General features: G+C 48.8%; 1 protein-coding gene across 1 annotated transcript; it reads right to left on the bottom strand.

The window, feature by feature from the left end:
• Positions 1 to 3,758: 3,758 nt before the first annotated feature.
• Positions 3,759 to 234,088, bottom strand: LOC138257896 (ubiquitin-like). Its single transcript, XM_069205904.1, has 4 exons — positions 233,968 to 234,088; positions 45,506 to 45,579; positions 26,686 to 26,730; positions 3,759 to 4,072 (listed from the first exon to the last, which is right to left on the bottom strand). Exons 1-4 carry the CDS (start codon positions 234,014 to 234,016, stop codon positions 3,851 to 3,853), a joined length of 390 nt encoding a protein of 129 aa, XP_069062005.1. The 5' UTR covers positions 234,017 to 234,088; the 3' UTR covers positions 3,759 to 3,850.
• Positions 234,089 to 288,358: the final 54,270 nt, after the last annotated feature.

Below are 288,358 nucleotides of genomic sequence, written 5' to 3' on the forward strand. Positions count from 1 at the left end.
GGAGGAAAAAAAAAAAAAAAGCACTTGTTGAACCAGACCCTCTACCAACAAAGGTTGGGAGTTGGCAAGTGGCCACCATTTCAATATCACACATTCAGAAGGCCCATATTCCTTAATCAAAACCCTGCCCTTAGAATCCTGGGCACACTTGGCTGAACAGTCCTCACAATCAAACTCAAAGGGGTTTACCACTGTGCTAGGTCGTCCTATTTTGGCACAGAAATCCTCCCCCACCTCCTCCATTCTACACTTCAGTACCTGAAGAACTGAAAAGAGGACCCTGATTTGGCACCCTATAGCCCAGACAGCATTATAGAAATTAACCAAAAGAACATTAAAATTGCTAGGGAAAACTACCCAGACAATCAATATGCCCTGATGGTTGCAGTTAATTTGGAATGCTCTCACTGTTCTAGAAAAATCGGATCAGGGTAACCAGACCACCTTTAGGGAGGCCTCCATAAGACAAAACTGCAAATTTATAACATCCGTCCCATGCTGCCTGCCCATCCGACCAGGTTTCTTGAAGCATAATAAAATCATGAGCCAAACTCCTAACCCATGCCTGATCAGATAACTTGATATCATACCCTTCAATGTTCCATGAGATAAGACAGCAATTTGCTAGTACTGAGGGTGGGGTGAAAGCTAAGTCTGTCTCTTAAGGTGGTTCAAAAAGTGGCATGGAAGATTCAGATATCAAGTATTCAAACACTGGAAGTGCACCATTAATATTATTTTAATACTTTAACACAAACCAATTCAACACAGACATTTTTTTTATTTTCATTGACGCTGAAGTGGCACAGGCTTAAGAGTTGTTCTTCAATTTTGTTTTATGCAAGATCGCCACCTGCTGGAATAAATATGCATAACATTTCTAGGTTGATATCAGTTTATCCTGAAATAAATATTGAACAAGTGCCAAACGTCAGTGGTTCCCAAATAATTTGCAGCGCCCATGGCTAGTTTTGACAGCGCACCAGGGTGCTGCGTCTCAGAGTGGGAACCACGGCCTTCATACATAGCATTTTCTCTTTTGCAATTAACAAATGCTATAGTAATGCAGGACTACTGAAACATAATTGCAGTCAGCCTTCGAGCTGTGCAAGCCCTCCTATGTGGTCACCGGTTTTAAATTTGAGAACTGTAAATGGCCATATAGCTTCAGAAGTAAATACAATGGAGTTACAATACTGGAAGCGCATGCAGAACTGCCTGCATTAGTTACCACAATGTGTAACACTGAGGGGCTTTTTAAGTGCTGTTTAAACCTTGCTTTATGCACATACAGGTACAAATGAATGTGTTCTTTATCACAGTGCCAGGCTTTACTGAAAAGCAGTTTACCTTGGAAGTGTGATGCAAAAGAAACACACCTTCTTTCACTTTGCTGCTTAAATGAAATAAACCGTCCCTTAATGCTTAAGAGAAGCAAACAAAATGCACTCTTGCACATGTATATTATCAAAGAAACTAATTTCTTAAGCGCACTACTCACGCAGTAGGGTCTCAAGGCGTGTGCGGGGGGTGTTTACTGCTCGAGTAACATGTGCTTGAATAAATATGTGTACTGCTACGACATGTGTAGAGTTGTTCCACTGTCGTCGGGTGGAGTCCAGTTGACATTTGTCTAAAAACAGACCAAGGCTATACTTCCACTGTCAGTATTTGCTTGTAAGTTCAGCACATACATGGTTAATGATCAGACTCAAAATGAAAAACTTGGATTAACCTGCTCCCAAGTTTCACTAACAAAGCCAGTTAAAATGCCATTAAACACTATAGAAACTGACTCTTCGACTGAGCAGCTCACCCACAAAGAGCGTTTTGAGACCCTACTGGTGAGTAGCTGCGCTTTAGAAATTACTGATACTTATTTACATATTTAGAGACAACCTGCTTCCTCTGAGAACTGCACCCTGGATCCTTCCCAAGCCTGATTGCGCAGCAACCACAGTTTCGAAACCACCCTCATCACCGCCACCCACATCAGAACCATACTGAACGGCAAAACCGCAGCCCTCATCCTCCTGGACCTCTCTGCTGCATTTGACACTGTCACCACACCCTACATGCCTCAGCAACGCAGGAATCCACGACCGAGTCCTGGACTGGGTCACCTCCCATCTCACCGGCAGAACCCAGCGAGTCTGCCTTCCCCCATTCTGCTCAGAGGCCACCGAAATCATGTGCGGCGTACCCCAGGGTTCGTCCCTCGGCCTGACCCTCTTCAACATCTACACAGCCCAGCTCCCTAACATCACCCAATTCCCACAACCTTAACATCTCATACACCAACACCCAGCTGATCCTCTCCCTCACCAAGGACTCCGCCAAAACCAACCTCCACAAAGCAATGAAGGCCATCGCCGAATGGATGAAGAGCAGCTGCCTCAAACTCAATTCCGACAACAAGTCATCTTCGGCTCTACTCCCTCTGCATGGATGGACTGCCACTCAAGACTCCCACAGACCATGCACCCAACCTAGGATTCACCTTGGACTCCCCATTATCCATGACCCAGCAAGTCAACGCCATCTCCTCCGCCGGCTTCAACCCCCTCTGCATGATCCGAAAGATCTTCAAGTGAATACCCACTGAAATCAAAAGAACAGTCACCCCAATCCCTCGCAAGCAGCAAACTGGACTACGGCAATGCCCTCTACGCAGGAACCACAGCCAAACTGCAGAAGAGGCTGCAACGCATCAGAATGCCTCCGCACGCCTCATCCTGGACATCCCTTGCCACGGCCACATCACAGAAGACCTGACAAACCTGCACTGGATCAAAGTCAACAAGAGAATCACCTTCAAACTCCTCACCCACGCTCACAAAGCACTGCACAACACTAGACCAGAATACCTCAGACACCTACACCCGACCTGGCATCTCCGTTCCACCACCCTCGCAACCATCCCACGCGTCTGCAGAACTACAACCGGCGGTAGATCCTTCTTGCACCTCACTGCCAAGATGTGAAACACTTCCCCCCCACCCGCACCAGACCAAAGACCTGCCTACCTTCAGGAAACTTCTCAAGACCTGACTGTTTGAGCAGTAGACTAAATTAGCAGCAGTAGATTTTTTTTCTTCTTTTTTTAAGTTGTTAACTGTGGGCTCACAGAATCGATCACAAATGTGAAAGGCTCCGTCATTCAGTGAACAACTTCTACAAGATGTACCCCACGATGGTTCACCTTGGTTGTTGAAAGCTCAGTCTTCTACCTAAACAGATCCAGGTAACATTTTAGTGGAACTGTTTCTGGCCACACAAGTATACATTACTCTTGATTTAAATAAACTGTTCCCAGTGCACAATTCAAGCTGCATCATCTCTCTCCCAAGTATCGTATGCTGGTTATTACACATGCTTCCAATGCTTCACACTTGAGTATTTGCATGCATCAAGACATCTTAACAGTAAACTCCTGTACTATCACTGTCCTACAAGTCAAAGAACCCAAATATATTTAGAGGTGCTGTAACAGACCAACACTCCACCCACCACTCTCCGAAGTCAAAAGTGTCATTTTGTGTGTCTCTGGGCTAGGCAGGACTCCACTTAGTCATAAGCATTATTGCCAGAAGTGCAGACAACCATAATCCTTTATTTCTTGCAAGTTATTGGATTATAAAGGTCTTGTCTGGCTAGACAACAAAACGAGAATAGTCAGAACTAGGCCACCCTCCTCCCCCCAACACTTTGGGTGTTCAGACATTGAAGTGACAAAAGAAAATGCAAGAAGATACTGGTTATGTGAATACAACAACTTTATTGAAATAAAAGTGCAGAAAAGGAGAAATTTAACACCTAAAATGGCTACATAGCCCAAGGTCAAGCCAGACTAACCACCCCTTAAACGCAAGACCAAATGCAAGGTGAAGTCTGTCTGGATGTAGCCAGATAATGTGCGCCCGTCTTCCAGCTGCTTGCCAGCAAAGATCTGATCTGGAGGGATACCGTCTTTGTCTTGGATTTTGGCTTTGACATTCTCAATCGTATCACTGGGCTCCACTTCTAGTGTGATTGTCTTGCCAGTCAAAGTCTTGACAAAGATCTGCATTTTCTATTAAAGAAAAGAAAAAAATGTTAAAACAGCAGTACAAAAAAGTCTATTAAGTTCCTAATAGAACAAACTCTCTAAAGTGATACTACATTGTCTATATATACACACACACCACACAACTGAAGGATGTCAACAAAATGTGGCATTCATAACCCGAAAGCAGCTGCATAAATCATAGCTCAGAGTCTGCCTCACATATACTTCTGTAGACCATGGTGTCCAAATAGGCTAAATTGGGCATCTCTGAGTAGCTTGCGAGCTAATGGCAGCTCTCCAGCTACCTTCAAGTAACTACTATGTGCAGCCCCCCCACCCCCCAAAAGGCTATTTGGATGAACTAAGATTACAAAATTGAAAAGTGCATATTCAAGAATAAAATGATGTGTGTATTTTCACAGCTCATAACGTGTTTTGAGAAGAATTGTTGAATTTCTACATTTCAAGTTGCTAAAACCGCTCTTGCATTACTGCTGGCAGCCCTGCCCGATGCACTGAGGGAATCTCTGCTGGCAGCCCTGCCCGATGCACTGAGGTGATCTCTGCTGGCAGCCCTCCCGATGCACTGAGGTGATCTCTGCTGGCAGCCCTGCCCGATGCACTGAGGTGATCTCTGCTGGCAGCCCTGCCCGATGCACTGAGGTGATCTCTGCTGGCAGCCCTGCCCGATGCACTGAGGTGATCTCTGCTGGCAGCCCTGCCCGATGCACTGAGGTGATCTCTGCTGGCAGCCCTGCCCGATGCACTGAGGGGATCTCTGCTGGCAGCCCTGCCCGATGCACTGAGGGGATCTCTGCTGGCAACCCTGCCCGATGCACTGAGGTGATCTCTGCTGGCAGCCCTGCCCGACGCACTGAGGTGATCTCTGCTGGCAGCCCTCCCGATGCACTGAGGTGATCTCTGCTGGCAGCCCTGCCCGATGCACTGAGGTGATCTCTGCTGGCAGCCCTGCCCGATGCACTGAGGGGATCTCTGCTGGCAACCCTGCCCGATGCACTGAGGTGATCTATGCTGGCAGCCCTGCCCGATGCACTGAGGGGATCTCTGCTGGCAGCCCTGCCCGATGCACTGAGGGGATCTCTGCTGGCAACCCTGCCCGATGCACTGAGGTGATCTCTGCTGGCAGCCCTGCCCGATGCACTGAGGTGATCTCTGCTGGCAGCCCTGCCCGATGCACTGAGGTGATCTCTGCTGGCAGCCCTGCCCGATGCACTGAGGTGATCTCTGCTGGCAGCCCTCCCGATGCACTGAGGTGATCTCTGCTGGCAGCCCTGCCCGATGCACTGAGGTGATCTCTGCTGGCAGCCCTGCCCGATGCACTGAGGTGATCTCTGCTGGCAGCCCTGCCCGATGCACTGAGGTGATCTCTGCTGGCAGCCCTGCCCGATGCACTGAGGTGATCTCTGCTGGCAGCCCTGCCCGATGCACTGAGGTGATCTCTGCTGGCAGCCCTGCCCGATGCACTGAGGTGATCTCTGCTGGCAGCCCTGCCCGATGCACTGAGGTGATCTCTGCTGGCAGCCCTGCCCGATGCACTGAGGGGATCTCTGCTGGCAGCCCTGCCCGATGCACTGAGGGGATCTCTGCTGGCAACCCTGCCCGATGCACTGAGGTGATCTCTGCTGGCAGCCCTGCCCGACGCACTGAGGTGATCTCTGCTGGCAGCCCTCCCGATGCACTGAGGTGATCTCTGCTGGCAGCCCTGCCCGACGCACTGAGGTGATCTATGCTGGCAGCCCTGCCCGATGCACTGAGGGGATCTCTGCTGGCAGCCCTGCCCGATGCACTGAGGGGATCTCTGCTGGCAACCCTGCCCGATGCACTGAGGGGATCTCTGCTGGCAGCCCTGCCCGATGCACTGAGGTGATCTCTGCTGGCAACCCTGCCCGATGCACTGAGGGGATCTCTGCTGGCAGCCCTGCCCGATGCACTGAGGGGATCTCTGCTGGCAACCCTGCCCGATGCACTGAGGTGATCTCTGCTGGCAGCCCTGCCCGACGCACTGAGGTGATCTCTGCTGGCAGCCCTCCCGATGCACTGAGGTGATCTCTGCTGGCAGCCCTGCCCGATGCACTGAGGTGATCTCTGCTGGCAGCCCTGCCCGATGCACTGAGGGGATCTCTGCTGGCAGTCTTCCACAGGATGGTCACTAATATTAGTGTTGCATGGATAACATCAGTGGCTCTGCATATGTTTTGTATTGAACATTAGTGGCTCTTTTTACAGAAAAGGTTAGAGACCCCCGGGCTAGATCTATCCCAGACTGGGCAGGACATCCACATGAGAAACGAATATTTATATAGGAGTGTTATTGATAATCTGATCTGGATCAGGGCCTTCTTGGACCTATGAAGCATCTAGATCTCATTGTTTTAGCGTCTAGACAGGTTTCTGAAAATATTTCCCAGATCACTTCATTGTTATCCTTGTATGGGAGAAAGGGTTAAGTATTTGGCCTGTCGCGTTACCTCTTGGCTGCCCTGAAAACTGCACTCCTTGGCAATGAAATGATTCTTCCAGGGGTAGACAGGACACCATTTGAAATCTATACATGAGGATACCAAGAACTGCATGTTAAAGAACAGTCCAGGCTGTGACTACCATCTTCCACCCCCAAAGGAGCCTCCCCTTTTCTTTGACCTCGTTTTTCTTGTGCCAGAGGCAGCCTATAGAGCAAATGTTTCGAGCCTTTTGAGACCGGCCCTCGCCCAAGTGTGCCTAAAATCCAACTTGGATGTCAAGCTGCAAGCTCTGCTGACAGGCACTGATTGGTGCAGTCCGGAGTACAGCAGAGCTATAGTAGATTCCGGCCTCCTTCACACCAGGGGCTCGTCCATAGAGCTCGTCCGCTGCCACAGGGACCTGCTCATGAAAGGTGCGCATGTGTCACTTGCATTTGTGACAGATACGGAGTCCACACACCGGTGCCATTAAAAGTGATCGACCACAAGCATTGTGCGTCTGGTCAGCTGCTCAGTGGAGGTATAAACTCACCGAGGGGTAAGAGCAGCAGGGTATGTATTTTTATCTCGTGGTTCTCCACGAATTTAAAAACACTGCAGGGTTCAGCTGCCAGGTTAACTGTCTTTAAAGACGCACAACATGATATTCTGTAATCCGCACGCCTGATTGTGTGTTTGAGATCCTGCAAACCGAGAGAAGAGGCAGGAGAGGGAGCAGAAGGAAGCAGATGGAGGTAAGCCGAGAGATGAAGGAAAGAGGGACTGGGTGACAGAGGAGATGGAGGGGAGGAATGGAGCGCAGGCGAGCGCTGAAAGGGATTGTGACCCATAGTACGACTGTCCCATCTCTCATCCTTCTCTATTCCGTTTCAGAACCTCAGGCATGCTGTGGTTATTCTGAGGCCCTTTCTACATTATTACTCATTTTTAAAAGTTAATCCCTGACAGACATAACTGTCTTGTTAGAGCATCCACTGCAGACACCGCAAACCTGACATACGGGGGGGGGGGGGGGACATAAAAAACAAAAACTTTGCAGCTCTGTTAGAGAAACATTTTGCGAATTATTAGCTCTGGATTAACCATTTCTTGCATTACTGAGATCTTCAGAGACACACGGCCGTTTTCCGTCCTAACCGGGAAGCTGTCCCTCCTTCCGTTTTTTATTCTTCTTGGAGGCCGGGAAGTGATACACAGTGTGTTGTGGTTACGTGCAACTACATGAAGAATAAGCATTACTATTTCTTATCCGCAACCTTACCCTTAAAGGTTAGGAGAGCAATACCATGTACTGCACTTTGAAGGCATGTCAACCTTCATTCCGGTGCCAGCTGTACAAGTCGGTGACTCTACACTCTTGAGTGCCCAGTCTCAGGCGAGTGCCAGCTGTACAAGAGTTGGTGCCTCTAAGCTGAGTGTGCCCAGTCTCAGGCGAGTGCCATCTGTACAAGAGTCGGTGCCTCTAAGCTCCGAGTGTGCCCAGTCACAGGCGAGTGCCAGCTGTACAAGAGTTGGTGCCTCTAAGCTCCGAGTGTGCCCAGTCTCAGGCGAGTGCCAGGTGTACAAGAGTCGGTGCCTCTAAGCTCAGAGTGAGCCCAGTCTCAGGCGAGTGCCAGCTGTACAAGAGTGGGTGCCTCCGAGTGTGCCCAGTCTCAGGCAAGTGCAGGCTGTACAAGAGTCGGTGCCTCTAAGCTCAGAGTGAGCCCAGTCTCAGGCGAGTGCCAGCTGTACAAGAGTGGGTGCCTCCAAGTGTGCCCAGTCTCAGGCGAGTGCCAGCTGTACAAGAGTCGGTGCCTCTAAGTTCCGAGTGAGCACAGTGTCAGGCGAATGCCAGCTGTACAAGAGTCGGTGCGTCTAAGCTCCGAGTGTGCCCAGTCTCAGGCGAGTGCCAGCTGTACACGAGTCGGTGCCTCTAAGCTCCGAGTGTGCCCAGTCTCAGGCAAGTGCCAGGTGTACAAGAGTCGGTGCCTCTAAGCTCCGAGTGTGCCCAGTCACAGGCGAGTGCCAGCTGTACAAGAGTTGGTGCCTCTAAGCTCCGAGTGTGCCCAGTCTCAGGCGAGTGCCAGGTGTACAAGAGTCGGTGCCTCTAAGCTCAGAGTGAGCCCAGTCTCAGGCGAGTGCCAGCTGTACAAGAGTGGGTGCCTCCGAGTGTGCCCAGTCTCAGGCGAGTGCCAGCTGTACAAGAGTCGGTGCCTCTAAGCTCCTAGTGAGCACAGTCTCAGGAGAGTGCCAGCTGTACAAGAGTCGGTGCCTCTAAGCTCCGAGTGTGCCCAGTCTCAGGCGAGTGCCAGGTGTACAAGAGTCGGTGCCTCTAAGCTCAGAGTGAGCCCAGTCTCAGGCGAGTGCCAGCTGTACAAGAGTGGGTGCCTCCGAGTGTGCCCAGTCTCAGGCGAGTGCCAGCTGTACAAGAGTCGGTGCCTCTAAGCTCCGAGTGAGCACAGTGTCAGGCGAATGCCAGCTGTACAAGAGTCGGTGCGTCTAAGCTCCGAGTGTGCCCAGTCTCAGGCGAGTGCCAGCTGTACACGAGTCGGTGCCTCTAAGCTCCGAGTGTGCCCAGTCTCAGGCAAGTGCCAGGTGTACAAGAGTCGGTGCCTCTAAGCTCCGAGTGTGCCCAGTCACAGGCGAGTGCCAGCTGTACAAGAGTTGGTGCCTCTAAGCTCCGAGTGTGCCCAGTCTCAGGCGAGTGCCAGGTGTACAAGAGTCGGTGCCTCTAAGCTCAGAGTGAGCCCAGTCTCAGGCGAGTGCCAGCTGTACAAGAGTGGGTGCCTCCGAGTGTGCCCAGTCTCAGGCGAGTGCCAGCTGTACAAGAGTCGGTGCCTCTAAGCTCCTAGTGAGCACAGTCTCAGGAGAGTGCCAGCTGTACAAGAGTCGGTGCCTCTAAGCTCCGAGTGTGCCCAGTCTCAGGCGAGTGCCAGGTGCACAAGAGTCGGTGCCTCTAAGCTCAGAGTGAGCCCAGTCTCAAGCGAGTGCCAGCTGTACAAGAGTTGGTGCCTCCGAGTGTGCCCAGTCTCAGGCGAGTGCCAGCTGTACAAGAGTCGGTGCCTCTAAGCTCCGAGTGAGCACAGTCTCAGGCGAGTGCCAGCTGTACAAGAGTGGGTGCCTCCGAGTGTGCCCAGTCTCAGGCGAGTGCCAGCTTTACAAGAGTCGGTGCCTCTAAGCTCCGAGTGTGCCCAGTCTCAGGCGAGTGCCAGGTGTACAAGAGTCGGTGCCTCTAAGCTCAGAGTGAGCCCAGTCTCAGGCGAGTGCCAGCTGTACAAGAGTGGGTGCCTCCGAGTGTGCCCAGTCTCAGGCAAGTGCAGGCTGTACAAGAGTCGGTGCCTCTAAGCTGATTGTGCCCAGTCTCAGGCGAGTGCCAGCTGTACAAGAGTCGGTGCCTCTAAGCTCTGAGTGAGCACAGCCTCAGGCGAGTGCCAGCTGTACAAGAGTGGGTGCCTCCGAGTGTGCCCAGTCTCAGGCGAGTGCCAGGTGTACAAGAGTCGGTGCCTCTAAGCTCCGAGTGAGCCCAGTCTCAGGCGAGTGCCAGCTGTACAAGAGTGGGTGCCTCTAAGCTCAGAGTGAGCCCAGTCTCAAGCGAGTGCCAGCTGTACAAGAGTTGGTGCCTCCGAGTGTGCCCAGTCTCAGGCGAGTGCCAGCTGTAAAGAGTCGGTGCCTCTAAGCTCCGAGCGAGCACAGTCTCAGGCGACTGCCAGCTGTACAAGAGTCGGTGCCTCTAAGCTCCGAGTGAGCACAGTCTCAGGCGAGTGCCAGCTGTACAAGAGTCGGTGCCTCTAAGCTCCGAGTGTGCCCAGTCTCAGGCGAGTGCCAGGTGCACAAGAGTCGGTGCCTCTAAGCTCAGAGTGAGCCCAGTCTCAAGCGAGTGCCAGCTGTACAAGAGTTGGTGCCTCCGAGTGTGCCCAGTCTCAGGCGAGTGCCAGCTGTACAAGAGTCGGTGCCTCTAAGCTCCGAGTGAGCACAGTCTCAGGCGAGTGCCAGCTGTACAAGAGTGAGTGCCTCTGAGTGTGCCCAGTCTCAGGCGAGTGCCAGCTTTACAAGAGTCGGTGCCTCTAAGCTCCGAGTGTGCCCAGTCTCAGGCGAGTGCCAGGTGTACAAGAGTCGGTGCCTCTAAGCTCAGAGTGAGCCCAGTCTCAGGCGAGTGCCAGCTGTACAAGAGTGGGTGCCTCCGAGTGTGCCCAGTCTCAGGCAAGTGCAGGCTGTACAAGAGTCGGTGCCTCTAAGCTGATTGTGCCCAGTCTCAGGCGAGTGCCAGGTGTACAAGAGTCGGTGCCTCCGAGTGTGCCCAGTCTCAGGCAAGTGCCAGCTGTACACGAGTCGGTGCCTCTAAGCTCCGAGTGTGCCCAGTCTCAGGCAAGTGCCAGGTGTACAAGAGTCGGTGCCTCTAAGCTCCGAGTGTGCCCAGTCACAGGCGAGTGCCAGCTGTACAAGAGTTGGTGCCTCTAAGCTCCGAGTGTGCCCAGTCTCAGGCGAGTGCCAGGTGTACAAGAGTCGGTGCCTCTAAGCTCAGAGTGAGCCCAGTCTCAGGCGAGTGCCAGCTGTACAAGAGTGGGTGCCTCCGAGTGTGCCCAGTCTCAGGCGAGTGCCAGCTGTACAAGAGTCGGTGCCTCTAAGCTCCGAGTGAGCACAGTCTCAGGAGAGTGCCAGCTGTACAAGAGTCGATGCCTCTAAGCTCCGAGTGTGCCCAGTCTCAGGCGAGTGCCAGGTGCACAAGAGTCGGTGCCTCTAAGCTCAGAGTGAGCCCAGTCTCAAGCGAGTGCCAGCTGTACAAGAGTTGGTGCCTCCGAGTGTGCCCAGTCTCAGGCGAGTGCCAGCTGTACAAGAGTCGGTGCCTCTAAGCTCCGAGTGAGCACAGTCTCAGGCGAGTGCCAGCTGTACAAGAGTGGGTGCCTCCGAGTGTGCCCAGTCTCAGGCGAGTGCCAGCTTTACAAGAGTCGGTGCCTCTAAGCTCCGAGTGTGCCCAGTCTCAGGCGAGTGCCAGGTGTACAAGAGTCGGTGCCTCTAAGCTCAGAGTGAGCCCAGTCTCAGGCGAGTGCCAGCTGTACAAGAGTGGGTGCCTCCGAGTGTGCCCAGTCTCAGGCAAGTGCAGGCTGTACAAGAGTCGGTGCCTCTAAGCTGATTGTGCCCAGTCTCAGGCGAGTGCCAGCTGTACAAGAGTCGGTGCCTCTAAGCTCTGAGTGAGCACAGCCTCAGGCGAGTGCCAGCTGTACAAGAGTGGGTGCCTCCGAGTGTGCCCAGTCTCAGGCGAGTGCCAGGTGTACAAGAGTCGGTGCCTCTAAGCTCCGAGTGAGCCCAGTCTCAGGCGAGTGCCAGCTGTACAAGAGTGGGTGCCTCTAAGCTCAGAGTGAGCCCAGTCTCAAGCGAGTGTCAGCTGTACAAGAGTTGGTGCCTCCGAGTGTGCCCAGTCTCAGGCGAGTGCCAGCTGTAAAGAGTCGGTGCCTCTAAGCTCCGAGCGAGCACAGTCTCAGGCGACTGCCAGCTGTACAAGAGTCGGTGCCTCTAAGCTCCGAGTGAGCACAGTCTCAGGCGAGTGCCAGCTGTACAAGAGTCGGTGCCTCTAAGCTCCGAGTGTGCCCAGTCTCAGGCGAGTGCCAGGTGCACAAGAGTCGGTGCCTCTAAGCTCAGAGTGAGCCCAGTCTCAAGCGAGTGCCAGCTGTACAAGAGTTGGTGCCTCCGAGTGTGCTCAGTCTCAGGCGAGTGCCAGCTGTACAAGAGTCGGTGCCTCTAAGCTCCGAGTGAGCACAGTCTCAGGCGAGTGCCAGCTGTACAAGAGTGAGTGCCTCTGAGTGTGCCCAGTCTCAGGCGAGTGCCAGCTTTACAAGAGTCGGTGCCTCTAAGCTCCGAGTGTGCCCAGTCTCAGGCGAGTGCCAGGTGTACAAGAGTCGGTGCCTCTAAGCTCAGAGTGAGCCCAGTCTCAGGCGAGTGCCAGCTGTACAAGAGTGGGTGCCTCCGAGTGTGCCCAGTCTCAGGCGAGTGCCAGCTGTACAAGAGTCGGTGCCTCTAAGCTCCGAGTGAGCACAGTCTCAGGCGAGTGCCAGCTGTACAAGAGTCGATGCCTCTAAGCTCCGAGTGTGCCCAGTCTCAGGCGAGTGCCAGGTGTACAAGAGTCGGTGCCTCTAAGCTCAGAGTGAGCCCAGTCTCAAGCGAGTGCCAGCTGTACAAGAGTTGGTGCCTCCGAGTGTGCCCAGTCTCAGGCGAGTGCCAGCTGTACAAGAGTCGGTGCCTCTAAGCTCCGAGTGAGCACAGTTTCAGGCAAGTGCCAGCTGTACAAGAGTGGGTGCCTCCGAGTGTGCCCAGTCTCTGGCGAGTGCCAGCTTTACAAGAGTCGGTGCCTCTAAGCTCCGAGTGTGCCCAGTCTCAGGCGAGTGCCAGGTGTACAAGAGTCGGTGCCTCTAAGCTCAGAGTGAGCCCAGTCTCAGGCGAGTGCCAGCTGTACAAGAGTGGGTGCCTCCGAGTGTGCCCAGTCTCAGGCAAGTGCAGGCTGTACAAGAGTCGGTGCCTCTAAGCTGATTGTGCCCAGTCTCAGGCGAGTGCCAGCTGTACAAGAGTCGGTGCCTCTAAGCTCTGAGTGAGCACAGCCTCAGGCGAGTGCCAGCTGTACAAGAGTGGGTGCCTCCGAGTGTGCCCAGTCTCAGGCGAGTGCCAGGTGTACAAGAGTCGGTGCCTCTAAGCTCCGAGTGAGCCCAGTCTCAGGCGAGTGCCAGCTGTACAAGAGTGGGTGCCTCTAAGCTCAGAGTGAGCCCAGTCTCAAGCGAGTGCCAGCTGTACAAGAGTTGGTGCCTCCGAGTGTGCCCAGTCTCAGGCGAGTGCCAGCTGTAAAGAGTCGGTGCCTCTAAGCTCCGAGCGAGCACAGTCTCAGGCGACTGCCAGCTGTACAAGAGTCGGTGCCTCTAAGCTCCGAGTGAGCACAGTCTCAGGCGAGTGCCAGCTGTACAAGAGTCGGTGCCTCTAAGCTCCGAGTGTGCCCAGTCTCAGGCGAGTGGCAGGTGCACAAGAGTCGGTGCCTCTAAGCTCAGAGTGAGCCCAGTCTCAAGCGAGTGCCAGCTGTACAAGAGTTGGTGCCTCCGAGTGTGCCCAGTCTCAGGCGAGTGCCAGCTGTACAAGAGTCGGTGCCTCTAAGCTCCGAGTGAGCACAGTCTCAGGCGAGTGCCAGCTGTACAAGAGTGAGTGCCTCTGAGTGTGCCCAGTCTCAGGCGAGTGCCAGCTTTACAAGAGTCGGTGCCTCTAAGCTCCGAGTGTGCCCAGTCTCAGGCGAGTGCCAGGTGTACAAGAGTCGGTGCGTCTAAGCTCAGAGTGAGCCCAGTCTCAGGCGAGTGCCAGCTGTACAAGAGTGGGTGCCTCCGAGTGTGCCCAGTCTCAGGCAAGTGCAGGCTGTACAAGAGTCGGTGCCTCTAAGCTGATTGTGCCCAGTCTCAGGCGAGTGCCAGCTGTACAAGAGTCGGTGCCTCTAAGCTCTGAGTGAGCACAGCCTCAGGCGAGTGCCAGCTGTACAAGAGTGGGTGCCTCCGAGTGTGCCCAGTCTCAGGCGAGTGCCAGGTGTACAAGAGTCGGTGCCTCTAAGCTCCGAGTGAGCCCAGTCTCAGGCGAGTGCCAGCTGTACAAGAGTGGGTGCCTCTAAGCTCAGAGTGAGCCCAGTCTCAAGCGAGTGCCAGCTGTACAAGAGTTGGTGCCTCCGAGTGTGCCCAGTCTCAGGCGAGTGCCAGCTGTAAAGAGTCGGTGCCTCTAAGCTCCGAGCGAGCACAGTCTCAGGCGACTGCCAGCTGTACAAGAGTCGGTGCCTCTAAGCTCCGAGTGAGCACAGTCTCAGGCGAGTGCCAGCTGTACAAGAGTCGGTGCCTCTAAGCTCCGAGTGTGCCCAGTCTCAGGCGAGTGCCAGGTGCACAAGAGTCGGTGCCTCTAAGCTCAGAGTGAGCCCAGTCTCAAGCGAGTGCCAGCTGTACAAGAGTTGGTGCCTCCGAGTGTGCCCAGTCTCAGGCGAGTGCCAGCTGTACAAGAGTCGGTGCCTCTAAGCTCCGAGTGAGCACAGTCTCAGGCGAGTGCCAGCTGTACAAGAGTGAGTGCCTCTGAGTGTGCCCAGTCTCAGGCGAGTGCCAGCTTTACAAGAGTCGGTGCCTCTAAGCTCCGAGTGTGCCCAGTCTCAGGCGAGTGCCAGGTGTACAAGAGTCGGTGCGTCTAAGCTCAGAGTGAGCCCAGTCTCAGGCGAGTGCCAGCTGTACAAGAGTGGGTGCCTCCGAGTGTGCCCAGTCTCAGGCAAGTGCAGGCTGTACAAGAGTCGGTGCCTCTAAGCTGATTGTGCCCAGTCTCAGGCGAGTGCCAGCTGTACAAGAGTCGGTGCCTCTAAGCTCTGAGTGAGCACAGCCTCAGGCGAGTGCCAGCTGTACAAGAGTGGGTGCCTCCGAGTGTGCCCAGTCTCAGGCGAGTGCCAGGTGTACAAGAGTCGGTGCCTCTAAGCTCCGAGTGAGCCCAGTCTCAGGCGAGTGCCAGCTGTACAAGAGTGGGTGCCTCTAAGCTCAGAGTGAGCCCAGTCTCAAGCGAGTGCCAGCTGTACAAGAGTTGGTGCCTCCGAGTGTGCCCAGTCTCAGGCGAGTGCCAGCTGTAAAGAGTCGGTGCCTCTAAGCTCCGAGCGAGCACAGTCTCAGGCGACTGCCAGCTGTACAAGAGTCGGTGCCTCTAAGCTCCGAGTGAGCACAGTCTCAGGCGAGTGCCAGCTGTACAAGAGTCGGTGCCTCTAAGCTCCGAGTGTGCCCAGTCTCAGGCGAGTGCCAGGTGCACAAGAGTCGGTGCCTCTAAGCTCAGAGTGAGCCCAGTCTCAAGCGAGTGCCAGCTGTACAAGAGTTGGTGCCTCCGAGTGTGCCCAGTCTCAGGCGAGTGCCAGCTGTACAAGAGTCGGTGCCTCTAAGCTCCGAGTGAGCACAGTCTCAGGCGAGTGCCAGCTGTACAAGAGTGAGTGCCTCTGAGTGTGCCCAGTCTCAGGCGAGTGCCAGCTTTACAAGAGTCGGTGCCTCTAAGCTCCGAGTGTGCCCAGTCTCAGGCGAGTGCCAGGTGTACAAGAGTCGGTGCGTCTAAGCTCAGAGTGAGCCCAGTCTCAGGCGAGTGCCAGCTGTACAAGAGTGGGTGCCTCCGAGTGTGCCCAGTCTCAGGCAAGTGCAGGCTGTACAAGAGTCGGTGCCTCTAAGCTGATTGTGCCCAGTCTCAGGCGAGTGCCAGCTGTACAAGAGTCGGTGCCTCTAAGCTCTGAGTGAGCACAGCCTCAGGCGAGTGCCAGCTGTACAAGAGTGGGTGCCTCCGAGTGTGCCCAGTCTCAGGCGAGTGCCAGGTGTACAAGAGTCGGTGCCTCTAAGCTCCGAGTGAGCCCAGTCTCAGGCGAGTGCCAGCTGTACAAGAGTGGGTGCCTCTAAGCTCAGAGTGAGCCCAGTCTCAAGCGAGTGCCAGCTGTACAAGAGTTGGTGCCTCCGAGTGTGCCCAGTCTCAGGCGAGTGCCAGCTGTAAAGAGTCGGTGCCTCTAAGCTCCGAGCGAGCACAGTCTCAGGCGACTGCCAGCTGTACAAGAGTCGGTGCCTCTAAGCTCCGAGTAAGCACAGTCTCAGGCGAGTGCCAGCTGTACAAGAGTCGGTGCCTCTAAGCTGATTGTGCCCAGTATCAGGCGAGTGCCAGCTGTACAAGAGTCGGTGCCTCTAAGCTCAGAGTGAGCCCAGTCTCAGGCGAATGCCAGCTGTACAAGAGTCGGTGCCTCTAAGCTCAGAGTGAGCCCAGTCTCAGGCGAGTGCCAGCTGTACAAGAGTCGGTGCCTCTAAGCTCCGAGTGTGCCCAGTCTCAAGCGAGTGCCAGCTGTACAAGAGTCGGTGCCTCGATGCCAGCTGCTCTTGGGCCGACGCCCCCGACAGGACAAGCAGGCAGATTTCACCACGGCGTCAGGTTAGCGGGAGTGCAGGTGTCTAAGAGGCCGAGGCGCTCCTTTCACAGACTCCCTATTCAATTCGCAGCCCTCAGACATTTCACGATAAGCATTTCCTGTCATGAAGTTAATCTACGATCGTTGATGAGTGAAGGTCTGCTTGTTCAGGAAGGCTCCTTGTTGCTGGATGTCTGGAAGTACTGCTCACACTTACCGGTGAAGACGGCTCACACCAGAGTTGCCGCTGCACCTGTAAATCAAAGCGAGGCGGCACCACTCCCGGGTGACCGGGGCGGCCCCACTTTAGTTAGACGCCAACTAAACCGAGCTCCGCAGCTAAGCCAGCAGAGCCCGTGGCGCAAGAGGCTGTAAAAGTCCGTTACTGCCCCCTCCCTGTAGGGGGAGCTGCAGAGCCCGCATACACCACAGGCAGCATCTTCTGTCTCTACACCTGGGGACCCCTCACTGCAGAGCCCCGGGGACCCCCCCCCAGTGCAGAGCCCCAGGGACCCCCACCACCCCAGTGCAGAGCCCCGGGGACCACTCACTGCAGTCCCGGGTCACCCCCATCCCAGTGCGGAGCCCCAGGGACCCCCCCCACCCCAGAGCCCTGGGGAGCCCCCCCCACCCGAGTGCGACCCCAGTGGGGAGCCCCGAGGAGCCCCCCCATACCCCAGTGGGGAGCCCCGGGGACCCCCCCACCGCAGTGCAGAGCCCCAACGAGCCCGGTACTTACCCCCTCCCCTGAAGGGGGAGCTCAGGCAGCATCTTCTGCCCCTACATCCGCTGTACCGTAGCGTCCCCGGAGATCACCGGGCAACGACTCCACCGCCCCCCCCCCCCAAAAAAATGACAGCCGCTCCCGGCCATTCAGATGCTCCACCACCCCCCCCCCCCCTCCCCGGAGCATTCAGACCCCCTCCCCCTAAGATTAACACCCCACCCAGGCCTTCAAACTCCGCCTCTACCCCCCCCCAGGTTACCGCCCCTCCCAGATATACAAACTGTCTCCCCTCCCGTTACCACCCTTCACGAGTATTCAGGCCCCCCCCGGGTGAACCCCATCCTCCCTGCGGTGTTAAGGGCCCCAAAGAGCTCGTCCTCCGCGTCACCGAGCCCGCCGCGTCCAGCAGGCAACGGCTCCGGGCGGGCGGAGGCCACTCTAACGGCCCTGGTTCACCCCCGGTGCCCAAGCGTGTCTGCGCCACAGGAGGCACCACAGGAGGCCCCGCACCCCCCCCGGACTGGCTGAAGGCCCCGCACTGGGTCTCCCAGAGCCAGGCGACCTGTGTCCCGCCGCACGTACCGCTCGCTGCTTCTGCAGGGACGGTTTTCTCCGGTCCGACGGTGAGGGTGGGATCTGCTTCGCACTGCTCAGGCCCGGGCTCCGCTCTCCACCCAGTCGCCGCTCCGTCTGAAGAGAACAGAACTGCGCCACAGCAACAAAAGGCGGGACCGTCGTCACCTGCGCGGGATCCCTCTGCCGAGGTCACCCGCAGAATCCCTCCGAGCACTACTTCACGCGCAGGAAACTAAAGCCGTCTGCGTGTCTCCGTCCTGTCCTTCCACGGGATCCCTCCGCGCACTACTTCACGCGCAGGAAACTAAACCCTGTCAGCGCGTCTCTGTCTGTCTCTGCTCCTCTACGTCACAGGGAACCTCAGAAATACCGCAGCTGCCCATCTGTATGCGTCTGTCTGTGCCTCCCTACCTCACAGGGAAGTTCAGAAATACCGCAGCAGCCCGTCTGTCTGCACCTCCCTGACGCCATGTTATGCGAAGAGGCAGCAATACTGTGTCAACCAATATCTTTAAATGTATTTTTATATACTGTCATATTGTAATATTGTAGATGAAAATATTAAATTAAGCTGTCCTTTAAACTCAATTCTATATCAGGACCTGAGGCGAGGATTATGCAGTCCTTTCTTCACTTTATTACAAACAGCAAGTTCAAAGTTCAAAACATAGCAAATAACATGAAAACTTCAAGTCCCATGATGCCAACATACAACCATGGCAACCAATAAACCAATCCATTGTTGGGGGCGTGGCCTGTGACCGATGAAGCTGCACGCCTGGAGCGGAGCTCCTGGCTGCAGTTGGAGGGCCCTAAGTTTCCTGTTGAATTGGCGGTACCGAGGGCGGAACTAAGCGGTGTCGGAGGGCCACGTCTTGCAGGGGCACCAATTCCTGTACTTTTCAGAAGCAGAGGGAGCCCCACAAAGCCGCACGGAGTCTTCGGACTCCGGGCTGATATGAGACAAGATGGCGACCACGAGTCACGGAGGGAGGAGGCTGCGATGACTGCGCTGTGCACAGGAGCACCGTTGAACAGTAGACCCTGGAGCTGGGTGCTGCAGGGGCGACTGCGCCCCCTCCAAGTACTGCTGAGATCAATCGAAGGACGACGTTGGGGTGAGTGGGGGCCGTGCTTGGGTTTACTGGAGCGGGAGGCTCAATCCATTGCCGTACGCCGCCCCCCACGGATGGGACATAGTAGCGGGAACCACCATCTGTGCCCCTCTGGCCCCCTCAGTAACGAGTGGACGCTGAGGGTGGTTGGGGGGTGGTTACACCCCCATTGCGCTAGAATTGCCCTTTGGCACGTGGCGCATCATTGCGGAGCGCCGCACTGACACAATTAGCGTGGCTCTCATGGGCCCAGCAGAAAGTGGCAAAATTGGCAACAGCGAGTTTTTCTTAATGTTGGCGGCGGAGTGAGGCAAAGCCACACAATACCACAAATACATAAGGCTACATCACGCTCCAGCGCGTGACCCCAGGACTAAGAAGGGGAGATTTGATTCATGTATGCTGATACGCCTCACAATTGCTGGAGACACAAAGAGGCTGTGGTTGGAGCTAGGCAGCCTGTCTCCTGGATTAATGAGGATTCAATAGCCTGCTGTGATTAGTGGCGCTTCGTCCCAGAGAGAGAACAGGAGATAACATCCATCACGATGGGCAAATCAAAAAAGAAGGAGGGCCAGGACTCGGACACTCTAGGAGCTGCTATGCCGCCTGGGCAGACCACTAACATAGGGGTGAGCAACAGTCTACCAATCCCTGACACACTGGACACTATACTCCAGGCGATCCAAGCCTCCCTAGAGGCCCTCGAACACAAAATAGACACTCTAACAGTGGATCTCTCCCTGCTTAGGGACGACCATCGCAGGCTAATGAGTAGAGTGGTCTCCAATGAAAGAACCCTTGAACAACTGGCCCCAGACCATAAAGCTTTCTCCGCAGACCTGACAGATCTCACATCCCGAGTAAAGATACTGGAAACAAGAGTAGAGGACGCCAAAAATCGTGCTCGTAGGAGCAATATCCGACTGGTGGGTCTCCCTGAAAAGGTGGAACAAGGGGCGGAGAGTATGGAGACTTTCCTGGAGAAATGGATACTGGGAGAGGTAGTTCCTGAGGGCTTATCCCCCTTCTTTGCCATTGAAAGGGCCCAAAGGGTTCCGGCTAGACCTCCTCCCCAGGGGCAAGACCTTGCCCAATTGTTACCAAACTGCTCCATTTGAAAGACAAAGACTATATTTTGGTCCAAGCAAGACTGAAGGGTGAAATAAAGCTGGGGAACCAACAGATAATGATCTTCCCGGACTTCACCAGGGAAACGCAAAAACAAAGAGCCTCTTTCAAGGATAACAAAAGAAAACTCAGTGACGAGAAATTGAATATGCTATGCTCTTCCCGGCCAAATTAAGAGTATCTCAGCGATAAGACCTACTTTTTCACTACACCCCAGATGGTATGGGACTGGTTAGAATCTCTTGACTCATCGGCCACAGATTTGCAGCAGGGAATGGCCCGAACAACCAGCAAGCGGGGCAACAGGCCCAATTGTGGCACCCCCACGTCACCAGGCACTACAAGAAATGCGAGTAGCAGTGGACGTTGCAGCAGTTATAAGTGGGGGAAATCCTATTTCGACTCACTCCGCCGAGGCCCTCTCCAATCATGACTCCAATTTTGGAAGTGCATCCATTTCATCTCAAGAAACTTCTATCAAAATAACTCCGAGATCCTCAGAGGATATTATTTGAGTTCTGTATAGCTTTGTGATGATGAACTTAAGGAGTAACCACGCAGACGGAATATAACAGCTTGCTCTATTGAACAGTGACAGATGACTTGCAGGTGGTATGTGGGTCCTGGGAGGGAGAGGATTGCAGCCAACCCAGGGAGCCTGGCTGTGGGAGCCCATAGTCCATGGGTCCTCCTCCTGTCTGCACAGCATAATGACCTGTGGCAGATACAGGGGCGGCCGAGTAACAATATTAATGAAATATGACTACTTAATGTTAGCATTGCTTTAACAGTTTGGACGGGGATAGTTATAGATACTGGTCCTGGGGAGAGGGAGTTGGGGTATTGGGGTTCTAGTTACATGTGTTATAGATTGTTTGCTCCCAGCACAGTGACATTTGAAGTATTTAAAAGCAGGATGAGCACATCTCTGATGGTATGCCCCACGCTGCTATGGGGGTGTGAGGGCACCATAATTTTCCACACTTATACACTATGGATCCCTCCTTGACTTACAAAATAATTACCTGGAATGTCAGAGGTCTGAACAGCATGCGTAAAAGGTATAAGGTCTACAATCAGCTTAAAACAAGAGGGGTACATGTAGCCATAATACAGGAAACACACCTCTTAGAACAGGAGGTTAGGGCCCTCGCAAAGAGATGGCGTGGCCAAATATATGCAACAACCTATTCAGCCTTCGCTAGAGGTGTACTAATATGGGTTCGTCCTGAGGTGCCCTTCCAGAGGACACACAAAATTATAGATAAGGAGGGGCAATATGTCTTGGTCGCTGGGAAACTAGAGGGCAGAGATATAACAATAGGGGGCATATAGGCACCAAACCAGGAGCAGGAAGCTTTTCTTACATCGCTTTCCCAGGAATTCGGACCCTACTTCACACAGGCAACGCTGATAGGGGGAGACCTTAACTGTATTGCAGACCCTGAGTTAGATAGGTCGCACCCCTCCGCCGCGTTCCCAAACTACTAAAGTGGCTAGATTGTTCTCTGAATGGCAGGGACGGTGGAGGTTTATTGATAGTTGGAGACACCTCCATCCAACAGCCTGAGACTCTTTTAATTGCACACTACACAACCTACACGTCAGTCTAGACGCATTCATTGCCTCCCCTGAGGTACACTGTGTAGTGGAAGCAGCGGAATATATATGCAGCACAATCTCGGATCATAATCCCCTGTTGTTGTCACTAGCTTGGCACAGAGGAAACACGTGTATACCAAATTGGCGTCTCAGAGCAGAAATGCTTGAGGATGATGCATTCAAACACTCGATATCGGCTGCAATAGGGGATTTCTTTGATAATAACACGGGAACGGCATCCTACTGAGCGATTGAGTGGGAGACATTTAAAACGGTCATTAGGGGTAAGTGGATAGCGGAGAACATAGGGATTCGTAGGACCCTAGAACAAGACATCCAAAAATATGAAGACTCCTTTAGAGACATCAAACTTCGTAGACCAAATAACCCAGAGCTGGCCCCCCTTCTCACAGATGCTAAAGAAAAAATTGCAACGGCAACAGAACAGTTGAGCCGTTTTGATTATAAAAGGTACTTATCTAGACAGCACGCAGGGGGAGATAAGGCAGGATCACTGTTGGCATGGCTTGCGACTCCACCAAGACCTCAGGCCTTGGTAATGGAGATTGAGGACGCTACAGGATGCCATCTATATGGGCAGAGTGAAATAAATACCAGGTTGTAGGAAGGTGGCTTTGTAAATACTATCTCAAAGTAAGAGATAGTGTGCAAAGAGTCCAAGGGTACCCCTTAAAGGTAAGATAGTGGCAAAATTAGATAATTCGAATGCTCTATTTTGTGGTAGTGTGGTTGAACAATAGGCTTATAAGAGGGTAGTGTTAAGCATTTGTTGTACACACACAGGCAATAAATGAGGAACACACACTCAAAGACTTAACTCCAGACCAATAGTTTTTATATAGAAAAATATATTTTCTTAATTTACTTTAGAACCACAAGTTTCAAGATTTTAAGTAAATACATAAAATGCAAGGTACTTCACACAGTTAAGTTAGGAACTTTGAATTAGAGCAGTAACATACACAGTTTTAGTTAAAATGGCAATAAGCTATTTTAAAAGTGGACACTGCAAAAATCAACAGTCCCTAGGGGAGATAAGTAATGGTTAGTTTGTCAGGTAAGTAAGGTACTTACAAGTTCAAGTTCATGGGCATAAGCAGCCCACCGTTAGGGGTTCAAGGCAACCCCAAAGTTACCACACCAGCAGCACAGGGCCGGTTAGGTGCAGGGGTCAAAGAGGAGCCCAAAACTCATAGGCACCTATGAAGAACAGGGGTGGTCCGGTTCCAGTCTGCCAGCAGGCAAGTACCTGTGTCTTTGGAAGGCAGATCAGGGGGTTTTGTAGAGCACTGGGGGGGACACAAGTAGGCACACAAAACACACCATCAGTGGCACAGGGGCGGCCGGGTGCAGTGTGCAAAGCAGGTGTCAGGTTTGTAATAGAAATGAATGGAGGGATCCGGGGGTCACTCTAGCAGTGCAGGCAGGGCACAGGGGGCTTCACGGGCCAGCCACCGACTGGACTAGGCAGAGGGTCGCCTGATGGTCACTCCTGCACTGAGGTTCGGGTCCTTCTGGTCCTGGGGGCTGCTGATGCAGTGCTTGGTCCAGGCGTCGGGTTCCTTGTTACAGGCAGTCGAGGTCAGGGGGAGCCTCTGGATTCTCTCTGCATGCGTCGATGTGGGAGTCCAGGGGGGTCGTCTTGGGTTACTCACGAGGTCGCAGTCGGCTGGGAGTCCTCCCTATAGTGTTGGTTCTCTGGAGCTCGAGCCGGGGGCGTTGGGTGCAGAGGGTAAAGTCTCACGCTTCCGGCAGGAAGAGTGAGTTCTTTAAAAGTTGTTAGAAAGTTGCAAAAATGTTGCTGTGGGTGATCAGTGCCGCTGTTCTCGGGAGTTTCTTGGTCCTTTGGATTTCAGGGCAGTCCTCTGAGGCTTCAGAGGTCGCTGGTCCCTGTCAGATGTGTCGCTGTTGCAGTTTTCTTTGAGTCGGGAGACAGGTCGGTAGGGCTGGGGCCAAAGCAGTTGTCGTCTCGGTCGTCTCTGCAGGGCTTTCAGGTCAGCAGTCCTTCTTCTTGTTCAGGTTGCAGGAATCTGGGGGCATATTTATACTCCGTTTGCACCGAATGTGCGTCGTTTTTTTAGACGCAAATTCGGCGCAAAACTAACGCCATATTTATACTTTGGCGTTAGACGCGTCTAGCGTCAAAGTATGGGCAAATAGCGTCATTTTTTTGCGTGAACGCCTTCCTTGCGTTAATGAGATGCAAGGAAGGCGTTCCCATCTAAAAAAATGACGGCGAGGCAAATGCGTCGTATTTATACTCCCGGGCAAAAATCACGCCCGGGAGTGGTCGGGTCAAAAAACTCCGCATTTGCGCCACTTTTTAACGCCTGGGTCAGGGTAGGCGTTAAGGGGCCTGTGGGCTCAAAATGAGCCCACAGGTGCCATCCCCTGCCCCCAGGCACCCCCCCTGCCACCCTTGCCCACCCCAGGAGGACACCCAAGGATGGAGGGACCCACCCCAGGGACATTCAGGTAAGTTCAGGTAAGTATACATTTTTTTTTTTTTGGCATAGGGGGGCCTGATTTGTGCCCCCCTACATGCCACAATGCCCAATGACCATGCCCAGGGGACATAAGTCCCCTGGGCATGGCCATTGGGCAAGGGGGCATGACTCCTGTCTTTACTAAGACAGGAGTCATGTAAATGGCGTCTGGGCGTCGTTTAAAATGGCGCAAATCGGGTTAAGACGATTTTTTAGCGTCAACCTGACTTGCGCCATTTTAAGACGCCCTAACGCCATTTTTCCCTACGCCGGCGCTGCCTGGTGTACGTGGTTTTTTTCCACGCACACCAGGCAGCGCCGGTCTGCTTGCGCCGGCTAACGCCATTCAATAAATACGGCGCCCGCATGGCGCTTCAGAATGGCGTTAGCCGTCGCAAAATTTTTTGACGCTAAACTGCGTTAGCGCAGTTTAGCGTCAAAAAGTATAAATACGGGCCCTGATTTCCTGGGTTCTGGGGTGCCCCTAAATACTAGATTTAGGGGTGTGTTTAGGTCAGGAGGTGGGTAACCAATGGCTACTGTCCTGGAGGGTGGCTACACCCTCTTTGTGCCTCCTCCCTGAGGGGAGGGGGGCACATCCCTAATCCTATTGGGGAGATCCTCCAATCTCAAGATGGAGGATTTCTAAAGGCAGGGGTCACCTCAGCTCAGGACACCTTAGGGGCTGTCCTTACTGGTGGGTGACTCCTACTTGTTTTTCTCAACATCCTCTCCTGCCTTCATGCCAAAAGTGGGGGCAGTGGCCGGAGGGGCAGGCATCTCCACTAGCTGGGATGCCCTGGGGTGCTGTAACAAAAGGCATGAGCCTTTGCGGCTCACCACCAGGTGTTACAGTTCCTGCAGGGGAGGTGAGAAGCACCTCCACCCAGTACAGGCTTTGTTCCTGGCCACAGAGTGACAAAGGCACTCACCCCATGTGGCCAGAAACTCATCTGATTGTGTCAGGCTGGCAGAAACTGGTCGGCCTAGCACTAGGAGTCTGCTGGTATTCAGGGGGCATCTCTAAGATGCCCTCTGGGTGCATTTTACAATAAATCCCACACTGGCATCAGTGTGCATTTATTGTGCTGAAAACTTTGATACCAAACTTCCCAGATTTCATTGTAGCCATTATGGAACTGTGGAGTTTGTGTTTGACAAACTCCCAGACCATATACTCTTTATGGCTACACTGCACTTACAAAGTCTAAGCATTTGCTTAGACACTGAAGGAGCATAGTGCTCATGCACATATGCCCTCACCTGTGGTATAGTGCACCCTGCCTTAGGGCTGTAAGGCCTGCTAGAAGGATGACTTACCTATGCCACAGGCAGTGAGAGGTGGGCATGGCACTCTGAGGGAAATGCCATGTCGACTTAGTAATTTTCTCCCCACCAGAACACACAAGCTGTGAGGCAGTGTGCATGTCAGAGTGAGGGGTCCCCAGGGTGGCATAAGACAAGCGCAGCCTTTAAAGACCTTCCGGGCATCAGGGCCCTTAGTACCTGGGGTACCATTTACAAGGGACTTATCTGGGTGCCAGGGCTGTGCCAATTGTGGAAGCAATGGTACAGTTTAGGGAAAGAACACTGGTGCTAGGGTCTGGTTAGCAGGGTCCCAGCACACTTTCAATCATAACTGGCATCAACAAAAGGCAAAAAGTCAGGGGTAACTTTGCCAAGGAGGTATTTCCTTACAGCGAGCAAACTTCTCTTTCCTTTTGTGTTTCTCGCGCTCATGGCCGCTGCGGTGCTTTGAAACGGCCCGCTTATGTCAACTGTTGTACTGTTCATTTTCAATTTATGTGGCTAGAAAAGTCCAGTTAGGAATTTACAACGCTAATTGCGCTAACTCGAGCAAACGCGAGACCCATTGCATTGCAAATGCTTACTAGAATTGTATTCACTGCTGTGTAGAAAGGACACTGTAATTGTAACCTCTGTCCTGCCTGAATTAAAGTAGATTATTAGAAACATGAATTGTGGTCCCTGCGCTCTGCTCTTACGACAAGGAGAAGGAGCAGAAAGGTCCGAAAGCAGCACTCGCGTTTCCATGGCATCCCACAAATGAGGACTCCTGATGGAGACGGATGGAAAACCATAAGGGTCGTGCTGCAATGTCCCACCCTCTGAACACTTCCTGAAGTCCCCAGAGACCGCAGAGACGGTAGGGGGGCTTTAAACATAGGAAGAGACTCCAAATCACCAGGATGTGCATCTGAGAGGATCATTTAGTTTGCAGGGTAGACTATAAAATAGCAATATTTTCCAGGACAAGAGACTGCCTCCACACTGCAGGACACCTAGTCCCTTATGTGTAGGTGGGAGAGGAATGGGCACCTAAGAGGCAGCAGCACAGCCAACAATCCCTGCAATGAGTCCCTTCAGTCAGTGAAAACCCAGGGAGAGTGGGTGAAGGAGATGATGAGCTGATGTGATGTCATAAAGTACCCAACATCTTCACGTTTCGGCAGTGCCCTCTGACACCACAAGAGGGCACTCACAAGCTGCACCATACACTGGAGAACATAACATATCAATGAAAAGAGAAGAGGGACTTAGATAAAACAGAGATGAAGGGCTTCATTCAGGATTTGACACAAATAAACTTACACAAAAAGAGCCCTCTTCAACTGCAACAGGATCCTGTAGAACTTCCTACAAGACAATTTAAAATAAATAGTTAGGGGAAAGAGCACAGAGGGACACTTCCTTTGCGTCAGGTATCATTTCTACTTTCAAAAATAATGTGTGAATTTTCTCTAAAACCTACCTGTTTACTTTGGACGGAAAGGGGGGCATATCACATTGTACAATGAGCAAATTACACATAGATGATATAACAACAAGCACTGGCAAAGCCAATAAATCCCACCTTTTGCACTGGTTTTTAGCGATGCTGTAGAGCATCCCCGATGCTGTGCAGCATGTCTAAAGAAGAATTAAAAAGAGCTTCATGCAGCTGCCCGGGCATTGTTCTCCCTTTTTATTTACTGATCCATTTTTTTTAATAGTGGGTGGTGGGAACCAATACAGGGCAGACACAGCAAGGGAACTCTGTTGGGAGAAGCCGCTTGTTTGGAGTCATCAACACGAGGCGCGGATGGGGGAGCAACCTGGGGGGCTTTGGTGGGGGCAGAGAAAAGCAGACGGTGGAGTCAGGGAGCAATACTGAGTGCAATGGTGAGAAAGGCAAATGGATGAGAGAGAAACAATGTCCCTAGAAGCTATTTCCAGATTATCCGGGCTTCGTGAGACAAGAGCCTGGACCTCGTTCCACCCTGTTTGTTGAGGTAGTACCTGGTTGCTGTATTGTCCGTCTGAACAAGCAGGGAGTTGGAGGTGAATGATGGATGAGCGCAGCTCTAAGAGATTATTGTGATAAGTTTCTCCGTGACCTCTTCCACTTGTAGGTGGCCCATGTTGGCTCCCCATCCTACGAGAGAGGCATCCGTGACTATTGCTTAAAGAGGAATGTCCTGATGGAATGGTGTTCCTCGCAGGATGTTGGTTGGAGAGCGCCACCATTTCAATGACAGTTTTCGGGTGATTGGAAAGCTGAATTCTGTCCACCCAATTGCCTGTCGGCTGGTCCCACTGGTCCTAGGGACATTCCTGTAATGGTCTCATATGAAGACACACATTCGGTGTGAGAAATATACAGAAGGCCATTGAGCCGAGGAGGGAGGATACTGCCCCCATGGTTGGATGAGAGGTTTTTATAAGCGCTTGAGATTTCCGAAGTGTTGCACGTTTTTTTTACAAAAAATGTGACTGAAAATATTACATTGATATAATCAACAAAGCTATGAAAGATGGCATGATTGCCACAATTTGTAGGGTATTTTGCAGTACATGGCAAGGACGCGAGTTATAGTTACCTTAAGCACGAGTTATAGTTACTTGAGGTAACTCTAACTATAACTGGTGAATTCCTATGGTTTTGTATGTTTTAAATATGAGCCTAACTATAACGTCCCTGTAACCTTTGGTTTTTTAAGTGAATTTATATGTGTTTTTTAAATTAAAATTTGTAACTATAACTTCTTTGTAACCTTAGTTTTTTTAACTGAATTTCTATGTTTTTTTAACGTATAGCCTGGCCTGCAGCTAGGCCCTGAGGCCAACTCCCTATAAGCACCCACCTGTGCACGTCCTTCACCCATGTGCAGGGGACGTTGCCCACAAGATCTAGACTGCAGCCAGATCCTGCGGCCAACACTCCCCAACGACCCAAACCCACACTGTGCACAGCCCTTTCGCTGAGCGCAGGGGGAGTTAGCCACAGCTTCTCTCGGTGTGAGAATAGGTGTGAGAGAGTTTATCTGGGGGTTGAGAGTGGTTGTCAGATTGTCTGTCTGAGTGTAAGAGAGCGACAGTCTGTGCACGGGTCTGTGAATGGCTGCATGAGGGTGTCAGTGGGTCTGTGAGTGGGTGTGTGAGTGTCTGAGTGGTTCTGTGAGGGGGTTTGTGAGCGTCTGGGTGGGTCTGTGAGTAGGTGCGTGAGTGTCTGAGTGGGTCTGTGAGTGGGTGCATGAGTGTCTGAGTGGGTCTGTGAGGGGGTATGTGAGTGTCTGAGTGGGTCTGTGAGGGGGTGTGTGAGTGTTTGAGTGGGTCTGTGAGTAGGTGCGTGAATGTCTGAGTGGGTCAGTGAGTGGGTGCATGAGTGTCTGAGTGGGTCTGTGAGGGGTGTGTGAGTGTCTGAGTGGGTCTGTGAGGGGGTGTGTGAGTGTCTGAGTGGGTCTGTGAGTAGGTGCGTGAATGTCTGAGTGGGTCTGTGAGTGGCTGCATGAGTGTCTGAGTGGGTCTGTGGGGGGGGTGAGTGTCTGAGTGGGTCTGTGAGGGGGTGTGTGAGTGTCTGAGTGGTTGTGTGAGTGAGAGAAATGAATTGAAAGAGAGACAGAAGGCGAGAAAGAAAGTGAGAGAGAAAGAGAGAGTTCTTTTAGGCTTTAATATCTCATATACTTAGAATGAGATATTTTTTTTGGATTTAAAAGAAAAATACATTAATATATTTTAAAAAGTAGAATTATTTCTTATCAACTAAAACAAAAAAAAAGAGTCCACCTTAACTCAAACTCCCATAGCTCAGTGTGAAGAACTGCAACATTCAAACTGAGCTACAGGGATTATTCTTTTTTTTCCTTTTTTTCTTTAATCCCTTTGTGGGCTATGTGGGACCGCGTGGGAGCCGTCAAGGGCTCCCCCTGCGGTCCCTACTTTTTAAATATATTTTTTTAATTCAAAGTCCTTAAGGCTTCCCTCGCAGTGCCAATGCTTCAGCAAGCATGGAAATGCTTTGGCAGCAGCTCCCTGTAGGAGGCTGGCCTGGCTTGTAGTGGGTACCAGAGGAACTTACACCTTGTGCCAGGTCCAGTTATCCCTTATTAGTGTAGAAGAGGTGCTTCTAGCAGCTTAGACTGATAGAAGGTAGCTATGGCAAAGCAGCTTAGGCTGAACTAGGAGACATGTAAAGCTCCTACTATACCACTGTAAGAAAGTACCATCTTGCCTGACATGTTACCCCCATTTTCACTGTATATATGTTGTTTTAGTTGTATGTGTCACTGGGACCCTGCCAGCCAGGGCCCCAGTGCTCATAAGTGTGCCCTGTATGTGTTACCTGTGTTATGACTAACTGTCTCACTGAGGCTCTGCTATCCAGAACCTCAGTGGTTATGCTCTCTCATTTCTTTCCAAATTGTCACTAACAGGCTAGTGACCAATTTCACCAATTTACATTGGCATACTGGAACACCCTTATAATTCCCTAGTATATGGTACTGAGGTACCCAGGGTATTGGGGTTCCAGGATATCCCTATGGGCTGCAGCATTTCTTTTGCCACTCATAGGGAGCTCTGACAATTCTTACACAGGCCTGCCACTGCAGCCTGAGTGAAATAACGTCCACGTTATTTCACAGCCATTTACCACTGCACTTAAGTAACTTATAAGTCACCTACATGTGTAACCTTTACCTGGTAAAGGTTAGGTACTAAGTTACTTAGTGTGTGGGCACCCTGGCACTAGCCAAGGTGCCCCCACATGGTTCAGGGCAAATTCCCCGGACTTTGTGAGTGCGGGGACACCATTACACGCGTGCACTATACATAGGTCACTACCTATGTATAGATTCACAATGGTAACTCCGAATATGGCCATGTAACATGTCTAAGATCATGGAATTGCCCCCTTTATGCCATCCTGGCGTTGTTGGCACAATCCCATGATCCCACGGGTCTCTAGCACAGACCCGGTGTAGGAAAGTACCATCTTGCCTGGCATGTTACCCCCATTTTTCACTGTATATATGTTGTTTTAGTTGCATGTGTCACTGGGACCCTGGTATCCAGGGCCCCAGTGCTCATAAGTGTGCCTGAATGTGTTACCTGTGTAGTGACTAACTGTCTCACTGAGGCTCTGCTAATCAGAACCTCAGTGCTTATGCTCTCTCATTTCTTTAAAATTGTCACTAACAGGCTAGTGACCAATTTTACCAATTTACATTGGCTTACTGGAACACCCTTATAATTCCCTAGTATATGGTACTGAGGTACCCAGGGTATTGGGGTTCCAGGAGATCCCTATGGGCTGCAGCATTTCTTTTGCCACCCATAGGGAGCTCTGACAATTCTTACACAGGCCTGCCACTGCAGCCTGAGTGAAATAACGTCCACGTTATTTCACAGCCATTTTACACTGCACTTAAGTAACTTATAAGTCACCTATATGTCTAACCTTTACCTGGTAAAGGTTAGGTGCAAAGTTACTTAGTGTGAGGGCACCCTGGCACTAGCCAAGGTGCCCCCACATTGTTCAGGGCCAATTCCCCGGACTTTGTGAGTGTGGGGACACCATTACACGTGTGCACTACATATAGGTCACTACCTATATGTAGCTTCACAATGGTAACTCTGAATATGGCCATGTAACATGGCTACCCCTCCCCTGCCTTCACACCATTTTCCAAAGGGAGAGGGTGTAACACCCTCTCTCAGAGGAAGTCCTTTGTTCTGCCATCCTGGGACAAGCCTGGCTTGACCCCAGGGGGGCAGAAACCTGTCTGAGGGGTTGGAGGCAGCAGCAGCTGCAGTGAAACCCCAGGAAAGGCAGTTTGGCAGTACCAGGGTCTGTGCTACAGACCACTGGGATCATGGGATTGTGCCAACTATGCCAGGATGGCATAGAGGGGGCAATTCCATGATCATAGACATGTTACATGGCCATATTCGGAGTTACCATTGTGAAGCTACATATAGGTAGTGACCTATATGTAGTGCACGCGTGTAATGGTGTCCCCGCACTCACAAAGTACGGGGAATTGGCCCTGAACAATGTGGGGGCACCTTGGCTAGTGCCAGGGTGCCCTCACACTAAGTAACTTTGCACCTAACCTTTACCAGGTAAAGGTTAGACATATAGATGACTTATAAGTTACTTAAGTGTAGTGTAAAATGGCTGTGAAATAATGTGGACGTTATTTCACTCAGGCTGCAGTGGCAGGCCTGTGTAGGAATTGTCAGAGCTCCCTATGGGTGGCAAAAGAAATGCTGCAGCCCATAGGGATCTCCTGGAACCCCAATACCCTGGGTACCTCAGTACCATATACTAGGGAATTATAAGGGTGTTCCAGTAAGCCAATATAAATTGGTAAAATTGGTCACTAGCCTGTTAGTGACAATTTGAAAGATATGAGAGAGCATAACCACTGAAGTTCTGGTTAGCAGAGCCTCAGTGAGACAGTTAGGCACCACACAGGGAACACATACATATAGGCCACAAACTTATGAGCACTGGGGTCCTGACTAGCAGGGTCCCAGTGACACATAACAAACATACTGAAAACATAGGGTTTTCACTATGAGCACTGGGCCCTGGCTAGCAGGATCCCAGTCAGACAGTGAAAACACCCTGACATACACTCACAAACAGGCCAAAAGTGGGGGGTAACAAGGCTAGAAAGAGGCTACTTTCTCACACCACTCCCCTGACCTGCACCTCCCCTGGGAGGTGTCCAGAGCTCCTCCAGTGTGCTCCAGACCTCTGCCATCTTGGAAACAGAGGTGCTGCTCGCACACTGGACTGCTCTGAGTGGCCAGTGCCACCAGGTGACGTCAGAGACTCCTTCTGATAGGCTCCTTCAGGTGTTGCTAGCCTATCCTCTCTCCTAGGTAGCCAAACCCTCTTTTCTGGCTATTTAGGGTCTCTGTCTCTGGGGAAACTTTAGATAACGAATGCAAGAGCTCATCAGAGTTCCTCTGCATCTCTCTATTCACCTTCTGCCAAGGAATCGACTGCTGACCGCGCTGGAAGCCTGCAAAACTGCAACAAAGTAGCTAAGACGACAACTGAAACTCTGTAACGCTGATCCTGCCGCCTTCCCGTCTGTTTTCCTGGTGGTGCATGCTGTGGGGGTAGTCTGCCTCCTCTCTGCACTAGAAGCTCCGAAGAAATCTCCCGTGGGTCGACGGAATCTTCCCCCTGCAACCGCAGGCACCAAAAAGCTGCATTACCGGTCCCTTGGGTCTCCTCTCAGCACGACGAGCGAGGTCCCTTGAATCCAGCAACTCTGTCCAAGTGACTCCCACAGTCCAGTGACTCTTCAGTCCAAGTTTGGTGGAGGTAAGTCCTTGCCTCCCCACGCCAGACTGCATTGTTGGTAACCGCGACTTTTGCAACTTCACCGGCCCCTGTGCACTTCCGGCGGAAATCCTTTGTGCACAGCCAAGCCTGGGTCCACGGCACTCTAACCTGCATTGCACGACTTTCTAAGTTGGTCTCCGGCGACGTGGGACTCCTTTGTGTAACTTCGGGTGAGCACCATTTAACGCATCCTCGTAGTGCCTGTTTCTGGCACTTCTCCGGGTGCTACCTGCTGCTGAGAGGGCTCCTTGTCTTGCTTGATGTCCCCTCTACCTCCTGGTCCAATTTGCGACATTCTGGTCCCTCCTGGGCCACAGCAGTATCCAAAAACAGTAACCGCACAATTTGCAGCTAGCAAGGCTTGTTGGCATTCCTTCAGCGGTAAAACACTTCTGCACGACTCTCCACGACGAGTGGGATCAGTCCACCAAAGGGGAAGTCTTTAGCCCTTTTCGTTCCTGCAGAAACCTCAGCTTCTTCTGTCCAGTAGAAGCTTCTTTGCACCCACAGCTGTCATTTCCTGGGCATCTGCCCATCTCCGACTTGCTTGTGACTTTTGGACTTGGTCCCCTTGTTCCACAGGTACCCTAGATTGGAAATCCACCGTTGTTGCATTGTTGGTTTGTGTCTTTCCTGCATTATTCCTCTTTCACGACTTCTTTGTCCTTTGGGGAACTTCAGTGCACTTTGCACTCACTTTTCAGGGTCTTGGGGAGGGTTATTTTCCTAACTCTCACTATTTTCCAATAGTCCCAGGGACCCTCTACAAGGTCACATAGGTTTGGGGTCCATTCGTGGTTCGCATTCCACTTTTGGAGTATATGGTTTGTGTTGCCCCTATCCCTATGTGTTCTCATTGCATCCTATTGTAACTATACATTGTTTGCACTGTTTTCTAAGACTATACTGCATATTTTTAGTACTGTGTACATATAACTTGTGTATATTTTCTATCCTCACTCTGAGGGTACTCTCTGAGATACTTTGGCATATTGTCATAAAAATAAAGTACCTTTATGTTTAGTATAACTGTGTATTGTGTTTTCTTATGATATTGTGCAAGTGACACTTGTGGTACTGTAGTAGCTTCACACGTCTCCTAGTTCAGCCTAAGCTGCTCTGCTAAGCTACCATTATCTATCAGCCTAAGCTGCTAGACACCCTATACACTAATAAGGGATACCTGGGCCTGGTGCAAGGTGTAAGTACCCCTTGGTACTCACTAAAAGCCAGTCCAGCCTCCTACATTGGTTGTGCAGCGGTGGGATAAGTGCTTTGAGACTACTTACCACTCTTGTCATTGTACTTTTCATAAGAGAAAGATATACAAAACAAGTTCAGTTTGTGTACACATAGCTAAAATGTTTTGCATTTCCTCTTTTCACTGTTTTCTAAGTGCTGAAAAGTACTTCTAAACTTTCAAAAAGTTCTTAAAAGTTTAAAAAGTTTTTTTTTCTGTCTTTCCAAAAAGTTCTGAAAACTTTTTTCTCTTTTTCTATCACCTTAACTCTCTCTAAAAATGTCTGGCACAGGCCAAAATGCTGATCTGTCCAAACTTGCATATGATCACCTTAGCTGGAAAGGAGCAAGGAGTCTCTGCATAGAGAGAGGTTTGAGTGTAGGGAAGAATCCTTCCTTGGAATTGTTAGTTAACATGCTTAGAGAACAAGATAAGGCAATAAGTGCCACATCTGTTGAAAAGGTAGCTAGTGGTTCCCAATCTGATCCAGGGACTCTCCCAGGAAAAGATTCAAGGAAGAAACTTCCTAGCCTGCCCATTACTAGACAGTCTAGCATAGTTGGTTCTGAGGTGGAGTCACATCATCCAGATGATGTGCTCTCACATTACACTGTCAACCAAGCTGTTAGGTTGGCTTCTGTAAGGGACAGGTCTCCTTCTGTTCATTCCCATCATACCTCTGTTTCTAGGAATGTCCCTCCCACCAACCCTGATGACAGAATGTTAGAGAGGGAACTCAATAAGTTGAGGGTGGAACAAAAAAGACTGAAGCTTAAAAAGCAACAGCTGGATTTGGACAGACAGTCTTTTGAATTAGAGAAGGAAAGACAGAAGTTGGGTTTTGAAACCCATGGTGGCAGCAGCAGTATTCCCCATAGTCATCCTGTAAAAGAGCATGATTCCAGGAATCTGCACAAGATAGTTCCCCCTTATAAGGAGGGGGATGACATTAACAAGTGGTTTGCTGCACTTGAGAGGGCCTGTGTTGTACAGGATGTCCCTCAAAGGCAGTGGGCTGCTATCCTATGGCTATCATTTAGTGGAAAAGGTAGGGATAGGCTCCTTACTGTGAAAGAAAGTGATGCCAATAATTTCCATGTTCTTAAGAATGCACTCCTGGATGGTTATGGCTTAACCACTGAACAATACAGGATAAAGTTCAGAGAGACCAAAAAGGAGTCTTGACAAGACTGGGTTGATTTCATTGACCATTCAGTGAAGGCCTTGGAGGGGTGGTTACATGGCAGTTAAATTACTGATTATGACAGCCTGTATAACTTAATCCTGAGAGAGCATATTCTTAATAATTGTGTGTCTGATTTGTTGCACCAGTACTTGGTGGACTCTGATCTGACCTCTCCCCAAGAATTGGGAAAGAAGGCAGACAAATGGGTCAGAACAAGGGAGAACAGAAAAGTTCATACAGGGGGTGACAAAGAGAACACTAAGAAGAAAGATGGTGAAAAATCTCAAGATAAGCATGGGGATAAGGGTAAAACCAAAGATCCCACTTCAAATCATAAACACTCTTCAGGGGGTGGGGATAAAGCAAATTCTTCCTCTTCTTCTCAACCTACACAATTTAAAAAGCCTTGGTGCTTTGTGTGTAAAAATAGAGGCCATAGGCCAGGGGATAAGTCCTGTCCAGGTTAACCCCCTGAGCCTACCACCACTAATACATCAAGCTCTAGTGCCCCTAGCAGTAGTGGTACAAGTGGTGGGACTGCTGGCAACAGTCAAGTTAAGGGTGTAGTTGGGTTCACTTATGGGTCCATAGTAGAAACTGGGGTAGTCAGTCCCAAGACAGTTTCTGCCACACCTAGTGGCATTGGCCTTGCCACACTGGCTGCTTGTCCCCTTACAATGGATAAGTACAGGCAGACAGTTTCAATAAATGGTGTTGAGGCCTTAGCCTACAGGGACACAGGTGCCAGTATCACTTAGGTGACTGAAAACCTAGTGCACCCTGATCAACACATCATTGGACAACAGTATAAGATTATTGATGTCCATAACTCCACTAAGTTTCTTCCCTTAGCTATAATTCAGTTTAGTTGGGGTGGAGTTACTGGCCCTAAGCAGGTGGTGGTATCACCTAGCTTACCTGTAGACTGTCTCTTAGGTAATGACCTAGAGGCCTCAGGTTGGGCTGATGTAGAGTTTTATGCCCATGCAGCCATGCTGGGCATCCCTGAGGAATTGTTCCCTCTCATTTCTACTGAAATGAAAAAGCAAAGGAGAGAAGGCCTGAAAACTCAGGATCCCTCTCCATCAACAGGTAAAAAGGGTATCACGGTATCCCCTAACCACCCTATGTAGGAGGCTGGACTGGCTTGTAGTGAGTACCAAGGGGTACTTACACCTTGCACCAGGCCCAGTTATCCCTTATTAGTGTATAGGGTGTCTAGCAGCTTAGGCTGATAGATAATGGTAGCTTAGCAGAGCAGCTTAGGCTGAACTAGGAGACGTGTGAAGCTACTACAGTACCACTTAGTGTCATATGCACAATATCATAAAAAAACACAATACACAGTTATACTAAAAATAAAGGTACTTTATTTTTATGACAATATGCCAAAGTATCTTAGAGTGTCCCCTCAGTGAGAGGATAGGAAATATAAACAAGATATATATACACAATAGCAAAAATATGCAGTATAGTCTTAGAAAACAGTGCAAACAATGTATAGTTACAATAGGATGCAATGGGAAACATAGGGATAGGGGCAACACAAACCATATACTCCAGAAGTGGAATGCGAACCACGAATGGACCCCAAACCGATGTGACCTTGTAGAGGGTCGCTGGGACTATTAGAAAATAGTGAGAGTTAGAAAAATAACCCTCCCCAAGACCCTGAAAAGTGAGTGCAAAGTGCACTAAAGTTCCCCTAAGGACAAAGAAGTCGTGTTAGAGGAATAATGCAGGAAAGACACAAACCAGCAATGCAACAACTGTGGATTTCCAATCTAGGGTACCTGTGGAACAAGGGGACCAAGTCCAAAAGTCACAAGCAAGTCGGAGATGGGCAGATGCCCAGGAAATGCCAGCTGCGGGTGCAAAGAAGCTTCGACTGGACAGAAGAAGCTGAGGTTTCTGCAGGAACGAAAAGGGCTAGAGACTTCCCCTTTGGTGGACGGATCCGCTCGCCTTGGAGTGTCGTGCAGAAGTGTTTTTCCGCCGGATGGACGCCAACAAGCCTTGCTACACGCAAATCGTGCGTTTGGCGTTTTTGGACGCTGCTGGGGCCCAGGAGGGACCAGGAGGTCGCAAATTGGACCTGAAGAGAGAAGGGACGTCAAGCAAGACAAAGAGCCCTCACTGAAGCAGGTAGCTCCCGGAGAAGTGCCAAAAACAGGCACTACGAGGATGCGTGAAATGGTGCTCGCCGAAGTTGCACAAAGGAGTCCCACGTCGCCGGAGACCAACTTAGAAAGTCGTGCAATGCAGGTTAGAGTGCCGTGGACCCAGGCTTGGCTGTGCACGAAGGATTTCCGCCGGAAGTGCACAGGGGCCGGAGTAGCTTGCAAAGTCGCAGTTCCCAGCAATGCAGCCCAGCGAGGTGAGGCAAAGACTTACCTCCACCAAACTTGGGCTGAAGAGTCACTGGACTGTGGGGGTCACTTGGACGGTGTCGCTGGATTCGAGGGACCTCGCTCGTCGTGCTGAGAGGAGACCCAAGGGACCGGTAATGCAGCTTTTTGGTGCCTGCGGTTGCAGGGGGAAGATTCCGTCGACCCACGGGAGATTTCTTCGGAGCTTCTGGTGCAGAGAGGAGGCAGACTACCCCCACAGCATGCACAAGCAGGAAAACAGTCGAGAAGGCGGCAGGATCAGCGTTACAGAGTTGCAGTAGTCGTCTTTGCTACTATGTTGCAGGTTTGCAGGCTTCCAGCGCGGTCAGCGGTCGATTCCTTATCAGAAGGTGAAGAGGGAGATGCAGAGGAACTCGGCTGAGCTCATGCATTCGTTATCTAAAGTTTCCCCAGAGACAGAGACCCTAAATAGCCAGAAAAGAGGGTTTGGCTACCTAGGAGAGAGGAAAGGCTACTAACACCTGAAGGAGCCTATCAGCAGGAGTCTCTGACGTCACCTGGTGGCACTGGCCACTCAGAGCAGTCCAGTGTGCCAGCAGCACCTCTGTTTCCAAGATGGCAGAGGTCTGGAGCACACTGGAGGAGCTCTGGACACCTCCCAGGGGAGGTGCAGGTCAGGGGAGTGGTCACTCCCCTTTCCTTTGTCCAGTTTCGCGCCAGAGCAGGGGCTAAGGGGTCCCTGAACCGGTGTAGACTGGCTTATGCAGAATTGGGCACATCTGTGCCCAACAAAGCATTTCCAGAGGCTGGGGGAGGCTACTCCTCCCCTGCCTTCACACCATTTTCCAAAGGGAGAGGGTGTCACACCCTCTCTCAGAGGAAGTTCTTTGTTCTGCCATCCTGGGCCAGGCCTGGCTGGACCCCAGGAGGGCAGCTGCCTGTCTGAGGGGTTGGCAGCAGCAGCAGCTGCAGTGAAACCCCAGGAAGGGCAGTCTGGCAGTACCAGGGTCTGTGCTACAGACCACTGGGATCATGGAATTGTACCAACAATGCCAGGATGGTATAGAGGGGGCAATTCCATGATCATAGACATGTTACATGGCCATATTCGGAGTTACCATGGTGAAGCTACATATAGGTAGTGACCTATATGTAGTGCAAGCGTGTAATGGTGTCCCCGCACTCACAAAGTTCAGTGAAATGGCTCTGAACAATGTGGGGGCACCTTGGCTAGTGCCAGGGTGCCCTCACACTAAGTAACTTTGCACCTAACCGTTACCAGGTAAAGGTTAGACATATAGGTGACTTATAAGTTACTTAAGTGCAGTGTAAAATGGCTGTGAAATAACGTGGACGTTATTTCACTCAGGCTGCAGTGGCAGGCCTGTGTAAGAATTGTCAGAGCTCCCTATGGGTGGCAAGAGAAATGCTGCAGCCCATAGGGATCTCCTGGAACCCCAATACCCTGGGTACCTCAGTACCATATACTAGGGAATTATAAGGGTGTTCCAGTAAGCCAATGTAAATTGGTAAAAATGGTCACTAGCCTGTCAGTGACAATTTGAAAGTAATGAGAGAGCATAACCACTGAGGTTCTGGTTAGCAGAGCCTCAGTGAGACAGTTAGGCACCACACAGGGAACATATACATGCACACCTATGAGCACTGGGGCCCTGTGTGACAGGGTCCCAGTGACACATACATATAGGCCACAAACCTATGAGCACTGGGGTCCTGACCAGCAGGATCCCAGTGACACATAACAAACATACTGAAAACATAGTGTTTTCACTATGAGCACTGAGGCCTGGCTATCAGGATCCCAGTGAGACAGTAAAAACAGTGACAAACACCCTGACATACACTCACAAACAGGCCAAAAGTGGGGGTAACAAGGCTAGAAAGAGGCTACCTTCTCACACCCTACCATTCAGTATACCATTCCTGTGGTGGGAGAAACCTCTCCTGGGGTGGCTCCTGTTCCAAGGGAATCATCAGCTGGCATAGCTGTACTCCCTGAGGTGGAAGTACCTCTCTGTGGGATAACTAACATTGGTGAGAAAAAGAGCACCATTTTAGTTAACATGTAGCATCCCTCCAACCCTCCCAGAGAAACTTTAGTGCAGAAACTCTGCACTGCCTCACAACACTTAGAACAGCATCCCTGCCCTAGTGTGGAGCTCACAGGACAGCATCCCTGCCCTGCTCCAACCCAAGAGAAACAGCATCCCTGTTCCCTCTTCCAGCCAGATGGACAAAGTTTTTGCCCAGCTATTTTCTGAGACAGCATCCCTGTCTGGCATTTCCATCATTACAAATAGGTTCAGTGGATAATTCCCACTGCTCTAAACTAAAACTTACTGATAGAAACTCTGAAAATACATCTTCACATTGTTGCTTAGCTAAAAAACTTCAAACAGGGTGGTTTACATCCCCACAGGGAAGTAACCATATAGTGGATGATAAAGGGAGTAACCAGTCTATTGCAGAGCTACTCTCTACTTATCACCACTTAGACAATAAAGTCTCAACTGGCCAAGGTTAGCCTTATTGTCCTTCGTTTGGGGGGGTGTTGTGTGAGAAAGTAGCCTCTTTCTAGCCTTGTTACCCCAACTTTTGGCCTGTTTGTGAGTGTATGTCAGGGAGTTTTCACTGTCTCACTGCGATCCTGCTAGCCAGGGCCCAGTGCTCATAGTGAAAACCCTATGTTTTCAGTATGTTTGTTATGTGTCACTGGGACCCTGCTAGTCAGGACCCCAGTGCTCATAAGTTTGTGGCCTATATGTATGTGTTCCCTGTGTAGTGCCTAACTGTCTCACTGAGGCTCTGCTAACCAGAACCTCAGTGGTTATGCTCTCTCATTTCTTTCAAATTGTCACTAACAGGCTAGTGACCAATTTTACCAATTTACATTGGCTTTCTGGAACACCCTTATAATTCCCTAGTATATGGTACTGAGGTACCCAGGGTATTGGGGTTCCAGGAGATCCCTATGGGCTGCAGCATTTCTTTTGCCACCCATAGGGAGCTCTGACAATTCTTACACAGGCCTGCCACTGCAGCCTGAGTGAAATAACGTCCACGTTATTTCACAGCCATTTTACACTGCACTTAAGTAACTTATAAGTCACCTATATGTCTAACCTTTACCTGGTAAAGGTTAGGTGCAAAGTTAATAAGTGTGAGGGCACCCTGGCACTAGCCAAGGTGCCCCCACATTGTTCAGGGCCAATTCCCTGAACTTTGTGAGTGCGGGGACACCATTACACGCGTGCACTACATATAGGTCACTACCTATATGTAGCTTCACAATGGTAACTCCGATTATGGCCATGTAACATGTCTAAGATCATGGAATGGCCCCCTCTATGCCATCCTGGCATTGTTGGGACAATTCCATGATCCCAGTGGTCTGTAGCACAGACCCTGATACTGCCAAACTGCCTTTCCTGGGGTTTCACTGCAGCTGCTGCTGCTGCCAACCCCTCAGACAGGTTTCTGCCCCCCTGGGGTCAAGCCAGGCTTGTCCCAGGATGGCAGAACAAAGGACTTCCTCTGAGAGAGGGTGTTACACCCTCTCCCTTTGGAAAATGGTGTGAAGGCAGGGGAGGAGTAGCCTCCCCCAGCCTCTGGAAATGCTTTCTTGGGCACAGATGTGCCCAATTCTGCATAAGCCAGTCTACACCAGTTCAGGGACCCCTTAGCCCCTGCTCTGGCGCGAAACTGGACAAAGTGACCACTCCCCTGACATGCACCTCCCCTGGGAGGTGTCCAGAGCTCCTCCAGTGTGCTCCAGACCTCTGCCATCTTGGAAACAGAGGTGCTGCTGGCACACTGGACTGCTCTGAGTGGCCAGTGCCACCAGGTGACGTCAGAGACTCCTTCTGATAGGCTCCTTCAGGTGTTAGTAGCCTATCCTCTCTCCTAGGTAGCCAAACCCTCTTTTCTGGCTATTTAGGGTCTCTGGGGAAACTTTAGATAACGAATGCAAGAGCTCATCCGAGTTCCTCTGCATCTCTCTCTTCACCTTCTGATAAGGAATCGACTGCTGACCGCGCTGGAAGCCTGCAAACCTGCAACATAGTAGCAAAGACGACTACTGCAGCTCTGTAACGCTGATCCTGCCGCCTTCTCGACTGTTTTCCTGCTTGTGCATGCTGTGGGGGTAGTCTGCCTCCTCTCTGCACCAGAAGCTCCAAAGAAATCTCCCGTGGGTCGACGGATTCCTCCCCCTGCAACCGCAGGCACCAAAAAGCTGCATTACCGGTCCCTTGGGTCTCCTCTCAGCACAACGAGTGAGGTCCCTTGAATCCAGCAACTCTGTCCTAGTGACTCCCACAGTCCAGTGACTCTTCAGTCCAAGTTTGGTGGAGGTAAGTCCTTGCCTCCCCACTCCAGACTGCATTGTTGGTAACCGTGACTTTTGCAACTTCTCCGGCCCCTGTGCACTTCCGGCAGAAATCCTTTGTGCTCAGCCAAGCCTGGGTCCACGGCACTCTAACCTGCATTGCACGACTTTCTAAGGTGGTCTCCGGCGACGTGGGACTCCTTTGTGCAACTTCGGCGAGCACTGTTTAACGCATCCTTGTAGTTCCTGTTTCTGGCACTTCTCCGGGTGCTACCTGCTGCTGACAGGGCTCCTTGTCTTGCTCGACGTCCCTTCTTCCTCCTGGTCCAATTTGCGACCTCCTGGTTGCTCCTGGGCCACAGCAGCATCCAAAAACGATAACCGCACGATTTGCAGATAGCAAGGCTTGTTTGCGTTCTTTCGGCGGGAAAATACTTCTCCACGACTCTCCACGGCGAGAAGGATCCGTCCACCAAAGGGGAAGTCTCTAGCCCTTTTGGTTCCTGCAGAAACCTTTGCTTTTTCTGCCAAGTAGAAGCTCCTTTGCACCCACAGCTGGCATTTCCTGGGCATTTGCCCTCTCCGACTTGCTTGTGACTTTTGGACTTGGTCCCCTTGTTCCACAGGTACCCTAGATTGGAAATCCATCGTTGTTGCATTGTTGGTTTGTGTCTTTCTTGCATTATTCCTCTATCACGACTTCTTTGTCTTCTGGGGAACTTTAGTGCACTTTGCACTCACTTTTCAGGGTCTTGGGGAGGGCTAATTTTCTAACTCTCACTATTTTCTAATAGTCCCAGCGACCCTCTACAAGGTCACATAGGTTTGGGGTCCATTCGTGGTTCGCATTCCACTTTTGGAGTATATGGTTTGTGTTGCCCCTATCCCTATGTGTCTCCATTGCATCCTCTTGTAACTATACATTGTTTGCACTGTTTTCTAAGACTATACTGCATATTTTTAGTACTGTGTACATGTAACTTGTGTATATTTGCTATCCTCACTCTGAGGGTACACTCTGAGATACTTTGGCATATTGTCATAAAAATAAAGTACCTTTATTTTTAGTATAACTGTGTATTGTGTTTTCTTATGATATTGTGCAAGTGACACTTGTGGTACTGTAGTAGCTTCACACGTCTCCTAGTTCAGCCTAAGCTGCTCTGCTAAGCTACCATTATCTATCAGCCTAAGCTGCTAGACACCCTATACACTAATAAGGGATACCTGGGCCTGGTGCAAGGTGTAAGTACCCCTTGGTACTCACTACAAGCCAGTCCAGCCTCCTACACAGACGGAAACATGTTCAGCTTCGCTTTGTCATCCAGTTGTTCCTGAGATCCCCCGGAGTGTACCTCACTTTTGCCAAAGTGGCAGACGGAAACATGTTCAGCTTTGCTTGGTCACCCAGTTGTTCCTGAGATTCCCCGGAGTGTACCTCACATTTGCAAAAATGGCAGACGGAAACATGTTCAGCTTCGCTTGGTCACCCAGTTGTTCCTGAGATCCCCCGGAGTGTACCTCACTTTTGCCAAAGTGGCAGACGGAAACATGTTCAGCTTTGCTTGGTCACCCAGTTGTTCCTGAGATTCCCCGGAGTGTACCTCACATTTGCGAAAATGGCAGACGGAAACATGTTCAGCTTCGCTTGGTCACCCAGTTGTTCCTGAGATCCCCCGGAGTGTACCTCACTTTTGCCAACGTGGCAGAAGGAAACATGTTCAGCTTCGCTTGGTCACCCAATTGTTCCTGAGATCCCCCGTAGTGTACAGGAGTGATGGGGAGCCGCGGCCAATGACCAATAGGTCAAGGGAGCTGTGGATTGAAAAAGTTTGGGAACCACTGCCTTTGGGAACCACTGATGCTGCAGGAGGTGGAAGGTGGCCACGGGGGGTCGGAGGGAGAGGAGGAGGTAGGGAGCATGGACCGTTCACCACATAGCGCCACAAAGCGTGTGTTCGCTACTTCTTTTGTCCACTGGTAGAGCCCTGTCACCACCTGGCTTCTCCAGGTGTGTCTCATCCACTCTTACCTCACCCTGGGTTTGCAAACCAAGGACTACTTTGTCCAGTATTTGTGGGCTCAGTAATTCCCAGCCACAAATTCTGGTATATTCATAATAGCCAGGTGTGGTATAGAATCCCCCCCAGAAGCCAGGGTCTGTTCAATGAAGGCCATCTCGAGCTGCTCATATCATTAGACGTGGAATAATGACCGCGTCAGATGATTATGTTGGTGGTCCCCATATGCGTGAGTACCAGCCCTGGTCACCTCAGTGTATCAGGCATGGCTGCCAGCAAGAATGTAAACAATGCTTTATTAATGGGGAATACTGCCACAGAAATAATTCATGAATTAATAAAAAGACATTTATAGAGCACACAGCTAACCCTGGGATTGTCCAGATGCTGTAATTTAAATCAGCCACAGCTACACCCCACGAACACCAGGTTAATGATAGTAATAATTCTACCCAGTGCCACATACTTCATCACTCATCTATCCGCTTTGAAGATATTTAGGAAATCTAACCATTTTTCGCCAAACATCAGGTGTGAGTTGTGAAATACACACATTGTTGTCGCAAACACACACACTGTTATTTTTGCTGTACGTACATTAATTTCAGCACCAGCTTGTAGTTCAGGAGAGCTCCTTTAAGTAGGGGCGAGCTACCAGTAGCTCCAGAGCCTCCTGCTGCAGGACTCTTGTGCTGAAGTCATTTGTGCAAGACTCACCCGCACACCCCCCAGACATCCCCACGAGCCCCAAGACTTACCCCTCACACACCCTCAGACATCCCCAGGAGCCCAAAAACTCACCCGCACACACCCCCAGACATCCCCAGGAGCCCCAAGACTCACCCGCACACACCGCCAGACATCCCCAGGAGCCCCAAAACTCACCCGCACACACCCCCAGACATCCCCAGGAGCCCCAAGACTCATCCAGCACACACCCTCAGACATCCCCAGGAGCCCCAAGACTCACCCGCACACACCCCCAGACATCCCCAGGAGCCCCAAAACTCATCCGCACACACCCCCAGACATCCCCAGGAGCCCCAAGACTCACCCGCACACATCCCCAGACAACCCCAGGAGCCCCAAGACTCACCTGCACACACCCCGACATCCCCAGGAGCCCCAAGACTTACCCCTCAGACATCCCCAGGAGCCCCAAGACTCACCCGCACACACCCTCAGACATCCCCAGCAGCCCCAAGACCCACCCGCACACACCCCCAGACATCCCCAGGAGCCCCAAGACTCACTCACACACACCCCCAGACATCCCCAGGAGCCCCAAAACGCACCCGCACACACCCCCAGAAATCCCCAGGAGCCCCAAGACTTGCCCCTCACACACCCTCAGACATCCCCAGGTGCCCCAAGACTCCCGCACACCCCCCCAGACATCCTCAGGAGCCCCAAGACTCACCCACACACACCCCAGACATCCCCAGGAGTCCCAAGACTCACCTCGCACACATCCCCAGACATCCCCAGGAGCCCCAAGACTCACCCGCACACACCCCCGGACATCCCCAGGAGCCCCGCAAGTGGGCAGCAGCTCAGCACGTGTGCATTCACCATGGATGGAGATCATCACTTCAACAGCAGAAGAACATCTTTAAAGTCAAATTGGAACTTAAAATGCATACCTCTGGTGTCGGAGCAGAGGCGGGGTCATCGACTGCAGGCAAACCCAATCCTTCAGGAGCCGCCGACACAAGACCTGGGCACAGGGGTGAAAAAGACACAATCAGTGCATTTACAGACAGTGACGTGTTCTACAAGAAGCATCGAGCAAGGAGCCCCATAACCAAGGAGCCCCATAACCAAAGATGTAGAATGGAATAGCATACAGTGGAGTGCTATAGAGTGGAGTGGCATTAAGTTTAGTGGCTTAAAGTGTAGTGTTGTAAAGTGGAGTGGCATACAGTACAATGACATAAAGTGGAATAGCGTACAATGGAGTAGAATCCAGTATAGTGGCATACAGTGGAGTGACATAGACTGGAATGGCATACAGAGGCTTGCATACATTGTGATAGCGTAGAGTGGAGTGGTGTAGAATGAAGTCTCTTCCAGTGGAGTGGCATACAGTGGGGTGACATAGACTAGAAAGGCATACAGGGGCTTGCATACATTGTAATAGCGCAGAGTGGAGTGGCGTAGAATGGAGTCTCATACAGTGGAGAGGCATAGAGTAGAGTAGTGTAGAATGGGATAGCATACAGAGGAGTGATGTCGAGTGGAGTGGCATCCAGTGCAGTGGCTTACAGTGGAGTGTTGTAGAGTGGAGTGGCATACAGTGAGATAGAGTAAAGTGGAGTGGCATACAGTACAATGACATAAAGTGGAATAGCGTACAGTGGAGTGGCATCCAGTGGAGTGGCATACAGTGGAGTGACATAGACTGGGTGGCATACAGTGGACTGCATACAGTAAAATAGCGTAGAGTGGAGTGGCATAGAATGGAGTCTTATACAGTGGGGAGGCATAGAGTGGAGCAGTGTAGAATGGAAAAGCATACAGTTGAGTGCTGTAGAGTGGAGTGGCATTCAGTTTAGTGGCTTACAGTGGAGTGTTGTAGAGTGGAGTGGCATACAGTGGGATAGAGTAAAGTGGTGTGGCATGCGTTACAATGACATAAAGTGGAATAGCGTACAATGAGTAGAATCCAGTATAGTGGCATACAGTAGAGTGACATAGACTGGAGTAGCATCCAGTGGAGTGGCATACAGTGGAGTGACGTAGACTGGAGAGGCATACTGTAGGAGGCTGGACTGGCTTGTAGTGGGTACCAAGGGATACTCACACTTTGCACCAGGCCCAGGTATCCCTTATTAGTGTAGAGGGGTGTCTAGCAGCTTAGGCTGATAGAAAAGGTAGCTTAGCAGAGCAGCTTAGGCTGAACTAGGAGACGAGTGAAGCTCCTACAGTAACACTAGTGTCACTTGCACAATATCATAAGAAAACACAATACACAGATATACTAAAAATAAAGGTACTTTATTTTTATGACAATATGCCAAAAGTATCTCAGTGAGTACCCTCAGTATGAGGATAGCAAATATACACAAGATATATGTACACAATACCAAAATATGCAGTAATAGCAATAGAAAACAGTGCAAACAATGTAAAGTCACAATAGAATGCAAAGGGGGCACATAGGGATAGGGGCAACACAAACCATATACTCTAGAAGTGGAATGCGAACCACGAATGGACCCCAAACCTATGTGACCTTGTAGAGGGTCGCTGGGACTGTAAGAAAACAGTGAGGGTTAGAAAAATAGCCCACCCCAAGACCCTGAAAAATGGGTGAAAAGTGCACCTTAGTTCCCCAAAGAGCACAGAAGTAGTGATAGGGGAATTCTGCAAGGAAGACCAACACCAGCAATGAAACAACAATGGATTTCCTGACGAGAGTACCTGTGGAACAAGGGGACCAAGTACAAAAGTCACGATCAAGTCAATAGTGGGCAGATGCCTAGGAAATGCCAGCTGTGGGTGCAAAGAAGCTGCCACTGGATGGTAGAAGCTGTAGATTCTGCAAGAACGACAAGGGCTAGAAACTTCCCCTCTGGAGAATGGATGTGCCACGTCGTGAAGAGTCGTGCAGAGGTGTTTCCGTGCAGAAAGACTGCAAACAAGCCTTGCTAGCTGCAAGGGTCGTGGTTAGGGTTTTTGGATGCTGCTGTGGCCCAGGAGGGACCAAGATGTCGCCAATTGGATGAGGAGACAGAGGGGGTGTCCAGCAAGATAAAGAGCCAACTAAGAAGCAAGCAGCACCCAGAAAAGTGCCAGAACAGGCACTACAAAGTGGAGTGAACCGGAGTTCACCCGAAGTTGCACAAGAGGGTCCCACGAAGCCGGAGGACAACTCAGGAGGTCGTGCAATGCAGGTTAGATTGGTGGGGACCCAGGCTTGGCCGTGCACAAAGGAAATCCTGGAAGAGTGCACAGGAGCCGGAGTAGCTGCAAAACACGAGGTTCCCAGCAATGCAGTCTAGCATGGGGAGGCAAGGACTTACCTCCACCAAACTTGGACTGAAGAGTCACTGGACTGTGGGAGTCACTTGGACAGAGTTGCTGAGTTCAAGGGACCTCGCTCGTCGTGCTGAGAGGAGACCCAGAGGACCGGTGATGCAGTTCTTTGGTGCCTGCGGTTGCAGGGGGAAGATTCCGTCGACCCACTGGAGATTTCTTCGCAGCTTCTAGTGCAGAGAGGAGGCATACTACCCCCACAGCATGCACCACCAGGAAAACAGTCGAGAAGGCGTTACAGCGTTACAAGGATCAGCGTTACAAGGTAGCAGTAGTTGTCTTTGCTACTTTGTTGCAGTTTTGCAGGCTTCCAGCGCGGTCAGCAGTCAATTCCTTGGCAGAAGGTGAAGAGAGAGATACAGAGGAACTCTGATGAGCTCTTGCATTCGTTATCTAAGGAATTCCCAGAAGCAGAGACCCTAAATGGCCAGAAAAGGAGGTTTGGCTACCTAGGAGAGAGGATAGGCTAGCAACACCTGAAGGAGCCTATCAGAAGGAGTCTCTGACGTCACCTGCTGGCACTGGCCACTCAGAGCAGTCCAGTGTGCCAGCAGCACCTCTGTTTCCAAGATGGCAGAGGTCTGGAGCACACTGGAGGAGTTCTGGGCACCTCCTAGGGGAGGTGCAGGTCAGGGGAGTGGTCACTCCCCTTTCCTTTGTCCAGTTTAGCGCCAGAGCAGGGCTGGGGGATCCCTGAACCGTTGTAGACTGGCTTATGCAGAAATGGGCACCATATGTGCCCATGAAAGCATTTCCAGAGGCTGGGGGAGGCTCCTCCTCCCAAGCCCTAACACCTTTTTCCAAAGGGAGAGGGTTTAACACCCTCTATCTGAGGAAGTCCTTTGTTCTGCCTTCCTGGGCCAAGCCTGGCTGGACCCCAGGAGGGCCGAAACCTGTCTGAGGGGTTGGCAGCAGCAGCAGCTGCAGTGAAACCCCGGGAAAGGCAGTTTGGCAGTAACCGGGTCTGTGCTAGAGACTCGGGGGTCATGGAATTGTCTACCCAATGCCAGGATGGCATTGGGGTGACAATTCCATGATCTTAGACATGTTACATGGCCATGTTCGGAGTTACCATTGTGACGCTATACATATATCGTGACATATGTATAGTGCTCGCGTGTAATGGTGTCCCCGCACTCACAAAGTCCAGGGAATTTGCCCTGAACAATGTGGGGGCACCTTGGCTAGTGCCAGGGTGCCCACACACTAAGTAAGTTAGCACCCAACCGTTACCAGGTAAAGGTTAGACATATGGGTGACTTATAAGTTACTTAAGTGTAGTGGTAAATGGCTGTGAAATAAGGTGGACGTTATTTCACTCAGACTGCACTGGCAGGCCTGTGTAAGAATTGTCAGATCTCCCTATGTGTGGCACAAGAAATGCTGCAGCCCATAGGGATCTCCTGGAACCCCAATACCCTGGGTACCTCAGTACCATATACTAGGGAATTATAAGGGTGTTCCAGTATGCCAATGTAAATTGGTGAAATTGGTCACTAGCCTGTTAGTGACAATTTGGAAAGAGAATGAGAGAGCATAACCACTGAGGTTCTGGATAGCAGAGCCTCAGTGAGACAGTTAGTCATAACACAGGTAACACATACAGGAGACACTTATGAGCACTGGGGCCCTGGCTGGCAGGGTCCCAGTGACACATACAACTAAAACAACATATATACAGTGAAATATGGTGGTAACATGTGTAGGAGGCTGGACTGGCTTGTAGTGAGTACCAAGGGGTACTTACACCTTGCACCAGGCCCAGGTATCCCTTATTAGTGTATAAGGTGTCTAGAAGCTTAGGCTGATAGATAATGGTAGCTTAGCAGAGCAGCTTAGGCTGAACTAGGAGACGAGTGAAGCTCCTACAGTACCACTAGTGTCACTTGCACAATATCATAAGAAAACACAATACACAGATATACTAAAAATAAAGGTACTTTATTTTTATGACAATATGCCAAAGTATCTCAGTGAGTACCCTCAGTATGAGGATAGCAAATATACACAAGATATATGTACACAATACCAAAAATATGCAGTATAGTCTTAGAAACAAGTGCAAACAATGTATAGTTACAATAGGATGCAATGCGGACACATAAGGATAGGGGTACACAAACCATATACTCCAAAAGTGGAATGCGAACCACAAATGGACCCCAAACCCATGTGACCTTGTAGAGGGTCGCTGGGACTGTAAGAAAACAGTGAGGGTTAGAAAAATAGCCCACCCCAAGACCCTGAAAAGTGAGTGCAAAGTGCACTAAAGTTCCCCAAAGAGCACAGAAGTCGTGATAGGGGAATTCTGCAGGAAAGACACAAACCAGCAATGCAACAACGATGGATTTCCAGACGAGAGTACCTGTGGAACAAGGGGACCAAGTCCAAAAGTCAGATCAAGTCGAGAGTGGGCAGATGCCTAGGAAATGCCAGCTGTGGGTGCAAAGAAGCTGCTACTAGGCAGTAGAAGCTGTGGATTCTGCAAGAACGACAAGGGCTAGAAACTTCCCCTTTGGAGGATGGATGTCCCACGTCGTGAAGAGTCGTGCAGAAGTGTTTTCCTGAAGAAAGACCGCCAACAAGCCTTGCTAGCGGCAAATTGTGCGGTTAGGGTTTTTGGATGCTGCTGTGGCCCAGGAGGGACCAGGATGTCACCAATTGCGTGAGGGGACAGAGGGGGCGTCCAGCAAGACAAGGAGCCCTCTCAGAAGCAGGAACTACGAAGAGGAGTGAAATGGTGCTCACCCGAAGTTGCACAAGAGAGTCCCACGCCGCCGGAGGACAACTCAGGAGGTCGTGCAATGCAGGTTAGAGTGCTGGGGACCCAGGCTTGGCCGTGCACAAAGGAAATCCTGGAAGAGTGCACAGGAGCTGGAGAAGCTGCAAAACACGCAGTTCCCAGCAATGCAGTCTAGCGTGGGGAGGCAAGGACTTACCTCCACCAAACTTGGACTGAAGAGTCACTGGACCCAGGCTTACCTGTGCACAAAGGATTTCCGCCGGAAGTGCACAGAGGCCGGAGTAGCTGCAAAAGACGCGGTTCCCAGCAATGCAGTCTGGCGTGGGGAGGCAAGGACTTACCTCCACCAAACTCGGACTGAAGAGTCACTGGACTGTGGGAGTCACTTGGACAGAGTTGCTGGATTCAAGGGACCTTGCTCGTCGTGCTGAGAGGAGACCAGGGGAAGGGTGATGCAGTTCTTTGGTGCCTGCGGTTGCAGGGGGAAGATTCCGTCGACCCACAGGAGATTTCTTCGGAGCTTCTAGTGCAGAGAGGAGGCAGACTACCCCCACAGCATGCACCACAAGGAAAACCGTCGAGAAGGCGGCAGGATAAGCGTTACAGAGTTGCAGTAGTCGTCTTTGCTACTTTGTTGCAGTTTTGCAGGCTTCCAGCGCGGTCAGCAGTCGATTCCTTGGCAGAAGGTGAAGAGAGAGATGCAGAGGAACTCTGATGAGCTCTTGCATTCTTTATCTAAGGAATTCCCCAAAGCAGAGACCCTAAATAGCCAGAAAAGAGGGTTTGGCTACTTTGGAGAGAGGATAGACTAGCAACACCTGAAGGAGCCTATCAGAAGGAGTCTCTGACATCACCTACTGGCACTGGCCACTCAGAGCAGTCCAGTGTGCCAGCAGCACCTCTGTTTCCAAGATGGCAGAGGTCTGGAGCACACTGGAGGAGCTATGGGCACCTCCCAGGGGAGGTGCAGGTCAGGGGAGTGGTCACTCCTCTTTCCTTTGTCCAGTTTCGCACCAGAGCAGGGCTGAGGGGTCCCTGAACCGGTGTAGACTGGCTTATGCAGAAATGGGCACCATCTGTGCCCATGAAAGCATTTCCAGAGGCTGGGGGAGGCTACTCCTCCCCTGCCTTCTCACCTTTTTCCAAAGGGAGAGGGTGTAACACCCTCTCTCTGAGGAAGTCCTTTGTTCTGCCTTCCTGGGCCAAGCCTGGCTGGACCCCAGGAGGGCAGAAACCTGTCTGAGGGGTTGGCAGCAGCAGCAGCTGCAGTGAAACCCCTGAAAAGGCAGTTTGGCAGTACCCAGGTATGAGCTAAAGACCCGTGGGATCATGGGATTGTGCCAACAATGCCAGGATGGCATAGAGGGGGCAATTCCATGATCTTAGACATGTTACATGGCCATATTCGGAGTTACCATTGTGAAGCTACACATAGGTAGTGACCTATGTGTAGTGCACACGTGTAATGGTGTCCCCGCACTCACAAATTCCTGGGAATTTGCCCTGAACAATGTGGGAGCACCTTGGCTAGTGCCAGGGTGCCCACACACTAAGTAACTTAGCACCCAACCTTTACTAAGTAAATGTTAGACATATAGGTGACTTATAAGTTACTTAAGTGCAGTGAAAATGGCTGTGAAATAATGTGTGCATTATTTCACTCAGGCTGCAGTGGCAGGCCTCTGTAAGAATTGTCAGAGCTCCCTATGGGTGGCAAAAGAAATGCTGCAGTCCATAGGGATCTCCTGGAACCCCAATACCCTGGGTACCTCAGTACCATGTACTAGGGAATTATAAGGGTGTTCCAGTATGCCAATGTTGTAGGAGGCTGGACTGGCTTGTAGTGAGTACCAAGGGGTACTTGCACCTTGCACCAGGCCCAGTTATCCCTTATTAGTGTAGAGGGTGTCTAGCAGCTTAGGCTGATAGATAATGGTAGCTTAGCAGAGCAGCTTAGGCTGAACTAGGAGACGTGTGAAGCTACTACAGTACCACTTAGTGTCATATGCACAATATCATAAGAAAACACAATACACAGTTATACTAAAAATAAAGGTACTTTATTTTTATGACAATATGCCAAAGTATCTTAGAGTGTACCCTCAGTGAGGGGATAGGAAATATACACAAGATATATATACACAATAGTAAAAATATGCAGTATAGTCTTAGAAAACAGTTCAAACAATGTATAGTTACAATAGGATGCAATGGGGAAACATAGGGATAGGGGCAACACAAACCATATACTCCAAAAGTGGAATGCGAACCACGAATGGACCCCAAACCTATGTGACCTTGTAGAGGGTCGCTGGGACTATTAGGTAATAGTGAGAGTTTGAAAGATAACCCTCCCCAAGACCCTGAAAAGTGAGTGCAAAGTGCACTAAAGTTCCCCTAAGGACAAAATAGTCGTGTTAGAGGGAAAATGCAAGGAAAACACAAATCAGCAATGCAACAACGATGGATTCCTGACTGAGGGTACCTGTGGAACAAGGGGACCAAGTCCAAAAGTCACAAGCAACTCGGAGATGGGCAGATGACCAAGAAATGCCAGCGGTTGGTGCAAAGAAGCTCTTACTAGGCTGAAGAACTGTGAATACTGCAGGAACGACAAGGGCTAGAGACTTCCCCTTTGGAGGATGGATCCACCACGCCTTGGAGAGTCGTGCAGAAGTGTTTTCCTGCCGGATGGACGCCAACAAGCCTTGCTACACGCAAATCGTGCGTTTGGCGTTTTTGGACGCTGCTGGGGCCCAGGAGGGACCAGGAGGTCGCAAATTGGATCTGCAGAGAGAGGGGACGTCGAGCAAGACAAAGAGCCCTCACTGAAGCAGGTAGCACCCGAAGAAGTGCCAGAAACAGGCACTACGAGGATGCGTGAAACGGTGCTTGCCGAAGTTGCACAAAGGAGTCCCACGTCGCCGGAGACCAACTTAGAAAGTCGTGCAATGCAGGTTAGAGTGCCGTGGACCCAGGCTTGGCTGTGCACGAAGGATTTCCGCCGGAAGTGCATAGGGGCCGGAGAAGCTTGCAAAGTCGCGGTTCCCAGCAATGCAGCCCAGCGAGGTGAGGCAAGGACTTACCTCCACCAGACTTGGGCTGAAGAGTCACTGGACTGTGGGGGTCACTTGGACAGCGTCGCTGGATTCGGGGGACCTCGCTCGTCGTGCTGAGAGGAGACCCAAGGGACCGGTAATGCAGCTTTTTGGTGCCTGCGGTTGCAGGGGGAAGATTCCGTCGACCCACGGGAGATTTCTTCGGAGCTTCTGGTGCAGAGAGGAGGCAGACTACCCCCACAGCATGCACAAGCAGGAAAACAGTCGAGAAGGCGGCAGGATCAGCGTTATAGAGTTGCAGTAGTCGTCTTTGCTACTATGTTGCAGGTTTGCAGGCTTCCAGCGCGGTCAGCGGTCGATTCCTTATCAGAAGGTGAAGAGAGAGATGCAGAGGAACTCGGCTGAGCTCATGCATTCGTTATCTAAAGTTTCCCCAGAGACAGAGACCCTAAATAGCCAGAAAAGAGGGTTTGGCTACCTAGGAGAGAGGAAAGGCCTCTAACACCTGAAGGAGCCTATCAGCAGGAGTCTCTGACGTCACCTGGTGGCACTGGCCACTCAGAGCAGTCCAGTGTGCCAGCAGCACCTCTGTTTCCAAGATGGCAGAGGTCTGGAGCACACTGGAGGAGCTCTGGACACCTCCCAGGGGAGGTGCAGGTCAGGGGAGTGGTCACTCCCCTTTCCTTTGTCCAGTTTCGCGCCAGAGCAGGGGCTAAGGGGTCCCTGAACCGGTGTAGACTGGCTTATGCAGAATTGGGCACATCTGTGCCCAACAAAGCATTTCCAGAGGCTGGGGGAGGCTACTCCTCCCCTGCCTTCACACCATTTTCCAAAGGGAGAGGGTGTCACACCCTCTCTCAGAGGAAGTTCTTTGTTCTGCCATCCTGGGCCAGGCCTGGCTGGACCCCAGGAGGGCAGCTGCCTGTCTGAGGGGTTGGCAGCAGCAGCAGCTGCAGTGAAACCCCAGGAAGGGCAGTCTGGCAGTACCAGGGTCTGGGCTACAGACCACTGGGATCATGGAATTGTACCAACAATGCCAGGATGGCATAGAGGGGGCAATTCCATGATCATAGACATGTTACATGGCCATATTCGGAGTTACCATGGTGAAGCTACATATAGGTAGTGACCTATATGTAGTGCACGCGTGTAATGGTGTCCCCGCACTCACAAAGTTCAGTGAATTGGCTCTGAACAATGTGGGGGCACCTTGGCTAGTGCCAGGGTGCCCTCACACTAAGTAACTTTGCACCTAACCTTTACCAGGTAAAGGTTAGACATATAGGTGATTTATAAGTTACTTAAGTGCAGTGTAAAATGGCTGTGAAATAACGTGGACGTTATTTCACTCAGGCTGCAGTGGCAGGCCTGTGTAAGAATTGTCAGAGCTCCCTATGGGTGGCAAAAGAAATGCTGCAGCCCATAGGGATCTCCTGGAACCCCAATACCCTGGGTACCTCAGTACCATATACTAGGGAATTATAAGGGTGTTCCAGTAAGCCAATGTGAATTGGTAAAAATGGTCACTAGCCTGTCAGTGACAATTTGAAAGTAATGAGAGAGCATAACCACTGAGGTTCTGGTTAGCAGAGCCTCAGTGAGACAGTTAGGCACCACACAGGGAACATATACATGAACACCTATGAGCACTGGGGCCCTGTGTGACAGGGTCCCAGTGACACATACATATAGGCCACAAACCTATGAGTATTGGGGTCCTGACCAGCAGGATCCCAGTGACACATAACAAACATACTGAAAACATAGTGTTTTCACTATGAGCACTGAGGCCTGGCTATCAGGATCCCAGTGAGACAGTGAAAACAGTGACAAACACCCTGACATACACTCACAAACAGGCCAAAAGTGGGGGTAACAAGGCTAGAAAGAGGCTACCTTCTCACACAACCCCCCCCCAAACGAAGGACAATAAGGCTAACCTTGGCCAGTTGAGACTTTATTGTCTAAGTGGTGATAAGTAGAGAGTAGCTCTGCAATAGACTGGTTACTCCCTTTATCATCCACTATATGGTTACTTCCCTGTGGAGATGTAAACCACCCTGTTTGAAGTTTTTTAGCTAAGCAACAATGTGAAGATGTATTTTCAGAGTTTCTATCAGTAAGTTTTAGTTTAGAGCAGTGGGAATTGTCCACTGAACCTATTTGTAGTGATGGAAATGCCAGACAGGGATGCTGTCTCAGAAAAGCCATAGCTGGGCAAAAACTTTGTCCATCTGGCTGGAAGAGAGAACAGGGATGCTGTTTCTCTTGAGTTGGAGCAGGGCAGGGATGCTGTCCTATGAGCTCCACACTAGGGCAGGGATGCTGTCCTAAGTGTTGTGAGGTAGTGCAGGGTTTCTGCACTAAAGTTTCTCTGGGAGGGTTGGAGGGATGCTCCATGTTAACTAAAATGGTGCTGTTTTTCTCACCAATGTTAGTTATCCCACAGAGAGGTACTTCCACCTCAGGGAGTCCAGCTTTGCCAGCTGATGATTCCCTTGGAACAGGTGCCACCCCAGGAGAGGTTTCTCCCACCACAGGAATAGTATCCTGAATGGTAGGGTGGTTAGGGGATACTGTGATACCCTTTTTACCTGTTGATGGAGAGGGATCCTGAGTTTTCAGGCCTTCTCTCCTTTGCTTTTTCATTTCACTTGAAATGAGAGGGAACAATTCCTCAGGGATGCCCAGCATGGCTGCATGGGCATAAAACTCTACATCAGCCCAACCTGAGGCCTCTAGGTCATTACCTAAGAGACAGTCTACAGGTAAGCTAGGTGATACCACCACCTGCTTAGGGCCAGTAACTCCACCCCAACTAAACTGAATTATAGCTAAGGGAAGAAACTTAGTGGAGTTATGGACATCAATAATCTTATACTGTTGTCCAATGATGTGTTGTTCAGGAGGCACTAGGTTTTCAGTCACCAAAGTGAAACTGGCACCTGTGTCCCTGTAGGCCAAGGCCTCAACACCATTTATTGAAACTGTCTGCCTGTACTTATCCATTGTAAGGGGACAAGCAGCCAGTGTGGCAAGGCCAGTGCCACTAGGTGTGACAGAAACTGTCTTGGGACTGATTACATCAGTTTCCACTATGGACCCATAAGTGAACCCAACTACACCCTTTGCTTGACTGTTGCCAGCAGTCCCACCACTAGTACCACTACTGCTAGGGGCACTAGAGCTTGATGTATTAGTGGTGGTAGGCTCAGGGGGTTTACCTGGACAGGACTTATCCCCTGGCCTATGGCCTCTATTTTTACACACAAAGCACCAAGGCTTTTTAATGTGTGCAGGTTGGGAAGAAGAGGAAGAATTTTTTTTATCCCCACCCTCTGAAGAGTGTTTAAGATTTGAAGTGGGATCTTTGGTTTTACCCTTATCCCCATGCTTATCTTGAGATTTTTCACCATCTTTCTTCTTATTGCCATCTTTGTCACCCCCTGTATGAACTTTTCGGTTCACCCTTGTTCTGACCCATTTGTCTGCCTTCTTTCCCAATTCTTGGGGAGAGGTCAGATCAGAGTCTACCAGGTACTGGTGCAACAAATCAGACACACAATTATTAAGTATATGCTCTCTCAGGATTGTGTTATACAGGCTTTCATAATCAGTAACTTTACTGCCATGTAACCACCCCTCCAAGGCCTTCACTGAATGGTCAATGAAATCAACCCAGTCTTGTGAAGACTCCTTTTTGGTCTCTCTGAACTTTATCCTGTACTGTTCAGTGGTTAAGCCATAACCATCCAGGAGTGCATTCTTAAGAACTTGGAAATTATTGGCATTATTTTCTTTCACTGTAAGGAGCCTATCCCTACCTTTTCCACTAAATGATAGCCATAGGATAGCAGCCCACTGCTTTTGAGGGACATCCTGTACAGCACAGGCCCTCTCAAGTGCAGCAAACCACTTGTTAATGTCATCCCCCTCCTTATAAGGGGGAACTATCTTGTGCAGATTCCTGGAATCATGCTCTTTTGCAGGATGACTATGGGGAATACTGCTGCTGCCACCATGGGTATCTAAACCCAACTTCTGTCTTTCCCTCTCTAATTCTAAAGACTGTCTATCCAAATCCAGCTGTTGCTTCTTGAGCTTCAGTCTGGTTTGTTCCACTCTCAATCTATTGAGCTCCCTTTCTAACAATCTGTCATCAGGGTGGGTGGGAGGGACATTTCTAGATACAGAGGTATGATGGGAATGAACAGAAGGAGACCTGTCCCTTACAGAGGGCACCCTAACAGCTTGGCTAACAGTATAATGTGAGAGCACACCATCAGTATGGTGTGATTCAACCTCTGTACCAACTATGCTAGACTGTCTAGTAATGGGCAGGCTGAGAAGTTTCTTTCCTGAATCTTTTCCTGGGGGAGTCCCTGGATCAGATTGAGAACCATTAGCTACTTTTTCACCAGATTGGGCACTTATGGCGTTATCCTGTACTCTAAGCATGTTAATTAACAGTTCTAAGGAAGGATTCTTCCCTACACTCAAACCTCTCTCTATGCAGAGACTTCTTGCTCCTTTCCAGCTAAGGTGATCATATGCAAGTTTGGACAGTTCAACATTTTGGCCTGTGCCAGACATTTTTAGAGAGAGTTAAAGTGATAGAAAAAGAGAAAAAAGTTTTCAGAACTTTTTGGAAAGACAGAAAAAACTTTTTAAACTTTTAAGAACTTTTTGAAAGTTTTAGAAGTACTTTTCAGCACTTAGAAAAGAGTGAAAAGAGGAAATGCAAAACTTTTTGGCTATGTGTATATACACTGACCTTGTTTTGTATATTTTTCTCTTATGAAAAGTACAATGACAAGAGTGGTAAGTAGTCTCAAGCACTTATCCCACCACTGCACAACCAATGTAGGAGGCTGGACTGGCTTGTAGTGAGTACCAAGGGGTACTTGCACCTTGCACCAGGCCCAGTTATCCCTTATTAGTGTATAGGGTGTCTAGCAGCTTAGGCTGATAGATAATGGTAGCTTAGCAGAGCAGCTTAGGCTGAACTAGGAGACGTGTGAAGCTACTACAGTACCACTTAGTGTCATATGCACAATATCATAAGAAAACACAATACACAGTTATACTAAAAATAAAGGTACTTTATTTTATGACAATATGCCAAAGTATCTTAGAGTGTACCCTCAGTGAGGGGATAGGAAATATACACAAGATAAATATACACAATAGCAAAAATATGCAGTATAGTCTTAGAAAACAGTGCAAACAATGTATAGTTACAATAGGATGCAATGGGGAAACATAGGGATAGGGGCAACACAAACCATATACTCCAAAAGTGGAATGCGAACCACGAATGGACCCCAAACCTATGTGACCTTGTAGAGGGTCGCTGGGACTATTAGGTAATAGTGAGAGTTAGAAAGATAACCCTCCCCAAGACCCTGAAAAGTGAGTGCAAAGTGCACTAAAGTTCCCCTAAGGGCAAAATAGTCGTGTTAGAGGGAAAATGCAAGGAAAACACAAATCAGCAATGCAACAACGATGGATTCCTGACTGAGGGTACCTGTGGAACAAGGGGACCAAGTCCAAAAGTCACAAGCAACTCGGAGATGGGCAGATGCCCAAGAAATGCCAGCGGTTGGTGCAAAGAAGCTCTTACTAGGCTGAAGAACTGTGAATACTGCAGGAACGACAAGGGCTAGAGACTTCCCCTTTGGAGGATGGATCCAACACGCCTTGGAGAGTCGTGCAGAAGTGTTTTCCAGCCGGATGGACGCCAACAAGCCTTGCTACACGCAAATCGTGCGTTTGGCGTTTTTGGACGCTGCTGGGGCCCAGGAGGGACCAGGAGGTCGCAAATTGGAACTGCAGAGAGAGGGGACGTCGTGCAAGACAAAGAGCCCTCACTAAAGCAGGTAGCACCCGGAGAAGTGCCAGAAACAGGCACTACGAGGATGCGTGAAACGGTGCTCGCCGAAGTTGCACAAAGGAGTCCCACGTCGCCGGAGACCAACTTAGAAAGTCGTGCAATGCAGGTTAGAGTGCCGTGGACCCAGGCTTGGCTGTGCACGAAGGATTTCCGCCGGAAGTGCACAGGGGCCGGAGAAGCTTGCAAAGTTGCGGTTCCCAGCAATGCAGACCAGCGAGGTGAGGCAAGGACTTACCTCCACCAAACTTGGGCTGAAGAGTCACTGGACTGTGGGGGTCACTTGGACAGCGTCGCTGGATTCGGGGGACCTCGCTCGTCGTGCTGAGAGGAGACCCAAGGGACCGGTAATGCAGCTTTTTGGTGCCTGCGGTTGCAGGGGGAAGATTCCGTCGACCCACGGGAGATTTCTTCAGAGCTTCTGGTGCAGAGAGGAGGCAGACTACCCCCACAGCATGCACAAGCAGGAAAACAGTCGAGAAGGCGGCAGGATCAGCGTTATAGAGTTGCAGTAGTCGTCTTTGCTACTATGTTGCAGGTTTGCAGGCTTCCAGCGCGGTCAGCGGTCGATTCCTTATCAGAAGGTGAAGAGAGAGATGCAGAGGAACTCGGCTGAGCTCATGCATTCGTTATCTAAAGTTTCCCCAGAGACAGAGACCCTAAATAGCCAGAAAAGAGGGTTTGGCTACCTAGGAGAGAGGAAAGGCTACTAACACCTGAAGGAGCCTATCAGCAGGAGTCTCTGACGTCACCTGGTGGCACTGGCCACTCAGAGCAGTCCAGTGTGCCAGCAGTACCTCTGTTTCCAAGATGGCAGAGGTCTGGAGCACACTGGAGGAGCTCTGGACACCTCCCAGGGGAGGTGCAGGTCAGGGGAGTGGTCACTCCCCTTTCCTTTGTCCAGTTTCGCGCCAGAGCAGGGGCTAAGGGGTCCCTGAACCGGTGTAGACTGGCTTATGCAGAATTGGGCACATCTGTGCCCAACAAAGCATTTCCAGAGGCTGGGGGAGGCTACTCCTCCCCTGCCTTCACACCATTTTCCAAAGGGAGAGGGTGTCACACCCTCTCTCAGAGGAAGTTCTTTGTTCTGCCATCCTGGGCCAGGCCTGGCTGGACCCCAGGAGGGCAGCTGCCTGTCTGAGGGGTTGGCAGCAGCAGCAGCTGCAGTGAAACCCCAGGAAGGGCAGTCTGGCAGTACCAGGGTCTGTGCTACAGACCACTGGGATCATGGAATTGTACCAACAATGCCAGGATGGCATAGAGGGGGCAATTCCATGATCATAGACATGTTACATGGCCATATTCGGAGTTACCATGGTGAAGCTACATATAGGTAGTGACCTATATGTAGTGCACGCGTGTAATGGTGTCCCCGCACTCACAAAGTTCAGTGAATTGGCTCTGAACAATGTGGGGGCACCTTGGCTAGTGCCAGGGTGCCCTCACACTAAGTAACTTTGCACCTAACCTTTACCAGGTAAAGGTTAGACATATAGGAGACTTATAAGTTACTTAAGTGCAGTGTAAAATGGCTGTGAAATAACGTGGACGTTATTTCACTCAGGCTGCAGTGGCAGGCCTGTGTAAGAATTGTCAGAGCTCCCTATGGGTGGCAAAAGAAATGCTGCAGCCCATAGGGATCTCCTGGAACCCCAATACCCTGGGTACCTCAGTACCATATACTAGGGAATTATAAGGGTGTTCCAGTAAGCCAATGTAAATTGGTAAAAATGGTCACTAGCCTGTCAGTGACAATTTGAAAGTAATGAGAGAGCATAACCACTGAGGTTCTGGTTAGCAGAGCCTCAGTGAGACAGTTAGGCACCACACAGGGAACATATACATGCACACCTATGAGCACTGGGGCCCTGTGTGACAGGGTCCCAGTGACACATACATATAGGCCACAAACCTATGAGTATTGGGGTCCTGACCAGCAGGATCCCAGTGACACATAACAAACATACTGAAAACATAGTGTTTTCACTATGAGCACTGAGGCCTGGCTATCAGGATCCTAGTGAGACAGTGAAAACAGTGACAAACACCCTGACATACACTCACAAACAGGCCAAAAGTGGGGGTAACAAGGCTAGAAAGAGGCTACCTTCTCACACATGTGAATTGGTGAAATTGGTCACTAGCCTGATAGTGACAATTTGGAAATAAATGAGAGAGCATAACCACTGAGGTTGTGATTAGCAGAGCCTCAGTGAGACAGTTAGGCACCACGCAGGGAACACATACATATAGGTCACAAACTTATGAGCACTGGGGTCCTGGCTAGCAGGGTCCCAGTGACACATAACAAACATACTGAAAACATAGGGTTTTCACTTAGAGCACTGGGCCCTGGCTGGCAGGATCCCAGTGAGACTGTGAAAACATCCTGACATACACTCACAAACAGGCCAAAGTGGGGGTAACAAGGCTAGAAAGAGGCTACTTTCTCACACAACCCCCCCCCCCCCAAACGAAGGACAATAAGGCTAACCTTGGCCAGTTGAGACTTTATTGTCTAAGTGGTGATAAGTAGAGAGTAGCTCTGCAATAGACTGGTTACTCCCTTTATCATCCACTCTATGGTTACTTCCCTGTGGGGATGTAAACCATCCTGTTTGAAGTTTTTTAGCTAAGCAACAATGTGAAGATGTATTTTCAGAGTTTCTATCAGTAAGTTTTAGTTTAGAGCAGTGGGAATTGTCCACTGAACCTATTTGTAGTGATGAAAATGCCAGACAGGGATGCTGTCTCAGTAAAGCTATAGCTGGGCAAAAACTTTGTCCATATGGCTGGAAGAGAGAACAGGGATGCTGTTTCTCTTGATTTGGAGCAGGGCAGGGATGCTGTCCTATGAGCTCCACACTAGGGCAGGGATGCTGTCAGAAGTGTTGTGAGGCAGTGCAGGGTTTCTGCACTAAAGTTTCTCTGGGAGGGTTGGAGGGATGCTCCATGTTAACCAAAATGGTGCTCTTATTCTCACCAATGTTAGTTATCCCACAGAGAGGTACTTCTATCTCAGGGAGTACAGCTTTGCCAGCTGATTATTCCCTTGGAACAGTCAGTGGTTTCTCCTACCACAGGAATTATATCCTGATTGGCAGGGTGGTTAGGGGATACTGTGATACCCTTTTTACCTGTTGTTGGTTAGGGATCCTGAGTTTTCAGGCCTTCCCTCCTTTGCTTTTTCATTTCAGTAGAAATGAGAGGGAACAATTCCTCTGGGATGCCCAGCATGGCTGCATGGGCATAAAACTCTACATCAGCCCAACCTGAGGCCTCTAGGTGTAGGAAAGTACCATCTTGCCTGGCATGTTACCCCCATTTTTCACTGTATATATGTTGTTTTAGTTGTATGTGTCACTGGGACCCTGTTCTCCAGGGCCCCAGTGCTCATAAGTGTGCCTGAATGTGTTACCTGTGTAGTGACTAACTGTCTCACTGAGGCTCTGCTATCCAGAACCTCAGTGGTTATGCTCTCTCATTTCTTTCAAATTGTCACTAACAGGCTAGTGACCAATTTTACCAATTTACATTGGCTTTCTGGAACACCCTTATAATTCCCTAGTATATGGTACTGAGGTACCCAGGGTATTGGGGTTCCAGGAGATCCCTATGGGCTGCAGCATTTCTTTTGCCACCCATAGGGAGCTCTGACAATTCTTACACAGGCCTGCCACTGGAACCTGTGTGAAATAACGTCCACGTTATTTCACAGCCATTTACCACTGCACTTAAGTAACTTATAAGTCACCTATATGTCTAACCTTTACCTGGTAAAGGTTAGGTGCAAAGTTACTTAGTGTGAGGGCACCCTGGCACTAGCCAAGGTGCCCCCACATTGTTCAGGGCAAATTCCCCGGACTTTGTGAGTGCGGGGACACCATTACACGCGTGCACTACATATAGGTCACTACCTATATGTAGCTTCACAATGGTAACTCCGAATATGGCCATGTAACATGTCTGTGATCATGGAATTGCCCCCTCTATGCCATCCTGGCATAGTTGGCACAATCCCATGATCCCAGTGGTCTGTAGCACAGACCCTGGTACTGCCAAACTGCCTTTTCAAGGGTTTCACTGCAGCTGCTGCTGCTGCCAACCCCTCAGACAGGTTTCTGCCCCCCTGGGGTCAAGCCAGGCTTGTCCCAGGATGGCAGAACAAAGGACTTCCTCTGAGAGAGGGTGTTACACCCTCTCCCTTTGGAAAATGGTGTGAAGGCAGGGGAGGAGTAGCCTCCCCCAGCCTCTGGAAATGCTTTCATGGGCCCAGATGTGCCCATTTCTGCATAAGCCAGTCTACACCGGTTCAGGGACCCCTTAGCCCTGCTCTGGCGCGAAACTGGACAAAGGAAAGGGGGGTGACCACTCTCCTGACCTGCACCTCCCCTGGGAGGTGTCCAGAGCTCCTCCAGTGTGCTCCAGACCTCTGCCATCTTGGAAACAGAGGTGCTGCTGGCACACTGGACTGCTCTGAGTGGCCAGTGCCAGCAGGTGACGTCAGAGACTCCTTCTGATAGGCTCCTTCAGGTGTTGCTAGCCTATCCTCTCTCCTAAGTAGCCAAACCCTCTTTTCTGGCTATTTAGGGTCTCTGCTTTGGGGATTTCCTTAGATAACGAATGCAAGAACTCATCAGAGTTCCTCTGCATCTCTCTCTTCACCTTCTGCCAAGGAATCGACTGCTGACCGCGCTGGAAGCCTGCAAAACTGCAACAAAGTAGCAAAGACGACTACTGCAACTCTGTAACGCTGATCCTGCTGCCTTCTCGACTGTTTTCCTGGTGGTGCATGCTGTGGGGGTATTCTGCCTCCTCTCTGCACTAGAAGCTCTGAAGAAATCTCCCGTGGGTTGACGGAATCTTCCCCCTGCAACCGCAGGCACGAAAGAACTGCATTACCGGTCCCTTGGGTCTCCTCTCAGCATGACGAGCAAGGTCCCTTGAATCCAGCAACTCTGTCCAAGTGACTCACACAGTCCAGTGACTCTTCAGTCCAAGTTTGGGGGAGGTAAGTCCTTGCCTCCCCACGCCAGACTGCATTGCTGGGAACCGCGTCTTTTGCAGCTGCTCCGGCTTCCGTGCACTTCCGGCGGAAATCCTTTGTGCACAGCCAAGCCTGGGTCCACGGCACTCTAACCTGCATTGCACGACTTTCTAACTTGGTCTCCGGCGACGTGGGACTCCTTTGTGTAACTTCGGGTGAGCACTGTTTCACGCATCCTCGTAGTGCCTGTTTCTGGCACTTTTCTGGGAGCTACCTGCTTCTGAGAGGGCTCTTTGTCTTTCTCGACACCCCCTCCATCCCCAGACACAATTGGCGACATCCTGGTCCCTCCTGAGCCACAGCAGCATCCAAAATCCCTAACCGCATGATTTGCAGCTAGCAAGGCTTGTTGGCGGGCTTTTGGTGGGAAAATACTTCTGCACGACTCTCCACGCCGTGGGGGATCCATCCTCCAAAGGGGAAGTCTCTAGCCCTTGTCGTTCCTGCAGAATCCTAAGTTTCTACTGTCAAGTAGCAGCTTCTTTGCACCCACAGCTGGCATTTCCTGGGCATCTGCCCATCTCCGACTTGCTTGTGACTTTTGGACTTGGTCCCCTTGTTCCACATGTACCCTTGTAGGAAAGTACCATCTTGCCTGGCATGTTACCCCCATTTTTCACTGTATATATGTTGTTTTAGTTGTATGTGTCACTGGGACCCTGGTAACCCAGGGCCCCAGTGCTCATAAGTGTGCCTGAATGTGTTACCTGTGTAGTGACTAACTGTCTCACTGAGGCTCTGCTAATCAGAACCTCAGTGCTTATGCTCTCTCATTTCTTTCCAAATTGTCACTGACAGGCTAGTGACCATTTTTACCAATTTACATTGGCTTACTGGAACACCCTTATAATTCCCTAGTATATGGTACTGAGGTACCCAGGGTATTGGGGTTCCAGGAGATCCCTATGGGCTGCAGCATTTCTTTTGCCACCCATAGGGAGCTCTGACAAATCTTACACAGGCCTGCCACTGCAGCCTGAGTGAAATAACGTCCACGTTATTTCACAGCCATTTTACACTGCACTTAAGTAACTTATAAGTCACCTATATGTCTAACCTTTACCTGGTAAAGGTTAGGTGCAAAGTTACTTAGTGTGAGGGCACCCTGGCACTAGCCAAGGTGCCCCCACATTGTTCAGAGCCAATTCACTGAACTTTGTGAGTGCGGGGACACCATTACACGCGTGCACTACATATAGGTCACTACCTATATGTAGCTTCACCATGGTAACTCCGAATATGGCCATGTAACATGTCTATGATCATGGAATTGCCCCCTCGATGCCATCCTGGCATTGTTGGTACAATTCCATGATCCCAGTGGTCTGTAGCCCAGACCCTGGTACTGCCAGACTGCCCTTCCTGGGGTTTCTCTGCAGCTGCTGCTGCTGCCAACCCCTCAGACAGGCAGCTGCCCTCCTGGGGTCCAGCCAGGCCTGGCCCAGGATGGCAGAACAAAGAACTTCCTCTGAGAGAGGGTGTGACACCCTCTCCCTTTGGAAAATGGTGTGAAGGCAGGGGAGGAGTAGCCTCCCCCAGCCTCTGGAAATGCTTTGTTGGGCACAGATGTGCCCAATTCTGCATAAGCCAGTCTACACCGGTTCAGGGACCCCTTAGCCCCTGCTCTGGCGCGAAACTGGACAAAGGAAAGGGGAGTGACCACTCCCCTGACCTGCACCTCCCCTGGGAGGTGTCCAGAGCTCCTCCAGTGTGCTCCAGACCTCTGCCATCTTGGAAACAGAGGTGCTGCTGGCACACTGGACTGCTCTGAGTGGCCAGTGCCACCAGGTGACGTCAGAGACTCCTGCTGATAGGCTCCTTCAGGTGTTAGTAGCCTTTCCTCTCTCCTAGGTAGCCAAACCCTCTTTTCTGGCTATTTAGGGTCTCTGTCTCTGGGGAAACTTTAGATAACGAATGCATGAGCTCAGCCGAGTTCCTCTGCATCTCTCTCTTCACCTTCTGATAAGGAAACGACCGCTGACCGCGCTGGAAGCCTGCAAACCTGCAACATAGTAGCAAAGACGACTACTGCAACTCTGTAACGCTGATCCTGCCGCCTTCTCGACTGTTTTCCTGCTTGTGCATGCTGTGGGGGTAGCCTGCCTCCTCTCTGCACCAGAAGCTCCGAAGAAATCTCCCGTGGGTCGACGGAATCTTCCCCCTGCAACCGCAGGCACCAAAAAGCTGCATTACCGGTCCCTTGGGTCTCCTCTCAGCACGACGAGCGAGGTCCCTCGAATCCAGCGACGCTGTCCAAGTGACCCCCACAGTCCAGTGACTCTTCAGCCCAAGTTTGGTGGAGGTAAGTCCTTGCCTCACCTCGCTGGGCTGCATTGCTGGGAACCGCGACTTTGCAGCTGCTCCGACCCCTGTGCACTTCCGGCGGAAATCCTTCGTGCACAGCCAAGCCTGGTTCCACGGCACTCTAACCTGCATTGCACGACTTTCTAAGTTGGTCTCCGGCGACGTGGGACTCCTTTGTGCAACTTCGGCGAGCACCGTTTCACGCATCCTCGTAGTGCCTGTTTCTGGCATTTCTCCGGGTGCTACCTGCTTCAGTGAGGGCTCTTTGTCTTGCTCGACGTCTCCTCTCTCTGCAGGTCCAATTTGCGATCTCCTGGTCCCTCCTGGGCCCCAGCAGCGTCCAAAAACGCCAAACACACGATTTGCGTGTAGCAAGGCTTGTTGGCGTCCGTCCGGCGGCAATACACTTCTGCACAACTCTCCAAGGCAAGAGGGATCCGTCCACCAAAGGGGAAGTCTCTAGCCCTTTTCGTTCCTGCAGAAACCTCAGCTTCTTCTGTCCAGTCGAAGCTTCTTTGCACCCGCAGCTGGCATTTCCTGGGCATCTGCCCATCTCCGACTTGCTTGTGACTTTTGGACTTGGTCCCCTTGTTCCACAGGTACCCTAGATTGGAAATCCACAGTTGTTGCATTGCTGGTTTGTGTCTTTCCTGCATTATTCCTCTAACACGACTCTTTTTGTCCTTAGGGGAACTTTAGTGCACTTTGCACTGACTTTTCAGGGTCTTGGGGAGGGTTATTTTTCTAACTCTCACTATTTTCTAATAGTCCCAGCGACCCTCTACAAGGTCACATAGGTTTGGGGTCCATTCGTGGTTCGCATTCCACTTCTGGAGTATATGGTTTGTGTTGCCCCTATCCCTATGTTTCCCCATTGCATCCTATTGTAACTATACATTGTTTGCACTGTTTTCTAAGACTATAATGCATATTTTTGCTATTGTGTATATATATCTTGTGTATATTTCCTATCCTCTCACTGAGGGTACACTCTAAGATACTTTGGCATATTGTCATAAAAATAAAGTAGCTTTATTTTTAGTATAACTGTGTATTGTGTTTTCTTATGATATTGTGCATATGACACTAAGTGGTACTGTAGTAGCTTCACACGTCTCCTAGTTCAGCCTAAGCTGCTCTGCTAAGCTACCATTATCTATCAGCCTAAGCTGCTAGACACCCTATACACTAATAAGGGATAACTGGGCCTGGTGCAAGGTGCAAGTACCCCTTGGTACTCACTACAAGCCAGTCCAGCCTCCTACAACCCTCGACTGGAAATCCATTGTTGTTGCATTGCTGGTTTGTGTCTTTCCTGCAGAATTCCCCTATCACGACTTCTATGTCCGCTGGGGAACTTTAGTGCACTTTGCACTCACTTTTCAGGGTCTTGGGGTGGGCTATTTTTCTAACCCTTACTATTTTCTAATAGTGCCAGCGACCCTCTACAAGGTCACCTAGGTTTGGGGTCCATTCGTTGTTCGCATTCCACTTCTGGAGTATATGGTTTGTGTTGCCCCTATCCCTATGTGTCCCCATTGCATCCTATTGTAACTATACATTGTTTGCACTGTTTTCTAAGACTATACTGCATATTTTTGGTATTGTGTACATATAACTTGTGTATATTTGCTATCCTCATACTGAGGGTGCACTCTGAGATACTTTGGCATATTGTCATAAAAATAAAGTACCTTTATTTTTAGTATAACTGTGTATTGTGTTTTCTTATGATATTGTGCAAGTGACACTGGTGGTACTGTAGGAGCTTCACTCGTCTCCTAGTTCAGCCTAAGCTGCTCTGCTAAGCTACCATTATCTATCAGCCCATGCTGCTAGACAACCTATACACTAATAAGGGATAACTGGGCCTGGTTCAAGGTGCAAGTACCCCTTGGTAACCACTACAAGCCAGTCCAGCCTCCTACATTGGTTGTGCAGTGGTGGGATAAGTGCTTTGAGACTACTTACCACTTTTGTCATTGTACTTTTCATAAGAGAAAAATATACAAAACAAGTTCAGTGTGTGTACACATAACTAAAAAGTTTTGCATTTCCTCTTTTCACTCTTTTCTAAAGTGCTGAAAAGTACTTCTAAACTTTCAAAAAGTTCTTAAAAAGTTTAAAAAGTTTTTTTCTGTCTTTCCAAAAGTTCTGAAAAACTTTTTCTTCACTTTTTCTATCACTTAAACTCTTTCTAAAATGTCTGGCACAGGCCAAAATGTTGATCTGTCCAAAATTGCATATGATCACCTTAGCTGGAAAGGAGCAAGGAGTCTCTGCATAGAAAGAGGTTTGATTGTAGGGAAGAATCCTTCTTTGGAATTGTTGCTCAACATGCTTAGAGAACAAGATAAGGCCAAAGGGGCCACATCTGTTGAAAAAGTAGCAAATGGTTCCCAATCTGATCCAGGGACTCCCCCAGGAAAAGATTCAGGAAAGAAACTTCAGAGCCTGCCCATTACTAGACAGTCTAGCATAGTTGGTACTGATGTAGAGTCACACCATACAGACAGTGTTGTCTCACATCATAGCAAGAGTATTCCTTCTCACCACAGTAGAAGTGATGTTTCTGTTAACCAAGCTGTTAGGGTGCCTTCTGTAAGGGGCAGGTCTCCTTCTGTCCATTCTCACCATACTTCTGTGTCTAGGAATGTCCCTCCCACCCACTCTGAAGACAGATTGTTAGAAAGGGAGCTCAATAGATTGAGAGTGGAACAAACCAGACTGAAGCTCAAGAAGCAACAGCTGGATTTGGAAAGACAGTCCTTAGAACTAGAGAAGGAAAGACAGAAGTTGGGTCTAGAAACCCATGGTGGCAGCAGCCGTATTCCCCATACACATCCTGCAAAACAGCATGATTCCAGGAATCTGCACAAGATAGTTCCCCCTTATAAGGAGGGGGATGACATTAACAAGTGGTTTGCTGCACTTGAGAGGGCCTGTGTTGTACAGGATGTCCCTCAAAGGCAGTGGGCTGCTATCCTATGGCTATCATTAAGTGGAAAAGGTAGGGATAGGCTCCTTACTGTGAAAGAAAGTGAAGCCAATGATTACAAAGTTCTTAAGAATGCACTCCTGGATGGTTATGGCTTAACCACTGAACAATACAGGATAAAGTTCAGAGAGACCAAAAAGGAGTCTTCACAAGACTGGGTTGATTTAATTGACCATTCAGTGAAGGCCTTGGAGGGGTGGCTACATGGCAGTAAAGTTACTGATTATGACAGCCTGTATAACTTGATCCTGAGAGAGCATATTCTTAATAATTGTGTGTCTGATTTGTTGCACTAGTACTTGGTGGACTCTGATCTGACCTCTCCCCAAGAATTGGGAAAGAAGGCAGACAAATGGGTCAGAACAAGGGTGAACAGAAAAGTTCATACAGGAGGTGACAAAGAGAACAATAAGAAGAAAGATGGTGAAAAATCTCAAGATAAGCATGGGGATGAGGGTAAAACCAAAGATCCCACTTCAAATCTTAAACACTCTTCAGGGGGTGGGGATAAAACAAATTCTTCCTCTTCTTCTCAACCTACACAATTTAAAAAGCCCTGGTGCTTTGTGTGTAAAAACAGAGGCCATAGGCCAGGGGATAAGTCTTGTCCAGGTAAACCCCCTGAGCCTACCACCACTAATACATCAAGCTCTAGTGCCCCTAGCAGTAGTGGTACTAGTGGTGGGACTGCTGGCAACAGTCAAGTTAAGGGTGTAGTTGGGTTCACTTATGGGTCCATAGTAGAAACTGGGGTAGTCAGTCCCAAGACAGTTTCTGTCACACCTAGTGGCATTGGCCTTGCCACACTGGCTGCTTGTCCCCTTACAATGGATAAGTACAGGCAGACAGTTTCAATAAATGGTGTTGAGGCCTTGGCCTACAGGGACACAGGTGCCAGTATCACTTTGGTGACTGAAAACCTAGTGCACCCTGATCAACACATCATTGGACAACAGTATAAGATTATTGATGTCCATAACTCCACTAAGTTTCTTCCCTTAGCTATAATTCAGTTTAGTTGGGGTGGAGATACTGGCCCTAAGCAGGTGGTGGTATCAACTAGCTTACCTGAAGACTGTCTCTTAGGTAATGACCTAGAGGCCTCAGGTTGGGCTGATGTAGAGTTTTATGCCCATGCAGCCATGCTGGGCATCCCAGAGGAATTGTTCCCTCTCATTTCTACTGAAATGAAAAAGCAAAGGAGAGAAGGCCTGAACACTCAGGATCCCTCTCCAACAACAGGTAAAAGGGGTATCACAGTATCCCCTAACCACCCTACCATTCAGGATACCATTCCTGTGGTGGGAGAACACTCTCCTGGGGTGGCACCTGTTCCAAGGGAATCATCAGTTGGCAAAACTGTACTCCCTGAGGTGGAAGTACCTCTCTGTTGGATAACTAACATTGGTGACAAAAAGAGCACCATTTTAGTTAACATGGAGCATCCCTCCAACCCTCCCAGAGAAACTTTAGGGCAGAAACTCTGCACTGCCTCACAACACTTAGGACAGCATCCCTGCCCTAGTGTGGAGCTCATTTGACAGCATCCCTGCCCTGCTCCAACTCAAGAGAAACAGCATCCCTGTTCTCTCTTTCAGCCATATGGACAAAGTTTTTGCCCAGCTATGGCTTTACTGACACAGCATCCCTGTCTGGCATTTCCATCACTACACATAGGTTCAGTGGACAATTCCCACTGCTCTAAACTAAAACTTACTGATAGAAACTCTGAAAATACATCTTCACATTGTTGCTTAGCTAAAAAACTTCAAACAGGGTGGTTTACATCCCCACAGGGAAGTAACCATATAGTGAATGATAAAGGGAGGAACCAGTCTATTGCAGAGCTACTCTCTACTTATCACCACTTAGACGATAAAGTCTCAACTGGCCAAGGTTAGCCTTATTGTCCTTCGTTTGGGGGGGGGGGGTTGTGTGAGAAAGTAGCCTCTTTCTAGCCTTGTTACCCCCACTTTTGGCCTGTTTGTGAGTGTATGTCAGGGTGTTTTCACTGTCTCACTGGGATCCTGCTAGCCAGGGCCCAGTGCTCATAGTGAAAACCCTATGTTTTCAGTATGTTGTTATGTGTCACTGGGACCCTGCTAGTCAGGACCCCAGTGCTCATAAGTTTGTGGCCTATATGTATGTGTTCCCTGTGTGGTGCCTAACTGTGTCACTGAGGCTCTGCTATCCAGAACCTCAGTGCTTATGCTCTCTCATTTCTTTCAAATTGTCACTAACAGGCTAGGGACCAATTTTACCAATTTACATTGGCTTACTGGAACACCCTTATAATTCCCTAGTATATGGTACTGAGGTACCCAGGGTATTGGGGTTCCAGGAGATCCCTATGGGCTGCAGCATTTCTTTTGCCACCCATAGGGAGCTCTGACAATTCTTACACAGGCCTGCCACTGCAGCCTGAGTGTAGGAAAGTACCATCTTGCCTGGCATGTTACCCCCATTTTTCACTGTATATATGTTGTTTTAGTTGTATGTGTCACTGGGACCCTGTTCTCCAGGGCCCCAGTGCTCATAAGTGTGCCTGACTGTGTTACCTGTGTACTGACTAACTGTCTCACTGAGGCTCTGCTAATCAGAACCTCAGTGGTTATGCTCTCTCATTTCTTTCCAAATTGTCACTAACAGGCTAGTGACCAATTTTACCAATTTACATTGGCTTTCTGGAACACCCTTATAATTCCCTAGTATATGGTACTGAGGTACCCAGGGTATTGGGGTTCCAGGAGATCCCTATGGGCTGCAGCATTTCTTTTGCCACCCATAGGGAGCTCTGACAATTCTTACACAGGCCTGCCACTGCAGCCTGAGTGAAATAACGTCCACGTTATTTCACAGCCATTTTACACTGCACTTAAGTAACTTATAAGTCACCTATATGTCTAACCTTTACCTGGTAGAGGTTAGGTGCAAAGTTACTAAGTGTGAGGACACCCTGGCACTAGCCAAGGTGCCCCCACATTGTTCAGAGCCAATTCCCTGAACTTTGTGAGTGCGGGGACACCATTACACGCGTGCACTACATATAGGTCACTACCTATATGTAGCTTCACAATGGTAACTCCGAATATGGCCATGTAACATGTCTAAGATCATGGAATGGCCCCCTCTATGCCATCCTGGCATTATTGGGACAATTCCATGATCCCAGTGGTCTGTAGCACAGACCCTGGTACTGCCAAACTGCCTTTCCTGGGGTTTCACTGGAGCTGCTGCTGCTGCCAACCCCTCAGACAGGTTTCTGCCCTCCTGGGGTCAAGCCAGGCTTGTCCCAGGATGGCAGAACAAAGGACTTCCTCTGAGAGAGGGTGTTACACCCTCTCCCTTTGGAAAATGGTGTGAAGGCAGGGGAGGAGTAGCCTCCCCCAGCCTCTGGAAATGCTTTCTTGGGCACAGATGTGCCCAATTCTGCATAAGCCAGTCTACACCGGTTCAGGGACCCCTTAGCCCCTGCTCTGGCTTGAAACTGGACAAAGGAAAGGAGAGTGACCACTCCCCTGACCTGCACCTCCCCTGGGAGGTGTCCAGAGCTCCTCCAGTGTGCTCCAGACCTCTGCCATCTTGGAAACAGAGGTGCTGCTGGCACACTGGACTGCTCTGAGTGGCCAGTGCCACCAGGTGACATCAGAGACTCCTTGTGATAGGCTCCTTCAGGTGTTAGTAGCCTCTCCTCTCTCCTAGGTAGCCAAACCCTCTTTTCTGGCTATTTAGGGTCTCTGTCTCTGGGGAAACTGTAGATAACGAATGCAAGAGCTCATCCGAGTTCCTCTTCATCTCTCTCTTCACCTTCTGATAAGGAAACGACTGCTGACCGCGCTGGAAGCCTGCAAAACTGCAACATAGTAGCAAAGACGACTACTGCAACTCTGTAACGCTGATCCTGCCGCCTTCTCGACTGTTTTCCTGCTTGTGCATGCTGTGGGGGTAGTCTGCCTCCTCTCTGCACCAGAAGCTCCGAAGAAATCTCCCGTGGGTCGACGGAATCTTCCCCCTGCAACCGCAGGCACCAAAAAGCTGCATTACCGGTCCCTTGGGTCTCCTCTCAGCACGACGAGCGAGGTCCCTTGAATCCAGCAACTCTGTCCAAGAGACTGCCACAGTCCAGTGACTCTTCAGTCCGAGTTTGGTGGAGGTAACTCCTTGCCTCCCCACTCCAGACTGCATTGTTGGTAACCGCGACTTTTGCAACTTCTCTGGCCCCTGTGCACTTCCGGTGGAAATCCTTTGTGCAAAGCCAAGCCTGAGTCCACGGCACTCTAACCTGCATTGCACGACTTTCTAAGTTGGTCTCCGGCGACGTGGGACTCCTTTGTGCAACTTCGGCGAGCACCGTTTCACGCATCCTTGTAGTGCCTGTTTCTGGCACTTCTCCGGGTGCTACCTGCTATCTTGTCTTGCTCGACGTCACCTCTCTCTCCTGGTCCAATTTGCGACCTCCTGATCCCTCCTGGGCCTCAGCAGCGTCCAAAAACGCCAGCCACACGATTTGCAGCTAGCAAGGCTTGTTGGCGTTCTTTCGGCGGGAAAACACTTCTGCACGACTCTCCAAGGCAAGAGGGATCCGTCCACCAAAGGAGAAGTCTCTAGCTCTTTTCGTTCCTGCAGAAACCTTTGCTTCTTCTGTCCAGTCGAAGCTTCTTTGCACCCGCAGCTGGCATTTCTGGGGCATTTGCCCATCTCCGACTTGCTTGTGACTTTTGGACTTGGTCCCCTTGTTCCACAGGTACCCTAGATTGGAAATCCACAGTTGTTGCATTGTTGGTTTGTGTCTTTCCTGCATTATTCCTCTATTACAACTTCTTTGTCTCTTGGGGAACTTAAGTGCACTTTGCACTCACTTTTCAGGGTCTTGGGGAGGGCTAGTTTTCTAACTCTCACTATTTTCTAATAGTCCCAGCGACCCTCTACAAGGTCACATAGGTTTGGGGTCCATTCGTGGTTCGCATTCCACTTTTGGAGTATATGGTTTGTGTTGCCCCTATCCCTATGTGTCTCCATTGCATCCTATTGTAACTATACATTGTTTGCACTGTTTTCTAAGACTATACTGCATATTTTTAGTACTGTGTACATATAACTTGTGTATATTTGCTATCCTCACTCTGAGGGTACACTCTGAGATACTTTGGCATATTGTCATAAAAATAAAGTACCTTTATTTTTAGTATAACTGTGTATTGTGTTTTCTTATGATATTGTGCAAGTGACACTTGTGGTACTGTAGTAGCTTCACACGTCTCCTAGTTCAGCCTAAGCTACTATGCTAAGCTACCATTATCTATCAGCCTAAGCTGCTAGACACCCTATACACTAATAAGGGATACCTGGGCCTGGTGCAAGGTGCAAGTACCCCTTGGTACTCACTACAAGCCAGTCCAGCCTCCTAAATTGGTGCAGCGGTGGGATAAGTGCTTTGAGACTACTTACCACTCTTGTCATTGTACTTTTCATAAGAGAAAAATATACAAAACAAGTTCAGTTTATGTACACATAGCTAAAAAGTTTTGCATTTCCTCTTTTCACTGTTTTCTAAGTGCTGAAAAGTACTTCTAAACTTTCAAAAAGTTCTTAAAAGTTTTAAAAGTTTTTTCTGTCTTTCCAAAAAGTTCTAAAAACTTTTTTCTTTTTTTCTATCACTTTAACTCTCTCTAGAAATGTCTGGCACAGGCCAAAATGTTGATCTGTCCAAACTTGCATATGACAAACTTAGCTGGAAAAGAGCAAGGAGTCTCTGTGTAGAGAGAGTTTTGAGTGTAGGGAAGAATCCTTCCTTGGAACTGTTAATTAAAATGCTTAGAGAACAAGATAAGGCCATAGGTGCCTCATCTGTTGAAAAAGTACCTAATAGTTCCCAATCTGATTCAGGGACTCCCCCAGGAAAAGATTCAGGAAAGAAACTTTCTAGCCTGCACATTACTAGACAGTCTAGCATAGTTGGTAATGATGATGAGCCACACCATACAAATAGTGTTGTCTCACATCATAGCAAAAGCATTTATTCTCACCATACTGGTAGTGATGTTTCTGTAAGCCAAGCTGTTAGGATGATTTCTGTAAGGGACAGGTCTCCTTCTGTTCATTCCCATCATACCTCTGTATCTAAGAATGTCCCTCCCACCAACCCTGATGACAGAATGTTAGAGAGGGAACTCAATAAGTTGAGGGTGGAACAAACCAGACTGAAGCTTAAAAAGCAACAGCTGGATTTGGATAGACAGTCTTTTGAATTAGAGAAAGAAAGACAGAAGTTGGGTTTAGATACCCATGGTGGCAGCAGCAGTATTCCCCATAGTCATCCTGTAAAAGAGCATGATTCCAGGAATCTGTACAAGATAGTTCCCCCTTATAAGGAGGGGGATGACATTAACAAGTGGTTTGCTGCACTTGAGAGGGCCTGTGTTGTACAGGATGTCCCTCAAAGGCAGTGGGCTGCTATCCTATGGCTATCATTTAGTGGAAAAGGTAGGGATAGGCTCCTTACTGTGAAAGAAAGTGATGCCAATAAGTTCCAAGTTCTTAAGAATGCACTCCTGGACGGTTATGGCTTAACCACTGAACAATACAGGATAAAGTTCAGAGAGACCAAAAAGGAGTCTTCACAAGACTAGGTTGATTTCATTGACCATTCAGTGAAGGCCTTGGAGGGGTGGTTACATGCAGTAAAGTTACTGATTATGACAGCCTGTATAACTTGATCCTGAGAGAGCATATTCTTAATAATTGTGTGTCTGATTTGTTGCTCCAGTACTTGGTGGACTCTGATCTGACCTCTCCCCAAGAATTGGGAAAGAAGGCAGACAAATGGGTCAGAACAAGAGTGAACAGAAAAGTTCATACAGGGGGTGACAAAGATGGCAACAAAAAGAAGGATGGTAAGTCTTCAGACAAGGGTGGGGACAAATCTAAAAATGAGTCTTCATCAGCCCCACAAAAACACTCTGGTGGGGGTGGTGGGTCCAAATCCTCCTTTAATCAGAACAAGGAAAAGAAACCATGGTGCTATTTATGTAAAATAAAAGGCCATTGGACAACAGATCCCAGTTGTCCAAAGAAAGGCACCACTGCTCCTACCACTACAACCCCTACTGCTACACCTAGTGTCCCTACTAATAGCAGTGGTGGTGGGAGCAAACCTACTAATAGCCAATCCAAGGGAGTAGCTGGGCTCACTTTTGGTAATTTAGTTGGGGTTGGCCTTGTTAGGGAGGCCACAGAGGCTGTGTTAGTCTCTGAGGGGGCTATTGATTTAGCCACCTTAGCTGCTTGTCCCCTTAATATGGATAAGTACAGGCAGCTACCCCTAATAAATGGTGTTGAGGTTCAGGCCTACAGGGACACTGGTGCCAGTGTGACTATGGTCATAGAGAAACTGGTCCACCCTGAACAACACCTACTTGGTCACCAGTACCAAGTAACCGATGCTCACAACAACACACTTAGCCACCCCATGGCTGTTGTTAATCTCAACTGGGGGGGGGTTACTGTTCCAAAGAAAGTTGTGGTAGCCTCAGATTTACCGGTAGACTGTCTACTAGGGAATGATTTGGCGACATCAGCTTGGTCAGATGTGGAGTTGGAGGCCCATGCAGCAATGCTGGGCATTCCAGGGCATATTTTTGCTTTGACAAGGGCTCAGGCCAAAAAGCAAAAAGGACAGGGAAGCTTGGATCCTGGAACAATGGACCAAGTGCTCCCTAAAGCTAGGGCTAGTAGAAGCACACCACTTCCTACTATCCCTCCCTCTACAGTGGATTCTAATTCTGAGGAAGAAGAATTCCCTCCCTCTGCAGAACCTACACCAGAGGAGCTTCAAGCAGACACTGCTGAACTTTTGGGTGAAGGGGGGCCTGCCAGGGAGGAGCTGAGTGTGGCACAGCAAACCTGTCCCACATTAGAGGGTCTCAGACAGCAAGCTCTCAAACAGGCTAATGGGGATGTCAGTGACTCTCACAGAGTTTACTGGGAGGACAACCTCTTGTACACTGAGCATAGGGATCCTAAACCTGGAGCTGCCAGGAGACTAGTGATTCCTCAGGAGTACAGAAAGTTCCTCCTAACACTGGCACATGACATTCCCCTAGCTGGGCACCTAGGACAAATGAAAACTTGGGACAGGCTTGTTCCCTTGTTTCATTGGCCTAGGATGTCTGAGGACACAAAAGATTTTTGTAAGTCCTGTGAAACCTGTCAAGCCAGTGGCAAGACAGGTGGCACTCCAAAGGCACCCCTTATTCCACTGCCTGTGGTTGGGGTTCCCTTTGAAAGGGTAGGGGTTGACATAGTTGGCCCCCTTGGCCCTCCTACTGCTTCAGGCAATAGATTCATCTTGGTGGTAGTGGACCATGCCACAAGATACCCTGAAGCTATTCCTTTAAGGACCACTACAGCTCCTGCAGTGGCAAAGGCCCTCCTGGGAATATTTTCCAGGGTGGGCTTCCCAAAGGAAGTAGTATCAGACAGAGGAAGCAATTTCATGTCTGCATACTTAAAGGCCATGTGGAAGGAGTGTGGGGTAACGTACAAGTTCACCACACCCTACCATCCACAAACAATCTGCCAAGTATCTAAGCACTTTTGATTTGACTGCAGGGTATTGGCAGATCAAATTGTCAGAAGATGCTAAACCTAAGACTGCATTTTCAACCATTGGAGGACATTACCAGTTTACTGTAATGCCTTTTGGTTTGAAGAATGCACCTGCCACTTTTCAGAGGTTGGTGAACACAGTCCTGCAAGGGCTGGAAGCTTTCAGTGCAGCATATCTGGACGATATAGCTGTCTTTAGCTCCAGCTGGGATGATCACCTGGTCCACCTATGGAAAGTTTTGGAGGCCCTGCAAAAGGCAGGCCTCACTATCAAGGCTTCAAAGTGCCAGATAGGGCAGGGTAAGGTGGTTTATCTGGGACACCTTGTTGGTGGGGAACAGATTGCACCACTACAGGGGAAAATCCAAACAATTGTTGATTGAGTTCCCCCTACCACACAGACTCAGGTAAGAGCCTTCCTAGGCCTCACTGGGTATTACAGGAGGTTCATTAAGAACTATGGCTCCATTGCAGCCCCTCTTAATGACCTCACTTCAAAAAAGATGCCTAAAAAGGTATTATGGACAGCAAACTGTCAGAAAGCTTTTGAGGAGCTGAAGCAGGCCATGTGCTCTGCACCTGTCCTGAAAAGCCCTTGTTACTCTAAAAGATTCTATGTCCAAACTGATGCATCTGAATTAGGAGTAGGGGCAGTCCTATCACAACTCAATTCTGAGGGCCAGGATCAACCTGTTGCTTTTATTAGTAGGAGGTTGACCCCTAGAGAAAAGCGTTGGTCTGCCATAGAGAGGGAGGCCTTTGCTGTGGTCTGGGCACTGAAGAAGTTCAGGCCATACCTGTTTGGCACTCACTTCATTGTTCAGACAGACCACAAACATCTACTTTGGCTAAAACAAATGAAAGGTGAAAATCCTAAATTGTTGAGGTGGTCCATATCCCTACAGGGAATGGACTATACAGTGGAACATAGACCTGGGAGTAGCCACTCCAATGCAGATGGACTCTCCAGATATTTCCACTTAGACAATGAAGACTCATCAGGTAATGGTTAGTCTTATTGTCCTTCGTTTGGGGGGGGTTGTGTAGGAAAGTACCATCTTGCCTGGCATGTTACCCCCATTTTTCACTGTATATATGTTGTTTTAGTTGTATGTGTCACTGGGACCCTGTTCTCCAGGGCCCCAGTGCTCATAAGTGTGCCTGACTGTGTTACCTGTGTAGTGACTAACTGTCTCACTGAGGCTCTGCTAATCAGAACCTCAGTGGTTATGCTCTCTCATTTCTTTCCAAATTGTCACTAACAGGCTAGTGACCAATTTTACCAATTTACATTGGCTTACTGGAACACCCTTATCATTCCCTAGTATATGGTACTGAGGTACCCAGGGTATTGGGGTTCCAGGAGATCCCTATGGGCTGCAGCATTTCTTTTGCCACCCATAGGGAGCTCTGACAATTCTTACACAGGCCTGCCACTGCAGCCTGAGTGAAATAACGTCCACGTTATTTCACAGCCATTTTACACTGCACTTAAGTAACTTATAAGTCACCTATATGTCTAACCTTTACCTGGTAGAGGTTAGGTGCAAAGTTTCTAAGTGTGAGGACACCCTGGCACTAGCCAAGGTGCCCCCACATTGTTCAGAGCCAATTCCCTGAACTTTGTGAGTGCGGGGACACCATTACACGCGTGCACTACATGTAGGTCAGTACCTATATGTAGCTTCACAATGGTAACTCCGAATATGGCCATGTAACATGTCTAAGATCATGGAATGGCCCCCTCTATGCCATCCTGGCATTATTGGGACAATTCCATGATCCCAGTGGTCTGTAGCACAGACCCTGGTACTGCCAAACTGCCTTTCCTGGGGTTTCACTGCAGCTGCTGCTGCTGCCAACCCCTCAGACAGGTTTCTGCCCTCCTGGGGTCAAGCCAGGCTTGTCCCAGGATGGCAGAACAAAGGACTTCCTCTGAGAGAGGGTGTTACACCCTCTCCCTTTGGAAAATGGTGTGAAGGCAGGGGAGGAGTAGCCTCCCCCAGCCTCTGGAAATGCTTTGTTGGGCACAGATGTGCCCAATTCTGCATAAGCCAGTCTACACCGGTTCAGGGACCCCTTAGCCCCTGCTCTGGCGCGAAACTGGACAAAGGAAAGGGGAGTGACCACTCCCCTGACCTGCACCTCCCCTGGGAGGTGTCCAGAGCTCCTCCAGTGTGCTCCAGACCTCTGCCATCTTGGAAACAGAGGTGCTTCTGGCACACTGGACTGCTCTGAGTGGCCAGTGCCACCAGGTGACGTCAGAGACTCCTTGTGATAGGCTCCTTCAGGTGTTGGTAGCCTCTCCTCTCTCCTAGGTAGCCAAACCCTCTTTTCTGGCTATTTAGGGTCTCTGTCTCTGGGGAAACTGTAGATAACGAATGCAAGAGCTCATCCGAGTTCCTCTGCATCTCTCTCTTCACCTTCTGATAAGGAAACGACTGCTGACCGCGCTGGAAGCCTGCAAACCTGCAACATAGTAGCAAAGACGACTACTGCAACTCTGTAACGCTGATCCTGCCGCCTTCTCGACTGTTTTCCTGCTTGTGCATGCTGTGGGGGTAGTCTGCCTCCTCTCTGCACCAGAAGCTCCGAAGAAATCTCCCGTGGGTCGACGGAATCTTCCCCCTGCAACCGCAGGCACCAAAAAGCTGCATTACCGGTCCCTTGGGTCTCCTCTCAGCACAACGAGCGAGGTCCCTTAAATCCAGCAACTCTATTCAAGAGACTGCCACTGTCCAGTGACTCTTCAGTCCGAGTTTGGTGGAGGTAAGTCCTTGCCTCCCCACTCCAGACTGCATTGTTGGTAACCGCGACTTTTGCAACTTCTCCGGCCCCTGTGCACTTCCGGCGGAAATCCTTTGTGCACAGCCAAGCCTGGGTCCACGGCACTCCAACCTGCATTGCACGACTTTCTAAGTTGGTCTCCGGCGACGTGGGACTCCTTTGTGCAACTTCAGCGAGCACCGTTTCATGCATCCTCGTAGTGCCTGTTTCTGGCACTTCTTCGGGTGCTACCTGCTTCAGAGAGGGCTCTTTGTCTTGCACAACGTCTCCTCTCTCTGCTGGTCCAATTTGCGACCTCCTGGTCCTTCCTGGGACTCAGCAGCATCCAAAAACGTTAACCGCACAATTTGCAGCTAGCAAGGCTTGTTGGCGTCCTTTCGGCGGAAAAACAATTCTGCACAACTTTCCAAGGCGAGTGATATCTGTTCTCCAAAGGGGACGTCTCTAGCCCTTTTCGTTCCTGCAGAAACCTTTGCTTCTTCTGTCCAGTCGAAGCTTCTTTGCACCCACAGCTGGCATTTCCTGGGAATTTGCCCATCTCCGACTTGCTTGTGACTTTTGGACTTGGTCCCCTTGTTCCACAGGTACCCTAGATTGGAAATCCACAGTTGTTGCATTGTTGGTTTGTGTCTTTCCTGCATTATTCCTCTATTACGACTTCTTTGTCTCTTGGGGAACTTTAGTGCACTTTGCACTCACTTTTCAGGGTCTTGGGGAGGGCTAGTTTTCTAACTCTCACTATTTTCTAATAGTCCCAGCGACCCTCTAAAAGGTCACATAGGTTTGGGGTCCATTCGTGGTTCACATTCCACTTTTGGAGTATATGGTTTGTGTTGCCCCTATCCCTATGTGTCTCCATTGCATCCTATTGTAACTATACATTGTTTGCACTGTTTTCTAAGACTATACTGCATATTTTTAGTACTGTGTACATATAACTTGTGTATATTTGCTATCCTCACTCTGAGGGTACACTCTGAGATACTTTGGCATATTGTCATAAAAATAAAGTACCTTTATTTTTAGTATAACTGTGTATTGTGTTTTCTTATGATATTGTGCAAGTGACACTTGTGGTACTGTAGTAGCTTCACACGTCTCCTAGTTCAGCCTAAGCTGCTCTGCTAAGCTACCATTATCTATCAGCCTAAGCTGCTAGACACCCTATACACTAATAACGGATACCTGGGCCTGGTGCAAGGTGCAAGTACCCCTTGGTACTCACTACAAGCCAGTCCAGCCTCCTACACTGAGTGAAATAACGTCCACGTTATTTCACAGCCATTTACCACTGCACTTAAGTAACTTATAAGTCACCTATATGTCTAACCTTTACCTGGTAAAGGTTAGGTGCAAAGTTACTTAGTGTGAGGGCACCCTGGCACTAGCCAAGGTGCCCCCACATTGTTCAGGGCAAATTCCCCGGACTTTGTGAGTGCGGGGACACCATTACACGCGTGCACTACATATAGGTCACTACCTATATGTAGCTTCACAATGGTAACTCCGAATATGGCCATGTAACATGTCTATGATCATGGAATTGCCCCCTCTATGCCATCCTGGCATAGTTGGCACAATCCCATGATCCCAGTGTTCTGTAGCACAGACCCTGGTACTGCCAAACTGACTTTTCAGGGGTTTCACTGCAGCTGCTGCTGCTGCCAACCCCTCAGACAGGTTTCTGCCCCCCCTGGGGTCAAGCCAGGCTTGTCCCAGGATGGCAGAACAAAGGACTTCCTCTGAGAGAGGGTGTTACACCCTCTCCCTTTGGAAAATGGTGTGAAGGCAGGGGAGGAGTAGCCTCCCCCAGCCTCTGGAAATGCTTTCATGGGCCCAGATGTTCCCATTTCTGCATAAGCCAGTCTACACCGGTTCAGGGACCCCTTAGGCCTGCTCTGGCGCGAAACTGGACAAAGGAAAGGGGAGTGACCACTCCCCTGACCTGCACCTTCCCTGGGAGGTGTCCAGAGCTCCTCCAGTGTGCTCCAGACCTCTGCCATCTTGGAAACAGAGGTGCTGCTGGCACACTGGACTGCTCTGAGTGGCCAGTGCCACCAGGTGACGTCAGAGACTCCTTCTGATAGGCTCCTTCAGGTGTTGCTAGCCTATCCTCTCTCCTAGGTAGCCAAACCCTCTTTTCTGGCTATTTAGGGTCTCTGTCTCTGGGGAAACTGTAGATAACGAATGCAAGAGCTCATCAGAGTTCCTCTGCATCTCTCTCTTCACCTTCTGCCAAGGAATCGACTGCTGACCGCGCTGGAAGCTTGCAAAACTGCAACAAAGTAGCTAAGACGACTACTGCAACTCTGTAACGCTGATCCTGCCACCTTCTCGACTGTTTTCCTGGTGGTGCATGCTGTGGGGGTAGTCTGCCTCCTCTCTGCACTAGAAGCTCAGAAGAAATCTCCCCTGGGTCGACAGAATCTTCCCCCTGCAACCGCAGGCACCAAAGAACTGCATTACCGGTCCCTTGGGTCTCCTCTCAGCACAACGAGCGAGGTCCCTTGAATCCAGAAACTCTGTCCAAGTGACTCCCACAGTCCAGTGACTCTTCAGTCCGAGTTTGGTGGAGGTAAGTCCTTGCCTCCCCACGCCAGACTGCATTGCTGGTAACTGCGACTTTTGCAGCTACTCCGGCCCCTATGCACTTCCGGCGGAAATCCTTTGTGCACAGCCAAGCCTGGGTCCACGGCACTATAACCTGTATTGCACGACTTTCTAAGTTGGTCTCCGGAGACGTGGGACTCCTTTGTGTAACTTTGGGTGAGCACCATTTCACGCATCCTTGTAGTGCCTGTTTCTGGCACTTCTCTGGGTGCTACCTGCTGCTGAGAGGGCTCCTTCTCTTGCTCGACGTCCCTTCTGTCTCCTGGCGCAATTTGCGACATCCTGGTCTCTCCTGTGCCACAGCAGCATCCAAAAACACTAACCACACGATTTGCAGCTAGCAAGGTGTGAGAAAGTAGCCTCTTTCTAGCCATGTTACACCCACTTTTGGCCTGTTTGTGAGTGTATGTCACGGTGTTTTCACTGTCTCACTGGGATCCTGCTAGCCAGGGCCCAGTGCTCATAGTGAAAACCCCATGTTTTCAGTATGTCTGTTATGTGTCACTGGGACCCTGCTAGTCAGGACCCCAGTGCTCATAAGTTTGTGGCCTATATGTATGTGTTCCCTGTGTGGTGCCTAACTGTCTCACTGAGGCTCTGCTAATCAGAACCTCAGTGGTTATGCTCTCTCATTTCTTTCCAAATTGTCACTAAGAGGCTAGTGACCATTTTTACCAATTTACATTGGCTTACTGGAACACCCTTATAATTCCCTAGTATATGGTACTGAGGTACCCAGGATATTGGGGTTCCAGGAGATCCCTTTGGGCTGCAGCATTTCTTTTGCCACCCATAGGGAGCTCTGACAATTCTTACACAGGCCTGCCACTGCAGCCTGAGTGAAATAACGTCCACGTTATTTCACAGCCATTTTACACTGCACTTAAGTAACTTATAAGTCACCTATATGTCTAACCTTTACCTGGTAAAGGTTAGGTGCAAAGTTACTTAGTGTGAGGGCACCCTGGCACTAGCCAAGGTGCCCCCACATTCTTCAGAGCCAATTCCCTGAACTTTGTGAGTGCGGGGACACCATTACACGCGTGCACTACATATAGGTCACTACCTATATGTAGCTTCACAATGGTAACTCCGAATATGGCCATGTAACATGTCTATGATCATGGAATTGCCCCCTCTATGCCATCCTGGCATAGTTGGCACAATCCCATGATCCCAGTGGTCTGTAGCACAGACCCTGGTACTGCCAAACTGCCCTTCCTGGGGTTTCACTGCAGCTGCTGCTGCTGCCAACCCCTCAGACAGGCATCTGCCCTCCTGGGGTCCAGCCAGGCCTGGCCCAGGATGGCAGAACAAAGAACTTCCTCTGAGAGAGGGTGTGACACCCTCTCCCTTTGGAAAATGGTGGGAAGGCAGGGGAGGAGAAGCCTCCCCCAGCCTCTGGAAATGCTTTGTTGGGCACAGATGTGCCCAATTCTGCATAAGCCAGTCTACACCGGTTCAGGGGACCCCTTAGCCCTACTCTGGCGCGAAACTGGACAAAGGAAAGGGGAGTGACCACTCCCCTGACCTGCACCTCCCCTGGGAGGTGTCCAGAGCTCCTCCAGTGTGCTCCAGACCTCTGCCATCTTGGAAACAGAGGTGCTGCTGGCACACTGGACTGCTCTGAGTGGCCAGTGCCACCAGGTGACGTCAGAGACTCCTTGTGATAGGCTCCTTCAGGTGTTGCTAGCCTATCCTCTCTCCTAAGTAGCCAAACCCTCCTTTCTGGCTATTTAGGGTCTCTGTCTCTGGGGAAACTTTAGATAACGAATGCAAGAGCTCATCCGAGTTCCTCTGCATCTCTCTCTTCACCTTCTGATAAGGAATCGACTGCTGACCGCGCTGGAAGCCTGCAACACTGCAACAAAGTAGCAAAGACGACTACTGCAACTCTGTAATGCTGATCCTGCCGCCTTCTCGACTGTGTTCCTGCTTGTGCATGCTGTGGGGGTAGTCTGCCTCCTCTCTGCACCAGAAGCTGCGAAGAAATCTCCCGTGGGTCGACGGAATCTTCCCCCTGCAACCGCAGGCACCAAAAAGCTGCATTACCGGTCCCTTGGGTCTCCTCTCAGCACGACGAGCGAGGTCCCTCGAATCCAGCAACTCTGTCCTAGTGACCCCCACAGTCCAGTGACTCTTCGGTCCAAGTTTTGTGGAGGTAAGTCCTTGCCTCACCTCGCTGGGCTGCATTGCTGGGAACCGCGACTTTTGCAGCCACTCCGGCCCCTGTGCACTTCCGGCGGAAATCCTTTGTGCACAGCCAAGCCTGGGTCCACGGCACTCTAACCTGCATTGCATGACTTTCTAAGTTGGTCTCCGGCGACGTGGGACTCCTTTGTGCAACTTCGGCGAGCACCGTTTCACGCATCCTCGTAGTGCCTGTTTCTGGCACTTTTCCGGGTGCTACCTGCTTCAGAGAGGGCTCTTTGTCTTGCTCGACGTCCCCTCTCTCTGCTGGTCCAATTTGCGACCTCCTGATCCCTCCTGGGCCTCAGCAGCGTCCAAAAACGCTAACCGCACGATTTGCAGCTAGCAAGGCTTGTTGGCGTTCTTTCGGCGGGAAAACACTTCTGCACGACTCTCCACGGCAAGTCGGATCCGTCCACTAAAGGGGAAGTCTCTAGCTCTTTTCGTTCCTGCAGAAACCGCAGCTTCTTCTGTTCCTTAGAAGCTTCTTTGCACCCGCAGCTGGCATTTCCTGGGCATCTGCCCAACTCCGACTTGCTTGTGACTTTTGGACTTGGTCCCCTTGTTCCACAGGTACCCTAGATTGGAAATCCACAGTTGTTGCATTGTTGGTTTGTGTCTTTCCTGCATTATTCCTCTAACACGACTTCTTTGTCCTTAGGGGAACTTTAGTGCACTTTGCACTCACTTTTCAGGGTCTTGCGGAGGGTTATTTTTCTAACTCTCACTATTTTCTAATAGTCCCAGCGACCCTCTACAAGGTCACATAGGTTTGGGGTCCATTCGTGGTTCGCATTCCACTTTTGGAGTATATGGTTTGTGTTGCCCCTATCCCTATGTTTCCCCATTGCATCCTATTGTAACTATACATTGTTTGCACTGTTTTCTAAGACTATACTGCATATTTTTGCTATTGTGTATATATATCTTGTGTATATTTCCTATCCTCTCACTGAGGGTACACTCTAAGATACTTTGGCATATTGTCATAAAAATAAAGTACCTTTATTTTTAGTATATCTGTGTATTGCGTTTTCTTATGATATTGTGCATATGACTCTAAGTGGTACTGTGGTAGCTTCTCACGTCTCCTAGTTCAGCGTAAGCTGCTCTGCTAAGCTACCATTATCTATCAGCCTAAGCTGCTAGACACCCTATACACTAATAAGGGATAACTGGGCCTGGTGCAAGGTGCAAGTACCCCTTGGTACTCACTACAAGCCAGTCCAGCCTCCTACATTGGTTGTGCAGCGGTGGGATAAGTGCTTTGAGACTACTTACCACTCTTGTCATTGTACTTTTCATAAGAGAAAAATATACAAAACAAGGTCAGTGTATATACACATAGCCAAAAAGTTTTGCATTTCCTCTTTTCACTCTTTCCTAAGTGCTGAAAAGTACTTCTAACTTTCTAAAAAGTTCTAAAAAGTTTTAAAAGTTTTTTTTTTCTCTGTCTTTCTAAAAGCTCTGACAAACTTTTTATCTTTTACTATCACTTTAACTCTCTCTAAAAAATGTATGGCACAGGCCAAAATGTTGATCTGTCCAAACTTGCATATGATCACCTTAGCTGGAAAGGAGCAAGGAATCTCTGCATAGAGAGAGGTTTGAGTGTAGGGAAGAATCCTTCCTTAGAACTGTTAATTAACATGCTTAGAGTACAGGATAAGGCCATAAGTGCCCAATCTGTAGAAAAAGTAGCTAATGGTTCTCAATCAGATCCAGGGACTCCCCCAGGAAAAGATTCAGGAAAGAAACTTCCTAGCCTGCCCATTACTAGACAGTCTAGCATAGTTGGTAATGATGATGAGCCACACCATATAAATAGTGTTGTCTCACATCATAGCAAAAGCATTTATTCTCACCATACTGGTAGTGATGTTTCTGTTAGCCAAGCTGTTAGGGTGGCTTCTGTAAGGGACAGGTCTCCTTCTGTCCATTCTCACCATACTTCTGTTTCAAAGCATGTCCCTCCCACCCACCCTGATGACAGATTGTTAGAAAGGGAGCTCAATAGATTGAGAGTGGAACAAACCAGACTGAAGCTCAAGAAGCAACAGCTGGATTTGGATAGACAGGCTTTAGAAGTAGAGAAGGAGAGACAGAAACTGGGTTTAGAAACCCATGGTGGCAGCAGCAGTATTCCTCATAGTCAATCTGTAAAAGAGCATGATTCCAGGAATCTGCACAAGATAGTTCCCCCTTACAAGGAGGGGGATGACATTAACAAGTGGTTTGCTGCACTTGAGAGGGCCTGTGTTGTACAGGATGTCCCTCAAAGGCAGTGGGCTGCTATCTTATGGCTATCATTTAGTGGAAAAGGTAGGGATAGGCTCCTTACTGTGAAAGAAAATGATGCTAATAGTTTCCAAGTTCTTAAGAATGCATTCCTGGATGGTTATGGCTTAACCACTGAACAATACAGGATAAAGTTCAGAGACACCAAAAAGGAGTCTTCACAAGACTGGGTTGATTTCACTGACCATTCAGTGAAGGCCTTGGAGGGGTGGTTACATGGCAGTAAAGTTACTGATTATGACAGCCTGTATAACTTGATCCTGAGAGAGCATATTCTTAATAATTGTGTGTCTGATTTGTTGCACCAGTACTTGGTGGACTCTGATCTGACCTCTCCCCAAGAATTGGGAAAGAAGGCAGACAAATGGGTCAGAACAAGGGTGAACAGAAAAGTTCATACAGGGGGTGACAAAGATGGCAATAAGAAGAAAGATGGTGAAAAATCTCAAGATAAGCATGGGGATAAGGGTAAAACCAAAGATCCCACTTCAAATCTTAAACACTCTTCAGAGGGTGGGGATAAAACTAATTCTTCCTCTTCTTCACAACCCACACACATTAAAAAGCCTTGGTGCTTTGTGTGTAAAAACAGAGGCCATAGGTGTAGGAAAGTACCATCTTGCCTGGCATGTTACCCCCATTTTTCACTGTATATATGTTGTTTTAGTTGTATGTGTCACTGGGACCCTGGTAACCCAGGGCCCCAGTGCTCATAAGTGTGCCTGAATGTGTTACCTGTGTAGTGACTAACTGTCTCACTGAGGCTCTGCTAATCAGAACCTCAGTGGTTATGCTCTCTCATTTCTTTCCAAATTGTCACTGACAGGCTAGTGACCATTTTTACCAATTTACATTGGCTTACTGGAACACCCTTATAATTCCCTAGTATATGGTACTGAGGTACCGAGGGTAAAACCAGTCCAGCCTCCTACAATAGGCCAGGGCAGTGGTTCCCAAACTTTTTCGATCCCCGGCTCCTTTGACCTATTGGCCGTGTTGGCCACGGCTCCCCATTATGTTACTTTTTTTTGGCGGGTGGGGGAACGTAATCCCAGCCTGTACCTGTACCTACACTATTTACAGTTTGACTTCTTAATTCTCTCGTTCAGGTTCCTGAAAACCATTTATTTTAAATTATTTCTTTTCTTTTGTCATAGGGATATTATTAATGGTACTCTGGCGCCCTCCGCTGGTCACAATAATTAATGCAGGGGGTTTTGTTTCCAAAACCACGGTGAAAAGCTACCGATTAAAAGCACCTCCGAGTGGTTTCCAGACTGTGTGCGGCGCCCCTGGCTAATTTTGACGGCGCACCAAGGAGCCGCGGCGCACAGTTTGGGAACCACTGGGCCAGGGGATAAGTCCTGTCCAGGTAAACCCCCTGAGCCTACCACCACTAATACATCAAGCTCTAGTGCCCCTAGCAGTAGTGGTACTAGTGGTGGGACTGCTGGCAACAGTCAAGTTAAGGGTGTAGTTGGGTTCACTTTTGGGTCCATAGTATAAACTGGGGTAGTCACTCCCAAGACAGTTTCTGTCACACCTAGTGGCATTGGCCTTGCCACACTAGCTGCTTGTCCCCTTACAATAGATAATTACAGGCAGACAGTTTCAATAAATGGTGTTGAGGCCTTGGCCTACAGGGACACAGGTGCCAGTATCACTTTGGTGACTGAAAACCTAGTGCACCCTGATCAACACATCATTGGACAACAGTATAAGATTATTGATGTCCATAACTCCACTAAGTTTCTTCCCTTAGCTATAATTCAGTTTAGTTGGGGTGGAGCTACTGGCCCTAAGCAGGTGGTGGTATCACCTAGCTTACCTGTAGACTGTCTCTTAGGTAATGACCTAGAGGCCTCAGGTTGGGCTGATGTAGAGTTTTCCCTTATTAGTGTATAGGGTGTCTAGCAGCTTAGGCTGATAGATAATGGTAGCTTAGCAGAGCAGCTTAGGCTGAACTAGGAGACGTGTGAAGCTACTACAGTACCACTTAGTGTCATATGCACAATATCATAAGAAAACACAATACACAGTTATACTAAAAATAAAGGTACTTTATTTTTATGACAATATGCCAAAGTATCTTAGAGTGTACCCTCAGTGAGAGGATAGGAAATATACACAAGATATATATACACAATAGCAAAAATATGCAGTATAGTCTTAGAAAACAGTGCAAACAATGTATAGTTACAATAGGATGCAATGGGGAAACATAGGGATAGGGGCAACACAAACCATATACTCCAGAAGTGGAATGCGAACCACGAATGGACCCCAAACCTATGTGACCTTGTAGAGGGTCGCTGGGACTATTAGAAAATAGTGAGAGTTAGAAAAATAACCCTCCCCAAGACCCTGAAAAGTGAGTGCAAAGTGCACTAAAGTTCCCCTAAGGACAAAAAGAGTTGTGTTAGAGGAATAATGCAGGAAAGACACACACCAGCAATGCAACAACTGTGGATTTCCAATTTAGGGTACCTGTGGAACAAGGGGACCAAGTCCAAAAGTCACAAGCAAGTCGGAGATGGGCAGATGCCCAGGAAATGCCAGCTGCGGGTGCAAAGAAGCTTCGACAGGACAGAAGAAGCTGAGGTTTCTGCAGGAACGAAAAGGGCTAGAGAATTCCCCTTTGGTGGACGGATCCCTCTCGCCTTGGAGAGTCGTACAGAAGTGTTTTCCCGCCGGAAGGACGCCAAGAAGCCTTGCTACACGCAAATCATGCGTTTGGCGTTTTTGGACGCTGCTGGGGCCCAGGAGGGACCAGGAGGTCGCAAATTGGACCTGCAGAGAGAAAAGACGTCGAGCAAGACAAAGAGCCCTCACTGAAGCAGGTAGCACCCGGAGAAGTGCCAAAAACAGGCACTACAAGGATGCGTGAAACGGTGCTTGCCGAAGTTGCACAAAGGAGTCCCACGTCGCCGGAGACCAACTTAGAAAGTCGTGCAATGCAGGTTAGAGTGCTGTGGAACCAGGCTTGGTTGTGCACGAAGGATTTCCGCCGGAAGTGCACAGGGGCCGGAGCAGCTGCAAAGTCGCGGTTCCCAGCAATGCAGCCCAGCGAGGTGAGGCAAGGACTTACCTCCACCAAACTTGGGCTGAAGAGTCACTGGACTGTGGGGGTCACTTGGACAGCATCGCTGGATTCGAGGGACCTCGCTCGTCGTGCTGAGAGAAGACCCAAGGGACCGGTAATGCAGCTTTTTGGTGCCTGCGGTTGCAGGGGGAAGATTCCGTTGACCCACGAGAGATTTCTTCGGAGCTTCTGGTGCAGAGAGGAGGCAGGCTACCCCCACAGCATGCACAAGCAGGAAAACAGTCGAGAAGGCGGCAGGATCAGTGTTACAGAGTTGCAGTAGTCGTCTTTGCTACTATGTTGCAGGTTTGCAGGCTTCCAGCGCGGTCAGCGGTCGTTTCCTTATCAGAAGGTGAAGAGAGAGATGCAGAGGAACTCGGCTGAGCTCATGCATTCGTTATCTAAAGTTTCCCCAGAGACAGAGACCCTAAATAGCCAGAAAAGAGGGTTTGGCTACCTAGGAGAGAGGAAAGGCTACTAACACCTGAAGGAGCCTATCAGCAGGAGTCTCTGACGTCACCTGGTGGCACTGGCCACTCAGAGCAGTCCAGTGTGCCAGCAGCACCTCTGTTTCCAAGATGGCAGAGGTCTGGAGCACACTGGAGGAGCTCTGGACACCTCCCAGGGGAGGTGCAGGTCAGGGGAGTGGTCACTCCCCTTTCCTTTGTCCAGTTTCGCGCCAGAGCAGGGGCTAAGGGGTCCCTGAACCGGTGTAGACTGGCTTATGCAGAATTGGGCACATCTGTGCCCAACAAAGCATTTCCAGAGGCTGAGGGAGGCTACTCCTCCCCTGCCTTCACACCATTTTCCAAAGGGAGAGGGTGTCACACCCTCTCTCAGAGGAAGTTCTTTGTTCTGCCATCCTGGGCCAGGCCTGGCTGGACCCCAGGAGGGCAGCTGCCTGTCTGAGGGGTTGGCAGCAGCAGCAGCTGCAGAGAAACCCAAGGAAGGGCAGTCTGGCAGTACCAGGGTCTGGGCTACAGACCACTGGGATCATGGAATAGTACCAACAATGCCAGGATGGCATAGAGGGGGCAATTCCATGATCATAGACATGTTACATGGCCATATTCGGAGTTACCATGGTGAAGCTACATATAGGTAGTGACCTATATGTAGTGCACGCGTGTAATGGTGTCCCCGCACTCACAAAGTTCAGTGAATTGGCTCTGAACAATGTGGGGGCACCTTGGCTAGTGCCAGGGTGCCCTCACACTAAGTAACTTTGCACCTAACCTTTACCAGGTAAAAGGTTAGACATATAGGTGACTTATAAGTTACTTAAGTGCAGTGTAAAATGGCTGTGAAATAACGTGGACGTTATTTCACTCAGGCTGCAGTAGCAGGCCTGTGTAAGATTTGTCAGAGCTCCCTATGGGTGGCAAAAGAAATGCTGCAGCCCATAGGGATCTCCTGGAACCCCAATACCCTGGGTACCTCAGTACCATATACTAGGGAATTATAAGGGTGTTCCAGTAAGCCAATGTAAATTGGTAAAAATGGTCACTAGCCTGTCAGTGACAATTTGGAAAGAAATGAGAGAGCATAACCACTGAGGTTCTGATTAGCAGAGCCTCAGTGAGACAGTTAGTCACTACACAGGTAACACATTCAGGCACACTTATGAGCACTGGGGCCCTGGGTTACCAGGGTCCCAGTGACACATACAACTAAAACAACATATATACAGTGAAAAATGGGGGTAACATGCCAGGCAAGATGGTACTTTCCTACACAACCCCCCCCCAAACGAAGGACAATAAGACTAGCCATTACCTGATGAGTCTTCATTGTCTAAGTGGAAATATCTGGAGAGTCCATCTGCATTGGAGTGGCTACTCCCAGGTCTATGTTCCACTGTATAGTCCATTCCCTGTAGGGATATGGACCACCTCAACAATTTAGGATTTTCACCTTTCATTTGTTTTAGCCAAAGTAGAGGTTTGTGGTCTGTCTGAACAATGAAGTGAGTGCCAAACAGGTATGGCCTCAACTTCTTCAGAGCCCAGACCACAGCAAAGGCCTCCCTCTCAATGGCAGACCAACGCTTTTCTCTAGGGGTCAACATCCTACTAATAAAAGCAACAGGTTGATCCTGGCCCTCAGAATTAAGTTGTGATAGGACTGCCCCTACTCCTAATTCAGATGCATCAGTCTGGACATAGAATTTTTTAGAGTAACAAGGGCTTTTCAGGACAGGTGCAGAGCACATGGCCTGCTTCAGCTCCTCAAAAGCTTTCTGACAGCTTGCTGTCCATAATACCTTTTTAGGCATTTTCTTGGATGTGAGGTCATTAAGAGGGGCTGCAATGGAGCCATAGTTCTTAATGAACCTCCTGTAATACCCAGTGAGGCCTAGGAAGGCTCTCACCTGAGTCTGAGTGGTAGGGGGAACCCAATCAATAATAGTTTGGATTTTCCCCTGAAGTGGTGCAATCTGTTCCCCACCAACAAGGTGTCCCAGATAAACCACCTTACCCTGCCCTATCTGGCACTTTGAAGCCTTGATAGTGAGGCCTGCCTTTTGCAGAGCCTCCAAAAGTTTCCAAAGGTGGACCAGGTGATCATCCCAGCTGGAGCTAAAGACAGCTATATCATCCAAATATGCTGCACTGAAAGCTTCCAGCCCTTGCAGGACTGTGTTCACCAACCTCTGAAAAGTGGCAGGTGCATTTTTCAAACCAAAAGGCATTACAGTAAACTGGTAATGTCCTCCAATGGTAGAAAATGCAGTCTTAGGTTTAGCATCTTCTGACAATTTGATCTGCCAATACCCTGCAGTCAAATCAAAAGTGCTTAGATACTTGGCAGATGCCAGTGTATCTATGAGCTCATCTGCCCTGGGTATAGGGTGAGCATCAGTTTTGGTTACCAAGTTGAGACCTCTATAGTCTACACAAAACCTCAATTCCTTCTTTCCATCTTTAGAATTGGGTTTTGGTACCAGTACCACAGGAGAAGCCCATGGACTGTCAGAGTGCTCAACCACTCCTAGTTCCAACATTTTCTGAACTTCTTGCTTTATGCAGTCCCTGACATGGTCAGGCTGCCTATAGATCTTACTTTTGACAGGTAAACTGTCTCCAGTATCTATAGTGTGCTCACACCAAGAAGTGGTGCCTGGCACAGTAGAGAAGAGTTCTGAAAATTGTCCTAGGAGATTGATGCAGTTATCTTTCTGCTCAGCAGTAAGACAATCAGCCAAAACTACACCTTCCACAAGAGCATCTTGTTCTGTGGAAGAGAAGAGATCAGGTAGAGGATCACTGTCTTCTTCCTGTCCCTCATCTGTTGCCATGAGCAGGGTGAGATCAGCCCTGTCATAGTAGGGTTTCAGGCGGTTGACATGGAGCACCCTAAGGGGACTCCTGGCAGTGCCTAAGTCAACCAAGTAGGTGACTTCACCCTTCTTTTCAACAATTGTGTGGGGTCCACTCCATTTATCTTGGAGTGCTCTTGGGGCCACAGGCTCCAAGACACACACTTTCTGCCCTGGTTGGTACTGAACCAAAACAGCCTTCTGATCATGCCATTGCTTCTGGAGCTCTTGGCTGGCCTGAAGGTTTTTACTGGCCTTTTTCATGTACTCAGCCATCCTTGATCTGAGGCCAAGTACATAATCCACAATATCCTGCTTAGGAGCTTTTAAAGGTTGTTCCCAACCCTCCTTTACAAGTGTGAGTGGACCCCTAACAGAGTGTCCAAAAAGAAGTTCAAAGGGGCTGAAGCCCACTCCTTTCTGGGGTACCTCCCTGTAGGCAAAAAGGAGGCATGGTAGAAGGATATCCCATCTCCTGCGGAGTTTTTCAGGGAGTCCCATAATCATGCCTTTGAGAGTTTTATTAAATCTCTCCACCAGTCCATTTGTTTGTGGATGATAGGGTGTTGTGAACTTGTAAGTTACACCACACTCCTTCCACATGGCCTTTAAGTATGCAGACATGAAATTGCTTCCTCTGTCTGATACTACTTCCTTTGGGAAGCCCACCCTGGAAAATATTCCCAGGAGGGCCTTTGCCACTGCAGGAGCTGTAGTGGTCCTTAAAGGAATAGCTTCAGGATATCTTGTGGCATGGTCCACTACCACCAAGATAAACCTATTGCCTGAAGCAGTAGGAGGGTCAAGGGGGCCAACTATGTCAACCCCTACCCTTTCAAAGGGAACCCCAACCACAGGCAGTGGGATAAGGGGTGCCTTTGGAGTGCCACCTGTCTTGCCACTGGCTTGACAGGTTTCACAGGACTTACAAAATTCCTTTGTGTCCTCAGACATCCTAGGCCAATGAAACAATGGAACCAATCTGTCCCAAGTTTTCATTTGACCCAGGTGCCCAGCTAGGGGAATGTCATGTGCCAGTGTTAGGAGGAACTTTCTGTACTCCTGAGGAATCACTAATCTCCTGGCAGCTCCAGGTTTAGGATCCCTATGCTCAGTGTACAAGAGGTTGTCCTCCCAGTAAACTCTGTGAGAGTCACTGACATCCCCATTAGCCTGTTTGACAGCTTGCTGTCTGAGACCCTCTAATGTGGGACAGGTTTGCTGTGCCACACTCAGCTCCTCTCTGGCAGGCCCCCCTTCACCCAAAAGCTCAGCAGTGTCTGCTTCCAGCTCCTCTGGTGTAGGTTCTGCACAGGGAGGGAATTCTTCTTCCTCAGAAGTTGAATCCACTGTAGAGGGAGGGATAGTAGGAAGTGGTTTGCTTCTACTAACCCTAGCTTTAGGGAGCACTTGGTCCATTGTTCCAGGATCCAAGCTTCCCTGTCCTTTTTGCTTTTTGGCCTGAGCCCTTGTCAAAGCAAAAATATGCCCTGGGATGCCCAGCATTGCTGCATGGGCCTCCAACTCCACATCTGACCAAGCTGATGTCTCCAAATCATTCCCTAATAGACAGTCTACAGGTAAATCTGAAGCTACCACAACTTTCTTTGGACCAGTTACCCCCCCCCCAGTTGAGATTTACAACAGCCATGGGGTGGCTTTGTGTTATGTTGTGAGCATCGGTTACTTGGTACTGGTGTCCAAGTATGTGTTGTTCAGGGTGCACCAGTTTCTCAATCACCATTGTGACACTGGCACTTGTGTCCCTGTAGGGCTGGGCCTCAACACCATTTATTAGGGTTAGTTGCTTGTACTTCTCCAAGTTATGGGGGCAAGCAACCAAAGTGGCTAAATCAATAGCCCCTTCAGAGACTAAAGTAGCCTCTGTGGTCTCCCTAATCAGACCAACCCCAACTAAATTACCAAAAGTGAGCCCAGCTACTCCCTTGGATTGGCTATTAGTAGGTTTGCTCCCACCACCACTGCTATTAGTAGGGACACTAGGTGTAGCAGTAGGGGTTGTAGTGGTAGGAGCTGTGGTGCCTTTCTTTGGACAACTGGGATCTGTTGTCCAATGGCCTTTTATTTTACATAAATAGCACCATGGTTTCTTTTCCTTGTTCTGATTAAAGGAGGATTTGGACCCACCACCCCCACCAGAGTGTTTTTGTGGGCCTGATGAAGACTCATTTTTAGATTTGTCCCCACCCTTGTCAGAAGACTAAACATCCTTCTTTTTGTTGCCATCTTTGTCACCCCCTGTATGAACTTTTCTGTTCACTCTTGTTCTGACCCATTTGTCTGCCTTCTTTCCCAATTCTTGGGGAGAGGTCAGATCAGAGTCCACCAAGTACTGGTGCAACAAATCAGACACACAATTATTAAGAATATGCTCTCTCAGGATTAAGTTATACAGGCTGTCATAATCAGTAACTTTACTGCCATGTAACCACCCCTCCAAGGCCTTCACTGCCTGGTCAATGAAATCAACCCAGTCTTGTGAAGACTCCTTTTTGGTCTCTCTGAACTTTATCCTGTACTGTTCAGTGGTTAAGCCATAACCATCCAGGAGTGCATTCTTAAGAACTTGGAAATTATTAGCATCATTTTCTTTTACAGTAAGGAGCCTATCCCTACCTTTTCCACTAAATGATAGCCATAGGATAGCAGCCCACTGCTTTTGAGGGACATCCTGTACAGCACAGGCCCTCTCAAGTGCAGCAAACCACTTGTTAATGTCATCCCCCTCCTTATAAGGGGGAACTATCTTGTGCAGATTCCTGGAATCATGCTCTTTTGCAGGATGACTATGGGGAATACTGCTGCTGCCACCATGGGTATCTAAACCCAACTTCTGTCTTTCCTTCTCTAATTCTAAAGACTGTCTATCCAAATCCAGCTGTTGCTTCTTGAGCTTCAGTCTGGTTTGTTCCACTCTCAATCTATTGAGCTCCCTTTCTAACAATCTGTCATCAGGGTGGGTGGGAGGGACATTTCTAGATACAGAGGTATGATGGGAATGAACAGAAGGAGACCTGTCCCTTACAGAGGGCACCCTAACAGCTTGGCTACCAGTGTAATGTGAGAGCACACCATCAGTATGGTGTGATTCAACCTCTGTACCAACTATGCTAGACTGTCTAGTAATGGGCAGGCTGAGAAGTTTCTTTCCTGAACCTTTTCCTGGGGGAGTCCCTGGATCAGATTGAGAACCATTAGCTACTTTTTCTACAGATTGGGCACTTATGGCCTTATCCTGTACTCTAAGCATATTAATTAACAGTTCTAAGGAAGGATTCTTCCCTACACTCAAACCTCTCTCTATGCAGAGACTCCTTGCTCCTTTCCAGCTAAGGTGATCATATGCAAGTTTGGACAGTTCAACATTTTTTCCTGTGCCAGACATTTTTTAGAGAGAGTTAAAGTGATAGAAAAAGAGAAAAAAGTTTTCAGAACTTTTTGGAAAGACAGAAAAAAACTTTTTAAACTTTTAAGAACTTTTTGAAAGTTTTAGAAGTACTTTTCAGCACTTAGAAAAGAGTGAAAAGAGGAAATGCAAAACTTTTTGGCTATGTGTATATACACTGACCTTGTTTTGTATATTTTTCTCTTATGAAAAGTACAATGACAAGAGTGGTAAGTAGTCTCAAGCACTTATCCCACCACTGCACAACCAATGTAGGAGGCTGGACTGGCTTGTAGTGAGTACCAAGGGGTACTTGCACCTTGCACCAGGCCCAGTTATCCCTTATTAGTGTATAGGGTGTCTAGCAGCTTAGGCTGATAGATAATGGTAGCTTAGCAGAGCAGCATAGGCTGAACTAGGAGACGTGTGAAGCTACTACAGTACCACTTAGTGTCATATGCACAATATCATAAGAAAACACAATACACAGTTATACTAAAAATAAAGCTACTTTATTTTTATGACAATATGCCAAAGTATCTTAGAGTGTACCCTCAGTGAGAGGATAGGAAATATACACAAGATATATATACACAATAGCAAAAATATGCAGTATAGTCTTAGAAAACAGTGCAAACAATGTATAGTTACAATAGGATGCAATGGGGAAACATAGGGATAGGGGCAACACAAACCATATACTCCAGAAGTGGAATGCGAACCACGAATGGACCCCAAACCTATGTGACCTTGTAGAGGGTCGCTGGGACTATTAGAAAATAGTGAGAGTTAGAAAAATAACCCTCCCCAAGACCCTGAAAAGTGAGTGCAAAGTGCACTAAAGTTCCCCTAAGGTCAAAAAGAGTCGTGTTAGAGGAATAATGCAGGAAAGACACACACCAGCAATGCAACAACTGTGGATTTCCAATCTAGGGTACCTGTGGAACAAGGGGACCAAGTCCAAAAGTCACAAGCAAGTCGGAGATGGGCAGATGCCCAGGAAATGCCAGCTGCGGGTGCAAAGAAGCTTCGACTGGACAGAAGAAGCTGAGGTTTCTGCAGGAACGAAAAGGGCTAGAGACTTCCCCTTTAGTGGACGAATCCCTCTCGCCTTGGAGAGTCGCGCAGAAGTGTTTTCCCGCCGGAAGGACGCCAACAAGCCTTGCTACACGCAAATCGTGCGTTTGGCGTTTTTGGATGCTGCTGGGGCCCAGGAGGGACCAGGAGGTCGCAAATTGGATCTGCAGAGAGAAGGGACGTCGTGCAAGACTAAGAGCCCTCACTGAAGCAGGTAGCATCCAGAGAAGTGCCAGAAACAGGCACTACGAGGATGCGTGAAACGGTGCTCGCCGAAGTTGCACAAAGGAGTCCCACGTCGCCGGAGACCAACTTAGAAAGTCGTGCAATGCAGGTTAGAGTGCCGTGGACCCAGGCTTGGCTGTGCACGAAGGATTTCTGCCGGAAGTGCACAGGGGCCGGAGCAGCTGCAACGTCGCGGTTCCCAGCAGAGCAGCCCAGCGAGGTGAGGCAAGGACTTACCTCCACCAAACTTGGGCTGAAGAGTCACTGGACTGTGGGGGTCACTTGGACAGCGTCGCTGGATTCGAGGGACCTCGCTCGTCATGCTGAGAGGAGACCCAAGGGACCGGTAATGCAGCTTTTTGGTGCCTGCGGTTGCAGGGGGAAGATTCCGTCGACCCACGGGAGATTTCTTCGGAGCTTCTGGTGCAGAGAGGAGGCAGGCTACCCCCACAGCATGCACAAGCAGGAAAACAGTCGAGAAGGCGGCAGGATCAGCGTTACAGAGTTGCAGTAGTCGTCTTTGCTACTATGTTGCAGGTTTGCAGGCTTCCAGCGCGGTCAGCGGTCGTTTCCTTATCAGAAGGTGAAGAGAGAGATGCAGAGGAACTCGGCTGAGCTCATGCATTCGTTATCTAAAGTTTCCCCAGAGACAGAGACCCTAAATAGCCAGAAAAGAGGGTTTGGCTACCTAGGAGAGAGGAAAGGCTACTAACACCTGAAGGAGCCTATCAGCAGGAGTCTCTGACGTCACCTGGTGGCACTGGCCACTCAGAGCAGTCCAGTGTGCCAGCAGCACCTCTGTTTCCAAGATGGCAGAGGTCTGGAGCACACTGGAGGAGCTCTGGACACCTCCCAGGGGAGGTGCAGGTCAGGGGAGTGGTCACTCCCCTTTCCTTTGTCCAGTTTCGCGCCAGAGCAGGGGCTAAGGGGTCCCTGAACCGGTGTAGACTGGCTTATGCAGAATTGGGCACATCTGTGCCCAACAAAGCATTTCCAGAGGCTGGGGGAGGCTACTCCTCCCCTGCCTTCACACCATTTTCCAAAGGGGGAGGGTGTCACACCCTCTCTCAGAGGAAGTTCTTTGTTCTGCCATCCTGGGCCAGGCCTGGCTGGACCCCAGGAGGGCAGCTGCCTGTCTGAGGGGTTGGCAGCAGCAGCAGCTGCAGAGAAACCCCAGGAAGGGCAGTCTGGCAGTACCAGGGTCTGGGCTACAGACCACTGGGATCATGGAATAGTACCAACAATGCCAGGATGGCATAGAGGGGGCAATTCCATGATCATAGACATGTTACATGGCCATATTCGGAGTTACCATGGTGAAGCTACATATAGGTAGTGACCTATATGTAGTGCACGCGTGTAATGGTGTCCCCGCACTCACAAAGTTCAGTGAATTGGCTCTGAACAATGTGGGGGCACCTTGGCTAGTGCCAGGGTGCCCTCACACTAAGTAACTTTGCACCTAACCTTTACCAGGTAAAAGGTTAGACATATAGGTGACTTATAAGTTACTTAAGTGCAGTGTAAAATGGCTGTGAAATAACGTGGACGTTATTTCACTCAGGCTGCAGTGGCAGGCCTGTGTAAGATTTGTCAGAGCTCCCTATGGGTGGCAAAAGAAATGCTGCAGCCCATAGGGATCTCCTGGAACCACAATACCCTGGGTACATCAGTACCATATACTAGGGAATTATAAGGGTGTTCCAGTAAGCCAATGTAAATTGGTAAAAATGGTCACTAGCCTGTCAGTGACAATTTGGAAAGAAATGAGAGAGCATAACCACTGAGGTTCTGATTAGCAGAGCCTCAGTGAGACAGTTAGTCACTACACAGGTAACACATTCAGGCACACTTATGAGCACTGGGGCCCTGGGTTACCAGGGTCCCAGTGACACATACAACTAAAACAACATATATACAGTGAAAAATGGGGGTAACATGCCAGGCAAGATGGTACTTTCCTACAGGTGCAAGGTGCAAGTACCCCTTGGTACTCACTACAAGCCAGTCCAGCCTCCTACACTGCCACCTTCTCGACTGTTTTCCTGCTTGTGCATGCTGTGGGGGTAGTCTGCCTCCTCTCTGCACCAGAAGCTCCGAAGAAATCTCCCGTGGGTCGACGGAATCTTCCCCCTGCAACCGCAGGCACCAAAAATCTGCATTACCGGTCCCTTGGGTCTCCTCTCAGCACGACGAGCGAGGTCCCTTGAATCCAGCAACTCTGTCCAAGTGACTGCCACCGTCCAGTGACTCTTCAGTCAAAGTTTGGTGGAGGTAAGTCCTTGCCTTCCCACTCCAGACTGCATTGTTGGTAACAGTGACTTTTGCAACTTCTCCGGGCTCTGTGCACTTCCGGCGGAAATCCTTTGTGCACAGCCAAGCCTGGGTCCACGGCACTCTAACCTGCATTGCACGACTTTCTAAGTTGGTCTCCGGCGACGTGGGACTCCTTTGTGCAACTTCGGCGTGCACCGTTTCACGCATCCTTGTAGTGCCTTTTTCTGGCACTTCTCTGTGAGCTACCTGCTTTGGAGAGGGCTTTTTGTCTTGCACGACGTCCCCTCTCTCTCCAGGTCTAATTTGCGACCTCCTGGTCCCTCCTGGGCCCCAGCAGCATCCAAAAACCCCAATCGCACAATTTGCAGTTAGCAAGGCTTTTTGGCATCCTTTTGGCGGGAAAACACTTCTGCACGACTCTCCAAGGCGAGTGGGATCCGTCCACGAAAGGAGAAGTCTCTAGCCCTTTTCGTTCCTGCAGAAACCTTTGCTTCTTCTGTCCAGTCGAAGCTTCTTTGCACCCGCAGCTGGCATTTCCTGGGCATCTGCCCATCTCCGACTTGCTTGTGACTTTTGGACTTGGTCCCCTTGTTCCACAGGTACCCTAGATTGGAAATCCACAGTTGTTGCATTGTTGGTTTGTGTCTTTCCTGCATTATTCCTCTATTACGACTTCTTTGTCTTCTGGGGAACTTCAGTGCACTTTGCACTCACTTTTCAGGGTCTTGGGGAGGGCTAGTTTTCCAACTCTCACTATTTTCTAATAGTCCCAGCGACCCTCTACAAGGTCACATAGGTTTGGGGTCCATTCGTGGTTCGCATTCCACTTTTGGAGTATATGGTTTGTGTTGCCCCTATCCCTATGTGTCTCCTTTGCATCCTATTGTAACTATACATTGTTTGCACTGTTTTCTAAGACTATACTGCATATTTTTAGTACTGTGTACATATAACTTGTGTATATTTGCTATCCTCACTCTGAGGGTACACTCTGAGATACTGTGACATATTGTCATAAAAATAAAGTACCTTTATTTTTAGTATAACTGTGTATTGTGTTTTCTTATGGTATTGTGCAAGTGACACTTGTGGTACTGTAGTAGCTTCACACGTCTCCTAGTTCAGCCTAAGCTGCTCTGCTAAGCTACCATTATCTATCAGCCTAAGCTGCTAGACACCCTATACACTAATAAGGGATACCTGGGCCTGGTGCAAGGTGTAAGTACCCCTTGGTACTCACTACAAGCCAGTCCAGCCTCCTACATTGTTTGTGCAGCGGTGGGATAAGTGCTTTGAGACTACTTACCACTCTTGTCATTGTACTTTTCATAAGAGAAAAATATACAAAACAAGTTCAGTTTGTGTACACATAGCTAAAACGTTTTGCATTTCCTCTTTTCACTGTTTTCTAAGTGCTGAAAAGTACTTCTAAACTTTCAAAAAGTTCTTAAAAGTTTAAAAAGTTTTTTTTTCTGTCTTTCCAAAAAGTTCTGAAAACTTTTTTCTCTTTTTCTATCACTTTAACTTTCTCTAAAAATGTCTGGCACAGGCCAAAATGTTGATCTGTCTAAACTTGCATATGACAACCTTAGCTGGAAAAGAGCAAGGAATCTCTGTGTAGAGAGAGGTTTGAGTGTAGGGAAGAATCCTTCCTTGGAACTGTTAATTAACATGCTTAGAGAACAAGATAAGGCCATAGGTGCCTCATCTGTTGAAAAAGTACCTAATAGTTCCGAATCTGATTCAGGGACTCCCCCAGGAAAAGATTCAGGAAAGAAACTTCCTAGCCTGCCCATTACTAGACAGTCTAGCATAGTTGGTAATGATGATGAGCCACACCATACAAATAGTGTTGTCTCACATCATAGCAAAAGCATTTATTCTCACCATACTGGTAGTGATGTTTCTGTAAGCCAAGCTGTTAGAATGATTTCTGTAAGGGACAGGTCTCCTTCTGTTCATTCCCATCATACCTCTGTATCTAAGAATGTCCCTCCCACCAACCCTGATGACAGAATGTTAGAGAGGGAACTCAATAAGTTGAGGGTGGAACAAACCAGACTGAAGCTTAAAAAGCAACAGCGATATTTGGATAGACAGTCTTTTGAATTAGAGAAGGAAAGACAGAAGTTGGGTTTAGATACCCATGGTGGCAGCAGCAGTATTCCCCATAGTCATCCTGTAAAAGAGCATGATTCCAGGAATCTGCACAAGATAGTTCCCCCTTATAAGGAGGGGGATGACATTAACAAGTGGTTTGCTGCACTTGAGAGGGCCTGTGTTGTACAGGATGTCCCTCAAAGGCAGTGGGCTGCTATCCTATGGCTATCATTTAGTGGAAAAGGTAGGGATAGGCTCCTTACTATGAAAGAAAGTGATGCCAATAATTTCCAAGTTCTTAAGAATGCACTTCTGGATGGTTATGGCTTAACCACTGAACAATACAGGATAAAGTTCAGAGAGACCAAAAAGGAGTCTTCACAAGACTGGGTTGATTTCATTGACCATTCAGTGAAGGCCTTGGAGGGGTGGTTACATGGCAGTAAAGTTACTGATTATGACAGCCTGTATAACTTAATCCTGAGAGAGCATATTCTTAATAATTGTGTGTCTGATTTGTTGCACCAGTACTTGGTGGACTCTGATCTGACCTCTCCCCAAGAATTGGGAAAGAAGGCAGACAAATGGGTCAGAACAAGGGTGAACAGAAAAGTTCATAAAGGGAGTGACAAAGAGAACACTAAGAAGAAAGATGGTGAAAAATCTCAAGATAAGCATGGGGATAAGGGTAAAACCAAAGATCCCAATTCAAATCTTAAACACTCTTCAGGGGGTGGGGATAAAACAAATTCTTCCTCTTCTTCTCAACCTACACAATTTAAAACGCCTTGGTGCTTTGTGTGTAAAAATAGAGGCCATAGGCCAGGGGATAAGTCCTGTCCAGGTAAACGCCCTGAGCCTACCACCACTAATACATCAAGCTCTAGTGCCCCTAGCAGTAGTGGTACTAGTGGTGGGACTGCTGGCAACAGTCAAGCAAAGGGTGTAGTTGGGTTCACTTATGGGTCCATCATAGAAACTGGGGTAGTCAGTCCCAAGACAGTTTCTGTCACACCTAGTGGCATTGGCCTTGCCACACTGGCTGCTTGTCCCCTTACAATGGATAAGTACAGGCAGACAGTTTCAATAAATGGTGTTGAGGCCTTGGCCTACAGGGACACAGGTGCCAGTATCACTTTGGTGACTGAAAACCTAGTGCACCCTGATCAACACATCATTGGACAACAGTATAAGATTATTGATGTCCATAACTCCACTAAGTTTCTCCCCTTAGCTAAAATTCAGTTTAGTTGGGGTGGAGTTACTAGCCCTAAGCAGGTGGTGGTATCACCTAGCTCACCTGTAGACTGTCTCTTAGGTAATGACCTAGAGGCCTCAGGTTGGGCTGATGTAGAGTTTTATGCCCATGCAGCCATGCTGGGCATCCCTGAGGAATTGTTCCCTCTCATTTCTACTGAAATGAAAAAGCAAAGGAGAGAAGGCCTGAAAACTCAGGATCCCTCTCCATCAACAGGTAAAAAGGGTATCACAGTATCCCCTAACCACCCTACCATTCAGGATACCATTCCTATGGTGGGAGTAACCTCTCCTGGGGTGGCACCTGTTCCAAGGGAATCATCAGCTGGCAAAGCTGGACTCCCTGAGGTAGAAGTACCTCTCTGTGGGATAACTAACATTGGTGACAAAAAGAGCACCATTTTAGTTAACATGGAGCATCCCTCCAACCCTCCCAGAGAAACTTTAGTGCAGAAACCCTGCACTGCCTCACAACACTTAGGACAGCATCCCTGCCCTAGTGTGGAGCTCATAGGACAGCATCCCTGCCCTGCTCCAACTCAAGAGAAACAGCATCCCTGTTCTCTCTTCCAGCCATATGGACAAAGTTTTTGCCCAGCTATGGCTTTACTGAGACAGCATCCCTGTCTGGCATTTCCATCATTACAAATAGGTTCAGTGGATAATTCCCACTGCTCTAAACTAAAACTTACTAATAGAAACTCTGAAAATACATCTTCACATTGTGGCTTAGCTAAAAAACTTCAAACAGGGTGGTTTACATCCCCACAGGGAAGTAACCATATAGTGAATGATAAAGGGAGTAACCAGTCTATTGCAGAGCTACTCTCTACTTATCACCACTTAGACAATAAAGTCTCAACTAGCCAAGGTTAGCCTTATTGTCCTTCGTTTGGGGGGGGGGGGGTTGTGTGAGAAAGTAACCTCTTTCTAGCCTTGTTACCCCCACTTTTGGCCTGTTTGTGAGTGTATGTCAGGGTGTTTTCACTGTCTCACTGGGATCCTGCTAGCCAGGGCCCAGTGCTAATAGTGAAAACCCTATGTTTTCAGTATGTTTGTTATGTGTCACTGGGACCCTGCTAGTCAGGACCCCAGTGCTCATAAGTTTGTGGCCTACATGTATGTGTTCCCTGTGTAGTGCCTAACTGTCTCACTGAGGCTCTGCTAACCAGAACCTCAGTGGTTATGCTCTCTCATTTCTTTCCAAATTGTCACTAACAGGCTAGTGACCAATTTTACCAATTTACATTGGCTTTCTGGAACACCCTTATAATTCCCTAGTATATGGTACTGAGGTACCCAGGGTATTGGGGTTCTAGGAGATCCCTATGGGCTGCAGCATTTCTTTTGCCACCCATAGGGAGCTCTGACAATTCTTACACAGGCCTGCCACTGCAGCCTGAGTGAAATAATGTCCACGTTATTTCACAGCCATTTTACACTGCACTTAAGTAACTTATAAGTCACCTATATGTCTAACCTTTACCTGGTAAAGGTTAGGTGCAAAGTTACTAAGTGTGAGGGCACCCTGGCACTAGCCAAGGTGCCCCCACATTGTTCAGAGCCAATTCCCTGAACTTTGTGTTTGCGGGGACACCATTACACGCGTGCACTACATATAGGTCACTACCTATATGTAGCTTCACAATGGTAACTCCGAATATGGCCATGTAACATGTCTAAGATCATGGAATGACCCCCTCTATGCCATCCTGGCATTATTGGGAAAATTCCATGATCCCAGTGGTCTGTGGCACAGACCCTTCTACTGCCAAACTGCCTTTCCTGGGGTTTCACTGCAGCTGCTGCCAACCCCTCAGACAGGTTTCTGCCCTCCTGGGGTCAAGCCAGGCTTGTCCCAGGATGGCAGAACAAAGGGCTTCCTCTGAGAGAGGGTGTTACACCCTCTCCCTTTGGAAAATGGTGTGAAGGCAGGGGAGGAGTAGCCTCCCCCAGCCTCTGGAAATGCTTTCTTGGGCACAGATGTGCCCAATTCTGCATAAGCCAGTCTACACCGATTCAGGGACCCCTTAGCCCCTGCTCTGGCGCGAAACTGGACAAAGGAAATGGGAGTGACCACTCCCCTGACCTGCACCTCCCCTGGGAGGTGTTCAGAGCTCCTCCAGTGTGCTCCAGACCTCTGCCATCTTGGAAACAGAGGTGCTGCTGGCACACTGGACTGCTCTGAGTGGCCAGTGCCACCAGGTGACGTCAGAGACTCCTTGTGATAGGCTCCTTCAGGTGTTAGTAGCCTCTCCTCTCTCCTAGGTAGCCAAACCCTCTTTTCTGGCTATTTAGGGTCTCTGTCTCTGGGGAAACTTTAGATAACGAATGCAAGAGCTCATCCGAGTTCCTCTGCATCTCTCTCTTCACCTTCTGATAAGGAAACGACTGCTGACCGCGCTGTAAGCCTGCAAACCTGCAACATAGTAGCAAAGACGACTACTGCAACTCTGTAACGCTGATCCTGCCACCTTCTCGACTGTTTTACTGCTTGTGCATGCTGTGGGGGTAGTCTGCCTCCTCTCTGCACCAGAAGCTCCGAAGAAATCTCCCGTGGGTCGACGGAATCTTCCCCCTGCAACCGCAGGCACCAAAAAGCTGCATTACCGGTCCCTTGGGTCTCCTCTCAGCATGACGAGCGAGGTCCCTTGAATCCAGCAACTCTGTCCAAGTGACTGCCACAGTCCAGTGACTCTTCAGTCCAAGTTTAGTGGAGGTAAGTCCTTGCCTCCCCTCTCCAGACTGCATTGTTGGTAACCGCGACTTTTGCAACTTCTCCGGCCCCTGTGCACTTCCGGTGGAAATCCTTTGTGCACAACCAAGCCTGGGTCCACGGCACTCTAACCTGCATTGCACGACTTTCTAAGTTGGTCTCCGGCAATGTGGGACTCCTTTGTGCAACTTCGGCGAGCACCATTTCATGCATCCTCTTAGTGCCTCTTTCTGGCACTTCTCTGGGTGCTACCTGCTTTAGAGAGAGCTCCTTTTCTTGCTCGACGTCCCCTCTCTCTCCAGGTCCAATTTGCGACCTCCTGGTCCCTCCTGGGCCCCAGCAGCGTCCAAAAACGCTAACCACACGATTTGCAGCTAGCAAGGCTTGTTGGCGTGTTTTCGGCGGGAAAAAACTTCTGCACGACTCTGCAAGGCCAGTGGGATCCGTCCCACAAAGGGAAAGTCTCTAGCCCTTTTCGTTCCTGCAGAAACCTTTGCTTCTTCTGTCCAGTCGAAGCTTCTTTTCCCGCAGCTGGCATTTCCTGGGCATCTGCCCATCTCCGACTTGCTTGTGACTTTTGGACTTGGTCCCCTTGTTCCACAGGTACCCTAGATTGGAAATCCACAGTTGTTGCATTGTTGGTTTGTGTCTTTCCTGCATTATTCCTCTATTACGACTTCTTTGTCTTCTGGGGAACTTCAGTGCACTTTGCACTCACTTTTCAGGGTCTTGGGGAGGGCTAGTTTTCTAACTCTCACTATTTTCTAATAGTCCCAGCGACCCTCTACAAGGTCACATAGGTTTGGGGTCCATTCGTGGTTCGCATTCCACTTTTGGAGTATATGGTTTGTGTTGCCCCTATCCCTATGTGTCTCCATTGCATCCTATTGTAACTATACATTGTTTGCACTGTTTTCTAAGACTATACTGCATATTTTTAGTACTGTGTACATATAACTTGTGTATATTTGCTATCCTCACTCTGAGGGTACACTCTGAGATACTGTGACATATTGTCATAAAAATAAAGTACCTTTATTTTTAGTATAACTGTGTATTGTGTTTTCTGATGGTATTGTGCAAGTGACACTTGTGGTACTGTAGTAGCTTCACACGTCTCCTAGTTCAGCCTAAGCTGCTCTGCTAAGCTACCATTATCTATCAGCCTAAGCTGCTAGACACCCTATACACTAATAAGGGATACCTGGGCCTGGTGCAAGGTGTAAGTACCCCTTGGTACTCACTACAAGCCAGTCCAGCCTCCTACATGAAGCTATTCCTTTAAGGACCACTACAGCTCCTGCAGTGACAAAGGCCCTCCTGGGAATATTTTCCAGAGTGGGCTTCCCAAAGGAAGTAGTATCAGACAGGGGAAGCAATTTCATGTCTGCATACTTAAAGGCCATGTGGAAGGAGTGTGGGGTAACTTACAAGTTCACCACACCCTATCATCCACAAACAAATGGACTGGTTGAGAGATTTAAAAAAACTCTCAAAGGCATGATTATGGGTCTCCCTGAAAAACTCCGCAGGAGATGGGAAATCCTGTTACCATGCCTCCTTTTTGCCTACTGGGAGGTACCCCAGATATTAGTGGGCTTTAGCCCCTTTGAACTTCTTTTTGGACACCCTGTTAGGGGTCCACTCACACTTGTTAAGGAGGGTTGGGAACAACCTTTAAAAGCTCCTAAGCAGGATATTGTGGATTATGTACTTGGCCTCAGATCAAGGATGGCTGAGTGTATGAAAAAGGCCAGTAAGAACCTTCAGGCCAGCCAAGAGCTCCAGAAGCAATGGCATGATCAGAAGGCTGTTTTGGTTCAGTAAAAACCAGGGCAGAAAGTGTGGGTCTTGGAGCCTGTGGCCCCAAGAGCACTCCAAGATAAATGGAATGGACCCCACACAATTGTTGAGAAAAAGGGTGAAGTCACCTATTTAGTTGACTTAGGCACTGCAAGGAGTCCCCTTAGGGTACTCCATGTAAACCGCCTGAAACCCTACTATGACAGGTCTGATCTCACCCTGCTCATGGCAACTGATGAGGGACAGGAAGAAGACAGTGATCCTCTACCTGATCTCTTCTCTTCCACAGAACAAGATGCTCTTGTGGAAGGTGTAGTTTTGGCTGATTGTCTTACTGCTGAGCAGAAAGACCGTTGCATAAATCTCCTGGGTCAGTTTTCTGAACTCTTCTCTACTGTGCCAGGTACCACTTCTTGGTGTGAGCACACTATAGATACTGGAGACAGCTTGCCTGTCAAAAGTAAGATCTATAGGCAGCCTGACCATGTCAGGGACTGCATAAAGCAAGAAGTCCAGAAAATGTTAGCGCTAGGAGTGGTTGAGCACTCTGAAAGTCCATGGGCTTCTCCTGTGGTACTTGTACCAAAACCCCATTCCAAAGATGGAAAGAAGGAAATGCGGTTTTGTGTAGACTATAGAGGTCTCAACCTTGTAACCAAAACTGATGCTCACCCTATACCCAGGGCAGATGAGCTCATAGATACACTGGCATCTGCCAAGTATCTAAGCACTTTTGATTTGACTGCAGGGTATTGGCAGATCAAATTGTCAGAAGATACTAAACCTAAAACTGCATTTTCAACCATTGGAGGACATTACCAATTCACAGTAATGCCTTTTGGTTTGAAGAATGCACCTGCCACTTTTCAGAGGCTGGTGAACACAGTCCTGCAAGGGCTGGAAGCTTTCAGTGCAGCATATCTGGACGATATAGCTGTCTTTAGCTCCAGCTGGGATGATCACCTGGTCCACCTATGGAAAGTTTTGGAGGCCCTGCAAAAGGCAGGCCTCACTATCAAGGCTTCAAAGTGCCAGATAGGGCAGGGTAAGGTGGTTTATCTGGGACACCTTGTTGGTGGGGAACAGATTGCACCACTACAGGGGAAAATCCAAACAATTATTGATTGGGTTCCCCCTACCACACAGACTCAGGTGAGAGCCTTCCTAGGCCTCACTGGGTATTACAGGAGGTTCATTAAGAACTATGGCTCCATTGCAGCCCCTCTTAATGACCTCACTTCCAAGAAGATGCCTAAAAAGGTATTATGGACAGCAAACTGTCAGAAAGCTTTTGAGGAGCTGAAGCAGGCCATGTGCTCTGCACCTGTCCTGAAAAGCCCTTGTTACTCTAAAAAATTCTATGTCCAAACTGATGCATCTGAATTAGGAGTAGGGGCAGTCCTATCACAACTTAATTCTGAGGGCCAGGATCAACCTGTTGCTTTTATTAGTAGGAGGTTGACCCCTAGAGAAAAGCGTTGGTCTGCCATTGAGAGGGAGGCCTTTGCTGTGGTCTGGGCACTGACGAAGTTGAGGCCATACCTGTTTGGCAAAACTTCATTGTTCAGACAGACCACAAACCTCTACTTTGGCTAAAACAAATGAAAGGTGAAAATCCTAAATTGTTGAGGTGGTCCATATCCCTACAGGGAATGGACTATACAGTGGAACATAGACCTGGGAGTAGCCACTCCAATGCAGATGGACTCTCCAGATATTTCCACTTAGACAATGAAGACTCATCAGGTCATGGCTAGTCTTATTGTCCTTCGTTTGGGGGGGGGGGGGGGGGGGGGTGTGTAGGAAAGTACCATCTTGCCTGGCATGTTACCCCCATTTTTCACTGTATATATGTTGTTTTAGTTGTATGTGTCACTGGGACCCTGTTCACCAGGGCCCCAGTGCTCATAAGTGTGCCTGAATGTGTTACCTGTGTAGTGACTAACTGTCTCACTGAGGCTCTGCTAATCAGAACCTCAGTGGTTATGCTCTCTCATTTCTTTCAAATTGTCACTAACAGGCTAGTGACCAATTTTACCAATTTACATTGGCTTACTGGAACACCCTTATAATTCCCTAGTATATGGTACTGAGGTACCCAGGGTATTGGGGTTCCAGGAGATCCCTATGGGCTGCAGCATTTCTTTTGCCACCCATAGGGAGCTCTGACAATTCTTACACAGGCCTGCCACTGCAGCCTGAGTGAAATAACGTCCACGTTATTTCACAGCCATTTTACACTGCACTTAAGTAACTTATAAGTCACCTATATGTCTAACCTTTACCTGGTAAAGGTTAGGTGCAAAGTTACTTAGTGTGAGGGCACCCTGGCACTAGCCAAGGTGCCCCCACATTGTTCAGGGCCAATTCCCTGAACTTTGTGAGTGCGGGGACACCATTACACGCGTGCACTACATATAGGTCACTACCTATATGTAGCTTCACAATGGTAACTCCGAATATGGCCATGTAACATGTCTAAGATCATGGAATTGCCCCCTCTATGCCATCCTGGCATTGTTGGTACAATTCCATTATCCCAGTGGTGTGTAGCACAGACCCTGGTACTGCCAAACTGCCTTTCCTGGGGTTTCACTGCAGCTGCTGCTGCTGCCAACCCCTCAGACAGGTTTCTGCCCCCCTGGGGTCAAGCCAGGCTTGTCCCAGGATGGCAGAACAAAGGACGTCCTCTGAGAGAGGGTGTTACACCCTCTCCCTTTGGAAAATGGTGTGAAGGCAGGGGAGGAGTAGCCTCCCCCAGCCTCAGGAAATGCTTTCTTGGGCACAGATGTGCCCAATTCTGCATAAGCCAGTCTACACCGGTTCAGGGGACCCCTTAGCCCTGCTCTGGCGCGAAACTGGACAAAGGAAAGGGGAGTGACCACTCCCCTGACCTGCACCTCCCCTGGGAGGTGTCCAGAGCTCCTCCAGTGTGCTCCAGACCTCTGCCATCTTGGAAACAGAGGTGCTGCTGGCACACTGGACTGCTCTGAGTGGCCAGTGCAACCAGGTGACGTCAGAGACTCCTTCTGATAGGCTCCTTCAGGTGTTAGTAGCCTATCCTCTCTCCTAGGTTGCCAAACCCTCTTTTCTGGCTATTTAGGGTCTCTGTCTCTGGGGAAACTTTAGATAACGAATGCAAGAGCTCATCAGAGTTCCTCTGTATCTCTCTCTTCACCTTCTGCCAAGGAATCGACTGCTGACCGCGCTGGAAGCCTGCAAACCTGCAACATAGTAGCAAAGACGACTACTGCAACTCTGTAACGCTGATCCTGCGGCCTTCTCGACTGTTTTCCTGGTGGTGCATGCTGTGGGGGAAGTCTGCCTCCTCTCTGCACTAGAATCTCCGAAGAAATCTCCCGTGGGTCGACGGAATCTTCCCCCTGCAACCGCAGGCACCAAAAAGCTGCATTACCGGTCCCTTGGGTCTCCTCTCAGCACGACGAGCGAGGTCCCTTGAATCCAGCAACTCTGTCCAAGTGACTCCCACAGTCCAGTGACTCTTCAGTCCAAGTTTGGTGGAGGTAAGTCCTTGCCTCCCCACGCCAGACTGCATTGTTTGTAACCACGACTTTTGCAACTTCTCCGGCCCCTGTACACTTCCGGCAGAAATCCTTTCTGCACAGCCAAGCCGGGTTCCACGGTACTCTAACCTGCATTGCACGACTTTCTAAGTTGGTCTCCGGCGACGTGGGACTCCTTTGTGTAACTTCGGGTGAGCACCGTTTCACGCATCCTCGTAGTGCCTGTTTCTGGCACTTCTCCGGGTGCTACCTGCTGCTGAGAGGACTTCCTGTCTTGCTAGACGTCTCCTCTTCCTCCTGGTATAATTGCGACCTCCTGGTCCCTCCTGGGCCACAGCAGCATCCAAAAACGCTATCCGCACGATTTGCAGCTAGCAAGGCTTGTTGGCGTTCTTTTGGCGGGAAAACACTTCTGCACAACTCTCCACGGCGAGAGGGATCCGTCCACCAAAGGGGAAGTCTCTAGCCCTTTTCATTCCTGCAGAAACCTCTGCTTCTTCTGTCCAGTAGAAGCTCCTTTGCACCCACAGTTGGTATTTCCTGGGCATTTGCCCATCTCCGACTTGCTTGTGACTTTTGGACTTGGTCCCCTTGTTCCACAGGTACCCTAGATTGGAAATTCATCGTTGTTGCATTGTTGGTTTGTGTCTTTCCTGCATTATTCCTCTATCACGACTTCTTTGTCTCTTGGGGAACTTTAGTGCACTTTGCACTCACTTTTCAGGGTCTTGGGGAGGACTAATTTTCTAACTCTCACTATTTTCTAATAGTCCCAGCGACCCTCTACAAGGTCACATAGGTTTGGGGTCCATTCGTTGTTCGCATTCCACTTTTGGAGTATATGGTTTGTGTTGCCCCTATCCCTATGTGTCTCCATTGCATCCTATTGTAACTATACATTGTTTGCACTGTTTTCTAAGACTATACTGCATATTTTTAGTACTGTGTACATATAACTTGTGTATATTTGCTATCCTCACTCTGAGGGTACACTCTGAGATACTTTGGCATATTGTCATAAAAATAAAGTACCTTTATTTTTAGTATAACTGTGTATTGTGTTTTCTTATGATATTGTGCAAGTGACACTTGTGGTACTGTAGTAGCTTCACACGTCTCCTAGTTCAGCCTAAGCTGCTCTGCTAAGCTACCATTATCTATCAGCCTAAGCTGCTAGACACCCTATACACTAATAAGGGATACCTGGGCCTGGTGCAAGGTGTAAGTACCCCTTGGTACTCACTACAAGCCAGTCCAGCCTCCTACATTGGTTGTGCAGTGGTGGGATAAGTGCTTTGAGACTGCTTACCACTCTTGTCATTGTACTTTTCATAAGAGAAAAATATACAAAACAAGTTCAGTGTGTGTACACATAGCTAAAAAGTTTAGCATTTCCTCTTTTCACTGTTTTCTAAGTGCTGAAAAGTACTTCTAAACTTTCAAAAGTTCTTAAAAGTTAAAAAAGTTTTTTTTCTGTCTTTCTAAAAAGTTCTGAAAACTTTTTTCTCTTTTTCTATCACTTTAACTCTCTCTAAAAATGTCTGGCACAGGCCAAAATGCTGATCTGTCCAAACTTGCATATGATCACCTTAGCTGGAAAGGAGCAAGGAGTCTCTGCATAGAGAGAGGTTTGAGTGTAGGGAAGAATCCTTCCTTGGAATTGTTAATTAACATGCTTAGGGAACAAGATAAGGCAATAAGTGCCCCATTATTTGAAAAAGTAGCTAATGGTTTCCAATCTGATCCAGGGACTCCCCCAGGAAAAGATTCAGGAAAGAAAGTTCCTAGCCTGCCCATTACTAGACAGTCTAGCATAGTTGGTAATGATGATGAGCCACTCCATACAAATAGTGTTGTCTCACATCATAGCAAAAGCATTTATTCTCACCATACTGGTAGTGATGTTTCTGATAGCCAAGCTGTTAGGGTGGCTTCTGTAAGGGACAGGTCACCTTCTGTTCATTCCCATCATACCTTTGTATCTAGGAATGTCCCTCCCACAAACCCTGATGACAGAATGTTAGAGAGGGAACTCAATAAGTTGAGGCTGGAACAAACCAGACTGAAGCTTAAAAAGCAACAGCTGGATTTGGATAGACAGTCTTTTGAACTAGAGAAGGAAAGACAGAAGTTGGGTTTAGATTCCCATGGTGGCAGAAGCAGTATTCCCCATAGTCATCCTGTAAAAGAGCATGATTCCTGGAATCTGCACAAGATAGTTCCCCCTTATAAGGAGGGGGATGACATTAACAAGTGGTTTGCTGCACTTGAGAGGGCCTGTGTTGTACAGGATGTCCCTCAAAGGCAGTGGGCTGCTATCCTATGGCTATCATTTAGTGGAAAAGGTAGGGATAGGCTCCTTACTGTGAAAGAAAATGATGCTAATAATTTCCAAGTTCTTAAGAATGCACTCCTGGATGGTTATGGCTTAACCACTGAACAGTACAGGATAAAGTTCAGAGAGACCAAAAAGGAGTCTTCACAAGACTGGGTTGATTTCATTGACCATTCAGTGAAGGCCTTGGAGGGGTGGTTACATGGCAGTAAAGTTACTGATTATGAAAGCCTGTATAACACAATCCTGAGAGAGCATATTCTTAATAATTGTGTGTCTGATTTGTTGCACCAGTACTTGGTGGACTCTGATCTGACCTCTCCCCAAGAATTGGGAAAGAAGGCAGACAAATGGGTCAGAACAAGGGTGAACAGAAAAGTTCATAAAGGGAGTGACAAAGAGAACACTAAGAAGAAAGATGGTGAAAAATCTCAAGATAAGCATGGGGATAAGGGTAAAACCAAAGATCCCAATTCAAATCTTAAACACTCTTCAGGGGGTGGGGATAAAACAAATTCTTCCTCTTCTTCTCAACCTACACAATTTAAAACGCCTTGGTGCTTTGTGTGTAAAAATAGAGGCCATAGGCCAGGGGATAAGTCCTGTCCAAGTAAACGCCCTGAGCCTACCACCACTAATACATCAAGCTCTAGTGCCCCTAGCAGTAGTGGTACTAGTGGTGGGACTGCTGGCAACAGTCAAGCAAAGGGTGTAGTTGGGTTCACTTATGGGTCCATCATAGAAACTGGGGTAGTCAGTCCCAAGACAGTTTCTGTCACACCTAGTGGCATTGGCCTTGCCACACTGGCTGCTTGTCCCCTTACAATGGATAAGTACAGGCAGACAGTTTCAATAAATGGTGTTGAGGCCTTGGCCTACAGGGACACAGGTGCCAGTATCACTTTGGTGACTGAAAACCTAGTGCACCCTGATCAACACATCATTGGACAACAGTATAAGATTATTGATGTCCATAACTCCACTAAGTTTCTCCCCTTAGCTAAAATTCAGTTTAGTTGGGGTGGAGTTACTAGCCCAAAGCAGGTGGTGGTATCACCTAGCTCACCTGTAGACTGTCTCTTAGGTAATGACCTAGAGGCCTCAGGTTGGGCTGATGTAGAGTTTTATGCCCATGCAGCCATGCTGGGCATCCCTGAGGAATTGTTCCCTCTCATTTCTACTGAAATGAAAAAGCAAAGGAGAGAAGGCCTGAAAACTCAGGATCCCTCTCCATCAACAGGTAAAAAGGGTATCACAGTATCCCCTAACCACCCTACCATTCAGGATACCATTCCTATGGTGGGAGTAACCTCTCCTGGGGTGGCACCTGTTCCAAGGGAATCATCAGCTGGCAAAGCTGGACTCCCTGAGGTAGAAGTACCTCTCTGTGGGATAACTAACATTGGTGACAAAAAGAGCACCATTTTAGTTAACATGGAGCATCCCTCCAACCCTCCCAGAGAAACTTTAGTGCAGAAACCCTGCACTGCCTCACAACACTTAGGACAGCATCCCTGCCCTAGTGTGGAGCTCATAGGACAGCATCCCTGCCCTGCTCCAACTCAAGAGAAACAGCATCCCTGTTCTCTCTTCCAGCCATATGGACAAAGTTTTTGCCCAGCTATGGCTTTACTGAGACAGCATCCCTGTCTGGCATTTCCATCATTACAAATAGGTTCAGTGGATAATTCCCACTGCTCTAAACTAAAACTTACTAATAGAAACTCTGAAAATACATCTTCACATTGTGGCTTAGCTAAAAACTTCAAACAGGGTGGTTTACATCCCCACAGGGAAGTAACCATATAGTGAATGATAAAGGGAGTAACCAGTCTATTGCAGAGCTACTCTCTACTTATCACCACTTAGACAATAAAGTCTCAACTAGCCAAGGTTAGCCTTATTGTCCTTCGTTTGGGGGGGGGGGGGTTGTGTGAGAAAGTAACCTCTTTCTAGCCTTGTTACCCCCACTTTTGGCCTGTTTGTGAGTGTATGTCAGGGTGTTTTCACTGTCTCACTGGGATCCTGCTAGCCAGGGCCCAGTGCTAATAGTGAAAACCCTATGTTTTCAGTATGTTTGTTATGTGTCACTGGGACCCTGCTAGTCAGGACCCCAGTGCTCATAAGTTTGTGGCCTACATGTATGTGTTCCCTGTGTAGTGCCTAACTGTCTCACTGAGGCTCTGCTAACCAGAACCTCAGTGGTTATGCTCTCTCATTTCTTTCCAAATTGTCACTAACAGGCTAGTGACCAATTTTACCAATTTACATTGGCTTTCTGGAACACCCTTATAATTCCCTAGTATATGGTACTGAGGTACCCAGGGTATTGGGGTTCCAGGAGATCCCTATGGGCTGCAGCATTTCTTTTGCCACCCATAGGGAGCTCTGACAATTCTTACACAGGCCTGCCACTGCAGCCTGAGTGAAATAATGTCCACGTTATTTCACAGCCATTTTACACTGCACTTAAGTAACTTATAAGTCACCTATATGTCTAACCTTTACCTGGTAAAGGTTAGGTGCAAAGTTACTAAGTGTGAGGGCACCCTGGCACTAGCCAAGGTGCCCCCACATTGTTCAGAGCCAATTCCCTGAACTTTGTGTTTGCGGGGACACCATTACACACGTGCACTACATATAGGTCACTACCTATATGTAGCTTCACAATGGTAACTCCGAATATGGCCATGTAACATGTCTAAGATCATGGAATGACCCCCTCTATGCCATCCTGGCATTATTGGGAAAATTCCATGATCCCAGTGGTCTGTGGCACAGACCCTGGTACTGCCAAACTGCCTTTCCTGGGGTTTCACTGCAGCTGCTGCCAACCCCTCAGACAGGTTTCTGCCCTCCTGGGGTCAAGCCAGGCTTGTCCCAGGATGGCAGAACAAAGGGCTTCCTCTGAGAGAGGGTGTTACACCCTCTCCCTTTGGAAAATGGTGTGAAGGCAGGGGAGGAGTAGCCTCCCCCAGCCTCTGGAAATGCTTTCTTGGGCACAGATGTGCCCAATTCTGCATAAGCCAGTCTACACCGGTTCAGGGACCCCTTAGCCCCTGCTCTGGCGCGAAACTGGACAAAGGAAATGGGAGTGACCACTCCCCTGACCTCCCCTGGGAGGTGTCCAGAGCTCCTCCAGTGTGCTCCAGACCTCTGCCATCTTGGAAACAGAGGTGCTGCTGGCACACTGGACTGCTCTGAGTGGCCAGTGCCACCAGGTGACGTCAGAGACTCCTTGTGATAGGCTCCTTCAGGTGTTAGTAGCCTCTCCTCTCTCCTAGGTAGCCAAACCCTCTTTTCTGGCTATTTAGGGTCTCTGTCTCTGGGGAAACTTTAGATAACGAATGCAAGAGCTCATCCGAGTTCCTCTGCATCTCTCTCTTCACCTTCTGATAAGGAAACGACTGCTGACCGCGCTGTAAGCCTGCAAACCTGCAACATAGTAGCAAAGACGACTACTGCAACTCTGTAACGCTGATCCTGCCACCTTCTCGACTGTTTTCCTGCTTGTGCTTGCTGTGGGGGTAGTCTGCCTCCTCTCTGCACCAGAAGCTCCGAAGAAATCTCCCGTGGGTCGACGGAATCTTCCCCCTGCAACCGCAGGCACCAAAAAGCTGCATTACCGGTCCCTTGGGTCTCCTCTCAGCATGACGAGCGAGGTCCCTTGAATCCAGCAACTCTGTCCAAGTGACTGCCACAGTCCAGTGACTCTTCAGTCCAAGTTTGGTGGAGGTAAGTCCTTGCCTCCCCTCTCCAGACTGCATTGTTGGTAACCGCGACTTTTGCAACTTCTCCGGCCCCTGTGCACTTCCGGCGGAAATCCTTTGTGCACAGCCAAGCCTGGGTCCACGGCACTCTAACCTGCATTGCACAACTTTCTAAGTTGGTCTCCGGCAACGTGGGACTCCTTTGTGCAACTTCGGCGAGCACCGTTTCACGCATCCTCTTAGTGCCTCTTTCTGGCACTTCTCTGGGAGCTACCTGCTTCAGAGAGGGCTCCTTGTCTTGCTCGACGTCCCTTCTCTCTCCAGGTCCAATTTGCGACCTCCTGGTCCCTCCTGGGCCCCAGCAGCGTCCAAAAACGCTAACCGCACGATTTGCAGCTAGCAAGGCTTGTTGGCGTGTTTTCGGCGGGAAAAAACTTCTGCACGACTCTGCAAGGCCAGTGGGATCCGTCCCACAAAGGGAAAGTCTCTAGCCCTTTTCGTTCCTGCAGAAACCTTTGCTTCTTCTGTCCAGTCAAAGCTTCTTTTCCCGCAGCTGGCATTTCCTGGGCATCTGCCCATCTCCGACTTGCTTGTGACTTTTGGACTTGGTCCCCTTGTTCCACAGGTACCCTAGATTGGAAATCCACAGTTGTTGCATTGTTGGTTTGTGTCTTTCCTGCATTATTCCTCTATTACGAATTCTTTGTCTTCTGGGGAACTTCAGTGCACTTTGCACTCACTTTTCGGGGTCTTGGGGAGGGCTAGTTTTCTAACTCTCACTATTTTCTAATAGTCCCAGCGACCCTCTACAAGGTCACATAGGTTTGGGGTCCATTCGTGGTTCGCATTCCACTTTTGGAGTATATGGTTTGTGTTGCCCCTATCCCTATGTGTCTCCATTGCATCCTATTGTAACTATACATTGTTTGCACTGTTTTCTAAGACTATACTGCATATTTTTAGTACTGTGTACATATAACTTGTGTATATTTGCTATCCTCACTCTGAGGGTACACTCTGAGATACTGTGACATATTGTCATAAAAATAAAGTACCTTTATTTTTAGTATAACTGTGTATTGTGTTTTCTGATGGTATTGTGCAAGTGACACTTGTGGTACTGTAGTAGCTTCACACGTCTCCTAGTTCAGCCTAAGCTGCTCTGCTAAGCTACCATTATCTATCAGCCTAAGCTGCTAGACACCCTATACACTAATAAGGGATACCTGGGCCTGGTGCAAGGTGTAAGTACCCCTTGGTACTCACTACAAGCCAGTCCAGCCTCCTACATGAAGCTATTCCTTTAAGGACCACTACAGCTCCTGCAGTGACAAAGGCCCTCCTGGGAATATTTTCCAGAGTGGGCTTCCCAAAGGAAGTAGTATCAGACAGGGGAAGCAATTTCATGTCTGCATACTTAAAGGCCATGTGGAAGGAGTGTGGGGTAACTTACAAGTTCACCACACCCTATCATCCACAAACAAATGGACTGGTTGAGAGATTTAACAAAACTCTCAAAGGCATGATTATGGGTCTCCCTGAAAAACTCCGCAGGAGATGGGATATCCTGTTACCATGCCTCCTTTTTGCCTACTGGGAGGTACCCCAGAAAGGAGTGGGCTTTAGCCCCTTTGAACTTCTTTTTGGACACCCTGTTAGGGGTCCACTCACACTTGTTAAGGAGGGTTGGGAACAACCTTTAAAAGCTCCTAAGCAGGATATTGTGGATTATGTACTTGGCCTCAGATCAAGGATGGCTGAGTATATGAAAAAGGCCAGTAAGAACCTTCAGGCCAGCCAAGAGCTCCAGAAGCAATGGCATGATCAGAAGGCTGTTTTGGTTCAGTACCAACCAGGGCAGAAAGTGTGGGTCTTGGAGCCTGTGGCCCCAAGAGCACTCCAAGATAAATGGAATGGACCCCACACAATTGTTGAGAAAAAGGGTGAAGTCACCTATTTAGTTGACTTAGGCACTGCAAGGAGTCCCCTTAGGGTACTCCATGTAAACCGCCTGAAACCCTACTATGACAGGGCTGATCTCACCCTGCTCATGGCAACTGATGAGGGACAGGAAGAAGACAGTGATCCTCTACCTGATCTCTTCTCTTCCACAGAACAAGATGCTCTTGTGGAAGGTGTAGTTTTGGCTGATTGTCTTACTGCTGAGCAGAAAGACCGTTGCATAAATCTCCTGGGTCAGTTTTCTGAACTCTTCTCTACTGTGCCAGGTACCACTTCTTGGTGTGAGCACACTATATATACTGGAGACAGCTTGCCTGTCAAAAGTAAGATCTATAGGCAGCCTGACCATGTCAGGGACTGCATAAAGCAAGAAGTCCAGAAAATGTTAGCGCTAGGAGTGGTTGAGCACTCTGAAAGTCCATGGGCTTCTCCTGTGGTACTTGTACCAAAACCCCATTCCAAAGATGGAAAGAAGGAAATGCGGTTTTGTGTAGACTATAGAGGTCTCAACCTTGTAACCAAAACTGATGCTCACCCTATACCCAGGGCAGATGAGCTCATAGATACACTGGCATCTGCCAAGTATCTAAGCACTTTTGATTTGACTGCAGGGTATTGGCAGATCAAATTGTCAGAAGATACTAAACCTAAAACTGCATTTTCAACCATTGGAGGACATTACCAATTCACAGTAATGCCTTTTGGTTTGAAGAATGCACCTGCCACTTTTCAGAGGCTGGTGAACACAGTCCTGCAAGGGCTGGAAGCTTTCAGTGCAGCATATCTGGACGATATAGCTGTCTTTAGCTCCAGCTGGGATGATCACCTGGTCCACCTATGGAAAGTTTTGGAGGCCCTGCAAAAGGCAGGCCTCACTATCAAGGCTTCAAAGTGCCAGATAGGGCAGGGTAAGGTGGTTTATCTGGGACACCTTGTTGGTGGGGAACAGATTGCACCACTACAGGGGAAAATCCAAACAATTATTGATTGGGTTCCCCCTACCACACAGACTCAGGTGAGAGCCTTCCTAGGCCTCACTGGGTATTACAGGAGGTTCATTAAGAACTATGGATCCATTGCAGCCCCTCTTAATGACCTCACTTCCAAGAAGATGCCTAAAAAGGTATTATGGACACCAAACTGTCAGAAAGCTTTTGAGGAGCTGAAGCAGGCCATGTGCTCTGCACCTGTCCTGAAAAGCCCTTGTTACTCTAAAAAATTCTATGTCCAAACTGATGCATCTGAATTAGGAGTAGGGGCAGTCCTATCACAACTTAATTCTGAGGGCCAGGATCAACCTGTTGCTTTTATTAGTAGGAGGTTGACCCCTAGAGAAAAGCGTTGGTCTGCCATTGAGAGGGAGGCCTTTGCTGTGGTCTGGGCACTGACGAAGTTGAGGCCATACCTGTTTGGCAAAACTTCATTGTTCAGACAGACCACAAACCTCTACTTTGGCTAAAACAAATGAAAGGTGAAAATCCTAAATTGTTGAGGTGGTCCATATCCCTACAGGGAATGGACTATACAGTGGAACATAGACCTGGGAGTAGCCACTCCAATGCAGATGGACTCTCCAGATATTTCCACTTAGACAATGAAGACTCATCAGGTCATGGCTAGTCTTATTGTCCTTCGTTTGGGGGGGGGGGGGGTGTGTAGGAAAGTACCATCTTGCCTGGCATGTTACCCCCATTTTTCACTGTATATATGTTGTTTTAGTTGTATGTGTCACTGGGACCCTGTTCACCAGGGCCCCAGTGCTCATAAGTGTGCCTGAATGTGTTACCTGTGTAGTGACTAACTGTCTCACTGAGGCTCTGCTAATCAGAACCTCAGTGGTTATGCTCTCTCATTTCTTTCAAATTGTCACTAACAGGCTAGTGACCAATTTTACCAATTTACATTGGCTTACTGGAACACCCTTATAATTCCCTAGTATATGGTACTGAGGTACCCAGGGTATTGGGGTTCCAGGAGATCCCTATGGGCTGCAGCATTTCTTTTGCCACCCATAGGGAGCTCTGACAATTCTTACACAGGCCTGCCACTGCAGCCTGAGTGAAATAACGTCCACGTTATTTCACAGCCATTTTACACTGCACTTAAGTAACTTATAAGTCACCTATATGTCTAACCTTTACCTGGTAAAGGTTAGGTGCAAAGTTACTTAGTGTGAGGGCACCCTGGCACTAGCCAAGGTGCCCCCACATTGTTCAGGGCCAATTCCCTGAACTTTGTGAGTGCGGGGACACCATTACACGCGTGCACTACATATAGGTCACTACCTATATGTAGCTTCACAATGGTAACTCCGAATATGGCCATGTAACATGTCTAAGATCATGGAATTGCCCCCTCTATGCCATCCTGGCATTGTTGGTACAATTCCATTATCCCAGTGGTGTGTAGCACAGACCCTGGTACTGCCAAACTGCCTTTCCTGGGGTTTCACTGCAGCTGCTGCTGCTGCCAACCCCTCAGACAGGTTTCTGCCCCCCTGGGGTCAAGCCAGGCTTGTCCCAGGATGGCAGAACAAAGGACGTCCTCTGAGAGAGGGTGTTACACCCTCTCCCTTTGGAAAATGGTGTGAAGGCAGGGGAGGAGTAGCCTCCCCCAGCCTCAGGAAATGCTTTCTTGGGCACAGATGTGCCCAATTCTGCATAAGCCAGTCTACACCGGTTCAGGGGACCCCTTAGCCCTGCTCTGGCGCGAAACTGGACAAAGGAAAGGGGAGTGACCACTCCCCTGACCTGCACCTCCCCTGGGAGGTGTCCAGAGCTCCTCCAGTGTGCTCCAGACCTCTGCCATCTTGGAAACAGAGGTGCTGCTGGCACACTGGACTGCTCTGAGTGGCCACTGCCACCAGGTGACGTCAGAGACTCCTTCTGATAGGCTCCTTCAGGTGTTAGTAGCCCATCCTCTCTCCTAGGTTGCCAAACCCTCTTTTCTGGCTATTTAGGGTCTCTGTCTCTGGGGAAACTTTAGATAACGAATGCAAGAGCTCATCAGAGTTCCTCTGTATCTCTCTCTTCACCTTCTGCCAAGGAATCGACTGCTGACCGCGCTGGAAGCCTGCAAACCTGCAACATAGTAGCAAAGACGACTACTGCAACTCTGTAACGCTGATCCTGCGGCCTTCTCGACTGTTTTCCTGGTGGTGCATGCTGTGGGGGAAGTCTGCCTCCTCTCTGCACTAGAATCTCCGAAGAAATCTCCCGTGGGTCGACGGAATCTTCCCCCTGCAACCGCAGGCACCAAAAAGCTGCATTACCGGTCCCTTGGGTCTCCTCTCAGCACGACGAGCGAGGTCCCTTGAATCCAGCAACTCTGTCCAAGTGACTCCCACAGTCCAGTGACTCTTCAGTCCAAGTTTGGTGGAGGTAAGTCCTTGCCTCCCCACGCCAGACTGCATTGTTTGTAACCACGACTTTTGCAACTTCTCCGGCCCCTGTACACTTCCGGCAGAAATCCTTTGTGCACAGCCAAGCCTGGGTCCACGGTACTCTAACCTGCATTGCACGACTTTCTAAGTTGGTCTCCGGCGACGTGGGACTCCTTTGTGTAACTTCGGGTGAGCACCGTTTCACGCATCCTCGTAGTGCCTGTTTCTGGCACTTCTCCGGGTGCTACCTGCTGCTGAGAGGACTTCCTCTCTTGCTACACGTCTCCTCTTCCTCCTGGTATAATTGCGACCTCCTGGTCCCTCCTGGGCCACAGCAGCATCCAAAAACGCTATCCGCATGATTTGCAGCTAGCAAGGCTTGTTGGCGTTCTTTTGGCGGGAAAACACTTCTGCACAACTCTCCACGGCGAGAGGGATCCGTCCACCAAAGGGGAAGTCTCTAGCCCTTTTCATTCCTGCAGAAACCTCTGCTTCTTCTGTCCAGTAGAAGCTCCTTTGCACCCACAGTTGGTATTTCCTGGGCATTTGCCCATCTCCGACTTGCTTGTGACTTTTGGACTTGGTCCCCTTGTTCCACAGGTACCCTAGATTGGAAATCCATCGTTGTTGCATTGTTGGTTTGTGTCTTTCCTGCATTATTCCTCTATCACGACTTCTTTGTCTCTTGGGGAACTTTAGTGCACTTTGCACTCACTTTTCAGGGTCTTGGGGAGGACTAATTTTCTAACTCTCACTATTTTCTAATAGTCCCAGCGACCCTCTACAAGGTCACATAGGTTTGGGGTCCATTCGTTGTTCGCATTCCACTTTTGGAGTATATGGTTTGTGTTGCCCCTATCCCTATGTGTCTCCATTGCATCCTATTGTAACTATACATTGTTTGCACTGTTTTCTAAGACTATACTGCATATTTTTAGTACTGTGTACATATAACTTGTGTACATTTGCTATCCACACTCTGAGGGTACACTCTGAGATACTTTGGCATATTGTCATAAAAATAAAGTACCTTTATTTTTAGTATAACTGTGTATTGTGTTTTCTTATGATATTGTGCAAGTGACACTTGTGGTACTGTAGTAGCTTCACACGTCTCCTAGTTCAGCCTAAGCTGCTCTGCTAAGCTACCATTATCTATCAGCCTAAGCTGCTAGACACCCTATACACTAATAAGGGATACCTGGGCCTGGTGCAAGGTGTAAGTACCCCTTGGTACTCACTACAAGCCAGTCCAGCCTCCTACATTGGTTGTGCAGTGGTGGGATAAGTGCTTTGAGACTGCTTACCACTCTTGTCATTGTACTTTTCATAAGAGAAAAATATACAAAACAAGTTCAGTGTGTGTACACATAGCTAAAAAGTTTTGCATTTCCTCTTTTCACTGTTTTCTAAGTGCTGAAAAGTACTTCTAAACTTTCAAAAGTTCTTAAAAGTTAAAAAAGTTTTTTTTCTGTCTTTCTAAAAAGTTCTGAAAACTTTTTTCTCTTTTTCTATCACTTTAACTCTCTCTAAAAATGTCTGGCACAGGCCAAAATGCTGATCTGTCCAAACTTGCATATGATCACCTTAGCTGGAAAGGAGCAAGGAGTCTCTGCATAGAGAGAGGTTTGAGTGTAGGGAAGAATCCTTCCTTGGAATTGTTAATTAACATGCTTAGAGAACAAGATAAGGCAATAAGTGCCCCATTATTTGAAAAAGTAGCTAATGGTTTCCAATCTGATCCAGGGACTCCCCCAGGAAAAGATTCAGGAAAGAAAGTTCCTAGCCTGCCCATTACTAGACAGTCTAGCATAGTTGGTAATGATGATGAGCCACTCCATACAAATAGTGTTGTCTCACATCATAGCAAAAGCATTTATTCTCACCATACTGGTAGTGATGTTTCTGATAGCCAAGCTGTTAGGGTGGCTTCTGTAAGGGACAGGTCACCTTCTGTTCATTCCCATCATACCTCTGTATCTAGGAATGTCCCTCCCACAAACCCTGATGACAGAATGTTAGAGAGGGAACTCAATAAGTTGAGGGTGGAACAAACCAGACTGAAGCTTAAAAAGCAACAGCTGGATTTGGATAGACAGTCTTTTGAACTAGAGAAGGAAAGACAGAAGTTGGGTTTAGATTCCCATGGTGGCAGAAGCAGTATTCCCCATAGTCATCCTGTAAAAGAGCATGATTCCTGGAATCTGCACAAGATAGTTCCCCCTTATAAGGAGGGGGATGACATTAACAAGTGGTTTGCTGCACTTGAGAGGGCCTGTGTTGTACAGGATGTCACTCAAAGGCAGTGGGCTGCTATCCTATGGCTATCATTTAGTGGAAAAGGTAGGGATAGGCTCCTTACTGTGAAAGAAAGTGATGCCAATAATTTCCATGTTCTTAAGAATGCACTCTTGGATGGTTATGGCTTAACCACTGAATAATACAGGATAAAGTTCAGAGAGACCAAAAAGGAGTCTTCACAAGACTGGGTTGATTTCATTGACCATTCAGTGAAGGCCTTGGAGGGGTGGTTACATGGCAGTAAAGTTACAGACTATGACAGCCTGTATAACATAATCCTGAGAGAGCATATTCTTAATAATTGTGTGTCTGATTTGTTGCACCAGTACTTGGTGGACTCTGATCTGACCTCTCCCCAAGAATTGGGAAAGAAGGCAGACAAATGGGTCAGAACAAGGGTGAACAGAAAAGTTCATACAGGGGGTGACAAAGATGGCAACAAGAAGAAGGATGGTAACTCTTCTGACAAGGGTGGGGACAAATCTAAAAATGAGTCTTCATCAGGCCCACAAAAACACTCTGGTGGGGGTGGTGGGCCCAAATCCTCTTCAAATCAGAACAAGGAAAATACACTATGGTGCTATTTATGTAAGATAAAAGGCCATTGGACAACAGATCCCAGTTGTCCAAAGAAAAGCACCTATATTCCTACCACTACAACCCCTACTGCTACACCTAGTGTCCCTACTAATAGCAGTGGTGGTGGGAGCAAACCTACTAATAGCCAATCCAAGGGAGTAGCTGGGCTCACTATTGGTAACTTAGTTGGGGTTGGTCTTGTTTGGGAGACCACAGAGGCTGTGTTAGTCTCTGAGGGGGCTATTGATTTAGCCACCTTAGCTGCTTGTCCCCTTAATATGGATAAGTACAAGCAGCTACCCCTAATAAATGGTGTTGAGGTTCAGGCCTACAGGGACACTGGTGCCAGTGTGACTATGGTCATAGAGAAACTGGTCCACCCTGAACAACACCTACTTGGTCACCAGTACCAAGTAACCGATGCTCACAACAACACACTTAGCCACCCCATGGCTGTTGTAAATCTCAACTGGGGGGGGGGGTTACTGGTCCAAAGAAAGTTGTGGTAGCCACAGATTTACCTGTAGACTGTCTACTAGGAAATGATTTGGAGACATCAGCTTGGTCAGATGTGGAGTTGGAGGCCCATGCAGCAATGCTGGGCATTCCAGGGCATATTTTTGCTTTGACAAGGGCTCAGGCCAAAAAGCAAAAAGGACAGGGAAGCTTGGATCCTGGAACAATGGACCAAGTGCTCCCTAAAGCTAGGGCTAGTAGAAGCAAACCACTTCCTACTATCCCTCCCTCTACAGTGGATTCTACTTCAGAGGAAGAAGAATTCCCTCCCTGTGCAGAACCTACACCAGAGGAGCTTGAAGCAGATACTGCTGAGCTTTTGGGTGAAGGGGGGCCTACCAGAGAGGAGCTGAGTGTGGCACAGCAAACCTGTCCCACATTAGAGGGTCTGAGACAGCAAGCTGTCAAACAGGCTAATGGGGATGTCAGTGACTCTCACAGAGTTTACTGGGAGGACAACCTCTTGTACACTGAGCATAGGGATCCTAAACCTGGAGCTGCCAGGAGACTAGTGATTCCTCAGGAGTACAGAAAGTTCCTCCTAACTCTGGCACACGACATTCCCCTAGCTGGGCATCTAGGACAAATGAAAACTTGGGACAGGCTTGTTCCCCTGTTTCATTGGCCTAGAATGTCTGAGGACACAAAGGAATTGTGTAAGTCCTGTGAAACCTGTCAAGCCAGTGGCAAGACAGGTGGAACTCCAAAGGCACCCCTTATTCCACTGCCTGTGGTTGGGGTTCCCTTTGAAAGGGTAGGGGTTGGCATAGTTGGCCCCCTTGACCATCCTACTGCTTCAGGCAATAGATTCATCTTGGTGGTAGTGGACCATGCCACTAGATACCCTGAAGCTATTCTTTTAAGGACCACTACAGCTCCTGCAGTGGCAAAGGCCCTCCTGGGAATATTTTCCAGAGTGGGCTTCCCAAAGGAAGTAGTATCAGACAGGGGAAGCAATTTCATGTCTGCATACTTAAAGGCCATGTGGAAGGAGTGTGGGGTAACTTACAAGTTCACCACACCCTATCATCCACAAACAAATGGACTGGTGGAGAGATTTAACAAAACTCTCAAAGGCATGATTATGGGTCTCCCTGAAAAACTCCGCAGGAGATGGGATATCCTTTTACCATGCCTCCTTTTTGCCTACAGGGAGGTACCCCAGAAAGGAGTGGGCTTTAGCCCCTTTGAACTTCTTTTTGGACACCCTGTTAGGGGTCCACTAACACTTGTAAAGGAGGGTTGGGAACAACCTTTAAAAGCTCCTAAACAGGATATTGTGGATTATATACTTGGCCTCAGATCAAGGATGGCTGAGTATATGAAAAAGGCCAGCAAGAACCTTCAGGCCAGCCAAGAGCTCCAGAAGCAATGGCATGATCAGAAGGCTGTTTTGGTTCAGTACCAACCAGGACAGAAAGTGTGGATCTTGGAGCCTGTGGCACCAAGAGCACTCCAAGATAAATGGAGTGGACCCCACACAATTGTTGAGAAAAAGGGTGAAGTCACTTATTTAGTTGACTTAGGCACTGCCAGGAGTCCCCTTAGGGTGCTCCATGTCAACCGCCTGAAACCCTACTATGACAGGGCTGATCTCACCCTGCTCATGGCAACTGATGAGGGACAGGAAGAAGACAGTGATCCTCTACCTGATCTCTTCTCTTCCACAGAACAAGATGCTCTTGTGGAAGGAGTAGTTTTGGCTGATTGTCTTACTGCTGAGCAGAAAGACCATTGCATAAATCTCCTAGATCAATTCTCTGAACTCTTCTCTACTGTGCCAGGTACCACTTCTTGGTGTGAGCACACTATAGATACTGGAGACAGCTTGCCTGTCAAAAGTAAGATCTATAGGCAGCCTGACCATGTCAGGGACTGCATAAAGCAAGAGGTGCAGAAAATGTTAGAACTAGGAGTGGTTGAGCACTCTGAAAGTCCATGGGCTTCTCCTGTGGTACTTGTACCAAAACCCCATTCCAAAGATGGAAAGAAGGAAATGCGGTTTTGTGTAGACTACAGAGGTCTCAACCTGGTAACCAAAACTGATGCTCACCCTATACCCAGGGCAGATGAGCTCATAGATACACTGGCATCTGCCAAGTATCTAAGCACTTTTGATTTGACTGCAGGGTATTGGCAGATCAAATTATCAGAAGATGCTAAACCTAAAACAGCATTTTCAACCATTGGAGGACATTACCTGTTCACTGTAATGCCTTTTGGTTTGAAGAATGCACCTGCCACTTTTCAGAGGTTGGTGAACACAGTCCTGCAAGGGCTGGAAGCTTTCAGTGCAGCATATTTGGATGATATAGCTGTCTTTAGCTCCAGCTGAGATGATCACCTGGTCCACCTATGGAAAGTTTTGGAGGCCCTGCAAAAGGCAGGCCTCACTATCAAGGCTTCAAAGTGCCAGATAGGGCAGGGTAAGGTGGTTTATCTGGGACACCTTGTTGGTGGGGAACAGATTGCACCACTACAGGAGAAAATCCAAACAATTATTGATTGGGTTCCCCCTACCACACAGACTCAGGTGAGAGCCTTCCTAGGCCTCACTGGGTATTACAGGAGGTTCATTAAGAACTATGGCTCCATTGCAGCCCCTCTTAATGACCTCACTTCCAAGAAGATGCCTAAAAAGGTATTATGGACACCAAACTGTCAGAAAGCTTTTGAGGAGCTGAAGCAGGCCATGTGCTCTGCACCTGTCCTGAAAAGCCCTTGTTACTCAAAAAAATTCTATGTCCAGACTAATGCATCTGAATTAGGAGTAGGGGCAGTCCTATCACAAGTTAATTCTGAGGGCCAGGATCAACCTGTTGCTTTTATTAGTAGGAGGTTGACCCCTAGAGAAAAGCGTTGGTCTGCCATTGAGAGGGAGGCCTTTGCTGTGGTCTGGGCACTGAAGAAGTTGAGGCCATACCTGTTTGGCACTCACTTCATTGTTCAGACAGACCACAAACCTCTACTTTGGCTAAAACAAATGAAAGGTGAAAATCCTAAATTGTTGAGGTGGTCCATATCCCTACAGGGAATGGACTATACAGTGGAACATAGACCTGGGAGTAGCCACTCCAATGCAGATGGACTCTCCAGATATTTCCACTTAGACAATGAAGACTCATCAGGTCATGGCTAGTCTTATTGTCCTTCGTTTGGGGGGGGGGGTTGTGTAGGAAAGTACCATCTTGCCTGGCATGTTACCCCCATTTTTCACTGTATATAGGTTGTTTTACTTGTATGTGTCACTGGGACCCTGTTCACCAGGGCCCCAGTGCTCATAAGTGTGCCTGAATGTGTTACCTGTGTAGTGACTAACTGTCTCACTGAGGCTCTGCTAATCAGAACCTCAGTGGTTATGCTCTCTCATTTCTTTCAAATTGTCACTAACAGGCTAGTGACCAATTTTACCAATTTACATTGGCTTACTGGAACACCCTTATAATTCCCTAGTATATGGTACTGAGGTACCCAGGGTATTGGGGTTCCAGGAGATCCCTATGGGCTGCAGCATTTCTTTTGCCACCCATAGGGAGCTCTGACAATTCTTACACAGGCCTGCCACTGCAGCCTGAGTGAAATAACGTCCATGTTATTTCACAGCCATTTTACACTGCACTTAAGTAACTTATAAGTCACCTATATGTCTAACCTTTACCTGGTAAAGGTTAGGTGCAAAGTTACTTAGTGTGAGGGCACCCTGGCACTAGCCAAGGTGCCCCAACATTGTTCAGGGCCAATTCCCTGAACTTTGTGAGTGCGGGGACACCATTACACGCGTGCACTACATATAGGTCATTACCTATATGTAGCTTCACAATGGTAACTCCGAATATGGCCATGTAACATGTCTAAGATCATGGAATTGCCCCCTCTATGCCATCCTGGCATTGTTGGTACAATTCCATGATCCCAGTGGTCTGTAGCACAGACCCTGGTACTGCCAAACTGCATTTCCTGGGGTTTCACTGCAGCTGCTGCTGCTGCTGCTGCCAACCCTTCAGACAGGTTTATGCCCCCCTGGGGTCAAGCCAGGCTTGTCCCAGGATGGCAGAACAAAGGACTTCCTCTGAGAGAGGGTGTTACACCCTCTCCCTTTGGAAAATGGTGTGAAGGCAGGGGAGGAGTAGCCTCCCCCAGCCTCTGGAAATGCTTTCTTGGGCACAGATGTGCCCAATTCTGCATAAGCCAATCTACACCGGTTCAGGGGACCCCTTAGCCCTGCTCTGGCGCGAAACTGGACAAAGGAAAGGGGAGTGACCACTCCCCTGACCTGCACCTCCCCTGGGAGGTGTCCAGAGCTCCTTCAGTGTGCTCCAGACCTCTGCCATCTTGGAAACAGAGGTGCTCCTGGCACACTGGACTGCTCTGAGTGGCCAGTGCCACCAGGTGACGTCAGAGACTCCTTCTGATAGGCTCCTTCAGGTGTTAGTAGCCTATCCTCTCTCCTAGGTAGCCAAACCCTCTTTTCTGGCTATTTAGGGTCTCTGTCTCTGGGGAAACTTTAGATAACGAATGCAAGAGCTCATCAGAGTTCCTCTGCATCTCTCTCTTCACCTTCTGCCAAGGAATCGACTGCTGACCGCGCTGGAAGCCTGCAAACCTGCAACATAGTAGCAAAGACGACTACTGCAACTCTGTAACGCTGATCCTGCCGCCTTCTCGACTGATTTCCTGGTGGTGAATGCTGTGGGGGTAGTCTGCCTCCTCTCTGCACTAGAAGCTCCGAAGAAATCTCCCGTGGGTCGACGGAATCTTCAACCGCAGGCTCCAAAAAGCTGCATTACCGGTCCCTTGGGTCTCCTCTCAGCACAACGAGCGAGGTCCCTTGAATCCAGCAACTCTGTCCAAGTGACTCCCACAGTCCAGTGACTCTTCAGTCCAAGTTTGGTGGAGGTAAGTCCTTGCCTCCCCACGCCAGACTGCATTGATGGTAACCGCAACTTTTGCAACTTCTCCGGCCCCTGTGCACTTCCGGTGGAAATCCTTTGTGCACAGCCAAGCCTGGGTCCACAGCACTCTAACCTGCATTGCACGACTTTCTAAGTTGGTCTCCGGCGACGTGGGACTCCTTTGTGTAACTTCGGGTGAGCACTGTTTCACGCATCCTTGTAGTGCCTGTTTCTGGCACTTCTCCGGGTGCTACCTGCTGCTGAGAGGCTCCTTGTCTTGCTCGATGTCCCCTCTGCCTCCTGGTCCAATTTGCGACCTCCTGGTCCCTCCTGGGCCACAGCAGCATCCAAAAACGCTAACAGCACGATTTGCAGCTAGCAAGGCTTGTTGGCGTTCTTTCGGCGGGAAAACACTTCTGCACGAAGGCGAGCGGGATCCGTCCACCAAAGGGGAAGTCTCTAGCCCTTTTTGTTCCTGCAGAAACCTCTGCTTCTTCTGTCCAGTAGAAGCTCCTTTGCACCCACAGTTGGTATTTCCTGGACATTTGCCCATCTCCGACTTGCTTGTGACTTTTGGACTTGGTCCGCTTGTTCCACAGGTACCCTAGATTGGAAATCCATCGTTGTTGCATTGTTGGTTTGTGTCTTTCCTGCATTATTCCTCTATCACGGCTTCTTTGTCTCTTGGGGAACTTTAGTGCACTTTGCACTCACTTTTCAGGGTCTTGGGGAGGGCTAATTTTCTAACTCTCACTATTTTCTAATAGTCCCAGCGACCCTCTACAAGGTCACATAGGTTTGGGGTCCATTCGTGGTTCGCATTCCACTTTTGGAGTATATGGTTTGTGTTGCCCCTATCCCTATGTGTCTCCATTGCCTCCTATTGTAACTATACATTGTTTGCACTGTTTTCTAAGACTATACTGCATATTTTTAGTACTGTGTATATATATCTTGTGTATATTTCCTATCCTCTCACTGAGGGTACACTCTAAGATACTTTGGCATATTGTCATAAAAATAAAGTACCTTTATTTTTAGTATAACTGTGTATTGTGTTTTCTTATGATATTGTGCATATGACACTAAGTGGTACTGTAGTAGCTTCACACGTCTCCTAGTTCAGCCTAAGCTGCTCTGCTAAGCTACCATTATCTATCAGCCTAAGCTGCTAGACACCCTATACACTAATAAGGGATAACTGGGCCTGGTGCAAGGTGCAAGTACCCCTTGGTACTCACTACAAGCCAGTCCAGCCTCCTACATTGGTGGCAGTGGTGGGATAAGTGCTTGAGACTACTTACCACTCTTGTCATTGTACTTTTCATAAGAGAAAAATATACAAAACAAGGTCAGTGTATATACACATAGCCAAAAAGTTTTGCATTTCCTCTTTTCACTCTTTTCTAAGTGCTGAAAAGTAATTCTAAAAACTTTCAAAAAGTTCTTAAAAGTTTAAAAAGTTTTTTTCTGTCTTTCCAAAAAGTCCTGGAAACTTTTTTCTCTTTTTCTATCACTTTAACTCTCTCTAAAAAATGTCTGGCACAGGTAAAAATGTTGAACTGTCCAAACATGCATATGATCACCTTAGCTGGAAAGGAGCAAGGAGTCTCTGCATAGAGAGAGCTTTGAGTGTAGGGAAGAATCCTTCCTTGGAACTGTTAATTAACATGCTTAGAGTACAGGATAAGGCCATAAGTGCCCAATCTGTGGAAAAAGTAGCTAATGGTTCTGAATCTGATCCAGGGACTCCCCCAGGAAAAGATTCAGGAAAGAAACTTCTCAGCCTGCCCATTACTAGACAGTCTAGCATAGTTGGTACAGAGGTTGAATCACACCATACTGATGGTGTGCTCTCACATTATACTGGTAGCCAAGCTGTTAGGGTGCCCTCTGTAAGGGACAGGTCTCCTTCTGTTCATTCCCATCATACCTCTGTATCTAGAAATGTCCCTCCCACCCACCCTGATGACAGATTGTTAGAAAGGGAGCTCAATAGATTGAGAGTGGAACAAACCAGACTGAAGCTCAAGAAGCAACAGCTGGATTTGGATAGACAGTCTTTAGAAATAGAGAAGGAAAGACAGAAGTTGGGTTTAGATACCCATGGTGCCAGCAGCAGTATTCCCCATAGTCATCCTGCAAAAGAGCATGATTCCAGGAATCTGCACAAGATAGTTCCCCCTTATAAGGAGGGGGATGACATTAACAAGTGGTTTGCTGCACTTGAGAGGGCCTGTGCTGTACAGGATGTCCCTCAAAAGCAGTGGGCTGCTATCCTATGGCTATCATTTACTGGAAAAGGTAGGGATAGGCTCCTTACTGTAAAAGAAAATGATGCTAATAATTTCCAAGTTCTTAAGAATGCACTCCTGGATGGTTATGGCTTAACCACTGAACAGTACAGGATAAAGTTCAGAGAGACCAAAAAGGAGTCTTCAGAAGACTGGGTTGATTTCATTGACCAGGCAGTGAAGGCCTTGGAGGGGTGGTTACATGGCAGTAAAGTTACTGATTATGACAGCCTGTATAACTTGATCCTGAGAGAGCATATTCTTAATAATTGTGTGTCTGATTTGTTGCACCAGTACTTGGTGGACTCTGATCTGACCTCTCCCCAAGAATTGGGAAAGAAGGCAGACAAATGGGTCAGAACAAGAGTGAACAGAAAAGTTCATACAGGGAGTGACAAAGATGGCAACAAAAAGAAGGATGGTAAGTCTTCTGACAAGGGAAGGGACAAATCTAAAAATGAGTCTTCATCAGGCCCACAAAATCACTCTGGTGGGGGTGGTGGGTCCAAATCCTCCTTTAATCAGAACAAGGAAAAGAAACCATGGTGCTATTTATGTAAAATAAAAGGCCATTGGACAACAGATCCCAGTTGTCCAAAGAAAGGCACCACAGCTCCTACCACTACAACCCCTACTGCTACACCTAGTGTCCCTACTAATAGCAGTGGTGGTGGGAGCAAACCTACTAATAGCCAATCCAAGGGAGTAGCTGGGCTCACTTTTGGTAATTTAGTTGGGGTTGGTCTGATTAGGGAGACCACAGAGGCTACTTTAGTCTCTGAAGGGGCTATTGATTTAGCCACTTTGGTTGCTTGCCCCCATAACTTGGAGAAGTACAAGCAACTAACCCTAATAAATGGTGTTGAGGTCCAGGCCTACAGGGACACAGGTGCCAGTGTCACAATGGTGATTGAGAAACTGGTGCACCCTGAACAACACATACTTGGACACCAGTACCAAGTAACCGATGCTCACAACATAACACAAAGCCACCCCATGGCTGTTGTAAATCTCAACTGGGTGGGGGGAACTGGTCCAAAGAAAGTTGTGGTAGCTTCAGATTTACCTGTAGACTGTCTATTAGGGAATGATTTGGAGACATCAGCTTGGTCAGATGTGGAGTTGGAGGCCCATGCAGCAATGCTGGGCATCCCAGGGCATATTTTTGCTTTGACAAGGGCTCAGGCCAAAAAGCAAAAAGGACAGGGAAGCTTGGATCCTGGAACAATGGACCAAGTGCTCCCTAAAGCTAGGGCTAGTAGAAGCAAACCACTTCCTACTATCCCTCCCTCTACAGTGGATTCTACTTCTGAGGAAGAAGAATTCCCTCCCTGTGCAGAACCTACACCAGAGGAGCTGGAAGCAGACACTGCTGAGCTTTTGGGTGAAGGGGGGCCTGCCAGGGAGGAGCTGAGTGTGGCACAGCAAACCTGTCCCACATTAGAGGGTCTCAGACAGCAAGCTGTCAAACAGGCTAATGGGGATGTCAGTGACTCTCACAGAGTTTACTGGGAGGACAACCTCTTGTACACTGAGCATAGGGATCCTAAACCTGGAGCTGCCAGGAGATTAGTGATTCCTCAGGAGTACAGAAAGTTCCTCCTAACACTGGCACATGACATTCCCCTAGCTGGGCACCTGGGTCAAATGAAAACTTGGGACAGACTGGTTCCATTGTTTCATTGGCCTAGGATGTCAGAGGACACAAAGAAATTTTGTAAGTCCTGTGAAACCTGTCAAGCCAGTGGCAAGACAGGTGGCACTCCAAAGGCACCCCTTATCCCACTGCCTGTGGTTGGGGTTCCCTTTGAAAGGGTAGGGGTTGACATAGTTGGCCCCCTTGACCCTCCTACTGCTTCAGGCAATAGGTTTATCTTGGTGGTAGTGGACCATGCCACAAGATATCCTGAAGCTATTCCTTTAAGGACCACTACAGCTCCTGCAGTGGCAAAGGCCCTCCTGGGAATATTTTCCAGGGTGGGCTTCCCAAAGGAAGTAGTATCAGACAGAGGAAGCAATTTCATGTCTGCATACTTAAAGGCCATGTGGAAGGAGTGTGGTGTAACTTACAAGTTCACAACACCCTATCATCCACTAACAAATGGACTGGTGGAGAGATTTAATAAAACTCTCAAAGGCATGATTATGGGACTCCCTGAAAAACTCCGCAGGAGATGGGATATCCTTCTACCATGCCTCCTTTTTGCCTACAGGGAGGTACCCCAGAAAGGAGTGGGCTTCAGCCCCTTTGAACTTCTTTTTGGACACCCTGTTAGGGGTCCACTCACACTTGTAAAGGAGGGTTGGGAACAACCTTTAAAAGCTCCTAAGCAGGATATTGTGGATTATGTACTTGGCCTCAGATCAAGGATGGCTGAGTACATGAAAAAGGCCAGTAAAAACCTTCAGGCCAGCCAAGAGCTCCAGAAGCAATGGCATGATCAGAAGGCTGTTTTGGTTCAGTACCAACCAGGGCAGAAAGTGTGGGTCTTGGAGCCTGTGGCCCCAAGAGCACTCCAAGATAAATGGAGTGGACCCCACACAATTGTTGAAAAGAAGGGTGAAGTCACCTACTTGGTTGACTTAGGCACTGCCAGGAGTCCCCTTAGGGTGCTCCATGTCAACCGCCTGAAACCCTACTATGACAGGGCTGATCTCACCCTGCTCATGGCAACAGATGAGGGACAGGAAGAAGACAGTGATCCTCTACCTGATCTCTTCTCTTCCACAGAACAAGATGCTCTTGTAGAAGGTGTAGTTTTGGCTGATTGTCTTACTGCTGAGCAGAAAGATAATTGCATAAATCTCCTAGGACAATTTTCAGAACTCTTCTCTACTGTGCCAGGCACCACTTCTTGGTGTGAGCACACTATAGATACTGGAGACAGTTTACCTGTCAAAAGTAAGATCTATAGGCAGCCTGACCATGTCAGGGACTGCATAAAGCAAGAAGTTCAGAAAATGTTGGAACTAGGAGTGGTTGAGCACTCTGACAGTCCATGGGCTTCTCCTGTGGTACTGGTACCAAAACCCAATTCTAAAGATGGAAAGAAGGAAATGAGGTTTTGTGTAGACTATAGAGGTCTAAACTTGGTAACCAAAACTGATGCTCACCCTATACCCAGGGCAGATGAGCTTATAGATACACTGGCATCTGCCAAGTATCTAAGCACTTTTGATTTGACTGCAGGGTATTGGCAGATCAAATTGTCAGAAGATGCTAAACCTAAGACTGCATTTTCTACCATTGGAGGACATTACCAGTTTACTGTAATGCCTTTTGGTTTGAAAAATGCACCTGCCACTTTTCAGAGGTTGGTGAACACAGTCCTGCAAGGGCTGGAAGCTTTCAGTGCAGCATATTTGGATGATATAGCTGTCTTTAGCTCCAGCTGGGATGATCACCTGGTCCACCTTTGGAAAGTTTTGGAGGCTCTGCAAAAGGCAGGCCTCACTATCAAGGCTTCAAAGTGCCAGATAGGGCAGGGTAAGGTGGTTTATCTGGGACACCTTGTTGGTGGGGAACAGATTGCACCACTTCAGGGGAAAATCCAAACTATTATTGATTGGGTTCCCCCTACCACTCAAACTCAGGTGAGAGCCTTTCTAGTCCTCACTGGGTATTACAGGAGGTTCATTAAGAACTATGGCTCCATTGCAGCCCCTCTTAATGACCTCACATCCAAGAAAATGCCTAAAAAGGTATTATGGACAGCAAGCTGTCAGAAAGCTTTTGAGGAGCTGAAGCAGGCCATGTGCTCTGCACCTGTCCTGAAAAGCCCTTGTTACTCTAAAAAATTCTATGTCCAAACTGATGCATCTGAATTAGGAGTAGGGGCAGTCCTATCACAACTTAATTCTGAGGGCCAGGATCAACCTGTTGCTTTTATTAGTAGGAGGTTGACCCCTAGAGAAAAGCGTTGGTCTGCCATTGAGAGGGAGGCCTTTGCTGTGGTCTGGGCTCTGAAGAAGTTGAGGCCATACCTGTTTGGCACTCACTTCATTGTTCAGACAGACCACAAACCTCTACTTTGGCTAAAACAAATGAAAGGTGAAAATCCTAAATTGTTGAGGTGGTCCATATCCCTACAGGGAATGGACTATACAGTGGAACATAGACCTGGGAGTAGCCACTCCAATGCAGATGGACTCTCCAGATATTTCCACTTAGACAATGAAGACTCATCAGGTAATGGCTAGTCTTATTGTCCTTCGTTTGGGGGGGGGGGTTGTGTAGGAAAGTACCATCTTGCCTGGCATGTTACCCCCATTTTTCACTGTATATATGTTGTTTTAGTTGTATGTGTCACTGGGACCCTGGTAACCCAGGGCCCCAGTGCTCATAAGTGTGCCTGAATGTGTTACCTGTGTAGTGACTAACTGTCTCACTGAGGCTCTGCTAATCAGAACCTCAGTGGTTATGCTCTCTCATTTCTTTCCAAATTGTCACTGACAGGCTAGTAACCATTTTTACCAATTTACATTGGCTTACTGGAACACCCTCATAATTCCCTAGTATATGGTACTGAGGTACCCAGGGTATTGGGGTTCCAGGAGATCCCTATGGGCTGCAGCATTTCTTTTGCCACCCATAGGGAGCTCTGACAATTCTTACACAGGCCTGCCACTGCAGCCTGAGTGAAATAACGTCCACGTTATTTCACAGCCATTTTACACTGCACTTAAGTAACTTATAAGTCACCTATATGTCTAACCTTTACCTGGTAAAGGTTAGGTGCAAAGTTACTTAGTGTGAGGGCACCCTGGCACTAGCCAAGGTGTCCCCACATTGTTCAGAGCCAATTCACTGAACTTTGTGAGTGCGGGGACACCATTACACGCGTGCACTACATATAGGTCACTACCTATATGTAGCTTCACCATGGTAACTCCGAATATGGCCATGTAACATGTCTATGATCATGGAATTGCCCCCTCTATGCCATCCTGGCATTGTTGGCACAATTCCATGATCCCAGTGGTCTGTAGCACAGACCCTGGTACTGCCAGACTGCCCTTCCTGGGGTTTCTCTGCAGCTGCTGCCAACCCCTCAGACAGGCAGCTGCCCTCCTGGGGTCCAGCCAGGCCTGGCCCAGGATGGCAGAACAAAGAACTTCCTCTGAGAGAGGGTGTGACACCCTCTCCCTTTGGAAAATGGTGTGAAGGCAGGGGAGGAGTAGCCTCCCCCAGCCTCTGGAAATGCTTTGTTGGGCACAGATGTGCCCAATTCTGCATAAGCCAGTCTACACCGGTTCAGGGACCCCTTAGCCCCTGCTCTGGCGCGAAACTGGACAAAGGAAAGGGGAGTGACCACTCCCCTGACCTGCACCTCCCCTGGGAGGTGCCCAGAGCTCCTCCAGTGTGCTCCAGACCTCTGCCATCTTGGAAACAGAGGTGCTGCTGGCACACTGGACTGCTCTGAGTGGCCAGTGCCACCAGGTGATGTCAGAGACTCCTGCTGATAGGCTCCTTCAGGTGTTAGTAGCCTTTCCTCTCTCCTAGGTAGCCAAACCCTCTTTTCTGGCTATTTAGGGTCTCTGTCTCTGGGGAAACTTTAGATAACGAATGCATGAGCTCAGCCGAGTTCCTCTGCATCTCTCTCTTCACCTTCTGATAAGGAATCGACCGCTGACCGCGCTGGAAGCCTGCAAACCTGCAACATAGTAGCAAAGACGACTACTGCAACTCTGTAACGCTGATCCTGCCGCCTTCTCGACTGTTTTCCTGCTTGTGCATGCTGTGGGGGTAGTCTGCCTCCTCTCTGCACCAGAAGCTCCGAAGAAATCTCCCGTGGGTCGACGGAATCTTCCCCCTGCAACCGCAGGCACCAAAAAGCTGCATTACCGGTCCCTTGGGTCTCCTCTCAGCACGACGAGCGAGGTCCCTCGAATCCAGCGATGCTGTCCAAGTGACCCCCACAGTCCAGTGACTCTCCAGCCCAAGTTTGGTGGAGGTAAGTCCTTGCCTCACCTCGCTGGGCTGCATTGCTGGGAACCGCGACTTTGCAGCTACTCCGGCCCCTGTGCAGTTCCGGCGGAAATCCTTCGTGCACAGCCAAGCCTGGGTCCACGTCACTCTAACCTGCATTGCACGACTTTCTAAGTTGGTCTCCGGCGACGTGGGACTGCTTTGTGCAACTTCGGCAAGCACCGTTTCACGCATCATCGTAGTGCCTGTTTCTGGCACTTCTCCGGGTGCTACCTGCTTCAGTGAGGGCTCTTTGTCTTGCTCGACGTCCCTTCTCTCTGCAGGTCCAATTTGCGACCTCCTGGTCCCTCCTGGGCCCCAGCAGCGTCCAAAAACGCCAAACGCACGATTTGCGTGTAGCAAGGCTTGTTGGCGTCCTTCCGGCGGGAAAAAGAAAAAGAAAAAGAAAAAGAAAAAGAAGCAACAGCTGGATTTAGATAGGCAAGCATTTGATTTAGAAAAAGAAAGACAGAGGTTGGGGTTTGGACCCCATGGTGGCAGCAGAAGTATTACAGATAGTAATCCTGTAAAAGAGCATGATTCTAGGAATCTGCACAAGATAGTTCGCCCTTACAAGGAGGGGGATAACATTAACAAGTGGTTTGCTGCACTTGAGAGGGCCTGTAATGTACAGGGGGTCCCTCAAAGGCAGTGGGCTGCTATCCAATGGCTATCTTTCAGTGGAAAGGGTAGGGATAGGCTCCTTACTGTTAAGGAAAGTGATGCAAATGATTTTGCAGTTCTTAAGAATGCACTCCTTGTTGATTATGGCTTAACCACTGAACAGTACAGGATCAAATTCAGAGAAACCAAAAAGGAGTCTTCACAAGACGGGGTAGACTTTGTTGACCATTCAGTGAAGGCCTTGGAGGGGTGGTTACATGGCAGTAAAGTTTCTGACTATGAAAGCCTGTATAACTTAATCCTGAGAGAGCATATTCTTAATAATTGTGTGTCTGATTTGTTACACCAGTACCTGGTAGACTCTGATCTGACCTCTCCCCAAGAATTGGGAAAGAAAGCAGACAAATGGGTCAGAACAAGGGTGAACAGAAAAGTTCATACAGGGGGTGACAAGGATGGCAAGAAGAAGGATGGTAAGTCTTCTGACAAGGGTGGGGACAAATCTAAAAATGAGTCATCATCAGTGTAGGAGGCTGGACTGGCTTGTAGTGAGTACCAAGGGGTACTTACACCTTGCACCAGGCCCAGGTATCCCTTATTAGTGTATAGGGTGTCTAGCAGCTTAGGCTGATAGATAATGGTAGCTTAGCAGAGCAGCTTAGGCTGAACTAGCAGACGTGTGAAGCTACTACAGTACCACAAGTGTCACTTGCACAATATCATAAGAAAACACAATACACAGTTATACTAAAAATAAAGATACTTTATTTTTATGACAATATGCCAAAGTATCTCAGAGTGTACCCTCAGAGTGAGGATAGCAAATATACACAAGTTATATGTACACAGTACTAAAAATATGCAGTATAGTCTTAGAAAACAGTGCAAACAATGTATAGTTACAATAGGATGCAATGGGGACACATAGGGATAGGGGCAACACAAACCATATACTCCAAAAGTGGAATGCGAACCACAAATGGACCCCAAACCTATGTGACCTTGTAGAGGGTCGCTGGGACTATTAGAAAATAGTGAGGGTTAGAAAAATAGCCCACCCCAAGACCCTGAAAAGTGAGTGCAAAGTGCACTAAAGTTCCCCCAAAGACAAAGAAGTCGTGATAGAGGAATAATGCAGGAAAGACACAAACCAACAATGCAACAATGATGGATTTCCAATCTAGGGTACCTGTGGAACAAGGGGACCAAGTCCAAAAGTCACAAGCAAGTCGGAGATGGGCAGATGCCCAGGAAATGCCAGCTTTGAGTGCAAAGAAGCTTCTACTGGACAGAAGAAGCTGAGGTTTCTGCAGGAACAAAAAGGGCTAGAGACTTCCCTCTCGCCGTGGCGAGTCGTGCAGAAGTGTTTTCCCGCCGAAAGAATGCCAACAAGCCTTGCTAGCTGCAAATCGTGCGGTTAGCGTTTTTGGACGCTGCTGTGGCCCATGAGGGGCCAGGAGGGACCAGGAGGTCGCAAATTGGACCAGGAGGTAGAGGGGATGCCGAGCAAGACAAGGAGCCCTCTCAGCAGCAGGTAGCACCCAAAGAAGTGCCAGAAACAGGCACTACGAGGATGCGTGAAACGGTGCTCACCCGAAGTTACACAAAGGAGTCCCACGTCACCGGAGACCAACTTAGAAAGTCGTGCAATGCAGGTTAGAGTGCCGTGGACCCAGGCTTGGCTGTGCACAAAGGATTTCCGCCGGAAGTGCACAGGGGCCGAAGAAGTTGCAAAAGTCGCGGTTACCAACAATGCTGTCTGTCGTGGGGAGGCAAGAACTTACCTCCACCAAACTTGGACTGAAGAGTCACTGGACTGTGGGAGTCACTTGGACAGAGTTGCTGGATTCAAGGGACCTCGCTCGTCGTGCTGAGAGGAGACCCAAGGGACCAGTAATGCAGCTTTTTGGTGCCTGCGGTTGCAGGGGGAAGATTCCGTCAACCCACAGGAGATTTCTTCGCAGCTTCTAGTGCAGAGAGGAGGCAGACTACCCCCACAGCATGCACCACCAGGAAAACAGTCGAGAAGGCGGCAGGATCAGCGTTACAGAGTTGCAGTAGTCGTCATTGCTACTATGTTGCAGTATTGCAGGCTTCCAGGGCGGTCATCAGTCGATTCCTTGGCAGAAGGTGAAGAGAGAGATGCAGAGGAACTCTGATGAGCTCTTGCATTTGTTATCTAAAGTTTCCCCAGAGACAGAGACCCTAAATAGCCAGAAAAGAGGGTTTGGCTACCTAGGAGAGAGGATAGGCTACTAACACCTGAAGGAGCCTATCAGAAGAAGTCTCTGATGTCACCTGGTGGCACTGGCCACTCAGAGCAGTCCAGTGTGCCAGCAGCACCTCTGTTTCCAAGATGGCAGAGGTCTGGAGCACACTGGAGGAGCTCTGGACACCTCCCAGGGGAGGTGCAGGTCAGGGGAGTGGTCACTCCCCTTTCCTTTGTCCAGTTTCGTGCCAGAGCAGGGGCTAAGGGGTCGCTGAACCGGTGTAGACTGGCTTATGCAGAATTGGGCACATCTGTGCCCAAGAAAGCATTTCCAGAGGCTGGGGGAGGCTACTCCTCCCCTGCCTTCACACCATTTTCCAAAGGGAGAGAGTGTAACACCCTCTCTCAGAGGAAGTCCTTTGTTCTGCCATCCTGGGACAAGCCTTGCTTGACCCCAGGGGGGCAGAAACCTGTCTGAGGGGTTGGCAGCAGCAGCAGCTGCAGTGAAACCCCAGAAAAGGCAGTTTGGCAGTGCCAGGGTTTGTGCTACAGACCACTGGGATCATGGAATTGTCCCAATAATGCCAGGATGGCATAGAGGGGGCAATTCCATTATCTTAGACATGTTACATGGCCATATTCGGAGTTACCATTGTGAAGCTACATATAGGTAGTGACCTATATGTAGTGCACGCGTGTAATGGTGTCCCCGCACTCACAAAGTTCAGGGAATTGGCTCTGAACAATGTGGGGGTACCTTGGCTAGTGCCAGGGTGCCCTCACACTAAGTAACTTTGCACCTAACCTTTACCAGGTATAGGTTAGACATATAGGTGACTTATAAATTACTTAAGTGCAGTGTAAAATGGCTGTGAAATAACGTGGACATTATTTCACTCAGGCTGCAGTGGCAGGCCTGTGTAAGAATTGTCAGAGCTCCCTATGGGTGGCAAAAGAAATGCTGCAGCCCATAGGGATCTCCTGGAACCCCAATACCCTGGGTACCTCAGTACCATATACTAGGGAATTATAAGGGTGTTCCAGTAGCCAATGTAAATTGGTAAAATTGGTCACTAGCCTGTCAGTGACAATTTGGAAGGGATGAGAGAGCATAACCACTGAGGTTCTGATAAGCAGAGCCTCAGTGAGACAGTTAGTCACTACACAGGTAACACATTCAGGCACACTTATGAGCACTGGGGCCCTGGTGAACAGGGTCCCAGTGACACATACAACTAAAACAACATATATACAGTGAAAAATGGGGGTAACATGCCAGGCAAGATGGTACTTTCCTACAGGAGGCAAGGACTTACCTCCACCAAACTTGGACTGAAGTGTCACTGGACTGTTGGAGTCACTTGGACAGAGTTGCTGAGTTCTAGGGACCTCGCTCGTCGTGCTGAGAGGAGACCCAGAGGACCGGTGATGCAGTCTTTTGGTGCCTGCGGTTGCATGGGGAAGATTCCATCGACCCACGGGAGATTTCTTCGGAGCTTCTAGTGCAGAGGTGAGGCAGACTACCCCCACAGCATGCACCACCAGGAAAACAGTCGAGAAGGCGGCTGGATCAGCGTTACAAGGTCGCAGTAGTCGTCTTTGCTACTTTGTTGCAGTTTTGAAGGCTTCCAGAGCAGTCAGCGGTCGATTCCTTGGCAGAAGGTGAAGAGAGAGATGCAGAGGAACTCTGATGAGCTCTTGCATTCGTTATCTAAGGAATTCCCCAAAGCAGAGACCCTAAATAGCCAGAAAAGGAGGTTTGGCTACTTAGGAGAGAGGATGGGCTAGCAACACCTGGAGGAGCCTATCAGAAGGAGTATCTGACATCACCTGCTGGCACTGGCCACGCAGAGCAGACCGGTGTGCCAGCAGCACCTCTGTTTCCAAGATGGCAGAGGTCTGGAGCACACTGGAGGAGCTCTGGGCACCTCCTAGGGGAGGTGCAGGTCAGGGGATTGGTCACTCCCCTTCCCTTTGTCCAGTTTCGCGCCAGAGCAGGGCTGGGGGATCCCTGAACCGGTGTAGACTGGTTTATGCAGAAATGGGCACCATCTGTGCCCATGAAAGCATTTCCAGAGGCTGGGGGAGGCTACTCCTCCCCAGCCCTGACACCTTTTTCCAAAGGGAGAGGGTGTAACACCCTCTCTCTGAGGAAGTCCTTTGTTCTGCCTTCCTGGGCCAAGCCTGGCTGGACCCCAGGAGGGCAGAAACCTGTCTGAGGGGTTGGCAGCAGCAGCAGCTGCAGTGAAACCCCGGGAAAGGCAGTTTGGCAGTACCCAGGTCTGTGCTAGAGACTCTGGGGATCATGGAATTGTCTCCCCAATGCCAGAATGGCATTGGGGTGATAATTCCATGATCTTAGACATGTTACATGGAAATCCATGTTCGGAGTTACCATTGTGACGCTATACATAGGTAGTGACCTATGTATAGTGCACGTGTGTAATGGTGTCCCTGCACTCACAAAGTCCGGGGAATTTGCCCTGAATGATGTGGGGGCACCTGGGCTAGTGGCAGGGTGCCCACACACTAAGTAACTTAGCACCCAACCTTTACCAGGTAAAGGTTAGACATATAGGTGACTTATAAGTTACTTAAGTGCAGTGGTAAATGGCTGTGAAATATCGTGAATGTTATTTCACTCAGGCTGCAGTGGCAGGCCTGTGTAAGAATTGTCAGAGCTCCCTATCGGTGGCAAAAGAAATGCTGCAGCCCATAGGGATCTCCTGGAACCCCAATACCCTGGCTACCTCAGTACCATATACTAGGGAATTATAAGGGTGTTCCAGTATGCCAATGTGAATTGGTGAAATTTAGTCACTAGCCTGTTAGTGACAATTTGTAAAGAGAGAGCATAACCACTGAGGTTCTGGTTAGCAGAGCCTCAGTGAGACAGTTAGGCATCACACAGGGAACACATACATATAGGTCACAAACTTATGAGCACTGGGGTCCTGGCTAGCAGGGTCCCAGTGACACATAACAAACATACTGAAACATAGGGTTTTCACTATGAGCACTGGTCCTTGGCTAGCAGGATCCCAGTGAGACCGTGAAAACACCCTGACATATACTCACAAACAGGCCAAAAGTGGGGGTAACAAGGCTAGAAAGAGGCTACTTTCTCACAGTGCTGTAGAGTGGAGTGGCATCCAGTGGAGTGGCATGCATTGCAGTGATGTAGAGTGGAGTGGCATACAGTAGGATAGAGTAAAGTGGAGTGGCATACAGTACAATGACAAAAAGTGGAAAAGCGTACAGTGGAGTAGCATCTATTGCAGTGGCATACAGTGGAGTGACATAGATTGGAGTGGCATACAGTGGTTTGCATACAGTTTGATAGCGTAGAATGGAGTGGCATAGAATAGAGTATCATACAGTGAAGAGGCATAGAGTGGAGCGGTGTACAATGGAATAGCATACAGTGGAGTGGTGTAGAGTGGAGTTGCATCCAGTGTAGTTGCTTACAGTGGAGTGTTGTAGAGTGGAGTGGCATACAGTAGGAAAGAGTAAAGTAGAGTGGCATACACTACACTGACATAAAGTGGAATAGTTTATAGTGGAGTATGTAGGAAAGTACCATCTTGCCTGGCATGTTACCCCCATATTTCACTGTATGTATGTTGTTTTAGCCCATGTGTCACTGGGACCCTGCCAGGCAGGGCCCCAGTGCTCATAGTAAGTGCCTTGTATGTGTTCCCTGTGTTATGACTAACTGTCTCACTGAGGCTCTGCTAACCAGAACCTCAGTGGTTATGCTCTCTCTGCTTTCCAAATTTGTCACTAACAGGCTAGTGACTAAATTTACCAATTCACATTGGCATACTGGTACACCCATATAATTCCCTTGTATATGGTACTAATTTACCAGGGTATTGGGGTTCCAGGAGATCCCTATGGGCTGCAGCATTTATTTTGCCACCCATAGGTAGCTCTGACAATTCTTACACAGGCCTGTCACTGCAGCCTGCGTGAAATAACGTCCACGTTATTTCACAGCCATTTACCACTGCACAGAAGTAACTTATTAGTCACCTATATGTCTAACTTTCACCTGGTGAAGGTTGGGTGCAAAGTTACTTAGGCCCGTATTTATACTTTTTTTAGCGCCGCATTTGCGCCGCTTTTTGACGCAAAACGGCGCAAACCTACAAAATACAATGGCATTTTGCAAGTTTGCGCCGTTTTTGCGTCAAAAAACGACGCAAATGCGGCGCAAAAAAAGTATAAATACGGGCCTTAGTGTGTTGGCACCCTGGCACTAGCCAAGGTGCCCCCACATCGTTCAGGGCAAATTCCCCGGACTTTGTGAGTGCAGGGACACCATTACACGTGTGCACTATACATAGGTCACTACCTATGTATAGCTTCACAATGGTAACTCCGAACATGGCTATGTAACATATCTAAGATCATGGAATTGTCACCCCAATACCATTCTGGTATTGGGGTTGACAATTCCATGATCCTCCGGGTCTCTAGCACAGAACCCGGGTACTGCCAAACTGCCTTTCCGGGGTCTCCACTGCAGCTGCTGCTGCTGCCAACCCCACAGACAGCTTTATGCCCTCCTGGGGTCCAGGCAGGCTTGGACCAGGAAGGCAGAACAAAGGACTTCCTCTGAGAGAGGGTGTAGCACCCTCTCCCTTTGGAAATAGGTGTGAAGGGCTAGGGAGGAGTAGCCTCCCCCAGCCTCTGGAAATGCTTTGATGGGCACAGATGGTGCCTATTGTAGGAGGCTGGACTGGCTTGTAGTGAGTACCAAGGGGTACTTACACCTTGCACCAGGCCCAGGTATCCCTTATTAGTGTATAGGGTGTCTAGCAGCTTAGGCTGATAGATAATGGTAGCTTAGCAGAGCAGCTTAGGCTGAACTAGGAGACGTGTAAAGCTACTACAGTACCACAAGTGTCACTTGCACAATACCATAAGAAAACACAATAAACAGTTATACTAAAAATAAAGGTACTTTATTTTTATGACAACATGTCACAGTATCTCAGAGTGTACCCTCAGAGTGAGGATAGCAAATATACACAAGTTATATGTACACAGTACTAAAAATATGCAGTATAGTCTTAGAAAAAAGTGCAAACAATGTATAGTTACAATAGGATGCAATGGAGACACATAGGGATAGGGGCAACACAAACCATATACTTCAAAAGTGGAATGCGAACCACGAATGGACCCCAAACCTATGTGACCTTGTAGAGGGTCGCTGGGACTATTAGAAAATAGTGAGAGTTTGAAAATTAGCCCTCCCAAGACCCTGAAAAGTGAGTGCAAAGTGCACTGAAGTTCCCCAGAAGACAAAGAAGTCGTAATAGAGGAATAATGCAGGAAAGACACAAACCAACAATGCAACAACTGTGGATTTCCAATATAGGGTACCTGTGGAACAAGGGGACCAAGTCCAAAAGTCACAAGCAAGTCGGAGATGGGCAGATGCCCAGGAAATGCCAGCTGCGGGTGCAAAGAAGCTTCGACTGGACAGAAGAAGCTGCGGTTTCTGCAGGAAAGAAAAGGGCTAGAGACTTCCCCTTTGGTGGACGGATCCCACTCGCCTTGGAGAGTGGTGCAGAAGTGATTTCCCGCCAAAAGGACGCCAACAAGCCTTGCTAGCTGCAAATCGTTTGGTTGGCGTTTTTGGACGCTGCTGAGGCCCAGGAGGGACCAGGAGGTCGCAAATTGGACCTGGAGAGAGAGGAGACATCGAGCAAGACAAGGAGCCCTCTCTGAAGCAGGTAGCACCCGGAAAAGTGCCAGAAACAGGCACTACGAGGATGTGTGAAATGCAGCTTGCCGAAGTTGCACAAAGGAGTCCCACGTCGCCGGAGACCAACTTAGAAAGTCGTGCAATGCAGATTAGAGTGCTGTGGACCCAGGCTTGGCTGTGCACAAAGGATTTCCACCAGAAGTGCACAGGGGCCAGAGTAGCTGCAAAAGTCGCGGTTCCCAGCAATGCAGTCTAGCGAGGTGAGGCAAGGACTTACCTCCACCAAACTTGGACTGAAGAGTCACTGGACTGTGGGAGTCATTTAGACAGAGTTGCTGGATTCGAGGGACCTCGCTCGTCATGCTGAGAGGAGACCCAAAGGACCGGTAATGCAGCTTTTTGGTGCCTGCGGTTGCAGGGGGAAGATTCCGTCGACCCACGGGAGATTTCTTCGGAGCTTCTGGTGCAGAGAGGAGGCAGACTACCCCCACAGCATGCACAAGCAGGAAAACAGTCGAGAAGGCGGCAGGATCAGCGTTACAGAGTTGCAGTAGTCGTCTTTGCTACTATGTTGCAGGTTTGCAGGCTTCCAGCGCGGTCAGCAGTCGTTTCCTTATCAGAAGGTGAAGAGGGAGATGCAGAGGAACTCGGATGAGCTCTTGCATTCGTTATCTAAAGTTTCCCCAGAGACAGAGACCCTAAAAAGCCAGAAAAGAGGGTTTGGCTACCTAGGAGAGAGGAGAGGCTACTAACACCTGAAGGAGCCTATCACAAGGAGTCTCTGACGTCACCTGGTGGCACTGGCCACTCAGAGCAGTCCAGTGTGCTAGCAGCACCTCTGTTTCCAAGATGGCAGAGGTCTGGAGCACACTGGAGGAGCTCTGGACACCTCCCAGGGGAGGTGCAGGTCAGGGGAGTGGTCACTCCCCTTTCCTTTGTCCAGTTTCGCGCCAGAGCAGGGGCTAAGGGGTCCCTGAACCGGTGTAGACTGGCTTATGCAGAATTGGGCACATCTGTGCCCAAGAAAGCATTTCCAGTGGCTGGGGGAGGCTACTCCTCCCCTGCCTTCACACCATTTTCCAAAGGGAGAGGGTGTAACACCCTCTCTCAGAGGAAGTCCTTTGTTCTGCCATCCTGGGACAAGCCTGGCTTGACCCCAGGGGGGCAGAAACCTGTCTGAGGGGTTGGCAGCAGCAGCAGCTGCAGTGAAACCCCAGGAAAGGCAGTTTGGCAGTACCAGGGTCTGTGCTACAGACCACTGGGATCATGGAATTGTCCCAATAATGCCAGGATGGCATAGAGGGGGCAATTCCATGATCTTAGACATGTTACATGGCCATATTCGGAGTTACCATTGTGAAGCTACACATAGGTAGTGACCTATATGTAGTGCACGCGTGTAATGGTGTCCCCGCACTCACAAAGTTCAGGGAATTGGCCCTGAACAATGTGGGGGCACCTTGGCTAGTGCCAGGGTGCCCTCACACTAAGTAACTTTGCACCTAACCTTTACCAGGTAAAGGTTAGACATATAGGTGACTTATAAGTTACTTAAGTGCAGTGTAAAATGGCTGTGAAATAACGTGGACGTTATTTCACTCAGGCTGCAGTGGCAGGCCTGTGTAAGAATTGTCAGAGCTCCCTATGGGTGGCAAAAGAAATGCTGCAGCCCATAGGGATCTCCTGGAACCCCAATACCCTGGGTACCTCAGTACCATATACTAGGGAATTATAAAGGTGTTCCAGTAGCCAATGTAAATTGGTAAAATTGGTCACTAGCCTGTTAGTGACAATTTGTACAGAGAGAGCATAACCACTGAGGTTCTGGTTAGCAGAGCCTCAGTGAGACAGTTAGGCACTACACAGGGAACACATACATATAGGCCACAAACTTATGAGCACTGGGGTCCTGACTAGCAGGGTCCCAGTGACACATAACAAACATACTGAAAACATAGGGTTTTCACTATGAGCACTGGGCCCTGGCTAGCAGGATCCCAGTGAGACAGTGAAAACACCCTGACATACACTCACAAACAGGCCAAAAGTGGGGGTAACAAGGCTAGAAAGAGGCTACTTTCTCACACAACCCCCCCCCCAAACGAAGGACAATAAGGCTAACCTTGGCCAGTTGAGACTTTATTGTCTAAGTGGTGATAAGTAGAGAGTAGCTCTGCAATAGACTGGTTACTCCCTTTATCATCCACTATATGGTTACTTCCCTGTGGGGATGTAAACCACCCTGTTTCAAGTTTTTTAGCTAACCAACAATGTGAAGATGTATTTTCAGAGTTTCTATCAGTAAGTTTTAGTTTAGAGCAGTGGGAATTATCCACTGAACCTATTTGTAATGATGGAAATGCCAGACAGGGATGCTGTCTCAGTAAAGCCATAGCTGGGCAAAAACTTTGTCCATTTGGCTGGAAGAGAGAACAGGGATGCTGTTTCTCTTGAGTTGGAGCAGGGCAGGGATGCTGTCCTATGAGCTCCACACTAGGGCAGGGATGCTGTCCTAAGTGTTGTGAGGCAGTGCAGGGTTTCTGCACTAAAGTTTCTCTGGGAGGGTTGGAGGGATGCTCCATGTTAACTAAAATGGTGCTCTTTTTCTCACCAATGTTAGTTATCCCACAGAGAGGTACTTCCACCTCAGGGAGTACAGTTTTGCCAACTGATGTTTCCCTTGGAACAGGTGCCACCCCAGGAGAGGTTTCTCCCACCACAGGAATGGTATCCTGAATGGTAGGGTGGTTAGGGGATACTGTGATACCCTTTTTACCTGTTGATGGAGAGGGATCCTGAGTTTTCAGGCCTTCTCTCCTTTGCTTTTTCATTTCACTTGAAATGAGAGGGAACAATTCCTCAGTGATGCCCAGCATGGCTGCATGGGCATAAAACTCTACATCAGCCCAACCTGAGGCCTCTAGGTCATTACCTAAGAGACAGTCTACAGGTAAGCTAGGTGATACCACCACCTGCTTAGGGCCAGTAACTCCACCCCAACTAAACTGAATTATAGCTAAGGGGAGAAACTTAGTGGAGTTATGGACATCAATAATCTTATACTGTTGTCCAATGATGTGTTGATCAGGATGCACTAGGTTTTCAGTCACCAAAGTGATACTGGCACCTGTGTCCCTGTAGGCCAAGGCCTCAACACCATTTATCGAAACTGTCTGCCTGTACTTATCCATTGTAAGGGGACAAGCAGCCAGTGTGGCAAGGCCAATGCCACTAGGTGTGACAGAAACTGTCTTGGGACTGACTACCCCAGTTTCTATGATGGACCCATAAGTGAACCCAACTACACCCTTTGCTTGACTGTTGCCAGCAGTCCCACCACTAGTACCACTACTGCTAGGGGCACTAGAGCTTGATGTATTAGTGGTGGTAGGCTCCAGGGGTTTACCTGGACAGGACTTATCCCCTGGCCTATGGCCTCTATTTTTACACACAAAGCACCAAGGCTTTTTAAATTGTGTAGGTTGAGAAGAAGAGGAAGAATTTGTTTTATCCCCACCCCCCGAAGAGTGTTTAAGATTTGAAGTGGGATCTTTGGTTTTACCCTTATCCCCATGCTTATCTTGAGATTTTTCACCATCTTTCTTCTTAGTGTTCTCTTTGTCACCCCCTGTATGAACTTTTCTGTTCACTCTTGTTCTGACCCATTTGTCTGCCTTCTTTCCCAATTCTTGGGGAGAGGTCAGATCAGAGTCCACCAAGTACTGGTGCAACAAATCAGACACACAATTGTTAAGAATATGCTCTCTCAGGATTAAGTTATACAGGCTGTCATAATCAGAAACTTTACTGCCATGTAACCACCCCTCCAAGGCCTTCACTGAATGGTCAATGAAATCAACCCAGTCTTGTGAAGACTCCTTTTTGGTCTCTCTGAACTTTATCCTGTATTGTTCAGTGGTTAAGCCATAACCGTCCAGGAGTGCATTCTTAAGAACTTGGAAATTATTGGCATCACTTTCTTTCACAGTAAGGAGCCTATCCCTACCTTTTCCACTAAATGATAGCCATAGGATAGCAGCCCACTGCCTTCGAGGGACATCCTGTACAACACAGGCCCTCTCAAGTGCAGCAAACCACTTGTTAATGTCATCCCCCTCCTTATAAGGGGGAACTATCTTGTGCAGATTCCTGGAATCATGCTCTTTTACAGGATGACTATGGGGAATACTGCTGCTGCCACCATGGGTTTCAAAACCCAACTTCTGTCTTTCCTTCTCTAATTCAAAAGACTGTCTATCCAAATCCAGCTGTTGCTTTTTAAGCTTCAGTCTGGTTTGTTCCACCCTCAACTTATTGAGTTCCCTCTCTAACATTCTGTCATCAGGGTTGGTGGGAGGGACATTCTTAGATACAGAGGTATGATGGGAATGAACAGAAGGAGACCTGTCCCTTATAGAAATCATCCTAACAGCTTGGCTTACAGAAACATCACTACCAGTATGGTGAGAATAAATGCTTTTGCTATGATGTGAGACAACACTATTTGTATGGTGTGGCTCATCATCATTACCAACTATGCTAGACTGTCTAGTAATGGGCAGGCTAGGAAGTTTCTTTCCTGAATCTTTTCCTGGGGGAGTCCCTGAATCAGATTGGGAACTATTAGGTACTTTTTCAACAGATGAGGCACCTATTGCCTTATCTTGTTCTCTAAGCATGATAATTAACAGTTCCAAGGAAGGATTCTTCCCTACACTCAAACCTCTCTCTACACAGAGACTCCTTGCTCTTTTCCAGCTAAGGTTGTCATATGCAAGTTTGGACAGATCAACATTTTGGCCTGTGCCAGACATTTTTAGAGAGAGTTAAAGTGATAGATAAAGAGAAAAAAGTTTTCAGAACTTTTTGGAAAGACAGAAAAAAACTTTTTAAACTTTTAAGAACTTTTTGAAAGTTTAGAAGTACTTTTCAGCACTTAGAAAACAGTGAAAAGAGGAAATGCAAAACTTTTTAGCTTTGTGTACACAAACTGAACTTGTTTTGTATATTTTTCTCTTATGAAAAGTACAATGACAAGAGTGGTAAGTAGTCTCAAGCACTTATCCCACCGCTGCACAACCAATGTAGGAGGCTGGACTGGCTTGTAGTGAGTACCAAGGGGTACTTACACCTTGCACCAGGCCCAGGTATCCCTTATTAGTGTATAGGGTGTCTAGCAGCTTAGGCTGATAGATAATGGTAGCTTAGCAGAGCAGCTTAGGCTGAACTAGGAGACGTGTAAAGCTACTACAGTACCACAAGTGTCACTTGCACAATACCATAAGAAAACACAATACACAGTTATACTAAAAATAAAGGTACTTTATTTTTATGACAATATGTCACAGTATCTCAGAGTGTACCCTCAGAGTGAGGATAGCAAATATACACAAGTTATATGTACACAGTACTAAAAATATGCAGTATAGTCTTAGAAAACAGTGCAAACAATGTATAGTTACAATAGGATGCAATGGAGACACATAGGGATAGGGGCAACACAAACCATATACTCCAAAAGTGGAATGCGAACCACGAATGGACCCCAAACCTATGTGACCTTGTAGAGGGTCGCTGGGACTATTAGAAAATAGTGAGAGTTAGAAAATTAGCCCTCCCCAAGACCCTGAAAAGTGAGTGCAAAGTGCACTGAAGTTCCCCAGAAGACAAAGAAGTCGTAATAGAGGAATAATGCAGGAAAGACACAAACCAACAATGCAACAACTGTGGATTTCCAATCTAGGGTACCTGTGGAACAAGGGGACCAAGTCCAAAAGTCACAAGCAAGTCGGAGATGGGCAGATGCCCAGGAAATGCCAGCTGTGGGTGCAAAGAAGCTTCGACTGGACAGAAGAAGCTGCGGTTTCTGCAGGAACGAAAAGGGCTAGAAACTTTCCCTTTGGTGGACGGATCCCTCTTGCCTTGGAGAGTTGTGCAGAAGTGTTTTCCCGCCAAAAGGACGCCAACAAGTCTTGCTAGCTGCAAATCGTGTGGTTTGCGTTTTTGGACGCTGCTGAGGCCCAAGAGGGACCAGGAGGTCTCAAATTGGACCTGGTGAGAGAGGAGACGTCGAGCAAGACAAGGAGCCCTCTCTGAAGCAGGTAGCACCCAAAGACGTGGCAGAAACAGGCACTACGATGATGTGTGAAACGGTGCTCGCCGAAGTTGCACAAAGGAGTCCCACGTCGCCGGAGACCAACTTAGAAAGTCGTGCAATGCAGGTTAGAGTGCCGTGGACCCAGGCTTGGCTATGCACAAAGGATTTCCACCGGAAGTGCACAGGGGCCGGAGAAGCTGCAAAAGTCGCGGTTCCCAGCAATGCAGTCTAGCGAGGTGAGGCAAGGACTTACCTCCACCAAACTTGGACTGAAGAGTCACTGGACGGTGGGAGTCACTTGGACAGAGTTGCTGGATTCGAGGGACCTCGCTCGTCGTGCTGAGAGGAGACCCAAGGGACCAGTAATGCAGCTTTTTGGTGCCTGCGGTTGCAGGGGGAAGATTCCGTCGACCCACGGGAGATTTCTTCGGAGCTTCTGGTGCAGAGAGGAGGCAGACTACCCCCACAGCATGCACAAGCAGGAAAACAGTCGAGAAGGCGGCAGGATCAGCGTTACAGAGTTGCAGTAGTCGTCTTTGCTACTATGTTGCAGGTTTGCAGGCTTCCAGCGCGGTCAGCAGTCGTTTCCTTATCAGAAGGTGAAGAGGGAGATGCAGAGGAACTCGGATGAGCTCTTGCATTCGTTATCTAAAGTTTCCCCAGAGACAGAGACCCTAAATAGCCAGAAAAGAGGGTTTGGCTACCTAGGAGAGAGGAGAGGCTACTAACACTGAAGGAGCCTATCACAAGGAGTCTCTGACGTCACCTGGTGGCACTGGCCACTCAGAGCAGTCCAGTGTGCAAGCAGTACCTCTGTTTCCAAGATGGCAGAGGTCTGGAGCACACTGGAGGAGCTCTGGACACCTCCCAGGGGAGGTGCAGGTCAGGGGAGTGGTCACTCCCCTTTCCTTTGTCCAGTTTCGCGCCAGAGCAGGGGCTAAGGGGTCCCTGAACCGGTGTAGACTGGCTTATGCAGAATTGGGCACATCTGTGCCCAAGAAAGCATTTCCAGAGGCTGGGGGAGGCTACTCCTCCCCTGCCTTCACACCATTTTCCAAAGGGAGAGGGTGTAACACCCTCTCTCAGAGGAAGTCCTTTGTTCTGCCATCCTGGGACAAGCCTGGCTTGACCCCAGGGGTGCAGAAACCTGTCTGAGGGGTTGGCAGCAGCAGCAGCTGCAGTGAAACCCCAGGAAAGGCAGTTTGGCAGTACCAGGGTCTGTGCTACAGACCACTGGGATCATGGAATTGTCCCAATAATGCCAGGATGGCATAGAGGGGGCAATTCCATGATCTTAGACATGTTACATGGCCATATTCGGAGTTACCATTGTGAAGCTACATATAGGTAATGACCTATATGTAGTGCACGCGTGTAATGGTGTCCCCGCACTCACAAAGTTCAGGGAATTGGCCCTGAACAATGTGGGGGCACCTTGGCTAGTGCCAGGGTGCCCTCACACTAAGTAACTTTGCACCTAACCTTTACCAGGTAAAGGTTAGACATATAGGTGACTTATAAGTTACTTAAGTGCAGTGTAAAATGGCTGTGAAATAACGTGGACATTATTTCACTCAGGCTGCAGTGGCAGGCCTGTGTAAGAATTGTCAGAGCTCCCTATGGGTGGCAAAAGAAATGCTGCAGCCCATAGGGATCTCCTGGAACCCCAATACCCTGGGTACCTCAGTACCATATACTAGGGAATTATAAAGGTGTTCCAGTAGCCAATGTAAATTGGTAAAATTGGTCACTAGCCTGTTAGTGACAATTTGTACAGAGAGAGCATAACCACTGAGGTTCTGGTTAGCAGAGCCTCAGTGAGACAGTTAGGCACTACACAGGGAACACATACATATAGGCCACAAACTTATGAGCACTGGGGTCCTGACTAGCAGGGTCCCAGTGACACATAACAAACATACTGAAAACATAGGGTTTTCACTATGAGCACTGGGCCCTGGCTAGCAGGATCCCAGTGAGACAGTGAAAACACCCTGACATACACTCACAAACAGGCCAAAAGTGGGGGTAACAAGGCTAGAAAGAGGCTACTTTCTCACACCCATCTCTGCATAAGCCAGTCTACACTGGTTCAGGGATCCCCAACCCTGCTCTGGCGCGAAAATGGACAAAGGAAAAGGGAGTGACCACTCCCCTGACCTGCACCTCCCAGGGGAGGTGCCCAGAGCTCCTCCAGTGTGTCCCAGACCTCTGCCATCTTGGAAACAGAGGTGTTTGAGGCACACTGGATGGTCTGAGCGGCCAATGCCAGCAGGTGACGTCAGAGGCTCCTTCTGATAGGCTCTTACCTCTCTTGGTAGCCAATCCTCCTTCCTAGGTAGCCAAACCTCCTTTTCTGGCTATTTAGGGTCTCTGCTTTGGGGATCACATCAGAAAACGAATGCAAGAGCTCATCAGAGTTCCTCTGCATCTCCCTCTTCACCTTCTGCCAAAGGATCGACCGCTGACTGCTCAGGACGCCTGCAAAAACTGCAACAAAGTAGCAAGACGACTACTAGCAACCTTGTATCGCTTCATCCTGACGGCTTTCTCGACTGTTTCCAGGTGGTGCATGCTCTGGGGTAGCCTGCCTCCTTTCTGCACCAGGAGCTCTGAAGAAGTCTCCCGTGGGTCGACGGAATCTTCCCCCTGCAACCGCAGGCACCAAAAGACTGCATCACTGGTCCTCTGGGTCCCCTCTTATCCTGACGAGTGTGGTCCCTCTAACTCAGAAACTCTGTCCAAGTGACTTCCACAGTCCAGTGACTCTTCAGTCCAAGTTTGGTGGAGGTAAGTCCTTGCCTTCCCACGCTAGACTGCATTGTTGGGTACCAAGTGATTTGTGGATGATAGGGTGTAGTGAACTTGTAAGTCACTCCACACTCCTTCCACATGGCCTTTAAGTAAGCAGGCATGAAATTGCTTCCTCTGTCTGAAACTACCTCTTTTGGGAAGCCCACTCTGGAAAAGATTCCCGGGAGGGCCTTTGCCACTGCAGGAGCTGTAGTGGTCCTAAGAGGAATTGCTTCAGGATATCTGGTGGCATGGTCCACTACCACCAAGATAAACCTATTGCCTGAAGCAGTAGGAGGGTCAAGGGGGCCAACTATGTCAACCCCTACCCTTTCAAAGGGAACCCCAACCACAGGCAGTGGAATAAGAGGTGCCTTTGGGGTGCCACCTGTCCTGCCACTGGCTTGACAGGTTTCACAGGACTTACAAAAATCTTTTGTGTCCTCAGACATTCTAGGCCAATGAAACAAGGGAACAAGCCTGTCCCAAGTTTTCATTTGCCCCAAATGTCCAGCTAGGGGAATGTTGTGTGCAAGAGTTAGGAGGAACTTTCCGTACTCCTGAGGACTCACTAATCTCCTGGCAGCTCCAGGTTTAGGATCCCTTGCCTCAGTGTACAAGAGGTTGTCCTCCCAGTAAACTCTGTGAGAGTCACTGACATCCCCATTAGCTTGTTTGACAGCTTGCTGTCTTAGACCCTCTAGTGTGGGACAGGTGTGCTGTGCCATACTCAGCTCCTCCCTGACAGGCCCCCCTTCACCCAAAAGCTCTGCAGTGTCTGCTTCCAGCTCCTCTGGTGAAGGTTCTACACAGGGTGGGAATTCTTCTTCCTCAGAAGTTGAATCCACTGTAGAGGGAGGGGTAGTAGGTAGTGATTTACCTTTGCTACCCTTAGCTTTAGGGAGCACTTGGTCCATTATTCCAGAATCAAAGTTTCCCTGTCCTTTTTGCTTTTTGGCCTGAGCCCTGGTTAAAGCAAAAATATGCCCTGGGATGCCCAGCATTGCTACATGGGCCTCCAACTCCACATCTGACCAAGCTGATGTCTCCAAATCATTTCCAAGTAGACAGTCTACAGGTAAATCTGAGGCTACCACAACTTTCTTTGGACCAGTAACCCCCCCAGTTGAGATTTACAACAGCCATGGGGTGGCTAAGTGTGTTGTTGTGAGCATTGGTTACTTGGTACTGGTGACCAAGTAGGTGTTGTTCAGGGTGGACTAGTTTCTCTATCACCATTGTGACACTGGCCCCAGTGTCCCTGTAGGCCTGAACCTCAACACCATTTATTAGGGGTAGCTGCTTGTACTTATCCATATTAAGCGGATAAGCAACTAAGGTGGCTAAATCAATAGCCCCCTCAGAGACTAACACAGCCTCTGTGGTCTCCCTAACAAGACCAACCCCAACTAAGTTACCAAAGGTGAGCCCAGCTACTCCCTTAGATTGGCTATTAGTAGGTTTGCTCCCACCACCACGGCTATTAGTAGGGACACTAGGTGTAGCAGTAGGGGTTGTAGTGGTAGAAGGTTTGGTGCTTTTCTTTGGACAACTGGGATCTGTTGTCCAATGGCCTTTTATTTTACATAAATAGCACAATGGTTTCTTTTCTTTGTTTTGATTAGAAGAGGATTTGGGCCCACCACCCCCACCAGAGTGCTTTTGTGGGCCTGATGAAGACTCATTTTTAGATTTGTCCCCACCCTTGTCAGAAGACTTACCATCCTTCTTCTTGTTGCCATCTTTGTCACCGCCTGTATGAACTTTTCTGTTCACCCTTGTTCTGACCCATTTGTCTGCCTTCTTTCCCAATTCTTGGGGAGAGGTCAGATCAGAGTCCACCAAGTACTTGTGCAACAAATCAGACACACAATTATTAAGAATATGCTCTCTCAGGATAAAGTTATACAGGCTGTCATAATCAGTAACTTTACTGCCATGTAACCACCCCTCCAAGGCCTTCACTGAATGGTCAATGAAATCAACCCAGTCTTGTGAAGACTCCTTTTTGGTCTCTCTGAACTTTATCCTGTATTGTTCAGTGGTTAAGCCATAACCATCCAGGAGTGCATTCTTAAGAACTTTGTAATCATTGGCTTCACTTTCTTTCACAGTAAGGAGCCTATCCCTACCTTTTCCACTAAATGATAGCCATAGGATAGCAGCCCACTGCCTTTGAGGGACATCCTGTACAGCACAGGCCCTCTCAAGTGCAGCAAACCACTTGTTAATGTCATCCCCCCCCTTATAAGGGGGAACTATCTTGTGCAGATTCCTTGAATCATGCTCTCTTGCAGGATTCCTATGGGGAATACTGCTGCTGCCACCATGGGTTTCTAAACCCAACTTCTGTCTTTCCTTCTCTACTTCTAAGGTCTGTCTATCCAAATCCAGCTGTTGCTTCTTGAGCTTCAGTCTGGTTTGTTCCACTCTCAATCTATTGAGCTCCCTTTCTAACAAGCTGTCATCAAGGTGGGTGGGAGGGACATGCCTTGAAACAGAGGTATGGTGAGAATGGACAGAAGGGGACCTATCCCTTACAGAAGGCACCCTAACAGCTTGGTTAACAGAAGCCTCACTTCTACTGTGGTGAGAAGGAATGCTCTTGTTATGATGTGAGACAACACTATCTGTATGGTGTGACTCTACATCTGTACCAACTATGCTAGACTGTCTAGTAATGGGCAGGCTTTGAAGTTTCTTTCCTGAATCTTTTCCTAGGGGTGTCCCTGGATCAGATTGGGAACCATTAGTTACTTTTTCAACAGATGGGGCCCTTTTGGCCTTATCTTGTTCTCTAAGCATGTTAAGCAACAATTCCAAGGAAGGATTCTTTCCTACACTCAAAACTCTTTCTATACAGAGACTCCTTGCTCCTTTCCAGCTAAGGTGGTCATATGCAAGTTTGGACAGATCAACATTTTGGCCTGTGCCAGACATTTTAGAAAGAGTTTAAGTGACAGAAAAAGTGAAGAAAAAAGTTTTTCAAAACTTTTAGAAAGACAGAAAAAAAACTGTTTAAACTTTTAAGAACTTTTAGAAAGTTTAGAAGTACTTTTCAGCACTTAGAAAAGAGTGAAAAGAGGAAATGCAAAACTTTTTAGTTACGTGTACACACACTGAACTTGTTTTGTATATTTTTCTCTTATGAAAAGTACAATGACAAGAGTGGTAAGTAGTCTCAAAGCACTTATCCCACCGCTGCACAACCAATGTAGGAGGCTGGACTGGCTTGTAGTGAGTACCAAGGGGTACTTGCACCTTGCACCAGGCCCAGTTATCCCTTATTAGTGTATAGGGTGTCTAGCAGCATAGGCTGATAGATAATGGTAGCTTAGCAGAGCAGCTTAGGCTGAACTAGGTGACGAGTGAAGCTCCTACAGTACCACAGGTGTCACTTGCACAATATCATAAGAAAACACAACACACAGATATACTAAAAATAAAGGTACTTTATTTTTATGACAATATGCCAAAGTATCTCAGAGTGTACCCTCAGAGTGAGGATAGCAAATATACACAAGATATATGTACACAATACCAAAAATATGCAGTATAGTCTTAGAAAACAGTGCAAACAATGTAAAATTACAATAGGATGCAATGGGGACACATAGGGATAAGGGCAACACAAACCATATACTCCAGAAGTGGAATGCAAACCACGAATGGACCCCAAACCTATGTGACCTTGTAGAGGGTCGCTGGGACTATTAGAAAATAGTGAGGGTTAGAAAAATAGCCCACCCCAAGACCCTGAAAAGTGAGTGCAAAGTGCACTAAAGTTCCCCAAAGGACATGGAAGTCGTGATAGGGGAATTCTGCAGGAAAGACACAAAACAGCAATGCAACAACAATGGATTTCCAGTCGAGGGTACCTGTGGAACAAGGGGACCAAGTCCAAAAGTCACAAGCAAGTCGGAGATGGGCAGATGCCCAGGAAATGCCAGCTGTGGGTGCAAAGAAGCTGCTACTGGACAGTAGAAGCTGAGGATTCTGCAGGAACGACAAAGGCTAGAGACTTTCTCTTTGGAGGATGAACCACACACGCTGTGGAGAGTCGTGCAGAAGTGTTTTCCCGCCGAAAGACAGCCAACAAGCCTTGCTAGCTGCAAATTGTGCTTTAAGGGTTTTTGGATGCTGCTGTGGCCCAGGAGGGACCAGGATGTCGCCAATTGCGTCTGGGAACAGAGGAGGCGTCAAGCAAGAAAAAGAGCCCTCTCAGCAGCAGGTAGCACCCGCAGAAGTTCCAGAAACAGGCACTACAAGGATGCGTGAAACGGTGCTCACCCGAAGTCGCACAAAGGAATCCTACGTCGCCGGAGACCAACTTAGAAAGTCGTGCAATGCAGGTTAGAGTGCCGTGGACCCAGGCTTGACTGTGCAGAAAGGATTTCCACCGGAAGTGCACGGAAGCCAGAGTAGCTGCAAAAGACGTGGTTCCCAGCAATGCAGTCTGGCGTGGGGATGCAAGGACTTACCTCCACCAAACTTGGACTGAAGAGTCACTGGACTGTGGGAGTCACTTGGACACAGTTTCTGGATTCAAGGGACCTCGCTCGTCGTGCTGAGGGGAGACCCAGGGGACCGGTAATGCAGTTCTTTGGTGCCTGCGGTTGCAGGGGGAAGATTCCGTCGACCCACGGGAGATTTCTTCGGAGCTTCTAGTGCAGAGAGGAGGCAGACTACCCCCACAGCATGCACCACTAGGAAAACAGTCGAGAAGGCGGCAGGATCAGCGTTACAGAGTTGCAGTAGTCGTCTTTGCTACTTTGTTGCAGTTTTGCAGGCTTCCAGCACGGTCAGCAGTCGATTCCTTGGCAGAAGGTGAATAGAGAGATGCAGAGGAACTCTGATGAGCTCTTGCATTCGTTATCTAAGGAAATCTCCAAAGCAGAGACCCTAAATAGCCATAAAAGAGGGTTTGGCTACTTAGGAGAGAGGATAGGCTAGCAACACCTGAAGGAGCCTATCAGAAGGAGTCTCTGACGTCACCTGGTGGCACTGGCCACTCAGAGCAGTCGAGTGTGCCAGCAGCACCTCTGTTTCCAAGATGGCAGAGGTCTGGAGCACACTGGAGGAGCTCTGGACACCTCCCATGGGAGGTGCAGGTCAGGGGAGTGGTCACTCCCCTTTCCTTTGTCCAGTTTCGCGCCAGAGCAGGGCTAAGGGGTCCCTGAACCATTGTAGACTGACTTATGCAGAAATGGGCACCAAAGGTACCCATGAAAGCATTTCTAGAGGCTGGGGGAGGCTACTCCTCCTCTGCCTTCACACCATTTTCCAAAGGGAGAGGGTGTAACACCCTCTCTCAGAGGAAGTCCTTTGTTCTGCGATCCTGGGACAAGCCTGGCTGGACCCCAGGAGGGCAGAAACCTGTCTGAGGGGTTGGCAGCAGCAGCAGCTGCAGTGAAACCCCTGAAAAGGCAGTTTGGCAGTACCAGGGTCTGTGCTACAGACCACTGGGATCATGGGATTGTGCCAATTATGCCAGGATGGCATAGAGGGGGCAATTCCATGATCATAGACATGTTACATGGCCATATTCTGAGTTACCATTGTGAAGCTACACATAGGTAGTGACCTATGTGTAGTGCACTCGTGTAATGGTGTCCCCGCACTCACAAAGTCCGGGAAATTTGCCCTGAACAATGTGGGGGCACCTTGGCTAGTGCCAGGGTGCCCTCACACTAAGTAACTTTGCACCTAACCTTTACCAGGTAAAGGTTAGACATATAGGTGACTTATAAGTTACTTAAGTGCAGTGGTAAATGGCTGTGAAATAACGTGGACGTTATTTCACTCAGGCTGCAGTGGCAGGCCTGTGTAAGAATTGTCAGAGCTCCCTATGGGTGGCAAAAGAAATGCTGCAGCCCATAGGGATCTCCTGGAACCCCAATACCCTGGGTACCTCAGTACCATATACCAGGGAATTATAAGGGTGTTCCAGTAAGCCAATGTAAATTGGTAAAATTCGTCACTAGCCTGTTAGTGACAATTTGAAAGAAATGAGAGAGCATAACCACTGAGGTTCTGGATAGCAGAGCCTCAGTGAGACAGTTAGTCACTACACAGGTAACATATTCAGGCACACTTATGAGCACTGGGGCCCTGGCTGGCAGGGTCCCAGTGACACATACACCTAAAACAACATATATACAGTGAAAAATGGGGGTAACATGCCAGGCAAGATGGTACTTTCCTACACACATACAACTAAAACAACATATATACAGTGAAATATGGGGGTAACATGCCAGGCAAGATGGTACTATCCTACACAACCCCCCCCCCCCAAATGAAGGACAATAAGACTAGCCATGACCTGATGAGTCTTCCTTGTCTAAGTGGAAATATCTGGAGAGTCCATCTGCATTGGAGTGGGTACTCCCAGGTCTATGTTCCGCTGTATAGTCCATTCCCTGAAGGGATATGGACCACCTCAACAATTTAGGGTTTTCACCTTTCATTTGTTTTAGCCAAAGTAGAGGTTTGTGGTCTGTCTGAACAATGAAGTGAGTGCCAAACAGGTATGGCCTCAACTTCTTCAGTCCCCAGACCACAGCAAAGGCCTCCCTCTCTATGGCAGACAATCGCTTTTATCTAGGGGTCAACCTCCTGCTGATAAAAGCAACAGGTTGATCCTGGCCCTCAGAATTAAGTTGTGATAAGACTGCCCCTACCCCTAATTCAGATGCATCAGTTTGGACAATGAATTTTTTGCAGTAACAGGGGCTTTTCAGGACAGGTGCAGAGCACATGGCCTGCTTCAGCTCCTCAAAAGCTTTCTGACAGTTTGCTGTCCATAATACCTTCTTAGGCATTTTCTTAGATGTGAGGACATTAAGAGGGGCTGCAATGGAGCCATAGTTCTTTATGAACCTCCTGTAGTACCCAGTGAGGCCTGAAAAGGCTCTCACCTGAGTCTGAGTTGTAGGGGGAACCCAATCTATAACAGTTTGGATTTTCCACTGAAGTGGTGCAATCTGTTCTCCACCTACTAGGTGTCCCAGATAAACTACTTTCCCCTGCCCTATCTGGCACTTTGAAGCCTTGAAAGTGAGGCCTGCCTTTTGCAGGGCCTCCGAAACGTTCCATAGGCGGACCAGGTGATCATCCCAGCTGGAGCTAAAGACAGCTATATCATCTAGATATGCTGCACTAAAAGCTTCCAGCCCTTGCAGGACTGTGTTCACCAACCTTTGAAAAGTGTCAGGTGCATTTTTCAATCCAAAAGGCATTACTGTGAATTGGTAATGGCTTCCAATGGTTGAAAATGCAGTTTTTGCTTTTGCATCTTCTGATAACTTGATCTGCCAATACCCTGCAGTCAAATCAAACGTGCTTAGATATTTGGCAGATGCCAGTGTATCTATTAGCCCATCTGCCCTGGGTATAGGGTGAGCATCAGTTTTGGTTACCTGGTTGAGACCTCTGTAGTCAACACAAAATCTCATTTCCCTTTTACCATCTTTGGAATGAGGTTTTGGTACAAGTACCACAGGAGAGGCCCATGGACTTTCAGAGTGCTCAACCACTCCCAGTTCAAGCATTTTCTGCACCTCTTGTTTTATGCAGTCTCTGACATGGTCAGGCTGCCTATAGATCTCACTTTTGACAGGCAAGCTGTCTCCAGTATCTATAGTGTGCTCACACCAAGAAGTGGTGCCTGGCACAGTAGAAAAGAGTTCAGAAAACTGACCCAGGAGATTTATGCAATTGTCTTTCTGCTCAGCAGTAAGACAATCAGCCAAAACTACACCTTCCACAAGAGCATCTTGTTCTGTGGAAGAGAAGAGATCAGGTAGAGGATCACTGTCTTCTTCCTGTCCCTCATCAGTTGCCATGAGCAGGGTGAGATCAGCCCTGTCATAGTAGGGTTTCAGGCGGTTTACATGGAGCACCCTAAGGGGACTCCTTGCAGTGCCTAAGTCAACCAAATAGGTGACTTCACCCTTTTTCTCAACAATTGTGTGGGGACCACTCCATTTATCTTGGAGTGCTCTTGGGGCCACAGGCTCCAAGACCCACACTTTCTGTCCTGGTTGGTACTGCACCAAAACATCCTTCTGATCATGCCATTGCTTCTGTAGCTCTTGGCTTGCCTGAAGGTTCTTACTGGCCTTTTTCATATACTCAGCCATCCTTGATCTGAGGCCAAGTACATAATCCACAATATCCTGTTTAGGAGCTTTTAAAGGTTGTTCCCAACCCTCCTTAACAAGTGTGAGTGGACCCCTAACAGGGTGTCCAAAAAGAAGTTCAATGGGGCTGAAGCCCACTCCTTTCTGGGGTACCTCCCTGTAGGCAAAAAGGAGGCATGGTAGAAGGATATCCCATCTCTTGCGGAGTTTTTCAGGGAGACCCATAATCATGCCTTTGAGAGTTTTGGTAAATCTCTCAACCAGTCCATTTGTTTGTGGATGATAGGGTGTGGTGAACTTGTACGTTACCCCACACTCCTTCCACATGGCCTTTAAGTATGCAGACATGAAATTGCTACCTCTATCTGATACTACTTCCTTTGGGAAGCCCACGCTGGAAAATATTCCCAGGAGGGCCTTTGCCACTGCAGGAGCTGTAGTGGTCCTTAAAGGAATAGCTTCAGGGTATCTTGTGGCATGGTCCACTACCACCAAGATTAATCTATTGCCTGAAGCAGTAGGAGGGTCAAGGGGGCCAACTATGTCAACCCCTACCGTTTCAAAGGGAACCCCAACCACAGGCAGTGGAATAAGGGGTGCCTTTGGAGTGCCACCTGTCTTGCCACTGGCTTGACAGGTTTCACAGGACTTACAAAAATCTTTTGTGTCCTCAGACATCCTAGGCCAATGAAACAAGGGAACAAGCCTGTCCCAAGTTTTCATTTGTCCTAGGTGCCCAGCTAGGGGAATGTCATGTGCCAGTGTTAGGAGGAACTTTCTGTACTCCTGAGGAATCACTAGTCTCCTGGCAGCTCCAGGTTCAGGATCCCTATGCTCAGTGTACAAGAGGTTGTCCTCCCAGTAAACTCTCTGAGAGTCACTAACATCCCCATTAGCCTGTTTGACAGCTTGCTGTCTCAGACCCTCTAATGTGGGACAGGTTTGCTGTGCCACACTCAGCTCCTCTCTGGCAGGCCCCCCTTCACCCAAAAGTTCAGCAGTGTCTGCTTGAAGCTCCTCTGGTGTAGGTTCTGCACAGGGAGGGAATTCTTCTTCCTCAGAAGTTGAATCCACTGTAGAGGGAGGGATAGTAGGAAGTGGTTTGCTTCTACTAGCCCTAGCTTTATGGAGCACTTTGTCCATTGTTCCAGGATCCAAGCTTCCCTGTCCTTTTTGCTTTTTGGCCTGAGCCCTTGTCAAAGCAAAAATATGCCCTGGAATGCCCAGCATTGCTGCATGGGCCTCCAACTCCATTTCTGACCAAGCTGATGTCTCCAAATCATTCCCTAGTAGACAGTCTACAGGTAAATCTGAGGCTACCACAACTTTCTTTGGACCAGTAACCCCCCCCCCAGTTGAGATTAACAACAGCCATGGGGTGGCTAAGTGTGTTGTTGTGAGCATCGGCTACTTGGTACTGGTGACCAAGTAGGTGTTGTTCAGGGTGGACCAGTTTCTCTATGACCATAGTCACACTGGCACCAGTGTCCCTGTAGGCCTGAACCTCAACACCATTTATTAGGGGTAGCTGCCTGTACTTATCCATATTAAGGGGACAAGCAGCTAAGGTGGCTAAATCAATAGCCCCCTCAGAGACTAACACAGCCTCTGTGGCCTCCCTAACAAGGCCAACCCCAACTAAATTACCAAAAGTAAGCCCAGCTACTCCCTTGGATTGGCTATTAGTAGGTTTGCTCCCACCACCACTGCTATTAGTAGGGACACTAGGTGTAGCAGTAGGGGTTGTAGTGGTCGGAGCAGTGGTGCCTTTCTTTGGACAACTGGGATCTGTTGTCCAATGGCCTTTTATTTTACATAAATAGCACCATGGTTTCTTTTCCTTGTTCTGATTAAAGGAGGATTTGGACCCACCACCCCCACCAGAGTGTTTTTGTGGGCCTGATGAAGACTCATTTTTAGATTTGTCCCCACCCTTGTCTGAAGACTTACCATCCTTCTTTTTGTTGCCATCTTTGTCACCCCCTGTATGAACTTTTCTGTTCACTCTTGTTCTGACCCATTTGTCTGCCTTCTTTCCCAATTCTTGGGGAGAGGTCAGATCAGAGTCCACCAAGTACTGGTGCAACAAATCAGACACACAATTATTAAGAATATGCTCTCTCAGGATCAAGTTATACAGGCTGTCATAATCAGTAACTTTACTGCCATGTAACCACCCCTCCAAGGCCTTCACTGAATGGTCAATGAAATCAACCCAGTCTTGTGAAGACTCCTTTTTGGTCTCTCTGAACTTTATCCTGTATTGTTCAGTGGTTAAGCCATAACCGTCCAGGAGTGCATTCTTAAGAACTTGGAAATTATTGGCATCACTTTCTTTCACAGTAAGGAGCCTATCCCTACCTTTTCCACTAAATGATAGCCATAGGATAGCAGCCCACTGCCTTTGAGGGACATCCTGTACAACACAGTCCCTCTCAAGTGCAGCAAACCACTTGTTAATGTCATCCCCCTCCTTATAAGGGGGAACTATCTTGTGCAGATTCCTGGAATCATGCTCTTTTACAGGATGACTATGGGGAATTCTGCTGCTGCCACCATGGGTTTCAAAACCCAACTTCTGTCTTTCCTTCTCTAATTCAAAAGACTGTCTATCCAAATCCAGCTGTTGCTTTTTAAGCTTCAGTCTGGTTTGTTCCACCCTCAACTTATTGAGTTCCCTCTCTAACATTCTGTCATCAGGGTTGGTGGGAGGGACATTCCTAGATACAGAGGTATGATGGGAATGAACAGAAGGAGACCTGTCCCTTACAGAAGCCACCCTAACAGCTTGGCTTACAGAAACATCACTACCAGTATGGTGAGAATAAATGCTTTTGCTATGGTGTGAGACAACACTATTTGTATGGTGTGGCTCATCATCATTACCAATTATGCTAGACTGTCTAGTAATGGGCAGGCTAGGAAGTTTCTTTCCTGAATCTTTTCCTGGGGGAGTCCCGGAATCAGATTGGGAACTATTAGGTACTTTTTCAACAGATGAGGCACCTATGGCCTTATCTTGTTCTCTAAGCATGTTAATTAACAGTTCCAAGGAAGGATTCTTCCCTACACTCAAACCTCTCTCTACACAGAGACTCCTTGCTCTTTTCCAGCTAAGGTTGTCATATGCAAGTTTGGACAGATTAACATTTTGGCCTGTGCCAGACATTTTTAGAGAGAGTTAAAGTGATAGAAAAAGAGAAAAAAGTTTTCAGAACTTTTTGGAAAGACAGAAAAAAAACCTTTTTAAACTTTTAAGAACTTTTTGAAAGTTTAGAAGTACTTTTCAGCACTTAGAAAACAGTGAAAAGAGGAAATGCAAAACTTTTTAGCTATGTGTACACAAACTGAACTTGTTTTGTATATTTTTCTCTTATGAAAAGTACAATGACAAGAGTGGTAAGTAGTCTCAAAGCACTTATCCCACCGCTGCACAACCAATGTAGGAGGCTGGACTGGCTTGTAGTGAGTACCAAGTGGTACTTACACCTTGCACCAGGCATCCCTTACTAGTGTATAGGGTGTCTAGCAGCTTAGGCTGATAGATAATGGTAGCTTAGCAGAGCAGCTTAGGCTGAACTAGGAGTCGTGTGAAGCTACTACAGTACCACAAGTGTCACTTGCACAATACCATAAGAAAACACAATACACAGTTATACTAAAAATAAAGGTACTTTATTTTTATGACAATATGTCACAGTATCTCAGAGTGTACCCTCAGAGTGAGGATAGCAAATATACACAAGTTATATGTACACAGTACTAAAAATATGCAGTATAGTCATAGAAAACAGTGCAAACAATGTATAGTTACAATAGGATGCAATGGAGACACATAGGGATAGGGGCAACACAAACCATATACTCCAAAAGTGGAATGCGATCCACGAATAGACCCCAAACCTATGTGACCTTGTAGAGGGTCGCTGGGACTATTAGAAAATAGTGAGAGTTAGAAAATTAGCCCTCCCCAAGACCCTGAAAAGTGAGTGCAAAGTGCACTGAAGTTCCCCTAGAGACAAAGAAGTCGTAATAGAGGAATAATGCAGGAAAGACACAAACCAACAATGCAACAACTGTGGATTTCCAATCTAGGGTACCTGTGGAACAAGGGGACCAAGTCCAAAAGTCACAAGCAAGTCGGAGATGGGCCAATGCCCAGGAAATGCCAGCTGTGGGTGCAAAGATGCTTCGACTGGACAGAAGAAGCTGCAGTTTCTGCAGGAACGAAAAAGGCTAGAGACTTTCCCTTTGGTGGACGCATCCCTCTTGCCTTGTAGAGTCGTGCAGAAGTGTTTTCCCGCCGAAAGGACGCCAACAAGCCTTGCTAGCTGCAAATCGTGCAGTTGGCGTTTTTGGACGCTGCTGAGGCCCAGGAGGGACCAGGAGGTGGCAAATTGGACCTGAAGAGAGAAGGGACGTCGAGCAAGACAAAGAGCCCTCTCTGAAGCAGATAGCTCCCGGAAAAGTGCCAGAAACAGGCACTACGAAGATGCGTGAAACAGTGCTCGCTGAAGTTGCACAAAGGAGTCCCACGTCGCCGGAGACCATCTTAGAAAGTCGTGCAATGCAGGTTAGCGTGCCGTGGACGCAGGCTTGGTTGTGCACAAAGGATTTCCGCCGGAAGTGCACAGGAGCCGGAGAAGTTGCAAAAGTCGCGGTTACCAACAATGCAGTCTGGAGTGGGGAGACAAGGACTTACCTCCACCAAACTTGGACTGAAGAGTCACTGGACTGTGGCAGTCTCTTGGACAGAGTTGCTGGATTCAAGGGACCTCGCTCGTCATGCTGAGAGGAGACCCAAGGGACCAGTAATGAGGCTTTTTGGTGCCTGCGGTTGCAGGGGGAAGATTCCGTCGACCCACGGGAGATTTCTTCGGAGCTTCTGGTGCAGAGAGGAGGAAGACTACCCCCACAGCATGCACAAGCAGGAAAACAGTCGAGAAGGCGGCAGGATCAGCGTTACAGAGTTGCAGTAGTCGTCTTTGCTACTATGTTGCAGGTTTGCAGGCTTCCAGCGCGGTCAGCAGTTGATTCCTTATCAGAAGGTGAAGAGAGAGATGCAGAGGAACTCGGATGAGCTCTTGCATTCGTTATCTAAAGTTTCCCCAGAGACAGAGACCCTAAATAGCCAGAAAAGAGGGTTTGGCTACCTAGGAGAGAGGATAGGCTACTAACACCTGAAGGAGCCTATCAGAAGGAGTCTCTGATGTCACCTGGTGGCACTGGCCACTCAGAGCAGTCCAGTGTGCCAGCAGCACCTCTGTTTCCAAGATGGCAGAGGTCTGGAGCACACTGGAGGAGCTCTGGACACCTCCCAGGGGAGGTGCAGGTCAGGGGAGTGGTCACTCCCCTTTCCTTTGTCCAGTTTCGCGCCAGAGCAGGGGCTAAGGGGTCGCTGAACCGGTGTAGACTGGCTTATGCAGAATTGGGCACATCTGTGCCCAAGAAAGCATTTCCAGAGGCTAGGGGAGGCTACTCCTCCCCTGCCTTCACACCATTTTCCAAAGGGAGAGGGTGTAACACCCTCTCTCAGAGGAAGTCCTTTGTTCTGCCATCCTGGGACAAGCCTGGCTTGACCCCAGGAGGGCAGAAACCTGTCTGAGGGGTTGGCAGCAGCAGCAGCTGCAGTGAAACCCCAGGAAAGGCAGTTTGGCAGTACCAGGGTCTGTGCTACAGACCACTGGGGTCATGGAATTGTCCCAATAATGCCAGGATGGCATAGAGGGGGGCAATCCATGATCTTAGACATGTTACATGGCCATATTCGGAGTTACCATTGTGAAGCTACATATAGGTAGTGACCTATATGTAGTGCACGCGTGTAATGGTGTCCCCGCACTCACAAAGTTCAGGGAATTGGCTCTGAACAATGTGGGGGCACCTTGGCTAGTGCCAGGGTGCCCTCACACTTAGTAACTTTGCACCTAACCTTTACCAGGTAAAGGTTAGACATACAGGTGACTTATAAGTTACTTAAGTGCAGTGAAAAATGGCTGTGAAATAACGTGGACCTGAAGAGAGAAGGGACGTCGAGCAAGACAAAGAGCCCTCACTGAAGCAGGTAGCATCCGGAGAAGTGCCAGAAACAGGCACTACGAGGATGCGTGAAACAGTGCTCGCCGAAGTTGCACAAAGGAGTCCCACGTCGCCGGAGACCTACTTAGAAAGTCGTGCAATCCAGGTTAGAGTGCCGTGGACCCAGGCTTGGCTGTGCACAAAGGATTTCCGCCGGAAGTGCACAGGGGCCGGAGTAGCTGCAAAGTCGCGGTTCCCAGCAATGCAGCCCAGTGAGGTGAGGCAAGGACTTACCTCCACCAAACTTGGACTGAAGAGTCACTGGACTGTGGGGGTCACTTGGACAGAGTCGCTGGATTCGAGGGACCTCGCTCGTCGTGCTGAGAGGAGACCCAAGGGACCGGTAATGCAGCTTTTTGGTGCCTGCGGTTGCAGGGGGAAGATTCCGTCGACCCACAGGAGATTTCTTCGGAGCTTCTGGTGCAGAGAGGAGGCAGGCTACCCCCACAGCATGCACAAGCAGGAAAACAGTCTAGAAGGCGGCAGGATCAGCGTTACAGAGTTGCAGTAGTCGTCTTTGCTACTATGTTGCAGGTTTGCAGGCTTCCAGCGCGGTCAGCGGTCGATTCCTTATCAGAAGGTGAAGAGAGAGATGCAGAGGAACTCGGCTGAGCTCATGCATTCGTTATCTGAAGTTTCCCCAGAGACAGAGACCCTAAATAGCCAGAAAAGAGGGTTTGGCTACTTAGGAGAGAGGATAGGCTACTAGCACCTGAAGGAGCCTATCAGCAGGAGTCTCTGACATCACCTGGTGGCACTGGCCACTCAGAGCAGTCCAGTGTGCCAGCAGCACCTCTGTTTCCAAGATGGCAGAGGTCTGGAGCACACTGGAGGAGCTCTGGACACCTCCCAGGGGAGGTGCAGGTCAGGGGAGTGGTCACTCCCCTTTCCTTTGTCCAGTTTCGCGCCAGAGCAGGGGCTAAGGGGTCCCTGAACCGGTGTAGACTGGCTTATGCAGAATTGGGCACATCTGTGCCCAAGAAAGCATTTCCAGAGGCTGGGGGAGGCTACTCCTCCCCTGCCTTCACACCATTTTCCAAAGGGAGAGGGTGTCACACCCTCTCTCAGAGGAAGTTCTTTGTTCTGCCATCCTGGGCCAGGCCTGGCTGGACCCCAGGAGGGCAGATGCCTGTCTGAGGGGTTGGCAGCAGCAGCAGCTGCAGTGAAAGCCCAGGAAGGGCAGTTTGGCAGTACCAGGGTCTGTGCTACAGACCACTGGGATCATGGGATTGTGCCAACTATGCCAGGATGGCATAGAGGGGGCAATTCCATGATCATAGACATGTTACATGGCCATATTCGGAGTTACCATTGTGAAGCTACATATAGGTAGTGACCTATATGTAGTGCACGCGTGTAATGGTGTCCCCGCACTCACAAAGTTTAGGGAATTGGCTCTGAACAATGTGGGGGCACCTTGGCTAGTGCCAGGGTGCCCTCACACTAAGTAACTTTGCACCTAACCTTTACCAGGTAAAGGTTAGACATATAGGTGACTTATAAGTTACTTAAGTGCAGTGTAAAATGGCTGTGAAATAACATGGACGTTATTTCACTCAGGCTGCAGTGGCAGGCCTGTGTAAGAATTGTCAGAGCTCCCTATGGGTGGCAAAAGAAATGCTTCAGCCCATAGGGATCTCCTGGAACCCCAATACCCTGGGTACCTCAGTACCATATACTAGGGAATTATAAGGGTGTTCCAGTAAGCCAATGTAAATTGGTAAAAATGGTCACTAGCCTGTCAGTGACAATTTGGAAAGAAATGAGAGAGCATAACCACTGAGGTTCTGATTAGCAGAGACAGTTAGTGAGACAGTTAGTCACTACACAGGTTACACATTCAGGCACACTTATGAGCACTGGGGCCCTGGGTTACCAGGGTCCCAGTGACACATACAACTAAAACAACATATATACAGTGAAAAATGGGGGTAACATGCCAGGCAAGATGGTACTTTCCTACACAACCCCCCCCCCCAAACGAAGGACAATAAGACTAGCCATGACCTGATGAGGCTTCATTGTCTAAGTGGAAATATCTGGAGAGTCCATCTGCATTGGAGTGGCTACTCCCAGGTCTATGTTCCACTGTATAGTCCATTCCCTGTAGGGATATGGACCACCTCAACAATTTAGGATTTTCACCTTTCATTTGTTTTAGCCAAAGTAGAGGTTTGTGGTCTGTCTGAACAATGAAGTGAGTGCCAAACAGGTATGGCCTCAACTTCTTCAGAGCCCAGACCACAGCAAAGGCCTCCCTCTCAATGGCAGACCAACGCTTTTCTCTAGGGGTCAACCTCCTACTAATAAAAGCAACAGGTTGATCCTGGCCCTCAGAATTAAGTTGTGATAGGACTGCCCGTACTCCTAATTCAGATGCATCAGTTTGGACATAGAATTTTTTAGAGTAACAAGGGCTTTTCAGGACAGGTGCAGAGCACATGGCCTGCTTCAGCTCCTCAAAAGCTTTCTGACAGTTTGCTGTCCATAATACCTTTTTAGGCATTTTCTTGGATGTGAGGTCATTAAGAGGGGCTGCAATGGAGCCATAGTTCTTAATGAACCTCCTGTAATACCCAGTGAGGCCTAGGAAGGCTCTCACCTGAGTCTGAGTGGTAGGGGGAACCCAATCAATAATAGTTTGGATTTTCCCCTGAAGTGGTGCAATCTGTTCCCCACCAACAAGGTGTCCCAGATAAACCACCTTACCCTGCCCTATCTGGCACTTTGAAGCCTTGATAGTGAGGCCTGCCTTTTGCAGGGCCTCCAAAGCTTTCCATAGGTGGACCAGGTGATCATCCCAGCTGGAGCTAAAGACAGCTATATCGTCCAAATATGCTGCACTGAAAGCTTCCAGCCCTTGCAGGACTGTGTTCACCAACCTCTGAAAAGTGGCAGGTGCATTTTTCAAACCAAAAGGCATTACAGTAAACTGGTAATGTCCTCCAATGGTAGAAAATGCAGTCTTAGGTTTAGCATCTTCTGATAATTTGATCTGCCAATACCCTGCAGTCAAATCAAAAGTGCTTAGATACTTGGCAGATGCCAGTGTATCTATAAGCTCATCTGCCCTGGGTATAGGGTGAGCATCAGTTTTGGTTACCAAGTTGAGACCTCTATAGTCTACACAAAACCGCATTTCTTTCTTTCCATCTTTAGAATTGGGTTTTGGTACCAGTACCACAGGAGAAGCCCATGGACTGTCAGAGTGCTCAACTACTCCTAGTTCCAACATTTTCTGAACTTCTTGCTTTATGCAGTCCCTGACATGGTCAGGCTGCCTATAGATCTTACTTTTGACAGGTAAACTGTCTCCAGTATCTATAGTGTGCTCACACCAAGAAGTGGTGCCTGGCACAGTAGAGAAGAGTTCTGAAAATTGTCCTAGGAGATTTATGCAATTGTCTTTCTGCTCAGCAGTAAGACAATCAGCCAAAACTACACCTTCCACAAGAGCATCTTGATCTGTGGAAGAGAAGAGATCAGGTAGAGGATCACTATCTTCTTCCTGTCCCTCATCTGTTGCCATGAGCAGGGTGAGATCAGCCCTGTCATAGTAGGGTTTCAGGCGGTTGACATGGAGCACCCTAAGGGGACTCCTGGCAGTGCCTAAGTCAACTAAATAGGTGACTTCTCCCTTCTTTTCAACAATTGTGTGGGGACCACTCCATTTATCTTGGAGTGCTCTTGGGGCCACAGGCTCCAAGACCCATACTTTCTGCCCTGGTTGGTACTGAACCAAAACAGCCTTCTGATCATGCCATTGCTTCTGGAGCTCTTGGCTGGCCTGAAGGTTTTTACTGGCCTTTTTCATGTACTCAGCCATCCTTGATCTGAGGCCAAGTACATAATCCACAATATCCTGCTTAGGAGCTTTTAAAGGTTGTTCCCAACCCTCCTTTACAAGTGTGAGTGGACCCCTAACAGGGTGTCCAAAAAGAAGTTCAAAGGGGATGAAGCCCACTCCTTTCTGGGGTACCTCCCTGTAGGCAAAAAGGAGGCATGGTAGAAGGATATCCCATCTCCTGCGGAGTTTTTCAGGGAGACCCATAATCATGCCTTTGAGAGTTTTATTAAATCTCTCCAACAGTCCATTTGTTTGTGGATGATAGGGTGTTGTGAACTTGTACGTTACACCACACTCCTTCCACATGGCCTTTAAGTATGCAGACATGAAATTGCTTCCTCTGTCTGATACTACTTCCTTTGGGAAGCCCACCCTGGAAAATATTCCCAGGAGGGCCTTTGCCACTGCAGGAGCTGTAGTGGTCCTTAAAGGAATTGCTTCAGGGTATCTTGTGGCATGGTCCACTACCACCAAGATAAACCTATTGCCTGAAGCAGTAGGAGGGTCAAGGGGGCCAACTATGTCAACCCCTACCCTTTCAAAGGGAACCCCAACCACAGGCAGTGGGATAAGGGGTGCCTTTGGAGTGCCACCTGTCTTGCCACTGGCTTGACAGGTTTCACAGGACTTACAAAATTCCTTTGTGTCCTCAGACATCCTAGGCCAATGAAACAATGGAACCAATCTGTCCCAAGTTTTCATTTGACCAAGGTGCCCAGCTAGGGGAATGTCATGTGCCAGTGTTAGGAGGAACTTTCTGTACTCCTGAGGAATCACTAATCTCCTGGCAGCTCCAGGTTTAGGATCCCTATGCTCAGTGTACAAGAGGTTGTCCTCCCAGTAAACTCTGTGAGAGTCACTGACATCCCCATTAGCCTGTTTGACAGCTTGCTGTCTGAGACCCTCTAATGTGGGACAGGTTTGCTGTGCCACACTCAGCTCCTCTCTGGCAGGCCCCCCTTGTAGGAGGCTGGACTGGCTTGTAGTGAGTACCAAGGGGTACTTGCACCTTGCACCAGGCCCAGTTATCCCTTATTAGTGTATAGGGTGTCTAGCAGCTTAGGCTGATAGATAATGGTAGCTTAGCAGAGCAGCTCAGGCTGAACTAGGAGACGTGTGAAGCTACTACAGTACCACTTAGTGTCATATGCACAATATCATAAGAAAACACAATACACAGTTATACTAAAAATAAAGGTACTTTATTTTTATGACAATATGCCAAAGTATCTTAGAGTGTACCCTCAGTGAGAGGATAGGAAATATACACAAGATATATATACACAATAGCAAAAATATGCAGTATAGTCTTAGAAAACAGTGCAAACAATGTATAGTTACAATAGGAGGCAATGGGGAAACATAGGGATAGAGGCAACACAAACCATATACTCCAGAAGTGGAATGCGAACCACGAATGGACCCCAAACCTATGTGACCTTGTAGAGGGTCGCTGGGACTATTAGAAAATAGTGAGAGTTAGAAAAATAACCCTCCCCAAGACCCTGAAAAGTGAGTGCAAAGTGCACTAAAGTTCCCCTAAGGACAAAATAGTCGTGTTAGAGGGAGAATGCAAGGAAAACACAAATCAGCAATGCAACAACGATGGATTCCTGTCTGAAGGTACCTGTGGAGCAAGGGGACCAAGTCCAAAAGTCACAAGCAGCTCGGAGATGGGCAGATGCCCAAGAAATGCCAGCGGTTGGTGCAAAGAAGCTCTTACTAGGCTGAAGAACTGTGAATACTGCAGGAACGACAAGGGCTAGAGACTTCCCCTTTGGAGGATGGATCCCCCACGCCTTGGAGAGTCGTGCAGAAGTGTTTTCCCGCCGGATGGACGCCAACAAGCCTTGCTACACGCAAATCGTGCGTTTGGCGTTTTTGGACGCTGCTGGGGCCCAGGAGGGACCAGGAGGTCGCAAATTGGACCTGCGGAGAGAGGGGACGTCGAGCAAGACAAAGAGCCCTCACTGAAGCAGGTAGCACCCGGAGAAGTGCCAGAAACAGGCACTACGAGGATGCGTGAAACGGTGCTCGCCGAAGTTGCACAAAGGAGTCCCACGTCGCCGGAGACCAACTTAGAAAGTCGTGCAATGCAGGTTAGAGTGCCGTGGACCCAGGCTTGGCTGTGCACACAGGATTTCCGCCGGAAGTGCACAGGGGCCGGAGAAGCTTGCAAAGTCGCGGTTCCCAGCAATGCAGCCCAGCGAGGTGAGGCAAGGACTTACCTCCACCAAACTTGGGCTGAAGAGTCACTGGACTGTGGGGGTCACTTGGACGGTGTCGCTGGATTCGAGGGACCTCGCTCGTCGTGCTGAGAGGAGACCCAAGGGACCGGAGATGCAGCTTTTTGGTGCCTGCGGTTGCAGGGGGAAGATTCCGTCGACCCACGGGAGATTTCTTCGGAGCTTCTGGTGCAGAGAGGAGGCAGACTACCCCCACAGCATGCACAAGCAGGAAAACAGTCGAGAAGGCGGCAGGATCAGCGTTACAGAGTTGCAGTAGTCGTCTTTGCTACTATGTTGCAGGTTTGCAGGCTTCCAGCGCGGTCAGCGGTCGATTCCTTATCAGAAGGTGAAGAGGGAGATGCAGAGGAACTCGGCTGAGCTCATGCATTCGTTATCTGAAGTTTCCCCAGAGACAGAGACCCTAAATAGCCAGAAAAGAGGGTTTGGCTACCTAGGAGAGAGGAAAGGCTACTAACACCTGAAGGAGCCTATCACAAGGAGTCTCTGACGTCACCTGGTGGCACTGGCCACTCAGAGCAGCCCAGTGTGCCAGCAGCACCTCTGTTTCCAAGATGGCAGAGGTCTGGAGCACACTGGAGGAGCTCTGGACACCTCCCAGGGGAGGTGCAGGTCAGGGGAGTGGTCACTCCCCTTTCCTTTGTCCAGTTTCGCGCCAGAGCAGGGGCTAAGGGGTCCCTGAACCGGTGTAGACTGGCTTATGCAGAATTGGGCACCTCTGTGCCCAACAAAGCATTTCCAGAGGCTGGGGGAGGCTACTCCTCCCCTGCCTTCACACCATTTTCCAAAGGGAGAGGGTGTCACACCCTCTCTCAGAGGAAGTTCTTTGTTCTGCCATCCTGGGCCAGGCCTGGCTGGACCCCAGGAGGGCAGCTGCCTGTCTGAGGGGTTGGCAGCAGCAGCAGCTGCAGTGAAACCCCAGGAAGGGCAGTTTGGCAGTACCAGGGTCTGTGCTACAGACCACTGGGATCATGGGATTGTGCCAACTATGCCAGGATGGTATAGAGGGGGCAATTCCATGATCATAGACATGTTACATGGCCATATTCGGAGTTACCATGGTGAAGCTACATATAGGTAGTGACCTATATGTAGTGCACGCGTGTAATGGTGTCGCCGCACTCACAAAGTTCAGGGAATTGGCTCTGAACAATGTGGGGGCACCTTGGCTAGTGCCAGGGTGCCCTCACACTAAGTAACTTTGCACCTAACCTTTACCAGGTAAAGGTTAGACATATAGGTGACTTATAAGTTACTTAAGTGCAGTGTAAAATGGCTGTGAAATAACGTGGACGTTATTTCACTCAGGCTGCAGTGGCAGGCCTGTGTAAGAATTGTCAGAGCTCCCTATGGGTGGCAAAAGAAATGCTGCAGCCCATAGGGATCTCCTGGAACCCCAATACCCTGGGTACCTCAGTACCATATACTAGGGAATTATAAGGGTGTTCCAGTAAGCCAATGTAAATTGGTAAAATTGGTCACTAGCCTGTTAGTGACAATTTGAAAGTAATGAGAGAGCATAACCACTGAGGTTCTGGTTAGCAGAGCCTCAGTGAGACAGTTAGGCACCACACAGGGAACATATACATGCACACCTATGAGCACTGGGGCCCTGTGTGACAGGGTCCCAGTGACACATACATATAGGCCACAAACCTATGAGCACTGGGGTCCTGACTAGCAGGATCCCAGTGACACATAACAGCCATACTGAAAACATGGTGTTTTCACTATGAGCACTGAGGCCTGGCTATCAGGATCCCAGTGAGACAGTGAAAACAGTGACAAACACCCTGACATACACTCACAAACAGGCCAAAAGTGGGGGTAACAAGGCTAGAAAGAGGCTACCTTCTCACACAACCCCCCCCAAACGAAGGACAATAAGGCTAACCTTGGCCAGTTGAGACTTTATTGTCTAAGTGGTGATAAGTAGAGAGTAGCTCTGCAATAGACTGGTTACTCCCTTTATCATCCACTATATGGTTACTTCCCTGTGGGGATGTAAACCACCCTGTTTGAAGTTTTTTAGCTAAGCAACAATGTGAAGATGTATTTTCAGAGTTTCTATCAGTAAGTTTTAGGTTAGAGCAGTGGGAATTGTCCACTGAACCTATTTGTAGTGATGGAAATGCCAGACAGGGATGCTGTCTCAGAAAAGCCATAGCTGGGCAAAAACTTTGTCCATCTGGCTGGAAGAGAGAACAGGGATGCTGTTTCTCTTGAGTTGGAGCAGGGCAGGGATGCTGTCCTATGAGCTCCACACTAGGGCAGGGATGCTGTCCTAAGTGTTGTGAGGTAGTGCAGGGTTTCTGCACTAAAGTTTCTCTGGGAGGGTTGGAGGGATGCTCCATGTTAACTAAAATGGTGCTGTTTTTCTCACCAATGTTAGTTATCCCACAGAGAGGTACTTCCACCTCAGGGAGTCTAGCTTTGCCAGCTGATGATTCCCTTGGAACAGGTGCCACCCCAGGAGAGGTTTCTCCCACCACAGGAATAGTATCCTGAATGGTAGGGTGGTTAGGGGATACTGTGATACCCTTTTTACCTGTTGATGGAGAGGGATCCTGAGTTTTCAGGCCTTCTCTCCTTTGCTTTTTCATTTCACTTGAAATGAGAGGGAACAATTGCACCAGGCCCAGTTATCCCTTATTAGTGTATAGGGTGTCTAGCAGCTTAGGCTGATAGATAATGGTAGCTTAGCAGAGCAGCTCAGGCTGAACTAGGAGACGTGTGAAGCTACTACAGTACCACTTAGTGTCATATGCACAATATCATAAGAAAACACAATACACAGTTATACTAAAAATAAAGGTACTTTATTTTTATGACAATATGCCAAAGTATCTTAGAGTGTACCCTCAGTGAGAGGATAGGAAATATACACAAGATATATATACACAATAGCAAAAATATGCAGTATAGTCTTAGAAAACAGTGCAAACAATGTATAGTTACAATAGGAGGCAATGGGGAAACATAGGGATAGGGGCAACACAAACCATATACTCCAGAAGTGGAATGCGAACCACGAATGGACCCCAAACCTATGTGACCTTGTAGAGGGTCGCTGGGACTATTAGAAAATAGTGAGAGTTAGAAAAATAACCCTCCCCAAGACCCTGAAAAGTGAGTGCAAAGTGCACTAAAGTTCCCCTAAGGACAAAATAGTCGTGTTAGAGGGAGAATGCAAGGAAAACACAAATCAGCAATGCAACAACGATGGATTCCTGTCTGAAGGTACCTGTGGAGCAAGGGGACCAAGTCCAAAAGTCACAAGCAGCTCGGAGATGGGCAGATGCCCAAGAAATGCCAGCGGTTGGTGCAAAGAAGCTCTTACTAGGCTGAAGAACTGTGAATACTGCAGGAACGACAAGGGCTAGAGACTTCCCCTTTGGAGGATGGATCCCCCACGCCTTGGAGAGTCGTGCAGAAGTGTTTTCCCGCCGGATGGACGCCAACAAGCCTTGCTACACGCAAATCGTGCGTTTGGCGTTTTTGGACGCTGCTGGGGCCCAGGAGGGACCAGGAGGTCGCAAATTGGACCTGCGGAGAGAGAGGACGTCGAGCAAGACAAAGAGCCCTCACTGAAGCAGGTAGCACCCGGAGAAGTGCCAGAAACAGGCACTACGAGGATGCGTGAAACGGTGCTCGCCGAAGTTGCACAAAGGAGTCCCACGTCGCCGGAGACCAACTTAGAAAGTCGTGCAATGCAGGTTAGAGTGCCGTGGACCCAGGCTTGGCTGTGCACACAGGATTTCCGCCGGAAGTGCACAGGGGCCGGAGAAGCTTGCAAAGTCGCGGTTCCCAGCAATGCAGCCCAGCGAGGTGAGGCAAGGACTTACCTCCACCAAACTTGGGCTGAAGAGTCACTGGACTGTGGGGGTCACTTGGACGGTGTCGCTGGATTCGAGGGACCTCGCTCGTCGTGCTGAGAGGAGACCCAAGGGACCGGAGATGCAGCTTTTTGGTGCCTGCGGTTGCAGGGGGAAGATTCCGTCGACCCACGGGAGATTTCTTCGGAGCTTCTGGTGCAGAGAGGAGGCAGACTACCCCCACAGCATGCACAAGCAGGAAAACAGTCGAGAAGGCGGCAGGATCAGCGTTACAGAGTTGCAGTAGTCGTCTTTGCTACTATGTTGCAGGTTTGCAGGCTTCCAGCGCGGTCAGCGGTCGATTCCTTATCAGAAGGTGAAGAGGGAGATGCAGAGGAACTCGGCTGAGCTCATGCATTCGTTATCTGAAGTTTCCCCAGAGACAGAGACCCTAAATAGCCAGAAAAGAGGGTTTGGCTACCTAGGAGAGAGGAAAGGCTACTAACACCTGAAGGAGCCTATCACAAGGAGTCTCTGACGTCACCTGGTGGCACTGGCCACTCAGAGCAGCCCAGTGTGCCAGCAGCACCTCTGTTTCCAAGATGGCAGAGGTCTGGAGCACACTGGAGGAGCTCTGGACACCTCCCAGGGGAGGTGCAGGTCAGGGGAGTGGTCACTCCCCTTTCCTTTGTCCAGTTTCGCGCCAGAGCAGGGGCTAAGGGGTCCCTGAACCGGTGTAGACTGGCTTATGCAGAATTGGGCACCTCTGTGCCCAACAAAGCATTTCCAGAGGCTGGGGGAGGCTACTCCTCCCCTGCCTTCACACCATTTTCCAAAGGGAGAGGGTGTCACACCCTCTCTCAGAGGAAGTTCTTTGTTCTGCCATCCTGGGCCAGGCCTGGCTGGACCCCAGGAGGGCAGCTGCCTGTCTGAGGGGTTGGCAGCAGCAGCAGCTGCAGTGAAACCCCAGGAAGGGCAGTTTGGCAGTACCAGGGTCTGTGCTACAGACCACTGGGATCATGGGATTGTGCCAACTATGCCAGGATGGTATAGAGGGGGCAATTCCATGATCATAGACATGTTACATGGCCATATTCGGAGTTACCATGGTGAAGCTACATATAGGTAGTGACCTATATGTAGTGCACGCGTGTAATGGTGTCGCCGCACTCACAAAGTTCAGGGAATTGGCTCTGAACAATGTGGGGGCACCTTGGCTAGTGCCAGGGTGCCCTCACACTAAGTAACTTTGCACCTAACCTTTACCAGGTAAAGGTTAGACATATAGGTGACTTATAAGTTACTTAAGTGCAGTGTAAAATGGCTGTGAAATAACGTGGACGTTATTTCACTCAGGCTGCAGTGGCAGGCCTGTGTAAGAATTGTCAGAGCTCCCTATGGGTGGCAAAAGAAATGCTGCAGCCCATAGGGATCTCCTGGAACCCCAATACCCTGGGTACCTCAGTACCATATACTAGGGAATTATAAGGGTGTTCCAGTAAGCCAATGTAAATTGGTAAAATTGGTCACTAGCCTGTTAGTGACAATTTGAAAGTAATGAGAGAGCATAACCACTGAGGTTCTGGTTAGCAGAGCCTCAGTGAGACAGTTAGGCACCACACAGGGAACATATACATGCACACCTATGAGCACTGGGGCCCTGTGTGACAGGGTCCCAGTGACACATACATATAGGCCACAAACCTATGAGCACTGGGGTCCTGACTAGCAGGATCCCAGTGACACATAACAGCCATACTGAAAACATGGTGTTTTCACTATGAGCACTGAGGCCTGGCTATCAGGATCCCAGTGAGACAGTGAAAACAGTGACAAACACCCTGACATACACTCACAAACAGGCCAAAAGTGGGGGTAACAAGGCTAGAAAGAGGCTACCTTCTCACACCCCTTCACCCAAAAGCTCAGCAGTGTCTGCTTCCAGCTCCTCTGGTGTAGGTTCAGCACAGGGAGGGAATTCTTCTTCCTCAGAATTAGAATCCACTGTAGAGGGAGGGATAGTAGGAAGTGGTTTGCTTCTACTAGCCCTAGCTTTAGGGAGCACTTGGTCCATTGTTCCAGGATCCAAGCTTCCCTGTCCTTTTTGCTTTTTGGCCTGAGCCCTTGTCAAAGCAAAAATATGCCCTGGGATGCCCAGCATTGCTGCATGGGCCTCCAGCTCCACATCTGACCAAGCTGATGTCTCCAAATCATTCCCTAATAGACAGTCTACAGGTAAATCTGAAGCTACCACAACTTTCTTTGGACCAGTTACCCCCCCCCCAGTTGAGATTTACAACAGCCATGGGGTGGCTTTGTGTTATGTTGTGAGCATCGGTTACTTGATACTGGTGTCCAAGTATGTGTTGTTCAGGGTGCACCAGTTTCTCAATCACCATTGTGACACTGGCACCTGTGTCCCTGTAGGCCTGGACCTCAACACCATTTATTAGGGTTAGTTGCATGTACTTCTCCAAGTTATGTGGGCAAGCAACCAAAGTGGCTAAATCAATAGCCCCTTCAGAGACTAAAGTAGCCTCTGTGGTCTCCCTAATCAGACCAACCCCAACTAAATTACCAAAAGTGAGCCCAGCTACTCCCTTGGATTGGCTATTAGTAGGTTTGCTCCCACCACCACTGCTATTAGTAGGGACACTAGGTGTAGCAGTAGGGGTTGTAGTGGTAGGAGCTGTGGTGCCTTTCTTTGGACAACTGGGATCTGTTGTCCAATGGCCTTTTATTTTACATAAATAGCACCATGGTTTCTTTTCCTTGTTCTGATTAAAGGAGGATTTGGACCCACCACCCCCACCAGAGTGTTTTTGTGGGCCTGATGAAGACTCATTTTTAGATTTGTCCCCACCCTTGTCAGAAGACTTACCATCCTTCTTTTTGTTGCCATCTTTGTCACCCCCTGTATGAACTTTTCTGTTCACTCTTGTTCTGACCCATTTGTCTGCCTTCTTTCCCAATTCTTGGGGAGAGGTCAGATCAGAGTCCACCAAGTACTGGTGCAACAAATCAGACACACAATTATTAAGAATATGCACTCTCAGGATCAAGTTATACAGGCTGTCATAATCAGTAACTTTACTGCCATGTAACCACGCCCTCCAAGGCCTTCACTGCCTGGTCAATGAAATCAACCCAGTCTTGTGAAGACTCCTTTTTGGTCTCTCTGAACTTTATCCTGTACTGTTCAGTGGTTAAGCCATAACCATCCAGGAGTGCATTCTTAAGAACTTGGAAATTATTAGCATCATTTTCTTTCACAGTAAGGAGCCTATCCCTACCTTTTCCACTAAATGATAGCCATAGGATAGCAGCCCACTGCCTTTGAGGGACATCCTGTACAACACAGGCCCTCTCAAGTGCAGCAAACCACTTGTTAATGTCATCCCCCTCCTTATAAGGGGGAACTATCTTGTGCAGATTCCTGGAATCATGCTCTTTTGCAGGATGACTATGGGGAATACTGCTGCTGCCACCATGGGTATCTAAACCCAACTTCTGTCTTTCCTTCTCTAATTCAAAAGACTGTCTATCCAAATCCAGCTGTTGCTTTTTAAGCTTCAGTCTGGTTTGTTCCACCCTCAACTTATTGAGTTCCCTCTCTAACATTCTGTCATCAGGGTTAGTGGGAGGGACATTTCTAGAAACAGAGCTATGATGGGAATGAACAGAAGGAGACCTGTCCCTTACAGAAGCCACCCTAACAGCTTGGTTTACAGAAACATTACTACCAGTATGGTGAGAATAAATGCTTTTGCTATGATGTGAGACAACACTATTTATTTGGTGTGGCTCATCATCATTACCATCTATGCTAGATTTTCTAGTAATGGGCAGGCTAGGAAGTTTCTTTCCTGAATCTTTTCCTGGGGGAGTCCCTGAATCAGATTGAGAACTATTAGGTACTTTTTCAACAGATGGGGCACCTATGGCCTTATCCTGTTCTCTAAGCATGTTAAGTAACAGTTCCAAGGAAGGATTCTTCCCTACACTCAAACCTCTCTCTATACAGAGACTCCTTGCTCTTTTCCAGCTAAGGTTGTCATATGCAAGTTTGGACAGATCAACACTTTGGCCTGTGCCAGACATTTTTAGAGAGAGTTAAAGTGATAGAAAAAGAGAAAAAAGTTTTCAGAACTTTTTGGAAAGACAGAAAAAAACTTTTTAAACTTTTAAGAACTTTTTGAAAGTTTAGAGGTACTTTTCAGCACTTAGAAAAGAGTGAAAAGAGGAAATGCAAAACTTTTTGGATATGTGTATATACACTGGCCTTGTTTTGTATATTTTTCTCTTATGAAAAGTACAATGACAAGAGTGGTAAGTAGTCTCAAGCACTTATCCCACCACTGCACAACCAATGTAGGAGGCTGGACTGGCTTGTAGTGAGTACCAAGGGGTACTTGCACCTTGCACCAGGCCCAGTTATCCCTTATTAGTGTATAGGGTGTCTAGCAGCTTAGGCTGATAGATAATGGTAGCTTAGCAGAGCAGCTTAGGCTGAACTAGGAGACGTGTGAAGCTACTACAGTACCACTTAGTGTCATATTCACAATATCATAAGAAAACACAATACACAGTTATACTAAAAATAAAGGTACTTTATTTTTATGACAATATGCCAAAGTATCTTAGAGTGTACCCTCAGTGAGAGGATAGGAAATATACACAAGATATATATACACAATAGCAAAAATATGCAGTATAGTCTTAGAAAACAGTGCAAACAATGTATAGTTACAATAGGATGCAATGGGGAAACATAGGGATAGGGGCAACACAAACCATATACTCCAAAAGTGGAATGCGAACCACGAATGGACCCCAAACCTATGTGACCTTGTAGAGGGTCGCTGGGACTATTAGAAAATAGTGAGAGTTAGAAAAATAACCCTCCCCAAGACCCTGAAAAGTAAGTGCAAAGTGCACTAAAGTTCCCCTAAGGACAAAATAGTCGTGTTAGAGGAATAATGCAGGAAAGACACAAACCAGCAATGCAACAACTGTGGATTTCCAATCTAGGGTACCTGTGGAACAAGGGGACCAAGTCCAAAAGTCACAAGCAAGTCGGAGATGGGCAGATGCCCAGGAAATGCCAGCTGCGGGTGCAAAGAAGCTTCGACTGGACAAAAGAAGCTGAGGTTTCTGCAAGAACGAAAAGGGCTAGAGACTTCCCCTTTGGTGGACGGATCCCTCTTGCCTTGCAGAGTCGTGCAGAAGTGCTTTCCCGCCGAAAGGACGCCAACAAGCATTGCTAGTCGCAAATCGTGCGTTTGGCGTTTTTGGACGCTGCCGGGGCCCAGGAGGGACCAGGAGGTCGCAAATTGGACCTGAAGAGAGAGGGGATGTCGTGCAAGACAAAGAGCCCTCGCTGAAGCAGGTAGCACCCGGAGAAGTGCCAGAAACAGGCACTAAGAGGATGCGTGAAACGGTGCTCGCCGAAGTTGCACAAAGGAGTCCCACGTCGCCGGAGACCAACTTAGAAAGTTGTGCAATGCAGGTTAGAGTGCCGTGGACCCTGGCTTGGCTGTGCACAAAGGATTTCTGCCGGAATTGCACAGGGGCCGGAGTAGCTGCAAAGTCGCGGTTCCCAGCAATGCAGCCCAGCGAGGTGAGGCAAGGACTTACCTCCACCAAACTTGGACTGAAGAGTCACTGGACTGTGGGGGTCACTTGGACAGAGTCACTGGATTCGAGGGTCCTCGCTCGTCGTGCTGAGAGGAGACCCAAGGGACCGGTAATGCAGCTTTTTGGTGCCTGGGGTTGCAGGGGGAAGATTCCGTCGACCCACGGGAGATTTCTTCGGAGCTTCTGGTGCAGAGAGGAGGCAGGCTACCCCCACAGCATGCACAAGCAGGAAAACAGTCGAGAAGGCGGCAGGATCAGCGTTACAGAGTTGCAGTAGTCGTCTTTGCTACTATGTTGCAGGTTTGCAGGCTTCCAGCGCGGTCAGCGGTCGATTCCTTATCAGAAGGTGAAGAGAGAGATGCAGAGGAACTCGGCTGAGCTCATGCATTCTTTATCTGAAGTTTCCCCAGAGACAGAGACCCTAAATAGCCAGAAAATAGGGTTTGGCTACTTAGGAGAGAGGATAGGCTACTAACACCTGAAGGAGCCTATCAGCAGGAGTCTCTGACGTCACCTGGTGGCACTGGCCACTCAGAGCAGTCCAGTGTGCCAGCAGCACCTCTGTTTCCAAGATGGCAGAGGTCTGGAGCACACTGGAGGAGCTCTGGACACCTCCCAGGGGAGGTGCAGGTCAGGGGAGTGGTCACTCCCCTTTCCTTTGTCCAGTTTCGCGCCAGAGCAGGGGCTAAGGGGTCCCTGAACCGGTGTAGACTGGCTTATGCAGAATTGGGCACATCTGTGCCCAAGAAAGCATTTCCAGAGGCTGGGGGAGGCTACTCCTCCCCTGCCTTCACACCATTTTCCAAAGGGAGAGGGTGTCACACCCTCTCTCAGAGGAAGTTCTTTGTTCTGCCATCCTGGGCCAGGCCTGGCTGGACCCCAGGAGGGCAGATGCCTGTCTGAGGGGTTGGCAGCAGCAGCAGCTGCAGTGAAACCCCAGTTAGGGCAGTTTGGCAGTACCAGGGTCTGTGCTACAGACCACTGGGATCATGGGATTGTGCCAACTATGCCAGGATGGCATAGAGGGGGCAATTCCATGATCATAGACATGTTACATGGCCATATTCGGAGTTACCATTGTGAAGCTACATATAGGTAGTGACCTATATGTAGTGCACGCGTGTAATGGTGTCCCCGCACTCACAAAGTTCAGGGAATTGGCTCTGAACAATGTGGGGGCACCTTGGCTAGTGCCAGGGTGCCCTCACACTAAGTAACTTTGCACCTAACCTTTACCAGGTAAAGGTTAGACATATAGGTGACTTATAAGTTACTTAAGTGCAGTGTAAAATGGCTGTGAAATAACGTGGACGTTATTTCACTCAGGCTGCAGTGGCAGGCCTGTGTAAGAATTGTCAGAGCTCCCTATGGGTGGCAAAAGAAATGCTGCAGCCCATAGGGATCTCCTGGAACCCCAATACCCTGGGTACCTCAGTACCATATACTAGGGAATTATAAGGGTGTTCCAGTAAGCCAATGTAAATTGGTAAAAATGGTCACTAGCCTGTCAGTGACAATTTGGAAAGAAATGAGAGAGCATAACCACTGAGGTTCTGATTAGCAGAGCCTCAGTGAGACAGTTAGTCACTACACAGGTAACACATTCAGGCACACTTATGAGCACTGGGGCCCTGGGTTACCAGGGTCCCAGTGACACATACAACTAAAACAACATATATACAGTGAAAAATGGGGGTAACATGCCAGGCAAGATGGTACTTTCCTACAGCAGGCCTCACTATCAAGGCTTCAAAGTGCCAGATAGGGCAGGGTAAGGTGGTTTATCTGGGACACCTTGTTGGTGGGGAACAGATTGCACCACTACAGGGGAAAATCCAAACAATTGTTGATTGGGTTCCCCCTACCACACAGACTCAGGTGAGAGCCTTCCTAGGCCTCACTGGGTATTACAGGAGGTTCATTAAGAACTATGGCTCCATTGCAGCCCCTCTTAATGACCTCACTTAAAAAAAGATACCTAAAAAGGTATTATGGACAGCAAACTGTCAGAAAGCTTTTGAGGAGCTGAAGCAGGCCATGTGCTCTGCACCTGTCCTGAAAAGCCCTTGTTACTCTAAAAAATTCTATGTCCAAACTGATGCATCTGAATTAGGAGTAGGGGCAGTCCTATCACAACTCAATTCTGAGGGCCAGGATCAACCTGTTGCTTTTATTAGTAGGAGGATGACCCCTAGAGAGAAGCGTTGGTCTGCCATAGAGAGGGATGCCTTTGCTGTGGTCTGGGCACTGAAGAAGTTGAGGCCATACCTATTTGGCACTCACTTCATTGTTCAGACAGACCACAAACCTCTACTTTGGCTAAAACAAATGAAAGGTGAAAATCCTAAATTGTTGAGGTGGTCCATATCCCTACAGGGAATGGACTATACAGTGGAACATAGACCTGGGAGTAGCCACTCCAATGCAGATGGACTCTCCAGATATTTCCACTTAGACAATGAAGACTCATCAGGTAATGGCTAGTCTTATTGTCCTTCGTTTGGGGGGGGGTTGTGTAGGAAAGTACCATCTTGACTGGCATGTTACCCCCATTTTTCACTGTATATATGTTGTTTTAGTTGTATGTGTCACTGGGACCCTGTTCTCCAGGGCCCCAGTGCTCATAAGTGTGCCTGACTGTGTTACCTGTGTAGTGACTAACTGTCTCACTGAGGCTCTGCTAATCAGAACCTCAGTGGTTATGCTCTCTCATTTCTTTCAAATTGTCACTAACAGGCTAGTGACCAATTTTAGCAATTTACATTGTCTTTCTGGAACACCCTTATAATTCCCTAGTATATGGTACTGAGGTATCCAGGGTATTGGGGTTCCAGGAGATCCCTATGGGCTGCAGCATTTCTTTTGCCACCCATAGGGAGCTCTGACAATTCTTACACAGGCCTGCCACTGCAGCCTGAGTGAAATAACGTCCACGTTATTTCACAGCCATTTTTCACTGCACTTAAGTAACTTATAAGTCACCTATATGTCTAACCTTTAACTGGTAAAGGTTAGGTGCAAGGTTACTAAGTGTGAGGGCACCCTGGCACTAGCCAAGGTGCCCCCACATTGTTCAGAGCCAATTGCCTGAACTTTGTGAGTGCGGGGACACCATTACACGCGTGCACTACATATAGGTCACTGCCTATATGTAGCTTCACAATGTTAACTCCGAATATGGCCATGTAACATGTCTAAGATCATGGAATGGCCCCCTCTATGCCATCCTGGCATTATTGGGACAATTCCATGACCCCAGTGGTCTGTAGCTCAGACCCTGGTACTGCCAAACTGCCTTTCCTGGGGTTTCACTGCAGCTGCTGCTGCTTCCAACCCCTCAGACAGGTTTCTGCCCTCCTGGGGTCAAGCCAGGCTTGTCCCAGGATGGCAGAACAAAGGACTTCCTCTGAGAGAGGGTGTTACACCCTCTCCCTTTGGAAAATGGTGTGAAGGCAGGGGAGGAGTAGCCTCCCCCAGCCTCTGGAAATGCTTTCTTGGGCACAGATGTGCCCAATTCTGCATAAGCCAGTCTACACCGGTTCAGGGACCCCTTAGCCCCTGCTCTGGCGCGAAACTGGACAAAGGAAAGGGGAGTGACCACTCCCCTGACCTGCACCTCCCCTGGGAGGTGTCCAGAGCTCCTCCAGTGTGCTCCAGACCTCTGCCATCTTGGAAACAGAGGTGCTGCTGGCACACTGGACTGCTCTGAGTGGCCAGTGCCACCAGGTGACATCAGAGACTCCTTGTGATAGGCTCCTTCAGGTGTTAGTAGCCTCTCCTCTCTCCTAGGTAGCCAAACCCTCTTTTCTGGCTATTTAGGGTCTCTGTCTCTGGGGAAACTTTAGATAACGAATGCAAGAGCTCATCCGAGTTCCTCTGCATCTCTCTCTTCACCTTCTGATAAGGAATCGACTGCTGACCGCGCTGGAAGCCTGCAAACCTGCAACATAGTAGCAAAGACGACTACTGCAACTCTGTAACGCTGATCCTGCCGCCTTCTCGACTGTTTTCCTGCTTGTGCATGCTGTGGGGGTAGTCTGCCTCCTCTCTGCACCAGAAGCTCCAAAGAAATCTCCTGTGGGTCGACAGAATCTTCCCCCTGCAACCGCAGGCACCAAAAAGCTGCATTACCGGTCCCTTGGGTCTCCTCTCAGCATGACGAGCGAGGTCCCTTGAATCCAGCAACTCTGTCCAAGAGACTGCCACAGTCCAGTGACTCTTCAGTCCAAGTTTGGTGGAGGTAAGTCCTTGCCTCCCCACTCCAGACTGCATTGTTGGTAACCGCGACTTTTGCAACTTCTCCAGCTCCTGTGCACTTCCGGCGGAAATCCTTTGTGCACAGCCAAGCCTGGGTCCACTGCACTCTAACATGCATTGCACAACTTTCTAAGTTGGTCTCCGGCGACGTGGGACTCCTTTGTGCAACTTCGGCGAGCACCGTTTCACGCATCCTCGTAGTGCCTGTTTCTGGCACTTCTCCGGGTGCTACCTGCTGCAGACAGAGCGAATTGTCTTGCTCGACGTCCTCTCTCTCTCCAGGTCCAATTTGCGACCTCCTGGTCCCTCCTGGGCCTCAGCAGCGTCCAAAAACGCCAACCGCACGATTTGCAGCTATCAAGGCTTATTGGCGTCCTTTCGGCGGGAAAACACTTTTGCACGACTCTGCAAGGCAAGTGGGATCTGTCAACCAAAGGGGAAGTCTCTAGCCCTTTTTGTTCCTGCAGAAACTGCAGCTTCTTCTGTCCAGTCGAAGCTTCTTTGCACCCGCAGCTGGCATTTCCTGGGCATTTGCCCATCTCCGACTTGCTTGTGAGTTTTGGACTTGGTCCCCTTGTTCCACAGGTACCCTAGATTGGAAATCCACAGTTGTTGCATTGTTGGTTTGTGACTTTCCTGCATTATTCCTCTATTACGACTTCTTTGTCTCTTGGGGAACTTCAGTGCACTTTGCACTCACTTTTCAGGGTCTTGGGGAGGGCTAATTTTCTAACTCTCACTATTTTCTAATAGTCCCAGCGACCCTCTACAAGGTCACATAGGTTTGGGGTCCATTCGTGGTTCGCATTCCACTTTTGGAGTATATGGTTTGTGTTGCCCCTATCCCTATGTGTCTCCATTGCATCCTATTGTAACTATACATTGTTTGCACTGTTTTCTAAGACTATACTGCATATTTTTAGTACTGTGTACATATAACTTGTGTATATTTGCTATCCTCACTCTGAGGGTACACTCTGAGATACTGTGACATATTGTCATAAAAATAAAGTACCTTTATTTTTAGTATAACTGTGTATTGTGGGCCGTATTTATACTCCGTTTGCGCCGAATTTGCGTCGTTTTTTTCGACGCAAATTCGACGCTAAACTAACGCCAACTAGCGCCATATTTATACTATGGCGTTAGAGGCGTATAGCGCCAAAGTTCCCGGAATGTGCGTCATTTTTTAGCGTGAACCCCTTCCTTGCGTTAATGATATGCAAGGGAGGCGTTCCCGTCTAAAAAATGACTCCCAGGCCTTTACGTGGTATTTATACTCCCGGGCAAAAGAGACGCCCGGGAGTGGGCGTGGCTAAAAACGGCGCATTTGCGCCGCTTTTTAACGCCTGGGTCAGGGACAAGTGGGCTCAAAATGAGCCCAGAGTGCCCTCCCCTGCCCCCAGGGATCCCCCCTGCCACCCTTGCCCACCCCAGGAGGACACCCAAGGCTGGAGGGACCCACCCCAGGGACATTCAGGTAAGTTCAGGTAAGTATTTTTTTTTTTTTTTTAATAATTTTTTTTGGCATAGGGGGGCCTGATTTGTGCCCCCCTACATGCCACTATGCCCAATGACCATGCCCAGGGGACAGAAGTCCCCTGGGCATGGCCATTGGGCAAGGGGGCATGACTCCTATCTTTACAATGATAGGAGTCATGTTGATGGGGGATGGGCGTCGAAAATAAATGGCGCAAGTCGGGTTACGATGATTTTTTCGACGTAACCTGACTTGCCCCATTTTAAGACGCCCATGCGCCATTTTCCCCCTACGCCGGCGCTGCCTGGTGTACGTGGTTTTTCTCGCACACACCAGGCAGCGCCGGTCTGCTTGCGCCGGCTAACGCCATTCAATAAATACGGCGCCCGCATGGCGCTTCAGAATGGCGTTAGCCGGCGCAAAACTTTTTGACGCTAAACTGCGTTAGCGCAGTTTAGCGTCAAAAAGTATAAATATGGGCCTGTGTTTTCTTATGGTATTGTGCAAGTGACACTTGTGGTACTGTAGTAGCTTCACACGTCTCCTAGTTCAGCCTAAGCTGCTCTGCTAAGCTACCATTATCTATCAGCCTAAGCTGCTAGACACCCTATACACTAATAAGGGATACCTGGGCCTGGTGCAAGGTGTAAGTACCCCTTGGTACTCACTACAAGCCAGTCCAGCCTCCTACAGTATGTCACACCGCATTCCTTCCACATGGCCTTTAAGTAAGCAGACATGAAATTGCTTCCCCTGTCTGATACCACCTCTTTTGGGAAGCCCACCCTGGAAACGATTTCCAGGAGGGCCTTTGCCACTGCAGGAGCTGTAGTGGTCCTAAGAAGAATTGCTTCAGGATATCTGGTGGCATGGTCCACTACCACCAATATAAACCTATTGCCTGAAGCAGTAGGAGGGTCAAAGGGGCCAACTATGTCAACCCCTACACTTTCAAAGGGAACCCCAACCACATGTAGTGGAATAAGGGGTGCCTTTGGGGTGCCACCTGTCTTGCCACTGGCTTGACAGGTTTCACAGGACTTACACAATTCCTTTGTGTCCTCTGACATTCTATGCCAATGAAACAAGGGAACAAGCCTGTCCCAAGTTTTCATTTTCCCTAAATGTCCAGCTAAGGGAATGTTGTGGCCTAGAATTAGGAGGAACTTTCTGTATTCCTGAGGAATCACCAATCTCCTGGCAGCTCCAGGTTTTAGATCCCTTGCTTCAGTATACAAAAGGTTGTCCTCCCAGTAAACTCTGTGAGAGTCACTGACATCCCCATTTGCTTGTTTGACAGCTTGCTGCCTTAGACCCTCTAGTGTGGGACAGGTATGCTGTGCCACACTCAGCTCCTCCCTGGCAGGCCCCCCTTCACCCAAAAGCTCAGCAGTGTCTGCTTCCAGTTCCTCTGGTGTAGGTTCTGCACAGTCTGGAAATTCTTCTTCCTCAGAAGTTGAATCCACTGTAGAGGGAGGGATAGTGGGTAGTGTTTTAACTTTACTAACCCTAGCTTTAGGGTGTACTTGGTCCATTCTTCCAGGATCCAAGTCACCCTGTGTAGGAAAGTACCATCTTGCCTGGCATGTTACCCCCATTTTTCACTGTATATATGTTGTTTTAGTTGTATGTGTCACTGGGACCCTGGTAACCCAGGGCCCCAGTGCTCATAAGTGTGCCTGAAGGTGTTACCTGTGTAGTGACTAACTGTCTCACTGAGGCTCTGCTAATCAGAACCTCAGTGGTTATGCTCTCTCATTTCTTTCCAAATTGTCACTAACAGGCTAGTGACCATTTTTACCAATTTACATTGGCTTACTGGAACACCCTTATAATTCCCTAGTATATGGTACTGAGGTACCCAGGGTATTGGGGTTCCAGGAGATCCCTATGGGCTGCAGCATTTCTTTTGCCACCCATAGGGAGCTCTGACAATTCTTACACAGGCCTGCCACTGCAGCCTGAGTGAAATAACGTCCACGTTATTTCACAGCCATTTTACACTGCACTTAAGTAACTTATAAGTCACCTATATGTCTAACCTTTACCTGGTAAAGGTTAGGTGCAAAGTTACTTAGTGTGAGGGCACCCTGGCACTAGCCAAGGTGCCCCCACATAGTTCAGAGCCAATTCCCTGAACTTTGTGAGTGCGGGGACACCATTACACGCGTGCACTACATATAGGTCACTACCTATATGTAGCTTCACAATGGTAACTCCGAATATGGCCATGTAACATGTCTATGATCATGGAATTGCCCCCTCTATACCATCCTGGCATAGTTGGCACAATCCCATGATCCCAGTGGTCTGTAGCACAGACCCTGGTACTGCCTAACTGCCCTTCCTGGGGTTTCACTGCAGCTGCTGCTGCTGCCAACCCCTCAGACAGGCATCTGCCCTCCTGGCCCAGGATGGCAGAACAAAGAACTTCCTCTGAGAGAGGGTGTTACACCCTCTCCCTTTGGAAAATGGTGTGAAGGCAGGGGAGGAGTAGCCTCCCCCAGCCTCTGGAAATGCTTTGTTGGGCACAGATGTGCCCAATTCTGCATAAGCCAGTCTACACCGGTTCAGGGGACCCCTTAGCCCTGCTCTGGCGCGAAACTGGACAAAGGAAAGGGGAGTGACCACTCCCCTGACCTGCACCTCCCCTGGGAGGTGTCCAGAGCTCCTCCAGTGTGCTCCAGACCTCTGCCATCTTGGAAACAGAGGTGCTGCTGGCACACTGGACTGCTCTGAGTGGCCAGTGCCACCAGGTGACGTCAGAGACTCCTTGTGATAGGCTCCTTCAGGTGTTGCTAGCCTATCCTCTCTCCTAAGTAGCCAAACCCTCTTTTCTGGCTATTTAGGCCCTCATTCTGACCTTGGCGGGCGGCGGAGGCCGCCCGCCAAAGTCCCGCCGTCAGATTACCGTTCCGCGGTCGAAAGACCGCAGCGGTAATTCTGACTTTCCCGCTGGGCTGGCGGGCGGTCGCCTTCAGACCGCCCGCCAGCCCAGTGGGAAAGAGGCTTCCACGATGAAGCCGGCTCGGAAACGAGCCGGCGGAGTGGAAGCTGTGCGACGGGTGCAGTTGCACCCGTCGCGTATTTCACTGTCTGCGCAGCAGACAGTGAAATACATGTAGGGGCCCTCTTACGGGGGCCCCTGCAATGCCCATGCCAGTGGCATGGGCACTGCAGGGGCCCCCAGGGGCCCCGCGACCCCCCCTACCGCCATCCGGATCCCGGCGGTCCGACCGCCGGGATCTGGATGGCGGTAGGGGGGGTCGGAATCCCCGCGGCGGTGCAGCAAGCTGCGCCGCCGCGGAGGATTCAATGGGGCGGCGGTACACTGGCGGGACCCCGCCAGTGGTGCCGGTCCGACCGCGGCTTTACCGCCGCGGTCGGAATCCCCATTGGAGCACCGCCAGCCTGTCGGCGGTGCTCCCGCGGTCCTCCGCCCTGGCGGTCAAAGACCGCCAGGGTCAGAATGACCACCTTAGTGTCTCTGTCTCTTGGGATTCCTTAGATAATGAATGCAAGAGCTCATCCGAGTTCCTCTGCATCTCTCTCTTCACCTTCTGCCAAGGAATCGACTGCTGACCGCGCTGGAAGCCTGCAAACCTGCAACATAGTAGCAAAGACGACTACTGCAACTCTGTAACGCTGATCCTGCCGCCTTCTCTACTGTTTTCCTGCTTGTGCATGCTGTGGGGCTAGTCTGCCTCCTCTCTGCACCAGAAGCTCCAAAGAAATCTCCCGTGGGTCGACGGAATCTTCCCCCTGCAACCGCAGGCACCAAAAAGCTGCATTACTGGTCCCTTGGGTCTCCTCTCAGCACGACGAGCGAGGTCCCTTGAATCCAGCGACTCTGTCCAAGTGACCCCCACAGTCCAGTGACTCTTCGGTCCAAGTTTGGTGGAGGTAAGTCCTTGCCTCACCTCGCTGGACTGCATTGCTGGAACCGCGACTTTTGCAGCTCCTCCGGCCCCTGTGCACTTCCGGCGGAAATCCTTTGTGCACAGCCAAGCCTGGGTCCACGGCACTCTAACCTGCATTGCACGACTTTCTAAGTTGGTCTCCGGCGACGTGGGACTCCTTTGTGCAACTTCGGCGAGCACTGTTTCACGCATCCTCGTAGTGCCTGTTTCTGGCACTTCTCCGGGTGCTACCTGCTTCAGAGAGGGCTCCTTGTCTTGCACGACGTCCCCTCTCTCTGCTGGTCCAATTTGCGACCTTCTGGTCCCTCCTGGGCCTCAGCAGCGTCCAAAAACGCCAACCGCACGATTTGCAGCTAGCAAGGCTTGTTGGCGTTTTTTCGGCAGGAAAACACTTCTGCATGACTCTCCAAGGCGAGAGGGATCCGTCCACAAATGGGGAAGTCTCTAGCCCCTTTTCGTTCCTGCACAAACCTCAGCTTCTTCTGTCCAGTAGAAGCTTCTTTGCACCCGCAGCTGGCATTTCCTGGGCATTTGCCCATCTCCGACTTGCTTGTGACTTTTGGACTTGGTCCCCTTGTTCCACAGGTACCCTAGATTGGAAATCCACAGTTGTTGCATTGCTGGTTTGTGTCTTTCCTGCATTATTCCTCTAACACGACTTCTTTTGTCCTTAGGGGAACTTTAGTGCACTTTGCACTCACTTTTCAGGGTCTTGGGGAGGGCTAATTTTCTAACTCTCACTATTTTCTAATAGTCCCAGCGACCCTCTATAAGGTCACATAGGTTTGGGGTCCATTCGTGGTTCGCATTCCACTTTTGGAGTATATGGTTTGTGTTGCCCCTATCCCTATGTTTCCCCATTGCATCCTATTGTAACTATACATTGTTTGCACTGTTTTCTAAGACTATACTGCATATTTTTGCTATTGTGTATATATATCTTGTGTATATTTCCTATCCTCTCACTGAGGGTACACTCTAAGATACTTTGGCATATTGTCATAAAAATAAAGTACCTTTATTTTTAGTATAACTGTGTATTGTGTTTTCTTATGATATTGTGCATATGACACTAAGTGGTACTGTAGTAGCTTCACACGTCTCCTAGTTCAGCCTAAGCTGCTCTGCTAAGCTACCATTATCTATCAGCCTAAGCTGCTATACACCCTATACACTAATAAGGGATAACTGGGCCTGGTGCAAGGTGCAAGTACCCCTTGGTACTCTCTACAAGCCAGTCCAGCCTCCTACACCCTGTCCTTTTTGCTTTTTGGCCTGAGCCCTGGTTAAAGCAAAAATATGCCCTGGAATGCCCAGCATTGCTGCATGAGCCTCCAACTCCACTTCTGCCCAAGCTGATGTCTCTAAATCGTTCCATAGTAGACAGTCTACAGGTAAATCTGAGGCAACCACAACTTTCTTTGGACCAGTAACCCCTCCCTCCCCAGTTGAGATTCACAACAGCATGGTGTGGCTAAGAGTGTTGTTATGAGCATCAGTCACTTGGTACTAGTGACCAAGTAGGTGTTGTTCAGGGTGGACCAGTTTCTCTATTACCATTGTAACACTGGCACCTGTGTCCCTGTAGGCCTAAACCTCAACACCATTTATTAGGGGTAGTTGCTTGTACTTATCCATATTAAGGGGACAAACAACTAAGGTGGCCAAATCAATGGCCCCCTCAGAGACTAACACATCCTCTGTGGTCTCCCTAACCAGACCAACCCCAACTAAATTACCAAAAGTGAGCCCAGCTACTCCCTTGGATTGGCTATTAGTAGGTTTGCTCCCACCACCACTGCTATTACTAGGGGCACTAGGTGTAGCAGCAGGCGTTGTAGTGGTAGGAAGCTTGGTGCTTTTCTTTGGGCAACTGGGATCAGTTGTCCAATGGCCTTTTATTTTACAAAAATAGCACCATGGTTTCTTTTCTTTGTTTTGATTTGAAGAGGATTTGGGCCCACCACCCCACCAGAGTGTTTTTGTGGGCCTGATGAAGACTCATTTTTAGATTTGTCCCCACCCTTGTCAGAAGACTTACCATCCTTCTTCTTGCCATCCTTGTCACCCCCTGTATGAACTTTTCTGTTCACCCTTGTTCTGACCCATTTGTCTGCCTTCTTTCCCAATTCTTGGGGAGAGGTCAGATCAGAGTCTACCAGGTACTGGTGTAACAAATCAGACACACAATTATTAAGAATATGCTCTCTCAGGATTAAGTTATACAGGCTTTCATAGTCAGAAACTTTACTGCCATGTAACCACCTCTCCAAGGCCTTCACTGAATGGTCAACAAAGTCTACCCAGTCTTGTGAAGACTCCTTTTTGGTCTCTCTGAACTTGATCCTGTACTGTTCAGTGATTAAGCCATAACCATCAGGAGTGCATTCTTAAGAACTGCAACATTATTGGCATCACTTTCCTTAACAGTAAGGAGCCTATCCCTACCGTTTCCAGTGAAAGATAGCCATAGGATAGCAGCCCACTTCCTTTGAGGGACCCCCTGTACATTATAGGCCCTCTCAAGTGCAGCAAACCACTTGTTAATGTCATCCCCCTCCTTGTAAGGGGGAACTATCTTATGCAGATTCCTAGAATCATGCTCTTTTACAGGATTACTATCTGTAATACTGTTGCTGCCACCATAGGGTCCTAACCCCAACCTCTGTCTTTCTTTTTCTAAATCAAAGGCTTGCCTATCTAAATCCAGCTGTTGCTTCTTGAGCTTCAGCCTGGATTATTCCACTCTCAATCTATTGAGCTCCCTTTCTAACACTCTGTCATCAGGGTGGGTGGGTGGGGCATGCCTTGAAACAGAAGTATGGTGAGAACGAACAGAGGGAGACCTGTCCCTAACAGATGGCACTCTAACAACCTGGCTTACAGAAGTAACACTCCTACTGTGATGAGAACTCACATTAGTACCAGCATTGCTAGGTGGTCTGTGTAGGAGGCTGGACTGGCTTGTAGTGAGTACCAAGGGGTACTTGCACCTTGCACCAGGCCCAGTTATCCCTTATTAGTGTATAGGGTGTCTAGCAGCTTAGGCTGATAGATAATGGTAGCTTAGCAGAGCAGCTTAGGCTGAACTAGGAGACGTGTGAAGCTACTACAGTACCACTTAGTGTCATATGCACAATATCATAAGAAAACACAATACACAGTTATACTAAAAATAAAGGTACTTTATTTTTATGACAATATGCCAAAGTATCTTAGAGTGTACCCTCAGTGAGAGGATATGAAATATACACAAGATATATATACACAATAGCAAAAATATGCAGTATAGTCTTAGAAAACAGTGCAAACAATGTATAGTTACAATAGGATGCAATGGGGAAACATAGGGATAGGGGCAACACAAACCATATACTCCAAAAGTGGAATGCGAACCACGAATGGACCCCAAACCTATGTGACCTTGTAGAGGGTCGCTGGGACTATTAGAAAATAGTGAGAGTTAGAAAAATAACCCTCCCCAAGACCCTGAAAAGTGAGTGCAAAGTGCACTAAAGTTCCCCTAAGGACAAAGTAGTCGTGTTAGAGGAATAATGCAGGAAAGACACAAACCAGCAATGCAACAACTGTGGATTTCCAATCTAGGGTACCTGTGGAACAAGGGGACCAAGTCCAAAAGTCACAAGCAAGTCGGAGATGGGCAGATGCCCAGGAAATGCCAGCTGCGGGTGCAAAGAAGCTTCGACTGGACAGAAGAAGCTGAGGTTTCGGCAGGAACAAAAAGGGCTAGAGACTTTCCCTTTCGTGGACGGATCCTTCTTGCCTTGGAGAGTCGTGCAGAAGTGTTTTCCCGCCAGAAGGATGCCAACAAGCCTTGCTAGTTGCAAATTGAGCGTTTGGTGTTTTTGGACGCTGCCGGGGCCCAGGAGGGACCAGGAGGTGGCAAATTGAACCTAAAGAGAGAGGGGACGTCGAGCAAGACAAAGAGCACTCACTGAAGCATGTAGCACCCGGCGAAGTGCAAGAAACAGGCCCAACGAGGATGCGTGAAACGGTGCTCGCCAAAGTTGCACAAAGGAGTCCCACGGCGCTGGAGACCAACTTAGAAAGTCGTGCAATGCAGGTTAGAGTGCCGTGGACCGAGGCTTGTGTGTGCACAAAGGATTTCCGCCGGAAGTGCACAGGGGCCGGAGAAGCTGCAAAAGTCGCAGTTCCCAGCAATGCAGCCCAGTGAGGTGAGGCAAGGACTTACCTCCACCAAACTTGGACTGAAGAGTCACTGGACTGTGGGGGTCACTTGGACAGAGTCGCTGGATTCGAGGGACCTCGCTCGTCGTGCTGAGAGGAGACCAAGGGACTGGTAATGCAGCTTTTTGGTGCCTGCGGTTGCAGGGGGAAGATTCCGTCGACCCACGGGAGATTTCTTCGGAGCTTCTGGTGCAGAGAGGAGGCAGACTACCCCCACAGCATGCACAAACAGGAAAACAGTCGAGAAGGCGGCAGGATCAGCGTTACAGAGTTGCAGTAGTCGTCTTTGCTACTATGTTGCAGTTTTGCAGGCTTCCAGCGCGGTCAGCAGTCGATTCCTTGGCAGAAGGTGAAGAGAGAGATGCAGAGGAACTCGGCTGAGCTCTTGCATTCGTTATCTGAAGTTTCCCCAGAGACAGAGACCCTAAATAGCCAGAAAAGAGGGTTTGGCTACCTAGGAGAGAGGATAGGCTAGCAACACCTGAAGGAGCCTATCACAAGGAGTCTCTGACGTCACCTGGTGGCACTGGCCACTCAGAGCAGTCCAGTGTGCCAGCAGCACCTCTGTTTCCAAGATGGCAGAGGTCTGGAGCACACTGGAGGAGCTCTGGACACCTCCCAGGGGAGGTGCAGGGGAGTGGTCACTCCCCTTTCCTTTGTCCAGTTTCGCGCCAGAGCAGGGGCTAAGGGGTCCCTGAACCGGTGTAGACTGGCTTATGCAGAATTGGGCACCTCTGTGCCCAACAAAGCATTTCCAGAGGCTGGGGGAGGCTACTCCTCCCCTGCCTTCACACCATTTTCCAAAGGGAGACGGTGTCACACCCTCTCTCAGAGGAAGTTCTTTGTTCTGCCATCCTGGGCCAGGCCTGGCTGGACCCCAGGAGGGCAGATGCCTGTCTGAGGGGTTGGCAGCAGCAGCAGCTGCAGTGAAACCCCAGGAAGGGCAGTTTGGCAGTACCAGGGTCTGTGCTACAGACCACTGGGATCATGGGATTGTGCCAACTATGCCAGGATGGCATAGAGGGGGCAATTCCATGATCATAGACATGTTACATGGCCATATTCGGAGTTACCATGGTGAAGCTACATATAGGTAGTGACCTATATGTAGTGCACGCGTGTAATGGTGTCCCCGCACTCACAAAGTTCAGGGAATTGGCTCTGAACAATGTGGGGGCACCTTGGCTAGTGCCAGGGTGCCCTCACACTAAGTAACTTTGCACCTAACCTTTACCAGGTAAAGGTTAGACATATAGGTGACTTATAAGTTACTTAAGTGCAGTGTAAAATGGCTGTGAAATAACGTGGATGTTATTTCACTCGGGCTGCAGTGGCAGGCCTGTGTAAGAATTGTCAGAGCTCCCTATGGGTGGCAAAAGAAATGCTGCAGCCCATAGGGATCTCCTGGAACCCCAATACCCTGGGTACCTCAGTACCATATACTAGGGAATTATAAGGGTGTTCCAGTAAGCCAATGTAAATTGGTAAAAATGGTCACTAGCCTGTTAGTGACAATTTGGAAAGAAATGAGAGAGCATAACCACTGAGGTTCTGATTAGCAGAGCCTCAGTGAGACAGTTAGTCACTACACAGGTAACACATTCAGGCACACTTATGAGCACTGGGGCCCTGGGTTACCAGGGTCCCAGTGACACATACAACATATATACAGTGAAAAATGGGGGTAACATGCCAGGCAAGATGGTACTTTCCTACACAACCCCCCCCAAACGGACAATAAGACTAGCCATGACTTGATGAGTCTTCATTGTCTAAGTGGAAATATCTGGAGAGTCCATCTGCATTGGAGTGGCTACTCCCAGGTCTATGTTCCACTGTATAGTCCATTCCCTGTAGGGATATGGACCACCTCAACAATTTAGGATTTTATATGCAGTATAGTCTTAGAAAACAGTGCAAACAATGTATAGTTACAATAGGATGCAATGGGGAAACATAGCGATAGGGGCAACACAAACCATATACTCCAAAAGTGGAATGCGAACCACGAATGGACCCCAAACCTATGTGACCTTGTAGAGGGTCGCTGGGACTATTAGAAAATAGTGAGAGTTAGAAAAATAACCCTCCCCAAGACCCTGAAAAGTGAGTGCAAAGTGCACTAAAGTTCCCATAAGGACAAAATAGTCGTGTTAGAGGAATAATGCAGGAAAGACACAAACCAGCAATGCAACAACTGTGGATTTCCAATCTAGGGTACCTGTGGAACAAGGGGACCAAGTCCAAAAGTCACAAGCAAGTCGGAGATGGGCAGATGCCCAGGAAATGCCAGCTGCGGGTGCAAAGAAGCTTCGACTGGACAGAAGAAGCTGAGATTTCTGCAGGAACGAAAAGGACTAGAGACTTCCCCTTTGGTAGACGGATCCCACTCGCCTTGGAGAGTTGTGCAGAAGTGTTTTCCCGCCGGAAGGACGCCAACAAGCCTTGCTACACGCAAATCGTGCGTTTGGCGTTTTTGGACGCTGCTGGGGCCCAGGAGGGACCAGGAGGTCGCAAATTGGACTTGCAGAAAGAGGGGACGTCGACCAAGACAAAGAGCCCTCATTGAAGCAGGTAGCACCCGGAGAAGTGCCAGAAACAGGCACTACGAAGATGCGTGAAACGGTGCTCGCCGAAGTTGCACAAAGGAGTCCCACGTCGCCGGAGACCAACTTAGAAAGTCGTGCAATGCAGGTTAGAGTGCCGTGGACCCAGGCTTGGCTGTGCACGAAGGATTTCCGCCGGAAGTGCACAGGGGCCGGAGTAGCTGCAAAGTCGCGGTTCCCAGCAATGCAGCCCAGCGAGGTGAGGCAAGGACTTACCTCCACCAAACTTGGGCTGAAGAGTCACTGGACTGTGTGGGTCACTTGGACAGCATCGCTGGATTCGAGGGACCTCGCTCGTCGTGCTGAGAGGAGACCCAAGGGACCGGTAATGCAGCTTTTTGGTGCCTGCGGTTGCAGGGGGAAGATTCCGTCGACCCACGGGAGATTTCTTCGGAGCTTCTGGTGCAGAGAGGAGGCAGACTACCCCCACAGCATGCACAAGCAGGAAAACAGTCGAGAAGGCGGCAGGATCAGCGTTACAGAGTTGCAGTAGTCGTCTTTGCTACTATGTTGCAGGTTTGCAGGCTTCCAGCGCGGTCAGCGGTCGATTCCTTATCAGAAGGTGAAGAGAGAGATGCAGAGGAACTCAGCTGAGCTCATGCATTCGTTATCTAAAGTTTCCCCAGAGACAGAGACCCTAAATAGCCAGAAAAGAGGGTTTGGCTACCTAGGAGAGAGGAAAGGCTACTAACACCTGAAGGAGCCTATCATCAGGAGTCTCTGACGTCACCTGGTGGCACTGGCCACTCAGAGCAGTCCAGTGTGCCAGCAGCACCTCTGTTTCCAAGATGGCAGAGGTCTGGAGCACACTGGAGGAGCTCTGGACACCTCCCAGGGGAGGTGCAGGTCAGGGGAGTGGTCACTCCCCTTTCCTTTGTCCAGTTTTGCGCCAGAGCAGGGGCTAAGGGGTCCCTGAACCGGTGTAGACTGGCTTATGCAGAATTGGGCACCTCTGTGCCCAACAAAGCATTTCCAGAGGCTGGGGGAGGCTACTCCTCCCCTGCCTTCACACCATTTTCCAAAGGGAGAGGGTGTCACACCATCTCTCAGAGGAAGTTCTTTGTTCTGCCATCCTGGGCCAGGCCTGGCTCGACCCCAGGAGGGCAGCTGCCTGTCTGAGGGGTTGGCAGCAGCAGCAGCTGCAGTGAAACCGCAGGAAGGGCAGTCTGGCAGTACCAGGGTCTGTGCTACAGACCACTGGGATCATGGAATTGTACCAACAATGCCAGGATGGCATAGAGGGGGCAATTCCATGATCATAGACATGTTACATGGCCATATTCGGAGTTACCATGGTGAAGCTACATATAGGTAGTGACCTATATGTAGTGCACGCGTGTAATGGTGTCCCCGCACTCACAAAGTTCAGTGAATTGGCTCTGAACAATGTGGGGGCACCTTGGCTAGTGCCAGGGTGCCCTCACACTAAGTAACTTTGCACCTAACCTTTACCAGGTAAAGGTTAGACATATAGGTGACTTATAAGTTACTTAAGTGCAGTGTAAAATGGCTGTGAAATAACGTGGACGTTATTTCACTCAGGCTGCAGTGGCAGGCCTGTGTAAGAATTGTCAGAGCTCCCTATGGGTGGCAAAAGAAATGCTGCAGCCCATAGGGATCTCCTGGAACCCCAATACCCTGGGTACCTCAGTACCATATACTAGGGAATTATAAGGGTGTTCCAGTAAGCCAATGTAAATTGGTAAAAATGGTCACTAGCCTGTCAGTGACAATTTGGAAAGAAATGAGAGAGCATAACCACTGAGGTTCTGATTAGCAGAGCCTCAGTGAGACAGTTAGTCACTACACAGGTAACACATTCAGGCACACTTATGAGCACTGGGGCCCTGGGTTACCAGGGTCCCAGTGACACATACAACTAAAACAACATATATACAGTGAAAAATGGGGGTAACATGCCAGGCAAGATGGTACTTTCCTACACAACCCCCCCCCAAATGAAGGACAATAAGACTAGCCATGACCTGATGAGTCTTCATTGTCTAAGTGGAAATATCTGGAGAGTCCATCTGCATTGGAGTGGCTACTCCCAGGTCTATGTTCCACTGTATAGTCCATTCCCTGTAGGGATTTGGACCACCTCAACAATTTAGGATTTTCACCTTTCATTTGTTTTAGCCAAAGTAGAGGTTTGTGGTCTGTCTGAACAATGAAGTGAGTGCCAAACAGGTATGGCCTCAACTTCTTCAGAGCCCAGACCACAGCAAAGGCCTCCCTCTCAATGGCAGACCAACGCTTTTCTCTAGGGGTCAACATCCTACTAATAAAAGCAACAGGTTGATCCTGGCCCTCAGAATTAAGTTGTGATAGGACTGCCCCTACTCCTAATTCAGATGCATCAGTTTGGACATAGAATTTTTTAGAGTAACAAGGGCTTTTCAGGACAGGTGCAGAGCACATGGCCTGCTTCAGCTCCTCAAAAGCTTTCTGACAGCTTGCTGTCCATAATACCTTTTTAGGCATTTTCTTGGATGTGAGGTCATTAAGAGGCGCTGCAATGGAGCCATAGTTCTTAATGAACCTCCTGTAATACCCAGTGAGGCCTAGGAAGGCTCTCACCTGAGTCTGAGTGGTAGGGGGAACCCAATCAATAATAGTTTGGATTTTCCCCTGAAGTGGTGCAATCTGTTCCCCACCAACAAGGTGTCCCAGATAAACCACCTTACCCTGCCCTATCTGGCACTTTGAAGCCTTGATAGTGAGGCCTGCCTTTTGCAGAGCCTCCAAAACTTTCCATAGGTGGACCAGGTGATCATCCCAGCTGGAGCTAAAGACAGCTATATCGTCCAAATATGCTGCACTGAAAGCTTCCAGCCCTTGCAGGACTGTGTTCACCAACCTCTGAAAAGTGGCAGGTGCATTTTTCAAACCAAAAGGCATTACAGTAAACTGGTAATGTCCTCCAATGGTAGAAAATGCAGTTTTAGGTTTAGCATCTTCTGACAAATTGATCTGCCAATACCCTGCAGTCAAATCAAAAGTGCTTAGATACTTGGCAGATGCCAGTGTATCTATGAGCTCATCTGCCCTGGGTATAGGGTGAGCATCAGTTTTGGTTACCAAGTTGAGACCTCTATAGTCTACACAAAACCTCATTTCCTTCTTTCCATCTTTAGAATTGGGTTTTGGTACCAGTACCACAGGAGAAGCCCATGGACTGTCAGAGTGCTCAACCACTCCTAGTTCCAACATTTTCTGAACTTCTTGCTTTATGCAGTCCCTGACATGGTCAGGCTGCCTATAGATCTTACTTTTGACAGGTAAACTGTCTCCAGTATCTATAGTGTGCTCACACCAAGAAGTGGTGCCTGGCACAGTAGAGAAGAGTTCTGAAAATTGTCCTAGGAGATTTATGCAATTGTCTTTCTGCTCAGCAGTAAGACAATCAGCCAAAACTACACCTTCCACAAGAGCATCTTGATCTGTGGAAGAGAAGAGATCAGGTAGAGGATCACTGTCTTCTTCCTGTCCCTCATCTGTTGCCATGAGCAGGGTGAGATCAGCCCTGTCTTAGTAGGGTTTCAGGCGGTTGACATGGAGCACCCTAAGGGGACTCCTGGCAGTGCCTAAGTCAACCAAGTAGGTGACTTCACCCTTCTTTTCAACAATTGTGTGGGGTCCACTCCATTTATCTTGGAGTGCTCTTGGGGCCACAGGCTCCAAGACCCACACTTTCTGCCCTGGTTGGTACTGAACCAAAACAGCCTTCTGATCATGCCATTGCTTCTGGAGCTCTTGGCTGGCCTGAAGGTTTTTACTGGCCTTTTTCATGTACTCAGCCATCCTTGATCTGAGGCCAAGTACATAATCCACAATATCCTGCTTAGGAGCTTTTAAAGGTTGTTCCCAACCCTCCTTTACAAGTGTGAGTGGACCCCTAACAGGGTGTCCAAAAAGAAGTTCAAAGGGGCTGAAGCCCACTCCTTTCCGGGGTACCTCCCTGTAGGCAAAAATGAGGCATGGTAGAAGGATATCCCATCTCCTGCGGAGTTTTTCAGGGAGTCCCATAATCATGCCTTTGAGAGTTTTATTAAATCTCTCCACCAGTCCATTTGTTTGTGGATGATAGGGTGTTGTGAACTTGTAAGTTACACCACACTCCTTCCACATGGCCTTTAAGTATGCAGACATGAAATTGCTTCCTCTGTCTGATACTACTTCCTTTGGGAAGCCCACCCTGGAAAATATTCCCAGGAGGGCCTTTGCCACTGCAGGAGCTGTAGTGGTCCTTAAAGGAATTGCTTCAGGATATCTTGTGGCATGGTCCACTACCACTAAGATAAATCTATTGCCTGAAGCAGTAGGAGGGTCAAGGGGGCCAACTATGTCAACCCCTACCCTTTCAAAGGGAACCCCAACCACAGGCAGTGGGATAAGGGGTGCCTTTGGAGTGCCACCTGTCTTGCCACTGGCTTGACAGGTTTCACAGGACTTACAAAATTCTTTTGTGTCCTCAGACATCCTAGGCCAATGAAACAGGGGAACAAGCCTGTCCCAAGTTTTCATTTGTCCTAGATGCCCAGCTAAGGGAATGTCATGTGCCAGTGTTAGGAGGAACTTTCTGTACTCCTGAGGGATCACTAATCTCCTGGCAGCTCCAGGTTTAGGATCCCTATGCTCAGTGTACAAGAGGTTGTCCTCCCAGTAAACTCTGTGAGAGTCACTGACATCCCCATTAGCCTGTTTGACAGCTTGCTGTCTTAGACCCTCTAATGTGGGACAGGTTTGCTGTGCCACACTCAGCTCCTCTCTGGCAGGCCCCCCTTCACCCAAAAGCTCAGCAGTGTCTGCTTCCAGCTCCTCTGGTGTAGGTTCTGCACAGGGAGGGAATTCTTCTTCCTCAGAAGTAGAATCCACTGTAGAGGGAGGGATAGTAGGAAGTGGTTTGCTTCTACTAGCCCTAGCTTTAGGGAGCACTTGGTCCATTGTTCCAGGATCCAAGCTTCCCTGTCCTTTTTGCTTTTTGGCCTGAGCCCTTGTCAAAGCAAAAATATGCCCTGGGATGCCCAGCATTGCTGCATGGGCCTCCAACTCCACATCTGACCAAGCTGATGTCTCCAAATCATTCCCTAATAGACAGTCTACAGGTAAATCTGAAGCTACCACAACTTTCTTTGGACCAGTTACCCCCCCCCAGTTGAGATTTACAACAGCCATGGGGTGGCTTTGTGTTATGTTGTGAGCATCGGTTACTTGGTACTGGTGTCCAAGTATGTGTTGTTCAGGGTGCACCAGTTTCTCAATCACCATTGTGACACTGGCACCTGTGTCCCTGTAGGCCTGGACCTCAACACCATTTATTAGGGTTAGTTGCTTGTACTTCTCCAAGTTATGGGGGCAAGCAACCAAAGTGGCTAAATCAATAGCCCCTTCAGAGACTAAAGTAGCCTCTGTGGTCTCCCTAATCAGACCAACCCCAACTAAATTACCAAAAGTGAGCCCAGCTACTCCCTTGGATTGGCTATTAGTAGGTTTGCTCCCACCACCACTGCTATTAGTAGGGACACTAGGTGTAGCAGTAGGGGTTGTAGTGGTAGGAGCTGTGGTGCCTTTCTTTGGACAACTGGGATCTGTTGTCCAATGGCCTTTTATTTTACATAAATAGCACCATGGTTTCTTTTCCTTGTTCTGATTAAAGGAGGATTTGGACCCACCACCCCCACCAGAGTGTTTTTGTGGGCCTGATGAAGACTCATTTTTAGATTTGTCCCCACCCTTGTCAGAAGACTTACCATCCTTCTTTTTGTTGCCATCTTTGTCACCCCCTGTATGAACTTTTCTGTTCACTCTTGTTCTGACCCATTTGTCTGCCTTCTTTCCCAATTCTTGGGGAGAGGTCAGATCAGAGTCCACCAAGTACTGGTGCAACAAATCAGACACACAATTATTAAGAATATGCTCTCTCAGGATCAAGTTATACAGGCTGTCATAATCAGTAACTTTACTGCCATGTAACCACCCCTCCAAGGCCTTCACTGCCTGGTCAATGAAATCAACCCAGTCTTGTGAAGACTCCTTTTTGGTCTCTCTGAACTTTATCCTGTACTGTTCAGTGGTTAAGCCATAACCATCCAGGAGTGCATTCTTAAGAACTTGGAAATTATTGGCATCATTTTCTTTTACAGTAAGGAGCCTATCCCTACCTTTTCCACTAAATGATAGCCATAGGATAGCAGCCCACTGCTTTTGAGGGACATCCTGTACAGCACAGGCCCTCTCAAGTGCAGCAAACCACTTGTTAATGTCATCCCCCTCCTTATAAGGGGGAACTATCTTGTGCAGATTCCTGGAATCATGCTCTTTTGCAGGATGACTATGGGGAATACTGCTGCTGCCACCATGGGTATCTAAACCCAACTTCTGTCTTTCCTTCTCTAATTCTAAAGACTGTCTATCCAAATCCAGCTGTTGCTTCTTGAGCTTCAGTCTGGTTTGTTCCACTCTCAATCTATTGAGCTCCCTTTCTAACAATCTGTCATCAGGGTGGGTGGGAGGGACATTTCTAGATACAGAGGTATGATGGGAATGAACAGAAGGAGACCTGTCCCTTACAGAGGGCACCCTAACAGCTTGGCTACCAGTATAATGTGAGAGCACACCATCAGTATGGTGTGATTCAACCTCTGTACCAACTATGCTAGACTGTCTAGTAATGGGCAGGCTGAGAAGTTTCTTTCCTGAACCTTTTCCTGGGGGAGTCCCTGGATCAGATTGAGAACCATTAGCTACTTTTTCACCAGATTTGGCACTCATGGCCTTATCCTGTACTCTAAGCATATTAATTAACAGTTCTAAGGAAGGATTCTTCCCTACACTCAACCCTCTCTCTATGCAGAGACTCCTTGCTCCTTTCCAGCTAAGGTGATCATATGCAAGTTTGGACAGTTCAACATTTTTTCCTGTGCCAGACATTTTTTAGAGAGAGTTAAAGTGAAAGAAAAAAGAGAAAAAAGTTTTCAGAACTTTTTGGAAAGACAGAAAAAACTTTTTAAACTTTTAAGAACTTTTTGAAAGTTTAGAAGTACTTTTCAGCACTTAGAAAAGAGTGAAAAGAGGAAATGCAAAACTTTTTGGCTATGTGTATATACACTGACCTTGTTTTGTATATTTTTCTCTTATGAAAAGTTCAATGACAAGAGTGGTAAGTAGTCTCAAGCACTTATCCCACCACTGCACAACCAATGTAGGAGGCTGGACTGGCTTGTAGTGAGTACCAAGGGGTACTTGCACCTTGCACCAGGCCCAGTTATCCCTTATTAGTGTATAGGGTGTCTAGCAGCTTAGGCTGATAGATAATGGTAGCTTAGCAGAGCAGCTTAGGCTGAACTAGGAGACGTGTGAAGCTACTACAGTACCACTTAGTGTCATATTCACAATATCATAAGAAAACACAATACACAGTTATACTAAAAATAAAGGTACTTTATTTTTATGACAATATGCCAAAGTATCTTAGAGTGTACCCTCAGTGAGAGGATAGGAAATATACACAAGATATATATACACAATAGCAAAAATATGCAGTATAGTCTTAGAAAACAGTGCAAACAATGTATAGTTACAATAGGATGCAATGGGGAAACATAGGGATAGGGGCAACACAAACCATATACTCCAAAAGTGGAATGCGAACCACGAATGGACCCCAAACCTATGTGACCTTGTAGAGGGTCGCTGAGACTATTAGAAAATAGTGAGAGTTAGAAAAATAACCCTCCCCAAGACCCTGAAAAGTGAGTGCAAAGTGCACTAAAGTTCCCCTAAGGACAAAATAGTCGTGTTAGAGGAATAATGCAGGAAAGACACAAACCAGCAATGCAACAACTGTGGATTTCCAATCTAGGGTACCTGTGGAACAAGGGGACCAAGTCCAAAAGTCACAAGCAAGTCGGAGATGGGCAGATGCCCAGGAAATGCCAGCTGCGGGTGCAAAGAAGCTTCGACTGGACAGAAGAAGCTGAGGTTTCTGCAGGAACGAAAAGGGCTAGAGACTTTCCCTTTGGTGGACGTATCCCTCTCGCCTAGCAGAGTTGTGCAGAAGTCTTTTCCTGCCGGAAGGACGCCAACAAGCCTTGCTACACGCAAATCGTGCGTTTGGCGTTTTTGGACGCTGCTGGGGCCCAGGAGGGACCAGGAGGTCGCAAATTAAACCTGCAGAGAGAAGGGACGTCGAGCAAGACAAAGTGTCCTCAATAAAGCAGGTAGCACCCGGAGAAGTGCCAGAAACAGGCACTACGAGGATGCGTGAAATGGTGCTCGCCGAAGTTGCACAAAGGAGTCCCACGTCGCCGGAGACCAACTTAGAAAGTCGTGCAATGCAGGTTAGAGTGCCGTGGACACAGGCTTGGCTGTGCATGAAGGATTTCCGCCGGAAGTGCACAGGGGCCGGAGTAGCTGCAAAGTCGCGGTTCCCAGCAATGCAGCCCAGCGAGGTGAGGCAAGGACTTACCTCCACCAAACTTGGGCTGAAGAGTCACTGGACTGTGGGGGTCACTTGGACAGCATCGCTGGATTCGAGGGACCTCGCTCGTCGTGCTGAGAGGAGACCCAAGGGACCCGTAATGCAGCTTTTTGGTGCCTGCGGTTGCAGGGGGTAGATTCCGTCGACCCACGGGAGATTTCTTCGGAGCTTCTGGTGCAGAGAGGAGGCAGACTACCCCCACAGCATGCACAAGCAGGAAAACAGTCGAGAAGGCGGCAGGATCAGCGTTACAGAGTTGCAGTAGTCGTCTTTGCTACTATGTTGCAGGTTTGCAGGCTTCCAGCGCGGTCAGCGGTCGATTCCTTATCAGAAGGTGAAGAGAGAGATGCAGAGGAACTCGGCTGAGCTCATGCATTCGTTATCTAAAGTTTCCCCAGAGACAGAGACCCTAAATAGCCAGAAAAGAGGGTTTGGCTACCTAGGAGAGAGGAAAGGCTACTAACACCTGAAGGAGCCTATCATCAGGAGTCTCTGACGTCACCTGGTGGCACTGGCCACTCAGAGCAGTCCAGTGTGCCAGCAGCACCTCTGTTTCCAAGATGGCAGAGGTCTGGAGCACACTGGAGGAGCTCTGGACACCTCCCAGGGGAGGTGCAGGTCAGGGGAGTGGTCACTCCCCTTTCCTTTGTCCAGTTTTGCGCCAGAGCAGGGGCTAAGGGGTCCCTGAACCGGTGTAGACTGGCTTATGCAGAATTGGGCACCTCTGTGCCCAACAAAGCATTTCCAGAGGCTGGGGGAGGCTACTCCTCCCCTGCCTTCACACCATTTTCCAAAGGGAGAGGGTGTCACACCATCTCTCAGAGGAAGTTCTTTGTTCTGCCATCCTGGGCCAGGCCTGGCTGGACCCCAGGAGGGCAGCTGCCTGTCTGAGGGGTTGGCAGCAGCAGCAGCTGCAGTGAAACCGCAGGAAGGGCAGTCTGGCAGTACCAGGGTCTGTGCTACAGACCACTGGGATCATGGAATTGTACCAACAATGCCAGGATGGCATAGAGGGGGCAATTCCATGATCATAGACATGTTACATGGCCATATTCGGAGTTACCATGGTGAAGCTACATATAGGTAGTGACCTATATGTAGTGCACGCGTGTAATGGTGTCCCCGCACTCACAAAGTTCAGTGAATTGGCTCTGAACAATATGGGGGCACCTTGGCTAGTGCCAGGGTGCCCTCACACTAAGTAACTTTGCACCTAACCTTTACCAGGTAAAGGTTAGACATATAGGTGACTTATAAGTTACTTAAGTGCAGTGTAAAATGGCTGTGAAATAACGTGGACGTTATTTCACTCAGGCTGCAGTGGCAGGCCTGTGTAAGAATTGTCAGAGCTCCCTATGGGTGGCAAAAGAAATGCTGCAGCCCATAGGGATCTCCTGGAACCCCAATACCCTGGGTACCTCAGTACAATATACTAGGGAATTATAAGGGTGTTCCAGTAAGCCAATGTAAATTGGTAAAAATGGTCACTAGCCTGTCAGTGACAATTTGGAAAGAAATGAGAGAGCATAACCACTGAGGTTCTGATTAGCAGAGCCTCAGTGAGACAGTTAGTCACTACACAGGTAACACATTCAGGCACACTTATGAGCACTGGGGCCCTGGGTTACCAGGGTCCCAGTGACACATACAACTAAAACAACATATATACAGTGAAAAATGGGGGTAACATGCCAGGCAAGATGGTACTTTCCTACACAACCCCCCCCCAAATGAAGGACAATAAGACTAGCCATGACCTGATGAGTCTTCATTGTCTAAGTGGAAATATCTGGAGAGTCCATCTGCATTGGAGTGGCTACTCCCAGGTCTATGTTCCACTGTATAGTCCATTCCCTGTAGGGATTTGGACCACCTCAACAATTTAGGATTTTCACCTTTCATTTGTTTTAGCCAAAGTAGAGGTTTGTGGTCTGTCTGAACAATGAAGTGAGTGCCAAACAGGTATGGCCTCAACTTCTTCAGAGCCCAGACCACAGCAAAGGCCTCCCTCTCAATGGCAGACCAACGCTTTTCTCTAGGGGTCAACATCCTACTAATAAAAGCAACAGGTTGATCCTGGCCCTCAGAATTAAGTTGTGATAGGACTGCCCCTACTCCTAATTCAGATGCATCAGTTTGGACATAGAATTTTTTAGAGTAACAAGGGCTTTTCAGGACAGGTGCAGAGCACATGGCCTGCTTCAGCTCCTCAAAAGCTTTCTGACAGCTTGCTGTCCATAATACCTTTTTAGGCATTTTCTTGGATGTGAGGTCATTAAGAGGCGCTGCAATGGAGCCATAGTTCTTAATGAACCTCCTGTAATACCCAGTGAGGCCTAGGAAGGCTCTCACCTGAGTCTGAGTGGTAGGGGGAACCCAATCAATAATAGTTTGGATTTTCCCCTGAAGTGGTGCAATCTGTTCCCCACCAACAAGGTGTCCCAGATAAACCACCTTACCCTGCCCTATCTGGCACTTTGAAGCCTTGATAGTGAGGCCTGCCTTTTGCAGAGCCTCCAAAACTTTCCATAGGTGGACCAGGTGATCATCCCAGCTGGAGCTAAAGACAGCTATATCGTCCAAATATGCTGCACTGAAAGCTTCCAGCCCTTGCAGGACTGTGTTCACCAACCTCTGAAAAGTGGCAGGTGCATTTTTCAAACCAAAAGGCATTACAGTAAACTGGTAATGTCCTCCAATGGTAGAAAATGCAGTCTTAGGTTTAGCATCTTCTGACAATTTGATCTGCCAATACCCTGCAGTCAAATCAAAAGTGCTTAGATACTTGGCAGATGCCAGTGTATCTATGAGCTCATCTGCCCTGGGTATAGGGTGAGCATCAGTTTTGGTTACCAAGTTGAGACCTCTATAGTCTACACAAAACCTCATTTCCTTCTTTCCATCTTTAGAATTGGGTTTTGGTACCAGTACCACAGGAGAAGCCCATGGACTGTCAGAGTGCTCAACCACTCCTAGTTCCAACATTTTCTGAACTTCTTGCTTTATGCAGTCCCTGACATGGTCAGGCTGCCTATAGATCTTACTTTTGACAGGTAAACTGTCTCCAGTATCTATAGTGTGCTCACACCAAGAAGTGGTGCCTGGCACAGTAGAGAAGAGTTCTGAAAATTGTCCTAGGAGATTTATGCAATTGTCTTTCTGCTCAGCAGTAAGACAATCAGCCAAAACTACACCTTCCACAAGAGCATCTTGATCTGTGGAAGAGAAGAGATCAGGTAGAGGATCACTGTCTTCTTCCTGTCCCTCATCTGTTGCCATGAGCAGGGTGAGATCAGCCCTGTCTTAGTAGGGTTTCAGGCGGTTGACATGGAGCACCCTAAGGGGACTCCTGGCAGTGCCTAAGTCAACCAAGTAGGTGACTTCACCCTTCTTTTCAACAATTGTGTGGGGTCCACTCCATTTATCTTGGAGTGCTCTTGGGGCCACAGGCTCCAAGACCCACACTTTCTGCCCTGGTTGGTACTGAACCAAAACAGCCTTCTGATCATGCCATTGCTTCTGGAGCTCTTGGCTGGCCTGAAGGTTTTTACTGGCCTTTTTCATGTACTCAGCCATCCTTGATCTGAGGCCAAGTACATAATCCACAATATCCTGCTTAGGAGCTTTTAAAGGTTGTTCCCAACCCTCCTTTACAAGTGTGAGTGGACCCCTAACAGGGTGTCCAAAAAGAAGTTCAAAGGGGCTGAAGCCCACTCCTTTCCGGGGTACCTCCCTGTAGGCAAAAATGAGGCATGGTAGAAGGATATCCCATCTCCTGCGGAGTTTTTCAGGGAGTCCCATAATCATGCCTTTGAGAGTTTTATTAAATCTCTCCACCAGTCCATTTGTTTGTGGATGATAGGGTGTTGTGAACTTGTAAGTTACACCACACTCCTTCCACATGGCCTTTAAGTATGCAGACATGAAATTGCTTCCTCTGTCTGATACTACTTCCTTTGGGAAGCCCACCCTGGAAAATATTCCCAGGAGGGCCTTTGCCACTGCAGGAGCTGTAGTGGTCCTTAAAGGAATTGCTTCAGGATATCTTGTGGCATGGTCCACTACCACTAAGATAAACCTATTGCCTGAAGCAGTAGGAGGGTCAAGGGGGCCAACTATGTCATCCCCTACCCTTTCAAAGGGAACCCCAACCACAGGCAGTGGGATAAGGGGTGCCTTTGGAGTGCCACTGGCTTGACAGGTTTCACAGGACTTACAAAATTCTTTTGTGTCCTCAGACATCCTAGGCCAATGAAACAGGGGAACAAGCCTGTCCCAAGTTTTCATTTGTCCTAGATGCCCAGCTAAGGGAATGTCATGTGCCAGTGTTAGGAGGAACTTTCTGTACTCCTGAGGGATCACTAATCTCCTGGCAGCTCCAGGTTTAGGATCCCTATGCTCAGTGTACAAGAGGTTGTCCTCCCAGTAAACTCTGTGAGAGTCACTGACATCCCCATTAGCCTGTTTGACAGCTTGCGGTCTTAGACCCTCTAATGTGGGACAGGTTTGCTGTGCCACACTCAGCTCCTCTCTGGCAGGCCCCCCTTCACCCAAAAGCTCAGCAGTGTCTGCTTCCAGCTCCTCTGGTGTAGGTTCTGCACAGGGAGGGAATTCTTCTTCCTCAGAAGTAGAATCCACTGTAGAGGGAGGGATAGTAGGAAGTGGTTTGCTTCTACTAGCCCTAGCTTTAGGGAGCACTTGGTCCATTGTTCCAGGATCCAAGCTTCCCTGTCCTTTTTGCTTTTTGGCCTGAGCCCTTGTCAAAGCAAAAATATGCCCTGGGATGCCCAGCATTGCTGCATGGGCCTCCAACTCCACATCTGACCAAGCTGATGTCTCCAAATCATTCCCTAATAGACAGTCTACAGGTAAATCTGAAGCTACCACAACTTTCTTTGGACCAGTTACCCCCCCCCAGTTGAGATTTACAACAGCCATGGGGTGGCTTTGTGTTATGTTGTGAGCATCGGTTACTTGGTACTGGTGTCCAAGTATGTGTTGTTCAGGGTGCACCAGTTTCTCAATCACCATTGTGACACTGGCACCTGTGTCCCTGTAGGCCTGGACCTCAACACCATTTATTAGGGTTAGTTGCTTGTACTTCTCCAAGTTATGGGGGCAAGCAACCAAAGTGGCTAAATCAATAGCCCCTTCAGAGACTAAAGTAGCCTCTGTGGTCTCCCTAATCAGACCAACCCCAACTAAATTACCAAAAGTGAGCCCAGCTACTCCCTTGGATTGGCTATTAGTAGGTTTGCTCCCACCACCACTGCTATTAGTAGGGACACTAGGTGTAGCAGTAGGGGTTGTAGTGGTAGGAGCTGTGGTGCCTTTCTTTGGACAACTGGGATCTGTTGTCCAATGGCCTTTTATTTTACATAAATAGCACCATGGTTTCTTTTCCTTGTTCTGATTAAAGGAGGATTTGGACCCACCACCCCCACCAGAGTGTTTTTGTGGGCCTGATGAAGACTCATTTTTAGATTTGTCCCCACCCTTGTCAGAAGACTTACCATCCTTCTTTTTGTTGCCATCTTTGTCACCCCCTGTATGAACTTTTCTGTTCACTCTTGTTCTGACCCATTTGTCTGCCTTCTTTCCCAATTCTTGGGGAGAGGTCAGATCAGAGTCCACCAAGTACTGGTGCAACAAATCAGACACACAATTATTAAGAATATGCTCTCTCAGGATCAAGTTATACAGGCTGTCATAATCAGTAACTTTACTGCCATGTAACCACCCCTCCAAGGCCTTCACTGCCTGGTCAATGAAATCAACCCAGTCTTGTGAAGACTCCTTTTTGGTCTCTCTGAACTTTATCCTGTACTGTTCAGTGGTTAAGCCATAACCATCCAGGAGTGCATTCTTAAGAACTTGGAAATTATTGGCATCATTTTCTTTTACAGTAAGGAGCCTATCCCTACCTTTTCCACTAAATGATAGCCATAGGATAGCAGCCCACTGCTTTTGAGGGACATCCTGTACAGCACAGGCCCTCTCAAGTGCAGCAAACCACTTGTTAATGTCATCCCCCTCCTTATAAGGGGGAACTATCTTGTGCAGATTCCTGGAATCATGCTCTTTTGCAGGATGACTATGGGGAATACTGCTGCTGCCACCATGGGTATCTAAACCCAACTTCTGTCTTTCCTTCTCTAATTCTAAAGACTGTCTATCCAAATCCAGCTGTTGCTTCTTGAGCTTCAGTCTGGTTTGTTCCACTCTCAATCTATTGAGCTCCCTTTCTAACAATCTGTCATCAGGGTGGGTGGGAGGGACATTTCTAGATACAGAGGTATGATGGGAATGAACAGAAGGAGACCTGTCCCTTACAGAGGGCACCCTAACAGCTTGGCTACCAGTATAATGTGAGAGCACACCATCAGTATGGTGTGATTCAACCTCTGTACCAACTATGCTAGACTGTCTAGTAATGGGCAGGCTGAGAAGTTTCTTTCCTGAACCTTTTCCTGGGGGAGTCCCTGGATCAGATTGAGAACCATTAGCTACTTTTTCACCAGATTTGGCACTCATGGCCTTATCCTGTACTCTAAGCATATTAATTAACAGTTCTAAGGAAGGATTCTTCCCTACACTCAAACCTCTCTCTATGCAGAGACTCCTTGCTCCTTTCCAGCTAAGGTGATCATATGCAAGTTTGGACAGTTCAACATTTTTTCCTGTGCCAGACATTTTTTAGAGAGAGTTAAAGTGAAAGAAAAAAGAGAAAAAAGTTTTCAGAACTTTTTGGAAAGACAGAAAAAACTTTTTAAACTTTTAAGAACTTTTTGAAAGTTTAGAAGTACTTTTCAGCACTTAGAAAAGAGTGAAAAGAGGAAATGCAAAACTTTTTGGCTATGTGTATATACACTGACCTTGTTTTGTATATTTTTCTCTTATGAAAAGTTCAATGACAAGAGTGGTAAGTAGTCTCAAGCACTTATCCCACCACTGCACAACCAATGTAGGAGGCTGGACTGGCTTGTAGTGAGTACCAAGGGGTACTTGCACCTTGCACCAGGCCCAGTTATCCCTTATTAGTGTATAGGGTGTCTAGCAGCTTAGGCTGATAGATAATGGTAGCTTAGCAGAGCAGCTTAGGCTGAACTAGGAGACGTGTGAAGCTACTACAGTACCAATTAGTGTCATATGCACAATATCATAAGAAAACACAATACACAGTTATACTAAAAATAAAGGTACTTTATTTTTATGACAATATGCCAAAGTATCTTAGAGTGTACCCTCAGTGAGAGGATAGGAAATATACACAAGATATATATACACAATAGCAAAAATATGCAGTATAGTCTTAGAAAACAGTGCAAACAATGTATAGTTACAATAGGATGCAATGGGGAAACATAGGGATAGGGGCAACACAAACCATATACTCCAAAAGTGGAATGCGAACCACGAATGGACCCCAAACCTATGTGACCTTGTAGAGGGTCGCTGGGACTATTAGAAAATAGTGAGAGTTAGAAAAATAACCCTCCCCAAGACCCTGAAAAGTGAGTGCAAAGTGCACTAAAGTTCCCCTAAGGACAAAATAGTCGTGTTAGAGGAATAATGCAGGAAAGACACAAACCAGCAATGCAACAACTGTGGATTTCCAATCTAGGGTACCTGTGGAACAAGGGGACCAAGTCCAAAAGTCACAAGCAAGTCGGAGATGGGCAGATGCCCAGGAAATGCCAGCTGCGGGTGCAAAGAAGCTTCGACTGGACAGAAGAAGCTGAGGTTTCTGCAGGAACGAAAAGGGCTAGAGACTTTCCCTTTGGTGGACGTATCCCTCTCACCTAGCAGAGTTGTGCAGAAGTGTTTTCCCGCCGGAAGGACGCCAACAAGCCTTGCTACACGCAAATCGTGCGTTTGGCGTTTTTGGACGCTGCTGGGGCCCAGGAGGGACCAGGAGGTCGCAAATTAAACCTGCAGAGAGAAGGGACGTCGAGCAAGACAAAGAGTCCTCAATAAAGCAGGTAGCACCCGGAGAAGTGCCAGAAACAGGCACTACGAGGATGCGTGAAACGGTGCTCGCCGAAGTTGCACAAAGGAGTCCCACGTCGCCGGAGACCAACTTAGAAAGTCGTGCAATGCAGGTTAGAGTGCCGTGGACACAGGCTTGGCTGTGCATGAAGGATTTCCGCCGGAAGTGCACAGGGGCCGGAGTAGCTGCAAAGTCGCGGTTCCCAGCAATGCAGCCCAGCTAGGTGAGGCAAGGACTTACCTCCACCAAACTTGGGCTGAAGAGTCACTGGACTGTGGGGGTCACTTGGACAGCATCGCTGGATTCGAGGGACCTCGCTCGTCGTGCTGAGAGGAGACCCAAGGGACCTGTAATGCAGCTTTTTGGTGCCTGCGGTTGCAGGGGGTAGATTCCGTCGACCCACGGGAGATTTCTTCGGAGCTTCTGGTGCAGAGAGGAGGCAGACTACCCCCACAGCATGCACAAGCAGGAAAACAGTCGAGAAGGCGGCAGGATCAGCGTTACAGAGTTGCAGTAGTCGTCTTTGCTACTATGTTGCAGGTTTGCAGGCTTCCAGCGCGGTCAGCGGTCGATTCCTTATCAGAAGGTGAAGAGAGAGATGCAGAGGAACTCGGCTGAGCTCATGCATTCGTTATCTAAAGTTTCCCCAGAGACAGAGACCCTAAATAGCCAGAAAAGAGGGTTTGGCTACCTAGGAGAGAGGAAAGGCTACTAACACCTGAAGGAGCCTATCATCAGGAGTCTCTGACGTCACCTGGTGGCACTGGCCACTCAGAGCAGTCCAGTGTGCCAGCAGCACCTCTGTTTCCAAGATGGCAGAGGTCTGGAGCACACTGGAGGAGCTCTGGACACCTCCCAGGGGAGGTGCAGGTCAGGGGAGTGGTCACTCCCCTTTCCTTTGTCCAGTTTCGCGCCAGAGCAGGGGCTAAGGGGTCCCTGAACCGGTGTAGACTGGCTTATGCAGAATTGGGCACATCTGTGCCCAACAAAGCATTTCCAGAGGCTGGGGGAGGCTACTCCTCCCCTGCCTTCACACCATTTTCCAAAGGGAGAGGGTGTCACACCCCCTCTCAGAGGAAGTTCTTTGTTCTGCCATCCTGGGCCAGGCCTGGCTGGACCCCAGGAGGGCAGCTGCCTGTCTGAGGGGTTGGCAGCAGCAGCAGCTGCAGTGAAACCCCAGGAAGGGCAGTTTGGCAGTACCAGGGTCTGTGCTACAGACCACTGGGATCATGGGATTGTGCCAACTATGCCAGGATGGCATAGAGGGGGCAATTCCATGATCATAGACATGTTACATGGCCATATTCGGAGTTACCATGGTGAAGCTACATATAGGTAGTGACCTATATGTAGTGCACGCGTGTAATGGTGTCCCCGCACTCACAAAGTTCAGGGAATTGGCTCTGAACAATGTGGGGGCACCTTGGCTAGTGCCAGGGTGCCCTCACACTAAGTAACTTTGCACCTAACCTTTGCCAGGTAAAGGTTAGACATATAGGTGACTTATAAGTTACTTAAGTGCAGTGTAAAATGGCTGTGAAATAACGTGGACGTTATTTCACTCAGGCTGCAGTGGCAGGCCTGTGTAAGAATTGTCAGAGCTCCCTATGGGTGGCAAAAGAAATGCTGCAGCCCATAGGGATCTCCTGGAACCCCAATACCCTGGGTACCTCAGTACCATATACTAGGGAATTATAAGGGTGTTCCAGTAAGCCAATGTAAATTGGTAAAAATGGTCACTAGCCTGTTAGTGACAATTTGGAATGAAATGAGAGAGCATAACCACTGAGGTTCTGATTAGCAGAGCCTCAGTGAGACAGTTAGTCACTACACAGGTAACACATTCAGGCACACTTATGAGCACTGGGGCCCTGGGTTACCAGGGTCCCAGTGACACATACAACTAAAACAACATATATACAGTGAAAAATGGGGGTAACATGCCAGGCAAGATGGTACTTTCCAACAGTCTGCTAATGGGCAGGTTGGGAAGGTTCCCTTCTAAATCCTTTGCTAGGGGTGCCCCAGGGTCAGATTGGGAACCATCAGCTAATTTCTCAACAGAAGGGCCAACTAAGGTCTTATCTTGTTCAATGAGCATATTAACCAACAGTTCTCTAGAGTGATTCTTCCCTACCCATAAACCTCTTTCAATGCAGAGACTCCTTGCTCCTTTCCAGCTAAGGTGATCAGAAGCAAGTTTGGACAGATCAACAGTTTTACCTGTGCCATACATTATAGAAAGTATTTAAGGGACAGAAAAAGAAACAGAAAGTTTTTAGAACAGAAAAAAAAACTTGTAAAACTTTTTAAAATTTTTTAGAAAGTTTAGAGGTACTTTTTAGCACTTAGCAAAGAAGTGAGAGAAGAAAAGCACAACTTTTTGGTTAGGTGTACATACGCTGAACTTGTTTTGTATATTTTTCTCTTATGAAAAGTACAATATGACCAAGTGGTATTTAGTTGCACAACCAATGTAGGAGGCTGGACTGGCTTGTAGTGGGTACCAAGGGGTACTTACACCTTGCACCAGGTCCAGGTATCCCTTATTAGTGTAGAGGGGTGTCTAGCAGCTTAGGCTGATAGAAAAGGTAGCTTAGCAGAGCAGCTTCGGGCTATTTTTCTAACCCTCACTGTTTTCTTACAGTCCTAGCGACCCTCTATAAGCTCACATAGGTCTGGGGTCCATTCGTGGTTCGCATTCCTCTTTTGGAGTATATGGTTTGTGTTGCCCCTATACATATGCTTGCCTATTGCAACCTATTGTGATTCTACACTGTTTGCATTACTTTTCTTGCTCTTACTTAGCCAATTTTGGTTTGTGTGCATATAACTTGTGTATATTACTTACCTTCTTACTGAGGGTACTCACTGAGATACTCTTGGCATATTGTCATAAAAATAAAGTACCTTTATTTTTAGTAACTCTGTGTATTGTGTTTTCTTATGATATTGTGCATATGACACCAGTGGTATAGTAGGAGCTTTGCATGTCTCCTAGTTCAGCCTAAGCTGCTTCGCCATAGCTACCTTCTATCAGCCTAAGCTGCTAGAAACACCTCTTCTACACTAATAAGGGATAACTGGACATGGCACAGAGTGTAAGTACCTCTGGTACCCACTACAAGCCATGCCAGCCTCCTACAGAGTAGCATTCATTGGAGTGGCACACAGTGGAGTGACATAGACTGGAATGGCATACAGTGGCTTGCATACATTGTAATAGCTTAGAGTGGAGTGGCGTAGAAAGGAGTCTTATACAGTGGAGAGGCAGAGTGTGGAGTGGTGTAGAATGGAAGAGCATACAGTGGAGTGTTGTAGAGTGGAGTGGCATCCAGTAGAGTGGCATACAGTGGATTATTATAGAGTGGAGTGGCATACAGTGGGATAGAGTAACGTGGCGTGGCATACAGTACAATGACATAAAGTGGAATAGCGTACAGTGGAGTAGCATCCAGTGGAGTGGAATACAGTGGAGTGACATAGACTGGAATGGCATACAGGGGATTGCATACATCGTAATAGCGCAGAGTGGTGTGGCGTAGAATGGAGTCTCGTACAGTGGAGAGGCACAGAGTGGAGCTGTGTAGAATGGGATAGCATACAGTGGAGTGCTGTAGAGTGGATTGCCATCCAGTGGAGTGGCATACAGTGAAGTGTTGTAGAGTGGAGTGGCATACAGTGGGATAGAGTAAAGTGGAGTGGCATACAGTATAAAGACATAAAGTGGACTAGCGTAGAGTGGAGTAGCATCCATTGGAGTGGCATACAGTGGAGTTACATAGACTGGACTGGCATACAGTGTCTTGCATACAGTGTAATAGCGTAGAGTGGAGTGGCAGAGAATGGAGTCTCATACAGTGGAGAGGCACAGAGTGGAGTAGTGTAGAATGTAATAGTATACAGTGGAGTGCTGTAGAGTGGAGTGGCATCCAGTGGAGAGGCTTACAGTGGAGTGTTGTTGAGTGGAGTTGCATACAGTGGGATAGGGTAAAGTGGAGTGGCATACATTACAATGACATAAAGTGGAATAGTGTATAGTGGAGTAGCATCCAGTGGAGTGGCTTACAGTGGAGTGACATAGACTGGAGTGGCATACAGTGGCTTGTATACAGTGTAATAGCGTAGAGTGTAGTGGCATAGAATGGAGTCTCATACAGTGGAGAGGCATAGAGTGGAGCAGTGTAGAATGGAATAGCATACAGTGGAGTGCTGTAGAGTGTAGTGGCGTCCAGTTTAGTGGCTTGCAATGGAGAGTTGTAGATTGGAGTGGCATACAGTGGGACAGAGTAAAGTGGAGTGACAAATATTACAATGACATAAAGTGGAATAGTGTACAGTGTAGTAGCATCCAGTGGAGTGGCATACAGTGGAGTGACATAGACTGGAGTGGCATATAGTGGCTTGCATACAGTGTAATAGCGTAGAGTGGAGTGGTGTAGAATGGAGTCTCATACCGTGGAGAGGCATAGAGTGGAGCGGCGTAGAATGGGATAGCATACAGTGGAGTGCTGTAGAGTGGATTGGCATCCAGTGAAGTGGCTTACGGTGGAGTGCTGTAGAGTGGAGGCAGCATACAGTGGGATAGAGTAAAGTGGAGTGTGTAGGAGGCTGGACTGGCTTGTAGTGAGTACCAAGGGATACTTACACCTTGCACCAGGCCCAGTTATCCCTTATTAGTGTATAGGGTGTCTAGCAGCTTAGGCTGATAGATAATGGTAGCTTAGCAGAGCAGCTTAGGCTGAACTAGGAGACGTGTGAAGCTACTACAGTACCACAAGTGTCACTTGCACAATACCATAAGAAAACACAATACACAGTTATACTAAAAATAAAGGTACTTTATTTTTATGACAATATGTCACAGTATCTCAGAGTGTACCCTCAGAGTGAGGATAGCAAATATACACAAGTTATATGTATACAGTACTAAAAATATGCAGTATAGTCTTAGAAAACAGTGCAAACAATGTATAGTTACAATAGGATGCAAAGGAGACACATAGGGATAGGGGCAACACAAACCATATACTCCAAAAGTGGAATGCGAACCACGAATGGACCCCAAACCTATGTGACCTTGTAGAGGGTCGCTGGGACTATTAGAAAATAGTGAGAGTTAGAAAATTAGCCCTCCCCAAGACCCTGAAAAGTGAGTGCAAAGTGCACTGAAGTTCCCCAGAAGACAAAGAAGTCGTAATAGAGGAATAATGCAGGAAAAACACAAACCAACAATGCAACAACTGTGGATTTCCAATCTAGGGTACCTGTGGAACAAGGAGACCAAGTCCAAAAGTCACAAGCAAGTCGGAGATGGGCAAATGCCCAGGAAATGCCAGCTGCGGGTGCAAAGAAGCTTCGACTGGACAGAAGTAGCAAAGGTTTCTGCAGGAACGAAAAGGGCTAGAGACTTCCCCCTTGGTGGACGGATTTCACTCGCCTGGGAGAGTCGTGCAAAAGTGTTTTCCCGCCAAAAGGATGCCAACAAGCCTTGCTAGCTGCAAATCGTGCGGTTGGCGTTTTTGTACGCTGCTGGGGCCCAGGAGGGACCAGGAGGTTGCAAATTGGACCAGCAGAGAGAAGGGACGTCGAGCAAGACAAAAAGTCCTCTCTAAAGCAGATAGCACCCAGAGAAGTGCCAGAAACCGGCACTACGAGGATGCGTGAAACGGTGCTCGCCGAAGTTGCACAAAGGAGTCCCACGTCGCCGGAGACCAACTTAGAAAGTCGTGCAATGCAGGTTAGAGTGCCGTGGACCCAGGCTTGGCTGTGCACAAAGGATTTCCACCGGAAGTGCACAGGAGCCGGAGAAGTTGCAAAAGTTGCGGTTACCAACAATGCAGTCTGGAGTGGGGAGGCAAGGACTTACCTCCACCAAACTTGGACTGAAGAGTCACTGGACTGTGGCAGTCTCTTGGACAGAGTTGCTGGATTCAAGGGACCTCGCTCGTCGTGCTGAGAGGAGACCCAAGGGACCGGTAATGCAGCTTTTTGGTGCCTGTGTGAGAAGGTAGCCTCTTTCTAGCCTTGTTACCCCCACTTTTGGCCTGTTTGTGAGTGTATGTCAGGATGTTTGTCACTGTTTTCACTGTCTCACTGGGATCCTGATGGCTAGGCCCCAGTGCTCATAGTGAAAACACTATGTTTTCAGTATGTTTGTTATGTGTCACTGGGATCCTGCTGGTCAGGACCCCAGTGCTCATAGGTTTGTGGCCTATATGTATGTGTCACTGGGACCCTGTCACACAGGGCCCCAGTGCTCATAGGTGTGCATGTATATGTTCCCTGTGTGGTGCCTAACTGTCTCACTGAGGCTCTGCTAATCAGAACCTCAGTGGTTATGCTCTCTCATTTCTTTCCAAATTGTCACTGACAGGCTAGTGACCATTTTTACCAATTTACATTGGCTTACTGGAACACCCTTATAATTCCCTAGTATATGGTACTGAGGTACCCAGGGTATTGGGGTTCCAGGAGATCCCTAGGGGCTGCAGCATTTCTTTTGCCACCCATAGGGAGCTATGACAATTCTTACACAGGCCTGCCACTGCAGCCTGAGTGAAATAACGTCCACGTTATTTCACAGCCATTTTACACTGCACTTAAGTAACTTATAAGTCACCTATATGTCTAACCTTTACCTGGTAAAGGTTAGGTGCAAAGTTACTTAGTGTGAGGGCACCCTGGCACTAGCCAAGGTGCCCCCACATTGTTCAGAGCCAATTCACTGAACTTTGTGAGTGCGGGGACACCATTACACGCGTGCACTACATATAGGTCACTACCTATATGTAGCTTCACCATGGTAACTCCGAATATGGCCATGTAACATGTCTATGATCATGGAATTACCCCCTCTATGCCATCCTGGCATTGTTGGTACAATTCCATGATCCCAGTGGTCTGTAGCACAGACCCTGGAACTGCCAGACTGCCCTTCCTGGGGTTTCACTGCAGCTGCTGCTGCTGCCAACCCCTCAGACAGGCAGCTGCCCTCCTGGGGTCCAGCCAGGCCTGGCCCAGGATGGCAGAACAAAGAACTTCCTCTGAGAGAGGGTGTGACACCCTCTCCCTTTGGAAAATGGTGTGAAGGCAGGGGAGGAGTGGCCTCCCCCAGCCTCTGGAAATGCTTTGTTGGGCACAGATGTGCCCAATTCTGCATAAGCCGGTCTACACCGGTTCAGGGACCCCTTAGCCCCTGCTCTGGCGCGAAACTGGACAAAGGAAAGGGGAGTGACCACTCCCCTGACCTGCACCTCCCCTGGGAGGTGTCCAGAGCTCCTCCAGTGTGCTCCAGACCTCTGCCATCTTGGAAACAGAGGTGCTGCTGGCACACTGGACTGCTCTGAGTGGCCAGTGCCACCAGGTGACGTCGGAGACTCCTGCTGATAGGCTCCTTCAGGTGTTAGTAGCCTTTCCTCTCTCCTAGGTAGCCAAACCCTCTTTTCTGGCTATTTAGGGTCTCTGTCTCTGGGGAAACTTTAGATAACGAATGCATGAGCTCAGCTGAGTTCCTCTGCATCTCCCTCTTCACCTTCTGATAAGGAATCGACCGCTGACCGCGCTGGAAGCCTGCAAACCTGCAACATAGTAGCAAAGACGACTACTGCAACTCTGTAACGCTGATCCTGCCGCCTTCTCGACTGTTTTCCTGCTTGTGCATGCTGTGGGGGTAGTCTGCCTCCTCTCTGCACCAGAAGCTCCGAAGAAATCTCCCGTGGGTCGACGGAATCTTCCCCCTGCAACCGCAGGCACCAAAAAGCTGCATTACCGGTCCCTTGGGTCTCCTCTCAGCACGACGAGCGAGGTCCCTCGAATCCAGCGACACCGTCCAAGTGACCCCCACAGTCCAGTGACTCTTCAGCCCAAGTTTGGTGGAGGTAAGTCCTTGCCTCACCTCGCTGGGCTGCATTGCTGGGAACCGCGACTTTGCAAGCTACTCCGGCCCCTGTACACTTCCGGCGGAAATCCTTCGTGCACAGCCAAGCCTGGGACCACGGCACTCTAACCTGCATTGCACGACTTTCTAAGTTGGTCTCCGGCGATGTGGGACTCCTTTGTGCAACTACGGCGAGCACCGTTTCACGCATCCTCGTAGTGCCTGTTTCTGGCACTTCTCCGGGTGCTACCTGCTTCAGTGAGGGCTCTTTGTCTTGCTCGACGTCCCTTCTCTCTGCAAGTCCAATTTGCGACCTCCTGATCCCTCCTGGGCCCCAGCAGCGTCCAAAAACGCCAAACGCACGATTTGCGTGTAGCAAGGCTTGTTGGCGTCCATCCGGCGGGAAAACACTTCTGCACGACTCTTCAAGGCGTGGGGGATCCATCCTCCAAAGGGGAAGTCTCTAGTCCTTGTCGTTCCTGCAGTATTCACAGTTCTTCAGCCTAGTAAGGGCTTCTTTGCACCAACCGCTGGCATTTCTTGGGCATCTGCCCATCTCCGAGCTGCTTGTGACTTTTGGACTTGGTCCCCTTGTTCCACAGGTACCCTCAGTCAGGAATCCATCGTTGTTGCATTGCTGATTTGTGTTTTCCTTGCATTTTCCCTCTAACACGACTATTTTGTCCTTAGGGAAACTTTGGTGCACTTTGCACTCACTTTTCAGGGTCTTGGGGAGGGTTATTTTTCTAACTCTCACTATTTTCTAATAGTCCCAGCGACCCTCTACAAGGTCACATAGGTTTGGGGTCCATTCGTGGTTCGCATTCCACTTTTGGAGTATATGGTTTGTGTTGCCCCTATCCCTATGTTTCCCCATTGCATCCTATTGTAACTATACATTGTTTGCACTGTTTTCTAAGACTATACTGCATATTTTTGCTATTGTGTATATATATCTTGTGTATATTTCATATCCTCTCACTGAGGGTACACTCTAAGATACTTTGGCATATTGTCATAAAAATAAAGTACCTTTATTTTTAGTATAACTGTGTATTGTGTTTTCTTATGATATTGTGCATATGACACTAAGTGGTACTGTAGTAGCTTCACACGTCTCCTAGTTCAGCCTAAGCTGCTCTGCTAAGCTACCATTATCTATCAGCCTAAGCTGCTAGACACCCTATACACTAATAAGGGATAACTGGGCCTGGTGCAAGGTGCAAGTACCCCTTGGTACTCACTACAAGCCAGTCCAGCCTCCTACAGCCTGCGGTTGCAGGGGGAAGATTCCGTCGACCCACGGGAGATTTCTTCGGAGCTTCTGGTGCAGAGAGGAGGCAGACTACCCCCACAGCATGCACAAGCAGGAAAACAGTCGTGAAGGCGGCAGGATCAGCGTTACAGAGTTGCAGTAGTCGTCTTTGCTACTATGTTGCAGGTTTGCAGGCTTCCAGCGTGGTCAGCGGTCGATTCCTTATCAGAAGGTGAAGAGAGAGATGCAGAGGAACTCGGATGAGCTCTTGCATTCGTTATCTAAAGTTTCCCCAGAGACAGAGACCCTAAATAGCCAGAAAAGAGGGTTTGGGTACCTAGGAGAGAGGAGAGGCTACTAACACCTGAAGGAGCCTATCACAAGGAGTCTCTGACGTCACCTGGTGGCACTGGCCACTCAGAGCAGTCCAGTGTGCCAGCAGCACCTCTGTTTCCAAGATGGCAGAGGTCTGGAGCACACTGGAGGAGCTCTGGACACCTCCCAGGGGAGGTGCAGGTCATGGGAGTGGTCACTCCCCTTTCCTTTGTCCAGTTTCGCGCCAGAGCAGGGGCTAAGGGGTCCCTGAACCGGTGTAGACTGGCTTATGCAGAATTGGGCACATCTGTGCCCAAGAAAGCATTTCCAGAGGCTGGGGGAGGCTACTCCTCCCCTGCCTTCACACCATTTTCCAAAGGGAGAGGGTGTAACACCCTCTCTCAGAGGAAGTCCTTTGTTCTGCCATCCTGGGACAAGCCTGGCTTGACCCCAGGAGGGCAGAACCCTGTCTGAGGGGTTGGCAGCAGCAGCTGCAGTGAAACCCCAGGAAAGGCAGTTTGGCAGTACCAGGGTCTGTGCTACAGACCACTGGGATCATGGAATTGTCCCAATAATGCCAGGATGGCATAGAGGGGGCCATTCCATGATCTTAGACATGTTACATGGCCATATTCGGAGTTACCATTGTGAAGCTACATATAGGTAGTGACCTATATGTAGTGCATGCGTGTAATGGTGTCCCCGCACTCACAAAGTTCAGGGAATTGGCTCTGAACAATGTGGGGGCACCTTGGCTAGTGCCAGGGTGCCCTCACACTTAGTAACTTTGCACCTAACCTTTACCAGGTAAAGGTTAGACATATAGGTGACTTATAAGTTACTTAAGTGCAGTGTAAAATGGCTGTGACGTTATTTCACTCAGGCTGCAGTGGCAGGCCTGTGTAAGAATTGTCAGAGCTCCCTATGGGTGGCAAAAGAAATGCTGCAGCCCATAGGGATCTCCTGGAACCACAATACCCTGGGTACCTCAGTACCATATACTAGGGAATTATAAGGGTGTTCCAGTAGCCAATGTAAATTTGTAAAATTGGTCACTAGCCTGTTAGTGACAATTTGAAAGAAATGAGAGAGCATAACCACTGAGGTTCTGATTAGCAGAGCCTCAGTGAGACAGTTAGTCACTACACAGGTAACACAGTCAGGCACACTTATGAGTACTGGGGCCCTGGAGAACAGGGTCCCAGTGACACATACAACTAAAACAACATATATACAGTGAAATATGGGGGTAACATGCCAGGCAAGATGGTACTTTCCTACAGCTACACACATTGCAAAAAAAATAGGTCAGTTTTCAGTAGAAAAATGTGATGTGTCCACGTTCTGTTTAGGTTATTACCTGTTGCAAACACTAGACCTAACCACACAAGTGAGGTACCACTTGTATTGGGAGGCTTGAGGGAATGCTGGATGAAAGAAAGTTTTGGTTCACCTCAGATTCCAGAACTTTCCTTCACTGAAATGTGAGGAAAATATGTTTTTTAGGCAAATGTTTAGGTTTGCAAGGAATTCTATTTAAAGAAATGTTGTGAGAGCCACACAAGTCACCCATGGGTGTCTAGTTTTAAAACAAATAAACATGTTTGCTAGGTTTCCCTAGGTGCCAGCTCAGCTAGATCCCAAAATCCACAGCTAGGCACTTTATATAAAAAGGTTCAGCTTTCAGTGGAAAAATGTGATGGGTCCACAGTGCATTTTGGGACGTTTCCTGTCGCAGGCACAAGGCTTACCCAAACAAGTGAGGTACAATTGTCATCGGGAGATTTGGGGGTACAGGGAATAGCAGAATAAGCGTTCTTACCAATTCTCTTTCTCTACATTTGTGCCTTCCAAATGTAAGACGGTGTGTAAGAAAGAGGTCACTTTGAGAAATGCCCTCTACTTCACACGCTAGTAAGGGTGCTCACAAATTCAGAGATGTGCAAATAACCACTGCTTTAAACTCCATATCTTATGCCCATTTCGGAAATACATAGGTTTCCTCAATACCAATTTTCATTCTTTATATTTTACTAATTGGATTGCTGAATTCCCAGTACACAATTAAAACCCATTGCAAGGTGCAGCTCAGTTATTGGCTCTGGGTACCTTTAGTTCTTGGTGAACCTACAAGCCCTATATATACCCACAACCAGAAGAGTCCACGGACGTAACTGTGTATTGCTTTTGAAAATCTGCCATAGTTAAGAAAGTTAGAGATGAAAACATAGACAGAAATTTCTGTTTTTTTTAATCTCAATTTCAATAATATTTTATTTCAATTTGTACTTTTTTATAAGAAAACCTTGAAGGATCTACACACCCCTTGCTAGATTTGGAACTTTGTCTACTTTTCAGAAATATATAGCTTTCTGGGATCCACCATCGGTTTCACACCCATTTCTGTCACTAACTGGAAGGAGGCTGAAAGCATAAAAAATAGGAAAATGGGGTATGTCCCAGTAAAATGCCAAAACTGTGTTGAAAATGTTTGTTTTCTGATTCTAATCTGTCTGTTGCCGAAGGCTGGGTATGTGGTGATTTAAGCGCGACACACCCTTCATTGATGCCATTTGCAGGGAAAAGAAACAGATGTTGCTGCCAGTTTTCCTGGAAAAACCCAAAGTTTAGCTGTAATTAGGTACGTTCTCGGTCCTCTACAAGGGAATCCACAAAGCCTGGAGAACTTTAGAATCCCCAGGATGTTGGAAAAAAGGACACACATTTGGAATAACAAAGGTATGGGGGCCTCAACACAAACTACCTCAAACAGCCCCAAAAAAGACAGCACGTATGGGGAAAGCTTAGCAGTGTAGGGATTAAACCATATGTATCGAGTGTGATGTGCATAGTCATAGGGTCAACACTCGAAGGTATGTTTAATTCATTGTTTTACAGAATCTATCATTTCAAATGATTATTCCATCCCAAGAGAATGATGTTTTATTAGGGAGCTTCTGAAATACTCAGTGCACCTACAGCAATGATCCAATTCTAAGAGGGAGTTGGACCTCTACAGTTGTTCATCCCTTTTAGTGGTGTGTGGACTGTCCCCAGCCCGCTGCATGTTTTATTCTGCTTGGGGGCTCTCTATGACCGACGCTTTCACAGACATCACAGAGTTCAGGAGGTTATTTATTTAAAGAGAGGCACATTTAGACCCATGTCTTCTGACCCCCATACTCTGAGCATAAGAATTACACTTACCAAGGGAGCACAGGGCTGCCACCAACAGGAAGGAGAGAGCGGTCTTCATGGCTGAGAGTCGTCTGAGTATTGAGATTTAATCTACAAAAGGTCCGATCTCAAGGTGTCTTTCTAAGCCCAGAGCTCCCGTACTTACGCTGGAAGCCGCCTGTCCCTCCCCTGTCAGCAGATCTGATGACAGATCCTGAGGCAGCGCTACCAGTTTGGTTCTTGGCAGGAGGATGAGTCAATGTTGACTAAACAGGTGACTGTTTCCCCCACCTTCTGTCTCATGCTCCTTGCAACTGGAGGAGATACAAACTGCAATTGGCATCTTTCTGTATGTTGTCCTTAAGGGCAGAGCACGTAAGCCATGGACATCATTCATTATACGTTGCACCCTGCCCTCTGGGATGTCCCGGGTGTAGGGGGCTGTACTGGCTTGTAGTGAGTACCAAGGGGTACTTACACCTTGCACCAGGCCCAGGCATCCCTTATTAGTGTATAGGGTGTCTAGCAGCTTAGGCTGATAGATAATGGTAGCTTAGCAGAGCAGCTTAGGCTGAACTAGGAGACATGTGAAGCCACTACAGTACCACAAATGTCACTTGCACAATATCATAAGAAAACACAATACACAGTTATACTAAAAATAAAGGTACTTTATTTTTATGACAATATGCCAAAGTATCTCAGAGTGTACCCTCAGTGAGAGGATAGGAAATATACACAAGATATATATACACAATAGCAAAAATATGCAGTATAGTCTTAGAAAACAGTGCAAACAATGTATAGTTACAATAGGATGCAATGGGGACACATAGGGATAGGGGCAACACAAACCATATACTCCAAAAGTGGAATGCGAACCACAAATGGACCCCAAACCTATGTGACCTTGTAGAGGGTCGCTGGGACTATTAGAAAATAGTGAGAGTTAGAAAAATAACCCTCCCCAAGACCCTGAAAAGTGAGTGCAAAGTGCACTGAAGTTCCCATAAGGACAAAGAAGTCGTGATAGAGGAATAATGCAGGAAAGACACAAACCAACAATGAAACAACAATGGATTTCCAGTCGAGGGTACCTGTGGAACAAGGGGACCAAGTCCAAAAGTCACAAGCAAGTCGGAGATGGGCAGATGCCCAGGAAATGCCAGCTGTGGGTGCAAAGAAGCTTCTACTGGACAGAAGAAGCTGAGGATTCTGCAGGAACGAAAAGGGCTAGAGACTTCCCCTTTGCTGAACGGATCTCTCTCGCCGTGGAGAGTCGTGCAGAAGTGTTTTCCCGCTAAAAAAAAAACGCCAACAAGCCTTGCTAGCTGCAAATCATGCAGCTAGCGTTTTTGGATGCTGCTGTGGCCCAGGAGGGACCAGGATGTCGCAAATTGGACCAGGAGGTAGAGGGGACATCGAGCAAGACAAGGAGCCCTCTCAGCAGCAGGTAGCACCCGGAGAAGTGCCAGAAACAGGCACTACGAGGATGCGTGAAATGGTGCTCACCCGAAGTTACACAAAGGAGTTCCACGTCGCCGGAGACCAACTTAGAAAGTCGTGCAATGCAGGTTAGAGTGCCGTGGACCCAGGCTTGACTGTGCACAAAGGATTTCCGCAGGAAGTGCACGGGAGCCGGAGTAGTTGCAAAAGACGCAGTTTCCAACAATGCAGTCTGGCGTGGGGAGGCAAGGACTTACCTCCACCAAACTTGGACTGAAGAGTCACTGGACTGTGGGAGTCACTTGGACAGAGTTTCTGGATTCAAGGGACCTCGCTCGTCGTGCTGAGAGGAGACCCAATGGACCGGTAATGCAGCTTTTTGGTGCCTGCGGTTGCAGGGGGAAGATTCCGTCAACCCACGGGAGATTTCTTCTGAGCTTCTAGTGCAGAGAGGAGGCAGACTACCCCCACAGCATGCACCACCAGGAAAACAGTCGAGAAGGCGGCAGGATCAGCGTTACAGAGTTGCAGTAGTCGTCTTAGCTACTTTGTTGCAGTTTTGCAGGCTTCCAGCGCGGTCAGCAGTCGATTCCTTGGCAGAAGGTGAAGAGAGAGATGCAGAGGAACTCTGATGAGCTCTTGCATTCGTTATCTAAATTTTCCCCAGAGACAGAGACCCTAAATAGCCAGAAAAGAGGGGTTGGCTACCTAGGAGAGAGGATAGGCTAGCAACACCTGAAGGAGCATATCAGAAGGAGTCTCTGACGTCACCTGGTGGCACTGGCCACTCAGAGTAGTCCAGTGTGCCAGCAGCACCTCTGTTTCCAAGATGGCAGAGGTCTGGAGCACACTGGAGGAGCTCTGGACACCTCCCAGGGGAGGTGCAGGTCAGGGGAGTGGTCACTCCCCTTTCCTTTGTCCAGTTTCACGCCAGAGCAGGGCTAAGGGGTCCCCTGAACCGGTGTAGACTGGCTTATGCAGAATTGGGCACATCTGTGCCCATGAAAGCATTTCCAGAGGCTGGGGGAGGCTCCTCCTCCCCTGCCTTCACACCATTTTCCAAAGGGAGAGGGTGTAACACCCTCTCTCAGAGGAAGTCCTTCGTTCTGCCATCCTGGGACAAGCCTGGCTTGACCCCAGGGGGGCAGAAACCTGTCTGAGGGGTAGGCAGCAGCAGCAGCTGCAGTGAAACCCCAGGAAAGGCAGTGTGGCAGTACCAGGGTCTGTGCTACAGACCACTGGGATCATGGGATTGTGCCAACTATGCCAGGATGGCATAGAGGGGGCAATTCCATGATCATAGACATGTTACATGGCCATATTCAGAGTTACCATTGTGAAGCTACATATAGGTAGTGACATATATGTAGTGCACACGTGTAATGGTGTCCCCGCACTCACAAAGTCCGGGGAATTTGCCCTGAACAATGTGGGGGCACCTTGGCTAGTGCCAGGGTGCCCTCACACTTAGTAACTTTGCACCTAACCTTTACCAGGTAAAGGTTAGACATCTAGGTGACTTATAAATTACTTAAGTGCAGTGTAAAATGGCTGTGAAATAACGTGGACGTTATTTCACTCAGGCTGCAGTGGCATGCCTGTGTAAGAATTGTCAGAGCTCCCTATGGGTGGCAAAAGAAATGCTGCAGCCCATAGGGATCTCCTGGAACCCCAATACCCTGGGTACCTCAGTACCATATACCAGGGAATTATAAGGGTGTTCCAGTAAGCCAATGTAAATTGGTAAAATTGGTCACTAGCCTGTTAGTGACAATTTGAAAGAAATGAGAGAGCATAACCACTGAGGTTCTGGTTAGCAGAGCCTCAGTGAGACAGTTAGGCACCACACAGGGAACACATACATATAGGCCACAAACTTATGAGTACTGGGGTCCTGACTAGCAGGGTCCCAGTGACACATAACAAACATACTGAAAACATAGGGTTTTCACTATGAGCACTGGGCCCTGGCTAGCAGGATCCCAGTGAGACAGTGAAAACACCCTGACATACACTCACAAACAGGCCAAAAGTGGGGGTAACAAGGCTAGAAAGAGGCTACTTTCTCACACAACCCCCCCCCAAACGAAGGACAACAAGGCTAACCTTGGCCAGTTGAGACTTTATTGTCTAAGTGGTGATAAGTAGGGAGTAGCTCTGCAATAGACTGGTTACTCCCTTTATCATCCACTATATGGTTACTTCCCTGTGGGGATGTAAACCACCCTGTTTGAAGTTTTTTAGCTAAGCAACAATGTGAAGATGTATTTTCAGAGTTTCTATCAGTAAGTATTAGTTTAGAGCAGTGGGAATTGTCCACTGAACCTATTTGTAATGATGGAAATGCCAGACAGGGTTGCTGTCTCAGAAAAGCCATAGCTGGGCAAAAACTTTGTCCATATGGCTGGAAGAGAGAACAGGGATGCTGTTTCTCTTGAGTTGGAGTAGGGCAGGGATGCTGTCCTATGAGCTCCATACTAGGGCAGGGATGCTGTCCTAAGTGTTGTGAGGCAGTGCAGGGTTTCTGCACTAAAGTTTCTCTGGGAGGGTTGGAGGGATGCTCCATGTTAACCAAAATGGTGCTCTTTTTCTCACCAATGTTAGTTATCCCACAGAGAGGTACTTCTACCTCAGGGAGTCCAGCTTTGCCAGCTGATGATTCCCTTGGAACAGGTGCCACCCCAGGAGAGGTTTCTCCCACCACAGGAATGGTATCCTGACTGGTAGGGTGGTTAGGGGATACTGTGATACCCTTTTTACCTGTTGATGGAGAGGGATCCTGAGTTTTCAGGTCTTCTCTCCTTTGCTTTTTCATTTCAGTAGAAATGAGAGGGAACAATTCCTCAGGGATGCCCAGCATGGCTGCATTGGCATAAAACTCTACATCAGCCCAACCTGAGGCCTCTAGGTCATTACCTAAGAGACAGTCTACAGGTAAGCTAGGTGATACCACCACCTGCTTAGGGCCAGTAACTCCACCCCAACTAAACTGAATTATAGCTAAGGGAAGAAACTTAGTGGAGTTATGGACATTAATAATCTTATACTGTTGTCCAATGATGTGTTGATCAGGGTGCACTAGGTGTTCAGTCACCAAAGTGATACTGGCACCTGTGTCCCTGTAGGCCAAGGCCTCAACACCATTTTTTGAAACTGTCTGCCTGTACTTATCCATTGTAAGGGGACAAGCAGCCAGTGTGGCAAGGCCAATGCCACTAGGTGTGACAGAAACTGTCTTGGGACTGACTACCCCAGTTTCTACTATGGACCCATAAGTGAACCCAACTGTAGGAGGCTGGACTGGCTTGTAGTGAGTACCAAGGGGTACTTGCACCTTGCACCAGGCCCAGTTATCCCTTATTAGTGTATAGGGTGTCTAGCAGCTTAGGCTGATAGATAATGGTAGCTTAGCAGAGCAGCTTAGGCTGAACTAGGAGACGTGTGAAGCTACCACAGTACCACTTAGTGTCATATGCACAATATCATAAGAAAACACAATACACAGTTATACTAAAAATAAAGGTACTTTATTATTATGACAATATGCCAAAGTATCTTAGAGTGTACCCTCAGTGAGAGGATAGGAAATATACACAAGATATATATACACAATAGCAAAAATATGCAGTATAGTCTTAGAAAACAGTGCAAACAATGTATAGTTACAATAGGATGCAATGGGGAAACATAGGGATAGGGGCAACACAAACCATATACTCCAAAAGTGGAATGCGAACCACGAATGGACCCCAAACCTATGTGACCTTGTAGAGGGTCGCTGGGACTATTAGAAAATAGTGAGAGTTAGAAAAATAACCCTCCCCAAGAACCTGAAAAGTGAGTGCAAAGTGCACTAAAGTTCCCCTAAGGACAAAGAAGTCGTGTTAGAGGAATAATGCAGGAAAGACACAAACCAACAATGCAACAACTGTGGATTTCCAATCTAGGGTACCTGTGGAACAAGGGGACCAAGTCCAAAAGTCACAAGCAAGTCGGAGATGGGCAAATGCCCAGGAAATGCCAGCTGCGGGTGCAAAGAAGCTTCTACTGGACAGAAGAAGCTGAGGTTTCTGCAGGAACAAAAAGGGCTAGAGACCTCCCTTTTGGTGGACGGATCTCACTTGCCGTGGAGAGTCGTGCAGAAGTGCTTTGCCGCCGAAACACCGCCAACAAGCCTTGCTAGCTGCAAATTGTTAGGTTAGAGTTTTTGGACGCTGCTGAGGCCCTGGAGGGACGAGGAGGTCGCAAATTGGACCAGCAGAGAGAGGGGACGTCGAGCAAGACAAGGAGCTCTCTCTGAAGCAGGTAGCCCCCGGAGAAGTGTCAGAAACAGGCACTACGAGGATGCGTGAAACGGTGCTCGCCGAAGTTGCACAAAGGAGTCCCACGTCGCCGGAGACCAACTTAGAAAGTCGTGCAATGTAGGTTAGAGTGCTGTGGACCCAGGCTTGGGTGTGCACAAAGGATTTCCGCCGGAAGTGCACAGGGGCTGGAGTAGCTGCAAAAGTCACAGTTCCCAGCAATGCAGCCCAGCGAGGTGAGGCAAGGACTTACCTCCACCAAACTTGGACTGAAGAGTCACTGGACAGTGGGGGTCACTTGGACAGAGTCGCTGGATTCGAGGGACCTCGCTCGTCATGCTGAGAGGAGACCCAAGGGACCGGTAATGCAGCTTTTTGGTGCCTGCGGTTGCAGGGGGAAGATTCCGTCGACCCACGGGAGATTTCTTCGGAGCTTCTGGTGCAGAGAGGAGGCAGACTACCCCCACAGCATGCACAAGCAGGAAAACAGTCGAGAAGGCGGCAGGATCAGCGTTACAGAGTTGCAGTAGTCGTCTTTGCTACTATGTTGCAGGTTTGCAGGCTTCCAGCGCGGTCAGCAGTCGATTCCTTATCAGAAGGTGAAGAGGGAGATGCAGAGGAACTCGGCTGAGCTCATGCATTCATTATCTAAAGTTTCCCCAGAGACAGAGACCCTAAATAGCCAGAAAAGAGGGTTTGGCTACCTAGGAGAGAGGATAGGCTAGCAACACCTGAAGGAGCCTATCACAAGGAGTCTCTGACGTCACCTGGTGGCACTGGCCACTCAGAGCAGTCCAGTGTGCCAGCAGCACCTCTGTTTCCAAGATGGCAGAGGTCTGGAGCACACTGGAGGAGCTCTGGACACCTCCCAGGGGAGGTGCAGGTCAGGGGAGTGGTCACTCCCCTTTCCTTTGTCCAGTTTCGCGCCAGAGCAGGGCTAACGGGTCCCCTGAACCGGTGTAGACTGGCTTATGCAGAATTGGGCACATCTGTGCCCAACAAAGCATTTCCAGAGGCTGGGGGAGGCTACTCCTCCCCTGCCTTCACACCATTTTCCAAAGGGAGAGGGTGTAACACCCTCTCTCAGAGGAAGTCCTTTGTTCTGCCATCCTGGGCCAGGCCTGGCTGAAACCCCAGGAGGGCAGAAGCCTGTCTGAGGGGTTGGCAGCAGCAGCAGCTGCAGTGAAACCCCAGGAAGGGCAGTTTGGCAGTACCAGGGTCTGTGCTACAGACCACTGGGATCATGGGATTGTGCCAACTATGCCAGGATGGTATAGAGGGGGCAATTCCATGATCATAGACATGTTACATGGCCATATTCGGAGTTACCATTGTGAAGCTACATATAGGTAGTGACCTATATGTAGTGCACGCGTGTAATGGTGTCCCTGCACTCACAAAGTTCAGGGAATTGGCTCTGAACAATGTGGGGGCACCTTGGCTAGTGCCAGGGTGCCCTCACACTAAGTAACTTTGCACCTAACCTTTACCAGGTAAAGGTTAGACATATAGGTGACTTATAAGTTACTTAAGTGCAGTGTAAAATGGCTGTGAAATAACGTGGACGTTATTTCACTCAGGCTGCAGTGGCAGGCCTGTGTAAGAATTGTCAGAGCTCCCTATGGGTGGCAAAAGAAATGCTGCAGCCCATAGGGATCTCCTGGAACCCCAATACCCTGGGTACCTCAGTACCATATACTAGGGAATTATAAGGGTGTTCCAGTAAGCCAATGTAAATTGGTAAAAATGGTCACTAGCCTGTTAGTGACAATTTGGAAAGAAATGAGAGAGCATAACCACTGAGGTTCTGATTAGCAGAGCCTCAGTGAGACAGTTAGGCACCACACAGGGAACACATACATATAGGCCACAAACTTATGAGCACTGGGGTCCTGACTAGCAGGGTCCCAGTGACACATAACAAACATACTGAAAACATGGGGTTTTCACTATGAGCACTGGGCCCTGGCTGGCAGGATCCCAGTGAGACAGTGAAAACACCCTGACATACACTCACAAACAGGCCAAAAGTGGGGGTAACAAGGCTAGAAAGAGGCTACTTTCTCACACAACCCCCCCCCAAACGAAGGACAATAAGGCTAACCTTGGCCAGTTGAGACTTTATTGTCTAAGTGGTGATAAGTAGAGAGTAGCTCTGCAATAGACTGGTTACTCCCTTTATCATCCACTATATGGTTACTTCCCTGTGGGGATGTAAACCACCCTGTTTGAAGTTTTTTAGCTAAGCAACAATGTGAAGATGTATTTTCAGAGTTTCTATCAGTAAGTTTTAGTTTAGAGCAGTGGGAATTGTCCACTGAACCTATTTGTAGTGATGGAAATGCCGGACAGGGATATTGTCTCAGAAAAGCCATAGCTGGGCAAAAACTTTGTCCATATGGCTGGAAGAGAGAACAGGGATGCTGTTTCTCTTGGGTTGGAGCAGGGCAGGGATGCTGTCCTATCAGCTCCACACTAGGGCAGGGATGCTGTCCTAAGTGTTGTGAGGCAGTGCAGAGTTTCTGCACTAAAGTTTCTCTGGGAGGGTTGGAGGGATGCTCCATGTTAACTAAAATGGTGCTCTTTTTGTCACCAATATTAGTTATCCCACAGAGAGGTAATTCTACCTCAGGGAGTACAGCTTTGCCAGCTGATGATTCCCTTGGAACAGGTGCCACCCCCGGAGAGGTTTCTCCCACCACAGGAATGGTATCCTGAATGGCAGGGTGGTTAGGGGATACTGTGATACCCTTTTTACCTGTTGATGGAGAGGGATCCTGAGTTTTCAGGCCTTCTCTCCTTTGCTTTTTCATTTCAGCAGAAATGAGAGGGAACAATTCCTCAGGGATGCCCAGCATGGCTGCATGGGCATAAAACTCTACATCAGCCCAACCTGAGGCCTCTAGGTCATTACCTAAGAGACAGTCTACAGGTAAGCTAGGTGATACCACCACCTGCTTAGGGCCAGTAACTCCACCCCAACTAAACTGAATTATAGATAAGGGAAGAAACTTAGTGGAGTTATGGACATCAATAATCTTATACTGTTGTCCAATGATGTGTTGATCAGGGTGCACTAGGTTTTCAGTCACCAAAGTGATACTGGCACCTGTGTCCCTGTAGGCCAAGGCCTCAACACCATTTATTGAAACTGTCTGCCTGTACTTATCCATTGTAAGGGGACAAGCAGCCAGTGTGGCAAGGCCAATGCCACTAGGTGTGACAGAAACTGTCTTGGGAGTGACTACCTGTAGGAAAGTACCATCTTGCCTGGCATGTTACCCCCATTTTTCACTGTATATATGTTGTTTTAGTTGTATGTGTCACTGGGACCCTGGTAACCCAGGGCCCCAGTGCTCATAAGTGTGCCTGAATGTGTTACCTGTGTAGTGACTAACTGTCTCACTGAGGCTCTGCTAATCAGAACCTCAGTGGTTATGCTCTCTCATTTCTTTCCAAATTGTCACTAACAGGCTAGTGACCATTCTTACCAATTTACATTGGCTTACTGGAACACCCTTATAATTCCCTAGTATATGGTACTGAGGTACCCAGGGTATTGGGGTTCCAGGAGATCCCTATGGGCTGCAGCATTTCTTTTGCCACCCATAGGGAGCTCAGACAATTCTTACACAGGCCTGCCACTGCAGCCTGAGTGAAATAACGTCCACGTTATTTCACAGCCATTTTACACTGCACTTAAGTAACTTATAAGTCACCTATATGTCTAACCTTTACCTGGTAAAGGTTAGGTGTAAAGTTACTTAGTGTCAGGGCACACTGGCACTAGCCAAGGTGCCCCCACATTGTTCAGAGCCAATTCCCTGAACTTTGTGAGTGCGGGGACACCATTACACGCGTGCACTACATATAGGTCACTACCTATATGTAGCTTCACCATGGTAACTCCGAATATGGCAATGTAACATGTCTATGATCATGGAATTGCCCCCTCTATGCCATCCTGGCATAGTTGGCACAATCCCATGATCCCAGTGGTCTGTAGCACAGACCCTGGCACTGCCAAACTGCCCTTCCTGGGGTTTCACTGCAGCTGCTGCTGCTGCCAACCCCTCAGACAGGCAGCTGCCCTCCTGGGGTCCAGCCAGGCCTGGCCCAGGATGGCAGAACAAAGAACTTCCTCTGAGAGAGGGTGTGACACCCTCTCCCTTTGGAAAATGGTGTGAAGGCAGGGGAGGAGTAGCCTCCCCCAGCCTCTGGAAATGCGTTCTTGGGCACAGATGTGCCCAATTCTGCATAAGCCAGTCTACACCGGTTCAGGGACCCCTTAGCCCCTGCTCTGGCGCGAAACTGGACAAAGGAAAGGGGAGTGACCACTCCCCTGACCTGCACCTCCCCTGGGAGGTGTCCAGAGCTCCTCCAGTGTGCTCCAGACCTCTGCCATCTTGGAAACAGAGGTGCTGCTGGCACACTGGACTGCTCTAAGTGGCCAGTGCCACCAGATGACGTCAGAGACTCCTGCTGATAGGCTCCTTCAGGTGTTAGTAGCCTATCCTCTCTCCTAGGTAGCCAAACCCTCTTTTCTGGCTATTTAGGGTCTCTGTCTCTGGGGAAACTTTAGATAACGAATGCAAGAGCTCATCCGAGTTCCTCTGCATCTCTCTCTTCACCTTCTGATAAGGAATCGACTGCTGACCGCGCTGGAAGCCTGCAAACCTGCAACATAGTAGCAAAGACGACTACTGCAACTCTGTAACGCTGATCCTGCCGCCTTCTCGACTGTTTTTCTGCTTGTGCATGCTGTGGGGGTAGCCTTCCTACTCTCTGCACCAGAAGCTCCGAAGAAATCTCCCGTGGGTCGACGGAATCTTCCCCCTGCAACCGCAGGCACCAAAAAGCTGCATTACCGGTCCCTTGGGTCTCCCCTCAGCACGACGAGCGAGGTCCCTCAAATCCCGCGACTCTGTCCAAGAGACCCCCACAGTACAGTGACTCTTCAGTCCAAGTTTGGTGGAGGTAAGTCCTTCCCTCACCTCGCTGGGCTGCATTACTGGGAACCGCGACATTGCAGCTACTCCAGCCCCTGTGCACTTCCGGCGGAAATCCTTTGTGCACAGCCAAGCCTGGGTCCACGGCACTCTAACCTGCATTGCACGACTTTCTAAGTTGGTCTCCGGCGACGTGGGACTCCTTTGTGCAACTTCGGCGAGCACCGTTTCACGCATCCTCGTAGTGCCTGTTTCTGGCACTTATCCGGGTGCTACCTGCTTCAGTGAGGGCTCTTTGTCTTGCTCGACGTTCCCTCTCTCCTCAGGTCCAATTTGCGACCTTCTGGTCCCTCCTGGGCCCCAGCAGCGTCCAAAAATGCCAAACGCACGATTTGCGACTAGCAAGGCTTGTTGGCGTCCTTCCGCCGTTAAAACACGTCTGCACGACTCTCTAAGGCGAGTGGGATCCGTCCCCCAAAGGGGAAGTCTCTAGCCCTTTTCGTTCCTGCAGAAACCTCAGCTTCTTCTTTCCAGTAGAAGCTTCTTTGCACCCGCAGCTGGCATTTCCTGGGCATCTGCCCATCTCCGACTTGCTTGTGACTTTTGGACTTGGTCCCCTTGTTCCACAGGTACCCTAGATTGGAAATCCACAGTTGTTGCATTGCTGGTTTGTGTCTTCCCTCCATTATTCCTCTAACACGACTATTTTGTCCTTAGGGGAACTTTAGTGCACTTTGCACTCACTTTTCAGGGTCTTGGGGAGGGTTATTTTTCTAACTCTCACTATTTTCTAATATTCCCAGCGACCCTCTACAAGGTCACATAGGTTTGGGGTCCATTCGTGGTTCACATTCCACTTTTGGAGTATATGGTTTGTGTTGCCCCTATCCCTATGTTTCCCCATTGCATCCTATTGTAACTATACATTGTTTGCACTGTTTTCTAAGACTATACTGCATATTTTTGCTATTGTGTATATATATCTTGTGTATATTTCCTATCCTCTCACTGAGGGTACACTCTAAGATACTTTGGCATATTGTCATAAAAATAAAGTACCTTTATTTTTAGTATAACTGTGTATTGTGTTTTCTTATGATATTGTGCATATGACACTAAGTGGTACTGTAGTAGCTTCACACGTCTCCTAGTTCAGCCTAAGCTGCTCTGCTAAGCTACCATTATCTATCAGCCTAAGCTGCTAGACACCCTATACACTAATAAGGGATAACTGGGCCTGGTGCAAGGTGCAAGTACCCCTTGGTACTCACTACAAGCCAGTCCAGCCTCCTACACTACCCCAGTTTCTACTATGGACCCAAAAGTGAACCCAACTACACCCTTAACTTGACTGTTGCCAGCAGTCCCACCACTAGTACCACTACTGCTAGGGGCACTAGAGCTTGATGTATTAGTGGTGGTAGGCTCAGGGGGTTTACCTGGACAGGACTTATCCCCTGGCCTATGGCCTCTGTTTTTTCACACAAAGCACCAAGGCTTTTTAATGTGTGCAGGTTGAGAAGAAGAGGAAGAATTAGTTTTATCCCCACCCTCTGAAGAGTGTTTAAGATTTGAAGTGGGATCTTTGGTTTTACCCTTATCCCCATGCTTATCTTGAGATTTTTCACCATCTTTCTTCTTATTGCCATCTTTGTCACCCCCTGTATGAACTTTTCTGTTCACCCTTGTTCTGACCCATTTTTCTGCCTTCTTTCCCAATTCTTGGGGGGAAGTCAGATCAGAGTCTACCAGGTACTGGTGCAACAAATCAGACACACAATTATTAAGTATATGCTCTCTCAGGATTGTGTTATACAGGCTTTCATAATCAGTAACTTTACTGCCATGTAACCACCCCTCCAAGGCCTTCACTGAATGGTCAATGAAATCAACCCAGTCTTGTGAAGACTCCTTTTTGGTCTCTCTGAACTTTATCCTGTATTGTTCAGTGGTTAAGCCATAACCATCCAGGAGTGCATTCTTAAGAACTGTAAAATTATTGGCATCACTTTCTTTCACAGTAAGGAGCCTATCCCTACCTTTTCCACTAAATGATAGCCATAGGATAGCAGCCCACTGCCTTTGAGGGACATCCTGTACAACACAGGCCCTCTCAAGTGCAGCAAACCACTTGTTAATGTCATCCCCCTCCTTATAAGGGGGAACTATCTTATGCAGATTCCTGGAATCATGCTCTTTTGCAGGATGACTATGAGGAATACTGCTGCTGCCACCATGGGTTTCTAAACCCAACTTCTGTCTTTCCTTCTCTAATTCTAAAGACTGTCTATCCAAATCCAGCTGTTGCTTTTTAAGCTTCAGTCTGGTTTGTTCCACTCTCAATCTATTGAGCTCCCTTTCTAACAATCTGTCATCAGGGTGGGTGGGAGGGACATGCCTTGAAACAGAAGTATGGTGAGAATGGACAGAAGGAGACCTGTCCCTTACAGAAGCCACCCTAACAGCTTGGCTAACAGAAACATCACTACCAGTATGGTGAGAATAAATGCTTTTGCTATGATGTGAGACAACACTATTTATATGGTGTGGCTCATCATCATTACCAACTATGCTAGACTGTCTAGTAATGGGCAGGCTAGGAAGTTTCTTTCCTGAATCTTTTCCTGGGGGAGTCCCTGGATCTGATTGAGAACCATTAGCTACTTTTTCTACAGATTGGGCACTTATGGCCTTATCCTGTACTCTAAGCATGTTAATTAACAGTTCTAAGGAAGGATTCTTCCCTACACTCAAACCTCTCTCTATGCAGAGATTCCTTGCTCCTTTCCAGCTAAGGTGATCATATGCAAGTTTGGACAGATCAACATTTTGGCCTGTGCCAGACATTTTTAGAGAGAGTTAAAGTGATAGTAAAAGATAAAAAGTTTGTCAGAGCTTTTAGAAAGACAGAGAAAAAAACTTTTTAAACTTTTTTGAACTTTTTAGAAAGTTAGAAGTACTTTTCAGCACTTAGAAAAGAGTGAAAAGAGGAAATGCAAAACTTTTTGGCTATGTGTATATACACTGACCTTGTTTTGTATATTTTTCTCTTATGAAAAGTACAATGACAAGAGTGGTAAGTAGTCTCAAGCACTTATCCCACCACTGCACAACCAATGTAGGAGGCTGGACTGGCTTGTAGTGAGTACCAAGGGGTACTTGCACCTTGCACCAGGCCCAGTTATCCCTTATTAGTGTATAGGGTGTCTAGCTGCTTAGGCTGATAGATAATGGTAGCTTAGCAGAGCAGCTTAGGCTGAACTAGGAGACGTGTGAAGCTACCACAGTACCACTTAGTGTCATATGCACAATATCATAAGAAAACACAATACACAGTTATACTAAAAATAAAGGTACTTTATTTTTATGACAATATGCCAAAGTATCTTAGAGTGTACCCTCAGTGAGAGGATAGGAAATATACACAAGATATACATACACAATAGCAAAAATATGCAGTATAGTCTTAGAAAACAGTGCAAACAATGTATGTTACAATAGGATGCAATGGGGAAACATAGGGATAGGGGCAACACAAACCATATACTCCAAAAGTGGAATGCGAACCACGAATGGACCCCAAACCTATGTGACCTTGTAGAGGGTCGCTGGGAATATTAGAAAATAGTGAGAGTTAGAAAAATAACCCTCCCCAAGACCCTGAAAAGTGAGTGCAAAGTGCACTAAAGTTCCCCTAAGGACAAAGAAGTCGTGTTAGAGGAATAATGCAGGAAAGACACAAACCAACAATGCAACAACTGTGGATTTCCAATCTAGGGTACCTGTGGAACAAGGGGACCAAGTCCAAAAGTCACAAGCAAGTCGGAGATGGGCAAATGCCCAGGAAATGCCAGCTGCGGGTGCAAAGAAGCTTCTACTGGACAGAAGAAGCTGAGGTTTCTGCAGGAACGAAAAGGGCTAGAGACTTTCCCTTTGGTGGACGGATCCCACTTGTCGTGGAGAGTCGTGCAGAAGTGTTTTCCCGTCGAAAGAACGCCAACAAGCCTTGCTAGCTGCAAATCGTGCAGTTAGCGTTTTTGGACACTGCTGAGGCCCTGGAGGGACGAGGAGGTCGCAAATTGGACCAGCAGAGAGAAGGGACGTCGAGCAAGACAAGGAGCCCTCTCTGAAGCAGGTATCTCCTGGAGAAGTGCCAGAAACAGGCACTACGAGGATGCGTGAAACGGTGCTTGCCGAAGTTGCACAAAGGAGTCCCACGTCGCCGGAGACCAACTTAGAAAGTCGTGCAATGCAGGTTTGAGTGCCGTGGACCCAGGCTTGGCTGGGCACAAAGGATTTCTGCCGGAAGTGCACAGGGTCCGGAGTAGCTGCAAAAGTCGCGGTTCCCAGCAATGCAGCCCAGCGAGGTGAGGCAATGACTTACCTCCACCAATCTTGGACTGAAGAGTCACTGGACTGTGGGGTTCACTTGGACAGAGTCGCTGGATTCGAGGGACCTCGCTCGTCGTGCTGAGAGGAGACCCAAGGGACCGGTAATGCAGCTTTTTGGTGCCTGCGGTTGCAGGGGGAAGATTCCGTCGACCCACGGGAGATTTCTTCGGAGCTTCTGGTGCAGAGAGGAGGCAGACTACCCCCACAGCATGCACAAGCAGGAAAACAGTCGAGAAGGCGGCAGGATCAGCGTTACAGAGTTGCAGTAGTCGTCTTTGCTACTATGTTGCAGGTTTGCAGGCTTCCAGCGCGGTCAGCAGTCGATTCCTTATCAGAAGGTGAAGAGTGAGATGCAGAGGAACTCGGCTGAGCTCATGCATTCGTTATCTAAAGTTTCACCAGAGACAGAGACCCTAAATAGCCAGAAAAGAGGGTTTGGCTACCTAGGAGAGAGGATAGGCTAGCAACACCTGAAGGAGCCTATCACAAGGAGTCTCTGACGTCACCTGGTGGCACTGGCCACTCAGAGCAGTCCAGTGTGCCAGCAGCACCTCTGTTTCCAAGATGGCAGAGGTCTGGAGCACACTGGAGGAGCTCTGGACATCTCCCAGGGCAGGTGCAGGTCAGGGGAGTGGTCACTCCCCTTTCCTTTGTCCAGTTTCGCGCCAGAGCAGGGCTAAGGGGTCCCCTGAACCGGTGTAGACTGGCTTATGCAGAATTGGGCACATCTGTGCCCAACAAAGCATTTCCAGAGGCTGGGGGAGGCTACTCCTCCCCTGCCTTCACACCATTTTCCAAAGGGAGAGGGTGTAACACCCTCTCTCAGAGGAAGTCCTTTGTTCTGCCATCCTGGGCCAGGCCTCGCTGGACCCCAGGAGGGCAGATGCCTGTCTGAGGGGTTGGAAGCAGCAGCAGCTGCAGTGAAACCCCAGGAAGGGCAGTTTGGCAGTACCAGGGTCTGTGCTACAGACCACTGGGATCATGGGATTGTGCCAACTATGCCAGGATGGTATAGAGGGGGCAATTCCATGATCATAGACATGTTACATGGCCATATTCGGAGTTACCATTGTGAAGCTACATATAGGTAGTGACCTATATGTAGTGCACGCGTGTAATGGTGTCCCCGCACTCACAAAGTTCAGGGAATTGGCTCTGAACAATGTGGGGGCACCTTGGCTAGTGCCAGGGTGCCCTCACACTAAGTAACTTTGCACCTAACCTTTACCAGGTAAAGGTTAGACATATAGGTGACTTATAAGTTACTTAAGTGCAGTGTAAAATGGCTGTGAAATAACGTGGACGTTATTTCACTCAGGCTGCAGTGGCAGGCCTGTGTAAGAATTGTCAGAGCTCCCTATGGGTGGCAAAAGAAATGCTGCAGCCCATAGGGATCTCCTGGAACCCCAATACCCTGGGTACCTCAGTACCATATACTAGGGAATTATAAGGGTGTTCCAGTAAGCCAATGTAAATTGGTAAAAATGGTCACTAGCCTGTTAGTGACAATTTGGAAAGAAATGAGAGAGCATAACCACTGAGGTTCTGATTAGAAGAGCCTCAGTGAGACAGTTAGGCACCACACAGGGAACACATACATATAGGCCACAAACTTATGAGCACTGGGGTCCTGACTAGCAGGGTCCCAGTGACACATAACAAACATACTGAAAATATGGGGTTTTCACTATGAGCACTGGGCCCTGGCTGGCAGGATCCCAGTGAGACAGTGAAAACACCCTGACATACACTCACAAACAGGCCAAAAGTGGGGGTAACAAGGCTAGAAAGAGGCTACTTTCTCACACCAACCACACCCTTAACTTGACTGTTGGCAGCAGTCCCACCACTAGTACCACTACTGCTAGGGGCACTAGAGCTTGATGTATTAGTGGTGGTAGGCTCAAGGGGTTTACCTGGACAGGACTTATCCCCTGGCCTATGGCCTCTATTTTTACACACAAAGCACCAAGGCTTTTTAAATTGTGTAGGTTGAGAAGAAGAGGAAGAATTTGTTTTATCCCCACCCCCTGAAGAGTGTTTAAGATTTGAAGTGGGATCTTTGGTTTTACCCTTATCCCCATGCTTATCTTGAGATTTTTCACCATCGTTCTTCTTAGTGTTCTCTTTGTCACCCCCTGTATGAACTTTTCTGTTCACCCTTGTTCTGACCCATTTGTCTGCCTTCTTTCCCAATTATTGGGGAGAGGTCAGATCAGAGTCCACCAAGTACTGGTGCAACAAATCAGACACACAATTATTAAGAATATGCTCTCTCAGGATCAAGTTATACAGGCTTTCAAAATCAGTAACTTTACTGCCTTGTAACCACCCCTCCAAGGCCTTCACTGAATGGTCAATGAAATAAACCCAGTCTTGTGAAGACTCCTTTTTGGTCTCTCTGAACTTTATCCTGTATTGTTCAGTGGTTAAGCCATAACCATCCAGGAGTGCATTCTTAAGAACTGTAAAATTATTGGCATCACTTTCTTTCACAGTAAGGAGCCTATCCCTACCTTTTCCACTAAATGATAGCCATAGGATAGCAGCCCGCTGCCTTTGAGGGACATCCTGTACAACACATGCCCTCTCAAGTGCAGCAATCCACTTGTTAATGTCATCCCCCTCCTTATAAGGGGGAACTATCTTATGCAGATTCCTGGAATCATGCTCTTTTACAGGATGACTATGGGGAATACTGCTGCTGCCACCATGGGTTTCTAAACCCAACTTCTGTCTTTCCTTCTCTAGTTCTAAGGACTGTCTATCCAAATCCAGCTGTTGCTTTTTAAGATTCAGTCTGGTTTGTTCCACTCTCAACTTATTGAGTTCCCTTTCTAACAATCTGTCATTAGGGTTGGTGGGAGGGACATTCCTAGACACAGAAGAATGATGAGAATGAACAGAAGGAGACCTGTCCCTTACAGAAGACACCCTAACAGCTTGGCTAACAGAAACATCACTTCTACTGTGGTGAGAATGAATGCTTTTGCTATGATGTGAGACAACACTATTTGTATGGTGTGGCTCTTCATCATTACCAACTATGCTAGACTGTCTAGTAATGGGCAGGCAAGGAAGTTTCTTTCCTGAATCTTTTCCTGGGGGAGTCCCTGGATCAGATTGGGAACCATTTGCTACTTTTTCAACAGATGTGGCCCCTTTGGCCTTATCTTGTTCTCTAAGCATATTAAGCAACAATTCTAAGGAAGGATTCTTCCCTACACTCAAACCTCTCTCTACACAGAGAATCCTTGCTCCTTTCCAGCTAAGGTGGTCATACGCAAGTTTGGACAGATCAACATTTTGGCATGTGCCAGACATTTTTAGAGAGAGTTAAAGTGATGAAAAAAAAAGAAAAAAGTTTTCAGAACTTTTTAGAAAGACAGAAAAAACGTTTTAAACTTTTAAGAACTTTTTGAAAGTTTAGAAGTACTTTTCAGCACTTTAGAAAACAGTGAAAAGAGGAAATGCAAAACTTTTTAGCTATGTGTATACACACTGAACTTGTTTTGTATATTTTTCTCTTATGAAAAGTACAATGACAAGAGTGGTAAGTAGTCTCAAAGCACTTATCCCACTGCTGCACAACCAATGTAGGAGGCTGGACTGGCTTGTAGTGAGTACCAAGGGGTACTTACACCTTGCACCAGGCCCAGGTATTCCTTATTAGTGTATAGGGTGTCTAGCAGCTTAGGCTGATAGATAATGGTAGCTTAGCAGAGCAGCTTAGTCTGAACTAGGAGACATGTGAAGCCACTACAGTACCACAAGTGTCACTTGCACAATATCATAAGAAAACACAATACACAGTTATACTAAAAATAAAGGTACTTTATTTTTATGACAATATGCCAAAGTATCTCAGAGTGTACCCTCAGAGTGAGGATAGCAAATATACACAAGTTATATGTACACAGTACTAAAAATATGCAGTATAGTCTTAGAAAACAGTGCAAACAATGTATAGTTACAATAGGATGCAATGGGGACACATAGGGATAGGGGCAACACAAACCATATACTCCAAAAGTGGAATGCGAACCACGAATGGACCCCAAACCTATGTGACCTTGTAGAGGGTCGCTGGGACTAATAGAAAATAGTGAGAGTTAGAAAAATAACCCTCCCCAAGACCCTGAAAAGTGAGTGCAAAGTGCACTGAAGTTCCCCTAAGTACAAAGAAGTCGTGATAGAGGAATAGTGCAGGAAAGACATAAACCAACAATGCAACAACAATGGATTTCCAGTCGAGGGTACCTGTGGAACAAGGGGACCAAGTCCAAAAGTCACAAGCAAGTCGGAGATGGGCAGATGCCCAGGAAATGCCAGCTGTGGGTGCAAAGAAGATTCTACTGGACAGAAGAAGCTGAGGATTCTGCAGGAACGAAAAGGGCTAGAGACTTTCCCTTTGGTGGACGAATCCGTCTCGCCGTGGAGTCGTGCAGAAGTGTTTTCCCACCGAAAGAATACCAACAAGCCTTGCTAGCTGCAAATCGTGCAGTTAGCGTTTTTGGATGCTGCTGTGGCCCAAGAGGGACCAGGATGTCGCAAATTGGACCAGGTGGTAGAGGGGACGTCGAGCAAGACAAGGAGCCCTCTCAGCAGCAGGTAGCACCCGGAGAAGTGCCAGAAACAGGCACTACGAGGATGTGTGAAACGGTGCTCACCCGAAGTTACACAAAGGAGTCCCACGTCGCCGGAGACCAACTTAGAAAGTCATGCAATGCAGGTTAGAGTGCTGTGGACCCATGCTTGGCTGTGCACAAAGGATTTCCGCCGGAAGTGCACGGGAGCCGAAGTAGTTGCAAAAGACGTGGTTTCCAACAATGCAGTCTGGCGTGGGGAGGCAAGGACTTACCTCCACCAAACTTGGACTGAAGAGTCACTGGACTGTGGGAGTCACTTGGACAGAGTTGCTGGATTCAAGGGACCTCGCTCGTCGTGCTGAGAGGAGACCCAAGGGACCTGTAATGCAGCTTTTTGGTGCCTGCGGTTGCATGGGGAAGATTCTGTCGACCCACAGGAGATTTCTTCGGAGCTTCTAGTGCAGAGAGGAGGCAGACTACCCCCACAGCATGCACCACCAGGAAAACAGTCGAGAAGGCGGCAGGATCAGCGTTACAGAGTTGCAGTAGTCGTCTTAGCTACTTTGTTGCAGTATTGCAGGCTTCCAGCGCGGTCAGCAGTCGATTCCTTGGCAGAAGGTGAAGAGAGAGATGCAGAGGAACTCTGATGAGCTCTTGCATTCGTTATCTAAAGTTTCCCCAGAGACAGAGACCCTAAATAGCCAGAAAAGAGGGTTTGGCTACCTAGGAGAGAGGATAGGCTAGCAACACCTGAAGGAGCCTATCAGAAGGAGTCTCTGACGTCACCTGGTGGCACTGGCCACTCAGAGCAGTCCAGTGTGCCAGCAGCACCTCTGTTTCCAAGATGGCAGAGGTCTGGAGCACACTGGAGGAGCTCTGGACACCTCCCATGGGAGGTGCAGGTCAGGGGAGTTGTCACTCCCCTTTCCTTTGTCCAGTTTCACGCCAGAGCAGGGCTAAGGGGTCCCCTGAACCGGTGTAGACTGGCTTATGCAGAATTGGGCACATCTGTGCCCATGAAAGCATTTCCAGAGGCTGGGTGAGGCTACTCCTCCCCTGCCTTCACACCATTTTCCAAAAGGGAGAGGGTGTAACACCCTCTCTCAGAGGAAGTCCTTTGTTCTGCCATCCTGGGACAAGCCTGGCTTGACCCCAGGGGGGCAGAAACCTGTCTGAGGGGTTGGCAGCAGCAACAGCTGCAGTGAAACCCCAGGAAAGGCAGTTTGGCAGTACCAGGGTCTGTGCTACAGACCACTGGGATCATGGGATTGTGCCAACTATGCCAGGATGGCATAGAGGGGGCAATTCCATGATCTTAGACATGTTACATGCCCATATTCGGAGTTACCATTGTGAAGCTACATATAGGTAGTGACCTATATGTAGTGCACGCGTGTAATAGTGTCCCCGCACTCACAAAGTCCGGGGAATTGGCCCTGAACAATGTGGGGGCACCTTGGCTAGTGCCAGGGTGCCCTCACACTTAGTAACTTTGCACCTAACCTTTACCAGGTAAAGGTTAGACATATAGGTGACTTATAAGTTACTTAAGTGCAGTGTAAAATGGCTGTGAAATAACGTGGACGTTATTTCACTCAGGCTGCAGTGGCAGGCCTGTGTAAGAATTGTCAGAGCTCCCTATAGGTGGCAAAAGAAATGCTGCAGCCCATAGGGATCTCCTGGAACCCCAATACCCTGGGTACCTCAGTACCATATACTAGGGAATTATAAGGGTGTTCCAGTAAGCCAATGTAAATTGGTAAAATTGGTCACTAGCCTGTTAGTGACAATTTGAAAGAAATGAGAGAGCATAACCACTGAGGTTCTGGTTAGCAGAGCCTCAGTGAGACAGTTAGGCACCACACAGGGAACACATACATATAGGCCACAAACTTATGAGTACTGGGGTCCTGACTAGCAGGGTCCCAGTGACACATAACAAACATACTGAAAACATAGGGTTTTCACTATGAGCACTGGGCCCTGACTAGCAGGATCCCAGTGAGACAGTGAAAACACCCTGACATACACTCACAAACAGGCCAAAAGTGGGGGTAACAAGGCTAGAAAGAGGCTACTTTCTCACACCGGGCCTACTCTAGAGTTGACTACATGCACGGAAAAGGAAGGTTTGGGCCTGGCAAAAGGTTTATTTTGCCAGGTAGGAATGGCAGCATACATTGGCACACATAAACTCTGCAATGGCAGGCCTGGGAGATGTTTAAAGGGCTAGTTCAGTGGGTGGCACAATCAGTGCTGCTGGCCTGCTAGTAGCTTTTAATTTACAGGCCCTGGGCACGAGTAGTGCACTTTACAAGGAACCTATAAGTAAATTAAATATGCTGATTGGGTATAAGCCAGTGTTACCACGTTGAGAGGTGAAAGCATAAGTACACTAGCACTGATTAGCAGTGGTAAAGTGCACCGAGTCCCAAGGACAGCAAGAACAAAGTCAGCAAAAACAGGAGGTCTGAAGGCAAAAACGTAGGGGATGACCCTATAGAAAGGACCGAGTCCAACACAGGTCTCCAGTAAGGGGAGATGCGATGAGTGAAGGCCACATATGGTCAAATTCTACTTACTGTCACCATCATATGAAAAGATGTTCTCACACTTTCAGAAGCCAAAGCAAGGCAATTATTACAATTACATGGCAAATTTACTAAGCACTTGAGCTGCTGTTGCATCATGCGCAGCAACACAAGGCAACACAAGGGCTTAAGTCAAATCTATCAAGTGACGCAGTGGGCAGGTTGTGTTGTTTTTGGCTGCCTGCATGTGCAAGTGCTGCGCGCCGTTACAGTGCATGACGCAGCAAGTTGTAGTGTGGTCATTTTTATGTATCCTTTGCGCGTTTGCTTCAGGCGTTGGGCCTTTGTACACTTTGCCCTTGATGTATTTTATTCCCTTGCTCGCAGCATCGGGCCTCTGTGCACTTTGCTCTAAATGCAGTTTATCCAGCTTTGTACTGTTATTTTTCAAATAGCCAGTTTCACGGTCTTGTTTTATTTTTATAGCACACTGTTTAGCTTACTTCAGCACGGGAGTTCTCAGTAACACATTCTTGCTCACTCTGGGCTCCAGTCAAGGATACAGTCTGGTACATTGCCAATAGACGTGGTAGGAGTTTAGTCTTTGGGTTGTAGATATACATTCTTGCGTAGGGACATTTTGTTACCACATCAACAGGTTAGTTATAAAAACACTTCCTTGTCCGAATACACGTAAGAGGAAGATTCCGACCAGGGAACCACAACTAGACGCTGACTGCCCTGTTGCAGATGCTGAACCAGATCACAGGCCTTTGACAGGTATGAGGGTTGATGTCTTCCCGGGGAATCTGAAAGGCAAGCTTAGAGCTTAACTTGCTGTGTTCAAAATAGAACTTACTTAGAGAGAACATAATCTATTAACACTATGATAGATTTATTCTTATGTTTCACTCGCCTCGTGACTATTTCAATTCTACTGTGTTGTATGGTTCTGGTTATTGCGGCTCACGCCTTATTATCTAGAATGCAGTCGTTTTATTAAAACCAATCTAAAAAACTTAAACTGCCTTTGTCATTTGTATATGAGATCATACCGTAAATTAGAGAGCTGTAGGAAAGTACCATCTTGCCTGGCATGTTACCCCCATATTTCACTGTATATATGTTGTTTTAGTTGTATGTGTCACTGGGACCCTGCCAGCCAGGGCCCCAGTGCTCATAAGTGTGCCCTGTATGTGTTACCTGTGTTATGACTAACTGTCTCACTGAGGCTCTGCTACCCAGAACCTCAGTGGTTATGCTCTCTCATTTCTTTCCAAATTGTCACTAACAGGCTAGTGACCAATTTCACCAATTCACATTGGTATACTGGAACAACCTTATAATTCCCTAGTATATGGTACTGAGGTACCCAGGGTATTGGGGTTCCAGGAGATCCCTATGGGCTGCAGCATTTCTTGGGCCACCCATAGGGAGATCTGACAATTCTTACACAGGCCTGCCAGTGCAGCCTGAGTGAAATAACGTCCACGTTATTTCACAGCCATTTACCACTGCACTTAAGTAACTTAGAAGACACCTATATGTCTAACCTTTACCTGGTAAAGGTTGGGTGCTAAGTTACTTAGTGTGTGGGCACCCTGGCACTAGCCAAGGTGCTCCCACATTGTTCAGGGCAAATTCCCAGGACTTTGTGAGTGCGGGGACACCATAACACGTGTACACTATACATATGTCACGACATATGTATAGCGTCACAATGGTAACTCCGAACATGGCCATGTAGCATGTCTAAGATCATGGAATTGTCACCCCAATGCCATTCTGGCATTGGGGAGACAATTCCATGATCCCCCGTGTCTCTAGCTCAGACATGGGTACTGCCAAACTGCCTTTCCCGGGATTTCACTGCAGCTGCTGCTGCTGCCAACCCCTCAGACAGGTTTCTGCCCTCCTGGGGTCCAGCCAGGCTTGGCCCAGGAGGGCAGAACAAAGGACTTCCTCAGAGAGAGGGTGTTACACCCTCTCCCTTTGGAAAAAGGTGTTAGGGCTTGGAGGAGTAGCCTCCTCTAGCCTCTGGAAATGCTTTCATGGGCACAGATGGTGCCCATTTCTGCATTAGCCAGTCTACACTGGTTCAGGGATCCCCCAGCCCTGCTCTGGCGCGAAACTGGACAAAGGAAAGGGGAGTGACCACTTCCCTGACCTGCCCCTCCACTGGGAGGTGCCCAGAGCTCCTCCAGTGTGCTCCAGACCTCTGCCATCTTGGAAACAGAGGTGCTGCTGGCACACTGGACTGCTCTGAGTGGCCAGTGCCAGCAGGTGACATCAGAGACTCCTTCTGATAGGCTCCTTCAGGTGTTGCTATCCTATCCTCTCTCCTAAGTAGCCAAACCCTCTTTTCTGGCTATTTAGGGTCTCTGCTTTGGGGAATTCCTTAGATAACGAATGCAAAAGCTCATCAGAGTTCCTCTGCATCTCTCTCTTCACCTTCTGCCAAGGAATCGACTGCTGACCGCGCTGGAAGCCTGCAAACCTGCAACAAAGTAGCAAAGACGACTACTGCGACCTTGTAACGCTGATCCTGCCGCCTTCTCGACTGTTTTCCTGGTGGTGCATGCTGTGGGGGTAGTCTGCCTCCTCTCTGCACTAGAAGCTCCGAAGAAATCTCCCGGGGGTTGACGGAATCTTCCCCCTGCAACCGCAGGCACCAAAGAACTGCATCACCGGTCCTCTGGGTCTCCTCTCAGCACGACGAGCGAGGTCCTTTGAACTCAGCAACTCTGTCCAAGTGACTCCCACAGTCCAGTGACTCTTCAGTCCAAGCTTGGTGGAGGTAAGTCCTTGCCTCCCCATGCTAGACTGCATTGCTGGGAACCGCGTGTTTTGCAGCTACTCCGGCTCCTGTGCACTCTTCCACGATTTCCTTTGTGCACAGCCAAGCCTGGGTCCCAGGCACCCTAACCTGCATTGCACGACCTCCTGAGTTGTCCTCCGGCTTCGTGGGACCCTCTTGTGTAACTTCGGGTGAGCACTAGTTCACTCCACTTCATAGTGCCTGTTCCAGCACTTCTTCGGGTGCTTCTTGCTTCTGAGTGGGCTCTTTGTCTTGCTGCACACCCCCTCTGTCTCCTCACGAAATTGGCGACATCCTGTTCCCTCCTGGGCCACAGCAGAATCCAAAAACCCTAACAGCGACCCTTGCAGCTAGCAAGGCTTGTTTGCGGTCTTTCTGCACGGAAACACATCTGCACAACTCTTCACGATGTGGGACATTCATCCTCCAAAGGGGAAGTTTCTAGCCCTTGTCGTTCTTGCAGAACCCACAGCTTCTACCATCCGGTGGCAGCTTCTTTGCACCCACAGCTGGCATTTCCTGGGCATCTGCCCACTCCCGACTTGATCGTGACATTTGGACTTGGTCCCCTTATTCCACAGGTACTCTTGTCAGGAAATCCATCATTGTTGCATTGCTGGTGTTGGTCTTTCTTGCAGAATTCCCCTATCACTACTTCTGTGCTCTTTGGGGAACTTAGGTGCATTTTGCACCCACTTTTCAGGGTCTTGGGGTGGGCTATTTTTCTAACCCTCACTGTTTCCTTACAGTCCCAGCGACCCTCTACAAGGTCACATAGGTTTGGGGTCCATTTGTGGTTCGCATTCCACTTCTAGAGTATATGGTTTGTGTTGCCCCTATCCCTATGTGCCCCCATTCCATTCTATTGTGACTATACATTGTTTGCACTGTTTTCTATTGCTATTACTTCATATTTTGGTATTGTGTACATATATCTTGTGTATATTTGCTATCCTCATACTGAGGGTACTCACTGAGATACTTTGGTATATTGTCATAAAAATAAAGTACCTTTATTTTTAGTGTATCTGTGTATTGTGTTTTCTTATGATATTGTGCAAGTGACACTAGTGGTACTGTAGGAGCTTCACTCGTCTCCTAGTTCAGCCTAAGCTGCTCTGCTAAGCTACCTTTTCTATCAGCCTAAGCTGCTAGACACCCCTCTACACTAAGAAGGGATACCTGGGCCTGGTGCAAGGTGTAAGTACCTCTTGGTACCCACTACAAGCCAGTCCAGCCTCCAAAATTGGTTGTGCAGCGGTGGGATAAGTACTTTGCAACTACTTACCACTTTGTCATTTTGTACTTTTCATAAGAGAAAAATATACAAAACAAGTTCAGTGTATGTACACATAATGCAAAAAGTTTTGCTTTTCTTCTCTCACTTCTTTGCTAAGTGCTGAAAAGTACCTCTAAACTTTCTAAAAGTTCTTAAAAAGTTTAAAACGTTTTTCTTTTTGTTCTTTAAAAAGTTCCAAAAACTTTTTCTTTCTTTTTCTGTCCCTTAAACACTTTCTATAATGTCTGGCACAGGTCAAACTGTTGATCTGACCAAACTTGCTTATGATCACCTTAGCTGGAAAGGAGCAAGGAGTCTCTGCATTGAAAGAGGTTTAGGGGTAGGGAAGAATCCCTCTAGAGAACTGTTGGTTAATATTCTCATTTAACAAGATAAGACCTTAGTTGGCACTTCTGTTGAGAAATTAGCTGATGGTTCCCAATCTGACCCTGGGGCACCCCTAGGAAAGGATTTAGAATGGAACCTTCCCAACCTGCCCATTAGCAGGCCACCTAGCAATGCTGGTACTAATGTGAGTTCTCATCACAGTAGGAGTGTTACTTCTGTTAGCCAGGTTGTTAGAGTGCCATCTGTTAGGGACAGGTCTCCCTCTGTTCATTCTCACCATACTTCTGTTTCAAAGCATGCCCCACCCACCCACCCTGATGACAGAGTGTTAGAAAGCGAGCTCAATAGATTAAGAGTGGAAGAATCCAGGCTGAAGCTCAAGAAGCAACAGCTGGATTTAGAAAGGCAGTGCTTTGATTTAGAAAAAGAAAGACAGAGGTTTGGGTTAGGACCTCATGGTGGCAGCAGCAGTATTCCAAATAGTCATCCTGTAAAAGAGCATGATTCTAGGAATCTGCACAAGATAGTTCCCCCTTACAAGGAGGGGGATGACATTAACAAGTGGTTTGCTACACTTGAGAGGGCCTGTGTTGTACAGGAGGTCCCTCAAAGGCAGTGGGCTGCTATCCTATGGCTATCTTTCAGTGGAAAGGGTAGGGATAGGCTCCTTACTGTGAAGGAAAGTGATGCCAATAATTTTGCAGTTCTTAAGAATGCACTCCTTGATGGTTATGGCTTAACCACTGAACAGTACAGGATCAAGTTCAGAGAAACCAAAAAGGAGTCTTCACAAGACTGGGTAGACTTTGTTGACAATTCAGTGAAGGCCTTGGAGAGGTGTTTACATGGCAGTAAAGTTTCTGACTATAAAAGCCTGTATAACTTAATCCTGAGAGAGCATATTCTTAATAATTGTGTGTCTGATTTGTTACACCAGTACCTGGTAGACTCTGATCTGACCTCTCCCCAAGAATTGGGAAAGAAGGCAGACAAATGGGTCAGAACAAGGGTGAACAGAAAAGTTCATACAGGGGGTGACAAGGATGTCACGAAGAAGGATGGTAAGTCTTCTGACAAGGGTGGGGACAAATCTAAAAATGAGTCTTCATCAGGCCAACAAAAACACTCTGGGGAAGGTGGTGGGCCCAAATCCTCTTCAAATCAAAACAAAGAAAAGAAACCATGGTGCTATTTATGTAAAATAAAAGGCCATTGGATAACAGATCCCAGTTGTCCAAAGAAAAGCACCAAGCCTCCTACCACTACAACCCCTGCTGCTACACCTAGTGCCCCTAGTAATAGCAGTGGTGGTGGGAGCAAACCTACTAATAGCCAATCCAAGGGAGTAGCTGGGCTCACTTTTGGTAACTTAGTTGGGGTTTTTCTTGTTAGGGAGACCACAGAGGCTGTGTTAGTCTCTGAGGGGGGCATAGATTTGGCCACCTTGGTTGCTTGTCCCCTTAATATGGATAAGTACAAGCAACTACCCCTAATAAATGGTGTTGAGGTTCAGGCCTACAGGGACACAGGTGCCAGTGTTACAATGGTAGTAGAGAAACTGGTCCACCCTGAACAACACCTACTTGGTCACCAGTACCAAGTGACTGATGCTCATAACAACACTCTTAGACACCCCATGGCTGTTGTGAATCTCAACTGGGGGGGGTTACTGGTTAAAAGAAAGTTGTGGTTGCCTCAGATTTACCTGTAGACTGTCTACTAGGGAACGATTTAGAGACATCAGCTTGGGCAGAAGTGGAGTTGGAGGCTCATGCAGCAATGCTGGGCATTCCAGGGCATATTTTTGCTTTGACGAGGGCTCAGGCCAAAAAGCAAAAAGGACAGGGTGACTTGGATCCTGGAAGAATGGACCAAGTGCTCCCTAAAACTAGGGTTAGTAAAGATAAAACACTACCTACTATCCCTCCCTCTACAGTGGATTCAACTTCTGAGGAAGAAGAATTTCCACCCTGTGCAGAACCTACACCAGAGGAGCTAGAAGCAGACACTGCTGAGCTTTTGGGTGAAGGGGGGCCTGCCAGGGAGGAGCTGAGTGTGGCACAGCATACCTGTCCCACACTAGAGGGTCTAAGGCAGCAAGCTGTCAAACAAGCAAATGGGGATGTCAGTGACTCTCACAGAGTTTACTGGGAGGACAACCTTTTGTATACTGAATCAAGGGATCCCAAACCTGGAGCTGCCAGGAGATTGGTGATTCCTCAGGAATACACAAAGTTCCTCCTAACTCTAGCCCACGACATTCCCTTAGCTGGACATTTGGGGCAAATGAAAACTTGGGACAGGCTTGGCCCCTTGTTTCATTGGCCTAGAATGTCAGAGGACACAAAGGAATTTTGTAAGTCCTGTGAAACCTGTCAAGCCAGTGGCAAGACAGGTGGCACTCCAAAGGCACCCCTTATTCGACTGCCTGTGGTTGGGGTTCCCTTTGAAAGGGTAGGGGTTGACATAGTTGGCCCCCATGACCCTCCTACTGCTTCAGGCAATAGGTTTATCTTGGTGGTAGTGCACCATGCCACCAGATATCCTGAAGCAATTCCTCTAAGGACCACTACAGCTCCTGCAGTGGCAAAGGCCCTCCTGAAAATCTTTTCCAGGGTGGGCTTCCCAAAAGAGGTGGTATCAGACAGGGGAAGCAATTTCATGTCTGCTCACTTAATGGCCATGTGGAAGGAATGTGGTGAGACATACAAGTTCACCACACCCTATCATCCACAAACAAATGGACTGGTTGAGAGGTTTAATAAAACTCTCAAAGGAATGATAATGGGACTCCCTGAAAAACTCCGCAGGTGGTGGGATATCCTGTTACCTTGCCTCCTTTTTGCTTACAGGGAGGTACCCCAGAAAGGAGTGGGCTTCAGTCCCTTTGAACTCCTATTTGGAGACCCTGTAAGAGGTACCCTAACACTTGTGAAGGAGGGTTGGGAACAACCTTTAAAAGCTCCAAAGCAAGACATAGTGGACTATGTACTTGGCCTAAGATCTAGAATGGCTGAGTACATGAAAAAGGCCAGTAAAAACCTTCAGGCCAGCCAAGAGCTCCAAAAGCAATGGAATGACCAGAAGGCTGTTTTGGTTCAGTACCAACCAGGGCATAAAGTGTGGGTCTTGGAGCCTGTGGCCCCAAGAGCACTGTAAGTCAAATTGAGTGGACCCCACATTATTGTTGAGAAAAAGTGTGAAGTCACCTACTTTGGTTGACTTAGGCACTGCCAGGAGTCCCCTTAGGGTGCTCCATGTCAATCACCTGAAACCCTACTATGACAGGGCTGATGTCACCCTGCTCATGGCAACAGATGAGAGACAGGAAGAAGAGAGTGACCCTCTCCCTGATCTCTTCTCTTCCACAGAACAAGATGCTCTAGTGGAAGGTGTAGTTTTGGCAGATTGTCTTACTGCTGAGCAGAAAGACCACTGAATAAATCTCCTGGGTCAGTTTTCTGAACTCTTCTCTACTGTGCCAGGCACCACTTCTTGGTGTGAGCACACTATAGATACTGGAGACAGCTTGCCTGTCAAAAGTAAGATCTATAGGCAGCCTGACCATGTCAGAGACTGCATAAAGCAAGAGGTGCAGAAAATGCTTGAACTGGGAGTGGTTGAGCACTCTGAAAGTCCATGGGCCTCTCCTGTGGTACTTGTACCAAAACCTCATTCCAAAGATGGAAAAAGGGAAATGAGATTTTGTGTTGACTACAGAGGTCTCAACCAGGTAAACAAAACTGATGCTCACCCTATACCCAGGGCAGATGAGCTAATAGATACACTGGCATCTGCCAAGTATCTAAGCACTTTTGATTTGACTGCATGGTATTGGGAGATCAAATTATCAGAAGATGCAAAAGCAAAAACTGCATTTTCAACCATTGGAGGCCATTACCAATTCACAGTAATGCCTTTTGGATTGAAAAATGCTCCTGCCTTTTTTCAAAGGTTGGTGAACACAGTCCTGCAAGGGCTGGAAGCTTTTAGTGCAGCATATCTAGATGATATAGCTGTCTTTAGCTCCAGTTGGGATGATCACCTGCTCCACCTATGGAAAATTTTGGAGGCCCTGCAAAAGGCAGGCCTCACTATCAAGGCTTCAAAGTGCCAGATAGGGCAGGGGAAAGTGGTTTATCTGGGACACCTGGTAGGTGGAGAACAGATTGCACCACTTCAGGGGAAAATCCAAACTAATATAGATTGGGATCCCCCTACAACTCAGACTCAGGTGAGAGCCTTTTTAGGCCTCACTGGGTACTACAGGAGGTTCATAAAGAACTATGGCTCCATTGCAGCCCCTCTTAATGACCTCACATCTAAGAAAATGCCTAAGAAGGTATTGTGGACAGCAAACTGTCAAAAAGCTTTTGAGGAGCTGAAGCAGGCCATGTGCTCTGCACCTGTCCTGAAAAGCCCCTGTTACTCCAAATAATTCATTGTCCAAACTGATGCATCTGAATTAGGGGTAGGGGCAGTCTTATCACAACTTAATTCTGAGGGCCAGGATCAACCTGTTGCTTTTATCAGCAGGAGGTTGACCCCTAGAGAAAAGCGTTGGTCTGCCATAGAGAGGGAGGCCTTTACTGTGGTCTGGGCACTTTAGAAGTTGAGGCCATACCTTTTTGGCACTCACTTCATTGTTCAGACAGACCACAAACCTCTACTTAGGCTAAAAGAAATGAAAGGTGAAAACCCTAAATTGTTGAGGAGGTCCATATCCCTACAGGGAATGGACTATACAGTGGAAAATAGACCTGGGAGTACCCACTCCAATGCAGATGGATTCTCCAGATATTTCCACTTAGACAATGAAGACTCATCAGGTCATGGATAGTCTTATTGTCCTTCGTTTGGGGGGGGGGGTTGTGTAGGAAAGTACCATCTTGCCTGGCATGTTACCCCCATATTTCACCGTATATATGTTGTTTTAGTTGTACGTGTCACTGAGACCCTGCCAGCCAGGGCCCCAGTGCTCATAAGTTTGCCCTGTATGTGTTACCTGTGTTATGACTAACTGTCTCACTGAGGCACTGCTATCCAAAACCTCAGTGGTTATGCTCTCTCATTTCTTTCCAAATTGTCACTATCAGGCTAGTGACCAATTTCACCAATTTACATTGGCATACTGGAAAACCCTTATAATTCCCTAGTATATGGTACTGAGGTACCCAGGGTATTGGGGTTCCAGGAGATCCCTATGGGCTGCAGCATTTCTTGTGCCACCCATAGGGAGATCTGACAATTCTTACAAAGGCCTGCCAGTGCAGCCTGAGTGAAATAACATCCATGTTATTTCACAGCCATTTACCACTGCACTTAAGTAACTTATAAGTCACCTATATGTCTAACCTTTACCTGGTAACGGTTGGGTGCTAAGTTACTTAGTGTGTGGGCACCCTGGCACTAGCCAAGGTGCTCCCACATTGTTCAGGGCAAATTCCCCGGACTTTGTGAGTGCGGGGACACCATTACACGCGTGCACTATACATATGTCACGACATATGTATAGCGTCACAATGGTAACTCCGAACATGGCCATGTAACATGGCTAAGATCATGGAATTGTCACCTCAATGCCATTCTGGCATTGGGGAGACAATTCCATGATCCCCCGAGTCTCTAGCCCAGACCGGGGTACTGCCAAACTGCCTTTCCCGGGGTTTCACTGCAGCTGCAGCTGCTGCCAACACCTCAGACAAGTTTCTGCCCTCCTGGGGTCCAGCCAGGCTTGGCCCAGGAGGGTGGAACAAAGGACTTCCTCAGAGAGAGGGTGTTACACCCTCTCCCTTTGGAAAAAGGTGTTAGGGCTTGGGAGGAGTAGCCTCCCCCAGCCTCTGGAAATGCTTTCATGGGCACAGATGGTGCCCATTTCTGCATAAGCCAGTCTACACCGGTTCAGGGATCCCCCAGCCCTGCTCTGGCGCGAAACTGGACAAAGGAAAGGGGAGTGACCACTCCCCTGACCTGCACCTCTCCTGGGAGGTGCCCAGAGCTCTTCCAGTGTGCTCCAGACCTCTGCCATCTTGGAAACAGAGGTGCTGCTGGCACACTGGACTGCTCTGAGTGGCCAGTGCCAGCAGGTGACGTCAGAGACTCCTTCTGATAGGCTCCTTCAGGTGTTGCTACCCTATCCTCTCTCCTAGGTAGCCAAACCTCCTTTTCTGGCTATTTAGGGTCTCTGCTTTTGGGAATTCCTTAGATAACAAATGCAAGAGCTCATCAGAGATCCTCTGCATCTCTCTCTTCACCTTCTGCCAAAGAATCAACTGCTGACCGCGCTGGAAGCCTGCAAACCTGCAGCAAAGTAGCAAAGACGACTACTGTGACCTTGTAACGCTGATCCTGCTGCCTTCTCGACTGTTTTCCTGGTGGTGCATGCTGTGGGGGTAGTCTGCCTCCTCTCTGCACTAGAAGCTCCAAAGAAATCTCCTGTGGGTCGACGGAATCTTCCACCTGCAACCGCAGGCACCAAAGAACTGCATCACCTGTCCTCTGGGTCTCCTCTCAGTATGACGAGCGAGGTCCTTTGAACTCAGCAACTCTGTCCAAGTGACTCCCACAGTCCAGTGACTCTTCAGTCCTAGTTTGGTGGAGGTAAGTCCTTGCCTCCCCACGCTAGACTGCATTGTTCTGAACCGCGTCTTTGCAGCTACTCCGGCTCCTGTGCACTCTTCCAGGATTTCCTTTGTGCACAGCCAAGCCTGGGTCCCCAGCACTCTAACCTGCAGTGCACGACCTCCTGAGTTTTCCTCCGGCTTCGTGGGACCCTCTTGTGTAAATTCGGGTGAGCTCCGAATAACTCCAATTTGTAGTGCCTTTTCCAGCACTTCACCGGGTGCTGCTTGCTTCTGAGAGGGCTCTTTATCTTGCTGGATGCCCCCTCTGTCTCCTCACGCAATTGGCGACATCCTGGTCCCTCCTGGGCCACAGCAGCATCCAAAAACCCTAACCGCGACCCTTGCAGCTAGCAAGGCTTGTTTGCGGTCTTTCTGCACGGAAAAACCTTTGTACAACTCTACACGACGTGGGACATCCATCCTTCAAAGGGGAAGTTTCTAGCCCTTGTCGTTCTTTCAGAACCCACAGCTTCTACCATCCGGTGGCAGATTCTTTGCACCGACAGCTGGCATTTCCTGGGCATCTGCCCAATCCCGACTTGATCGTGACTTTCGGACTTGGTCCTCTTGTTCCACAGGTACTCTCGTCTGGAAATCCATCGTTGTTGCATTGCTGGTGTTGGTCTTCCTTGCAGAATTCCCCTATCACTACTTCTGTGCTCTTTGGGGAACTTAGGTGCACTTTACATCCCCTTTTCAGGGTCTTGGGGTGGGCTATTTTTCTAACCCTCACTGTTTTCTTATAGTCCCAGCGACCCTTTACAAGGTCACATATGTTTGGGGTCCATTCGTGGTTCGCATTCCACTTCTAGAGTATATGGTTTGTGTTGCCCCTATCCCTTTGTGCCCCCATTGCATTCTATTGTGACTATACATTGTTTGCACTGTTTTCTATTGCTATTACTGCATATTGTGGTATTGTGTACATATATCTTGTGTATATTTGCTATCCTCTGTAGGAAAGTACCATCTTGCCTGGCATGTTACCCCCATGTTTCATTGTATATATGTTGTTTTAGTTGTATGTGTCACTGGGACTCTGCCAGCCAGGGCCCCAGTGCTCATAAGTGTGCCCTGGATGTGTTATCTGTGTTATGACTAACTGTCTCACTGAGGCTCTGCTATCCAGAACCTCAGTGGTTGTGCTCTCTCATTTCTTTCCAAATTGTCACTAACAGGCTAATGATCAATTTCACCAATTTACATTGGCATACTGGAACACCCTTATAATTCCCAAGTATATGGTACTGAGGTACCCAGGGTATTGGGGTTCCAGGAGATCCCTATGGGCTGGAGCATTTCTTTTGCCACCCATAGGGAGCTCTGACAATTCTTACACAGGCCTGCCATTGCAGCCTGAGTGAAATAACGTCCACGTTATTTCACAGCCATTTACCACTGCATTTAAGTAACTTATAAGTCACCTATATGTCTAACCTTTACCTGGTAAAGGTTAGGTGCAAAGTTACTTAGTGTGAGGGCACCCTGGCACTAGCCAAGGTGCCCCCACATTGTTCAGGGCAAATTCCCCGGACTTTGTAAGTGCGTGGACACCATTACACGCGTGCACTATACATAGGTCACTACCTATGTATAGCTTCACAATGGTAACTCCGAATATGGCCATGTAACATGTCTATGATCATGGAATTGCCCCCTCAATATCATCCAGGCATTGTTGGCACAATCCCATGATCCCCTGGATCTCTAGCACAGACCCGGGCACTGCCAAACTGCCTTTCCCGGGGTATCACTGCAGCTGCTGCCAACCCCTCAGACAGGTTTCTGCCCTCCTGGGGTCCAGCAAGGCCTGGCCCAGGAAGGCAGAACAAAGGACTTCCTCAGAGAGAGGGTGTTACACCCTCTCCCTTTGGAAAAAGGTGTTAGGGCTTGGGAGGAGTAGCCTCCCCCAGCCTCTGGAAATGCTTTCATGGGCACAGATGATGCCCATTTCTGCATAAGCCAGTCTACACCGGTTCAGGGATCCCCCAGCCCTGCTCTGGCGCGAAACTGGACAAAGGAAAGGGGAGTGACCACTCCCCTGACCTGCACCTCCCCTGGGAGGTGCCCAGAGCTCCTCCAGTGTGCTCCAGACCGCTGCCATCTTGGAAACAGAGGTGCTGCTGGCACACTGGACTGCTCTGAGTGGCCAGTGCCAGCAGGTGACGTCAGAGACTCCTTCTGATAAGCTCCTTCAGGTGTTGCTAGCCTACCCTCTCTCCTAAGTAGCCAAACCCTCTTTTCTGGCTATCTAGGGTCTATGCTTTGGGGAATTCTTAAGATAACGAATGCAAGAGCTCATCAAAGTTCGTCTGCATCTCTCTCTTCACCTTCTGCCAAGGAATCGACTGCTGACCGCACTGGTAGTCGAAGCCTGCAAAACTGCAACAAAGTAGCAAAGACGACTACTGCAACTCTGTAACGCTGATCCTGCCGCCTTCTCGACTGTTTTCCTGGTGGTGCATGCTGTGGGGGTAGTCTGCCTCCTCTCTGCACTAGAAGCTCTGCAGAAATCTCCCGTGGGTCGACGGAATCTTCCCCCTACAACCGCAGGCACCAAAGAACTGCATTACCGGTACTCTGGGTCTCCTCTCAGCATGACGAGCGAGGTCCCTTGATTCCAGCAACTCTGTCAAAGTGACTCCCACAGTCCAGTGACTCTTCAGTCCAAGTTTGGTGGAGGTAAGTCCTTGCCTCCCCACGCCAGACTGCATTGCTGGGAACCGCGTCTTTTGCAGCTACTCCGGCCTCTGTGCACTTCCGGCGGAAATCCTTTGTGCACAGCCAAGCCTGGGTCCACGGCATTCTAACCTGCATTGAACGACTTTCTAAGTTGTCCTCCGGCGGCGTGGGACTCCTTTGTGCAACTTCGGGTGAGCACCATTTCACTCCTCTTCATAGTGCCTGTTTTGGCTCTTCTGCGGGTGCTGCCTGCTTCTGAGAGGGCTCCTTGTATTGCTCGACGCCCTCTCTGTCCCCAGACGCAATTGGCGACATCCTGGTCCCTCCTGGGCCACAGCAGTATGCAAAAACCCTAACCACACTATTTGCAGCTAGCAAGGCTTTTTGGTGGTCTTTCTTCAGGAAAACACTTCTGCACGACTCTCCACGGCGTGGGGGATCCATCCTCTAAAGGGGAAGTCTCTATCCCTTGTCGTTAATGCAGAATCCTCAGCTTCTACTGTCCAGTACCAGCTTCTTTGCACCCACAGCTGGCATTTCCTTGGTATCTGCCCATTTCCGACTTGCTTGTGACTTTTGGACTTGGTTCCCTTGTTCCTCAGGTACCCTCGACTGGAAATCCATCGTTGTTGCATTGCTGGTTTGTGTCTTTCCTGCAGAATTCCCCTATCACGACTTCTGTGCTCTTTGGTGAACTTTAGTGCACTTTGCACTCACTTTTCAGGGTCTTGGGGTAGGTTATTTTACTAACCCTAACTATTTTCTAATAGTCCCAGCGACCCTCTACAATGTCACATAGGTTTGAGGTCCATTCGTTGTTCGCATTCCACTTTTGGAGTATATGGTTTGTGTTGCCCCTATCCCTATGTGTCCCCATTGCATCCTATTGTAACTATACATTGTTTGCACTGTTTTCTAATACTGCATATTTTTGGTATTGTGTACATATATCTTGTGTATATTTGCTATCCTCATACTGAGGGTACTCACTGAGATACTTTGGCATATTGTCATAAAAATAAAGTACCTTTATTTTTAGTATATCTGTGTATTGTGTTTTCTTATGATATTGTGCAAATGACACTAGTGGTACTGTAGGAGCTTCACTCGTCTCCTAGTTCAGCCTAAGCTGCTCTGCTAAGCTACCATTATCTGTCAGCCTAAGCTGCTAGACACCCTATACACTAATAAGGGATACCTGGGCCTGGTGCAAGGTGTAAGTACCCCTTGGTACTCACTACAAGCCAGTGCAGCCTCCTACATTGGTTGTGCAGCGGTGGGATAAGTACTTTGCAACTACTTACCACTTTTGCCACTGTACTTTTCTTAAGAGAAAAATATACAAAACAAGTTCAGTGTATGTACAACTAACCAAAAAGTTTTGCATTTCCTCTTTTCACTTCTTTTCTAAAGTGCTGAAAAGTACCTCTAAACTTTCTAAAAGTTTCTAAAAAGTTTTAAAAGTTTTTTTTCTGTCTTTCCAAAAGTTCTGAAAAACTTTTTCTTCACTTTTTCTATCACTTAAACACTGTCTAAAATGTCTGGCACAGGCCAAACTGTTGATCTGTCCAAACTTGCTTATGATCACCTTAGCTGGAAAGGAGCAAGGAGTCTCTGCATAGAAAGAGGTTTAAGTGTAGGTAAGAATCCCCCCAGAGAACTGTTGGTTAACATGCTTATAGAACAGTATAAGGCCAAAGGGGCCCACTCTGTTGAAAAAGTAGCTAATGGTTCACAATCTGATCCAGGGACTCCTCTAGAAAAAGATTCAGGAAAGAAATTTCCTAGTCGGCCCCTTATCAGACAGCCTAGCATAGTTGGTACTGATGTAGAGTCACACCATACTGATAGTGTGGTCTCACATCATAGCAAGAGTATTCCTTCTCACCATAGTAGAAGTGATGTTTCTGTTAACCAAGCTGTTAGGATGCCATCTGTTAGGAACAGGTCTCCTTCTGTCCATTTTCACCATACTTCTGTTTCAAGGAATGTCCCTCCCACCCACCCTGATGACAGAATGTTAGAATCCAGGCTGAAGCTCAAGCAGCAACAGCTGCATTTAGATAGGCAATCCTTAGAAGTGGAAAAAGAAAGACAGAAATTGGGTTTAGAAACCCATGGTGGCAGCAGCAGTATTCCCCATAGTCATCCTGCAAGAGAGCATGATTCAAGGAATCTGCACAAGATAGTTCCCCCTTATAAGGAGGGGGATGGCATTAACAAGTGGTTTGCTGCACTTGAGAGGGCCTGTGTTGTACAGGATGTCCCTCAAAGGCAGTGGGCTGCTATCCTTTGGCTATCATTTAGTGGAAAGGGTAGGGATAGACTCCTTACTGTGAAAGAAAGTGATGCCAATCATTTCACTATTCTTAAGAATGCACTCCTTGATGGTTATGGCTTAACCACTGAACAGTACAGGATGAAGTTCAGAGAGACCAAAAAGGAGTCTTTACAAGACTGGGTAGACTTTGTTGACCATTCAGTGAAGGCCTTGGAGGGGTGGTTACATGGCAGTAAAGTTACTGATTATGAAAGCCTGTATATTTTAATCCTGAGAGAGCATATTCTTAATAATTGTGTGTCTGAGTTGTTGCACCAGTACCTGGTAGACTCTGATCTGACCTCTCCCCAAGAATTGGGAAAGAAGGCAGACAAATGGGTCAGAACAAGGGTGAACAGAAAAGTTCATACAGGGGGTGACAAAGATGGCAATAAGAAGAAGGATGGTAAGTCTTCTGACAAGGGTGGGGACAAATCTAAAATTGAGTCTTCATCAGGCCCACAAAAACACTCTGGTGGGGGTGGTGGGCCCAAATCCTCTTCAAATCAAAACAAAGAAAAGAAACCATGGTGCTATTTATGTAAAATAAAAGGCCATTGGACAACAGATCCCAGTTGTCCAAAGAAAAGCACCAAGCCTCCTACCACTACAACCCCTACTGCTACACCTAGTGTCCCTACTAATAGCAGTGGTGGTGGGAGCAAACCTACTAATAGCCAATCCAAGGGAGTAGCTGGGCTCACTATTGGTAACTTAATTGGGGTTGGTCTAATTAGGGAGACCACAGAGGCTGTGTTAGTCTCTGAGGGGGCTATTGATTTAGCCACCTTAGTTGCTTGTCCCCTTAACATGGATAAGTACAAGCAACTACCCCTAATAAATGGTGTTGAGGTTCAGGCCTACAGGGACACTGGTGCCAGTGTTACAATGGTAATAGAGAAACTGGTCCGCCCTGAACAACACCTACTTGGTCACCAGTACCAAGTAACCGATGCTCATAACAACACCCTTAGCCACCCCATGGCTGTTGTGAATCTCAACTGGGGGGGGGTTACTGGCCCAAAGAAAGTTGTGGTTGCCTCAGATTTACCTGTAGACTGTCTATTAGGGAATGATTTAGAGACATCAGCTTGGGCAGAAGTGGAGTTGGAGGCTCATGCAGCAATGCTGGGCATTCCAGGGCATATTTTTGCTTTGACCAGGGCTCAGGCCAAAAAGCAAAAAGGACAGGGTGACTTGGATCCTGGAAGAATGGACCAAGTACTCCCTAAAGCTAGGGGTAGCAAAGGTAAATCACTACCTACTATCCCTCCCTCTACAGTGGATTCTACTTCTGAGGAAGAAGAATTCCCACCCTGTGTAGAACCTTCACCAGAGGAGCTGGAAGCAGACACTGCTGAGCTTTTGGGTGAAGGGGGGCCTGCCAGGGAGGAGCTGAATGTGGCACAGCAGACCTGTCCCACACTAGAGGGTCTAAGACAGCAAGCTGTCAAACAGGCTAATGGGGATGTCAGTGACTCTCACAGAGTTTACTGGAGGACCACCTCTTGTACACTGAAGCAAGGGATCCAAAACCTGGAGCTGCCAGGAGATTGGTGATTCCTCAGGAGTACATAAAGTTCCTCCTAACTCTTGCTCACGACATTCCCCTAGATGGACATTTGGGGCAAATGAAAACTTGGGACAGGCTTGTTCCCTTGTTTCATTGGCCTAGAATGTCTGAGGACACAAAAGAGTTTTGTAAGTCCTGTGAAACCTGTCAAGCCAGTGGCAAGACAGGTGGCACCCCAAAGGCACCCCTTATTCCACTGCCTGTGGTTGGGGTTCCCTTTGAAAGGGTAGGGGTTGACATAGTTGGCCCCCTTGACCCTCCTACTGCTTCAGGCAATAGGTTTATCTTGGTGGTAGTGGACCATGCCACCAGATATCCTGAAGCAATCCCTCTTAGGACTACAGCTCCTGCAGTGGCAAAGGCCCTCCTGGTAATCTTTTCCAGGGTGGGCTTCCCTAAAGAGGTGGTATCAGACAGGGGAAGCAATTTCATGTCTGCTTACTTGAAGGCCATGTGGAAGGAGTGTGGTGTGACTTACAAGTTCACTACACCCTATCATCCACAAACAAATGGACTGGTGGAGAGATTTAATAAAACTCTCAAAGGCATGATTATGGGTCTCCCTGAAAAACTCCGCAGGAGATGGGATATCCTGTTACCATGCCTCCTTTTTGCCTACAGGGAGGTACCCCAGAAAGGAGTGGGCTTCAGCCCCTTTGAACTCCTCTTTGGACACCCTGTTAGGGGTCCACTAACACTTGTCAAGGAGGGTTGGGAACAACCTTTAAAAGCTCCATAGCAAGATATTGTGGATTATGTACTTGGCCTCAGATCAAGGATGGCTGAGTACATGAAAAAAGGCCAGTAAAAACCTTCAGGCCAGCCAAGAGCTCCAGAAGCAATGGCATGACCAGAAGGCTGTTTTGGTTCAGTACCAACCAGGGCAGAAACTGTTTTAGGTCCTGAGCTCGCCCCCCACGTCCGCAGCACCAACCTGCTGTCTCCTGCCTCTGACCCCCGCCCACGCTGCTGCTAGCGTGTTCGATGCTTCACTTGACCCGTGTGCCGTTTTTCCGCCGTCCTGTAAGTGCTTGTCTATTTTCAGCACCTTGCCTCTTGCGCTTCTGCCCCCGCCGTGCCCCTTCTGATTGTGCCACTTTGCTCCGTCCTGTAAGTCCTTTCTACTGTTTTCAAGCGCATCGCCTCCTGCGCATCTGCCCCCGTTGTGCCCCTCTGATTTCTGTTTCCCCGATTGTATACTGTGCCATTAGTGTATTTCTGTGACAGTTTTCAAATTGTAACTGTTTTTTAACAATTGTGCCCGACTTTTTTGCCTTGTTTTTCGTGTCTTCGCCCCTTGTGCGCTCCCCCTTGCTCTCTGCTCCCTGCTGCTGCCTCCCTGCGGCCCGCCCCCATCGCGCCCCCATTCGCCGCTCCCTCCCGCCACCCGCCTCCCAGCTGCTCCTCCCTCCCCCCTCCCTTCTCAATGGCTGGCGCTGCGCGTCGCGAGTGAGCGACCTCTGACCTGTTTTAGGTCCTGAGCTCGCCCCCCACGTCCGCAGCACCAACCTGCTGTCTCCTGCCTCTGACCCCCGCCCACGCTGCTGCTAGCGTGTTTGAGGCTTCACTTGACCCGTGTGCCGTTTTTCCGCCGTCCTGTAAGTGCTTGTCTATTTTCAGCACCTTGCCTCTTGCGCTTCTGCCCCCGCCGTGCCCCTTCTGATTGTGCCACTTTGCGCCGTCCTGTAAGTCCTTTCTACTGTTTTCAAGCGCATCGCCTCCTGCGCATCTGCCCCCGTTGTGCCCCTCTGATTTCTGTTTCCCCGATTGTATACTGTGCCATTAGTGTATTTCTGTGACAGTTTTCAAATTGTAACTGTTTTTTAACAATTGTGCCCGACTTTTTTGCCTTGTTTTTCGTGTCTTCGCCCCTTGTGCGCTCCCCCTTGCTCTCTGCTCCCTGCTGCTGCCTCCCTGCGGCCCGCCCCCCTCGCGCCCCCATTCGCCGCTCCCTCCCGCCACCCGCCTCCCAGCTGCTCCTCCCTCCCCCCTCCCTTCTCAATGGCTGGCGCTGCGCGTCGCGAGTGAGCGACCTCTGACCTGTTTTAGGTCCTGAGCTCGCCCCCCACGTCCGCAGCACCAACCTGCTGTCTCCTGCCTCTGACCCCCGCCCACGCTGCTGCTCGCGTGTTCGAGGCTTCACTTGACCCGTGTGCCGTTTTTCCGCCGTCCTGTAAGTGCTTATCTATTTTCAGCGCCTTGCCTCTTGCGCTTCTGCCCCCGCCGTGCCCCTTCTGATTGTGCCACTTTGCGCCGTCCTGTAAGTGCGTTTTTACTGTTTTCAAGTGCCTTGCCTCTTGCGCTTCTGCCCCCGCCGTGCCCCTTCTGATTGTGCCACTTTGCGCCGTCCTGTAAGTCCTTTCTACTGTTTTCAAGCGCATCGCCTCCTGCGCATCTGCCCCCGTTGTGCCCCTCTGATTGCTGTTTCCCCGATTATATACTGTGCCATTAGTGTATTTCTGTGACTGTTTTCAAATTGTAACTGTTTTTTAACAATTGTGCCCGACTTTTTTGCCTTGTTTTTCGTGTCTTCGCCCCTTGTGCGCTCCCCCTTGCTCTCTGCTCCCTGCCGCTGCCTCCCTGCGGCCCCGCCCCCCTCGCGCCCCCATTCGCCGCTCCCTCCCAATTCCCGCCTCCCAGCTGCTCCTCCCTCCCCCCTCCCTTCTTAATGGCTGGTGCTGCGCGTCGCGAGTGAGCGACCTCTGACCTGTTTTAGGTCCTAAGCTCGCCCCCCACGTCCGCAGCACCAACCTGCTGTCTCCTGCCTCTGACCCCCGCCCACGCTGCTGCTAGCGTGTTCGAGGCTTCACTTGACCCGTGTGCTGTTTTTCCGCCGTCCTGTAAGTGCTTGTCTATTTTCAGCGCCTTGCCTCTTGCGCTTCTGCCCCCGCCGTGCCCCTTCTGATTGTGCCACTTTGCGCCGTCCTGTAAGTGCGTTTTTACTGTTTTCAAGCACCTTGCCTCTTGCGCTTCTGCCCCCGCCGTGCCCCTTCTCATTGTGCCACTTTGCGCCGTCCTGTAAGTCCTTTCTACTGTTTTCAAACACATCGCCTCCTGCGCATCTGCCCCCGTTGTGCCCCTCTGATTGCTGTTTCCCCGATTGTATACTGTGCCATTAGTGTATTTCTGTGACTGTTTTCAAATTGTAACTGTTTTTTAACAATTGTGCCCGACTTTTTTGTCTTGTTTTTCGTGTCTTCGCCCCTTGTGCGCTCCCCCTTGCTCTCTGCTCCCTGCCGCTGCCTCCCTGCGGCCCCGCCCCCCTCACGCCCCCATTCGCCGCTCCCTCCCTCCTCCCGCCTCCCAGCTGCTCCTCCCTCCCCCCTCCCTTCTTAATGGCTGGCGCTAGCGTCCGCGCAGCGGACGCGCGCAACGGGCGCTCCAGAGGCAAGCCTGTCTGCGCCCGTCCGCGCCTGGACTGCGCCCAGTGCCACCCCCCCTGGTCCTCACGCCCCCCGCACCTCCTGCTTCCGATACTCAGCCCGCAAACTCCTCGCCCTCAACCCTGGCCCCTCTGCAGAGTGCTTCCTGGCCACCCCGAAGCACACCAAAGGACCTTTCTCCTGCCGCACCTGCAACTTCTCCTGCAACAGAACAATGAAGCCAGCAACAACCAACACAAACCACCTGCACTGCATCCTCCTCAACACACGCTCCGCACGAAAATACGCCATCGAGCTCTGGGACTTGCTCGACACCACCGCCCCAGACGTGGCCTTCCTGACCGAAACCTGGTGGAACGACTCCTCGGCCCCTGACATCGCCATCGCCGTACCTGACGGATGCAAGATCACCAGAAGAGATCGCACCAATGGAATCGGTGGAGGGATAGCCATCGCCCACAAATCTACCCTCAAGATCCACACCCACACGGACGACACCCTCAAGACAGCCGAACACCTCCACTTCCAGATTCACACAGACCCCAACACTACCCTCAGAGGAACCCTCATATACCGCCCTCCAGGACCAAGAGCCCCCTTCAGCGACACCGTCTCCGAACTCGCAAGCACCCACGACCTCGCCTCTCCAGACTACATCCTCCTGGGAGCTCTAAACTTCCACCTGGAAAACAACAACGACGCCAACACCGCATCACTGACCACCAACCTCCTCAACCTCGGACTCCGTCAACTGGTCAACACCCCCACCCACATCACCGGACACACGCTTGACCCACTCTTCACCTCAAGCAACCACATCTCTTTCAGCCACACCTCCGTACTCCACTGGACCGACCATCACTGTGTCCACTTCACCTTCAAGAAAAACACCGAACACCACCGCATCCCTCTACCGCCTCACCGCCGCTGGGGAAAAGTCACCGAAGACCAACTAACCAGCACACTCGCCAAATACCCACCACCCGAACCCACCGACCCGAGCACCGCCGCCATCAACCTCCATCAACCTCCATCAATGGATCCTCAACTGCGCCAACACCTTAGCCCCACTCAAGAAACCCACCGCCAACCAAGAAAAGAAAAAAACAGCCTGGTTCACAGACGAACTGACCACCTCCAAACGCACCTGCCAGAAACTCAAGAAGAAATGGATCCTCGAGCGCACACGCGACAACCTTGCTACCCTCAAGGACGCCAACCGTGAACACCACCAACGGATCCGACTCGCCAAGCGCGCCCACTTCACAGAACGCCTCAACAACAACGCCCACGACTGCAAAGAACTCTTCTGCATCGTGAAGGAACTCTCCAACCCTAACGCCAACGTCAACGACGTCCCTCCCTCCCAGAAACTCTGCGACGATCTCTCCACCTTCTTCCACCAGAAAATCGCAGCCATCCACGACAGCTTCAACACTGCACCTCCGCCAGACCCCACCCCCAACGACTCCTCCCACGCCTGCCGCCTCACCACCTGGACCCAAGTAGACGACACCGAAACCCTAACAACCATGAATTCCATCCACTCAGGCTCTCCCACGGACCCGTGCCCACATCACGTATTCAACAAAGCCGACGCCACCATCGCCCCCAATCTCTACAAGATCATCAACCTCTCCTTCAACACCGCCACCTTCCCGGACAGCTGGAAGCACGCAGAAATCCAACCCCTCCTCAAGAAACCCAAGGCTGACCCCAACGATCTCAAAAACTTCCGACCGATCTCTCTCCTCCCTTTTCCAGCGAAAGTCATCGAGAAGATCGTCAACGCACAACTCGCCCACTTCCTGGAAGACAACTCCATCCTAGACCCCTCACAATCTGGATTCAGACGAAACCACAGCACTGAGACCGCACTCCTCGCCGCCACAGATGACATCAGACAACAAATGGACAACAGCGAAACCTCAGCCCTCATCCTCCTCGACCTATCAGCCGCCTTCGACACAGTCTGCCACCGCACCCTGCTAACCCGTCTCCACGAAGCCGGCATCCAAACAAAGCTCTCAACTGGATCTCATCCTTCCTCTCCGACAGAACCCAGAGAGTCCGACTCTCACCCTTCCGCTCCAAAGCCACCAACCTCATCTGCGGCGTGCCCCAAGGCTCCTCCCTCAGCCCAACGTTGTTCAACGTCTACATGGCCCCCCTCGCACAACTGGCCCGTCATCACAACCTTAGCATCATCTCCTACGCTGACGACACCCAGCTCGTCCTCTCCCTGACCAGAGATCCACTCACCGCCAAAACCAACCTCCACGAGGGACTAAAATCCATCGCCGAGTGGATGAGCAACAGCCGCCTGAAGCTCAACTCCGACAAGATGGAAGTCCTCATCCTCGGACGCACACCCTCGGCCTGAAACGACTCCTGGTGGCCCACCGCCCTCGGACCCCCACCCACCCAAGCCAGCCACGCACGAAACCTCGGCTTCGTCCTCGACTCTGCTCTCACCATGTCCAAACAGATCAACGCCGTCTCCTCTTCTTGCTTCAATACCCTCCTCATGCTCCGCAGGATCTTCAAGTGGATTCCAACAGGAACCAGGAAGACGGTGACTCAAGCCCTCGTCAGCAGCAGACTTGACTACGGCAACGCACTCTACACAGGCATCCCAACGAAAGACATCAAACGACTCCAACACATCCGCCCGCCTGATCCTCGACATACCCCGCCTGTAGGAAAGTACCATCTTGCCTGGCATGTTACCCCCATTTTTCACTGTATATATGTTGTTTTAGTTGTATGTGTCACTGGGACCCTGGTAACCCAGGGCCCCAGTGCTCATAAGTGTGCCTGAATGTGTTACCTGTGTAGTGACTAACTGTCTCACTGAGGCTCTGCTAATCAGAACCTCAGTGGTTATGCTCTCTCATTTCTTTCCAAATTGTCACTAACAGGCTAGTGACCATTTTTACCAATTTACATTGGCTTACTGGAACACCCTTATAATTCCCTAGTATATGGTACTGAGGTACCCAGGGTATTGGGGTTCCAGGAGATCCCTATGGGCTGCAGCATTTCTTTTGCCACCCATAGGGAGCTCTGACAATTCTTACACAGGCCTGCCACTGCAGCCTGAGTGAAATAACGTCCACGTTATTTCACAGCCATTTTACACTGCACTTAAGTAACTTATAAGTCACCTATATGTCTAACCTTTACCCGGTAAAGGTTAGGTGCAAAGTAACTTAGTGTGAGGGCACCCTGGCACTAGCCAAGGTGCCCCCACATTGTTCAGAGCCAATTCCCTGAACTTTGTGAGTGCGGGGACACCATTACACGCGTGCACTACATATAGGTCACTACCTCCGAATATGGCCATGTAACATGTCTATGATCATGGAATTGCCCCCTCTATGCCATCCTGGCATAGTTGGCACAATCCCATGATCCCAGTGGTCTGTAGCACAGACCCTGGTACTGCCAAACTGCCCTTCCTGGGGTTTCACTGCAGCTGCTGCTGCTGCCAACCCCTCAGACAGGCATCTGCCCTCCTGGGGTCCAGCCAGGCCTGGCCCAGGATGGCAGAACAAAGAACTTCCTCTGAGAGAGGGTGTGACACCCTCTCCCTTTGGAAAATGGTGTGAAGGCAGGGGAGGAGTAGCCTCCCCCAGCCTCTGGAAATGCTTTCTTGGGCACAGATGTGCCCAATTCTGCATAAGCCAGTCTACACCGGTTCAGGGACCCCTTAGCCCCTGCTCTGGCGCGAAACTGGACAAAGGAAAGGGGAGTGACCACTCCCCTGACCTGCACCTCCCCTGGGAGGTGTCCAGAGCTCCTCCAGTGTGCTCCAGACCTCTGCCATCTTGGAAACAGAGGTGCTGCTGGCACACTGGACTGCTCTGAGTGGCCAGTGCCACCAGGTGACGTCAGAGACTCCTGCTGATAGGCTCCTTCAGGTGTTAGTAGCCTATCCTCTCTCCTAGGTAGCCAAACCCTCTTTTCTGGCTATTTAGGGTCTCTGTCTCTGGGGAAACTTTAGATAACGAATGCATGAGCTCAGCCGAGTTCCTCTGCATCTCTCTCTTCACCTTCTGATAAGGAATCGACCTCTGACCGCGCTGGAAGCCTGCAAACCTGCAACATAGTAGCAAAGACGACTACTGCAACTCTGTAACGCTGATCCTGCCGCCTTCTCGACTGTTTTCCTGCTTGTGCATGCTGTGGGGGTAGCCTGCCTCCTCTCTGCACCAGAAGCTCCGAAGAAATCTCCCGTGGGTCGACGGAATCTTCCCCCTGCAACCGCAGGCACCACAAAGCTGCATCACCGGTCCCTTGGGTCTCCTCTCAGCACGACGAGCGAGGTCCCTCGAATCCAGCGACTCTGTCTAAGTGACCCCCACAGTCCAGTGACTCTTCACCCCAAGTTTGGTGGAGGTAAGTCCTTGCCTCACCTCGCTGGGCTGCATTGCTGGGAACCGCGACTTTGCAGCTACTCCGGCCCCTGTACACTTCCGGCGGAAATCCTTTGAGCACAGCCAAGCCTGGGTCGACGGCACTCTAACCTGCATTGCACGACTTTCTACGTTGGTGTCCGGCGACGTGGGACTCCTTTGTGCAACTTCGGCGAGCACCATTTCACGCATCCTCGTAGTGCCTGTTTCTGGCACTTCTCCGGGTGCTACCTGCTTCAGTGAGGGCTCTTTGTCTTGCGCTACGTCCCCTCTCTCTTCAGGTCCAACTTGCGACGTCCTGGTCCCTCCTGGGCCCCAGCAGCGTCCAAAAACGCCAAACGCACGATTTGCGCCTAGCAAGGCTTGTTGGCGTCCTTTCAGCAGGAAAGCACATCTGCACGACTCTCCAAGGCGAGCGGGATCCGTCCACCAAAGGGGAAGTCTCTAGCCCTTTTTGTTCCTGCAGAAACCTCAGCTTCTTATGTCCAGTCGAAGCTTCTTTGCACCCGCAGCTGGCATTTCCTGGGCATCTGCCCATCTCCGACTTGCTTGTGACTTTTGGACTTGGTCCCCTTGTTCCACAGGTACCCTAGATTGGAAATACACAGTTGTTGCATTGCTGGTTTGTGTCTTTCCTGCATTATTCCTCTAACACGACTATTTTGTCCTTAGGGGAACTTTAGTGCACTTTGCACTCACTTTTCAGGGTCTTGGGGAGGGTTATTTTTCTAACTCTCACTATTTTCTAATAGTCCCAGCGACCCTCTACAAGGTCACATAGGTTTGGGGTCCATTCGTGGTTCGCATTCCACTTTTGGAGTATATGGTTTGTGTTGCCCCTATCCCTATGTTTCCCCATTGCATCCTATTGTAACTATACATTGTTTGCACTGTTTTCTAAGACTATACTGCATATTTTTGCTATTGTGTATATATATCTTGTGTATATTTCCTATCCTCTCACTGAGGGTACACTCTAAGATACTTTGGCATATTGTCATAAAAATAAAGTACCTTTATTTTTAGTATAACTGTGTATTGTGTTTTCTTATGATATTGTGCATATGACACTAAGTGGTACTGTAGTAGCTTCACACGTCTCCTAGTTCAGCCTAAGCTGCTCTGCTAAGCTACCATTATCTATCAGCCTAAGCTGCTAGACACCCTATACACTAATAAGGGATAACTGGGCCTGGTGCAAGGTGCAAGTACCCCTTGGTACTCACTACAAGCCAGTCCAGCCTCCTACATTGGTTGTGCAGTGGTGGGATAAGTGCTTGAGACTACTTACCACTCTTGTCATTGTACTTTTCATAAGAGAAAAATATACAAAACAAGGTCAGTGTATATACACATAGCCAAGAAGTTTTGCATTTCCTCTTTTCACTCTTTTCTAAGTGCTGAAAAGTACTCCTAAACTTTCAAAAAGTTCTTAAAAGTTTAAAAAGTTTTTTTCTGTCTTTCCAAAAAGTTCTGAAAACTTTTTTCTCTCTTTCTATCACTTTAACTCTCTCTAAAAAAATGTCTGGCACAGGCCAAAGTGTTGATCTGTCCAAACTTGCATATGACAACCTTAGCTGGAAAAGACCAAGGAGTCTCTGTATAGAGAGAGGGTTGAGTGTAGGGAAGAATCCTGCCTTGGAACTGTTACTTAACATGCTTAGAGAACAGGATAAGGCCATAGGTGCCCCATCTGTTGAAAAAGTACCTAATAGTTCCCAATCTGATTCAGGGACTCCCCCAGGAAAAGATTCAGGAAAGAAACTTCCTAGCCTGCCCATTACTAGACAATCTAGCATAGATGGTAATGATGATGAGCCACACCAAATAAATAGTGTTGTCTCACATCATAGCAAAAGCATTTATTCTCACCATACTGGTAGTAATGTTTCTGTAAACCAAGCTGTTAAGTTGGCTTCTGTAAGGGACAGGTCTCCTTCTGTTCATTCCCATCATACCTCTGTTTCTAGAAATGTCCCTCCCACCAACCCTGATGACAGAATGTTAGAGAGGGAACTTAATAAGTTGAGGGTGGAACAAACCAGACTGAAGCTTAAAAAGCAACAGCTGGATTTGGATAGACAGTCTTTTGAATTAGAGAAGGAAAGACAGAAGTTGGGTTTAGATACCCATGGTGGCAGCAGCAGTATTCCCCATAGTCATCCTGCAAAAGAGCATGATTCCAGGAATCTGCACAAGATAGTTCCCCCTTATAAGGAGGGGGATGACATTAACAAGTGGTTTGCTGCACTTGAGAGGGCCTGTGTTGTACAGGATGTCCCTCAAAGGCAGTGGGCTGCTATCCTATGGCTATCATTTAGTGGAAAAGGTAGGGATAGGCTCCTTACTGTGAAAGAAAATGATGCTAATAATTTCCAAGTTCTTAAGAATGCACTCCTGGATGGTTATGGCTTAACCACTGAACAGTACAGGATAAAGTTCAGAGAGACCAAAAAGGAGTCTTCACAAGACTGGGTTGATTTCATTGACCAGGCAGTGAAAGCCCTGGAGGGGTGGTTACATGGCAGTAAAGTTACTGATTATGACAGCCTGTATAACTTGATCCTGAGAGAGCATATTCTTAATAATTGTGTGTCTGATTTGTTGTACCAGTACTTGGTGGACTCTGATCTGACCTCTCCCCAAGAATTGGGAAAGAAGGCAGACAAATGGGTCAGAACAAGAGTGAACAGAAAAGTTCATACAGGGGGTGACAAAGATGGCAACAAAAAGAAGGATGGTAAGTCTTCTGACAAGGGTGGGGACAAATCTAAAAATGAGTCTTCATCAGGCCCACAAAAACACTCTGGTGGGGGTGGTGGGTCCAAATCCTCCTTTAATCAGAACAAGGAAAAGAAACCATGGTGCTATTTATGTAAAATAAAAGGCCATTGGACAACAGATCCCAGTTGTCCAAAGAAAGGCACCACAACCCCTACCACTACAACCCCTACTGCTACACCTAGTGTCCCTACTAATAGCAGTGGTGGTGGGAGCAAACCTACTAATAGCCAATCCAAGGGAGTAGCTGGGCTCACTTTTGGTAATTTAGTTGGGGTTGGTCTGATTAGGGAGACCACAGAGGCTACTTTAGTCTCTGAAGGGGCTATTGATTTAGCCACTTTGGTTGCTTGCCCCCATAACTTGGAGAAGTACAAGCAACTAACCCTAATAAATGGTGTTGAGGTCCAGGCCTACAGGGACACAGGTGCCAGTGTCACAATGGTGATTGAGAAACTGGTGCACCCTGAACAACACATACTTGGACACCAGTACCAAGTAACCGATGCTCACAACATAACACAAAGCCACCCCATGGCTGTTGTAAATCTCAACTGGGGGGGGGTAACTGGTCCAAAGAAAGTTGTGGTAGCTTCAGATTTACCTGTAGACTGTCTATTAGGGAATGATTTGGAGACATCAGCTTGGTCAGATGTGGAGTTGGAGGCCCATGCAGCAATGCTGGGCATTCCAGGGCATATTTTTGCTTTGACAAGGGCTCAGGCCAAAAAGCAAAAAGGACAGGGAAGCTTGGATCCTGGAACAATGGACCAAGTGCTCCCTAAAGCTAGGGCTAGTAGAAGCAAACCACTTCCTACTATCCCTCCCTCTACAGTGGATTATAATTCTGAGGAAGAAGAATTCCCTCCCTGTGCAGAACCTACACCAGAGGAGCAGGAAGCAGACACTGCTGAGCTTTTGGGTGAAGGGGGGCCTGCCGGAGAGGAGCTGAGTGTGGCACAGCAAACCTGTCCCACATTAGAGGGTCTCAGACAGCAAGCTGTCAAACAGGCTAATGGGGATGTCAGTGACTCTCACAGAGTTTACTGGGAGGACAACCTCTTGTACACTGAGCATAGAGATCCTAAACCTGGAGCTGCCAGGAGATTAGTGATTCCTCAGGAGTACAGAAAGTTCCTCCTAACACTGGCACATGACATTCCCTTAGCTGGGCATCTAGGACAAATGAAAACTTGGGACAGGCTTGTTCCCCTGTTTCATTGGCCTAGGATGTCTGAGGACACAAAGGAATTTTGTAAGTCCTGTGAAACCTGTCAAGCCAGTGGCAAGACAGGTGGCACCCCAAAGGCACCCCTTATCCCACTGCCTGTGGTTGGGGTTCCCTTTGAAAGGGTAGGGGTTGACATAGTTGGCCCCCTTGACCCTCCTACTGCTTCAGGCAATAGGTTTATCTTGGTGGTAGTGGACCACGCCACAAGATATCCTGAAGCTATTCCTTTAAGGACCACTACAGCTCCTGCAGTGGCAAAGGCCCTCCTGGGAATATTTTCCAGGGTGGGCTTCCCAAAGGAAGTAGTATCAGACAGAGGAAGCAATTTCATGTCTGCATACTTAAAGGCCATGTGGAAGGAGTGTGGTGTAACCTACAAGTTCACAACACCCTATCATCCACAAACAAATGGACTGGTGGAGAGATTTAATAAAACTCTCAAAGGCATGATTATGGGTCTCCCTGAAAAACTCTGCAGGAGATGGGATATCCTTCTACCATGCCTCCTTTTTGCCTACAGGGAGGTACCCCAGAAAGGAGTGGGCTTCAGCCCCTTTGAACTTCTTTTTAGACACCCTGTTAGGGGTCCACTCACACTTGTAAAGGAGGGTTGGGAACAACCTTTAAAAGCTCCTAAGCAGGATATTGTGGATTATGTACTTGGCCTCAGATCAAGGATGGCTGAGTACATGAAAAAGGCCAGTAAAAACCTTCAGGCCAGCCAAGAGCTCCAGAAGCAATGGCATGATCAGAAGGCTGTTTTGGTTCAGTACCAACCAGGGCAGAAAGTGTGGGTCTTGGAGCCTGTGGCCCCAAGAGCACTCCAAGATAAATGGAGTGGACCCCACACAATTGTTGAAAAGAAGGGTGAAGTCACCTACTTGGTTGACTTAGGCACTGCCAGGAGTCCCCTTAGGGTGCTCCATGTCAACCGCCTGAAACCCTACTATGACAGGGCTGATCTCACCCTGCTCATGGCAACTGATGAGGGACAGGAAGAAGACAGTGATCCTCTACCTGATCTCTTCTCTTCCACAGAACAAGATGCTCTTGTGGAAGGGGTAGTTTTGGCTGATTGTCTTACTGCTGAGCAGAAAGACCATTGCATAAATCTCCTAGGACAATTTTCAGAACTCTTCTCTACTGTGCCAGGCACCACTTCTTGGTGTGAGCACACTATAGATACTGGAGACAGTTTACCTGTCAAAAGTAAGATCTATAGGCAGCCTGACCATGTCAGGGACTGCATAAAGCAAGAAGTTAAGAAAATGTTGGAACTAGGAGTGGTTGAGCACTCTGACAGTCCATGGGCTTCCCCTGTGGTACTGGTACCAAAACCCAATTCTAAAGATGGAGAGAAGGAAATGCGGTTTTGTGTAGACTATAGAGGTCTCAACTTGGTAACCAAAACTGATGCTCACCCTATACCCAGGGCAGATGAGCTTATAGATACACTGGCATCTGCCAAGTATCTAAGCACTTTTGATTTGACTGCAGGGTATTGGCAGATCAAATTATCAGAAGATGCTAAATCTAAGACTGCATTTTCTACCATTGGAGGACATTACCAGTTTACTGTAATGCCTTTTGGTTTGAAAAATTCACCTGCCACTTTTCAGAGGTTGGTGAACACAGTCCTGCAAGGGCTGGAAGCTTTCAGTGCAGCATATTTGGACGATATAGCTGTCTTTAGCTCCAGCTGGGATGATCACCTGGTCCACCTATGGAAAGTTTTGGAGGCCCTGCAAAAGGCAGGCCTCACTATCAAGGCTTCAAAGTGCCAGATAGGGCAGGGTAAGGTGGTTTATCTGGGACACCTTGTTGGTGGGGAACAGATTGCACCACTTCAGGGGAAAATCCAAACTATTATTGATTGGGTTCCCCCTACCACTCAGACTCAGGTGAGAGCCTTCCTAGGCCTCACTGGGTATTACAGGAGGTTCATTAAGAACTATGGCTCCATTGCAGCCCCTCTTAATGACCTCACATCCAAGAAAATGCCTAAAAAGGTATTATGGACAGCAAACTGTCAGAAAGCTTTTGAGGAGCTGAAGCAGGCCATGTGCTCTGCACCTGTCCTGAAAAGCCCTTGTTACTCTAAAAAATTCTATGTCCAAACTGATGCATCGGAATTAGGAGTAGGGGCAGTCCTATCACAACTTAATTCTGAGGGCCAGGATCAACCTGTTGCTTTTATTAGTAGGAGGTTGACCCCTAGAGAAAAGCGTTGGTCTGCCATTGAGAGGGAGGCCTTTGCTGTGGTCTGGGCTCTGAAGAAGTTGAGGCCATACCTGTTTGGCACTCACTTCATTGTTCAGACAGACCACAAACCTCTACTTTGGCTAAAACAAATGAAAGGTGAAAATCCTAAATTGTTGAGATGGTCCATATCCCTACAGGGAATGGACTATACAGTGGAACATAGACCTGGGAGTAGCCACTCCAATGCAGATGGACTCTCCAGATATTTCCACTTAGACAATGAAGACTCATCAGGTCATGGCTAGTCTTATTGTCCTTCGTTTGGGGGGGGGTTGTGTAGGAAAGTACCATCCTGCCTGGCATGTTACCCCCATTTTTCACTGTATATATGGTGTTTTAATTGCATGTGTCACTGGGACCCTGGTAACCCAGGGCCCCAGTGCTCATAAGTGTGCCTGAATGTGTTACCTGTGTAGTGACTAACTGTCTCACTGAGGCTCTGCTAATCAGAACCTCAGAGGTTATGCTCTCTCATTTCTTTCCAAATTGTCACTA

This window comes from Pleurodeles waltl, chromosome 2_1, assembly GCF_031143425.1.
Source record: "Pleurodeles waltl isolate 20211129_DDA chromosome 2_1, aPleWal1.hap1.20221129, whole genome shotgun sequence".
Lineage (NCBI taxonomy): Eukaryota > Metazoa > Chordata > Amphibia > Caudata > Salamandridae > Pleurodeles > Pleurodeles waltl.

What these genes read in the sequence shown, in the direction of transcription:
- LOC138257896 (XM_069205904.1), bottom strand. Translation starts at nt 234,016, where the DNA reads ATGAAGACCGCTCTCTCCTTCCTGTTGGTGGCAGCCCTGTGCTCCCTT. An exon ending in CCTCTGCTCCGACACCAGAG is followed by an intron (nt 26,731 to 45,505) that starts GTATGCATTTTA and finishes ATTGTCTTGTAG; the next exon opens with GAAGTTCTACAGGATCCTGT. An exon ending in TTGAAGAGGGCTCTTTTTGT is followed by an intron (nt 4,073 to 26,685) that starts GTAAGTTTATTT and finishes TTTCTTTAATAG; the next exon opens with AAAATGCAGATCTTTGTCAA.